The sequence below is a fragment of the Rhinolophus ferrumequinum genome, assembly GCF_004115265.2.
Source record: "Rhinolophus ferrumequinum isolate MPI-CBG mRhiFer1 chromosome 5 unlocalized genomic scaffold, mRhiFer1_v1.p scaffold_110_arrow_ctg1, whole genome shotgun sequence".
Lineage (NCBI taxonomy): Eukaryota > Metazoa > Chordata > Mammalia > Chiroptera > Rhinolophidae > Rhinolophus > Rhinolophus ferrumequinum.
The window spans coordinates 12,881,689-13,170,046 of NW_022680355.1; the positions used below are offsets into that span (position 1 = coordinate 12,881,689).

General features: G+C 41.8%; 1 protein-coding gene, 3 long non-coding RNA genes and 1 other non-coding gene across 9 annotated transcripts; 1 reads left to right on the forward strand and 4 right to left on the reverse strand.

Annotated features, from left to right (window-relative positions):
* Window positions 1–13,500: 13,500 nt before the first annotated feature.
* Window positions 13,501–211,784, reverse strand: SFMBT2 (Scm like with four mbt domains 2). Of its 4 annotated transcripts, none has more exons than XM_033100786.1 (21): window positions 211,589–211,784; window positions 186,258–186,409; window positions 180,971–181,065; window positions 178,489–178,729; window positions 118,140–118,228; window positions 116,153–116,399; window positions 110,424–110,521; window positions 89,348–89,449; window positions 84,232–84,379; window positions 73,428–73,510; window positions 67,209–67,335; window positions 54,459–54,572; window positions 52,084–52,126; window positions 50,039–50,109; window positions 47,751–47,890; window positions 33,978–34,087; window positions 25,364–25,539; window positions 24,002–24,168; window positions 23,386–23,649; window positions 22,072–22,200; window positions 13,501–15,167 (listed from the first exon to the last, which is right to left on the reverse strand). In XM_033100786.1, exons 2-21 carry the CDS (start codon window positions 186,355–186,357, stop codon window positions 15,027–15,029), a joined length of 2,685 nt encoding a protein of 894 aa, XP_032956677.1. In that variant the 5' UTR covers window positions 186,358–186,409; window positions 211,589–211,784; the 3' UTR covers window positions 13,501–15,026. The 4 variants fall into 4 exon arrangements, with proteins under 4 accessions (XP_032956677.1, XP_032956676.1, XP_032956678.1 ...); XM_033100785.1 differs by lacking the exon at window positions 211,589–211,784 and adding an exon at window positions 211,151–211,330; XM_033100787.1 differs by lacking the exon at window positions 211,589–211,784 and adding an exon at window positions 211,071–211,091.
* Window positions 96,662–101,811, forward strand: LOC117019221 (uncharacterized). The gene is made up of 3 exons (XR_004422445.1): window positions 96,662–98,144; window positions 100,248–100,486; window positions 100,834–101,811. It is a non-coding gene; the product is annotated as an uncharacterized LOC117019221 (long non-coding RNA).
* Window positions 211,785–228,399: 16,615 nt separating the features above from the next.
* Window positions 228,400–232,278, reverse strand: LOC117019245 (uncharacterized). Its single transcript, XR_004422448.1, has 4 exons — window positions 231,656–232,278; window positions 231,507–231,563; window positions 231,085–231,210; window positions 228,400–228,734 (listed from the first exon to the last, which is right to left on the reverse strand). It is a non-coding gene; the product is annotated as an uncharacterized LOC117019245 (long non-coding RNA).
* Window positions 232,279–239,752: 7,474 nt separating this feature from the next.
* LOC117019244 (uncharacterized) lies at window positions 239,753–254,211 on the reverse strand. Of its 2 annotated transcripts, none has more exons than XR_004422447.1 (6): window positions 254,055–254,211; window positions 249,131–250,789; window positions 248,425–248,431; window positions 245,433–245,586; window positions 243,696–243,831; window positions 239,753–240,781 (listed from the first exon to the last, which is right to left on the reverse strand). It is a non-coding gene; the product is annotated as an uncharacterized LOC117019244 (long non-coding RNA). The 2 variants fall into 2 exon arrangements; XR_004422446.1 differs by having other exon boundaries at window positions 245,433–245,568; window positions 248,275–248,431.
* LOC117019259 (U6 spliceosomal RNA) lies at window positions 252,390–252,493 on the reverse strand. The gene has a single exon (XR_004422458.1). It is a non-coding gene; the product is annotated as a U6 spliceosomal RNA (small nuclear RNA).
* Window positions 254,212–288,358: the final 34,147 nt, after the last annotated feature.

The following is a 288,358-nucleotide window of genomic DNA, read 5'->3' on the forward strand; positions in this document are numbered from 1 at the left end:
TTGATTTTTGCAAAGTGAAAATGACACGCTGTGTTTTTATTACATTAGACTAGAAATCAGGAGACTGCGTTCTGGCCTCAGACGATCAATTGATCGTCTGATTTTTTCCAGTAGAACCTACGTGACTTGAGGTCAGGGATTACGCCTTTTAATGTTTTAAGCCAGAGAGTTCACAATGTATTGTGAGCATTTATAATACGTTGAATAAATAAATGAGTAACGTATAAGAGGGTTTCTTTTCAATACAGTCGTCCCTTTGTATCAGTGGGTTTTACATCCGTGGATTCAACCCTCTACGGATGGAAACCAGTATTTTTGCACTGGCGACCGCAGAGTCCCACCTGCGGAAGGATGATACTGTTTTCCACCCGTAGTTGGCTGCACCCACAGATGCGAAAGGCAACTGTTGAGTCAAAAGTGACGTTTGATTTTCCACTGCAGAGGGGTTGGCAGCTCTAACCCCACGTTGTGCAAGGGTCATCTGGACTGTGGCTAAAGATAAGCCCAGGGTTCTGGGTGAACACAGAGCAAGGAAACGTCCCTCCCACTGCATGTTCTTGGCGGTCAGGACTGGATGATATGATAAACATAAAGAATCTGGCACGTGGTGCCTGAGCCATAAATGTTAGTTCAATAACCTTCACCCTCCTTTTCACCAGTCCTTGCGGCCAAGGACGCTATTGGTAGGACAGAAATTAAGCTGTTTTCTTAAGAGATGTTGTTTTTAAGAACACTGGTAAATGTGATTGTTGTGTTGTTTTTAAGCTAGAAACAGGCCGTGTTGTATTAACTTCACTTACATGCCTTCCAACACAGTTGGACCATTCTGAAAATGCAGTGAAAATACCTCTCTACAAAAGGATCTGTTTGTTAGTTCTAATGTGGGCTCTTGTTCCCCTAGTTGGCTCTTGGAGGAGTAAGAGCATTCTGGGCTTGGAGAGTCTCGAGTTCTAATCCTGACACTCTGACACTTAATCTTTCTGATGGAGGTCAAGTTCCTTTCAGAAACATCGTTTTCCACAACTGTAAATGGGGTGCAAATAGTACCCACCTCAAAGAATCGTGATGGTTCAATACGATAATTCATGCGAAGACCTCAGCTCATGTATTTATTCAACAAATACGAATTGAGTACCTACTCTGGATTCTAAAGATGTAGCAGAAGAGAGCAAGCAATAAAAATTACCTGTCCTCGTGGAGCTTACTCTAGTGGTGGAGACAGAAAATAAGGTAAATCAGCATAATTTATAGTACACTAAACAGTGATAAGAGTCAGAAAGAAAACAGAGAGCAAAGCAGGGGAGAGAAATATGAAAAGTGAGAAGGGAGTAATCAGACAAGGCAACTTATTAAAGCCTGGGTCGGGGGGAGTGCCCGGCACAGGTAAATACATGGTAAGTGTTTGGCATTTTATTAGTAGACGTTTGTTCCACTTCTCCAGAACTGGATATTATGGCCAACACATCTTGGAGAAAACTGACTTTAGATGATAACTTGAAGCAGCCACACCCTGCTCTTGTGTTTAGAGTTAATTGTCATTCACATTAATTATGGAATGTGTTACTGGCTGCTGCTATTCCCTCCCCCCCTTTTCCCTTGTGCACTTCTGATAATCACACCCGAAGGTTCTTCTCCAAAAAAAAAAAAACAAACAAACCAAAACAAAACAAAACAAAAAGAAAACCATCCATCCCCTCTGGGATGTTCAGGACCAACGAAAGCATTTGTTGTTGCATCTTTCAGAGGACCGGTCCCCATGAAAGGACTACTTTGTTTTCACAATTGTTTCTCGTCAGAGGCTAATGTTCCAAGTGAAACGTGGGAGCCCCTTGCTCCGGTGTGATTAGTGTTGCTAATGGACTGTGCATAGCTTGCTCTGAGGAGAGACATTAGCCTGTCATAGACGATGACATTCTAAGTGACAACAGATTCCAGAGAGAAATACTCAGCATCAGCATCTTTGGTTACTGAGTTAACACGACAGCACTATCTGAGGGGCTGAGGGCACAGTTGAGTCGGTTGCCCATGGTGACCAAGGAGCACAGAAACGAGCAAGGATGGATTCTCTCCCATCTCTTCCGGCCAAACAAAATCCTGGAATTCCTAAGGCAAGAAATCATTTGATCTTATCTTTCTTTTTGCATCCTGTTCTCACTTTAAAGAAAAAAAAATGTTTCCCACGCTTCTGGTCGTGTCCCTCCTAGCTTCAGTCAGTAACTGCTAAATGTCCAGTGTGGTCCCTTCCTGCCAGCTGCTGAGGGGGGTACCGAGCTGTGTGATCTTGAGCAAGTCCCTCACCTTGTTCAGGCCTCAGTTGCTTCTTCTGTGAAATGGGAATGAGGACTCTTCGCCTGATGGGTTGGGGGATTGTGTGAGTGAGGATTTTGTGAGCTGAGCAGATTCCCTGGCCCACAATATAACTTAACTTTGATTTCATTTCTTCACCTGTAAAATGGGAATTGGAAGGCTGTGATGATAGGCTCTGAGCCAAGAACTTCCATAACTTATCCTGATGTAAGCCTTACAGCTTCAGTAGAACTCAGGCTTTGTTAGAAACCATTTGATAGATGAGAAGACTAAGGCTCAAAGTAGAGAGGTCAGTTTACATGATGCAGGTCATACAAGTCTGAAGGTTAGAGCCCCTGATATCCAGTGTCTTCTCTCTCCTCGCCTGAAATGGGGTTCCAATCTGGACCTGAACCAGGGATCCCTGCCCCTGGATGTATATGGGATGCAAGCAAAAGCAGGAAAATAATACTGAGAGCACATTCATTGTGACTTTGAACAATTATGAGTAAGCCTTTGACTCAGTAAGAATTAATTCTGATGTGTTGTAACTACCATCCAAACATCAAAACTTGATGGCCTTGAAAAAAGTGATCAAAGATCTCATCTTTCAGTGTCTCACACTTGGATGGCATGGGTTCCCAGGCGGCTGTCTGCCCGTTAAGGACTCTGGAATGAATGAGACAGAGGTATTTAACTGGTGGCATGAAATCCAGCTGCACACATTTTCTGTAGCCATAATCATCTTTAAAATGTTTGAATTTCTTGCCAGCATTTAATAAATCGGAGATTTCACATCAATGTTTAAATGTCTGGTTTGCCTTGGAAAATGACAGGCTAAGGCAGCAACGATTGGTCCCAGGCGGGAGGACAAGCCCCTCCTCTGGTGGGTGTGTCCTCTCCAGGTTCCCACAGTCCCCACGAGCTCGCTGCACTCATTTACGTTCCCTGGGTGACCCTTGGAGGCATCTGAGTTTGGAATCCCACCTCAAGGCCAAGAACAAGGGCTGGGACCTTGTACAGGGATCTGAAAAGCCACCTACACAACTCTTCTCTTCTTGGTTACAGCCCGAACCCCCGTTGTACACACATCGGCTCCTGGTTTCCTTGACAGCGATTTCTGGCCCTGCTAGGTGACTTCTGCCCTTTTAAGAGCAGCTCGTGCAGTGCTGGTCTTTTTCCTAATGGACTTAGCACTGAGGATCCGCTTAGTAGGTGTGCAACATTTCTGTTAGGTGAACTAAGCTTGTCTCATAAGAAGAATTAGCTCCACCTATGCTTAAGTGGCACATAAGATGTTTCCATTTTAGTGCATTCGTATGGATTATTGGGATGGCACAGATTAGCCTCTTTACATATTAAGGATGCTTGCTTCAAGCGGGTCAGTTGGCAGGTGGCACGTAGCACAAATGTCTGTATTTTGAGTGTTAGTACTTCATCCTTCGTGCCCACAGAGGGGAGAGAATGGATCCCTCTGCTGCAATCATGGTAGGTACAAGCAGGATTCATGTGTGGCCTTGAACAAAATGGACCCATTCTCACATTTACAACCCTCCAAGTTCATGCCTCTCAGCTAGGGATTTATGACAAGAAGTCAGAGGGGATAAGATGCAAAGCAGTTTTTTCAAACCATTTGTAGACAACTGAGGTTTTTTACTAAGAGTTAAACTATGCAGAAGAGACATTTAGAAATGTCAACTAGCTCAGCATTTGGGGAATTGTAACTTAAATGAACCCCATGCCAATATGAATTTTCATATGGGCTAACAATCTAATTTCTAAATAGCCTGAATAATGCAAAAGTTAGCTTCACCTGCTACTTGGAAGAATGTTTTTAGAAGGTAATATTGGAGAGACTTTTAGTCAAGAAAGCTCTGTAAATTTAATCTTGGCCACATCTCCTCTGTTCTTAACACAGAGCAAGGATGGATAAGATAAGAAAATCAATGGCTGAACTCAAAAATAAGGTGAACATCTCCAGAGACCAGAAAAGGTCCAGAAACACAAAGCAGTCGAGTGGGCTAAGGCCACAGGCTTGCTGGGCTCTGGAGCAGGACCCAAACACTGGTCAGTGGACGCTCTGTTCTTGTGCGGTGAAGTGCTCCACAAGAGACGGGGCGGGAGCAAAGCTCAGGGCTGGAAGCCAAGGTGTAAGGAGGCCTTCTTCAAATGGAAAGCAAGGCTGACCCTACTGTGCTGGGCTTGGGAAAGCGGGAGGAGGAAGGCAGAGCTTCACCACTGGAAAGTGAAAGAAACTGACCACTGTCTCAGTGAGTGGGCAACCGACAGCCCCGGTAGCACCCTGGGCCAGGAACGCTCCCCACCCCAACAATGTAAGACCTGGTTCTGCTCAGTTGTTCTGTGGGATGGATAGGGGAACATGCAAAACCATTAATTCAAAAAGCAGGAGAGGAAAAATACATACCTACCTACATACATACATACATACTTCCCGCTTGCAATGAACTTACAAAACCAAAGTTCCCAAACCATAAAATTCATTTCATGCTAAGAAAAAAAAGGAGCAAAAAATTCAGCATGGAAATTCCTTTCAGTTGAGTTCACTGAAGATTCTGGATAGAATATTAGTCCCCAGTAATAGTGAACAAAACACAATAGAAAATAGGTAGCCAAAAAATTATAAAATACATAGGGAATATATGTAACAAAGACATGCTATGGAGAAAGACATCACAACTGTACTGAAGGATTCAAAAAAGACACGAACAAAGAAAGCATTTTCCCATCTTCTGGATAGATTTAACAGGATAAAGGAAGTGAACGCTCTCCAAATTTCCCCATAAATTTAATGCAATTCCAATCAGTATCCCAACAGAGTTTTCTATGAAATTCAACAAGTCGTGCCTACAATTCAAAATGAAAAACAAAAGGTCAAAAATAGCCAAGACAGTTTTGAATAAGAATAAGCCGGGGAGATTTCCCCTTCCATGTATCAAGGGTTATTATGAAGCCACAATACTTCGTGAGGTAATGGCATAGGGATAGACAAACAGACCAATGAAACCGAATACAGAGCCACATGTACAGGTCAACGTGAAACGTGGCACAGGTGGAATGGCAGGTCAGCAGGGCAATGATAAACCCCTGGGCACGCAGAACAGGACAATTTAATTGCCTCACTCCGTCTACTACTATACCGTCGCCATACCCATCAGACCGGCAATAATTAAAAACACTGCCAAGTACCGAGGAGGACGTGGGGCTGGGATAAGTCGCACATGGCAGGAATGTCAACAGGTATCACCATTTTGGGTAACACTGGAAACACCAACCAAAATACATACATATTCCAGAGAGACTGGAGAAAGTAAAACTTAGTAACTTTTAAAAGAAAATAAAAGAGACCACCTTACTATCTTCAGAGTAGAAAAGTTTTCTTAAACAAGAGAATCAAAGCAACAATCATAAAGAAAGAGAATGATACATTGAAGTAAGTTAAAATGAAAACCTTTCGGAATTACAAAGGACAAAATAAAGTAAAAGGACAAAAACAACGTGGAAAAACAAATTCGCAACACAAGCAATCGATATGGGGTGAATGTCAATAAGTTATCTTTTAAAAACCCTTATAAATCAGAGAGAGAAAGATGGATGGGATGGAGAGAGAATGAAGATCTGTACAGGTTATGAGCAGGCAATTCACAAAAGAGAAACCATAAGTAGTCAATAAGCTTATGAAAAGATGCTAGTGATTAGAGAAATGCAAACCCAAACTATCTTGAGTTACCATGTCCACACTCATCAGACTGACAATAATGAAAACCTCTGCCAAGTATGGGCGAGGATGTGAAGCAGGGTCACTCCCCCACGCCTGGCAGGAGTGCAGACTGGAACCCCTGCCTGGGACGCCCCGGCACATCTGGTGCCGCTGAAAAGGTGTCTCATCCACAGCCCTGCTATTCCTTTTAGAGACGTCTTTTAGAGACACTACTTCATGTGTGCGTAAGAACTGTATGAAAATCTGAGAACTTAAAAGGTCCATTGAGATGAGAATGGATAAGTACATCATGATATACTGCATGGATTTTATGCAGCAACGAAAATGAGGAGAGATACATATTTTAACATGTGAAAAACTCATAAAAATAATATTGAACAAAAAGAGCAAATTGCCGTATGATGCAAGTAGCACAGTGACACTTCAGTAAAATAGTGAAGACCCACAACACAATGGTGTATGGTATCGTGACAGCATACCTAAGAATGGAAAACACCCAAATCAGTCGTGGTTCCCCCTGGGATGTGAGGGAGAGAAATACAATCAGAGAGGAGATAAAGGGAGTTTCAACTCCATCTAGGTCTTATAAAATATATAAATCCAAAGTAAATACGGCAAAACGATAATATTTTTAGAAGCTGGGTGGGTGGATGGTACATAAAAATTTATGTTGGATTATTTTAAAATGTATTGAAACATTTAAAATAAAAATATTAGATTTATAAAAATATTAACTCCACCCCAGAGAACATGATTACAAAATAATGGTGAGTTGAAAAAGTTTAAAGGTATAAACAGCTTTCAATACTGTGTTATAAATATATATGGAAATATGGTAAAAGGGTAGTTGGACATAGTAACATGATGGGTCAATTTAATAACTGCCCTTTATTTTCCAAATTTTCTACAATGCACATGTATCACTTTAATAACCAGAAAGAACATTTTTAATTTGAACTTCCAACCCATGTCTTAAAGTAATTCAAAAAGGATTCATGTCGCGAAAAGTCCCAATTACCCAAGGCTGATAGGTTTCCCAGGCTCCAGATGGCGGCTGGACTTCGCCAGAATATTTTGTCATTATTATTTGCACATTGCATATGCAAGCATAATAATAGCTGCCTGCTGTCTCAGGCCAGTTCCCTAGAAAACAAATCCTGAAGACGAGCTTGTATGCTGATGCCTTCCTGGTGGAATCCCAGGCTGAGGGAAATTAGGCCTGGAAGGGGGCAAGCTCCACGCAGTCGTGCATTATAAGAGCTGGCCACGATTTCACAAAGAAGCACAAGGAAGTGTTCAGACCTGTGGGATGTCCGAACAGCCTGTGTGCCACACCGCCACGTGGGAGAAGGTCCAGCTGGGGGAGGGTGGCTGAGGAATTTATCTGCTGGCTACATCCTGTCTCTCTCTGATCCAAGTTTGCCCGTGGGACATGAACTTCCTGGCACTTGCAGGTTCTGTCACTTGAAGCAGCCACGTTCCACAGGCCAGTGCTTCCTCCGGGTCCAGAAATGAAGGCAGGAATTAAAGCTTTGATGAGTCCACCGCAAAGGGCTCTGAGAGCCAGCGTGCTTGTGGCTGTCTCCATGGCAGACGGGAGCGAGCCTGCCGGAGCTGGCCCTCACCCCAGGGGATGCCAGGACAGCTGGCAGTGTTGGGTGACAAGTAACAGCCACAGAGGCTGGGGCTATCCACAGGGGAACCGCGAGGCAGGAGGCAGCGGATCTGGGGACGTGCTTTCATTGACATAACACTGATATCCCTTGTGCCACTCAAACTCCGTGACATCCAACGCTCATATGCTGAGGACAGATGCCCTCAGTTTTTTCCCAAGAGGGGAAGTGCAAGTCCAATGTCCCTGCAAACTATTTTCTAGAAGAGAGCAGCCCTGATTTACATACACATCCAGCCTTCTTATTCAGTATGAGGAAAAGGACATTCTGGCCTTTCCATCTCGTTCACTGTCATCCCAGGTCATCCTTAGACTGGCCCCAAATGGTCCTTATAAAAATATTAAATCCTGTCCTAGGTAAGTGCCCCACGCCCTGAATGTCTCATATCCGCTGTTATGTTCTGTCCTGCTTGGTCTGACACCCTCAGCTTCTCCCACGTTCAGTTCCCATCGCCTGGCGGTGGGCATTGGCCACATCCTGTAATTTCTTTGGTGTGTGGACCATCCTTTCCAAGGGCGGGGCTTGTAATGCCCATTGTGTCTCATTATCATGGGAGTTATGATGGGTGGGGACACAGCTTGAGAACAATGTCATTTTGCAAAGAACCAGCAGGAGGTGACGTTCGGCAGCGTTCGGGCAAAGAGGGTGCTGGGAAAGCATTCAGTTCTCACTTTATTATGTATTCAGTCTTTACATTTCGTCATCCAAATTCATTACAAATAGAAATACAATGGTCATACTTACTCAGCCATCTAACCCTTGACCTATTTGCTTCTAGTATATTCTGAGAAAATGAACAATCTGCTTCCCACTTTTGTCTGCTTTCTCGCACTTTGTTTTTTATTATTAAAGTTTTATAAAGAGCAAAAGCTTCCACAATTATAATTTAAAATGAAACAAGAACTTTCTGCATGCCGAACTTGATTGTTAGCATGGCAAGAGGATATATTTAAAGTAAAATGCTTGAGAACACCTGCAATTGGGAGAAAGGGAAATTTCTCACAATTCAGGGTTCCTCCACCTCCTTTCCCTAAGTGCCTTCTACACCCTTTCACCTTACTTCCATCCCTAGCTAATGCCACCAGAGTCTGTGGTGGCACAGGAAAAAGGAGCAGGTTCCACCTGTGAGAGCCCCGACACGGCTGGGTGGCACAGGGACCTCTTCCTTTTCCAACAGAGATGGCTAAGACCTATTTGTGACACTTAAAGGACAAGTGCAAATATGGTTATTTACTCATCGTTCTCATAGACAATAGGTAATATTTCTAGTAATGCACCAGGTAATTATAGAACAACTAGTATCATTGAAAATGGGAAAGCTAGAGATGATCACGTGAGAATATATACAGAGGGTGCCAAAAAAATCTATACATTTTAAAAAAGGGAAAAACTATTAAAATTGTAATCCTTAATATATAACAATAACAGATGAATACAAGTCACGTTTGACTTCTGCAATGACAAGAGGTGCTCAAAGCGGTTACCATCAGCGTCCAGACACTTCTGATTATGGCGAACACTGTTCGGTAGACTTCTGTGGCGAGCATGTAAACTATTCTAACACCACAGAGAAGCAGCAGGACTTGTTGCTGTGCGAGGCCTCCCGGATCTTCCCTTGTGCACGTCACACACAGCACCACGCGTCTAAAACTTATCACGAATGTGTGCAATTGTTAGGTGTGTTGGAGGTTCTGTTGCACACTCACACCTCCAGTGCCATCGTACTTCCACAACGTTCTCGAAATTCAAATACCTCTTCAAAATGGTCTTGTGCTCCTCGAATAACAACTGTGCTTCTGTCATTTGACTGTCCTGCCTGTCGCACGGTGACACTAACATTCACTTGATTAACGCCATTTTCTGAGGGAACGTCGTACTACCCATTGCTACTGTAATTCAATTCAACTTCGAAAAGTAATACCCTGCTTCCCCGAAAATAAGACGTGGCCAGACAATCAGCTCTAATGCGTCTTTTAGAGCAAAAGTTAATATAAGACCCCCGGTATTATATTTATTACATTGTATGTTATATAAGACCCGGTCTTATATTAACTTTTGCTCCAAAAGACGCACTAGAGCTGACTGACTGGCTGGGTCTTATTTTCGGGGAAACACGGTACATAGATAACATCTCTTAAAATGTGTACACATTTTTCTGGCAACCTTGGTAGTAACGTTTTAGTAAAAAGAGTAAACACAAGTCTCCTGAGTCCAAAGCTCCAAAGCTAACAGGTGGCCCTGACAGTTAACAGCATTTTGAGAGCCATAGTTAAAACCCTGTAAACATACGTCTTAGTGCATGGCAAGAAAAAAGAAAAAACTTCTAATGCAAATTCTAAAAATAATTAATAACCTTCAATACAAAGACACAAGCACCACCATAGATTTTATTTTTACTTTATTAACAATGTGGCTTACAATTTGTTCAAGTAAAAAGGGTTTTTTCATTCAGAATAAAAATTAAAATATAACTCTGATATAGATTTTCATTTATTTACATGAAAACATATATACAGAATACAATCTTACAGCAAACTAACAACATGCCCTTCGTCCTGCAAATCTCAAAAGTAAAAACACCAATTTTTCCCTTTTATATACCAAAACATACACAAGATATGAATCAAATTTCAATACAAATTATTCAAACTGGAATACAAAACACTAAAAGGGCTTGCGACATTCACGACTGTGGATATTTTATGCTTCCAGATATCATGCTAGCTCCCATTTTGAACAACCAATGAGATGATTATTTTTTCTGTCATTTAAAAAATGTTGCCTGCAATTTCCCATCATAGGGTGATTTCTCAGCAAACATTTGTCTCAGAACTTGACTTTTTCTTCAGTGCATCTCTTTGGCCCATGTGAAGCTCCATTTTGACTAGTTATGTGACAAGACCTACAGACACTCTGGTACCAAATCCTAGCCATTTGCAACAAAACCAGGAAGATAGAAAGTCTGCAGCTCAGGACATTGCTTTAATGATTTTTTACCATCTCAACTAGAGGCGCTTTGAACCAAAACCCAAGGTAGCACCAGGTGTCAGCAATTACAGGTTTTAAGTAAATGAAGTGGGTAAGAAATAGCACAATTCAATTTTATCACATCATGTTTTGGATACTTGTAAACCAACTCTACTGATAAAAGCTACGAGAATCGATCAACTTAAAAATTCAACCAAATCAAAGGGAGTAAAGCAATTTCCAGAAAACTCCTGAACAAAAAACAACAGTGAATAAATAAGAGAATCATTAAATTGTAATCGTTGCCAATGTAGCTTTCTCTTGCTATGTAGTTATTGCACCAGAGACACGGGCAGTATGCATCTCTCTCCAACAATTTCTTCCTTACAAATGACAGCTATCTTAATTTACTATTTTTCCCTTCAAATAATTATACACTCGATCACAGCTTTCTAAAGACAGAATAGAGTACTTGGAGCCTAGATTCACCATCTTAACCAAAAGGCAAAAATGATGCTCAAACCACAACAAAGATTATAACACTACTGTTTTTATAGTTCTATATACAGAAATAAATATAAATGGGTGTTCTACAAAAGAAGTATGGAAACCCCTAGAGCTTCCCAAACAAAGGGAGAACAGCTCTTACAAAGGGGTGTTTGGTATAAGATAAAAGGGAAATCTCTGAACTTGCCTGATACAACACTCAGAATTCTATGAAACAAATTAGGAAACTGAGACCAGTCTTCAAAGGCTGATCAAAATCAACCTTCTAGAGATTTTAGTAAGGGTCAGAGGTGGCAGTGTTAAAGGTTTGAGTCACTTTATTGAGGAACAAATCAAAGCAAACACAGGAAATAATCTTTCAAATATGATCAAGTAAGGTAAAGCAACCTAATAGCTGTACAGCTCAAACACTGTGTATAAGTCAAACTTTGATCAAATGCACCTAATTTTAAAAGTAATGGATGAGTTCTCCATGCTATGCAACTCCGTGGTGAAGGAAACTGGTCTTTGCTGCTTTTTTCTTTTATAATCCCCCCCTAAAAAGCAAGAAGGTTGTTCTGCCAGTTACACCCTACTCATTTTAGGTTTCTACGATTTTATTTTTTGTGGACAGGATATTTTTTTCCAACACAGTACAAATGAAGTCAAGAAGTTAGGAGCTGAAACAAGCTCCGTTAGGTTTCGGGTGGGATCAAGTGATGGACTCTTATTAAAGATGAGGTGGCATTTCTGCTTCTCATGTTATACACACATCCAGACGGCAGTGTCTGCTAGGCCAGGAGGGAACACCCGCTTCTTGGCCAGTTCCGGGAGGTAATAAGCGGTGTGCTGTGTGCAGGATCCAAGACTTTGGTCCTAAAGTATCAATCAGAGAGGCAGAAGAGACTGTAGCATCTGGGGACAAAGAAGGGGAGGGAGGGACATTGCTTAATGGAGTGTTTCGACCAAGAAATGTTTGCTTTGGGGCTGTGATGGCACCGGGGGGTACAGGTGTAACATCAGCATTTCCTGCCGTAAGCACAGTAATAACACAGTAAAATGTTCCTTGGAAATTGGCCCTATTGGTGAAGCTGGTGAGAGGTGAATCCTACATAGAGTGAACACCATCTTGCAATTCTGTTGCTGAATTGCTACTGGTGTCATCACAGAAATCCCCAAAGAACCCAAGTTCAGGAGGAGCTGGCAACACTCAGGCAAAAGCATCTTCTTGGTCCCAAAATGTGTCTTGGTTCTCAGAAGGGCTGGGAGACGGCATGTGGATGAGCTCCGTGGTAGTCCCCCCGAGCTGGGCCTTCTCCTGCCTCTGGTGGCAGCGCCCTCTCCTCACCACACACACACACAAAGCAGAAGCAGCACAGAGAGAGACTGAGGACGACGAGGTCTCGGGCACTGGCCTGCGGGGAGCAGGAAGCTTCCCACAGCAGTGGTGGCCGGGTCTTGCCCGGGCTGCCCAGTGGCTCCTCTGGGTGGATTCCAGAGACCGCCAGAAGGTCTACTTACTCTGGTGTAGCACCTCTTCCTCCGTGCCATTCCTTGAAAGGGCACGAGGAAGGTCACATTTGTTCTGAAAGCACGATGTTCTGCTGTAGCCACCACGTTCCTTCACGCCCGTTTCAAATGCAACAGAAAGAGCTCAGCTTGCAAAGGCCACAGTGAAGGATGGTCAGTGAGTCAGCGCAGGGAGAATGTCAAGATCTTGGAATGGGTGCCCTTTCCAATTGCGTGACCAAGTTTCACTCCACGAGACTGAGCATTTAAGGCCAAAAGCATGTGGCTGAGAAGGCAGGGGTGGGAAGCCGAGAGGAGATGAGAGCCGTGGCTTAGAAGAGGGATGGGCTGACAGCTAAGCACCTGTCACCGCGGACATTTCCATCCTCCGCTGGTGCCCGCTAGCGCTTAGGACACGGGTCCTTCCTTCTATCAGCAGTCCCCAGGTAAATGTGTTTACCAGGCATTTAAAACTGGACTGTAGAAATCAACTACAGGGAGATGACAAAGTCTCCACTGCAAAATAATGTTTTCCATTTCCATCCGTAACAGTCACAGAATGTTAATAAAGGTTAGCGTTAGTAATCGAACTTTTCCAAACCTGACGATCACGCCTTCAAAATGTAGCAGGAATGTGAACAGCGAGTAAGCCCCCGACATGGTATTACTGGAATTGTTGAGACTCCAATCAAAGAAAAAAGATCAAGGTAACTGCCATGTTTCCCCAAAAATAAGACCTAGCCGGACCATCAGCTCTAATGCGTCTTTTGGAGCAAAAATTAATATAAGACCCGGTCTTATTTTATTATAAGACCGGGTCTAACATTAATTTTTGCTCCAAAAGACGCTTTAGAGCTGATTGTCCAGCGAGGTCCTATTTTCGGGAAACACGGTATAGTGAAAACAGTAACGGAAGGGTGTGTAGCCTGTGCTTTTCGTGTCCATGCATGAACAATCTGAAGGTTTGGCTTCCTTGTGTATGTTTGAAAAGGCATTTGGGTGACTGCTGTAACAATGTAACAGCCCATTTGGGTTTGAACACGTATACTGGGTCACTCGGGGACATACACACATGAAGTGCTTGGTACAAAAGACCAACGAGTGCTGAGAGCCGCAGAGCTTTCTGCAAATGACTTCACTGATTCAATGAAAATTGTCTAAGAAATGTCATAAGCAACCTGAAAGCCAGAGTGAGCCACAGGAATTACAGAGTTAAAAACTGCAGTCACACCCTTCTTGTTCATTTACTCTTCTTCTCATTTTGACCAACCTGGGCTCTTCCCTTAGCAGAAGCAGGGGACGTGTGCTTACTCCTAAGTGTTCCAACCTGTCCCTTTGCAAGAATGAGTCCAGAGTGACTCCGAAGTCACCCAAGATCAGAGTTTGTAATTTGCCACCCCAGGTAAGGACCGGGCCAACTCCAGGTCCAGTGCTCGCTCATCCTCGAGAGACCTGAACCGAACAAGAGAGATGCCCAAAGGGAATCTCTTTAGGATCCTGCCCCAGGGATCCTGCCAAGGGGCTATAGCTGGTTTATAAAAAGCTCCCCTCAACTCTCTTCTCACTCCTCTCTGAAATTAAGCTTTCCCTTCAACATACAACTCACCCTTTCCCAAGAGACTACAGGAGTCTCTCCCTGGTCTGGTCACAATTCAGTTAGAATGTTAGTGATAGTTGAGGTTCCATAAAAGAACCTGCAAAAAGAAGTCCTCTCTACAGACTTTCTAGACGTCCATCACTCAGGGAAAACTGTCTCACTGCAATGACACGCCACTTTCCTTCAGTCCCCGTGCTTCCCAAAAGGCACCTCTGACAGGCGATGCAGGTTCAGTCTATCTTTTTATAACTACATCCTGAAACATCGCCTACAGTTGTGTTTGAGAAATGAGTTGCCACCAAGATCAAACTGCGATGACAGCCACACATGTACCGATGTGAAAGAAGCATCTCGAAATGCGCCTCAGGAGTAGAACAGAAACCGCCAGCCAGGCACCCCCTCAGTCACACTCACAGAGACATCAACTGCACCTTCGTTTTCAAGGTCCTTGTTTTAGGACCTTGTTCACAGGAAGCTGCCTGCTCTGGGGCGGGAGAAAGGCGAGATGTGGATACACAAAGAAGCTCTTTCATATCCCGCAGGGTCTGACACACAACTTTAATTTACACACTCCAGAGGCCACTGCTGTGGCCCTGGGCTGTGCTTTAAAAACAAGGAACTACGAAATAGGCTGGAGGATGAAGGAGGTCTCTCGTGCTTCTTGCTTGTCGGTGACAGTGTATGAACTATCTCACGTCTCCCAGAAAAATCAGCGTTCCAGTCCTGAGAGCCTTCCCAGGACACTGCACGGCTGAGGCGCAGCGGGCAGTCAGTTGGCATACTGGGCGTAGAAAGCCACTTTGACTCTCTCGATCTGATGGCACAACTTGATGGCGGGCCCCAGCTTCAGCTCCATGCACTCCTGCACCGTCGGGAGCGTCAGCAGCAGGAGCGCCTGGCCGTCGATGTCCTGCCAGAAAACAGAGCCAGGTTAGTGCCTAGATAGGGCATCAAGGCCACACAGCCGTCACAGCAGCCTTCGTCCTTGGGGCCAAGGCGTGAGGGGCGGCTGTCACTTCCTCCGACTACAGAGCGCAGGCAGAGAGCAACTTGCTTTGACGGCTGTCTCATGTTTTGGTTAATCAATTCCCTTTGCTAAGAAAATTCTGGCCACTCTTAAATTCACATGCCTCGGCTGGTGGGGATGGACAGCTGGAAGCAGCGGGCTGCGGCAGGAATTCTCTCCCAACTTCACTGCCCCTGGCTGGGGGAGCACCCCAGATCCTCAGGCCCAGTCCTTCCCATATTCTGCTGACTTAATTGAAGCCCCCAGAAAAGCGTTCTCCACTAAAAAAAAAAGTGCTCTCTCTTCCCTGTCAAGGTCTGACATCCACCATCATCAGAACGCTGAGGAGATGCTGAAGAGATACACCAACTGCACAGCCGTTTTCCAGAGGACAACGCAGGTGTTGAGACACACGCATGCACACGCACGCCCACCGACATTCACACACCTACATCACCCAGAATGGAGTGCGACCTGTATAGGTCTATTTCCCCGTTTTATCTTGTTCAGTCCTTCTGTGTCTGTCACTGCAGTGGCCCCACAGAAAAATGACTGTTAAATTGCATGCACTGCAGGAAGGAGGGCACAAAGGCTCACCCTCAAACTTTCAGACCATCCCACTGGATAGCTTTCCCTCTTCACCGGCTTGCTTCCTGTAACAATCAGGTTTATTAACGGAGATACTGTCTAACTGGGTAACTGAGTGTAACCGCAGCCCTTCTTCCTATCTACCAGGACACGCTTCACATTCCAGGGGGAATAACTGAGGCTCCAAGAGGCTACAGGCCCAGGATAATGACAAAGATCAGTGGTGAACGAGAGCATAAAGGCACCCAGCGCACCAGAATTTCTGCCACTTGGGGCAGTAGTGCCAGAGCTGCCACAAGCCACAAAGACTTACTACTAATGCCCCACACACAAGTATGAATCTCAGACATCACACACCAGTCAAGTTTGCATTCATGCTTTATTTTCTTAAACTAATGGTTTATTTAGCTGTCTCGAAAATATCTACAGCCAAGAACCAAACTGTGTGTAAAAGTTAGCATTGGGAAGACTGATGTTGAGAGTAAGCATAATTTATCATATGATCAGTTCAAAAGCACATCTTGATGTGCTCTCAGTCCCTAATAAGGACGGCAGCAATGCAAATGAAGCATTAACTGAAAAAGTAACAATGCAAGTGCAATTTACTGTTTTGAATTACAGACGAGCACTAGCTATGATGCATGCAACTATACGCCATGTCTCAACCGAGACTCCAGTTTGACCTTCTCAAACCACAAAGTACACACATCAGTCTTGAATACATACTGAAAGTAGGAGATAAATTTATAAAACTGTCAAGGTGTTCTTGATGCTGTATTTATATCATTTTTTTCTACAGTGTGCTTCCATGTTATTTTACTTGCTTTTCAGATGCTACCTATTAGACTGGTTGTAATAAAGGGAATTGGAAGTACTGAGAAAAAGTGTTTCGTTCAAGTTCAAGCAAACAATGGGACCCCCCTGGCCTGTTGGCCGACCCCACTTTCAGGGCCAAAGCCACATATACTGCAGCAGAAGTGGACAGAAAGGCCACAGGCCCAGGAATACAAAGTCTTCTAAGCACCACAAACTTCACAGAAATACATTGTAAGTGGGAAGAGGGCTGATGTTAGTAAACTATGTGCTCAATGAAATCAACCGTACAAGACAGAATAGAACTGAAACCTAGTTTTGGAGATGGAAACTTTTTGTTAAAGATGGAAATTAATGCCAGAAAAGCTAGCTAGTTAGAGACAGAAGTGGAACTAGCATCGTGGGTTTCTGATATTAAACTTCAGGGGGAAAAATTATAGTTCAGCTTTTAATATCTACCCTTAGTCGTGATGGCCATCCTAGGACATAGCCGATTACAGCTGCGAATCAGCCCTAACATATACATATCGCCCTACAGACGGTTTCAGGGAGGGGGTGCCCTATGCATGCACCACATGCAAATGGAAGGTGTCATTTATTTACTCAACAAGTATTTACTGAGCACCTACTAAGTGCCAGGCCCTCTCAGGGTCTCTGGGAATATCATACTGAACAAAACGAAGATTCCACCCCGGGAGACTCTACAAATCTCAAGGGAGGCAGCCAAATAATCACAGTACTACGATATAGGGAGATGAACGTATGAACTAATTAAGCTACATCTCAAATAGAACGGGCTGCTGAACCAATCTCACAGGAGTCAAGGAAGGCTTCAGAGGTTAGGTGATGCCTAAAGTGAGACCTAAGGGACCAGTGGGAATTACTACTTTAATAATTCCCTCATCAGGAATCAGGGAAAAGCAAACGAGGCCTACGATACAATATAATTTTATACCCACAAAAATTAAGGTATGATAGTAATACTGAGTGTTGACACAGAAGTACACCATAAAGGGAACCCCCTACACTACCAGTGGAAAGGCACACTGAGATACTACTCTGGAAAACATTTTGGCATCATTTTGTAAAAGTATATAAGAGAAAATCTGATAAGAGCACAATAAACACAAAATCCAGAATAGTTTTATGGCTGGTGGAAAACAAGGGAGTGTGCCTAACGCTGGTAAGAGGTCTCAGTTTTGAGGCCACCGGTGCGGGGAGGGAGATAGTCCATACCCCGTGGCCTGAATTTCGAGTGTGGGAAAGCTGAAACGGATAGAGTTGAGCCCATGTCTTTGAACTTCTCTTCCTAGGAGCTGGTTTGACGTGCCTCGTGGGTCTCACGGTGCCCACACAGAAGTCCTTGCACATGTGGGATGAACAGAACTGAGAAGAAACACAAGCTGAACTGCGTGTGCCGAGAAAGTCCTGTTTGCAGGAAATGAAGATTACAGGGTGGGGTGGATTAAGGCTCAGCTATCTGATTCATCATGGAGGTCCTTCACCCCACCTTTTATCTGGGAAGGACTGACAGCAGCTGGGTCTGATATCTGAAGTGGGGTGAGTGGTCGGCATGTCGCTTGTCTGCACTCAGCCACCTCAGGGCCTCCGGGTGTCGTTCCCGGTTCTCACCTCATTTTCCACCTTCCCTGATGATGTAAGACAGAATTCCAGTGTTCTCATTTTGAGAAAAATACGCTACCAAGAATAAAATCAGGCCTCTGATTTCCAAACACCGAAGTGTCACGCTGCCTGTCGAAATGTGATAGATGTAGCAACGTGACCATCAGTTTGTCACAGGTATGCGAGAACCGTGGTGGTGGCTCTGTGACATCGAACATGGCTGACCGACAGGTCTGTCCCAACTCTCATCCATGCTGCAGACCACATGGAAGCAACATCCACTGCACAGTCCCACAATGGAGTGGGAGGGAGACAAGCGAATGGAAGCAAAATCGGGCAACACAGTAACACACGTGATACTGCAAGGAGTCCGGGATGACAGGAACTTCACCTTGCAATACCTCTCTTATGTAGCTCCTGTTCTGGCTTGAAAGAAGGCTTTTTTTGTCTTGTTTTTTTTTCCTTTCTTTGATTATGTAGTAACAGATCTCACAGTTAATTTAATTTTTGTAAACATGCTATCATATCAGAATTGCTAGCATCACTTGTTATGCTTAATACAGAATTACCATAAATGGACTAATTTTTAGGGAATGAAATACAATAAAATATACAGCATGAGAGTTATGCTTAGCACTTGGCAAAGTTGAATTGATTTTGATGTAGAGGTCAGTACAGGACCTGGCAGTTGCTTAACGGGAAGATTCAGGTCTATAGAAGTAAAAAGAGGAGGGAATAATCTAGATGTGAACTAAATCTGGAAACTATCCTGAAGTTTTCTGTTTGTTTCTTTTTAATTAAATCACTAATTTAGGTAGGTTGCTTATCATATGTCTCTGATTCATAAAGGTGAATGAATAGGCAAATTTTTACTTGAGAGTTTCGTGTTTCTGTGAAGTTTTACTGGAAAATGCCCATGTTTGCAGCATGAAATTATAGAGTACAGATTTCTTGAGCAGTTGCCATAACGTTTTAGAATTAAAAGGCAAGCGTTCCGGTAATGGGAAGCTTACGGTTTTTGTAAATGCTCCTGGTGGGTTATGAGCGTCTCTGAACTTACAACAAACATCCAGAGGCATGAACTCAGACAGCTCCTACCTTCCTGCCCTGTGGGTTCTCTCACATGCTGGTGAATAAAGACCCTGGAGTCCTTCTGGCTCATCTAAAAACTCACCCAGTACCTGCAGGGACCCACTGGAGGCCTCACCAGTCATGGCTGTGGCATTTGGGCTCAAAGATGACAGAACAAATTAGTAATTACAGGTCTGATTGAACAGGAAACAACTCGAGGGCTCACTCACTTAGATAGCATAGTGGGCATCCGCTTTTTAGTGCAACAGATGAAATGGCCAAATGTGAAATTTAAAATTAAATAGGAATAAGACTATTATCATTTAAAGTTTACCTATTTTTCTATGTGAGAAATTAATAGGTATGTAGGACTAAGCTTTTAACTGACAAGAGCAATTGAAGGGAGGGCCCTTCCCAATGCTTCCATGCCCGGACCACTTCACTTCTTAGAAGCCATCAGTTGGGAAGGCATGAAACGTTCTGAGATGGTGTTATAAGCTGGGCTAAAAAGTACAATTAAAGAAGACTTAATATAAGTAGTGTTTCAGCCTTTTCCCCAAGTCAGCTTTGTTTTCACTTTCTTATTACTAGAAACTTGTAGAAGGCACCAACACATAAGCCTGTTAGCCTTTCACAGTGCAAATGGTCATGAGCTTCCCCCAGACATCCAGGCAGGAGATACTCTGTCCTTTGTTCTGTGACAGGACCAACTGAAAAACATTTTTCTATTAAAACTGGGCATTTGAGTCTAAAATAACAAAATAAAACAGAAACAAACCTTTAGACTAACATAGGCTGCCACGTTCCACGTCTGCCTTTTGACTGTTGGGGGGCCCATAACTGATGCCGCATCAGTGTACGTTGAATGTACACGTGAATGGATACACGGTACACTGTGTCATTAGCCTGTGTCCTATATTTGAATGCAGTGTTTTTTTTTTTGGCATCGCCAACTATTAACATTAACAAACACCAGCCTGGAAATATGCTATATTAGGCAGTGTTTTAAGGAAGATTTCGAAGTTCTGCTGCATTTCTGTTCTCAAGACAGAGATACCCCAAATCATGTTAAGTCCTCACATTTCTTACAATTCTCTTTCTATTCTGTTGGTGTATTTCAGAGCAAGAGACACGCTCATTACCCAGGTTCCTTATGTCAAATGGAACAGACGTTTTCCTATGTGTTTGCTTCTCAGTGTTGCCCAGAGAGGAGGTACAGCTGGTGCCAGACAGCAAGGAGGCGGCCTTGCCCTTCTCACCACCATTCCTTCACTGGGCGTGCACTTGCTGGGTATCTACAGAAGACTGCAGTGGTCGATCGGAGGAGACCTTTGCATGTTAAGAACTACTCTCCCCTGGGAGGAGCTGGGAACCATATTGATTTGCTTTTCACAACTCATTACTGCATTATGGTGAACTAGGGAGAAAATCTGGGAAATTCACTGGGAGCATGGGAAATCAGAGGCCTTGTTTTTTTCTTCCTGATTTATTGCCTGAATTACCCTTTTTCTAGACTACTGATTGTTGTAATCTAAAAAAAGACTGGATAGACATATTTTTAATTTATACAGAAAACTTTTTTTAAAAAAAATAACAAGGTCATTGAGAGACAGAAATTTACATTATGAGACAATGCAAGAAATTTCAACAAATTAAGCAAACACAGTAGAGCACAAATCATAGGCTTAAACTTGAACTTTTTATGCAAGGCCAGTGACAAGAGTGCAAGGTGGCATGTGTTTAGAGAGTAACAATTTGTTTGCATGTTAATTTAAGGGAAAATATAAATAAAAACCCTCTTTTCTTATGGCATGTCATCGCATGTCTTGCATTTTATTTAGCTTATTATAGTCATTTCATCTGCTCGATTAGAAATTCTTTGAAGGTATAGATTGTATCAGTTGTGTTTATATTCATCATTGAGCACAACACCTAAGATACCATAGACTTTAAAATATTTTACAAAGAACAAAAGGAAAAAAGGAAGAAAACAGTGATGAAAGCACAGAGGGCTTCCTCTTCTGGGAAGATCGAATCACCGTACTTTTCCATTTCTCCCGCTAAGTGTAACTGCGAGGCCTGGACATTACACACAAAACAAACATATGAAGACTCTGCAAGATGGAAAGAAGGCAGACTGTCACCTGGGACTGTGGGACCCAGGTATGACACGGTGGTGAGTGGTCTGGGTTTTCCATTTATTTGCTTGCCTCCTATATGCAAGACTTACTGCTAAAGAAGCTGGCAAGTCGGAAATGCCAATGGGCACAATGACAAGAGGCCCAGCAGAGGTGTGAGCGCTCTAGCCAAAGGACCCAGGAAGGGGTAGCCTAGGGAGACACAACCTTTCAGACAATGACTGTTCCTCTGCAGCACAAAGCAGCCCACCCCACCCATGCCAGCAGAGGCTGAGAAAGGGGCCCGGACTGCCAGCCTGGCAGGGTGGCACCAGGCCCTCCACCCTGCAGAAGGTTATTTCTGAGAACGCCAAGTGGAGAGCCAGGATTTCCATCTCCGCTTGACAGCCACGAGCCGTCCCCAAGTAGGTATTGGTGGAGACCACATGTGGACTTTCACCCCCACCCACAGAAGTAACAAGCAATGAGAAAGTACCCTCTCCCCAGAACCACGCCACAGGAAGCCACTAACACAGAGGGTTTCAGAGCCAGAGTATCATAATAAAAACAGCAAATATGCCACAGAAACACCGTACCTGCTCCTGAAATATTTTGGCCAAAGGGGCACAGTCTGTCAGTTTAATGAACCTCACCACATCGGTCACCGTCCACTCCAGGGGGTTGCTCTCCAGAACCAGTCTCTCCCCCTCCTCCTGCTTTATTTCCTGCAGAGGGAAGAGAGCAGGAAGTCATTTTATCACCACATGGTGGGCGGGATCCTCTCTAAAACCCTGTGGGCCTGAGCCAGGCTTCGGGGACCGAGAGGGGCCTCTGCCCAGCGTGCTCTCAGGAGGCTCCTGGACAAACCACAGACTAGGATCTCTAGGGACTTTCTTTAGCAACTGGTCTGGGTTAGGACTTTGCTCCAATGACTTGTGTACCTTTAGAAGTTAAAGAAAAAGGGCACAGTGATTGCAGTTGTTGAAGTTCAAGAAATCTTGGGCCTACTTATTAATGATGTATCTCTGACTGAAGAGGAGAAATGAATGATGAGCGGCATATGCAAATGTGTGCAAGAGAGCCAGCTAGTCCCATTCATTCATTCATTCATTCATTCATTGCCTTTGTTCATTTTTTCATCATAACCTTATCTAGCACTTTTATTTTTTTAATTTTTCAATTACAGTTGACACTCAGTATTATTTTACATTAGTTTCAGGTGTACAGTGTAGTGGTCAGGCATTTATATAATTTGTGAAGTGATTTCCTAGATAAGTCTAGTACCTAACTGGAGCCATTTATTTTTGTTAACAATGGGGCCAATGACCTTTCAGCTGATCGTGTGGCACCTGTAGGTTTGGGGAAGACCTGATATGCTGACCTACTGTGTTTCCCCAAAAATAAGACCTAATTAGACCATCAGCACTAATGCGCCTTTTGGAATAAAAATTAATATAAGACCCGGTCTTATTTTATCATAATATAAGACCGGGTCTTACATTAATTTTTGCTCCAAAAGACGCATTAGAGCTGATGGTCGGCTAGGTCTTATTTTCAGGGAAGCACGGTGTTTTACAGCAGCACAGAGGGAAAGGGAAAGTCATGCATTTAGAGGGACTACAAGGACTTATCTTGTCTGTTCTGACAGGAATCTTTCGTGCTTTTAAAACCTTCCAGAAAGAGAGGTGCTGTTTACTTCTCTCAGAATTCCATTCTGATGTTCACTGACCCACTCAGTCCAGACGTGACACCACCAAGCTTTCTGCCCCGACTTAGGGACTAACTGCAGCAGCTGCTAGTATCTTTAGTGTTTTAAACAGGTGCCCCAAAATCTAGGCCGTGAATTAGAATGCATTTTCTTCTTCATCACTCCTCCCAGACAAGCCAGCTCCAGAGCCCACGAGCTTCACCTCTGCTGTGTCCTGGCCGGCTGCCAGGCCCTTGTCCCCGCCCTCAGCACACGAGCTGGCCTGCACTCTCCGGGCCCGTCTTGCCCTCTCCATGGGTGGCCGGCGCTCTGGCTCAGAGCTGTTCCGCAGGGTGACAGCTCTCCGAGGCCGGGTGGAGGGAACCTCAGCTGAAGAGGTGTCGGTCTGGTCATCCCGGAGCTCAGAGCCGGTTTCCTCGCTCCCAGTGTCATCGTCCATGGCATCTGCATCCTCCTCTTCACTTTCCTACAAAGGACGGAAATGTACTGAGTTAGGTGAAAGGGGACCTTCGTGAATGCAACCGTCTGGCTGGAATCCTGTATCTTTTCCTGCCCAGGTGGCCCTGTGCAAACCACTCGGTGAGGCCTCTGAGAATGGGTCCGCCAGTCCCAACCAGGGTCTCTCTCTCCAACCAATCGCAGCCCTGCCCCAGCTAGGGCAGCTGACAATGTGAACTCCATTTCCAACAAATGAGGAAGAAAGTTCCCGGTATGTCATGCTTGTAACCACCAAACTTTTTCTGCAGCCTTCACGATGAAGCTGGCACATGGCCCTGCGTCCCAGGGGACTGCTGGGAGGTGCTTGTGGTAGAACGTACCTCCCCCGAGCCTGCAGCAAAGTCCACAGTAGAAGACCTCCGTTTCTTCTGCACAAAAATGGATTTTCGCCGTTTCCTACGCCTGGCTGGTTTAAGGGGTCCGCTTTCAATGTTGCTTTCCCCAATAGGGGGCTTAATGATCTTCTTTCGTTTTCCGTAATAATAGGCTACAAAGAGAGAGAAAATTAAAAGCTGTTTTTAAAGGCTATACACATGTACATACGTGGACAGAAACAAGAGGAAGAGCGGTGAGATTCCTGCGATTCCTCCGTGAGTGAGTGTATGTGCAGAATGCCATGGGGAGAGGTCGCAAATATATAAAACAGAAGAAAATTCACACTCTGACTAGTGTTTCACGTATGTCCAGATTCCTGGTTCTGACACACAAGCTGACAACTCCCAACTGGTGGGGGCCCACAAAGCACTGTTCGCACTTGTGGGTCCTGGTGATACCCTAGCAGTGGCTGGCACGTGGGCTGGCAGAGCAAACTTCCAGGTCACTGTGACAGGGATGTGGCCACCCCTTGGATGAGAAATAACTGGGGGAACATATAGAAAGAACAGAAGCCTTCTTCAGAAGAAGAAGGGTCAGAGAGAGTTCTCAAAGCTCGCACTACCCATGGTGCAGGGGTCTGGGAGTGGCTGCTGCTCAGAGACGAGCCCAGAACAAAGGCAGGATAGGGCCAACAAGAGAAGGCAGAGGTCACCAACCTCTGACGGGGAGATGCAAGAGGCACATGCTAAGGGGTTTGGGGGGGGGGGGCGGGGTACATCCTGCCTGGAAGAGGTCAGAGCAAAGGTGGTGTGAGCCATGGTAGCAACTCTGAGTCCATGTCATGGGGCAGAAGCAGAGACCATCAGGAGCAAAACAAGTGGGGAAACTACTCCACTTGAGAGAGCTCCGAGGAAAGTGACACGCCAGGGAGAAGCAGATTGTGACAAGGAGGTGACCCTGTGTCAAGAAGGGCAATGAAAGACTCGTTATAATTTCTCAGTGTTAAAAACCAAGAAAGTACTTCTGGTTTCGAGCCATTATCAATGATCCGTTTTATTGTGCTCCCCTTCCAGCCATTAGTTTTCAAAACCAACCAATCTACTGACATTCGTGACAGCATCCACAGTCTCATTCCTGCTTTGCCAATACCTACCAAGGATAAGCATCCTGGTTTTAATCATCCCACTCCTTCCTTATACCAGCCCAGAAACACAGAAGTATCCCCACAACAAATTGTAACTTCCATAGCAATTCCTATGAAAAACTATTCAAAAGGTTATATTTAAAAACCAAACAAACAAAACACCAACGACATGACCCTGCAGTTAATACCCATGGGCCAATGTTCTTTCATTATTTGTACTCACTGTATTTGGTTTTGGTATGAATGGAGCAGTTTTCTGGGCAGTTTTCAGAAACCAGCACAGGACTGAACAAATTTGGACAGCATTCCAGCTTGGCACAAACCCGTCGGCAGAAATCCGCTACTTGGTCTGATGTTCGTACGATCTTGGCCACGGCCCTGTATGTTTTGCCTCTGTACCTGGAAGGAAGGAAAAGCGATGGAAAGACCTGTTTTATATCATGTATTCCAAAAATAGCCCCTTTGTTTTCTAACAATAAAGCAGGCTGTACGGGTTTTCCACGTCATTTGTTTTTACAATTGACAATTTTACAATTTCCTTATGCTCTCGGAAAAATATCCTTAAGAAATGCCCAATATCATGCACAATATACTGTGAGGGCAGTGCTAAGGCAGAATCACCACAGTAAAGATTTCCACTTAGTATATTCTCATTGTGACATATGAGAATATGTAACACCAATTCCGGATGCTTCTAGAATCTAGATATTGTTATTTGTTGCTCACCACTTTTGAGAAAAAACTTTCTCCTGCTCAAGAAAAACAACATGCAGTGAAGTCACCAACATAAAACTAGAAACCAGACCCTCTGGCAAGCAGGCTGGCTTCTTGTTTTAAACCTAAGTCCTGCAGCCTTCATTCAAATACTTAAGGCAATAATGGCGTAAATAATGCCCAGCTGAAAAGATGAGCACCTGGACACAGGTTTGAATCACCTTTCAATACATTTTTGAAAACTATCATTAATACAAAATAATTATAAACGTTCTGCTGGCAACAGGTCATAAGTCTTTCTTTTTAGTTCACATCTCACTAAACTTAGAATCCACTGAAATGAGAACACATCAAAATAGTGGGGTCTATTAAACTATGCCCTTGATGCCCAATCTTCAAGGTGAAATCCCGAACAATTTATTTTCCGTAACATAACATGTGGGGGGAGCTCTGGCAGAGCACACTTGTGTTAGATTCTGGAAAGCTAACCGAAATCCAGAGGCATCAAGCACCAAGGAAAGCCAGCTAGTTAGGTGATGACATGGCATCTTTGCCAACCTGCTCACACACCTGCTCATATATTCAGGTCCCCAACACTCCACTACAAGGCTCAATGGGGACATCAGGCAATTCGTGCAAACAGGAGTACAATGTAAGGAGGTCACCACTTTCGTAATTTGCAAATAAAACATTAAGTTCAAAACTTAAGCCTGGTTCACAAAAAGGAATGCAGTGATGGAAATAAATAGGATAATAAACTGACTGCTCCTGAGTTTATTTCAACTTTTCTTTTCTGTCTTTCTGAAGATTAATTAACTATTTTCCTCCTAAAAATCAGTTTTGAAAGTAGCAACAGCAAAAAAATTAACTTGGAAAAATCAGCCTTTATGTTCATTCTTTCACGTCCCAGTCCCTCTGTGCTCCTCGTTTTTCCACTTCTCAGAAGGGCCAGGCCTGACTCACAGCATAGTAAGAAGTAAAACGCAACTCTTTGTAGACAGGATCATGCTGTCGGTCCCGCAGCCTTGTACAGCTGCTGATTTCTCTAGAACCTCTATCAACCCTACACATAGGCGCCCCTGCCCCTGAGGAAGAGGCTGCCTGATTCACCTTTGAGTGGTGTATGTTAACTGCTTCTGTTGTGTTTCATAATAAATACAGCCCACCTCTGTGGACACGGCAGATTGCTAATGTTGGGGGAAATGTAGAATAAAAGTACAGTTTTACGGTACATTTTCCCTTGTGTTTTTTCTCTCACCACAATTTTGGTGTTCTGGGAGCTCTCTCTTCTAAAGACTTCAATATCAAGGTTCTTAAAGTTCCTTAAAAACAGTAAAATAACAGAAAGTAAAAAAGCAGGAGAAACATGAAAATCGGGTCAGAATTCAAACTGTGGAAGTAGGGCCCAAGACGCGTATTTCTGTCCCCAGACTTCCAAATTCCCAAGCAGACACTTCCAGCAACACATGCGAGGGATGTAAGGGGAAAGGGAACAAATGCCATGGGCAATGGAAAAAGGATGGTGGGTTCAGTCCCTTCTAGTACGGTATGGGATGATTCAAAGGAAGCAAGTGTTTTCAAAGGGAAACCTTTCACAATTAGGAAATGCCAATCTAAATTTATGCAAATGGAATGACAACATGGTTTAAAAGTAATGGACTCCTCTCCTCTTCCCTGGCCTACTGGAACTATTCTGTCTACAAGCCACGGTGGTGGTCCTGAGGGTGGGGTGACTGGGCAAGGAGGGTGGGATCCGCAGTGTCCTGACAGGGTGCCAGCAGGTGTCAGGGAACTTTGAGCTTGCCCCAGCTGCAAAAGCTGCCCTGCCTTCTACCTTCCGTGGGGACAGCCCCCACGTAATGGCTAAGTGCAGCGGGGACAGAAAGGCCTGGCCACCTGGGCCCAACTCGGGACAACCATGGAGGGCCGTTCTAACACCAGAGGTGCCCGGGCTCCGGCCAATCCCTCTCCGGGCCCGATCCACTGCCTTCCTTGTCTGTCCCAAGGGCCCTCGATTCCACCCCATCTGGAAGGATCTGGACCTGAAGAAGGTGAGGAGGAGCAGCATGGCGGGATCCTACGCAGGGTCAGGAGGACATCCACACGTGGGGGACAGCTGAACATGGGTGGGGAGCAAAGGCCTGGCACTGCGAGTTGGCCCCCGCGTGAGGTGAGGAGAAGGACACAGTGACAGGAGACTGGTGCCAACCCAGGGCCTGAGCAAATAAACAAACATACTAAAGACAGTGCGAGCCAGGTTTCCCATTTGAATTTGGGGAGGATGGGGCATCATGCCAACAGCTTATTCTCAAATCGATCAGGAGACAGAACAGGCCCTTTATTCTGCATTTGCAATATTTCTGTAATTTTGAGATTATTTCAAAATAGACATTTAAAAAATAATAATACAAATAAATTTTGTTATATTATGTAATGACAAACTACAGTAAGCGTAATATATATTTTTCACCAAATGCATGATTCGAGCGCTGCTGGTTTAGTACAGGCACATTTCCATTTATGAAGCACACGTGGAGAAAAGGCTGTTTGGAACATCTAATGGCAGCCTTAACTAATAATCTGCCTTGTTTTGGAGTTGGACAACAAATTGGACAATTGCTCAAATAAACCTCTTTTTTTTCTTTTTTTACAAAGATACACGAAATATAGAAATATTGGCTTACCAAGATAGACAGGCAAAAGGCAGCTCTAAGACAGTGGAAATGTTAATGGCTGTGTGCGATGTCAGAGGGGTAGTGGATGGGGGGAGGGGGGCTGTCACTGTGTGAGGGATATAAATGATAAACGTCTAACTATTACATTGTTTTGTGCACCTGAAACTAATTAAAAACCAAAAAAAAAACAGAAATACAAAAAAAAAATTAAAAATTAAAAAAACAAAAAGGCAGCTCTAAGATTTTGCCCACTGGCTGGGGCTTAATGAGATAAACTGCGTCTATGTGATACTGTCATTCCTGTTTTCTCAAGGACTCTACACCATGTGATCATTACACAGTCTTCCAAGACAGAATGGACAGACATGGAGATGTGGGAGGGCAGCTGGCACCTATAGTAACACTCAGGGCATCCAGATGACACCGTGAAGCCACAGTCCTCGTCACCTCACTTTTTATTTTACCACAAGTGAAAATGAAACTCTGTTTTGTAGCTTTCCCCACCACCAAAAGCTTAAAAACCGTATTCCAATGACATAAGGTTGTAAGGCAGGATATATGAGAACAGCTCAAAAGCATGGGACAATGTCTTTCACTTTATCCTCTCGTTGTGAACCTGGAGGGAAAAACACTCCGCCACACTATTTATTAAATGGCCCAGCAAGGCTACTAGAAACACGACGATAAGGTTTTTAGAGCAAGTATTACAAGTTTTGTGGGGAAAATATTGAAAGAGACAAACAAGGCAGTCCACAGCAGAAAACTCCCTGGCATTATAAATAATCTCGGAAGAAAGAAAAGAAGGAAGGAAAGAATGGAGGGAGGGATGGAGGGAGGAAGGAAGGAAGGAAGGAAAGAAGGAAGTGAGGAAGGGAGGAAAAAAGAAGTAGAAGGCCATTGGGCTGGAGCAGGAGGGGCTGAGATGACAGCAGTCTCAGAGGCACACCTGGAACCGTCAGGACCGCCGAGGACCCAGGAGGGATCCTCCCCCTGGCTGTTAACGTGGGGACACACTCAGAAGATTATTTTAAGATGAAGACCTTTGAGATTCAGTAGGTGCAGAAAGGAGCTTCCTCAGACCTTCCATTATCTGGCTAAAATCAGAAACTTCTGAGAATGAGGGCTGCCATAAACTCCCGCCTTGGCCTTGAGGCAGCTTCTGATCCCAAGAGAGAGACCAAGAGTAAACCTATCACAAATCCCCTCTCGGAGGAATTTCATGGCCAAGACAAGACAGAAAGAACGCTGGTACCCGCATACACTTCCTTATCTCCCATTTGCTCTCCTAGAAATCCATTTGTCTTTCCTAAAGAAACCTCTGTTCTTCCACTAGAGGCCTTTTCTCCACACTCCTTTCCCTACTAAGTTAGATATAACTTAGGTATAAGCTCCAAGCCCTAACTGCCCTCGGTGTTACCATCACGGGCCCTCCTGCGTATATATACGTGGCACCTGTAAGTAAACTGTCTTTTCTCCTGCTAATCTGTTTTCTGCTAGTTTAATTTGCAGACTCCCAAGTACTGAACATAAGAGGGCAGAGAAAAGGCTTTTTTCGTCCTTGACATCAATAAGAAGTGTGAGTGGCCTTCTAGTATCTTCTGACCTATTAAAGTAGGGACTGATTTCCATGTGGGTGCATACGACAGGGTGGAAAACACAGATGAAGATGGAGAAACAAGAGTGCTGGAAAAAACGCTCTCTTGTCTCTCAGTAGGTAAAAGTAGAGAAAAATCAAAATGGATTTTGAGTCCCAAAGAAATACAGAGTCAAAAAAACCAACACTGGCGTCAGGATCCATTCCCAGCTATCAGCATGGCCTAAGTTCTATCATTTGTCTTCAAAATGACCCACATCAGGACCTTGTCAGAGAGCCTTGGTAGGTAGTGAGAGGGGAGAGAGAATGGACAGCAAGAAGGTTCTAGACCGTTAAGCTGAATTCCCACCCTCATACATTAAAGTAAGAATTAAAAGGGAAAACAAGTGGTACTGCTGATGACTGACTACAGAAATGAGGACGCTGTGCGTGCTGTGAGAAAATCAACTCTGCTCTTTAGTGACGACAAGGTATGGATGGGCCTGACTTCAAAAACTGTACTGGTCCCATCATCACAGCTAAGGTCCATACGTTGGTTTGCTTGTTTTCAGTCCTATGATACTGAACTCCTCAGAAATTTTTCTCCTCTTTCTTGATTCCTGCATTTCAAACAACGGGAAATGTGTGCAATAGAGGGGTGTGTGTTTAGTGTAGGAAAGAACTTGTCTAATTCAGAACCTCCTGAACTGGCCTGTGTTTGAGCCAGAAACACCACACCCACAATCCACTGAGCTGAACCGCACACACAGAAACGCAGCTCTCTCTTCCTTCATAAACTGGTTTACCTACCTGCTGCTTCAGGTAATGTTTACAGAGTACATTTTCAGGAGGAAAAAAAAATCACATAAATCTGAGCAAGTTGGAAAAAAAAATCAACAAATGAACAACAAAATCTTTTTCGGTGAAAAGTCTCTCAGTTTGGGAATCCTTTGTCACATAAATCTCCTTATGGCCAAATATTACATCATACTGTTCATAAAATATGGGCAAAAACAAAAGGCCCCAAAAAGTGAATTAAATAAAAACACAATCAAAATTATTCACTGCTTATGGAGAATAAGAAACCCAAGTATCTACTCCATAGAGCTGAGCATAACTCACCTAATAGCAAAGATTTGTCTTTATTTCCTCATTCCTGCCTACCTGATAACGAAGTCTAAGTCACTCGAAATTACATCAGGATATTTCCTCTTCAAATATTCTGAATAACTGTAACAAATGACTGGGAAAATCTATTAAGCCTCCTCCTGGCTCTTCAAAAGATTATCACAAAAGCCATTCACAGAAAAGTCTTTTTATTTCCTCTCAAGAAGACTCTATAACATGTTGGAAAACATATTTAAATGTCTCTAGATGCACAGAGCTGAATTTTTTTTTTATTATCCCTAAGATATAGCCTAAATTCCTCCTCCGGAAATTCATAATAATGTAGGTCAATTTTGTGCACTTAAATTCATCAGTAAGAAAGAATTTTCTCTTCCAGAACAGCTGAAATGAACTAGATTAGAATCCATTTTTCCTTTGGCACTATAGCCGCTACAGTTTTGCCTTTCAATACATGTAAAGACTCATACATAATATGTTACCACAATGTGTTTTAGTAGAAAAGGTATGGTTGCTGGATAAATAGGAAATAAAAATCATAGAGGGACCACTGCAGGTGACAGTGTTAGTTTTTCTTCTATTTACAGGTCAAACCTTTCCAATGGCACCTCCAGCCTCTCAAGTAAATAAGTCTTTCCTCTTTAGGGGAAAGAAAAAGCATCAGAACCCCTAGATGCTCAGTGACAGTGTTCACAAAGCACCGTGGAGGAACACACACCCTTTCGTCCTGAAAACACTCTTTGGAATATTAAAATTCCGCAACCAAGACCACAACCAACACGACTGAATGCCTTCAATGCAGGTCTCTCCTCGCTAAGTTAATTTATTCATGACAGAAACCATGTCAGCCTTTCAGCCAAATGGGCAGAAGCCGGCTCTCTTCCCTCCCATTTGCACCAAAGAAATAGCAAGGTTGTCAAGATCTAAAATGTTGTCGTTTTTCATCAGAAGGAAAGAGGTGACTGAATACGCGCTATGAGGACAAGCAGGCTCCTGCTGATTGTAAATCTGTCATCGTTAGCAGCTGCCCTGAGACACCCTGTGATCCTGCACACCTGAAACCCAGTTCAGACACATATTTTCTCCTAAGCTGCTGTGTCAGATTTTGCTGAGGAACTCACTGTCATATTTGATACAGCAGGTACGACGTTGCCTTTACAATACAGCAGGGCTGGATCTCACCAAGTCTGTTCTGACTGTATCAAGCTGGATTTCACAAAGGCTCTGAACGACTTGGTAGCATGAAAATGAGTGCAAACATTGCAAAATGAATGCTCCCTGTCATTTTGGTATCTGGAGCAAGTTTCTGGCTTACTTAGGAGCAGGGGAGATTTTAGTGGAATTTCAGTTTTTTGTACTTTTACTATTTCCATGTCCATTAGGTGTATTTTGGATGTACTATTATAGAAAAATTTTTAAATGAGAATTCAGAAGCATTTCTCTGTATAAACACTTGCTCAGGCTTTCTGCCACCACGATGATATCTCCTCCTTAGGTAAAGTAGCAAAATATGGAATATTAGATTGGAAAAACAAACTTTTTAATTATTTCTGGGCTATAGGTGAAGCTCATTTAAATATTTCTTGGGGAAGAAGGACGGGATGGGATATGGTGTCACCTTTCACTGACACGCCACCACATAGATGTATTCTCCTTATTTATATGTATTCCCTTTACTTTTGAGATTTGGTAAAGTATCAATAGACCACAAATGACTTTTACTGAATCTAAAATTAGAGATGTTCAAAAAGACACTAAGACATGCTTAGTGGATAACTGACAATAAATGTCGAATAACAGTGCAATATCTCAACATCTCTACTCGGTACCAGTAAGGTAACTACAGAGTAAAATATTACCGCTCATACAAATTATTTAAAAGTCCTCCATTTTCACTATGAACAGGATGGGTACTTTGTAGGAGGCGCTTGGGTACACTCTGGCCGTTCAAAGTGGTTCACTCTTTCAAACAGCGTCATTTGCGAAACGTTAGCATCTAATGATATGTTAGGACACTTATACAAGGAGCTGACCAGCAAGATCTAGTCTCTCTGAAAAGCATAACTGGATATGAAAAACCCTCTCAAAACAATGCAAAGTTACCTTGAGAAACGGATCTTTTTCTATCTGTTTCCTACATAACCGAATTCAAGGTTAACGACCTGATTGGTGCTCTCAGTGTCAGAGTTCAAGAAACTTACAGCAACACAAAACAAGCACCTTTCCAATTAGCCTATTTCCCAATAAAAGAAGAAATGACCAACTACATGTGAACCCACAGCCCCTTCACTGAAACGAAACAGAGGTATTGGTTCTTTTTGTTTTTTAAAATTGTCAGCTCTCAGAGTAAAGAACATGTATGTCTGGCATAAACCCTCTACGGTATCAAACAGTAAGGGCTGTTAACGAATAACATGTAATAATGACAAGGGCTAGCTTCTCGTTTATAAATTTTCCCCTTTTGATCAAATCATCTATGGCCCTACAACACAGTATGATTTTATTCTGAATGTTGAACACAATAAAATATTAGTTAAGCAACTCCTCGCTTCACTTCAGGAACCCTAAGGCTTAAGGCAACTCTGCAGCAAAAATGTCAGTAACTGTACACAGTACACAGAGCCGCAGAGCGAAGGCCCTTCCTTGAGCCTCCATTTCTCTGGGCTAGGTCAAAAAGAGGAACGACAAATTTCAAAGGAACAGGCCCAGGACAACAAGAAGCCTTGTTTGCCAGAACTGAACACACTTACTTTGCCTTCAGTGTCTCCTCCTGGAAATTCCAGTGTGGGTCTTCCACGAGTTGCAATTCCCTCAATACCCTCCCAGGCTTGTAAGCTGCATTGATTATCATGCTAAGAACCTGTTGGGAAAACAGAACCACAAATGAACTTCAATTGCGCCCGTTCCTGCTGACACACGGATGCTCTGAGACCCACCCCGCTGACACGGGAAACATTTGCTGTGTGCCTCCACTAGGTGAAGGGCTGTGAAGAAGCCGGATAGAACGTTCTGCAGGCTCACCATCAACGGGACTGAAAGGGGGATGAGGTCCAATCCCTCTGCCTAGGAGAGCCTGAACTGTTGGCGATAGGGGATGGCAGACTCAACTAACATTTCTGGTTGCAGAAAAACTGAACCATTTCTTCCCAAGTGTGTGTGTTACAAGCCGCTGAGTCAGCTCCGACTCTCGGGGACCCTGTGAATGAATGACGTGCAGTGTCCTGTCCTCACAGCCCGGCTCAGCTCCTGCAGACCCTTGCCTACGGCTTCCTATGAGCCACTGGTTATTCTTCAACAGGATTTCTCTCCAGTAGGATCAACTACCGAGAATGTCATTTGATTCTCAAAAATAAATGTCAAGGGGCATCAGTAAGACGGAAACAACAAGTTCATGCCAACACTTGTGGATAGACTTCAGAAACCTGTAGGGAGGGTAACAAATTATGTGAAACTCACCTGTCTGTAGCACCTAACATCCGCTATCTTATTTCCCCAAACTGCCCCTCTCTCCCAACTCCCAAGTCCAAGAAAATAAGCATGTTGTCACTGCCTACTGCGACACTCCCAGAGGGACCAGGCACTTCCCTTCTAAAGCCTCCGCTGCATGCCCAAGCTCGGAGGGGATGACATGCCCCCCTTAACCTTGATGCACTTCTCGAATGAAAAGAACAAGAAATTTAGATCCCTAGGGGCCCTCACTTTTGCGTAAGTAAATCTTCATCAACAATGAACAATGAAAAGGTCTGGCAATGGCCATCCGCATAGAGGACTTAAGACTGTGATGATGCACCCCGAGACCTAGGGGGTTTAGTTCCGCGAAATGCCCATGTGTGGACACTCCACCATGGGCTAGACCCCAGGGGCACATGGACAGGAACAGGACACAGTGAGTGACAGTCACTCCTATGTCTCTGCCAGCCCCAAAGTGGAACAAGCCAGGCACTGAGCTCACATCGCATGTTTCAGGTCAAAACACATTGAAAGAATGATAAAAACACCCTATCGAGAGGGGACACCTGGCATCACCGCTGATGCACCCCCTAGTTTTTGGAGACCAGCACAGCATCAATGGAAAGAGAGAAGATGCAAAAATGTTGGAAGAATTTTCATGTTCCAGTCTTCATGTATCTGATGCGTTCCAGAACGTATCTGGCGTGGTTTGTATCCTGATTTAATTCTGAAAAAACAATAAAGCTTTCTCGTATTATAACTGAGGGTTTGACCTTAAGACAGTTTGTACTATGCAGTCAGCATGGCAACTGTCTTCTCTTTGCTTGAGTAGCTTTGCACTATGTTCCCAGGGCCTTGTGACTGCCCGTCAAGAGAATGTGGTTCTGCGAAGCCGCTGAAAGGCCAGAACAAGCACTTTTGGTGTGTTATGTTTTCTGTATTAGAATAATCATCTGATTTTATTGTTTATTGTCACTCCAATTTACAGAAACCGAGTTTAAAAATAAATCCAATTAAAACTGGCTAAGATAACGTGCACAGTGTTTATCAACAGGCAATAAAATTTCAACTGATTCTTTTCATTGTGTTTTTCGCTGAGAAAACCCTAGAGCAACATGTTATTTGCTGCATATCGAAATGCATTTTGTGACTGTGAAAAGAAAATTCCTTCCAGAGTTCAATTCCATCTGGGAACAAGCAATTAAATCGTAAAAAGCATCTGATATTGAATAATTTTCCCAGGCCTTTTCCCTGATGCTGCATCCCTCATCTCCAGATTCAACAAGCTCTCTATAAAAGTTTGGAATTGTGAGCTGATTTTTGTGTACATGACATCTGTGTATTATACTTAGCTCCATGACATTAGCTAAGGTGACAGCTGTTATTACTATCGGAGTTACACTGAATTACTATTCCTTGCAAAACATCATGCTCTTGATCAGAAAGGGGAGGGTGGACCCTACCCCCAGTTAACTAAGGGGATGTTAGCTCTGAACTCAATGAACACTATTCCCAAGGAAACAGTGTGTGGGTGGTTAGAGCAACTCCTGGAGGAAATTCACGCTGGACCAAAGCCTTCCTCGATTTCTTGGAGTTCATGAAATGTTCGTTGACAACATACTTCTACACAGAAGCCCCAAGTGTACTGTAGCAGAAAGGCTGCAATAACTGTTGTAGTTGGACAGAACCCCCTCCGTCCCTAAGCAGCTGAGTCCTCAGGCAAGGTGCTTGATTGAATTTCCTGTATAATTGGGACACTGCCATTTATCTGGTTCATAATGAAGGGGGGCACTGAAATGACTGCACAAACAAATCTTATTAAAAGAACCCTTATTTCCATGAATTCCCCCTGTATATTTACCTTCCTGCAAATACCATCTGGAAAAGCCCAGACCCCTTTTTCCTTTGCTTTATCACTTCTCCATAATTTATTGCCTTTTGTTAAAACGGTATGTAAAAATCTCAAGCCTAACAGCTTCTTTGGGTTTTCACTTTTTTTCTGTGAGGCCTGTGTGCATTAAAAATGAACTTTTTCTTCTATGAATGTGTTTTTTGTCAATTTAATTCGCAGGGCCCTGCCACTGAATCTAAGAGAGTAGAGGAAAAGATTTCCCTCCACTACAACAGGGATGTTATAAGAAATAAAGGAGGTAACATCTTGGTATACACAAAGTATTTAAGGGTGGCCCTCTTCTTAATATCACTGCAGTCCTCATCTACCCATAAAATAAACTCTCCTGTGCTTTCAGCTTCTCTATTCCCATTGGCCCATATTTGTTTCAGCCTTGCATCTTTGCAAAATAATTTTCCTCTGAAGCTCCTTCACATTCTTGCTACTGCTTCCTTTTCAGAACCGAACTTCTCATAAAAGTCGTCTATACTTCCAAATTCTTCATCTCCGATTCAATTCTCAATCCACCCAAATCTGGTTTCCTCTCCAACCACAACATAAAAATGCTTTGGGAAAGGCACCAATGACCTAATATCACCTCCAATGAGTAGGAGCAGCTCCCTGGACAGTGGAGGAAGCTGCCAGTCCTGCAACACCTCTTTGCTTTCATCAGGCGCAGTTTGCGCAGAAAACAATGAGTGGGTCAGGGTATTCGGAAGGGGGGCAGAACCAGAGGGAGGAAGAGACAAAAAGAAGAGAGTGCAGGTGCTGATAGCAGGGAAAGGAGCAAACACTGCAAAAGTGCTTGGTACACAGGAGCTGCTCAGTAAACGTCAGCTTCCTTCTCCTTCCCTTTCATGTACAGCAGGCAGCACTCAAAAGGTTATGTAAATCGATGGGATATTTTTTTCTGTTCACTTCATGGAATTGTTATTCCATGACTTCCTTTCATATTCACTCTCATGAAAACGTCTCCCCTAATTTCCAACCTCAACTATATCATACTCATATGATTCAAATTGTAAGTATGTTGAAAGTGGAGGGAACTACTTAATGTAGAAAAATTGTCAAAATTAGAAAATATTTAAGAATGTAAATATGGCTCCCAGTTTGGCTTTGGCGATTTCATGGGAAGAAGACACATTGCCCACTTTGAAGGTTTGTTATGTGTTGAACTCTAGTGACCGGGGGGGGGAGGTCTCTTTGGGACAGACTGTTACAGACAGACTAGCCCACAAGGGAGACAGGAAGGAGAACATTTTTTCCCTGGAGGGGTCAGAAAAGGCTGTGGATGAAAAGAAGCCCTCCCTCACATGTTCACTTTCCCAACAGACCTTCTTGCTTTGCAGTCTGTCCAAGGGCCACAGTTACAATAATTAGCTTTTTACAGAAACCAGGACCATCAAAGGTCCTCAGGAGCCTAAAAGATTTCTTCTTTTCAACTTCAGACTCAGATGTAGTGGAGCGAATTTTATGAATACCTATTTTTAAAGTAAAATGATAAAGAATTTTTCTTACTTAATCAGCACTTTCTCTATCAATAGGGTTTCGCTCATGAATGGAACCTTATGTGGAATATTGCAAGACGAATAAAATGAGAGACGATTCCGACTTCACTCCTGGCCTTGTCAATACAAAGAGAGGCCCAGTGAGTTGCAGAGCAGACAAGCAGACTTCTTAGTGCTGGAAGCTGATTTAAATGGAGACTGTTAATTAAACCTGTCTCCCTGGCTAAAGGAGTTCGGGGTTCAGAAGAACTGCAGCCACTGTGCTTCTTTTCCCAGCATTCTTCAAGCTTATGCTACATGCAGAGGTCTACACTGCACCAACCGTGAGTAAATGCCATCAAAAACTGGCAAGAGAGAAGGAAGATGTGATTGTAAGAGCGGAGAGGAACAAATCTTGCCTTCTTTTCAGCGCAAACATAACCTAACGCAGCCAGAGTAAAGCAGGAAATGAGCTTTGAAAAGAAAACAAGGCAAGTAACTTTTTCAAGTTATTTACCTCTCAAAAGTAGGTGTTTTCATGGTCTCCATTATATCTAATACACTCCCAAAATATTACCTAATGATAATCATTATATTCATCTTTCCTTTTGTTGTTACAAAAGCTTTAATAACAACAGTAATAACCGGCCTCTAACTTTATTTAAATTAACACAAGGCTGACCTCCCCTGGGCAACCCACATCCCTGGAGAGGAGGGGCACCTTCCAGTCTCGGGGAGAACGGTAGGCATCCCCGGTGCTTCCCTGGTAGGCAGGCCCCCTTCTCCCCAAAGGAGGCTATAACCTTCAAGAATTTTCCATCTCTCCCTGGAAGACTAGCAGGAGAATCCCACCATGCCCTGTATCTTCAATCACCTCAGTCATCAGAAACCCAACACTTCTAGAACATTCCTCGACCCAGAATCTGATTCCCATGTGGCTCTGTATTTTCCCCTAGACTGACCCAACCTCAAGTTCCTGTTGGCTCCCCAAACCCACGCATTGTGCCCTCTGAACTCATTAGTACACCATCAGCAAAATACCCACACACTGGACCTCTTTTTAGAATATTTTTTTTGACCTTGTAATCCTTTCGGCTACGGACTGAGTGTGTGATCACCCCATGCCCCTGTCACCCCGCCAGTTTACATGTGGAATCGCTAAGCTCCCATATGATGGAATTAGGAGGTGGGGCCGTCAGGGGATAACTGGGGTTAGGTAAGGTCCTGAGAGTAGGGCCCCCATGGTGGGATCAGTGCCCTGTGAGAAGAGACCAGACAGCTAGCTCTCCCTCTCGCTCCGCCATGTAAGGACACAGCTAGAAGGCAGTTGTCTGCAAACCAGGAAGTGGGCTTTCCCCAGAAGCCCCCAGGCTGGCACCCTTGATCTCAGACTTCCAGCCTCCAGAATTGCGAGGAATAAATACCTGCTATCGAGCCAAGCCATCTACGGTATCTTGTTATAACAGCCCCAGCTGAGGAAGAATCCTACACAACCATCCACACTCACCTCCTCCTCATTCTCTGCTTCCATCCTCTCTGGAACCCAATCCCACAGGGTTTCCATGTCCACAGCTGCCCCCAAACCGGTCTCATCAAGGTCACCTTGCCTGCATCACCTACGAACGGGCAATTCTCAGCTGTTCCTGTTCTACGTGCCATCAGTGCGTGCCACCATCCACCACTCCCTCCTCTGCAGACACCTTTTATCCTTACCACCGTGACTCCATCTCTCCTGGATGTCCTATGTCATTGCGTGCTTTACCTGGATCCTTCTGTGTCCCCTTCTCGCGCCCTCTGAACTCATTAGTACACCATCAGCAAAATACCCACACACTGGACCTCTTTTTAGAATATTTTTTTTGACCTTGTAATCCTTTCGGCTACGGACTGAGTGTGTGATCACCCCATGCCCCTGTCACCCCGCCAGTTTACATGTGGAATCGCGGAGCGAGAGGGAGAGCTAGCTGTCTGGTCTCTTCTCACAGGGCACTAATCCCACCATGGGGGCCCTACTCTCGGGACCTTACCTAACCCCAGTTATCCCCTGAAGGCCCCACCTCCTAATTCCATCATATGGGAGCTTAGCGATTCAAATGACAGCGAGCCTCGGGAATGTTCTATCTACGTTCGCTCCACAGTGCATCTGGCTATAAACACTACCCACACCCTAGCAAACAGGTACCAAACTTGTATCTTCATCCTAGACCTTCCCCCAAAACTCCACTCGTATGTCCATTTCCATTTAGAGATCTAATGGGAAACCTGAGCTGCCCAAGTCAGACCGATTTCACCAGCCCTACACGCTTCCCTTCTTGGCAGCTTCCCTCTTTTGTCGGCCGAGGCCAGCTTCCAGGCCTCTGTGATTTCTCCGTTCCTCTCTGGTCTGCATCCAGCTCACCAGGAAACACCCTGTATGCAAAACATATCTGTTTATGTGTTTTCTGTCCACTCCCACTAGAACACAAGTACCAAGAAATCAGGGACTTCATTTTATTTGCAGCTGTATTCACAATAACTAAAACTATACCTGGCAATAACAGGTGCTCAATAAATATGTATACATTTTTAGTATTTTGTTTAATGAATTTCAACAAGGGCACTGAAATTAGATAAAAATCATTTCGTACACTTAAAAATTAACGACAAATTTGCTTCATGAATTTATCTGCTGCCATACAATCTAGGTGACTGGAGGCCCAGGGATAGCATTCGCAACTGATTTCTCTGCTACAAAATCTCACCCTGTGGTATGATGAGAAAGTTCAGCAAAGCTACCTTAGGTTCCTTACAGGCAAGTGTAAAGCCTCCACAACAGGAAACGTTTGCATGTTTCCCTGCCAGCCATCCCAGCCAGTCTAGCACGAGACCGATTCCTGCATCACAGATCACGTGTGTTAGTTCACACACACCCAGGAGCCTGGTACACTGCTCTTAATGCATTTGTGTTCAGCAGAAATGTCAAACAGCAGCAACAAAAACATGACAGAGGCGTGTCCACATATGATTTTGTTGCCTGACTTAACCGGATGTCACACGATTTTTCTTCTGTCCGGTGTTACCTGAAAAACCGAAGTCCTTGGTGAGGTCATGTTTCCCGCTGCCTCAACACCACCTTCTCTCAAATTTACTGATAAACATTCAGCTACTTTGAGAAGAAAGGCTGTTCTCATTTGTGGTATGCCATCACTTCTACCAACTGTCAAGGCTGCTTCGGATCGCTTCCTTTCTGGGTTCCCACATAAAGGTCCTCTAGTTTTTCAGTAAAAGATATGACAAGTAGCCAAGAGCAAATGCTCACAGATGTATAATGAAGGAGAAATTCAAGCAAGCTATCGAGGAAATCCCCTAAGGTGGGAAATAAACACTGGAATCAAAATCAAGAGACTGGGGGAAATAGCTTGATGGGCTGACCATGTGGTGGAAATTCTAACTGCAAGCAACAACTGAAGCCAAATTCCAAACTGCGAGGTCCCACTGGAAACTTCTGAGACTGGGAAGGAGGGTCACATTCCCTCCCTGAGGTAGTGACCTCCTATCTGCACCCCTGCATCTCTGGCTCAGGACGTGGGGGGGAAGCCAGTGTGTTCCATGGTTCTCGGGCTCCGGGACAAACAGGGGTCCGGCCTTGTGGAACCACAGGCTTTCCTGGGAACCTCCTGCTCCAATCACCATTTCACACGTCGGCAGAGCAGAGGGGGGTCGGTGAGGGGCCCAGAACCCTCGGTGATGGCTTCACTGCACACTGGTTTTCTGCTGCAGACTCGATGTTCAGTATTTCAGCCCTCTGCTTTGATTCTTCGCCTGACTGGCCTCTATTCGCCATACTTCACGGAAGAATCCCAAAGTCTGAGATAATTACCAGATGCCTGCGTTAGGCAGACATCCTCCATTTCTAGTCCAAGTAGGAAAAAAGGGTTGTGACACTGGGTCCCGAGCCATATAGAGCACGCGAAGCCCAATGAAAGTGAGACTGGGAGGGAGACCAAGGGGGACATAGAGAGAAGGACTCTGTAAGTCATAGTTTTCTGCACTCTTTTTTACCATGAAAGCAACAAACAGCACTGGGTTCCAAATTTTAAAACCACCCACCTACTACTCGCACTGACCCCGGATAACACGGCCAGCGGTATTATTCTAACATGACCAGGCATAGGTTTCTGCTGGTGTCTTTGTACCCATGAGGGCCTGTTATAATGAGGTATACCTAGAGGGGACAAGACAAGACCCCCTCCTGTCAACTTACCGAGGGAGGGGCCACGTCTCTTATTCATCACGACCCCCAGCTTCTAGCACAGGACCCACCTGGCACATGGTTATGACCTACGAATGGCTCCGGACCCGAGGGAATGAGCAGATAGCTGACCTATGGTTCACTCACCGCTGCGCTCCCAGTGCTACGAGTACCAGAGGTGGCGGACACTCAGTCAGCAGCTCTGGATGTTGACTAACTGAACACCCGGGTGTCCCAAAGACCCTAGGAAGGTGGTGGATGGATGCAAACAAATACACATGGGCCCAAGTGGCCCCGTGTGGTGCCACATCACTACTTCTGCACTTTCTGAGGCCACCGAAGCTGACAGAGGGAGACAAAAATCTCATTCAATAGCGGGGAACACTCCAGTCTGCCCCATGGTTCCCACGCGCCCCGTGGCTCCCCACTTAGCTCCCCCAGACTCTGCATCATCAGACCCGAACTCATGGCTCTAATCATTTCTGGTCACTTTCTGCGAAGTTAAACTTATCGCAACCTATTATCTTAAAAACCGAGGAAGACTCAATTGGTCACGTCTAAACCTTTGCATCCCTTCACCAGGCTGCGATGAAGTGTCAGAGTGACAGTTAGATATGAGATACGGAGATACGTAGGCAGGTAGGATCGCTGAAAGGTAAACAGACGACACCTAGAGGCTGGATGGCTGGATAGGACGGCAGGTGGCGGGGGGGGGGGGGGGTGCAGGGACACGCATGTATCTGTATTTTACCCGTCAGGAACCGCATCCGTGCCCTGGTAGGGCAGAAGCTGCATCTAATCCCACCGATTTGATCTTATCAGTCTACTGCATTCTCTGCAGACTGAGCTCAATGTCAGGTTGCGCGCAGAGGTCTCAAGTCAGCGTCTCTGGCACTCTCAGCTAAGGAGGCAGAAAGTCACGCTGGAGGAAAGAATAAGCCGCAGAAGCTTATCGCTTCAGAAAGTTTCCTGAGTGTCCAGGATTCATGCTGCTTCCCGTTAAGCCTTCTTTTAAGCACCAGAAAGAAGAAAACTGGGAGTTGAACATCAGGTGCAACATTTCCACCTTTTCACAGACAGTGCACAGCTTGTCAACTTTCCTTCTGTGAATGTTCATCCTTCAGTGACCGGCACACACTACGAAAAAGCAGCAGGTAAACGCGGGTTGTTTCTGCTGCTGAGTCGGCACGTTCAGAACAACTGCCAGCCTCCCACATGGGACGGTGACGGGCAGTGTGAAAAAGGACTCCTAGAGGTTCCCGTGCCGGAAAGGACAGGTTTCTCTCTCTCTCTCTCTCTCTCTCTTTTTGTTAAAAACAGAAGTTACATACTGGTACACAACTTAAGCCAACTAACATTTAAGGAAACCCGTGGATGCTCCCCCGCCTCTGTGAGAAGCCACCTGGGACGTATCCTGACGTGCTGCCTTCACACCGCGGCCTTTGGTCTCAGTAGAATCAGAGACTGCACAGTTCTCCCAGAGCTGCTGTTTTCCCTCCTGCCGGTAGGACTTGGTCGGTCCCCTCCCATGTCATCGTGTGTCTATCGCGATGTGTCTAACACTCAGAAGCTGAGTGCTTCGCGGCAGGACACAACGACGTGAGCAAATATATTACTAGCTGTTCCACTAGCCCTTTTTCTTGTGCTCATCTAATGTCTCTTTCACATACGGACACAAGCACACACACCTGCCAATTGCACTGTGTATATAAAGCAAGCATCACAGACCTGCCGATTCATGAAACTGCCTACAAAGCATAAAGCAGAAATTTCCCGAACCCCTTTGTGACTGGCCAACAAGAATGATGCTACCAGTGTCAGAGGTGTGGGGGGCTGGTGATACCAAACCTCCTAAGTGTACTGAGGGCCCACACAGACCCACAGTCTCTCTATACATTTGGGAGGCCCAGGCATTACTGGGCAGCCTTGTGAGAGGAAGTGTGAGAGGGGACAGAAAAGGACAGTCCCGGTTGACAATGGCCGTACTGAGCATGCATGATTTACGATACACACCACCATTTCCTGTCTGTACTTACAGGTCCCACCTCCATGCGACAGCCAGGGGTCCCATGAAACGCCACAGCCCGAGGGGACGTCAACAGGCTCAACCTGCACCCCCGCTCAAGCGCTGCTGGTTCTGTTGCCTCATGTGGAATGCCTGGACTTGACCGGGCCATCCACTGGCTCTGGCTCCAGCTCCTTCAAGGTCACCTACCTCCCTCTGCGGCACCTTGCTGGGACAGAGGTCAGTCACAGCTCTCAGTCCCTCAAAACCCCATTCAAGCCTCACGCTTAGAACGCTCATTGCCCAGAAGGTGAGTAGAAACACGCATTAATCATCACTTTTGCCAGAAACTTCCCCGTCTGGGACACTGCCCTCAGAATGCAGGACCCTCTTCTCAGCCTGCACCGAGCCTCTCCGCAGGCTGGCATCTATTTCTAGCAGACCAGACAGAGGCAAAACACTATCACTTTACATTTTCCAAAGATAAAGAAACCTTTAACTGCTAACACCACCGATGGCCTGAAAAAGCAAACGCACTGTCTTTGCTCCAATTACCTCATTCTCTTGAAGCAAAATGAAATCTGAAACCACACGGAGGTCGGCTGCTGAAGGAAGAACATTAGCATAAATATTGGCTTGGCGGAACTTACATTTTTCTTGCACTCCCAGAACTGAAGTACTTGACTTTTTTTTTTTTTTTTCCCTTCCAGCCTCATGCATTTTCTGAACATCAGCAAAAAACTAGTTTTGTCATCAGAAAACTGCTCTGGCCTGGCGTTTTAAACCTGGCCGCTGGCACCTATTGGAGAATTGATCAGAGATAACTACTTCTGACTTTAAAAAACATCATGTAGTAAAGTAAAACAACCAGCCCCTAAAGAGAGGCAGGAGCTGGGGTCTTGTTTATTAACAGAGCTGGCAGGTGATGGAGGACCTCATTTTAATAACTGGGACACGCAGTGTGAAATGGTCTTGCAGGCAGCTTCTAAGAAACCTGTTTGTTCACTGTATTTTTATCAGCTTGCATGTACCATTCTGATCCCCTGCAACAAAAACGGGCACAAATATGGGCAGATAATATCATGGCAGCAAAAATGAACTCAGGCTGAAATCGCTGGTGGACTGAAGTCAATTCTCGGTCCGGGGGTCCGTGGGGGTCTTAATTATACCGCGACAGACACACTGACATGTAATCCTAGTTTGAGTTCTTCTTTCATAGAGTCTACCATCTGCAGGGCTCTCCAGTCTCTGCAATACATAGAGCTGGAGTTAACTAGTGGTCCTCCCACTTACCCGCATCGCTGCCACCTTGCAGAGGTGTCCCTCCCCCGCCATCTTTATTTAGCTACAAATTTCTCTTCCATGGAATCTACCTGCCATGCAGGCTGAGCCAGACCTGCACTTCTGGTGGTTTCAGGACAAAATGCCAAATGCATTAAGGTGAGCTACCTCCAACGAAAGCCGGTCCAAACCATAGTGACACGCCTGCCCAGGGCCCAGGAAAATGCCTACAGATGGAGCACTTGCCATGTCTGTCCGTCCTCTGTTGCCCTTATACTGAAAGTGCTGCAAGTGTTCCTTACGTTTTCCTTCCCTTCCTCCCAGGGTACCACGGAGGCTCCGGGCCTCCCATATGCTTTTCCCTCGACCTGGAGCAAGGGGCCTGCTTCACTTGGCCCACAGGCTGTGTGAGGCTTCCATGTGGTCTCACAGTACCCGAGACACCTGCAACTCTGTTCATCTTTCCAACCTGACTGGAAGCTCACTAAGGGCAGGAAACACCTTTCACACATTGTATATGTTAAATGCTCCCGAAAAAATCACAGTAGCCTGATCAGCTTCCCTCAGGTGTTCTTCTTAACTGTTACCTTGTTTTCTGTCTAAAACAGATCTTTTTCCTAGATATATAGAAGTCTTTAACTGCGAATACCGCTGATGGCCTGGAAAAGCAAACACGCTCTGGCTTGCTGCAATTATCTCACTCTCTTTCAGTGAAATGAAACTGGAAATCTTACAGAGGTCCTGTGTTGCGGAAACAGCATTAGCACAGTGTCACTTTGAGCACCCGTCAGCCAGAGCTTGGACTGTAAATCCGTCAGCATGCCAAAGGAGACCTTTCTCAAGCACGCCCCCTGCTACGCCGTCCTGCCTCACAGGGAAGCACAGGCAGGGAAAATTTCTCTCTTTTTTTCTTTTTTAGTGTAACATACCTTGGCACCTATGAATTAGCCCCAGCCTACAGACCTATCCAATCGTCCAGACATGGCCACCTCTCCTGGATACCGCCTGGAACTTCCACCTGTGCAGTCCTACCTTCCTGTGAAGGCTGTGCATTCGCGGTTCTGTTCACTTTGCCTAAGCCAGACCCAGTGTTGCTGCCATGTATTTGTCACTTCCGACCTGCGCTCCCAGAGCACTCTGCTCTTGTCCTTACTGCATATTTTCACCCTGCTGTACTTAGCTTAGCATCATATCATCTCCCTAACAGGAACATGAAACCCAACAGGCAGAGGGCAGATGGTGTTTTTGACCCAGTATTTCAAGCAGTGCCTGGCGCTTTCAAGTTGCCCAACAAACATTGATTCAGTGGAGAAGTGGATTGTCGTGCCCAAGAAATTCGAACACATTCATCATGGTACAGTAGCAACGAAGGGGATATATGTAGTGTCTCCTTTCTTAAGAGACAGCACTGATGTGGGGGAAAAGAGCAAGGAGAGTTCAAGACAGTTCAGAAACGGTCCCAACATTCCAATGTGTCATCCAACACTGTCGGGGGCTGAGCTATGAAAATGTAAGAGGGAAACCCCCATCGGTGGAGTTAGGTTTCACCTCCATCTGCAGGTCGTCTCCCAAAGGCAGGAAGAGAAATGGGAAGCAATACCATCAAAGTGATGGGTGGCCTGGGCTTCGCCTGGATGCAGCCAGGACTCAAACTTCCCGCAAGTGCTCGGAGCCCCAGGAAGCATTCATCATGTACCTCCCTACACGCAGGCGTTACTATGTACTGCAAAGGGAGGGAGACAAAGAGATGCCAAGACGTCACCCCAATCCAGCTGCGGAGTGTCCGCTCTTAATGGCCTCTAGCACCTCTGGAAGCCCTGTCTGGTATCCTTCCAGGCTTACTCACCTCCTCAGGGAAACCTCCACGCTCCATTCCTAAACCTCACTCCACACACAACCAATGCTTTCTCTCTCTTCCTGAAGCTCTTTATCCAAATCTAGTGCAATGTTTTGCCCTGTGTGTGCACCCCTCCCACTAGACTGTAGGCCTCTCATGGGCAGAAACACCATTTTCCATCTTTGTATGACCAGCTTCCAGCCCACAGGATTAATGAAAAGGAAGTGTTTGGTAAATGTAACCTGAATTGGTCCTAATTGCTATGATCTCCTTCAGAAATTGCACCCACACCTTAAGCATCCTGTGAGAATGAGCCAAACGCGACTGCGAACGCACTTTACCTCTTTGAGGACCAGCACACATTTGCCTGGTCCCACGGACTGAGGTAGCTCTGCGATTCTCCCCTTGTTTAGGTAAGGGCCTGAGAAACATCTGTGATTGATAAAAAGCTGAGGACAGCAGTATTTCCCATTGGCAGTACCTGTAAGGAAGAGTAACACAGCAGGTGCTTTAAGAACCAACAAAAAACTTGCTTAATACACTTAGTTGGCAAAACTACCCAGAGGCGTACTGTCTTAACATCAGAATGTTTTGTATCCCCAATAACATCTTAGAAATTCTGAGAACGTTTCCTACCGTATAAAAGAACTTTTCTGTCTATTATGCATGATTCAAAACACACACACAAATGCAAAAACTAAGACAATGATAACTAAGGTATCACTGTGCAGGGTAAGAATAAAAACCATCAGGTAGACAGCTAGGTGCCCCTGTGTGTCCTGCCCCAGAGACTCCTCCCTGAGGCAACCACAACCCCGCACTGCCATGGGTCATTCCCATGCAAATTGATAAACTCAACCACACACAGACATGCACATGAGTAACAAGCAATATATGTTTTTAAAGTATTCCATAAATGGTTTTCTGCAACATTTTGTTCAACATGACGTTTCTGAGATCCACCCAATTGGGAAATGATTATCCCGAACATTCATTCACTTTTCAATTCTGCGTATTACTCTACTGTGTGCATATATCACAACTGAGTTTTCCGTTCTCTTATTGATGAACATTAAGTTGTTTCCACTTTATCAATATTACCCATGGTGTCTTAATGAATACAACTACAAAAATCCACTCTGTTTATGAATAAGAGAGTCTCCCAAGTATATTTCAAGGGGTCTGCGTACCTCCCGTTTTACTAGACCTGGCCAAATTGTTCTCCCAGTGACGACCCAATTGATACTTGAATAAGCACTGTGTAGGAGATCCTAGTAGGGGTTCCTAGCGTCCACATCCAGGCCAACACTGGGCATTGGACAGCTTCTTCATTTTGCCAATCTAAAGGATGTGATATGCTCTTTACAGTGGCTTAAGTTCACATTTCCCTCATTATTCTTTCAACTTAGAAAGCGCACAGGGCAAGTTGTTGGTCTAGTCATGTCTCAAACTGTGGGGGAGGAGAAGGAGGCTAACGAAATGGTAAGATATCACTCCAAAGCTTCTTGATGCCTAAAAACATGGAATGTGGGTTCACTGTCAGCTAAGGGACTCATAGCTCTCCCACCATTGCTCTAAGCTAAGCTAAACTCACAGGGGTAGTTCTGTATAAAAACTAGTTAGTTATAATTAAGATGGGAATTTACTAGTCCAGGAAGGTTTGTTATCATAGGACTTCAATTAAGAACCACAGGTAAGGAGGAAGATATGTTATTTTTCTGGATATAAGACAAGAGGAGCAAAATAACAATCATAGACTCTGAAAGAGTAGCTGACACTCTTCTTTTAAAACCATTTTGAAGTCTGAATTCTTTACAACAGGCAAAAAAGTTAACTCCATAGCTGAAATGACATGGAAACTTTTTGGTAGGATTACTCTACCCAGGCTTTTAGAAAAAAACAATTTTAGTAAGTCCACTCATAAAACCGCTCTCTTCACGACAAAGATAACTTCAACTAATAGGATTTTTCCATGGCACATAGGTTTAATCCTGGAATTCAGAGGTTTCATTTTAGCTAGAAATTAGAATTCTTAATCAAATATATTCCTTAGTGTACAAACATGTCTGTAATCAGATTTGTGGTCGAAGGGCAATTCACATTTGTGTTTTCAAAAGTTTCTATAAGATGCAGGACTTTATACATTGCAAAAACATATATTATTCACTACCAGCTATTCAAACACAGAACATTTTAAGAAACAATTCAGAAGTCCGCAGGGACTTAAGCATTAACCATTAGTTTAAAAATGCAAGTGGAACTGGCATAAGATGTCAAAAAAGGAATGCCTAATAATGATATTTTCAATTGCTTTTTTTTCATATGATTTTCAATGATACACAGCCTCAACTGGGCTCATAATTTCCAAAGAGTACAATGGACCCCTTTTCTGCAAACCAAGAGGTTGTTTAGACCTACTGACCAAGAAACAGCAAAGAGGAGACATGGAGAATTTAGCTTAGAATTTTTTTTTTTAGAGTAGGTAGGTATCTGTTAATAAACAGCAATAGAAAAAAAAAGAATAGGCTTAAAGTTGAAATATTCTCATATTGACCTAAAAATATATGCATGTCTCCACTCATAGCAACAAACTGAAAACGGACAGAGAGCCTTAAATGGGCTCATTTACCTGTTGTGTCCAAGTGAGGGAATAAGCAAAGGTCATGAGGTATTTTGTCAGCAGGCATCGCGGATGGCAATCTGTTGATAAAGAAATAAAACTTTCATGGGTCACACACTTCAGAAGAAACCATGACATTCCAAAGTCATTTTATAACTTACAGCAGCCATTAGGGAAGTCTAAGCTAACATTCTAGTGAGATAGGATGTGTGCAACATCCTAGGCACAACATCAGTAAGAACACGTGACAAGATCATTTGGACACGTTGTTCCCAAATATTTGGAATAACCCTTAGGAATCTATGGAACAACTGACCCTCCGGCGACTGATCAATGAGGTTTCTTCTAAGTCACTCCTGGGCTGGTCTCTTGTTATAGACTTATATTTCAGACACGAAGAAACATCAACTTACACTGACTTCAATTAAAGTCAGACTTCTCTTCAATGTCTAATCAAAAACCACTTTCTGCTGACCTTTGATTTCTGGTGTCTGTGCTTGTGTGGCTCATGGTCACACTGAAAACAAGACCTTCAAAGAACACCTACGAAATGACGATTCTTAAAATGTAAAGTACACTTACTCAAGGACAGAAGTCTATGTTACATGGTTCAGTAAAAAGTTGCTGAATAAATATATGTGTGTATATATATATATAAATGTAGCCTTAGGTTAAAAAAGATGAATTGGATTTCACAGGGATACCCAGGTTGGCTAGGCAGAAATCATAGTTGAAATGCTATGCAAACTCAAACCAATACGAGACATACTAGTTGGGTTATCTAAGACATGGATTCCCAAAGTGGGGTCCCCCAAGTGGCAGATAAGTGTCATCTGGGAACTTGTTAGATATGCTCGGGCCCCACTGTGGACATCTCCAGTTAGAAGTTTTGAAGATGGGAACTGGCAATTTGTGTTTTAAAGAGCTGTCTAGGTGACTGATGCAGATGGGGTGAGACGCACAGACTGCAAATTTAGGAGTTACAAACTCAAATTTGGATTCAATGATGAGACTATTTTATGATTTACTCTCTATTTCAATGTTATCCAGATAAAATTGGAGTCAGATTATTAACCTGATACACTGTGTATAGAAACGAATGTACAAAAAATACCCACAAAATTGTTATTCACATTCCAGTAACAATGCAGGTATTATTCAATTTCATTTTATTTAAATTTAAACTTGTGTACAAGAAAAAAATGCTGTTTTCAACTCCCTTTCCATCAGCATATTAAGAAAACAGAATCACTTGCCAAGGGATGTGCATTTCAGTGTAGTTTAGGTATTTTCATATATATATGTATATATATATATACACATATATATACACATATATATACATATATATATATATATATATATATATATATATATATCTTAGCAACAGTTACAATGTTTCAAAAACATACTGCCATCATCTCCACACACTGCCCCAACACCATCCTTCCTCATAAAATTACCAATGAAATGTGGGATCATCTATATTTATTCAACAATGTAGGACCTACAAATGTTTTCATGTGGAATCTAATTTACCATTGTAAAAACCCTGAGAAACAGGAATTTTACAAATGAGGACATTGAGACACAGAGAAATAAAGCCACTTGTTCAAGCTCACCCAGCTGAGAGGTGGCAGAGCAGGGTGTCAGACTGCAGTCCCTGCCTGCCAGGCCTGGCCATGACTAGTGACAGTGAACATGCTGGGTGGGGACAGGGGCAGCTCTGTGTGGCCTCTGGAGCATTAACAACCATTGTCACAGAGAGCCATTGCTAGCAATGTGTGAGACACACACTAACAATGTGTCCTTCCGGTATGCTGAGGCAGAATCACAGTGACAAGTTACACTCTGGAGTAGAAATTCCTTCAGAAGCAGGCCCTGCATCCTGCACATAGTAAGTGTACAATAAATAACAGTAGATATATTCTACTATCATCTTCACTATTGTGCTGTGTGTTAACTAATAAAAACACCCATGCTTGCCATCTTCTATAAAGACATTCCACAGCTTACCATGTAGTTTTTTTGGGGAAAAAACAAAGACAACTTACTGTTTTTCTGGTTGCACAACTGCAATCTTTCTCTTCTTTTGTGCTTTAAAATAGACAAAGAAGAAAAAAAAGAAAATCAGCTTTGTTAGCTAGATGGCAAAAGCATTTTTAAAAAATGACTTAGTGTAAAACTGTCAGTTTTAAAGTAACAATTTAAATATTGAAAAGTTATTTCATTCATGCCACAATTTTATCTCACTTTCTTCTAGTATAAAATAGGCTTGACTTATCAGAAATGAAGTCTAAATAGAATTTAGTACATTTAATCTTATCACTACACTGTCTATTTTATTTTAAAATGTGATTTTAATAAGAAAGAAAAAGAGCACACACATTATACCTCACGTGAACACACTTGGTAAGATAAATTGTTGCAAGCACAGATGATTTTTTTCTCACAGAAAGTGTGGTAAGTCAAATAATGTTATCGTAACAGCTACTCTCAAATTAGGATTACAAGCATGCCTTTAAACTAAAACATTTTATTATTGAAAGGAGGATTGACTTCTAGCAAATATGTCTGTCAAATATTAACATAAATCAGCCAATCATAATTTTTTGGATGAGAACACTTTCAGCTTATATTTATAACTGAGTAGAATCACCTTAACAAACAAGCCAGAGCTTCTGGCATCTATTAATTTTGGCACAGATAATCCTAAATCTTCCAACATAAGCATAAATTAATCCCAACAAAACTTCTAAAGCTGTCAGAGTTTGGTGGGTTTCGACTTAGACTTTGCCTCTTCAAAGCAAAATGTATGTATAAGAAATGAAATAAAGCTAGAAAAAATTGGAGAAGTAGACACTCAGAGTTCATCCATTCTTGACTTCATTTAGTATTCAGTTCCAGTTTTCTATGAAAAAGTACAAACTTTGTGATCTCTGAGGTGAAAAATGAGTACAGAATAACTTGTCTAACTCAGGCTTTTTGCTAGTAAGGGTGGGGGTGTCTGAACTGTGTCATATTTTGGTAAGGAGCCAAACACCACGGGCCTGGACGCAAAATGCAAAAACAAAGAGGAAACATTATGTTCACATTAACCCATATGTGATTTGGCTCCAGAAACACGTGAAGGAGAAAGGAAGAGGATACAGAACAGGACGTTCTGCCAGAGGCACAACTAAAACACAAGGGACTGGGCCACAAACCCAGGAAGGACCTGACTGTTGGCCATGCAGGCAGAGTGCCAAGAATGTGCATCAATTTAAGTGAGGAGAAAAGAAGAAAAAAAAAGAATGTCTTTGAGACAGAAATAATTGTCTTAAGCTCAAAATTTTAGAAGTATAATTAAGTGAGGGCAAGATGCTACTCCCATTGGATGAGACTCACTGAGCAGTACAGTCTCTGGGAGAGAAGAACCCCTGAAAATCTACCTCCGTCTACAATCTGAGCTACCTTCTTTATTTCACAGGGTCCCACCCTACTCGTGATAAATATCCAGCAGGAAGACTTCAGGTTCCCTTCAAAATCTACTGACGTTAGGAAATAAGAGTCCAACTGTGAGACAGCAATGTTCTGAGATTCTACTAAGTGTACCATACAGGACACTTACTTAGTACACATACAGTGTACATGCTGGTGCACTGCCAGAAAGCAGTAAAGCTAGCACATAAAGTACATAAAGAAACTATGAGAAATATATCATCTCTTTTATAAAAAATTAAAGCCCCATATCTTTAAGGACTCACAATTTTCAACAATATTTTTGATACACCTTAGGGCAGAGTAATGAATGCCAAGATTTGTTAGGTCTGAAGATTTTTAAACTGTACCATTTCATGATAATGACCTACAAAAACATATGTTAAAACACACTGTTGTATATATTGAAGTGTGTGTGCTGCTGGGTTGTTTAACTACTAATCGTGTTTTACTTTGGTATTTCTGCGATCAGAAGGATGTCATGGAAAGTACAGTTGAAATCTCACTGGTTGCTTAGTGTTAAGAATAGTTAAGTGTTTATATCTAGGTCAGTAAATGACTAGGACCAATGATGACCCTTTAGGGTAAACCTGATGAGAAAAAGTAGTCCTTTCTGAGGTATAACACAAACATATAGTATTTAGCTTAAACTTTTCTATCAAAACAATGAACTGCATATAAAACTGGGAAGATTCCAGATATTGAATCTGTGCCTTCAACTGTCTCATCACTGTGACTTAATTTGTCAGCCTGTGAAATGCTTCCAAATATTCATCTCACGCAGACACTTAAAGGACAAATGAGATAAAAGTCCTGGTGCTCTACGGAAAATCTAAAGCCTCTTTTTTTGATTTTCACAACTTGTCTACACTATCTTTACAAAACAGCCTATTCATTCCCCCCAATCCCAGATGTTACCCACCCGGGCTCCGGACCGGGCGATACTCACAGACTGTTTTGTGAGGTGTGGTCAGAGGGTAAGAATTCGCTTCACACCAGCCCACTGGGAAGATGTCCATGGATTCAACATCAACAATAAACTCTGGAGCAGGAGTCTGCAGACCTGCATTGGAAAGTCAAGGCGACAGGTACAAACAGGTTTTACCCACAAAGACACTGAGGAAGGAAGGAAAATACCTGAGATTGGATGTTAAACACAAAACCAACAGTAGTCTTAACAACAGCTACAAGGGCCTGAATTATAACACAGCAAGAGCAGAAGGGGTTCAAATAAAGGGAGGGTTTGGAAAAGAGAGGTCCTTCCCACTGAAAACGGGAGGAGGAAGTTCCCTCCTGGAAGAGGGAACAAGTCTCCTCCTTTCCTAAGAGTAGCTTTGAAACAAAAGACTGTGGCAAGACTGTGGCTGGACGTGCGGTGGGGCCACAGGGCACCCGTTTCACCCAACATCGAGGAAAGGTCAACCTTGAACTGAAGAAAGTGAAATCTCACAGTTAAAAGGAACTTGTGAGACTCTAACACCGGTGATGAGCAGTGAACATACACACCACAAAGTCTCTAGCGAACACGTGCCCGGATCAGTTTGATTGGGGTTATGTATTTTGAACTCAGTTTGTGGCCGGCAGACTTTCGCCATGTGTCACAGAAAAGTCATTGATGTAATATTGTCTTTTGAATGGGGTCTGCCTACCCATCACCTCCTGTTTCATAATCATACCTGTTTCATAATCATACTAATGCCCTGCGATAAATCAGCATCATAGCTGAGACTTGAAAAAGAGAAGAGATCTGGATAAAATATTAGCTAAAGTTTCCAGGAGCTCTGGCTACTGAGAGTATAAATTTGAAACCCAGCAAACCAGTGAAAGGAAGAAAATTCTGAACTGAATTTGAAGAAAACGACTGAATCAATAATTCTAAAAAAGAAAAAAAGAAAAACCAAAAAAAACCAAACAAACACTCGGAGGAAAGAAACTTTTGAACCAAGAAGCAAAAGATTCTTGGCACTGACTCACTGGCTCTTAATCTCGCTCTGCCTCGGTTTCTTTACTGAGAACCAAGATGAAAATAACACAGAAGAAGCCCTCACACATCCGTCATCACACGACGTGATGAAGTTGGAATCCTAACTTCCTAAGACTAAATACCAGCAAACACATAGTGGTCCGACCCTTCATAACTCTGGCGTTAGCTAGTTACATTGGCTCCCAACCTCTTTTTATCATCAAGGGGATGTTGTGAAAACGGAGCACGTTATTTGATAAACGTAGGTTCCCAATTTAGTGCTAAACCAATACAAAGTGTATAAAGTGGCCTGAACACTCTTCCAGCAGATTCCTACACACACGTGTTATCATCACCGTTGGTCACCTTGAACTTTTGTTCTCAAAGAAAGCAATTACTGGTTTATCAAGCCTTCCTTTTTTGCTTAATTCTCCTATAATTCAAAAGATGTATCAGCTAAACGAATGAAAGCAACTTTACAGGGATTATTTCTCAACATACCTAAACAAATAGAAATTGTTTCTGTATCATATGACTGAAGTGTGAAAATTAATAAACGGACACCTTATCTAAAACGGAGGCTACACCAACGCTCATGCACGTGACTCAATGTGCATTACTGACCCCAACCGGAAGAGACCCCAACAGGAAGAGCCGTACCTTGCATCTCTGACAGGACGTGACATTACTTCACTACCTCAACAGGAGAAAGATTCCTCCTCGCCCAGTAACAGCTCAGCCAATGGGAGACCGTCACTCAGCCAATGAGAAGTCACTATACTTTGAACTTTCAGTGGCCTCCAATGAATTCTTTGTTTACAACAGCCCCTCCCAAGCCCGTAAAACATTCTATCTCTCCTTTGTTTTTGGACTTCCCTGGGTCACTATTAGATCGCATGTCCTAAATTGCAAATCTTTGTTGTTCTCAAATAAACCCATTGTGCTGGAGAAATAGCTGGCTGTCTAATTGTTTAAGGTCAATACACCCAATAGGTAACCTATTTGTCAAAGAAATCAAATAAATAAGACATCCAAAACAAACAAAAGGTAAAGAAACTCTCCAAGTAACCTCAAATGTGGAGGTGATTTTTCTTGTCCTGAAAGGGCCCGTGATTCTCTAGAGAGTGCAGTAAAGAGGGCCATTGGGCTGTTCCCCCTTTTCACAGGGCATGTTCTATTTTCAAACTCACAAAAATAGCCTGTGTTTCTTAGCTGCTCAACAATTTTGCTAACAGGCTGAAGTCATCCACTAGATGTATCTATGTTTCCAGATTCATGTTTGGATACAAATAAGATTTTCAAGGTCAAAGTGGTACTTCAAAAAGAAGCTATAAAAGTGACCTTTATAGCTTATTCCTTCCTGAATTACAACTTTGTCTTCCAATGTTGGGCTAGTTCAAATATCACATCATATTAATGCTTTAATATATACGCTTCTGTAACAATGTATACATTAATATATTTCTGTCTTTACAGTACTTCAAAATTCTTCGATCATGCTTTCCACTCAGTTAAACAAATATTTATGAGCTACGATATGTCAGCTACCGTATACTCAAGAAGGTTAGAGTCCTGCCTTCCTTTTGCCCCCAAATCTAGCCAATTAAAATATGTATTAAACAAGAACTAATGGAAAAGTGGGTTATTTATCATCCAGGGAAGTTTTCCTGACCCTGAAACTTTTCCAATCCTCTTCTGAATAATGGGTGCCAATTCTTTATTTCCCTTCATCAACTTTATGAATCTAAATACATCTGGCAGGACTTAGTATAGTCTTTTAAAACATAACCGCATATTTTCTGAGATTAGAGACCCAGTAGCTTACAAAATAATCCATTAAAAATCTATGCAATGTTGGTTTCTTGATTATTCTACGGTTGCCCAAACTACAAAGCTAGATATTCCACTGTGGCCACTGCAATATTATCACTTCATAGAAAAATCTCTTATGAACAATACAAGAAAATGCTCAATCTCTTGAGTTTGTCTCAGCTGCCTCAAGTCAATATGGGTTCTACTTAATTCATTCTTATCCAGAACCTTCATCTCAAAAACTATCAGGAAGCCTAAATTTCCATCTATGGGGAAGAATTTAAATTATTGCACATCCATCGGATAGAATGTTCTGCCACTGTAAAAAAAGTATGAGAAGCCTCTTTATATACTTATATGTAAAGACATATATAGATTGTTAAATAAATACACAGTATCCAGCGGGGTACAGAACAGTGTGTATATATAGGGTGCTACCAACTGTTTAAAAGTGGGGGAAATAACATATATGTGGAAGGAAATACAAAATACCAATACAGCAGGTGTCTGCTGGAAAAGGAACTAAGTGGCTGTGGGCTGGGGGGACATGAGTAGGAGAGAGAATCTGACGAAAGATACTTTTACATATTGTTGGCCCTTGCAAATGAATTATCTATTTTACAATCACAACTCACTATCACCACAATAACAACACGACACAAGTTATTCAGAGAAGAATGGGGGAGTCTCACACGTGAATACGGTATTGCCACAGAGGTCAGATTAATTAACAAGGAACAAGTTGCCTTAAAAGGAAACAAAGCTAAACTATGAATCATGTCACTGCTAAGAGGAGAAAGACTTTCCATTCTCACAAAGCAAATGCACAAGTACATAACTTTGTAAGAATCACTTTGGAACCTTAAAAGTAGTTTTGCAATTTGCTGTAGGCCTGAGACTTTGTCCCCAGACCAGCAGATACCATCCATTTCCACAAAGTTCCACCTGCCCTTCTAATCGCAGAGACAGTATCACGGCTTAATGCAGCAGATGACTGGGGCACTGCAAGAGAATCAGTGACTTGTTCTATTCAGAAAGTCAGGATAAAGGAAAAAAAGGAGATGGCTTGTGATGATGCTGAAGTATCTTCTTAGAAACACAACCCTACCAAGCTCCTAATGTGACATAATTGCTCCATTCCCAGCAAGTTAAGGAAGAGAACACGCATGAGCTAGCATGGGGGTGGGGGACGAGAGGCAAGAGGGATGTGAGGGGAGAGGTCTGTAGAAGGTAAATGATTTTCACTGACTCCAGTAACAGAATCGGAACAATCCCTGCATCTCAGTTACAAGCAGGGATGAGAAAAATGGTGAGAGGTATTTAAGGAAACAAGTTAACCTTCTTCTGTACCCTCATTAAGAGTTAAAGGTCACCCCAAATTGTGATGGGCTCAGTGTGTGGTTCAAAGGTAAAGCACTAGAAGAATGAAAAGCTAGTTGATTATCGGTGAACAACCAAGACCTGGATGCTGGAAACCCCTCGGGCCATCTGTCAGGCTTCTTCCTTTCCATCTGCAGGTGGCTGCCTAGGAATAAGATTTTAGAGTATCCCCTTGTCAACTCTGGAGCTAAATTCCGATGGAATAAAGACAGGAGCAAAACTATGGATGGCAAGATCAAGACATGACAGAAAACAGACAATCTAAAGGAAAACCACAGAAATGCCATTAAATGTGTATGTGGAGAGGTAGAGAGATACACTCACAGAACTGCAAATACTTACAGCACTTAGTATAAGTCAGACACTTTTCCAAGTGTTTAATCCTCACCACAACCCTAAGAGGTAAGGACTGTTTTCATCCCTATTTTATAGATGAGTAAACTGAGGCACAGAGAAAAGATCAAACAGCCAGCAAGTGGAAGATCCAGGATTCGAACCTAAGCAGTCTAGCTCCAGAGCCTTAGAAAGTTTTTGAAGCAGGCAGTTTTCTCTCTGTCTCATTTCTGTTTCTGGTCTGTCTAGCATCTGTCTCATTTCCCCTAGGGTCCCCTATCCCTTGTGCAGAATTCCATAAAGAGGCAGCCACTGCCTCCTACCACAGAAGGGGGAGGAGCCAGATTACCCTACCTGCAAGCAGATGTTGTCAGGCTCAGGCCTCTTGAATGAGAACGTGCTTTGCTTTGGTTCCTGCTGCAAAGCCTTCCGGAGCCTCCTGTCAGAAAGCCTCCCCCCAAATGCCCATTTTGTATAAGACAGTCAGCGCCCGCTCTGTTGCTGCCCACCAAGAAGCTGTCTGACCCCGCATGGGCTTTTGGGACAAAACATATCGGGGAGTATGAAAGACCTGTTCCACGGAGAGCTCTCACAGGGGCCCCACCTGCTCTAACTCTGCAGGAAATGCTGCTCCCATGTGATCGGTCGAAGCAGCTTCTCCAAAAATGGTCTTGTGCAGGCCATACCTCTTTTTAAAGGTTTTTAAAACCGCCCACACCGGCTTGAAATGTAATTATTTTCATGTTTGCAGTTTCCTTTGTTTCATTTTTGTAAGTGTCTGTGAAATGCTTATCCACCACCTGAGTTTTTCACAAATTCCGGGAAGGCTTAAGGGGCTGTTTTCTGCACCTGATCTGCTAAACCTAAGACACTGCTTGACACAGGTTTCTTTGAACCATGCCACACTTGGCCCATTGGATTGCCTGGAGTCCTTTAGACACCCGAGTACATGGGGAGGGTGAGTTTAAAAAAAAAGATCCCCAGGCCCCGCCCTAGGGGTGCCCTAGGTCTGTGGTAGTCCTAGGAAAATGCATCTTAGTAGGCAAGGCCTACTAAGGCCTACTAATTATGATGTGGAAGATAGTTCCCTAGAACTGAACCGAGCCTACGAGAAAACTGACCAAGGAGTTTTTTCATCGTCGCTTACAAGTATAAAATACCTCAGCGTTGCCAAATTCGGTTCGCAGAACAGCAGTTCCTAAGGGGCTGCTGTGTCCTAAATTGCTTTCTGGTTCATGAATACAGATTTTATTTCCTCCTCAAGTCTATCCAGCAAGCACTGCGTGGGCAAAGCGTACATGAGCTCGTGTACAAACACCATGCTACGTGATAGGCAAAGGCGGGAAGCACAGCCCTGTGTAATGGCCCCAGTGCCAATGTCCACATCAGGATGTGTACAGACATGCTAAGTCGGGTACGGGGACATGCAGGAAGGTTAAGTTGAAATGAAGTTTTGCTCATCACCACCTCCGCTTCCTGGGCCCCTCCTACTACTGCATGCCAAACACAACTCTGAGTCCTTTACAGACATGAATCTCCTCAGTCCATCTCCACAACCATCCTACAAGGTAGAATCCGTTATTATATAATTTTATAGAGCTGTACAAATAATACGGAATATGTCTTTACTTTGTCAGAAATGCAAGCCAGCTGTTTGAATGTGAGGAGGAAAGGAATGATGGTATTTTGCAAAGCCAATGCTTAGCGCCCCGTGGACACGGTAGAGAAGCAGTTAGGAGACTCCTGCAATCCTAAGAGTAAGGAATGAGGTCCTGGTGTGGCAGTGAGAAGAGACAGGCAGAGATGAAGAAGGGGCCCCGAGGCCCTGACCTGACTCCCTAGTCATGGGGTCAGTGGGGGAACAAACAGACAAGAATTATCCTCGAGTTCCTTTCTAACTTGGATGACTTGGCGCTTTCTAACTGAGGTAAAGTAACAGTGCCATTAGGTCAGGTGGGAAACTCGAGGAGAAGAGCAAATGCAGGGGCCACAACAGTGACGTCTGGTTGGGAAATTATGTCCACACGCAGTGCTTTGCGGGTAGATGAAAATGGGAGTTCTGAATGTGTTTCCTGTGAGTGGTGGGTATCTAGATTTGTCAACACAAAATTGGTATTTGAAGTCACAGAGAAAGATGAGATTATACGGGCCCTAGGGAAGAAAAGGACTTTGAAGAATTCTGACCTTTACATGTGAGGAAAGCAGAACAAAGATGAAGCAGAGAACACTCATCTAAGGAAAAGCCACTGGGGAAGAGAAACCTGCCCAGCCAGTATTCTGGAAAAGACAGAGGGGAGACTTTGAAGGAGGGCTCAATGTAGGTCAAATGCTGCAGAGAGGAAATGGGACGGAACCAACCCAGAGATAGAGAATTGTAAACAACTGTAGAGAAACTTACAGAAAAAGAAAACATCCTCAGTAAAAAACAAAATCCAACCAACCAAAGCAAGAGATGGAGAATGGCTATTAACCTTCTTAAGGAGAGAAAGAGAACACTGAACATGAGGGGAAAATGGAGACAGAGAAGGGAATTACTAAGTAATGGAAAGGGTATGCTACCTGTCCTATCAGGGGTATCCGTCATTACAGCATATGTGTGTGTTTACCCACTGCTGACCCCAATGTACGAGGGAGCTAACAAGGCATGTCTTATATTGTTACTTAATTTTTTAAATGATACTTATTGTTTATCAGCTCCCTTGATGAAAAGAATAAGCCTCCATCATTTCATTTGTAATCTAAGATCTTGTGTATTCTGTTTTCCACAAAGCCAATTTTTCTTTTATAATTAAGTAGAAAGGTGGAATGCTGTTTATGACTAACTGGCTCTCAGCACCCTTTCCCAGTCCTCTCCGTCTGCAGGATAGAGATCTGAAAAAATTAAACTCCCAAACTCCTTTGCACAACAGAGTACTGGGTTCAAAATAGGTTCCACTAATGGTATCTACTCTTGGGAGCTTTAAAGGATAAACTAAGGCAGAGGCGAGCTTCCTGGTGGTGTTACTGCTGGCAAACAAGGTCACGGAGACTGTTATCAGCTGGACTTGGTACGTCCATTTCTATTGATGAGCTTCAAGGGTCTCTCGAGTTCCAGTGCTTCCTCACAAGCTTTGTAGTTGTGAGAGGGGCTGGAGCCAGTGGTGGGCCAGTGATCGAAGCTTCTTGTCCATGGCAGTCAAAGTGGCCTTACAATGAGGAGGCCGGGGGTGGCCTTATGACCTCTGTCCTTTAGCCCTTCAGTGATGTCACTATAGGCACTTGTTTCCTGTTATAATCCTTTCCTGCTTGAAATACCTACCGTGCTTTCTGGACTGCTACTGGGGCAGAAATGGGTGCTACCTCTAGTTTCTAAGTTCTTTGGACCCTAAAAAACTCATCTTCAATAATAAATGCTGAAACTTATAGCCTGGCGTTGAGCTACTTATCAGAGTACATTGCATTTTGCTGCCCCCACATTCCAAGAAAATCAGAGTTCTGAGACTTGACAAGTCGAAAGTGAGGGGCTCACTTTCGACTTGATTTGAGCATCTAGAACAGTGTTGTACGAAACAAAAGGGTCGAGAGGTTCTGTGTCCAAAATAGGAATCACTAGCCTCAGGTGACAATCGAGCACTTGCCTAAAGAGAGTGCAAGTGAGGAACTGTAATTATAACTTAATTTTAATTGATTTAAAATGAAATAGCCACATATGGCTAGAAGCCACACACTGGACCGCACATGAATTCCAAAGAGGTCCATCCAAGAATTGCTTTGAAAGAGCCCGTGTATCGTCTGAAATTGCATCAAAAATTGTATACGTGTACAAATGCATTTTTCTGAGTGTCCACAGCTTTCATCAGAATCCCAAAGTGGTCTGGCCTACCACAAAAGTAAAAAATTGTTCTGTGACTGGGGACCATGCTAGCCGTGCCAGCATTTCTCAGTTCTAATAAGATCACCTGGTCCAAAGTAGATTTAATTTTCCAGGAATCTGGTACAGGAAAGAGCTAGGCCCTCTATCAAAACACTTTTGCATGCCAGCACTGGTTTTGGCCTTCATCCTTATGCCTCACATGGAATTAATTTTTGCCACCAGGGGCTCAGGCACTAAAATCCATTAACCATACTTAGTATGTTATCTCATTCATTCACTTACTCATTTATTCATTCATCAAATATTTGAGAGTCTACAAATGTACAGAAGACAAGGAAGGCAGGAAGCCAGCCAGTGCAGGCTCCTGGACCCAAGACAGAGTGGAGCGGAGGCTGAACTGAGAAAAGATTGGTTGAAAATCTAAGATGCAGTTAGATCTCTAAATCCCCTACCATTTCTGCACAGCCAGGTGACGCCTCCACCCACGCCGATGGCTGCAGGTTTACCCTCTAGAAAAGATTAATCAGAACAACTTAGAGTGGACAACACCAGGCGACATCTGAGAATAGGGAAAAGACAAAAGCACAAAACAGGATTATGTGAAAGTCCAAGCACTAGAAGTAAAAGGCACACACCCTTCCACCATCACTCCCAACCACACAGCTGTAGCTGGGTTAAGGCACTACTAGTCACAAGTAAAGAGGGCAAGAAGATGGTCCCTGTAAGCCTGGCCCAGACAGGGAAGTGTCCTGCAACGCACTGTGCTACGTTCTGAACTTAAAGGACGCCTGAAATGTAAAGCGAGTGGAGAAAAGGAAACCAGCAGAGGACCGTGTGCCAAGCCTGTCTCACTGCAGCCATGAAGCTGAGAGAAAGTCACACACTGCCACCGGACAATTCCAAAGTGTATGCATTTCTTAGGGCAAAAGAAGAGCTCATACCCTTCCTTGAATTATTACTGCAGCTTGTGTTTAAATACCTACTCTGAAATTCTACAAAAGGCACAGACATGGCTCATGATGGCTGTCACCTGTGGAAACCAGACCCTGCATGTTCTGTGCTTGTAGATATGGAATGTGAAGTTCACAGGCAAAGGATGCAATTCCCAGACTCTAAAAAGCTGCTGTCCAAAGCTATACCCAGCACAGATCCACAGACTGAAATTTACACAGTATGTTCAACAAAATGGAACTGGGTAACACCGGGTAACAAACCCTATGAGGTCGTCCTTCCCTCCCCACATTCCGAGGGCAAAAACATTCACCAAGAATACCAAAATGTCTGTTTTCATTCACAACAGCTCCCAATTTCCAAACCATGTTTTGGTCCTCACATTCTAAAGATCTCTACAAAAATTACTGCAGTGGCCACGACTAAAAGAGCTAAATCACTTAGCAGAAATGAAGCCTGCTAGACATCGTAACTTTTGTAACAGGAAAGGAATATCTGCCTCAGCTAAAAGGCTAAAAAATTTCATATTTAGGAATATGGAGCATATCCCATCTCTTCTGAATAGGCAAAATAATATTAATAAGAATGGGTATGAAAAGAAACCAAGGAACGCGATGCAAAGATGCAAATGTGCTATGAGGGTGAATGGAACATCCAGCCCCCATTTGTCCCATAAGAAAATGATCTGAAATGAGTGGGAGGTGACTAGCATTGTGAGAATGCAGACAGACGTACCAGCGTGTGTGGGTGCAAAGCTACAGGTATTAAAACTGAAGGCAATTTATATTCAATAATGGCCGTAACTGTAGATACGATTACGTAAGCAGAATATTTCCATACGAGAAAGCTTTAGTATGAGGAAGCTTTGTCCTTTCCAAAACACAAAGCCTCATCATCGCTCACTATCAGCGGCTGGTGAGAGCTTGACATTCTTTCCAAATATGCACCTAAAATACTACTACACCAAACTCATTATTTTTTCATTGCTCCCCCTTCAATACCAGCTCCTTTATGGACACTTAAAGAACTATCTGACTTCAAGAGAAGTTAGAAATATTAAATAAACACGATTATTTTAATGACCTAAAAGTGGTCGATTAGCCATGTGTTGAAAATAATTCAAAGCAATTTAGTGCACAAAAATAATTAATAAATTGTTATGAAGTACTTTATAAATTTGAAGTGTCAAATAAATGGTCTATAATCAGCATCAGCGTCATCATAAAAATGCTTTGACAGTCACAAAGTGACCATAGTGAATCTGTAACAGTTTGTCCTCAGGATGGAAGAAAGAAAATTCTATACACATAAAACTGAAATAATGAGACATAAGTGCCAGTAAGCTTGCTGTCACCTCAAAAGGTAAATGTTTAGTAAGGGCCAAAAACAAAACAAAATCCAAGCCAAGTTCAAGGAAACTGAATGGAAATTTATTTTATTTGATGAGACAAATGCAGAATTTTGAGCAATAATTCCAGGTGGATAATATTCAACAGATGGTTGAAATTTTTTTCTGTAAATACATAAGGTCTGGAAAAATGGCCAGTTTACTTTCTGATCTGCTTCCTGGTGCTAACTAATTTTCATTACTACAGGATGACGGCACTCTGGAGAATAAAAAAAAGAGCTGCAAAGAACTGACTTACATTTCTGTGCTATCGAAACCAGAAATTTATATCCAAAGAAAAACAGTAACAAGGAGAAAAGACTGTCGAAAATGTCAAATATACACTAAATATTGCTCATCATTCTTTTTAAGAATTGGGAAGCTGTGGGGTCTGCTGAATTAAGCAGCAAAGAAGACATCAAGAGCAATGAAGTTGAACCCCAGGCGTATCTTAATGACTTAGTTGGTTTCTCCATCTGTAAAACTCGGGACACCCTTCCTGCTGTCTGTGTTAGGTAATTAAGAGCTGTGAAGCACTCTGGAAGTACAAACTGCTAAATAAATTAGGACTGCCAAAGAATTTTCACCATAATGTGCTAATAAATAATCATGACGAAACGTGGGCTTTGAACTTCACCATTCTTGTTTTCAAATTAATAATGCAAACCAGACTCCGATCTCGTAGTCTGGCGTGGCATAATGTTAGGTGGCAAATCCAAGTGAGGGATCCGAAATCACAGAAGGGATCCTGTTTTTCCAAGAGCAGTTGACCCAACTTTACATGTTGTAATGCAAATAAGGTCACGTTCTTATTCCTGTAGTCCCAGAAATATCACCGTTATACCTGTGTCTTTCTGCACTTTGGTTAATTCCAACTGGAGTCCATTCTACTTGAAAATCCACTAAGCAATCAACTTTTTGAGAACTTCCTCTTATGTCAAATTGGAATTCCTAAACCATAGCAATGTTCTAACCTATTTTCTGGGAATTCACGACAGTTACAACATTTAGCTAAAGTCACTGCTCTCTCCACTTCCCACACTCTTAGACCATAACATTGATAAGATGGTAGGTCTATCGAAAAACTTTGAATGCTTTTCAGATTTACTGACTGAGAAAATAAGGATGAAGATATTAGCAGCAATTCTATGACCTTCCAAACTTCTATTCCAATAACAGTATGAGCACGTTTTAAGATTTGAAATGTGGACCCGGAAAGCTGACATTATTTTATTATTCACATCTAGGTCTTAATGTTTTCCCACATACATTTGAAAAATAACTACTGAAAAACAAACAAGCAAACAAACAAAAAAATCCAAAGAATTTTAAAACACAGAAAGATGGGAAAACTTTAGAAAATAAATTCATTTTCATTCTCTCTCACTGAAAATATAACATCTAGAAAATATAGTCTTCTATCTAAATCCACAATCTGATCAAGGTTCTGCTTACAGAGTACGTTGTTCTGTGAATTCTCTGTACAGGTATAAATAAAATATAGTTATAATGAACAGTTCAAACACCATCAAACAAACAAGCCTACATATATCCTGTTTTTATAATACATTTGGGGAGAAAGTCCTCTCCAGTTACTATTTTAAGGAAAAATTAAACATCTACAAAAGAAACCAAAGTAAAGGATATTATTCACATTAAAATGCAAATATATAATTCCATCCTCATAATAACCAAGACCTCAAACACCAGTTTTAGTGACTCATATTAATTGAATTGTGACATTAGCTTTTATAATCATTGATGTCAAAAGACCACGGTGTTCCAAACATAATTATCACACCAGCATCTCATTTCATGAAATTATTAGTTAAGAGGAGAAAGCCTCTGAAGGAATTTGTATTTGATTAGTTTCACTCATTTAAGAACACTGAATAATTTAAGATCTGTTTAAATAAAAGGGACACAAAAGGGGCACTTCTGAGAAGTGCTGGAGTCTTCTGTACCTCGCCCTTTCTGGAAGGACCCTACATTCTCCAGAATGATTACTAACTGTGCGTACCTTCCAGATGAAGCCACATCAGCCTCCCCTTCACACTGACGACAGAGGCCACGCAAAGTTCTCCTGGATTCCTGGGGTTCACGGCTTCAAGTTTCATGTTCTTTGTGAAACCCCGACTGAATGATGTCTGAAAGAGAGAACTGACACTGAGCCAGCAGGTATCACAGCAAGCCAGCATGCAGCAACAGGGCCAGTTAGCTGGCGAAGCAGAAATGAGCACACACTTTAGCACACAGGCACGCACACAGACCTTATTTAGAAGAACAGGCTTGTTCACAGGTTTGTCTTTCCCGCCACCCAAGAGGAAAACCACCATGCCTGCTTCATTTGTGTCCCAGAAATTAGAACTCTGCTTGGCACACAGCAGGTGACTAGTAATATATGTTGAGTGAGAGAATGAATACGTTCATTCTCTCTTCCTTACTCCTACAGAATCACTGAGATCATTTCTTCTACTTCCCCATTTTCCTCACTAACATCAGACCTGAGCATATTTGAGCAGTCTTCACCTGGCATCTTCCTGCAGCCTGAAGAACGTCCTTTACCATTTCTTTCAGTGCAGGTGTGCTAGTGATGAATTCCCAGAGTTTTCTTTTATCTGAGATTGTCTTTTTTTTTTTGCCTTTGTGCTTTTTGCTTCTTTATTTTTATTTATTTTCTAAATTCACCTTTTACAAATGTACATGTAGGAAAATTCACTCTTCTTAGAGCACAGTTTTATGAGGGTAGGGGACAATCGCATGGCTACAATCACAATCCAGACACAGAACAGTTCCCTCTCCTCCAAAACACCGTTGTATCGTCCATTCGGTAATCACTTTCTTCCAAAACACTGACCTATTTTCTGTTCCTCTAATGCCGCCTTTTCCATAAAGTCATATAAATGCACTCTGTAGCCTTCTGAGTCTGTCTTCTTTCACTAAGCAAATGGTTTTGAGAGTCTTCAATACTACTGCACTAATCAGTAGTTCATCTATTAACTGCTGAGTCATTTATGTAGATGTACCAGTCGATCCATCCACTTACCAGCTGACGCACATCTGAGTTGTTTCCAATTTGGGGCAATTGTGAATAAAGCCTCTATAGACTATAGACATTCAAGCACAAGTTTGTGTGTGAACATAAGTGTATGAGTCAGCTCCAGTTGCCATAACAAAATACCACAGGCCAGATGGCTTAAACAACAGAATTTCATTGTCTCAGTGTTCTGGAGGCTGGAAGTCTGAGATCAGGGTGTCAGCAGTGTCAGTCCTTCTGAGGCCACTTTCCTTGGCTTGCAGACAGCCAGATGTTCTCTTTGTGTCACCGCATGTTCGTTTCTCCATGCACGTGGTCTGTATTTTAATCTACTCTTCGTAAGAGGACACCAGTCAAATTGGATTAAGTCCCATTCATATGACCTCGTTTTACCTTAAACACCTCTTTAAAGACTCTAACTCCAAATACAGTCACATTCTGAGGTCCTGGGGGTTAGGATTTCAAATATGGATTTTGGAGAGACATGATTCTATAACATTGTTTTCATTTGTTTAGAAATAGGATTGTTGGACCATATCGTAAATGTATGTTTCTTAAAAACAAAACAATAAAAAATAAAAACCTGCCAAATTATTTTCCAATATACTGTTTTGCCTCCCCAACAGCAGTTTGTGGAGTTCCAGTTGCAAACATACTCACCCACATATGATATTCCCAATTTTTCAAATTTTAACTATTCTATCAGGTAAGTCTAATGGTATATCTCATTGCGGTTTTAACTTGCATTTTCCCTATGACTAATGATGTTGAGCATATTCTCACATGTTCCTTTGTCATTAATATATGTATCTCCTTTGGTGAAGTGCCTGTTTTTAATCTTCATTCTTGAAGTATATTTTTATTGGATATAAAATTATAATGTTCTGGTTTTTTTTTTCTTTTGGCACTCTAAAGAAGTTGGTTCAGTGTCTTTTGCCCTCCGTTCTTCCTGATGAGAAGTTTGCCATTATTCGAATTGTTGTTCCGTTATTTGGAATGCATTGTTTTTTTCTGGATGCTTTCAGGATTTTTCTCTTTATGTTTGGTTATCAACAATTTCACTATGGTGGGTTTCTTCATACGTATGCTCCTTGGGGTTCACTGAGATTCCTGAATCTGCAAATTTAGATCGTTCAGCTACTTTGGTAAATTTGGGGCCATTACTTTTTTTTCTTCCAGTCTCTGTGGCCACTTCTTCTGGGTCTTCAATTACACATGATATTGCCCCTCAGATTCCTGAAATTCTCTTCATCTTTTGCCCCAAACTCCTGCCAATCTTTTTTTCCCTCTCTGTTCTTCAGACAGGATAATTTCTAGCTTCAAGGTCATGTACTCTTTCCTCTGTCATCTCTATTCTGCCAATAAGCCTTTCCAATGAATTTTCTTATTTCAAATATTGTATATTTCAGTTTTTAGAATTTCTCTTTTTTATACTTTCTGTTTCTGTTCTGGCGCTTCCTATCTTTTCATTTATTACGAGAATACTTTCTTTTACATCAATGCTTCTCAAACTTTAGGGTATACAAAAATCACCTAGAGAGCCTTTTAAAAACACATACTGCTGGGCCTCACCTCAAAGTGTGTGATTCAGTTGATTTGAGGTGAGGCCAGAGAATATGTACTTCTGACAAGTTCCCAGGTAATGCTGAAGCTGCTGGCCTAAGGCACACACTTGGGAACCAGTGTTTTTCACCACTGAGCTTAGTTATAACAGCAGCTTTAAAATACTTGTCTGCTAATACAAACATCTGGGTCATGTTGGGTTTGGTCTCTGCTGATTATCTTTTCCACTGAAAATGAGTCCGATTTTCCTATTTCTTCATGTATTGAGCAACTCTGGATCGAAATCTGGATGTTTTAAATGTTTTGTCATAGAAACCCTGGGTTATGTTATATTTCTCCCCTGTTTTAGCAAGCAATGAAATATACTTGAACTATGCACTCTGTCTCTTGAGAAGCAGCTCAAATCTCAGTTCAGTTCTTTCATGCTTAGATGTTAGGCTGCTTGGAGTTTGCCTGGCAAACACATGGTTCAGGGATCAGCCAAAGATTCGGCAGAGTTTATACAGAATTTGTGGTTCCTCTTTCTGGCTCTCCCCCATCTGTGACTTCCCTCACTTTCCCATAGCTGTGGTTGCCCAAATTCTGTCGTCAGGTTCATCAGACCAGAATGATTATAAATTTTATATCACCGTTTTAATCATCCCCTATGTTGTCAACTGTGGCTGACCTCAGACCACAAGTCTGAAAATATTGGGATGACCATCCCAAGCTCTTCCTTTCTTCTAAACATCTGTTCCCCTCCAGAATCTACCTACTTTTGTTCATTCTGAACATCCCTCATGTAGTTGTTTTTTATTCTGCCCAGAGTTTATAGTTGCTATCTGCGGGAGGATCAATTCAGTATGAGCTTAGCCAATACTGGAAGCAAAACTCCTTTCTAAAGAAATATAAATAATATAAAATTTTCCAAAATCACCTACTACTATAAATTTTAACCAGACATTTCAATACTGTATAAATATATCTACTTTGAAATATATAAACTGAAATAAACAAGTTCCTGTAAGTAAGATTATATCTCTATGTGACTCATGGAAGGAAACCAAGGTAATTCACATTTACCTGTCTTTTTATACACATTAAGTTGAAATGAAAGTGTATCTCTATATAAACAGAATAAAATTATCCAATGTATGTTAAGTAACCAATTTGTTCCTTTCCTTTATGTTCCTTCGGAAATAGAAATCAAAGCTATTCTAGATGGGCTATTTTCCTGCAAGTCTTCCTAATTTATCCGTGCACATTATGTATTGAGCTTCTTTCTGATAATACAACTTGATAGGCTGCCTGAAAAGCCTCTAAGTAAGTTAAAATGCATTTTATCCTACTTGATAAGGGAAAGCTACAACCACATAACCTATTTTAGTTTCAACTCACTGCTTGAGGGTAATTTATAAAGGATCAATGGCAAAATGGTTACCTGTGGGTTTATTTTACTAAGCATTTGGCTGTGTCAATCCATTTCAGAACTGCCTCTAATTGTTAAACATCCGCAGGGAAATGTCTTCCATTAAATGCACTTCCACACTACCCACTCCTCTGGTACACACGAGATGTGTGATTAAAAAAATGAATTTATAATAAGCATTCCATTCAAGAGCACATGTAACAAGCTACCAAAACTCAGTGAAGTATCAGGAATGCAATGCATCCACCGACAGGCAGATAACAACCCTGTGCATTAAATAAACGGAGAGGCAAAAACAAAGAAGGGCATATTTGTAACACGTGCATTCCTAATGAGTATGCCAGAACATTTACTAACACAGATTGAATGTGGGGAGCAAAATCCGGAAAGCTCAGAGGCCATCTGGGGATGTGGCTACATGCGTCACTATTAAAATCCTTTTGAACAACAACTGGTTGAATGGGAGTAGAAGACAGATCAAAAGAAGCACTGGTAGAACTATGTTGTCACAGAAGAGACAACTCCTTAAATACAGAACTGGGAGGATTTCCTTCCCAAAGCTAAAGAATCAGGGAAGGATATCTTTTTCTCTTGTCAAGTAGAAAGCACAAAGTCAAAGGGGTTTGATGATGCGTTGAGGTGTCTTCATGATTCTAAATGAATGGCAGGAAGGCTCGTAGGTTCTGTCACAAGTGACATCAACATGGCAAAACGCCTAATAAGATTGCACTGCACTTCGTAGGTCTCAAGTGCTAACTAGCAGCTAGCCTCACGGTGGCATGGTTACACCGCTGTCCCTTCGTACCACCTAAATACTCAGCATACAGTTCTTTCAAAGCAATAGAAGAACGACCTTTGTGCAAAGGCAATGACACCCAAGTAGAACGTTCATTTAATCATTTATGGACCCCTGATTTCCAACTCTGCCAACTGATGTGTTGACCCAGTAACAAACCTACTTAATTCTCCAAAATCCGTTTCTGACTTCTATTCAGTGTTGAGCTTCTCTCTATGAGGCCAACCCTTTCTGCCTCTCAGTTCTCATATCCTGTGACCCTGTAGCACAGATGATGGGTGAATGGCAGTGAGTCAGCAGCAGTGGGAGCACATAGCTAGAAAACAAGTCTTGGATTTGGGAGTACGTTGCACCATCACACGTGCAGTCCCCAGTGGGAGAACCGCGTCTTTTTTCCTACCATAAGGAATTAACATTCAACACTAAATACTCATACATGTTCAACATATTGGGCTCTACATTTATGCCTCATTCTTTAAAAGGAGACAATAATCTATGTCCCTTTTCACCGTTTCTAGGGTTGATGAAGTTTAAGTGAATAATTCATAAACTACTTGATATAACCAACTCCTATAACTAAGCATGAGCACACCTGTATGAACACACACACACACACACACACACACACACACACACACACACACACACACACACAGAGTTTTCTGTGTCATAGAAATCCTATTACTGTGCCAGTAAGCCCAATTTGGAAAAGGTAGGGGCTTAGAGGAAGCAAAGGACAAAATTGTTGGACTAGCATCCTACTAAAATAATCCAAGGCAAAAATTTATGATCATATTTTAAGAATATTTCTCAGGAGCAGAGAACCTCTGATCAATGGCCTATCAATATTATACTCCATAGCGAGTGCACAGCTCATGGTAGCACAGGTGACTAGCTGTTCACCAAAGTTTGTCCTCCTTCTTCCATGGTATGGAATCGTGGCTGGGAACAGTAGCTCTGCCAGGGCAGATCTTAGCCTCGCTTACAGCCTGGTGCAGCCAGGTGACTGGTTCTCACAATGGAAGGTGAGTGGAATGCGTCAGTATCAGCTATAGTGCTTAGAACGAGGGTTGTCTTCTGGATCTCTTTCCTGTCTACTCACCAGATTCAGATAATGAAACCAAAACAGATGTAGCCGAAGTCTCACCACAATGAGAACCACCCACTCACAGGAACACCCTGGACCCTTGCCGAAGTGACAGATCAACTTATAACATGTCGAGCCACTATACATTCAGTCGCCAATTTATGACTACAGTCCCACATCACCCTGATATCCAGGCTGAAAGGAGGCCTTTCCAAAAACGACAAACGTTTTAGGATCCCATGGTGAACGGCAACATTCTAATCTTGCTCAATAAACAGAAAGCAATCGATAAAACTTATGGTGAGCAACATCCATGATACAAGAAGTAGCAAGAAACAAACATCTTACATTTTTGAAGCAGAAAGGAGGCGCTTCTTCTGTTCCGTGCTGCTTGTGATAATCTGCCCAGTCAAAGTCCTGGCCAGAGTAACCTGTGCATGACAAGACACGAAAAACAGCATTAATCAAGCTACATCTCAGACAAAGGAGCAGCGTCACAGGGTGGCACTAATGAAAACAGTACAAGGTGTAAAGGTAGGCCCCCAGAAGGTGAAGCCCTTTCTTAAGCCTGACAGCACATCAGAGTCTATGAGGGTCGAATGAAATATTCTGAAAATGTCAGGTACCACATACAGGTAAGGTATACACCATCGATACTATAATGTGTTGCCTGAAAGCAGGTGAAGAAGATGAAAGGTACCCACGTTGGCGCATGCTGGTGGGTAGGTCTGCTTTGGGGGAGAATAAGGGAGATATTGAGGGAGGGGTCCAGGAAACAACTATTCATATATACTAAATTTAATTAAATGCAGATCTTACCAAAATGTTCTTTTCTTTCCTTATTCTTTTTTTTTTTTTGTGCAATTAGACAATACCGTGTTTCCCCAAAAATAAGACCTATCCGGACAATCAGCTCTAATGCATCTTTTGGAGCAAAAATTAATATAAGACCCGGTTTTATTGTACTATAATATAAAACCAGGTGTAAAATATAATATAACATAACATAATATAAATACCCGGTCTTATTTTACTATAAGACCGGGCATAATATAATATGATATAATATAATATAATATTATATAATACTGGGTCTTATATTAATTTTTGCTCCAAAAGATGCATTAGGGTTGATTGCCTGGCTAGGTCTTATTTTCGGGGAAACATGGTATTTATCTATTATGACCACAATGACAAGATATAAGAGAAAGTGAGCGAAAACAGTTCTAAATCATAAAATAGGAAAGGCATTGGGTGTATGGCTTTACCTAGATAGGAAAATATCTCTTAATATGAGGGTCTGCATTTCCTGTGCACAAAGGATAGCAATGGAAATGAAAAACACAGTACCAATTAGGATTAACTGAAACTGTGCCGAATGTCACTATACTCTTCATTTAGTAGTCTCTCTTTATTGGTTTAAGTGTATGTAAAATAAATCGATAAGGGATTTAAGTATATTTTTGACACAAAAGAAATTGGGGGAATTTCTTTTCCCCCATATTGTCATAAATTTACACCTGCAAATTCATTTAACATGGGGACTTTAGTTACTAAGTCCCACGGGTACAAAGCGACTACAGAAGAAGTTCTTTATGAAAGAAAATCAAGTTATCGGTTGCCTCCTACCTTCATCGGACTGGCAAGGACAAAATAGTATTCTCTTCATCAAGTAAGCTCAACTTACGCACTTTTTCTAAAGATAGAGGGTTAACCAAGATGGCAGCTGTTCTCCGATAGCCCAGGGACTGACCCGTGACCCTCCCGTACCTTGCTGACCATCAGTGGCAGAGGTACCCACTTCCTCCGGAAACATCCCTGCCATCCCTGACAATTCCTCATTGCTTTCCAACAACGAGATAAGAAGTCTCAGAGTTCTGAGACACTGGGTACTCTTTCTAGCTAGTTCTGAAGAGTCTCTGTACATGTTCTCCCCTTCCCGCTCTCTCCAGAGTTGTTCCGCCAGCCTGACACTCTTGCATCAGAGGTTTCCGGAAGGAACCAACCCAACTTTCTTCTAAATATTCATCAGCAAAACACATGTCTTAAACAATGAAATGCAAGTTTCTGTACAATTAATACAATTCTCCACTTTAAGAGAAGTCTCTGTTGGAACTGTTTTGGATCAAATCCTTACATTACTGTGTAAGAATAGAAGAATTCACCAAAAGACACCACAAACTGGTGAGAAGATACCTAAAAGGACGAAGGGTACTACACTAGAAAAGAGCACTTGTTTTAGACCCAGCTCTACCAGGAACTGGATGAACCAAGGTAAAAGGAAAAGTAAATTCATCCTCGGGGCCTGACTTTATCTACTAATTCACAAAAGGAAGAGCACATCTTAAAGTCTCCTCTAGCTGTTGCATTCCAGGATTCAGAGCCACCATTACTAGTATTTTACTGTTGCAACTTAGGACTTTTTCCTTCCCTCTGTAGTTAATGTTCTTCTCTTCTCCTAAGGGAAAAGCATGGCGGGATTGATGAAGAGAGGCTACATAACATTCCCTAGACGAGCTGTCAACTGAACAGCTGAACACACAATGACTCCCAGAAACAGAAGGGCCTTATTTGTTTAGGGATGCAACAGTCAACAGTTAACTGCAACAGTTAAAGTCAAGATCTCCTTTGGCTGTGTATCTCTTCCCCAGACCTCTCCTACTTCCTTAGTTAATTTTGTGAGTGAGGACATCTCATCGAGATCATGGGGGGAGGGGAAAAAAAACCTATAGAAATGAATGGGAAACTATGTTCTGATATAACATGAAATTTGGGTATTCTTTATGGTCAATATCTATTCAGATAAAACTTTTCAACTTAGAAGTCGCTTCTACTCCCCCTATAGACATGTAGCTGGGTTTTCCATAATCACGTTTATAATCACCAAGCTCCAATGGGCTTCAACCCATTCCATAAAATGTCATGCTCCATGGTTTCCTGGACCAACATTCAGTCCTCTATATCCAGTCTTCGAGACTCTCTATGGGGAGCCATTTTTAATCTAATAATTTCAAGAGATAACCAAGTCTTGCTGGGTGTGTAAGCAACAATTCATTATTCTGCCCCTAGAAATCTCTCCTTTCCCTGAATATTTGAACAGCCTAGACTTCTCTTCCTCCCTTTCTTAGGGACCTTTATTCACTTCATCACTTAAAATTCTTTTCCTTCAGGCTGATAATGAGCTCTCTTTGTAAGGGAGTTCTGTGACAGCTCAGAAAATAAATGCCACATAAAAACAAATTGCTATGGCTTGTATAATAGAGACAACAGGGGTCAATTATACTCATTAATCAACAAAGACAGAACAAGAAGTACTAAGGCTTAACTGCAGCCAGGAAAACGTGCTTTAAACCTGGGAGGGAGGAAAATAGCAGAGGGGAAAAGAAAAGGAAATCAAAGCCCCTTGGGCTATTAAAATTTGCAACAAGTTGCCATTAAGACACAGTTGAACCCCCACTAGAGTTGCTTAAGCTTTTATTAGTGTTTATTCTGAATGAAGTTCCGACTGTTACAGGTCCAAAAGAGAACAGGTCCATGGCCCATTTCCATATGATACAAATTAATTGACATAAAACAGCTCCACTTGCAAACATTGCAATTGGCAGTGTAAGTAGACAATTCTTTTGAAAAACCATTTGGCAGGAAAAATGTTCATGAACTTTGAAACAATTTCATTTCTGGGAATTTATCCGGGTAAAAACCACCTTAAAAACTGAAAAAGTGTTACACATTAAGATAAAATGACAATATTATTGACAATACTGTGGTGGGGGGAGATACCTTTACATCCAAATGTAGAATATGAAATGGATATGAAACTTCTCCGGTCTATGAAAAGTCGTGCAGGCATGAAATTGCACATAGTTTGTTTAAAAAAAGAAGTCATGAAAAATGACTGTTATAGCTTTAGATGAAAAGATTTCTACAAGCATATACAAAATGATCACATTTATATTTAAAATATGCAAAGAAAAAGACCAGGGACAATGTAAGAAGAACTTAATAGTAAATATCAAAATAATGATCTGGGTGGTGCGACTCCCGGGTATTTTTTTCTTCCCTTTGCATTTTCCCAATTTTCACTAATGATCACCGATTGTTTCAACAATAAAAATTATTTGAGAGCATAGCATGCTTGCTCGATTTTAAAAGACAGTCAAGGTACCGATCAATTAATCAAGTGTTAATTCAGAACATAGAATACACCGTGACTGCCTCCCCATAGCTACCCTCCCACTTCTCATGTGCTAACAGAATCCTGATTGTATCCAGTTCCTACAGCAAGTCAGTCCTCTCCTCAGTGCCAGGAAGTGACTCATGACAACCCTGAGACCATCATGGAGGTCTCAGGCCCCTTGCCAGTGACTTGGGATGGAGGGGAGAAGAAGGGTTAAGAAAAGACTTTCTTCTCCAATAAAACAGACCACCGGAGTGAGAGCTGCTCTTCAATGATGGGTGGATATTTTTTAAAAAAAAAGTACACTCTGAATGAAAAATAAAAACAGCAAAAGAATATTATGTTCAACATCAACCTGACCTGCAACAGGAAAAACAATGCGATGAATCCACCATTATAAAGTCTGTCGGGAAACATACTTCCCTGCATTTCAGGTAGGCATATATCTTGAAAAACCATTCCAGATGCCAATTTGGCAACATGTGTCAAAATCTTTAAGAGGGTGTTTGCTCTCCAACCTAGTAGCCATTTACTCATTCATATATCCATTCATTCAGAAATATTTAGTAAGTGCATGCTATTTGCTAGGCAGGGTTCCAATACGAGGGATACAGAAGTAAACAAAATCAACCAAAATCCTTACCTTCAGAGAGCTCACATTCAGAGGAAGGAGACAGATAATACAGAAATATAAGAAGTCAGATGATCACAAGTGCTACAGAGAGAAAGTGGAGAGGAGGCACAGGGAGGGCAGAACTGAGGAAGGCATTAATGAGAAGGTGAAATGTAGAGTGTGGCTATCAGAGGGAAGGGTGTGCCAGGCAGAGGGATCAGCAACTGCAAAAGCAAAATTCTAGCAACACTGCAAGTTATAAAAAGATAATATAATACAAAGTTAATTCTTCAAAATTAACCTATAAATCCAATGCAATGCCAATTAATATCCAGTGGAGTTCGCTTTTAGAGCCGTGTAAATTGATTCTAAAACTCATGCACAAAAATAACAAGACAACTCTGGGAAGGAAAAAAAAGTAGAGGGAGTCACCCAACAGACCTCAAGACTTACTATAAAGTAAAATCAAAATTTTTTAAAGGGAGGTATTTGCTCAGGGAAAGACAAACAGACCAATGAAACAGAATAACTAAGAATAGGATATGGTTCACACCCATAAAGGGACTTGATATATGCCAGTGGTGGCATTACAAATCAGAAAGGACACAGCCGACTAGTCAATTAATGATGCTGACAATTGGTGAATTTGAAAATCCATTCAAGCAAAAAAAAAAAAAAATTAATAATAAAATTGTTTTCTTTCCTCCTGCCACCCAAAAATTAATTCTAATTAGGTTAAATAGCAACAGATGAAAAACAAAACTGCAAGACTTTTAATTAAATACAGATGAACATCGATAGGAAACATTTCAAAAGACATATAAACAAATCATAAAAGAAAAGACATTCCGACTATTGAATTATACTTGAATACTTCAATATAACATAAAAAAGCATTAAAAAGATGGGTATAAGGGTTATGGGGGCAGGACCTGAATTCATTCAACACTCATTAAGCTAGTGTAGCTACTGAGGATGTACAGAGAACGAGACAAAAATCCTGGTTTTCATGGGTCTTTCATCTTAGTGGAGACAGATTTTTTTAAAGAAGACAAAGAAGTAAAATTTTACATGTAAAATCTGACATGATAAAAAGTTCAGTGGAGAAAAGCCATGGGGGGAAGCAGATAAAATTATTGGGGGTGGTGATCTGTGATTGATGTTAAATAGGGCAGCCAAGAAAGACCACCTCAAAACTCTCCATCAAACACGGCCAAGTATTAGCATTTGTTTAATCAAGGCAGCAGGTCCATGAGTGTGTGCTCATTTTCTGTCCCCTTCAGTATGTCAGAAATACAACAGATTGCAAAATAGACTAAGTTTTCATTAGTCAGTATCTGAGGTTTTTCTATAGGAAAAGAGAACACTAATTGGGTTCACTACTTTGAGTCTTGATAATAATTAAAATACACCATTCCTTCTGAAATCATGTTCACCGTTTATGAGTGTACTCAGACGGCCAGCTCATAGAGACAGAGCACTAAAATAAGCGATTTACTTCAGCGCTCGCTCACACATTTTACAATAGAAATTTAAAGGCTAAACATTTTTTACAAAGGTCCCCTAGTGGGGTGGGGTGTTCCATCCGCTAATTCTATGACTGATCTTTGACGTTACACGCCAAGGAGGTTAATGAAATAATTTAAAAAGAGCAATCATGGGTGGTAACCTATACACATTTCTACTTAGGTGATTTATTTACTTGTTTGATCACTACTTAGAGTACCCATGATATTGAATTGTTGTTGACTGGGTTTAAACTAATGGGGCAAAATCTCCAAGGTCCTGTCCTTGGCTTACCAGGAAAACACGTGCACAGACAGAGACGGCACTGAAAAATTCCTATCCAATGACGCTTAGACTTTGTCTCCAAAGGCTGGGGACAGACTTTTCTTTAAAAATAAAAAAAAAAAAGGAATGGAGTTGAAACAATGAAAGTAAGGATCTATGTTTCTGCACATTTCCTATACCACCAGATGTTTTTTGTTTCATCAGCTGCTTCCCACTGCCTGGAGAATGAATGGGATATCTTTCTGTTATTGGTCAACACGTTGTAATCCTAAGCAATGTTTATGGTTCTAACAGAAATTTAAACAATGTAATACACTCGCGGAAAACATACACACAAGAAAACATCTAGACACTTGTCAACATGTATAATAAATCCTCCACGCTCTCTCTACAAAGCTCAGAATTTACACTCTCTCTACAAAGCTCAGAATTTACGTTAAAAACAAACTTTTAAAAAAAAACACAACAGTGTACACTTCCACGCATTCATAACGCAAAGAATGGTGTTTGAAAAAAATTCTACAGCATGACTCCCAACCCTCGTGTGACACCTGAGACATGTAACAAATTGCCTGAAAAGAAAACCATCAAATCACCATCAGGGGAGTCACCACCACCACCTCTCAATTTTAGTTCATTTTAATTACAAAAATAAACATATTCTACTCACAAAATGGTAAGGGAGCTAAAAAAATAAAGCTGACACTTTGTTATAGCCACAAACACTTGGAAAATTATACCCGAGAACTGAAATTCTCCAAATGCTTTGACATATGAACCATTTCAGTCACAGGAAAGTCACAGTCCACTGACATTAGCTAGTCCTGTGTAAGGCCACCAAAAGGCCCCCAAATTCCTGAGAAGGATGGCCTTTATGAAGATCCCAGTGAGAGAGAACAGCAGTAAAGCGTAAATTTGGTTACACACCAAAAGCCCTAGATTTGGGATCTTAAGACTGGAGATGGAAGCCAACTTCTGCCCCTGAACGTAAGAAATTATTTAACACAACTGAGCTTCAATTTCCCCACATATAAAATGACGGGAGGTGTTGAGGTAATCTTTAAGATCCTTTTCAGTTATAAAAACCCTCTACTTTTATAATTATACGTGTTTAGTTTTGAATAGAGAATACATTACTTCAGATCAAAAAGAAAAAAAAAGTATTTTACAAGTATTCTGCTAAGAGTCTCCCTCCCATCCTCACCCCATCTGCCCTGCTTGCCAACTCCATGCCCCCCAAATCTATACAGAAATCATCGTTTTCATTAGTTTCTTATATAACCTTTCAGCATTTCTTTACAGAAATATGAGCAAACACAAACATATTCTTTTTTTTCATTAGTTTCAGGTGTACAAAACAATGCAGGTTAGACATTTTACGCCTCACAAAGTGGTAACCCTCCTCCCCCAATCTATTGCCCTCTAACATCATATATATCACAATTCCATTGACTCTATTCCACATCTGGTGACTATATATATATATATATATATATATATATATATATATATATATAAAATTATAGTTGACATACAATATTATTCAGCTCCAGCTTCAGGTGTACAGTGCAGTGGTCATATATCCTTATTTAACTCTTTTCTAACAAAAAGGCATCATACTCTATGAAACCCACGGATCCCTCACTCATAGCTAATCTTGGGAAATTTCCCTTATCAGTATACAGAGATTTTCTTCCTTCTTTTTAACAGCTGCATAGTTTTCATTATATGAATATTCACAATCTATTTAACCAACCCATACAGACAGGGACTTGGATTTTTCCAGTCTTTTGCTACATTATACCTCATGTTGCAAAAAACACTTTTATGCTTATTATCTGCACAGCGTATCTTTATGAGAAATTTCCAGAAGTGGAACGGTTGAATCAATAGGGGAAATGCATTTATAATTTTAGTAAAATGTGCCAAAATTCCTTGAATACAGCTTGCATATTCTGTACTCTCACCAGCAAGTCTAGAAATCTGGTTCCTCTACTCTCTTCAAGACAGACGTTCTCTTTCCCTTTTGAATTTCTACCTCATCTGATAAATACATGCCATCTCAATATGATTTTAACTGGCATTTCTCTTATTGTGATGAGCTTGCATAAGAGTCCTTGTGTTTCTTTTACTGTGAACAAGCTATTCATATTCTGAAACTTTTTTCTGTATGTTGCTCATCTTTTTATTACTGGTTTATTTCTGGTTTATTCTTAACTCTTATTTCAAGACAACAGTCTCACAGCCAAAACACAACCCCTATAGATGATGGGTGTTGGCTAATGATGTTGATCATTTCTTGAATGCTTTAAGTGTTAAAAAAAAAAAAAAAGGTGAGATTTTCTTATTGGAAAGTGCTAATCAGTATCACCCAGTATTCTACAAATAACATGTAACAGCCATGAAGACATTTTCATACGTGTGTGTGTGCACGCGCGCGCGTGTGATTTTGCAAAAGGTAAGCTTCATTTTCAACAGAGGAAAGAATAGTTTGGAAGATTGCCTGAAGACAATTTCATTTCACCAAATATCGCAAATCCTTGAGTGGTAGAAAATAAATGATAATTGTGGCTACATATTAAATGTAAGAAAGCTTAAGATATAAAAACATTTCACTTTCTAAATATATTTGTATAGTTGTTTCATTGCACATTTAAGAGTTCAATACATTAACACAAAACAATTTTCTTAACATCATGAAATGCAACTATCCAAATAGGCACACATATCTTCCTAGCAAATGTTCAAGCTATGTCAACAATCTCTTTTCTAAAAACATACCTTTAGCAGTTACAATTCATAGGAAGTGTATTTAAAAACTCTAAAAATGCTGGCAAACGCTAAACCTCATCCATAATGAAATAATCAAGCAACAAAAATGTTTTTCCTTTTTTTCCACTATGTGAGGAAATACCCAACTGATGTTTTAAAAATTCTTAAATAGATCCTATTACTAACTAGAAATGCCCATAATCCCACCGAGCAGCATTTTAGATATCGAGAAAAAGTCTTTCTTCAAAGCTTGGAACCTGTCTGCATACGTGGTCTGATTAGAAAATTCAGGAAGAAAAAAAGATGGCTCAAGAGGCATTCAAATTCTACAGGTGACCTGTTGCTAAAATTTCACAACAGGAAAGAGCGTCTCCTCTTACCTACCACCCATAGGCTGTTTATAAAACCTGTACAGTTATTATAAGTGATTATAAAAATGCTTAGACTTCTGTCATTTCTCTGTCTGCGAAGTACCTGTGGCATACCATAGGTGTCCCGTTTGACAGTCTTGAACACTGACGCACAGCGATTTGGCCAGAGTCATTTGTGAGTACTGACGTGGGAACAAATGCCTCCACCTCCTGAACTGGTGTCCTCACCACTCTGCAACCCAGGTCAGGAGCCAGGCCTCCCGCCCTGGGACTTACTAGGTATGTGGCTTTGGGCAGATCACCTCAACTCTCTGTGACTAAGTTCCCTCACATGGCAATCCTCATTTTGAGGATTAAATGAGTTAGGCACTTAAAACAGTATAAACAGTGTTAGGTAAAAGTTCACCAAATGTTAATTAGACCACATTCCGTTACTGTAGATCGCTGATGTGAAAAAGCAACAGTGGAAATGGAAACACTCAAAAGCATCTCCTCTATGGGGATGAGCATGGAGGAAAAATGAGGATAAAAGCTTAAGATATAAAAGCACAGTTGTGTCAGCGGAGTAGTCATGTCATGGATACGCTAGGTGCAGCCCAATTAATGGTGGCGCATAGTATCTGATGGCCACCAGGAAAACTGGAACTTTACCTGCGGGGGTCGATTCTCTCTTAATATGGTTAACACTACACGTGAACCAGTCCTTGGTGAGCTGAAAAGGTTGGCACAACACCCCTGTATTATTTGTAGTTAACTGTTAAAATGCCCCATAAATTCATTTTTCTAATTTCTTCCCATTTTCTCTTCTATTATTCTCTTTATTTCCTCCCCATCTTCTCTCCTTTCATTTTGCTGCTTTCTTTCCTCCACAAGGGACAACAAATCCCAATGCTAAACTTACAGTGTTGTTGGTGGATCCCAACTGAAAATTATTTTAGTGCAACTTGGTTTCCAGTTTCCTTATTTTAATGTGCTATATAGCATCACATTGTTGAATTTCTGGGAGCCAGGGGGCTCTGGGGGAAACCTGATTTATTGGAAATAAAAATGTAAAGGAATGCTTCATTTGCGTTTTATTGCGCTCTTCAAGCCACTTCATAGACACTCTCAAGTTTTTAATCACAATCGCTTAGCAACACTGTACCTTCTGTCACTACACAACAGTGGCACAGCGCCAGTCACACAATCACTAAAGGGGAACCGCACTTCACAGAAGTAGACTGAGAGACTCAAGGTCACACGTGGCACCAAGGCAGGAAGCTGTCACAGACTCCCATGTCAAGCTAACCACAGACACACTACTTTTTCCACTACTTCTAAATTGTTTACAATGTCAACTTCTCCAGATAAACAAAGGGGATCACTCCAGTGGCAATATAACACCCTCTTGAGTCATCCAAACCCTGCAAATTTTCACAGAATACGAACCTTTGGGAGGTGTGAGACTGACTCCATTTTTAAGGCACCATTGTACTGGTAAGATGCCCAAAGAGTCCGCATGGCACAGCATTGAGATTTTACTAGGTTCTGGTCTTAGATCGTCAATAGTCACTTGAAAAAAATGATTGTTAAAAACCTGAAAGAAAAAAAAAGAAATAGAGCCAAGAGTTAATTCCTTGCGATTCCATATAACACTCATATGAAATATTGGCACTGCTTCCAGACACAATAAATATATTTCATCAAAATGGTTTGACCACAGACAGGCATTTCAATGCATATTACTAGACAGATCCAGGTGCTAAGATGTTAAGAGTTGATCACTGTGGTCCTATTGATGGTAAGTAAATGAGTAGGTAGAACACACAGGAGACAGAGAAGGAAAAGGAAACCCATAATCATAGCTGAAAGAAAAACAAACTAATGAAGACAGACAGACAAACACTAGCCCGGGGAAAAGCCAAGATGTACTCGAAAAGGTCAAACTGCTTTCTCCATGTCCACAGCAGGGACCCAATCACCACACCAGGTCTGGCTAGGAGATTTCTGCTGTCATCCTGCGTCACGTTGGCCTGAATGCCCCACCCTCCAGCCCAAGAGGAAATCATTCACACCAGGCGTGTCCCGACTCGGGGTTCTCAGCCTAACACCTCACTCTGTTGTCCGTTTGTCCAATCCGTGTATTGTTCCCAAGATACAGCCTGAAAGTCAGTGCTGCTGGGATGTTTTCCCAACCACTTGGATGAAAGAAAAGGCTCCTGCACTGTGCCCCCAAAGCGTCAGGCTGTATCTCTGCACTGAAAATGCTTCTTTTTTCCTGTGGACTGATACCACATCTTTCTCCCTGGAACAGATCTGAAGTCCCTTGAGGACAATGGCCTTTTCATTATTCCCACAATGCAGAGAAAATGCTTTGTACATAGGAACCGGATAATCATCCACTGCATATGGGTGGGGGGGGAATTCCATGAAGAAATAGGAAGAAGGCATGCTGATGGAAAAAGCAGGGTGCAAAAATCAAGAGGACCCCAAGAGGAAAAAAGCACGATGGACTTAAAGAACCAAGTATGTGAAACAGGTCAGAGAATAAAGAGCATTTCCCAACTTGATAGAACTCAGCCAGTCTTTCACAGGAAACCCTGATACTCTTCCTAAGGTAAAATTCAATGCATATTACTCCTTCATTTACAAAATGTTTTCTGGAAGCAACCTAGTTCAAAGCTAAGCAGGAGAGTAAACTCACTTCTGCCCTTCTCATGTTAATTTCAGTAAACAGTCAGAATTCTGCTGCCTGAGCTTTGACTTTGAAAATGGATTTTAAGGAGCAAAGGATCAAGCATCACCCTCCCAGGGAGGCCTTGGCCTGACAGGCCTGTTTCCCTCCTCTCTCCACGCCAACCCTCCATTAGTCCCTTTCCTGATGCATCTTTCTCCTTCTCATTTAACATGTAACATACTCTATTCATTTACGTACTACTTCCGAGAAAAGCGAAATAAGTTTCTCCAAACCCATCAGGACCTGTATTCTCAAATGGTTCAGAAACACTGGTGCATTTGGTCCACAGTACACAGGTCTCAAACTAAAGCCTAGCAGTCAACCAGCTTGCCCAAGACTGGACAAATAGAAACAGAACCCAAGACTTGAAATTCTAGGATTCTTTGCTCTAAACAATGAGATATATTTCACTGTCATCATCATCACCTGTCAATATCTCACTCTGTTTTGGAATGCCAAAAACATAATCCCACTGTACTGCTAAAGGTTGGTCATTTAATATTGGATCTGCTGGCTATACATGCTTGTCGGCTCTCTTGTCTATTTGTTTTAATGTTTATTTATTTCTTCAACAGTCATGCCATCAGGAAAAGTCCCACAGAAAATAAAAATGAAATTTTCATTATGATGAGTAATAATAGCACAGCATATTATATTCTCAAACATAATATTCTAAAGCATTTTCCAATGTTAAGAGAAACATATTTAATTATCAGTATCTCCTACGTTAAGAATATTCTGATACTTCATTACATGCGGAGAGTTTGAACCTGAAGTGTTCATCCAATTTCATGCGTTATACAAGACCTGGGTCACAAGAGGAGGAGGGCTAATAGGAAAAGAATGACTTTAAGTATTTTATCTTTGGTGCAAAGAGTAAGAAAAACAAAAATGAAAAAGTATCTTAAAAACCACCGAAAATATAATTCCCACCCCCACCTCCAATAAGATTTCTTCAGAGAGAAAAGTGTGTATGTATTATGAAAACCAAACTACGGCCACTGGATGTCTACCCAACGTGATGAAGATATTCGGGCAGAAACTAATTGCAATTAGCATATCACATTCTAATGTTATATATTACAATCATTCAAAGTCATAAAAATGTGACTAAGCCCATCTGCACTTCTGTTTAGCCTTTTAAAAACAAATTCCAGGTGAAGCTAACAGCATAGCGTCTTAGAGTAAGGATAAGGTGATAATCTATCCAGATAAATGGGCATCGCTTTATCACCGATGCTGAACAAAGGAGAATTCTGAACATAAGATATAACTCTTTAGTTTTGTACAAATGTACAACAACCAGAATACACAGTAAAGAACCCTGAAGGTCATTTCAAATAAAAAGTTTTTTAATGGATGGTGTATGAACTTGAGAGCATTCATTTCAACCCCAAGATTACCATTCAAAGTATAAGTCAATATTTTGGTCTCATATGTAGTTATTCTTGAAATAAATTATTTTAATTGTTATAAAAATAATTAATGTTCATTAAAGAAAAAATATTTCAAGAAAAAGATATTTCATTATCATAACCATTTTCCATATTCTGTAATACATTGTTGCCACTGTATTTCTCAAATTTGACCAAATCATAAATTTAAGAAAAGCACGATTCAAGTAATTTTAAAATACTTGTCACTGCATTAACAAATCCAGTCTCTTTCAGAAAAGGGAAATTAAAATGGAATTGACTTTTTTTTTTAAGTATCTTCAAATTTATAAAATTTGGAAATCAATCTGTGACATCCAAAAGGATCATATTCTAAGACCATGCATTGGGGGTCATACATTTCATATCACTGTTCTCTGATTGAAAAGTCCTGCTCCAACTCGCTTCTGGGATACCCCAGGAGGGTGACAGTAGCTATTAAGGACACATCTAGTCATACTCCAAATACAGTTGAGACATTCTGCCATGTGAAGTAATATCAAAGAAACTTCTTTGTTTTTATATCCAAGGTCAAATAGATCCTTATAATAAGGACAGAAGAATAAACAGACTCAATTGATTTCTTCATATCAATTGTGTGGCTATTTCTTTGAAAAAGCACATCATTGATCAAGTCTCTCCGAAAAAATGCACAAAGTAGTCTTTTCAGTGAACTGCCTACAATTGTGAAAGACAAAAGCCTACAGAGTTTTTCAAATATTTGAAAATCGAAATACAAATTCTTTCTCTCTTCCTCTTGGATCACAAATTTTAAGATAGACCATTTCTCCACAGAAACCAATCACAGTCTGATCAGCACAGCTGATAAATGTCTCCAAAACAGGAAAGCAAATGAAGGGTGACAATAAATGTAAAATCAGAGGTATCCCGTTGAATCATGAAAGCGTCCCTTTTAACTTCAGAATGATACCCCAAACCACTGCAGTGACCATCTGGTCTACCTTGAGATCACCCTCTTCACATAAACAGTATTTTCATTTTAAAAGTTATATGTGCACAGTGAGCCCATGGAAAACTCAGCAACCTGCGTGGCTTTCAAGGGAAAATGATGCACTTCCATTTTCTCTTCAGTGGTTGTGTTGGAAATAAAGTGTGTTGAATAATTCACTGGATTTTGATCCACTTGGAGGGCTGGCCTTTGACAAAACTGGTGAAGTGCATCTTCTGTTCACCTCCACAGCACTTTGTGAGAAACAAATTCAAAATTCAGTTCCGTTTACATTCCATCAGGTAGCAAGGGTAAGATGACTCCACATCTCCCTTCGATCCCCAAATGCCTGTGGAATTTGTTTTCTAGGAAGAAGGCAACTGTGATAATGCAGCACCCACAAATAAGATTAAAGGTCGGGGTGAAAGGAGATATTTTACTGAGCATTTACATTGTGCCAGGCACTTCATACCTGAGTCCTTAGTCACCTCAATGACATGAAGTGGACTGTGTAACACTTACTGTATCAATATACAAACTAAGGTTCTTAGAATATAAGTAGTCTATTCAGCTAGTCTTTAGCAAAGTTGGGTGGGATTTACCGGCAAAGCCAGTTCTTGAGACTAAAACATTCTGCCTCCAACGAATTAAAACATTAAACATTACTTGAGTGGTCATAAGGAGACCTGGGTTTGGATCTGCACACTTCCACTTTTGAACTTTTAATGAAGTTCTCCATAAAATGCACGAAAGGCCATTAACTAAAACGGACATTGGCTAGGAGCGCTAAGTTTATTGGTTTCCTCCATCTAAAGAAATAAACTTAAGGTAAAAACACGTACTTTAGAAGTCACCACAGGTTACTTCATTGAGATTTCTTTGATGGGGAAGGGAAATTATAATCTTAAAAGCCTAACAGATCATAACAAAAATGCCTTTACATGAAAAAGTAATTTCATTTTAAATCCGCAAATCCCAGAAGCATATTTCCTTTAGTCAATGAAAGCAGATAATGAAAAGAAGTAGAGAGCTGACACCCTGGAGATAGGACCTGGTTTTTCACCATTTCCAGGTATTTTCGAAATATAAATAGATCTAACTGCACACTAACTACGGGTGCAGAGGGAGCAAGTTCACAGCTATAAACTCAGTTATGCGTTGGCACTTTCCTCCAAGTCACTCACAGACACGAGTGTCTCACTGTAGTGTCAGAAGACAAGTGAAATTCACTCCATCCGTTATAAGAGAAGACATTTGGTTAAATGAGCTCTATGCTCCCGGTGATAAAGAGAGAGCTTACAATGGACTGGATGGGAGAGGAGGCAATCGGCCTTAGGTTTACTTGGCATTGCGCTGCAACATATCCTAGTATGCGCATATTTCAGCAGAAAGACTTATCCGATCCATGCTGGAGGCTGAAGTGAAGAACGAGGGGAGGAAACTCACCTTGGTCACTGATGCAGGACAGAGGTGAAAAGGCTCACTCATATTCACTGTTTCTAGCTTCATCCCAACTGTGAAGAAATGGCTTCGCAAATCTGCATGATCCTGCAGGAAAAAAAGGAGACAGATACTGAAGGCGCCGGTTTTGTCCATTAACTCCGTAACTGTCTGGATTCTGCTGTACCTTGAACATTTTATTGGGCAGCTGAAATCGGACTGAAATAATGAACCCTCCCCGTTTCAAATTTCTAATTATTGCAAGATACTGCAGATTTAATTATTTTCTGCGAGCTAAATTGCCTTTCCAAGAGAACGGAGGCATCCTTCGTGGCCATGCTTAAATTTACACAAAGCAGGAAATTCGCATCACACTGCTTTGATCTTCCCATTTGAAGCACAGCACAGTAATAGAGGCAACTAGTCATCTAAAACGCAGCGGGAACATCTTCAGAAAACGTGGCCTCTTGCCACTGGAGTTACTTCACAGGGCTTGAGTGAGTACCTTGTGGGGGATACAGCTTGTCCCCGCCTCCCGTGTCTAAGTGCACACAGCTTATCAGTTATCGGTGGCAAGCCGGTGATCTGGGAGATGTGTGCACACAAGGGTCTGAAACAGCCCTGCAGACGATCAGCACTCGGGTCCTGCTCCATAAAGATTAACGACGCTCCCCGCCCCACCCCCACGCCCGTTTAATAGGCGTCCGGCAGTTTTATAACCAGCTTACAGCAACCTTATGTGTGTGAGATGGAGCTTTTCTGTCTTCTCGAGAAAACAAATTTCAATATCCACTTCAGCTCTATAGCAATAGATGAAGCTGGCTGGACTCGGGATACCAGGATTTATCTTGCTGAGATGGAGGTCGCCTCATAACTCACAGTCTGTATAAATAGTACTGGATGAATAAATGTATTCGCCGCTTGCCCCTAGGACAGAAGAACTACAAACAAATCCTGCTATTTCTAACTACATCAATGGGGTAAGAAGTAGAAAAATACCTGGTGATCCATTACTTTTCTTTTATCTGTAAATCTAACGTGGATTTTTAATTAATTCCATGATGCCTTTCTGCATCCAATTCTGAGGCTCGTGCAGAGCCTTGCCGGGCTGTCCCTGCTGCCCCCCTACAAGAGCTGGGCAATGAGTCAGTGCACATACGACACAACCCCAGAGAAGAAGAATTGCTTATACAACTCTCCACCGCTCCTGCTTTACCAGAGAAGGTACAGAATCTAACTGCCTAGAGAACCACAAAAGACCCTCTCAGGTCTCACGTCGCCACAGCAGTCTGCAAAGGTCTCCATATGCACTGGATGCATGGTAAGTGTTGGGTCTGGCACAGGCAAACAGTGCCCTGTCTGAGGATGGGGACGATCAAAACGAGAAGGGATGTGGTCAGAGAGAGTGCAATGGCTCAGATGACAGAAACTCACGGAAAGAACTGGCCTGTCCTGAACCTTTATATCAATGAATTCCTTAAGAACTTACACTCAATGCTTTATAAATATTATATGCATCAGGAAAAGCACATAGGTGCCGGAGATGATTTTCATTTCTTATACTGAAAATAAAGTGTTTATTTTTCAAGGTGGCTGGGGAAGATAGGACCAGGAAAGGAATTTAAAAAAGAAACAGCATAGAGAGTTAACGCATTTTAACACACGACAACTATGTGACCAGGGCAGAAGGCCAGAAACCTCAGATGCTGAGGCAAAAACAGTAAACCAAAAATGACTGACATTGGAATTAAAGACTGAAAGTTAATGTTCCTATGAGACATCAATGCCCCCTGGTTTCTCACTATCGCTGGGAACTGAGGCACGTGAATGGATTTGGCAGATAAATATTCTTCCCTTTTAAGCACAAAACGCTTTGACGTTTTGAAAAAAAACAAAAGAGGAATTTTTCTAAAATTGTAACGTAATAAAACTTAGCCTTAATATACTCAGCAAGTTTAAGCAGTCGTTATTAGATTGTCTGACAAGACAGAAAGGTCCTCAGGTACTAATGACACATTTGTAACTCTAATAAATGGCCCAGATGAATGTAATATTTTCACAGACCTTCTCCTCTGCTATCGGTTGCCCCTCCTTGCTACCGCGTTCCCTCTCGTTCCTCACAAACTAAGCGTTCTTGAGATGTGGTTCACCCATAAAAGGAAACTTGGAATTTCTTCCCGGCTGCCTTGATCACCAGAGCTCTCCTTGTCATTTCCATCTCTCTCCTGGTCTCCTATTGGTTTCTCCTCGTGTCCCCTGTTGGGGTGTCACGACAGCGTTCTGGGCTTCTGGTCTACCTTACTCCCCTCTTGATTTCCCCTTGTGTGCCCATGCTCTGCTCCATATACTTTTGTACCTCCCTTTGCTCTCTGAGGAGAATCGGCTTCCTAAGTTGGGTTGAACCATGATCCCAAGCCCTTTCTATGTCCCAGGCTCTCAGGTTGACCTTAACCACTGACGTGAAGCCTCTAACCAAGTCTATTCTCTATCTATGCTCCAAGCCCTATGGGAAGGTCTCCCAATCACAATTCCCAATGCTATGTTGAAATCTGTGGCTCCCAGGAATCCTACACCAATAGCTTTCCTTTAACTGCTGCCTTATTTGATTCAAAGTTGTCCAGTGGGACCTGGCAATGGCTGTCTTTCCTTAGAAATAAAGCATGGAGGATTAGGAAAGCAATTGGTTCCTTACGTAACTTTCTCCTTTCAGGGCTGCGGACTCTATTATAAATGCTTATCATTAATGATTTCAGTGTATTCTGCATCAAATGATTTCTCTAAGTGAAGAGGGGATCGCTTTGTGCGGCTATCACTCGCTCGCTTCTTCCTTTCCTGGAATATCTGTGTACTTGTTTGTCAACCACTGAACATCTTTCTCTCTCTCTCGATCTCTCTGCTCATCCATAAAAAATACCATTCACATCAAAATCGTACATGCCCTTACGTAAGATGAAAATAAAATCTTAATGACATTAATATTTTTTAAATACTGAAGGTATTATCGACAATATTTTGTCCTGATGTCATTAAAATACCTTTAAACAATTTAAAAATAATGCTTAGTGAGCAAAGGCTTCAAAACAAGTTTCCTCTTTCTCAATGAATGCTCAGATTTCCTACGTCTTAAATTATTTCTACAAGGTTTCAACTGCAAGCACACAAATTTCTTACTTGTGGAAATGCATCTGTTTTAGTTCCACACTGTGTTAAAACTCTTAAACTCTCTTATTTAATATATTGGAAAAAGAAGCCAGACATTTTAAGAGGTAGCTGCATCCAAACACAGGTTTATAATATATTCTGGTCTCAAATATCCATGTCTATCTAAAATCTCCTATTAAACTTGAACTCCAAATTTCAGAAATGAACTTGGACTAAATCTGCTAGTTCAATGCTTATGTTATTCATGAACGATAATGTCAGAACATTTTTACTACAGAGACAGGGTAATATTTTCTAAAAGGGCTTGCCATTGAATCCTCTGGCCATCAGAGACCTTTAAAAAGCACAACAGGTAGCCATGTGCAATACTTTTTAGTCAAAGCCAAACTCTCTCATTTATGTTATGCAGTTCATCTAAGAGAGACCCCAATAAGTATTTATCGAATTAAGCTGACGAAACATAAAAACTGGATGATTTCTTGACATCCATTCCAATTCTGTGTTCTATCATTTATTCAAAAAGCATGCATTAGAAACCACTGAGGTACCAACCACATATTAATAGTAGGCTACCAAATGGTGCACAGAACACACACACACACGCAAATTACTACATTCATCAGATGGAAAATGAAAAGACAAACCAAGAATAGCTATGGAAGATCTAGGCTTAAAAGAAATGTCAGCATGAATATTTTTACTTACAGCATATAAAAATTATTATCATTCTGATGATGGCAGTCCAAAAATTCATAGGCATGAATCTTAATTTGAAATATGAAAAGCATGTGACTTAGTATGATAAAGAAAAAGACTCAGGGAAGGTGGCACAGTAATTTGGTTAGGGAGACTGGATCTTACGTACCGATTGAGGCATTTGAGTTTTCTCTAAAAGGCAAAAGGAGGCATTTAGACACTCTAAAAAATAAATCTTTTTTTTATAAAGAATTCAACACCAGTAAATTTCCAAATAAGCCAATACACAGACCTTCTCAGCTCGTAAGTGTGTGTATCTATGTACATCCATATTAGTATATGAGAGAAGGTACAGATTTGTTTTCTCATCAAAAACAAACATAATCACCCTGTTAATGCAGAGTATATGCATTCATTTATACCAACACCAGCTAATCATTCTCTATGTAAGAGAGAGAGAGAGCTGCTGGCCCCTGAAGGTGATTCACAAAACCAATTATCTACTGAGAGATGATGGAAAATTCACTATGGTTTGGAAGATACATTCTGGCTTTTGCAAAAGCTCTAGAGAATCACTCACACCTCACTAGATCAGGAATGATGTTATTCCTGAAATCAGGAGGGATTGCTAAGTCTTCAGTACACTTGTAAATGTGCCCGTCGCATTCAAGAAATACTGTTTATTTAAATGTCTGGAGTCCAGTGAAGTTGCACACAGAAAAACTCCATTGAAGAAATGCTGGCAACGTTGTTCCCACTGACATTCATAGCTACAAATTTTATTTTTTGCCCTGAAGTAGTTTTATATTGATTAGAAGTAAAATACCATTTATTTCATTGGAGGACTGTTTTACCAGCCTCCCCTTAAAAAAAAAAATCGCTCGTCAGGGAACCTTATTTTCAGTCGATTGACAATGTACAAGAGATTATGTGTCCATCAACTTCAGTTTTCCACTCAGGTTTCATCAGTTTTATTCACTCCAGAACCCAAGTAACTCTCACATTGTCCTAGTAAGATACAGTGACTCTGCACCGAGAATAACTTGCTTTGGTATAGAATATCAAGCAGGTAGAAACAATAAGAATTAACATACTATAAACACGTGTAAGCCCTTTCCTTGCATTATAATTTTTCCCTCACAAAAGACTGTTGGGCAGTACCCATCTCACAGTGAGGAAATTAAGACACAGAGAAGTAAAGTTACCTAAGCAAAGACACAGAGCTACCATAAGGAACCAGGATCAAATCCCAGTGGTCTGACTCTAAGTCATGAATAAATATCAAATTATAGGACACACTAGGAAGCAAAGACCAAAAAGGAGCACTTAAATTGTTTTTATTGCTAATTAGTAACCAAACAAATAAAACCCTTACGACCTACAGGCTCCCCCAATTTTTATTTCCAAGACATATTGCCAAGTTAAAAAGTGATAGTTCTTAATACTGCTCATTTTTTTACTTAAAAGCTCCCACTTTTGCTGTTAATTCATAACACTTTTCAATGGCTTATGAAAAAAGTGTATCAGAGAGAATTCCGACACTAACAACTGCCCGCAAAATGTTTTCCATAAAGTCAGTCGCCATCTTCATCAGCAATAGACGAATAGTTTTTACGAATGGATTGCGTGTGCCCATTAAGCAATGAAGACTGAAGAAAAGTGTGCAGCAAAATGCCCATGATGCTTAAGTCAACTTTCATCAATACCTGCTTTCTCATAACGTTATCAGTGTTAATCCAGGCAGGTTAATCTGAGAAACGCAGTAAATCTAGAAAATGTTCCTGGCTGCAAAGGCCACGTAAGTATCAATCTGTGGGGAGTATTGCAAATACTGTGTTAAGCATTAATGCATGTGGATGAAAAGTGGATGATGTGACACTGAGAGGCTTGAGATTGAGTTAGAAAATGACTGACGAGTGATAAATATGAAGTATAGCGCTGGCAAAGAAGTTGGGACAAACCACGACCTATTTGGTCATTTTGGCTTTACAGTCTGGCTCACATCTCACTTTGTTTCACCGATGAAACAGGTCGAGAAGATGAGACCATCTCAGAGTACACACTGGTCACCTACTGCTTTAGACATCAGCCTCTGATGAAATGTTTGCCTTTGAAGGCATTGCCATGGCTGGAAGAAGGCACCAGATGATTCTGGAAGAATCAAACATAGTTATTAAAGAAACACTACTGCACAAAGCTGCCTTAGTCATCCATGAGTAAGCACCAACCTAAACTTGAGAGTGACAAAGCTTCAGGGGAAAAACCGGAGTTCTTTATAAAAGAGACAAAGGGCTATGAGCATTCATTTATAGGAGATGAAGAGTATTACTGATTGAAAGACAAAAGAAAGATATGAAAAAAGAAAGAACATTTGGTCATTTTAGGTTCCGCTCTCTCCCACATGCCTACTTGAGCGTAACTCCCCTCTCTCCATCTACTTTAGGGGCTTGAAAGAACTGTACATTGTACTCTGATAACTTAGTATGTGACTATCACAGACTCCCAAAATGCTTCCTGTCGTCCCTGCTTCATTAGATAAATACACCTCACACGATCTCAAAATATGAAGAATGTGGCACAGGGGAGAGTGAGTTCAAACTAATTAACTCAACACAATGAAAATGCCTTTGGTGGGGATTTTAATGGAAGAAGAGCAGCAAATCATTCCCTGTGTGGAAACCAAAGTCTTCGCCTGAGTCCCACAACCCAAGGCTACAGGAATTTCCCTTCAGGGTTGGCAATCTGAGCATCACTCTTTCATTCTTTGGCTCTTTCCTTTTGCTTATGTTGTTAAGAAATAAAATGGACAACAAATAGATATGCAATGCAGCCCTCCTCCACATTTTTAAAAAAATATCAAACTCATTTACTGTATCATAGTTACACGAAGGTATGGCCAGTATAATTTTGTCAGTTCCCAACATCCAGTTTTGGGTCCACAGGGGACTCCAACGTTGAATCTTTTCAAAGGCCTCGATTAATTTGCATAATTTCTAAGAATAGGCTTCAGTGAAGTGAAAGGAAGGTTTTAATTAGTATTACATTCAAATTGATATATAATGAACTACACTTTAATTCCTTTATCTCTATCAACATAATACATCATGCTAAAAACCAGATCCAGTGCAATTCATCACAGTTTTCCTCTTTTTGTTTTATCAGTGATCTAGTGCTCATATGTTCATTAGAAAATTACTCTCATATTAGTTTCATCTAAAATTGGACATTAGGATGCCAGCATTTATTAAGGCAACATCATTAGTACATTTCAATTCCGCTGTACTGAATTAAATTTAGCCAATGAAATATTTATAACAAAAAATGCAATAAAAAGTCTGTAAGCTGAACACTCATAAGCATTTCCATTTTTTACTTATAGCCAAAAATAGCAGTTTTATCTACTAGTTGTGCATTAAATCAAGTTCAAAAATAGTACTGAGGAAATGTAGTGCCGTATACTTCACCCTGAAGCACAAGGGTTTATTACATGGCAATTATAGGAGGCCTATTTCACAGGAAGTCCCAAAACTGGTACATTAGATAGTTTAAAAGAAAACAGACGTGCTGAGAATCTCTTTCATTGATTAACATTTAGCACCATAAAAGCAGGTGTAAGTGGCAAGAAATGCCACCCTACAGTGCCACTGTGAAGAAAAAAAAAAACAAGGCTGATTTTGTGTGTTTAGGTAAACAGTGGTCACACTGTCTTTTCTCAACCTTAATTCTCTCCCAATAAGTGAGAGAACCTTCTGGTGTTTCCACAGCAACGCTCTAGACCATCTCAGTGCTGCTGGCTGAAGAAGAACTTGGGGGCCTCTCGGTGGGTCAGCTTTCCTCCCTGCCTCACACCCCACTGACAGAATGTGGTGGACAGAATCATAGCTGGCTGCCCCTTCTGCTGAGAGCCCCGAATGCAACTAAACTGTTGTCATGGAAATATGACCAACAGCCCTAAATCCACTCATTTAGATACCACCCTTCACAGAAAGAAGGAAGAGCTGGTAAAGGAAGAGCAAACCTTCCCCACAGAGCAGGATGACTGGGTTCTCACCTTCCCAGACTTGGACAGCGGCTACTGGAACACAGGAAGCTGATACCCTCCCAACCATGTTCTGTCACAGGGGGGAGGATTCCAAACTGGAAAGTGCCCACTGCCAACAAGCCTGGCACAGACCTAAGAACAGTTCAGGTCTCAAGTGCCTTCCTCAAAGCCCGCTGTCCTCGCTTCAACTGGTCCACCTGTTTCCAGGTGAGAGGATTCACCCACCTCACCAGAGTTTCTCCACCTCCGCACTGCTGGCATGTGGGGGCCAGAGAATTTGAATGCGGGACCTGTCCTGTGCATTGTAGGATGTTTAGGGCCGCATCTTTGACCTCTCCCTACTAGATGCCAGTAGCACCCCTAGCTATGACCGTCAAAGCCTCCAGACATTGCCCAACGTCCCCTGAGGCGCAAGTTCAATCCAGTTGAGAACCATATGCTCAAAACACTGGCAGAGCTTCTACCAAAAGCAAATGAGTAATGAGTCAGTCGGCATGTGCCAGTTCCTACACTTCCTTGGTGGGCAGCACTTCACACTCTCAGGATTCATTCTCTGGTTCTTTGTTACAATAATACTTGGCTCAGCCTTGAAATATCCTAGTTTACTTCCAAAAACTGTACAAAGCAATGGGGGAAAAATAACCTTGACCTTGGCATTCAGATAGACTTGCGTTTGGGTCCTGGTTCCAGCACAGGCTCTCTATGAGGTAGGAAGGACAGTAACTTCTCTGGGCCTTGGGTTCCTCGAGTGTACAGTAAGACTAGTACTGCCCACCACACCGGCTGACGGTGAGAATAACAGGGTTACGTATGCAGAGTGCCCAGTCCGTTTCATCCTGCCCGTGCTCAGGAATTAGAAGCAATCATCAGTGCTACTGGAGCAACGGTCCACAGGAGAATGAGGTGGGAGTTCGTGTGAATTACCTATGGCTTCGTTGGCATGTTCGTTTTGTTTTTGTTTTTGTTTTTACTCTGTGCCCCTGTATGCTATTCTCAAGGGTCTGGAAGGGTTACTATATATGCCAAAGATATTCCAAAGGTGTGTAACTCATGACACGAGAACAAGGACTTATGTCAGCTACGCCTAGCTAGTTATACCCTCAATGATGGACCTGCCGCCTCCAGGAATCACTGGGTGCTCAAGAAACCTTTGATGTCCAGTGATTGGATGAATTTGTGCAAAACGGCAAGTGAAGTGACTAAATTCCCCAAGCTACCTTGTAAACTAGGAGGTTTGTGTGCCATGCATGCATGTGTTTCCTTTCAGAAAAATCTAGATCTTAGGGGAAAATTTATTCTTGTCAGGGTCTAGATATGTCACCGGCAACTGCAAGAGTGCCATGATATACTAGTTATGCGAGAGTTTATCTGACTTGTTTACGCTAATCCTTCTCATTATAAATGGGGCCGGAAACAAAACTAGAAGCAGATTTTAACCTTACCCTTGACTTTCACGCCATCAAGACAAGGAAACTCGGTGTAGAATGGCTCTCCACGGACGTGAAAAGAGAAAACACAGGACTAAAGGGTTCCCATGCTTTTATTTACATCCCAACTACACACACAACCTCAGGTCCCTTTCCCGGGACAGCAGGGAGTGCATTGAAAGTCGGGGTTCAGTAACACAGAAGCACTGGTGTGCTGGAGCCTATCACACATGGTCCTCGTTTTCCATTAGCTCTTAAAGCTCTGGAGACCTAAAGGACTTAACTTCTTTTTACATCAGTTTCCCTACTTAGACTCTGTGATTTGCAAACTCCTGTCAAGGAAAGGTACCGTGGAGATTAAAGAATGAGCTAACCCCCAAACGATCTGTGTGTGTTTTTAGGGGACAAAACCCGCCTCCCACCAATTTTATTGTGGTTTACTATCACATCCTCCAATGAAGAATTATAATCAAGTTTTAATTATTTTCATTAATGGAGACTAGCATAGAAAAATCTGTAAAAACTAAAATATGATGCCACAATCACTTTGAAATGTTTCTGTTTTGTAAAGAAGAGATTCACGCCCCCCACCCCATATCCCAACACCAATTACACTAAGTTCATGCTAATATAATCTTGCCTTCCATGGCACTACAGAAACTGGTGAGCGCCAGAATAATCAATCAGCGGCTCCCAGCAGCCATTTGGGAATGAGAACTCACAGACCAGATAACCAGAAGTTGACTACATTCTTACATTCTTCACGTTTAGAATTCAAAGCGAGTTGCTGTCTAGCAGACTGCAGGCAGCAGTGTTCAGGCCCCAGAGATCAAGCCATCGTTAGAACAAACTCTTTATATGTCGGGGCTTTGCGATTTTTATAGTTACGTTTGTTGTTTGACCAAAGTCGCCCTCTGTAGTATGTCTCTTATAAGACTTTCTCCAAGGCTCATCGACACGAGATGCACCCCTTCCCCCGGTCCTCTTTCAGTTATGTAATTCATGGGCTTCAATTTCAGAGCCCAGAACACACAAAGAATAACCACAGACAAGCTCTTTCCCTCTCCCTTCTATAAGGCGCGAAGGCCAGATATTCCATAAGCTCAACTTCTCCGTGATTTCTCGTCCCAGAGAGAGACTGTTTCACAAACCTCTCCCAATCTTTAAAGACACAAGGACGGCACTGGAGTGACTGGGGCCCTACCCTTGCAGAGCTTATGCTTTGCGGGCCTAGGTGTGCGCCACGGCATAGAAAACTCAGAAGGTACGTCAGCAATGCTGACAGGGTCACAGGCTGATAAGAAAACGACCTACCATCTCAGGAGGCAGCCTTTCTTTAAAAGAACCCTTAGAGTCCAACTTGATGAGAAGGAAATATCAGTCACGTGCCACACCAACAGTGACTGATCAATGATTTGGTATCAGACACACTGCCAGGTGGAACTGCCCGGGAATGTCAGGCCAAAAAAATTAAGTTCTGTCCTTACATAGGGAGCCTAAAGCAAATCTGAGAGAATATAAGTATCCTACCTGAAGGCCAAACTTAGCTACGAATTTTTTTTATTTTTGCTGCATTTAGCTGCTGAACAAGAGAAAAAGAAACCGGTCACCATGGCAACCGCAACTTCACAATCTATCGTGAGAGAACAGCTCGCTTCCTTTCTTACCCCTTTGGCTGCACCAGATGGAATGAGAAAGAAAAGCCCTTCTCTCTTTGCCACGTGTGACATTCTCTCTCTGGCCTTTCACTGAGGTCTCAGATGCGAAAATGCAGAAGAGATTCCCTCCCAAGGCTTAAAGCTACCATCACACTGACAGGTACATAATTCCAAGCCGGGAAAACAACTAAAGAAATAACAAGACATGGAATCTTCAGTGTATAACGAGCACTGCCTGAATTGTGAGGAACAGGGAAAAAATACGTGCTCGGAATACCCATCTTTCTTTAAGTTTGTTTGCTTGTGTTAAAAGAAATAATAATGATGACACATGCAGCATCTTTATCAATTAGCCTTCTCTCAGCTGCCCCTTCCTTTTCTTTATTAAAAATTAACCTGTGAGGAAAGGGAGACGCAAGGAACAAAGTAGGACAGTCCTAGCTTGAAACCAGACCAAACTAGATTTAACTCACTGATTTGTCCTTACCAAAAGTCCTTTATTTACAGATCTCAAGGCTTCCTCTTAACTCCTACCTGGTACACATACGTAATTCTGGATCCGTTTAACAGATAACCTGTGTCAGAGACTACAGAACCTGAGCTGCAGGAGGGGCACCAAGAACTGCATATTTTGTCCCACTTCTAGACCAGCTACACTTCCAGTCCTCTGGGAGTCCTGATGAAGCAAACAACTCAGTTATCACGTCCTTGGCTCCCTTTAACCTCCACCACAGCCATCGGCTTTGACTGGGAACTGGTCGGGGAGGCGAGAATGCAACATAGCAAGCGTCCCGGGGGTCCGTCTCCCATCGAAAAGCACATCTCTCTTCAGCTCCCAATAAAACAGAAGTAACCAGGAAGCACTGGGTCGTCCCTGCCTATCAACGTCTCGTATACTCACAGTTACAGTACATACCTGTGGACTGTGGGTGTGATATTAGGAACGGCAACACAACGCAGTGTGGAGTGTGACAACAGACCGACTAGAAGGAAGCCCAGCCATTTCGTGCCAGTGCTCCCTCTTCCGTCCTCAAGCCCCATGTATCTCCACAGATCTGCTTGTCTGATGAGGAAACAATACGTAACACCACAGCAACTTAGAACCCAGTATCATAAAGACCCAGAGAGACAGTCAACGCCAGACACACGGAGAAGAAAAACAGCCCCCCCACACACAGGTGAAGCTGTATTAAGTCTTCTCTGTGACCATTTTCAGCAAGAAGCAAACATTGACACGGCAAGTTCATGAACAGTGGGATTTCACAGAACGTGGTTTTCTTTCATGCTGAGACGTTTCCTTAATTTCAGTTCATCCCTAGTATTCTTCTCAGTGCTCTCAGCTATCTCTTGTTCTCAGCCACAATCTGACCTGGGGTATTTTTGGCTGATTGTGAATGGACCGTGCTCTAACAACTGAGTCCTTTCTCTCCTTTCTAGACATAGTCACCCAACCACTCACAGATTTATTTCACTGAAGTTACACTGATGACCTCCCTTGAGCTGTTATTCTTCTACGATGATTTTTGTACTTATTTCTTCACCAATCCATTCAAGAACTTTTATTGAATGCTTACTGTGTGTGCCAGGCACTGTTCATGGCCCTGGAGGTGGATGAGACATAAAAATAAACAATCTGCTCTTAGAGAGCTTACATTCTAGCAAAGGGAAACTGATCAGATGCAAAAAATAAGACCTAGCCGGACAATCAGTTCTAATGTGTCTTTTGGAGCAAAAATTAATATAAGACCTGGTCTTATTTTACTATAAGACCCGGTATAATATAATATAATAATATAATATAATATAATATAAATATAAGACCAGGTCTTATATTAATTTTTGCTCCAAAAGACACATTAGAGCTGACTGTCCGGCTAGGTCTTATTTTCGGAGAAACATGGTATGAAGAAAAATAAAGCAGGGGATGATGACAGGGAGATGGTGGTGAAAAGTGCTATTTTTGATTTTAAGGGATGGGGCAAGCCTGAGGAAGGAGAGGGAGGAAGCCATGCAGGCATCTGGGGTGGGGTGGGGGGAAAAGAATCACTTTCCAAGCCGCCAGAGCATTACTGCCAAAGCCTGGGGTGGGGGGTGGGGGCACCTTAGTGTTGCAGGGACAGCCCGAAGCCAGGGTGGAGCAGAGCATATGAGGGCCTGGATCTGAGCAGCAAACGGGTAAAGGAACTGGCCATGCAGGACCCTGGACAGCAAACCCTGAGTGGGTGACAGGCCACCAGAGGTACAAGTGAAAGAATGACTTGGTCTGAATTTTGTTTCAAAAGAATCACTCTGGCTGCTCTCTGAGAACACACAATAGGGGAGCAATGATTATAAGCTGGAAAAAAGTTCCCAAACGAATGCAACACTCCAGGAGACAGAGATGGCAGCTTGGACAAGGGTGGTGGTGACAAACGAAGAGAAGAGTGATGAATTGGGGATATGCTTTGAAGGTAGAGCCAACAGGCTCTGTTGATGGACTAAATGGATTACCATGGCAGGCCTGAGACTCTGGTCCTTAGAAAGGGCTTGCTTGCAGGGTTAGCCCTAGCTGATATCTGGGAACAGCTGATAAACAGTACCCTACACTGATATAATTTTTTTTCCTAAATATGAGACTGGCCCACTGTGCTGAGACTGTTTGCACAAACCACATGGTTGATACGGAAACCTCTAGTTTCCTTCTGGGAGTCTGGAATTCGGGTACATGCTAGGCAGAGGGTGCCTATGTGGCCAGCCTCCAATAAAAACCCTGGGTACTGAGTCTCTAATGAGCTTCCCTGGCAGACAATGCTTAGCATGCGTTGTCACAACTCACTGCAAGAGGAATTCAGAGTCTCCCGTGGGACACACCAGGAGAGGACTCTTGTAAGCTTGTGCATAGATTTCTAGAAATCGTCCCATGTGGCTTTTCCCTGTGCTGAGGTTGCTTTATGTCCTTCTGCTATAATTAAGTGTGACTGCGAGTGTAACAACACCTGAGTCCTGAGAGCCCTGGTGAATTACCAAACCTGGGGCAGATCTGGGGACCCTGACACAGAGGTGAGCGTGAGAGAGAGCCTGCAAGGAGGGAGCCAAGGTCTCTGAGCTCAAGTCTCACCTCTTTATTCTTCCCTTCCCTCTACTGCAAACCTCTCAGTAGCTTATTTGAAACTTCCGAGACACTGAGATTGTAAACTTTGTTTTTTAATGACAAACAAAAGTTCAAACTATAGGGGGGAAATATGGATAAGGAGGTGAAGCACCGAGGAAGTTTAGGGCAGTGAAAATACTCTATATGACACTATAATGGTGGAGGTACGTCATTATACATTTATTTGTGCAAGCTGACAGGATATACGACACCAACAGGGAGCCTTAATGAAAACTATGGACTTTGGATGAAAATGAGGTGTCAGTGTCGGGTCATCGATTCTAACAAAGGTTCAGCTCTCGTGGGGGATGCTGAGAGAACAGGGAGCCTGTGTGTGTGCGGGAAATCTCTGTACCTTCCCCTTAATTTTTCTGTGAACCTAAAATTGCTCCAAAAAGTAAAATCTGTTTTTTTAAAAAATGTCAATTTCACTTCTTTACAAGATAAAAATGGTTAATGGAGTTTAGTGATATTTCAAATAATGTTCTTTCCTTGAAATTCAAGGTGTGGTCATGACTGAAGGAAACTGGAGAGCGTGTTTTCCCCAGGCTATATAGCTGTCTAAGGGAAACTTACTGTGCTTCAATTAACTGGTACACTGGGAACTGCTGTTTCATATTTGTAGATCTGATATTTGCAAACAAGTGGGGTCACAGATGTAGATTATAATTTAAAAGAACTGCAGAGAATGAAAAGCAACAGTAATTACAGAAGGCTTATGAATGTCTGCCATATGAAAAAGTACATTAATTATAGTTAGATGCTTAATTTTGAGTCTCCCTTGGCCCTATTTTTAATATTGAACAAAACTCCCCCATACCCATTCGTTGTATCTTGGTGAATATTTAAAGTGAATTAGAAACCTGAAATAGTATAGGAATCGCTGGCTAAAAAAACTGAATGAGTCCTGTAATCACTCCATTTTTTGATAATAGAAACAAACAGAGAAAGCCATCCTAGTAATTCTTTATGAAGACATAAGTAAAAAGCTTTTGCTGAAACTGGGTTATTTGACTTTGATAATGGGATGTGTCCTAAGTTAATCAAATGATGGCTTACAAAGGTTACATCATAAGTAAAAAAAAGAAAGCCAGGGAGACACCATGCAGATATGCAGTAAGGTCACCTCTGTGTACTTACTAGTTTTCAAGAGTAAATTAGTATTACTATATGAATTGTTTGGGCAGTCTCTAAATAATGAAGCTGGCTTTCAGGGGGAAAAAAATTATTTCATCATTTTTCAATAAAATGCTTTTTTTTCTTATCTCCTTCACTTTGGTACCCATTTCATTAATTACTTATCTTTCAATTGGAGGTACATTTTGAAGATTATCTGCATTTTCCAAATAAGGGAAATCAGAATTCCCAGGAAAATATGGTATCCAAAAGCCATCAGTGTTCTCTCAAATCCCAGGTAAATGAGTTTGCTTTTATACTGTTACTGTTTGGACGCATGATAGGAGGGGAATATGAACTGTACTGGGTTGCAGACATAATTTACAGACATAGCTACACAGATACCAATGTGGAAACACATTCTGCAAAGTGGCAAACACTGCAGTAGCATGAGATTCATCCCATCAAAACACCCATTTTATCTAAAGTGTAAAAATAATAAAAAGAATTGCTTTGAAATATTTCCCATCTCTGTCCATTAAATGTGCTTAGCTTTGACTTCAGTCTCGGAACAACTGAAATTTTCCATAACAACATGCATCTATGATGATTCGCAGATGAATCCAAACGTATGTACCTTTGACCAGAATGAAAGCAATCCACATAAGTTTGCCTGCTGTGATTTTCAAATAGTAGTAACAGAGGGAATTAAGTTCTATTTTTTGCACCCTGGAGAATACCGTTCGCTGATTACTTCTAAAAACTTAAGAGGGACAGAAAATTTCTCGTTTTTATGAAGTGAAGCAGAGTTCAAGAGAATTTGAACCTTCTCCCATGTGTCCCCCCTACCCCCACCCCATGTAATTTCTCTGCACTTAATTAGCTCTGTGTAAGTAGAATAACTCAGTGGAGAATACTATGACATGATATCTTCAATTACTGTACACACATGAAATGTGGTTACACTGGACTGAATAGCCCTAAAAATCCATGACCATCCAGAACCAGTGAAAGTGACCTGACTTGGGAACGGGTCTTTGCAGATGTCATCAAATTAAGCTGAGATCCTACTGCATTATCATGCATGGACCCAAATTGAATGATCGGTGTCCCTACAAGTAGAGGGACATTTGGACAGACACACAGAGAGAAAGTCATGTGAACATGAAGGCAGGGACTAGAGTTACAAGCCACCAGCCAAGAGATGCTAAGGCCAGCAAGCCACCACCAGAAGCTAGGACAGAGTCATCACAGTGTTTCTCCCTCAGCTTTCAGAGGGGGCAGGGCCTGGCTGACACCTCTATTTTAACTTCTAGCCTCCAAAACTATGGCAGAATAAACTTCTGTTGTTTTAAGCCACCCAGTTTGTGGTAATTTATTACAGCAACTTAGGAAATGAATACAGTGATTATTCTCATGATTTCAAAATTAAGTGTATAAATGTTCACTCGATACAAAGCAAGGTTAAGAAATGAAAACTGCCCATTTCTTTTCCACCAAATGAAAATAAGAGAAAACAAGTATAAAAGTACCACACAAGCTTTAAGAAAACATAATTTTCAATTCAACCAATGTTTTATACATGAAGTGCCTATTCCTTGTGGTAGGCCCTGTGAAAAACAGAAAATATCCAGTATCTACTCTTATAGCAACTATTAAGTATGAATAAAATATTGAATACGATGATAATTCTCAAGTACTCCGTCAAAATAATAGGCTAAATTAGAACAGACAGACATTTAAGTAGGGGAAGAAGGTAATTGTATTTTGTGAAAATGTAAACAAATTATTAAACCCTAGAATCAAGTCAATAGGCTTTTGCAGAGAGTAGCTATTGAATAAATATTTAAATAAATTAGTAAAATTTCAATCAAAAATATATTAGGGTTATTAATGTTTATACCTTTTGAGGCTTAATATTCACAGTTCTAAATAATAAGTCTGCATAGCCAATTAATCCATAACTATAGTAACTCGAACTTTTTTTAATTCCAGGAGTTAAATACATATGTCCATTCAAGACTCAGTTCATTTGACAAATATTTGTTGAGTACGACTACAGCCTAGAAGTTATGTTTGGTTCAATGATTCAACAATGAACCAGAAAGACCTGGTCCCTGTCCTCCTGGAGCTTCAAAGTTAGGCAAAAAGAGAAGGATGCTGCACAAAGGATGAAGTACAAGTGTGACCTTGGTGACGAGGAAGAACAGACGGCACCCAAGCAAGCCCAATCTCCTCTTGGCCAGGGACAGAGGCCAGAGGTCCAGGGAAGGGCTCTTTTAGAGGATTTCTATCTGCAGTTGAAGGATGAGTAGGAATTTAACAGTAAGAACAAAACAGGTACAAAGGGCATCTGAAAACATGGAGGAGGGCTCGGCACATCTGAACAACAGAAGACTGCGTGACCAAGTCACACTGAGCTCGGTGCATCCTGCGAGGACGTGGAGTTTTATCCTATTGTTCCAACTACAAAATTTTTAAAATTAGGAGTGCCCGATGAAATTGGCAGACTAAAAATCCACATTAATTTTACCTCTTCCTAAGCTCTATCCAGAAGTACAGTAAAGAGATTTTTTAAAAGACAAACCCACTCACCAGCAACAAAGGTATGGAAGCTAAAATGCAAAGGAACAACAAGTACTTAACTCAATATAGTCAACAGAATGAAACCCTAAACCTTCAGTGGAAAAGCTGAGAACCCAGTGAAAAATGCAGAATCATCAGAACCCAATAACATCAAGTATGTTTGAATCTAGGGGTGAATGTTAGTGGATAAAATAAGGGGGTTGGGAACTGTTTGGGAAGCAGTTAGACTCACAGACACCCTCCCTTACCCCATTCTGTAAAGCCACTGACCTCCCCCAATCTCTCTGAAAAAGATAAACAGATGGTCTCTGGTCTGTGGGAGTGGTACATATCACTCAGCCTAGGACACTGGCAGCTGGACCTTGAACCCCAGGTGGGAAGTTTGAAAACTCACCATGGGAAATCAGTTAAAGAGGGAATACCACCCTACAAAGAAGTAGCCCTCCAAGGTGACCTTCACTGACCAGCCCTGCCCACAGCTCTCTAATCCCCCATTTTACCCAAGAGCAGACAGTCAAGGATTTTCAGGTATTTGAGGAAAGCCTCTAAGAAAAACAACAGAACCCAAAAGTAATGTGGAGGAAACATCATCCAGAGACAAAAAAACTTAAATCAATTTAATTCCAAAAAGATAAATCCATGTTTCTATGCCGCAAGAACAGGAGACTATAAACGGAGCATTCAGAGAAAAAAACACCAAACAAGTGCCCGTAGAACATGCCAGCACAAATAAATCAAGGAAACCTCTGACTATAGAGCAAACAGACAAGGAAATTAAAAAAAAAAAGAAAGAAAAAAAAATGAGAAAAAGAAAAAAATGTAAAGCTAGTCAAGCAGTTACCATACCCACATGTTCACAGATCAAGAAAGTAAAAGAGAGAAGAGAGGTAGAAGACATCATTTTAAAAGAAATATCCCCAAAATTAAAGGCGTAAGTTACAGATGCCCAAAGGAACCAGCATTATGGAAGAAGAGAGATGCCCACCAAGGCATACCATTGTGAAATCTCAGAACAGTGGAGAAAAAGAGAATATAAGATTCCAGAGAAGGAAAGAAAAGAAATGGGAGCAATACCTCCAAATGCCTGAGAAAAGTGACAGCTAACCTAGAATTCTATACCCAAACAAACTGTCAATGAAGCATGAGAGTGGAACAAAGATGGCACTCGAAATGAGAAGAAATGCTGTAGGCCGCCATCACTAAGATGGCTTCTCACCTTTCATCACCTTTATCACCTGAGGACAGAATGCCAAAGCAAGTCAGACGAAGACTGTAAACAACATCTGGCTCATTTTGACGACACACTAAACAAGTTCCGGTCCCTGCTCTCGGCCCAGCTGCCTGGAGCAGAGGAGAACATTCGATTCAATGCAAGAAATGTGCCTGGGGCTGTTCCTCGAACTGGAGTAAAGCCATAAACGCTGAAAATATAAACCAACCGATTCCTGTCCATCTTTCTAAGGGATGTCCAGTACCTGTAGTTCATGCTACAACTTTGGGAGATGACCTGACTACGATCCCTATTATTCTTAAGGGTTCTCAGCTCATGACTTTACCTACCCTGTTCTCTTGCAGACTCTGAAGAAAAGTGAAGCCAGCTGTCCAAACAACGTTCAGCCATCTTCCCCTCCAAAGAGCAGGAAAATGGCCTCTCCTAAAATAATTAGGATTGTGCTTGCTTCTTATTTTGTCAAAAGCAAACAAATTTAGGAAAACATACACAGGTGGTAACACTACAAGGAGAAGCCAGGAAATGATTATCACCGAAGTTAAGGTACCGGTGATCCTGGCAGAACTAGGAGACAGGATCAGGGGACAGTAAGTGGACGGCTTCCAAGGAATGGGCAACTTCCCATGTCTAGACAGCAGGGTGGGGACTTGTCTTCTCACTGTAGTGCTCTTTAAAATCCTCATGTGTATGATATATTTCCAAACAAAAATTATTTTTCTCAAGGGTGAGGGACACGATCAGATTTGTACATTTAAAATATTGTTAAGGCCACTGTGAAGACAGTGACGGGGGTGGACAGGATGAAGAGGCAGTGTAGCCAGACAGGTTACAGAAGATTAAATGATATTTTTATTTATTATTATTGTTTTTTACAGGGGAGGATATTATGGGGAAAGGGAGGGAGGGGGAAGGAGAGAGGAGTGAGAAGAATTTGGTCAGTTAGCAAAAACAAACGAAATACCCACGATAATGTTTCTTGTGAATGATCACTTTTGCTAACAACCTATTATATTTATACTGTTCCTCAACTTAAAGGAACAGTAAGCTTAAAATACTGTATAAGCCATCATTGCATTACTCTTCAGAACGCAATTATATAACTAGCTTCAAAAGAGGTCTTTATAAGCCCAACATCACCAGCCAGGAAAGTGCTGCACAAAGGAAGGTCCAGGATTTGCCATGACGGGTTAAAATGCCAAGTGAGGAGTTCGCATAAATAAAATTCAGGACGCCAATGCCCCCCGCCCAAGCCTTAAGCTCCTACCTCACGTGGTACCGAAACACCATTTTAATTTCACCTCCCGTATAAAACCTCCACCGCGCTGCAGAAATGTGTCCTCTCAGGACTAGAAAGTTTACGTCAATCATCTACAATCACATTTAGCGCTCGAGCAAATGAACAGGGTGGTGGCGGCTTTCCCACATATTCGGGTTCCAAATAAGAACGGTTTTATGATTTCCTCTGGCCTCAATGGATCATTCCTGCCCAGAACTTAATATGCTCCTTCATGTAAGTTTTAAGCATAATTTTCTAAATGTTAAGAACCTGGAGATCCATTTCAGTGGTGATATGTTTCTTCCATATTCTATTATTAGCAGTTAAAATAAGGTCTAATAACCAATAGTTACTCAAACAAGTTTCTTGAGGCATCAAGGAAACTCAACCATCGAGAAAAGCATCATGTTCTATTATTTTTATCAAACAAATACCAAAAATAGATTTTCCATGTTTTCTTCATATTTTCTTTTGTTTCTTCCATAAGGAGTGAGAAAGAGAAAATGAGCTTTCTACAATAATGCATTAGGGAGAAAAACAGTAAACCTAAAAATTTTTCACCTGTCTCCTGTAATATGAGTCTCTGTGAAGATTACAAAACATAGCAGTACGGAACAGATAACATTTTAAACATTTAAAACGGAAACTGGTCAAGAAGGTAGCTTTTTCAGATAGTGGGAAAAGATCTGATGTAGGAAACTTTTTACACGATTTATTCTTGACAAGAGGAGACAAATTGCTGTCAATCCACATCTTACCTTAAATACTTCCATTGGAAGAGGAAACTTTGCAGCGTCAATAAGGGATTTTTCCAGAGCACATTTCCATTCAGAGGCCATCTTCAAAGGATAGATTTCTGTATCAACAGCAAACCACATAAGAGTTTAAGGACTGAAATGTTCTACTGGGTGGTTCTTTCTTGAGTTTTATCATCCCGGGACTTTATAATAAGCTGGCACGCTCAGCAACCATAAAAACGCACACCCTGCCTGCCATAAAAGACCACCTGCTAAAGGGATTTTCTGAAGTTAAATAGCAACTTGGGATTCTACTTTCAGAAATGAAGAATAAACTTAATAGGGCTCTTCTTCAGGGAACATTTGCAGGTATTCCGTTGGCATTCTGTAAGTAATTTAATGGTATAAATCACACTAGCAACATCTTCAGTCATCTGGTGCCCCAAATTCTATATACTACCTGGGAAGTAATATCCACTGATGAAGAACTTACTATCTGATAAATTGCTAAACTAGAAATGACTCTTCTCTGGCATTTTCAGTTATTACAACATTATTTTTCACTAAATCTCTAGGCTCTCATATGCTAAAAATAGTCCATGTAAATCAGAAAAGTTATTAAAAGGTAAATTAAAATTTACCAACCAAGTTTAATATTTATACTTGAAACGTTGCTAACACACCACATGCAGCCCATACTTTTCCCGCGGTGGTGGGAAGGGAGGGATTTACGAATGGAGGTGATGCTGTCCAAATGCACAATTTGAAATAAAAAAAAAAAAAATTGGTTGAGCACAGTGTGTTGTTCACCGATTGCTGACACAGCGGGGGGAATTTTATGATCTGATCTCAACAGATTTAAGACCTTATCAAAACAGGATTTGCAGAAGCACTCACTTTTAAGTAGACATGTTTATACCGTCCCTATATCAATCCCGGATCCCTCAGACAGACAGACAGGGTATGAGTATGAATCTAAGCAGTTAAAAGGCAACTTTAAACTTCTGGGGCTATATTTTTAATTTCTTGCATGTCTGCTTTTTCACATGGAGCCATATATTATGATCCTCACCGCTTCTGAACTCACCTTGAGCTTGAAGCCCCCGTGTTTTGGCAGTTTATTTAGACTTTTCAGACTACCATAATTATGGTAGCCGAAAGATGCTGCCACAACTAGCCAAGTAACCAATGCTTTGCCCTCTCCATTCACTGTCAGTTACGTGAAGACACAGGAAGGGTCATTAATGACTAAATAGGCTCCCTGTGTGTATATTGTCTAGAATCCTTTCTAGCATTTCATCTTCACTCTTCTACCTCTGGGAATGTTTTTTTCCAATTTGGCATTTCTACGTTAGACCAAGAATAGAATGTGATTCTTCTTTAGCAGTAACTACCATATTTGGGAAAACACAGTGGGGCCCCAATAAATACCCTCTACAGAGAATAAGGGAATGGTCCCTCCAACATCCCAGGTGGTGCTGAGAACAACCTAAGGGTCTGCTGAGAAGAAATCGCTCTCAAAGAAGGAAGAGGGACCAGGTCACGGAGCCCTATAAATTGTCCCATGAGGGATAGAAGGATCTGCTAGAACGTCCAGTGGTTCATCTTGGCATCGAAATATCCGAGAAGCGGGGAAGCAATTATGAGGACCCCAGAGGGCAAAGCCCAGAGGACAGCAAGTGCTGCATCTAAAAGGGGTTGGGGGTTAGGGACAAGCAAGAGCCTGGACCTCCTGAGGAGACAAGAATACATTGGTTTTTCCAGGGATCTGGAAGCCTAATACGTAGGAAGTTCCACCTTAGCATGTTAGTGAATGGAGAACGGAGTCACAGGAAAGGATGGCAATTCCCAAAAGACAAGAGCAAAGGGAGGGTCTGCAGACATACAGGGAAGAAAAGGTCCCCTGTGTGGGCGCTCTGAGGTCCTGCAGTCTGTCACTGAGGTCTCTGGGACAGGAGGAGCGACAGAGAAGAGGGTAACAGGAGAATGGTTGAAGAAAATTACGCAAAGCAGGAGCAACGAAAGCCCCAAATGGCTATGATTTGTCCCAAACTATCAGAACTGAGACAGGTGACGTGCAGACCCCAAGTCACCCCAGATAGCTGAGCCCTTGGTCACCTGGTGCCACCTGTCTCCCAACCAAACCATAGACAAATGTAACAAGAAGCCCAGTGCAAGGGACTGAATGTTTGCATCAGCCCCGAATTTCTATGTTGGAACCCTACCCCCCAGTGTCATGGTGCTTGGGGTGGGGTCTTCGGGAGGGGATTAGGCCATGAGGGTGAAACCCCCATGAATGGGATTAGTGCCCTTATAAAAAAAGGCCCCAGAGAGCTTCCTCGCCCCTCACTATGTGAGGACACAGTGAGAACACGGCCATCTAGGAATCAGGAAATGAGGCTTCACCAGACAACGAATCTGCTGGTGCCTTGACCTTGGACGTCCAGCCTCCCGAATGGGGAGACATAAATGTCTGTTGTTTATAAGCCATCTACCCTAGTCTGTGGGGTTCTTTCTGAGGATATTAAATCCTAACCTGGAATTTAACCCACGGCAAGGCACACTTCTTTTCTTAAAAGGTGAAAATCACCTGCAGTTTTGTTGGGATGCTCAACTGCCTGCAAAAGCTACACACCTCGTGGTTTGAATGAGCAGAGAACAATATTCCATGTGTGTGTTTCATTAGACGAGAGGCACTTGGTTACACTGGCAAATTTATGGACAATAAATATCACCATTAAAAGAACATAAACCATTTTCTTAAGATTGATCGTGTTGCAGGTAATTTAACAGAGTGTATGTATCACGTCAAATTCTGTGTGTGGGGAAGTAATAAGCAATTAAAATCTGTCCTGCTTCATCTTTAACTAGAAGCCTAAGTGAAAATGAGGTGACCTCTCTTTGTGCAAGTGTTTGGCTGGCTGATTCCTGGTAAGTGCTACAGGAAGGAGGAGTGTACAAAATCGTCACCTCACAGCCTCAAGAGTAAAGAAGTCGTCCGGGGTGATCCTTTTCTTTCATACACCTCCAAACCTATAGTCCTTCCTGCTCCACCTGGCTCTGACCAGTGAGGAAAGACGAATCTAAGCTTATTAACAGACACTGGAAAATGTAATGGCATCCTCTCAACCCTGATGTGTTGAAGCCCTACCCCCTAATATGATGATATCTGGAGGTGGGCCTTTGGGAGGTAATTGGGTCAGATGAGTTCACAAGTGTGGGGCCCCATGATGGGACGTGCTCTTTAACAGAAGACACCAGAGCTAGTAGGCTCCCTCTTTTGCACCCCGTCCTCATACACACACGAAGAACAGGCCATGTGAGAACTCAGAAGGCGGCAGTCTACAGGCCAGGAAGAGAGCCCTTACCAGAACCCAGCTGTGCTGCCACCCTAACCTTTGCCTTCCAGCCTCCAGAACTGAGAGACAATAATTCATGTTGTTTAAGCCACGCAGTCTACGGCATTTTGTTATGGCAGCCCAAGCTGACTAGTACCGAAAGCCAACAGCTCTGTTTGGACAAAGAAACAGTTCAGACAGGAAGCATTTAAGTTAGATGCAGAAACTTCCTGAGTCTAGGAGCTATCTAAAATAGGAAAGAAAAAGCAAAAACAAACAAACAAACAAACAAACAAACAAAGTTGACAAAGATTTAAATATATACCGGGGGTGCCAAAAAAATGTGTACAAGTGGACACTTTGGGGTGCGCAGCAGAGAGGGTACAGAAAGCACAGAGAACTCGCACGGGCTTATCTCAAAGTGTGCCTCCCCTCCCCCAAGCCCTTCCAACTGCTTCTCACCACCAGTTAATGCTCAATACTTTGTGTTTCTTTAAGGATGCTGGGGACACATTTTGAGTGTCCTGTCGCATTTTGTTTTCTTCTCCCTGAACGTAAGCTTTCTCGCTACAATTTAAATGTTTGGAAAATAACGCCTTGATAAGGAATGCCTTTCCCAAAGTCTTTAAGGGACTGCCACAAGTTCTTCAGTGAAATGGACAAGTCATGTCCAGAAAACTACTCAGTAAACACAATTTATTCTTATTATAGAAAGACATCAACTTATGTAAAAGAGAGAGAGCTCTCGTATGCAAATGTTTCCTAAGTTTCTACCTTGACACTTTCCAGTCTCACTGCTGAGTAGACTCCCGTGATTTCATAGGAAAGGAACAATTCAGAGAACCTACTTAGCCACTAGTCATCCTTTGCTTTGCTATAAATTTTTACACTGGCATATATATGTTTCTCCTGAAATTTATAAAGCAATTAGGTACTAAGCTAAGATTTATACACCCAACTTTCCACACAAAGTAAATTTCTCCTGCAGCGTTATGAATCCCAAGGCAAACGTGAGCTTAGATCTTTCCTCATGGTGCTGACAAGCCCTTTGTTTGTCATCAAAGTCCCAAATTACTCAGGGTATAAATGGATTTCTTGGCTGCTTCTCAAAACGTTGACAACAATAATACTCATAAAAACCATGTTACATGTCTATATGCCTGTCAAATTCAACACAAATGCAAACACATGAGCCCCAGAACCAGGGAGCTTTTCAATTAAAGCCTGTGAGTGACAGAAAAAGGAAATATAACTTCTCAGCTTCATTTACTCAAGACTAACAATGGCAGCTAATATGGGAGAAAAAAAATTCTGGCAATTTTAATAAAGCAAAGAGCTAAGGTCTTTGCTTCCAAAAGACCTATGAAATTGACCAGAATGAAGATCAGAAATTTCTAGAAGAAATGAGTACTTCTTCCTTGGCATCTGCAATGCTATAAGAATCCAACGTTTTTGTTCAGAGGCTACCCATCAAAAGGTTGGTATGGTTGGTAAGGCCATCAAGGGGAATGGAAGGGAACGGGTAAGGGACCTGGGATTTCATTGCAGTGCATCCCCCTCCAAGCTAGGTGACCTTGGACAAGTAGCTTAACCCCAGTCTAAATGTTCTCTGCTGTAAAGGGAATATACCAAACATGCAGCACTTTTTTTGGAATCAAATAAACAACATAGCAGACGTAAAACCACCTCGCACATAGTAAACATTCAAGAGCAGTTATTTTGTAAACACTGAGATTACGACCCAGTGAGGTATGTCAGAAAGCATAATGCACTCTTCTATCCAATTAAGTCTACGGAAGGTCACTTGACAGAGCTTTCAAAGCTCATTAAAATCTTTAATGTACCAGGGAAAACAGCATGATGATGTTTTTCTCTTTGCTTTTTTCCAGGTCAGAACAGATTATACAACGACAAGCACTTGGTTTGGATATTTGGATGGATGGATGGATGGATGGTTGGATGGATGGATGGATGGATGGACGGACGGATATGGATGGACAGATGGATATAAATGGAAGGATGGCTAGATAGATGGATGTATGCATGCACAAATGGATGGACAGATAGGAGATTTTTGGAACCTCCTTGCAAGACTATTAAAATCCCCAAAGAAAAAGGGGGAATATGACCAATTCCCAATCTATTGTCTTTCATTTTTGAACTAGTGATTCCAAAAGAACTAGGTCAACGTCACAGCCTCCAACGCAACTTTCTCCTTTTAGAGCACTATTAATTGACGTCTTGGGTTTTATTCTCCATAGACAGTATTCTTAAGTTAAAACACTTAATATTCACATACTCAGATGTACAAGATACAACAGAGTTCATATATTTTTCCAGAGACACATACAGGAAAATAGCATCACATCTTTTTCCCAAACAATCCACAACCGCGAAAGCTTCGGCCCTTACCTGAAGGTGGGTCCATTCTGTATTTATTCTCTTGACACCAACCAACTGGTCGAAGTCTGTAATCCAAGTAAAACAACCACTGGTCATAGGATTCAGTGTCCTCCAATCCCACATAGCGAAGGCGTAATCTTCCTCCAACATTTTCAATCACACTAACTATCCAGTACTGAAAAGGGTTCTGAGAATCCTGAAGTTCTATTAAGGAATCAACTGTAATGAGGTCTATAGGGCCTTTCCCTCGCAGAGGCTGTTTAAACAGAAGCAAAACTCCTTATTTTAAACTTTATTTTAAGGTTCTCATGGAAACAGATGACAGCAGAAGATAATATTTTTTCACACCATCATCCAAGCTATTGGCAAACAGTCTGGTGTTTCCCTCCACCCCCATCCTTTCCACAGCCCTCGCCCCCGCCCCCCCCCAACACGTTTCCATTTGCCCATCTCTGTATCTAACAACAAAAACCACAAGTCAATAGAAAAATAACAGTTTGTGCTAAGTTCTCACCAAACAAATCACCCTTCCCAGACAAAATTGTATTTGTTAAAAATGAGTATGCTTTTAAGAAGAGTTATACCCAAATTTGCCTCGAGCTAGAAAAGATGTGGTAGCAAAACATCTACTTTTGCAATACACAGATACATCTAATATGGGCCTACAAATTTATACGGGACTCAACAGACATGTATCTTACAATGGCCACTGATGTAATAATCAAGACCCTCTCATACTTCGATTATGTGCGTAAAACATGCATATGTGTAGATGACATATTTAATACACATTAATGATATATACTACATTACACTATTATGTAAAGTTATTTCTACATTTAACCCGATAATTGGTTTAGAGAATATATGTAATTACTGCCCCATCTAAGTGACCTTCTTAGCATATGTTCACATACGAAAAAGGCTGTTTGTTCAACCAGCCTTGTAGGCAAATATGTTTCTGGAAAAAAAAAAAAAAACCTAACAGAGCATGACAATTTGTCCTTTGGAAAGGGTGAACAACCATCATTTTGATTTGTTAACCAAACAATGAAAGTAGTAGCCATTAAAAATAAACAAATATACCAGGCAAAATCTTCACAAAACCGAACCCAATATATTTGACAGTGGTGTTCCAAAGTATCAATATCTTTTATGAGACAAAGGAAACTTATGGTTCAGGTTAAGAGAATAAGGATATTGTCAAAATCCACACTGTATTCTTTGTTATCTATTGTGTTTCCCCCTTGTTTGGGGGCATTCTTCAAACAGATTTGGTAACTCAACAATTATGACACAGTACATTTCTCTTCCTCTTCTATTACATGTAGTAAAATTAAAATGTTTTATCCTAAAATTACTTTCAAACAAACTACCAAGATTTCAGATTAAACTACTTTTTTTTCAGTACCTTAAAATTATCTTAGTCATATTTAAATATGTTCAGCCATTTTTTCTCTTGTTTTTATAAGAGAGGTTAATTCAATTGTTACTTAACACTGTCTGTTTAAATCTTGGGGTTATGCATCCAGAATGCAATAGTTACAGAACCATTTGGTTACATTATAACCATTTGGTTAGAATGGTTACAGAACCATTATATTCTGAGACTATACTAGAGCTTATATACACAGAAGAGTTGTCAACTACACAAAACAGTTATTCGACAGGATTGCATTTATATTCACTAATGTAGGATAGAGGTTTAAACATACAGAACAGTGGGAAGATATTCCAACATATTATTATGTAAAAATGTGTTCACATGGGAGCAAATTTCCCATTTATTGATTGTACCACAGAAGATCCTCCAATGCCATTAGAATCAGTAACCTAAGTAATTCAGGAAAAAACAGGACGTTAGGCTCTCTGGAACATAGATACCTGTGTGTACACAGGTACCTGCAGAAGGATATATGCAAAGGTGCCGTCAGGTTTCAGCTCATGTAACTGTGATGCTTCAGACATAGAATAGCTGTATAACAACAATACATACACCTTCCAGGAGGTTGGCAGGTGCTGTCCGGGAACCAGTCAAATCACGAATGAGAAATTCTGTCCAGTCTGTGTACTTCTCTTTGATGGCTGGTGAGACAAAGGGAAAAAACAACAACTTCAGCACAGCAGTGGAATATCAAATAAACTTAAAATCACAGACTTTTCTGTGTGTGTGTGTGTGTGTGTGTGTGTGTGTGTGTATGCTATTTCAATACTTCTCTTAATTTCAAGCACCATGCTTAAGTATATACTAAAATTGCGAGCACAAATCTGTCAGCGATGCGTGACTTCACAGCTACCAGGTGCGTAGGGGTTGTTGGCAATCAAGGAGATTAAAGAAAGGAGTTCTGAAGCCTTACAGCAATTCAGAAACTTCTGTGAACAACAAAGTTATTGTGAGGTATGTAATTCAGGAGGTTCCAAGAAAGAGATCAATGAGGACTAGAAGAATCAGAGAAATTTCCCAGGTGGGAAAATAAAACCAGACTCTGAGTTATGTAAGAGGTTTATACGGGTAGAGAAGAGGAAGAAGGGATTATCAGACTGAGAGGAACGGCATACGCTAATGAGTGATGACATAAGGCAGGAAATGCAGGCAGACAGTGCGGTCCCAGCACAGAGAACACTGGGAAATAATATTAGGTGGTAGAACAAAACTAGGGACAGCCCAGAAAATCAACTAAGACGTTTAATAAATAGGAAATTTCTGCTTAAAATGAATCTGGCAATACAAGAAAGGTTTGAATGGAAACGAGGCTAATGGCAGGAAAACCAAGGTAGACGCTACTGCAGGTAACTAAGTACAAAAGTGACAGGGCCCAAAACAGGGGTGACAGCTCTGTGAATAAGGAAGCAATATATCAGAGACATCTTTTGGGAAAAGAAACATCACACCTTGGAGACCAACATTCGACAAGTGCTCAGAACCCAAGACCTGAGGAAGATGTAACTTCTGGCCTATCTCCCAAGCTATAAATTTCCAAAGCCTTCCACAGGTTGCAACCACATCCAGGATGTCCCTGAGCCTTCCCAGGGCACCACGGGGCTCACAAACTCAGCAACAGGCGAGCAGCACACATGTCCCGGATCCCAAGCCACCCTCAGCGATGCTGACCTTCACAGCACGTGACGAGCCAGTGGGCCTGGGCGCTGCCCCGTACTCCAATACTTAGCCTTTGTGGAAGGTTCCAGGTGTGAGTGGTGTGTAGATTGTGTAGGTGTTTCAAAAGGATGATTCCTAGCTCAAACCTAAGGAATAGAGTTACAAAAGGACACCGGGCCATACTGGTGGGGTGGGAAAAGTGACATCATGGCAAGGGGTGAATCTGGGCTCTGTTATCACTGGTTATGGTACTACGAGTAATTTATTCAACTTCTCTTGTACTTTTTCCTCATCAGTATAATGGTGCTAACAACCTTTTGCTTATAGGATACTACAAGGACAAAAGACACGTATGTCCATAACATGTAACCATCTATAAACATGAGGTTAAACCAATGGGGTGAGGGGAGATGGAGCCCAGGAAGTGTTCTGACTACAGACAACCGGTTAAACTCTGTGATTTTCAGCCCCAAGAGGGCCGCCCACCCACCTGGCATTCAAAGTCCCCTGCCTGCCAGACACCCTCAGCAACAGCCCCCAGGGGTGCTCAGGGTTACAGCGGCCCCGACAATGCTTTAGGGGTCTTCAAGCCTTCCTCAGCTTTTCAGGCTGCCAGAAACGTTACAAAATGTCTTTTCTGCGCTGGTCCCTCTTCAGTTCTTTCCTTGTTGGTTTATGTACTTTTCTTTCCTTTACTATCACTTTAATGGGGTCTCTGGAGGAAGAAGACATAAGTAAGACAGCTCAATCCACTGAATCTGCTGGCTCACAAGAGAACTGGGCCTTTACATAAGACGTGAGGTAGCAGCCTCCGACTTACCAGGAAAATATCTTTTAACCCTGAGTTTGCTGAAGAAACAAAGAGGCAACAGTGGACCTTAAATTATAAACGGAAACACCTACACTTACTATGAAGAATGAAAGACTAGAGTTCTTTCCCTTGGAGACTTTTAAAGGAGAGAAATCTATATTAATTCTTCATAGAGGGCTCAAATTAAATTGTTCCTACAAACAGAAGGATAGATCATAAAAGGATTCAACAGGATTGATAAGTCCCTACTATGTGGAGTGGACCACATTACGTACTACTGGAGTTCAAGCATATAGATAAAAAGCATTCCGGTCCTTAATCATAAATATAACCCCGACAAACACAGAACTTGTGATCAATGCCATAAAAAAATGCACACAAACACACATACACATTCCTTAGCTCCTGTTATATCTAGATTAGAGGAAAGGTTTCAATTTGCCCTCTCAGGACTCTTTCAGTTGTATAAATATCCTTGTATAATTACAAAAAGCATTATCATGGGGCAGCCGGTTAGCTCAGTTGGTTAGAGTGGTGCTCTTAACAACAGGTTTGCCGGTTCGATCCCCACATGGGCTGCTGTGAGCTGCGCCCTCCACAATTGGATTGAAACAACTACTTGAGTTGGAGCTGATGGGTCCTGGAAAAACACATTTAAACAAATAAAAATAAAAGTTAAAAAAAAGGCATTATCATGATTTTGCTCTGAAGAACACAACTTAACAAAGACATTATCTAAGAACTGTTGGAAGCAAATGACAGAAACTTCTCATAGTAATAGGTTAAAAAATGGAAAATAAGTGGTATGAACCTCAGAATAGTCTATATCATTAGAACATTTAATATTTGTGCCATGATCATTAAAACCTTGGTCAGTCCGGGATCCCCGCCTACCTACCCTCAGCGATTCTGACCTTCACGGCCCGTGACGAGCCAGTGGGCCTGGGCGCTGCCTGGCACTGACCCTTGTAAAGAACGGCCTTTGCTACTTACCACTCTACATATCGCTTAGAGTTTCCTAAGTATTGGGAATGAGAACAAGAACCTTTTGTTGAAATTAGTTCATTATTGAGCCATCTGCGACTTAATGGTGACCACCGCATTGGGCGGTTGTAAGAATTAAATGAGAAAATAAATATAAACTTCCCAGCACTTATTACTCAGGTGTACAGTGTCAATCCTTGTAAAAAGTGAACTGTTCTTGCATAATGCAATTGATCATTCCTTCTTCAATGCCTTCAAATATTTATATAACATGCTACATTTTCTTTCCGAAGAACATATGTGAAATGTCTCCAACTACTGTTTTAATTATAGGCTATCAATTTTTTGCAATCCAAATTTAACTTTTAATAAACCTATACATGACATCATGGATACAAAATGATGGTCATGGGTATAAAATCACATAGTTAACATTTTATTAACTTGAAAAACTATAATTAGAATAAAAATTCCTTCCAGCGTACGATGGCACTTAGCCTTCTAATCGCTTCATTTCCCTTCCCTAAGTTGGATATTAATGCTAATTTTGCCATCCTGGTCACATCCTGAAACACTGACAAACTGGTACCCCTCCCCACCCCCCAAAAAAATATACCTTATGGAAAATAATTCCTAATGCAAATCATTATGGGAATCCAATTCATTTTTAGCTTCTATTCCTGTTTCCTCACATTTTACAAAATTGATCACACGGTTAAAATGCAATCTCTCTGGCTAAGCTTAGCAATAATATCTTAACAGCACAGGATACACTGTGCACGAAGGTCATTATTCCAGTCATTCGCTGATGTTTTTTACAAGCAGATCAATAGTGAACAGATGATGCACAATGCTTACATCAGTGTGAATGCTTACACACACAGCTACGTATGCTTATTTTTCAATTGACACTACAGAGCATACTACAGTTCCTGTCGTCCACTTTTCTTCCACATCCAAATCAAATTTCTGTTCTTGATGTTATGCACCGAAGCACACAGAAACAAGAAAAATAGCAGTTGAGATAGTAATCATAAAATCAGCATTCATTCAAACCAGATGTCTTCACACCTATATATTCTAATCTGGCTTAGCAGTTGTTTTGCAACTTTACTTTTCATCACTTAAGCTATCCCTACAATTCACGCAAGCTGCATCTTACTGAAAAAGAACTGCATTCTAATAAGCTCTTATCCTATTTCATTCTGCGTGTTTAAATAAGGCAAATGCCTCAGTACGTTTCTCTTTGCAGTAATGTGTTCTCGAGGGGATTTGGGGGCAATGGCGTAATATTTTCTGCCAGCTCCTCAGAATGGCATCCAGGGCCACCTAGGGGAGAAGCAGCAGGGAGAGCCTCCATCAGGGACACACAGGGGTCAAGCAGCGCTTACCTGAAGGTGCTACCCCCACCTCCATGACTGTTCCCCGTCCTCAAAAACCCCCACCCCCAGCTTTGTTGGCGAGGTCCAGGGCCTTTCCCATAGGCTACTAGCTCCCTCCCCCATTTCTGCCTCATTCTGCCTCCCACCTGTGCCCCACCCCCGCCCCAGGAAACTAGAGCACCTAGACTTAAAACTGCAGTGTAAAGAAAAGAACTTTGGCCCAATCATCACCTACAAGTACTTTTTTAGAAATTTCCTTTGAACACTCTTTTTGGACAAGTTAATACCCTAAGCCTTTGCTTCCTCCAAAACCAAACTTAAGCAAAGAAGTCTTATCTCCCCACCCACCATTCAACCCAATCACCTTCCTCCCTCACAACTGCCAAGCCCCTGGACCACACCTGGCTCCAAAGGCCTGCACATCCCCACGATGGGCCAGTGCCTTCTCTAAGGCCTTACCTCGCTGTCTGGCACAACTGACCCTTCTTCCCTTACCGTGTCCTCTGTGGCCTCCAGGACAGCAAACTGAGATCTTTTTCTTTCTACCCCAGCCATGCTTTCTCTGTCCTCTTGCCTTCCTCCTCTACCCCACTTGCAATGATTCAGGGTTACTTAGAGATTGGTACAGGGCTGGCTCTCCTTGCTTCCCGCTCGGCATCTTTCTATGGATCGTTTCATCCATTCACATGACTTCAGTCACATCAATACAAACAACTGCTGAGTTTCTCTCAGCAAACCGGACCTCTTTTCTGAGCCTCCGAATCACAGATTCAATGGCCTGATATCTGTGAGGTTTAGAATCATGACATTAGGACAATTTGGATTTCTTTTCTGGGAACTTAACTATTCACATCCCTTGTTCATTTTTCTATAGAAATATCTTTTTTAGGAAAAGAATTAATTTGAAGGAGCTCTTTATATATATTAGATATTAGTGCTCTGTTAGCTATAGCAAAGCTCTTAACTTCATATACGAGTATGATATTCCACGTGAGCCATTTAAAAGAAGACATGAGATCATGTCACCCACTCACTGGATCTTAGAATAAATCTCGAACTCCCCAATCTGGTGCAATGTCTTCGTGATTGGGTCTCGCTCTACTAACCATCCCTTTGCTCTCGACACTGATTTTCTCCAGATTCTCCTAACGGCCCAGTTACAGGAAGGCTTTGCACACTCTCTTCCTTCTTTCCCACAATCCCTCCCCACATCGGTCCTCATCCCTCATCTCCCCGAGCTTCCAGGATCAACGGTAGGAGGCATGACAATTACGTTCACGAACTTGTTGCAATGATGTTCCTAATCTTTTTTGATACCAGAGGGATTATTCATTAGGAATTTGTATCAACTGGACAGTTAACCAAGTTTACTATTTGGAAGTGCTGAAAAGGCGGTGTGAAAACATTAGACGACCCGAACTTTTTGCCCATAATTCATGGCTCTTGCATCACGACAATGCACCAGCTCACACGGCACTGTCTGTGAGGGAGTTTTTAGCCAGTAAACAAATAACTGTATTGAAACACCCACCCTACTCACCTGACCTGGCCCCCAGTGACTTCTTTCTTTACCTGAAGATAAAGGAAATATTGAAATTTTGATGACATTCAGGACATCCAGGGTAATATGACGACAGCTCTGGCCATTCCAGAAAAAGAGTTCCAAAATGGCTTTGAAGGGTGGACTAGGTGCTGGCATCGGTGCATAGCTTCCCAAGGGGAGTACTTCAAAGGTGACTACAGTGATATTCAGCAATGAGGTATGGAGCACGATTTCTAGGATGAGTTTGCGATCTTAACTGTCAGACTTCATATTCTCTCCTGGTGTCCCCAATTCTTTCTCTTCATAGACTTAATTACACGTTTGTATTCACTTGTCTAACGGCAGCCCTCATCTGACTGTCTACTCCATGAGGCTGGGAGCCACCCACGTCCATTGTGTGACTACTGTGTACCCAATACCTACAACAACTGTGCACAGGAGGTGTTTGAAAAATTCTTGGCACAGGAAAGGATGGGCAGAGTAGATGGTTTTATAAATTGTATCTATTTCACTAATCTTTTGTTAAAATAGAACTTGTTGAATTCAGATGAAGAACCACTGTTACCATGGATATTAATTACATAGTCCTTTCAAGAAATACAATTTAACTCAATAGCACACCACCAGCATTCACAAGTGAACTGCTATTTCTTTCATATTCTTCTTTTATGTGCCTTATTTTACTTATTTATATGATGTGAGTTATCACTTAAGATTTTAGTTTCAGCGTGCATACCTCAGAAAGCCAGAGATCCGTCTTTTTAATTGAGTCGGCATGAAATGTCCTTTGAGGTAGGACAGACACTTAATATTTCTCTGGAGTTCTCCTTACGAGTGAGTACCCAGTTTCAGCCCAGTAGGCCACACTCATAGTGCTCATGTGACAAGGGCATCACCCAGAGGTTAAAGAAATACAAGGTACTACACATCCATACCTTACCCGCAAGGGACCAGCTGCTTTCTCTAAAGTTCCCCAGAACCTCTTAGCACTGAAAACATCCAAGGCTTACACCACAAAAGCCATACAGATATCAACCACTTATGACATTCTCAACTCACAGTACTTTGCACCCTATCTTTAAGAGCCTAGAAGATAAACAGCCTGTAAAACTACCGGAAGAAATTTAAAACCTTATCATTGTTCACTGGTGAGAGAGATTTTTATCCAATAAAATACGGAATTTTTCTCATTCTTGCATATTTTCTCCAATTCTGCTTTAGCGGCTAATATTATATCTTACTTTATGGGCCATTTTTGCTATTGCTTTAAACATTTTCCCCTGCTTTTAAAGAATAACTGTCTAAAGAGTCAGCCACTTTTTATTCTCCACTAGGAAAAATTTCCTACAGGTCTTTTATTAGCTCACACTGCAGTGAAACTTTGTAGACTGAACTGACTTACCACAAGGGTCCCCGGCTCTGAGTTCAATGGAGTAAGACACTTGCTTGTTAAAGAGTTTATTCTCATAGGTCTCTCTCTCTCTGTCTCCCTCTCTCTCTCTCTCTCTCTCTCTCTCTCTCTCTCTCTCTCTCACACACACACACACACACACACACACACACACACACACTTGACTTATTTCTTCCCATAAAGTTATTTTCATTGCTGCAGCAAAATAGCTTCCATTCAAATTTTTCCCAGTGTTCCCCTTAGGTATATGTTTTAAAAAGAAAGAAACAAGTTTGCATAAAATTTACATTAACACGCCCTTCGTATATACCTAGTTACATGAATCAGTTTATTTTTCAACAGTTTTTCCATTACTGTCTGTGATGCTTTATTTTATGTGTCAACTTGGCGGGGCCATGGTGCCCGGATATTTGCTCAAACATTACCCTGGATGTTTCTGTGAGGATGTTGTTGGATGCGATTCACATTTACGTTGGTAAATGAGTAAAGCAGATATTATATTAGGGCTCCCTCATGTGGGTGGGCCTCATCCAATCAGTTGAAAGACTACATAGAACAAAAGACTGACCTTCCCCAAAGCAAGAAGGAATTACAACAAAATCAAAGAGCTAAATAAATAGAGAGACATTCCATGTCCATGGATAGAAAGACTAGATATTGTCAAGATGTCAATTCTTCTGATCTTATCTATAGATTCAGTGCAATCCCAATAAAAACCCAGCAAGTGATTTTGTGGATACTGACAAACGGATTCTAAAGTTTATATGGAGAAGCAAAAGATCCAGAATAACCTATACAATACAGAACGGGAGGGACAACGTGGAAGAACATGACCTTGAGATTTACTACAAAGCCACAGTGTGGTAGACAATTAGATCAACGGAACAGAATAGAGAGCCCATAAACACACACACACACACACACACACACACACACAGTCAACTGATCCTTGACAAGGAGGCAAAGGCAATGGAGCAAAGATAGTCTTTTCAAAAAACGGTGCTGGAAACTGGGCATCCACATGCAAAAAATGAACCTCCGCACAGACTTTACACAAAAATTACCCTTCTGAAGGAAAAAAAAAACTCAAAATGGATCACAGACCTAAATGTAAAACAAAAAACTATAAAACGCCTAGAAGATAACACAGGAGAAAAACTAGATGACCTTGGGTTTGGTGATGATGTTTTAGCTGCAATATCAAAGTCATGTTCCATGAAAGAAAGAAGGTGTAAATTGGGCTTCATTAAAATTAAAAACTTCTGCTCTATGAAAGACAACATTAAAAGAATGAGAAGACAAACCATGAGAGAAAATATTTGCAAAATACCCATCTGATTAAGGACCATTATCCAAAATATATAAAGAACTCTTAAAACTCAACAAAAACAAACCAAACAAACAACCTGATTTTTAAAAGGGCCAAACACCTTAATAGATTCCTCACCACAAAAGATATACAGATGACAAATAGCATACGACACAGTGCTCCACATCGTATGTCATCAGGGACATGCACATTACAGCAGCAATGAGGTACCACAACACACCTGTTAGAGTGGCCACATCCAGAACACCGACACCACCACATGCTGACCGAGGTGTGGAGCAACGGGAACTCCCACTCATCACTGGGGGAATGAAAACTGGTGCAGCCACTTTGGAAGACAGTTTGGTGGTTTCTTACAGAACTAAACATCTTCTTACCATGGGATCCAGCAATGACACTCCTCGGTAATTTGTTCAAAGCAATTGAAAACTTACGTCCACACAACAACGTGCACACAGATGTTTACAGCACCATTTTATTCATAATCGTCAAAACTTGGAAGCAACCAAGCTGTCCATCAGTAGGAGAATGGGTCAAGAACACTATGGTATATCCAGACAATGAAATAATATTTAGCACTAAAAATAAACTATCAGGGCACAAAAAGACACAGAAGAGCATTAAATGCATGTTACGAGTGAAAGAAGCCAATCCGAAAAGACTACCTACTGTATGATTCCAACTATGACATTTTGGAAAAGACAAAACTATGGAGACAGTAAAAAGATCAGTGATTGCCAGAAGTTAGTGGGGAAGGAGGAATGAACAGGCAGGCACAGAGGGTTTTTAGGGCACTGAAACTACTCTGTATGATAGAACAACGATAGATACATGTCATTAGACATTTGTCCAAACCACAGAATGTACACTACCCAGAGGGACCCTAATGTAAACTATGGACTCTGGGTGGTGATGACCTGTCAATAAAAGTTCATGAATTGTACCAAGTGTCCCAGTCTGGGGGGGACGTGGACAGTGGCGGGGTGGCGCAGGAGGTGTGGGAAATCTCTGTACTTTCCTCTTAATCTCGCTGTGAAACTAAAACCTAGACTGCAAATTCCTTCAAGACAACATGCTCTATCTTATCATTGTTGTTTATCCTAGTGCCTAGCACAGAGGATCCCATAAATGTTACCACACAGCTTTCAAAAGTGAAGCAATTTATCATCTGCCCCCAAACCTAACAGATAGTAGACACCATGATTCTGATTAGAAAAAAAAAAAATCTACCGAGCGTTCATGATGCACCAAGCACTGAGCCAAGCGCTTCCACACACAGTATCTCAGTTAGTGCTTCCCAAAAACCAATGAATGAGTTATTTTCATCCTCTTCCAACAAATAAGACTCAAAGCGACTCAGGCTGACCCAGAATCACAGTTGGTAACAAATACACTAAAGATTATATTTGCAAACATGTATTGTTTAATTAAGGGAATAAAACACACAAAACACAAATTATTTCAGAAATCTAGGACATAAACACAATTACTCAACAAAACCTTAGACTCTTAGTCAGATTTCTCAAATCTACTTCTTGTCTACTTTAAAGGATTTATAGCACTTGAGAAGCACATTTTGAATAAATAATTGAAAGTAAAAACTCCTATTTGGCCCAACAGCTATACTGCATTAAATGGTATGTCCCTAATAATGAAATTTGTGACCATATGTAACTGAAGATTACTCTTTTAATAGACACACATGATTAACATGCTAATTACATAATTAAAGATATCTTTAAATACACCACTTTGAAAGTGGGTTAGCACTCAATGTGAACCATACATGAGAAAAGAAATGGAATGGCTCTCTGTAAGCATCCAACTTGAGATTTGAGATATTTATGATATGCAATGAAATCCCTCTTACTAAAGTAAATTTCAAGAAAACTTGGAACATGTTCTTCAAGAGAAGAGACATGATTCATACACAGTCAGGCCCAGCTGGAAGCACCAGGTTCTTGGAGACATTCTACATTCTTACAGGTGATGGACAAACTCAGCTACCTAACGGTCATGCCTGCATGTGACACATGGCCCCAAATGTGGTTAAATTCTTTACACCTGCCATGTTTGTGAAGACTAATGGAACACCAACTCTCTTTGACCAATCAGTCCTATAAAAACACTGAGATTCTGTCTCTTAATTGCAACTTCCTGGCAAAATGGAGACCCCAGAAAATATACTCTTGACAACAGGATTTATTTCCCACTTATTGGGGATTTAAATCCTTTCCATCGCTACATTCCATTAGGACATTTTTATTGACCTGTAAATTTTTAAACATATTCATGAAAAGCTATCAGTGACTTGTAAATTAAAAAAAAAAATTAAAACACATTTTTGCATAACTCAATTATAACAGTCACTAGCAACTCAAAATGACAGGAGTGGTGGAATGATATCTAAATTACAGGTCTACACACTGGAGAATAATCCGAACCTGTAACCTCTCTCCTTCACACATCTCTTCTTTTAGGAACGTTCTGCTCTAAGAACTCTCTATGGCAAAGTTCACAGATCAATTTCTTGTCTGTCAAATCCAAGGGCAAAGGACACAACAGGTGCCCTGGTAAAACTATCTGAAAGCAGGGTGGGCAAGTACCAGGAACCAGGTGGGGCCAGACTTGCAGAGTACAAGACAGTGGGAAAGATTAAGTAGGTAGTGAGGAAAGATCACCAAGAACTTCCATATTGCCCAACCCAATGGCCAATTCCCAATCATATATTTATTTGACATAATGAATAGCATTTGATATGTCAGATTACTCTCCTTCAAACATCCTTCACTTAGCATTATGGATTAAATGTCTGTGTCTTCCCCAAATTCCCATGTTGAAACCCTCACCCCAAATGTGATGGTTTTGGAGGTGGGGCCTTTGGGAGGTGATTTGGTCATGAGGGTGAAGCTTCCAAGATGGGATTAAGCTTTCAAGATGGGACTAGTGCCCTGATAAAAGGGACCTCACTGTTTCTGCCAAGTGAGGACACAACAGGAAGTCTCCAGTGGGCTACCTGAAAGAAGGCCTTCGCCAGGACCCAATCACCCTGGCACTCTGATCTCACACTTCCAGCCTCCAGAACTGGAAGGAATAAATTTCTGGCTTTTCAGCCAGAACTGCCATTTTCCAGTGATTCACCAAAATGACCAACACACAGGGAAAGAGGAGAGGCCCCCGCTGTATGTTCTCTAGGCCTTTTAGAAAACATGGAGTTGTTCCTTTGGCTGCATACACGCATCTCTACAAGAAAGGTGATATTGTAGACATCAAGGGAATGAGCACTGTTCGAAAAGAATGCCCCACAAATGTTCCCATGGCAAAACTGGAAGGGTCTATGTTACCTAGCATGTGGCTGGCACTATTTTACACAAACAAGTTAAGGGCAAGATTCTTGCCAAGAGAATTAATGTACGTACTGAGCATATTAAGCACTTTAAGAGCCGAACCAGCTTCCTGAAACGGGTGACAGAAAATATCAGAAAAAGAAGAAAGCCAAAGACAAAGGCACCTGCCTTCAACTGAAACGCCAGCCTGCCTGGCGCAGAGAAGCCCCTTTGTGAGCACCAACAGAAAGGAGCCTGAGCTGCTGGAATCCATTCCCTATGAATTCACGGCACGATAGGTATAAAAAATAAAAGACCTGTACTGTTAAAAAAATTATTAATTATTAATAGAAATTATCAATTAATTTCTGCTGTTTATTCAACTCCCAGTCTACTGTATTCTGTTCTAGCAGCCCGAGCTGACTAAGACACTTAGCTTCTGGGCCATCAAGCTTTCTTAGCTTCTTAACCCACTGAGTGTTACTCACCTTACTGGGCATCACTTCTCAGTCTCCTTTGCTGTTCCTTCTCATCTTTTCAACCTCTAAACATTGGAGTGACCTGGGACACAGTCCTAGGACATGCTCCCTACCTACACTCATGCCCTAACTGACTCATCTAGTGTCATGGCTTCACATGCCGACTGTATGCTGACAACCCCCAATTATGTCTCTGGCCAGGATGGCTCCTCTGAACCCTAGACTCATACCTACGACTTCCACGGTGACACTTCCACCAACTTCTCTACACGTCCACACACAAAGTTATTTCCCACCCCCCACGGGCTCCTCCCACCGAATTTCCCGGCTCTGTAATAACTGTGTCTCTCCAGCTGCTCAGGCTAAAAGTTTTGGAGTCAACCCTGGCTCTGACATGTGCTCTCTCTTATTCACCCACCAACTCTAACTCTCTCTCTCTCTCTCTCTCTCTCTCTCTCTCTCTCTCTCTCTCTCTCTCTCTCTCTCTCATACTTCACATCCATATCAGCAAACTCTGTCAGTTCTACCTCCAAAATACATTCAAAATTCAATCTTTTTTTTTTTTACCAAATCCACAATTACCACCCAGATCCATGCCACCATTATTTCTTGCCTTGATTATTGCTACGATCTTCTCATGAACTTTGCCTCCCCACAGAGTAGCCTGAATGAGCAATGGAGAGCACAGGTCAGACTGAGTCCCTGCTGCTCAAAACCCTCTGATGAGGAAAAAGCCAAAGTCTTCACCATGGCCTATCTACTGGCCACAGCTCTGAGCTCCCAGCATTCACTCCTGCCCCGCTCGCTGGCCTCTGCATGGCCCCTCTACCACGTCAAGCATGCTCCTGCCTCAGGACACTTGCACACATTGCTTCCTCTGCTCAGGACACTCTTCCCTCCATTATATCCAAGGCCTGGTTCTTCCATTTATTCAGGCCTCTGTTCAGATGTCACTCAGTCAGGAGGGCCTCCTACCCCACACATGCTACATAAAATAACACTTTGTGTGCAACCAATCGCTGTCACCCCGTCCCGTTCACCTCACCTTCTTTCTCTCCAGAGCACCTATTTCCATGACCAACTATGTACTTCCATGTTTACTGTCTATTTCCCCTTCTTTCTACCAGAATGTCAGGTCCAAGAGAGCTGGGACTCTGTTTCCTCCTGCTATATCTCAAGCACCTAGCACTGCTATGAGGTATTTGTTGAACTAGGCTCCCCAAAAGTTAACTAGCATCTCAACCAGGCCTCCTTTTCCCACAAGAGTCCTCACTCTGCTTCCTTCTAAGGCTGCTGAATGAGAGTGGAGCCTAACTAAATGGCCCTACAGTAGCAAAGGCAAAAAACTTACTGGTTTAGAATTATCTTAAAAATCAGGCTAAGAATGGGGAACTTCAAGAGTCAACCTAGTATAGGTATGTGGACTGGAACCACCACTGACCACACGAAACAGGCGAGGGTGGGCGGCACACTAGAGATTTTCGTAGGCTTCAATATTGCCCCAGGGAGAGAGCTCCAAGTCGGAGAATATATGGCCTCCTCAAAAACAAACAAACACATCTGGCAAGGTAATCTCATGCTTACCTTTGTAACTTGCTTCCATTTCTCCCCTGTCAGGAAGTAACCTCTTATTTCCAACCTACATCTTCTTGACTGTACCGTCAACCCATCTCCTTCTGTCTCCTCCTTTCCCAAAGCCCTCTGTCCAGATAGTTACTTGTCCGCTAATAAGGACTCCAGACACCCTCCCTCTTCTACTCATGCAGCTGAAATATTTCAGTAATAAGCTCGGTGCTTATAGCTTGAATCCATCTTCAAAATTTTAATATGACCCCAGTCCCAGTATTTCCTTCAATAGGAAAGCTATGGGAATTAATTACTGTTCATTAGTTAACCACCAAGAAAACAAATGTTACTCCACAAACCATGGAGCTGTGTGGGAGCTCACAGTTCTGAAGTTGGCCGTGATTTTGAACCCTGACCCTTGGTATAACCCAGGTGAAGTTCCTAAACCTGACAAACAGGAGTTTCAATGACTATTCCAAACACAAAGATACCTAGACAATTAGCCGGTTTGATTTCTTTGGTTATGAAAAAGTCTAAGAAAAATGACTAATTACGTGGAACATCCCAAGGTACCAGAATCATGATTCAAAACCATAAGTCAGCTTGTTAGTAAAGGAAAACTGTTCAGAATGAACAAAATTAGGCATTTCTTTCCTTCTCCAGTGAAGGAAATGCTGAGCAGCTCAAAGCAACAGTAGCATTTGGTTTGCAGGCAACAGCAGTAATGGAAAGAGGTATACCAGGGGTGCTAAAAACAATGTATACACATTTTAAGAGATGGTCTCTAAGCTCAAGCAGTAGTTCGCCGTCATCAGAAGTGTCTGGACACTAATGGTAACCACTTTGAGCAAATCTTGTCATTGCAGAAGTCAAAGGTGACTTGTATTCATCTTTTGTTATCGGTATAATACAGTTGCTTCATTAAAATGTGTATACATTTTTTTGGCACCCTCTGTATTTTCGTGTCTATCTGACCCACCCTTAATCCCAGTCTCACTTATGATCCTCAGTAACTGAACAGGAAATTTCAAATAAGTCAAGTCCCTAAGGTTTTGTCCTCTGATTCTTAAAGCCAACCAACCGACCGAAAAATGCTATGATAGTATATCACAAAATATTTCAAGAAAAATGTTGCCCAAGGGTCAGAATATGTAAAAGGACACACTGCGCCTGTAGCGGTCAGTAATTCATTTTGAGCGCTTGCTATAAATCCTGCCTGCATTATTACATAAGCAGAAGTCATCTAGGTTATGGCATTTGGCTGTTCCTTTTCAAGCTGTAAACAGCCTGGACAAAGTTCCTGAATGTTCTTCTATCAATTACGTGCAATCAAATTATGTTTGTAAAAATGAAACATTACCTGTAACAATTATTTTTAAGCAATGAAATGTAACAGATACTAATTTACGGTTTTCTTCCTATTATCACTAAGACCCTAGTAGATGAGATTTATAGTTGTTTTAATAAAACAAAAATTATTATGTCAGCCTTGGAAGCAGCAACTCATCAACTTATGTGGAGCAAACAATTCATACCAGATAAGTGGGAAAAAATTAAGTTGCTCCTCATTTTGCAACCATTATTCCTTCCAACAGGGGAAGATAGGGTAATTTGAGATTTTAAAAGAGGGGAGTGTATAATGAAACAAGAGTTTATTTAGATATTAACTCTCACCACAACCTGGAATGGATTTGTCAAAAAAATCAAAAGCTCTTGGTGATGTTTGTCATCTCATCCAGTATTTCAATAACCCCAACACGATAAACTGCGGAGATTTAAGACCCGCTCCAAAGGGCCTTAAATTGGGAACATCTCTTTTCGTAACCATTCCAAGTTACAGTTCTTCCTTTTTTAAGAATATTTCTACATGAATAAAAAGGGAAAAGAAGCATTTTCAGTGCCATCCTCTTAGGGTGATTTTATGAGCTGTTAAATAAACATAGTCCCAGAAATAGCTGGACAGGAAACTCTCTCATCTGACCACAGTAGGAGGAATCACAAGATTACACGAGAATGGCGACACCAAAATGATTACAATGCTTCTCTCACCTCAGTCCTCTTTTCTGCTCAGTACTAAGCGTCCTGCTTGGCTTAGAAGTGCTGGGAGAGTCACAGATAGACCATGATCCGTGGTATTTTCCTTCCATAGAGTAGGGACCACAGAAATGGCTCTTTTGCTGGGGGCCCTTGAGTAGAAACAGCCCAAACACATCACTCAGTGTGAGGCTTGGTTTTCTAAGGACAGTTACAGGGAGCTTCCAACGTACAAACTGGTTTTGTTCCAAGTGCCCAGTCCTAAATCCATTGCAGAGCTCCCTAAGGCACAGTCCGAGGAACAGACTGACGACCATGAGCAATGGCTCCCAGGGCCGACCAGTGACATCCTGCAGATACAGTACATACTGACGAGTATTGGAACTGTGCCTGAATACCATGTGAGCGCCATCCATCAGTAAGAACATTTTAATTCATTTATTCATGTCAAAAATAAATTCAGGAAAGGAGAAGGTGTACAGAAGCTAAAGGGAACAATCTCTGAGGGCTGCCCGGTTATTGAAACACATGATTCTAAGTAGAATTCGAAAGACACCAGCTTTCAGCATTATACACATTTGATATATTTCATTTATTTACTAAACTGTATTGCAAATCAACTTAAAATGGATGCATTCCCCAACTGACTTAGAAAGCCTCCGTTAAGTTGATTAAAAGTAGGTATTTTCATGAAGGTCCCTGGAATTTTTATCAAAATATACCTTAATGCCATAAAGATGCAAATCATGGCCAATGGGGGTCAGCAAGAAGCCACAAACATACACAGGTCACTGATAACTTCATGGGCTAACTCCAAGATTAGACACAGGTATGGAGCATGGAGGACGAACTCAGGCTCTGGGGCCAAATCCTTCCCTCCACCCGTGTTCTCACTGCCCATAGACCACGAATGATTTTTACATGTCTAAATGGTTGCAAAAATCTGGACAAAAATGATAAGAAATTCAAATTTTAGAGTCCATCAGTAAGTTTTATTGGAACACAGCCACACTCATTCATTTAGATGTCACCTACGACCGAGTACAACAGTGACCGAAGTAGCTGCAACCAAGACCAGAAGGCCCTCCAAGTCTACACTAGTGACGGCCCGGCCTTTTACAGAAGCCGTCTGCTGATGCTGCTGACATCAGAAGAAGCACGTATTAGAGGGGTGGGAAAGGGACGGTCCAAGAAAGCTTATGATTCATCATTAAAGAATACTTGAAAGTTGGTGTTATTATTTTAACAATACTTACTATTAGTAATAATTAGTAATGACAGTATTAGTAATACTTTACTAATAATAACCCTCTACTAACACATGCCAATAACAGTGTCGAACAGAAAAAATAAATAAGAAAAGATCCAGAAAGTGAAACAAAAAGAAAAGGAAGAGAAAAAACGACAAACAGCAAAGAAGGAAAAAAAAAAAAAACCAATGTGACTGCTTCCGGCCTTTTTGTGTAATGCTCTCAACTGCTAGACTGTCATTAAGAGTGTTGTTACAGTAGCTAAAGTTAAAAATGCATATATAATTTTTATTGGGTATGGGGAGTGGGGGGGGGGGGTGATACCTAAAATTCCCAGCCCCACCTCTTCATTCTAAAGCACCTCTAATGACAATGAGTAGTGAATCTAGCACACCCTGGGGCAAAATTTCCTTGAAGTCTCACAATTTATATTAAAAATATTCATGAAAACGTCACTTTGCACTTCATTACAAATCTCTCTGAGGTTTAATGTAATATAAAAATAATGCTTTACATTACTTATTATCCTTCGAAGCTGAAGCTCCAGAAACATGTGTGATGGCTATATTATAGCCTTGAACACGACTGTCACCCAACTTTGTCCTGTCAGATAAATTCAGCAACTTAAGAAGAATTGGCTACTCCCCTTTAAAGACTGATTTACACACTCAAAAACAGTTACAAACATCTATTTACAAAGGTTTGGAAAAGATAACCTGACGGTTGTGTTGAAAACAACTAACAATGCTTTCTTTTAAAAGCATAAGTTAAATGTATTAACGAACTGGAAAAAGTAAAGAATACCTAGAACCCGAAAATTAGCTGAAAGCAAGAACCTAGGAGGAGGCCGGCCCTAGGAGGAGGGCTGAGCTTAGCACGGAGCCACCGTTTCCTCTGAGGACAGTAGCCCGGCCATGGGAACTGGGCTTTGGGGTAACAGCATCATGGCACCACGTGAAAGGAGACCGAGGTCCACATGCAGTGCGGACTCCCCAGGACACACACCTCCAAGGCTACACCCTAAGCAGAAGAGAGAACGAGAAATAACCACCTCGCCCCAGGGCCTGCAGGACAGCCATCTTTACCAGACCTGGGCTTTGACTGTGATAGTGCGTGTGATTGGGGGGGGGGGGGGGTGGGAAAACATCCCTGAGGATTCTTAGCCACAAACCAGCCCATCCGACCCAGTAGTCCAAAACCCCCTCAAGCTAAAAATTTTGGTTGAAGTGGGTTAGTTGTCCACGGGTGCCCGATAGAAGCAAATGCAACTCTTTTTGAAAGACTCCATTTTCAACCCAGCATTTAAAGAAATCTCACAGATAAAGTTCTAAAAAAGAAAGAAAAAAAGAAACTATCAATAATCACTGATCAATGCTATTATTTTTACTATTATTACAACAGGTGATACTTCCTAAGAGCTTAGTATGACCCAGTCACCATCTAAAGTGTGTGACCTGGTTCTTTGTCACAATATTACACAGAAGCATCAGTGCGTTTGTACTGACCGATCAGGAAAGAGACAAAATATATAAGAAAGACACAAGAGATACAAGGGCCATTAGCAAAACCCAGAATAAACACAAAACAATCAGACCTTAAAGATTTCAGATACTGGTGTTGTTAAATATACTTAATATGTTTAAGGAAATAGAAAAAGTAATTCAAATTGTGTAAGAAAAAACAGCAACAACAACAAAGCCGCATAAAAATGATCAGGAACAGCTGGAAAAAAACAGAAATTTTATACATTAAAAACACAATGATTTTATTTAAAAATCCAGTGCCAAGTTAGCAGCAAATTAGGGAATTTCATGAAGAGAGAGTGTGCACTAGAAGATGGACCCAAAGAAATCATACAGAATGCAACACAGACAAAAAGATGAAAATATGTAAGAAAAATTAAGAAACATAACGGCTATATGTAAGTCTGTCTGGAATGCTAAAAACAAAAGAAAGAGAGAATAGGGAAGAGGTTATCAGAGGATAGAATGACAAAATTTTCAGAACTGATAACAGACAATAATCCACAACCTGAGTAAATCCAACAACCCCAATCAGAATAAATAAAAAGAAATCTGCGTTTAGAAACATTATAGTAAAACTATGTAACACCCAAAACAAAGAGAATCTTATAAAGAACCAGAGGGAAAAAGACTGATTATCTTTCAAAAGAATGACAACTAGTCTGACCACTGATTTCTCAGCCAACAACTAAAGAAAGTGGAATTACATTGTCAACACGCTGCTACAAAATTACCTGTCCGTCCAGCATCCTACACACAGCAAAAGCACTCTTCAATAGTATGAAAGCAATGAAAACATTTTGAGACAAGGAAAAACTGAGTTTATCCACAACAGTCCCCCACTATAGGAAATTCTGAAGGGTATACTTCATACGAAAGGAAAGTTACCCCAGAAGGAAGATCTAAGAGGTAAGAATGCATTCTAAGAAAATAAAGTACAAATGGTAAGATTTCATTCTTCTTTGTAGTCAAGTAATATGTCTAACTATTACTTTGTTTTGTACACCTGAAACTAACAACAAAAAAGTGGTAAATATACGAAAAAGTAGAAATGAACATTGGTATGGCCTTATGAAGCTGGCAGAGTTTTCCCTGGGGGAAAAATATTTCACTCTTATTTAAAAAAATTAAATCTCATGACATTCTCTGTATAATTATACACAGGATGAAGATCTTCCTAGTCTATTAACCACCTGAATTACTAAAAACATAATTGCCTTCTTTGCACTTAACAAGATGACTCTTGAGCTCAACATTGCCAGTGGCCATTTCTTGGTAGTTTATCTTTCTCAGTGACATTCAGTTGGCTGCACTCCACTTTGCAAACTAACAGATTCTTCCATTGACGGCGACTCATAATTTTTCTATTTGCAAATCCACCTGCTAAGAATGTAAAGTGATTTTTAAAAGCGAATTTGGCTAATAAATCCATCACATCAGCCAAGAGTGACTAACCCACCTGGGTTTATCTTGATTGACTCTCAGTTCTACCAGCAGTCACTCAGCTTCACAGAGCAATAAACCATCTTCCCACGAGAGCTGCTGTGATTAATCACCAGCCTTCAGTCGAAGTCAATATCCCACTCACATCAGGCTGACAACAAGAAAAATTTGGTAATAAGAAATGGCTCTGCTTTATCTAGACTGAAGATATATAAATTACAATCAGATTATGGAGATAAAATACATGAGCTAAATTTGTCCACGGTAACTACACTTGTCACTGCACTTTTTAATGCGTCTAAAAAAGGATTGATGTCGACGCCGGGGTGAGCGGACAGTTGAAGAAAAGCTGTACAACAACTTCTGAAACGCTCATCTGTAACTCATTCAAATTACTTCTCTGCACTATAGAAATCATTAGCTAAAATCTCTTCATTTCTCTGGCCCGGAGTTTGTTTACTAAAACCAGTTCTAAAAGTTGGACTATGCTTAAGGCATAAAGACAAGCAAACTACACCATTTCTTTCAGGCCACTGAGGTATTAACCCCAAAAGTGGGGCTCTGGTGGTCTAACAGAGCCACGGCCACTGTCCCAAGCAGCCAACCTGCTCCTGGATAAAGGTACAAGGACTCGAGGAATCCATGAGACCATTATTACCTGTATTTTCACAAGTTCTATCTTGTGAAAATGGAGCAGCAAAGGTTACGATGAACACAACTGTTGAAGCCAGAAGTAAAACAGAGTAAAGGAAGGAAAAAGAATGAGGGAACGCAGAAATTTTGCCTTGGATCTGACATACAGGACAATGGTCAGAAATAGCCTCGTGTTTCAGAGACGCAGCTACATGCACATACATAAATACCCACTGACAACTGACAACAAGCGAATGCATAGGCTGCAACTGCTCTGACGCTCCTGTTCTCAGTGTAACGGTCTACAGAGTTTACAGCGGGTAGCTGTCTCCATAAGGGGCTGTCATGATTATCAAAATGACATTTCCGGCACCTCACAGAGAAGAAAGTTAGGCTGGGGTTATTTTTCCCCCATGATTAATTATAAGCCCTGAGATGGGGATTTTAATTACCTACCAGGTAAACGTGCTATATAACGTAACTTCAGGAGAAGGTAGACAGTATTAACCTGATAGGATGGAAAACGGCATACATAGACTGACCGAAGTTTGGAGATGTTCCCGAGTCGGGCCATGTCTCATGGCTGAAATGGCAGGATGCAGAGCTGCTCTGCCCACGTTTGGAAAACTAAATAAAACACACACACTGAAAAAAAAACAAAAAAAAACAAAAAAAACACTGAATTTTCTTCCATCTACCTGGAAGAATTATCCTTGTAACAACCACTCACACCACCTCCCATGCAGGGGGTGGAGCCGCACAGCTTAGCTACTTAAATGAGGAAACTGTGGTCTTACCATGTGACTGTTCTCATCGCAGCACCATGAATGATGGAAAAAAACAGAGCAAATATTAGATGCTGACTAAATAAAAGATGCGGCCCAACAGCAGTGGAGAGAAAGGAGTGCAATGTGATAGCCTATGAAAGTCTCAGGACAGTGTATCAGGTAAGGCCACAATTTCCTTATTTAAGTTTCTAATTTAAAATGTCTCCATGAGAATATCTTTACGAAAACAGAATAATCCTTAGAAAAATGCCTATCTTTCAGCAGCTCATTCTGAGAAGGAAGTTTGAAGCGGAAGACAAAGGCCGACTTTCACATTTTCTGTTATATACTTATCTGCTGTTTTCATTTTATTCCGTCATTTTTACAAAGTAATGTAAAATTCAATTGAACTCCACTTTAATTATTACATAGCTTCAAATGTACACGTGTCAGAATGTTTAGTAAAAGCCTAGTGTAGAATCACTGCCTGTCCATTAGCCATTATTCTTAATTCCAAACGAATAATTATAATACATTCCACAGAAAAAACAAGGACAAATCCTTAAATGAGAGGCAGATCACATAGGGCTAATCAAAATGTAACAACACTGAGCGGTTCTGGCAGTTTCACCTTGCCCGGTTGCAAAATAACTTAATCTGCTAGTCTATTTATTTATGGGGAAAGGAAAATCCATAAAACATTAATAGCAACAATGTTACACTACTGTTACTTAATGGCAAACCCATAATGCTGACATCCCAGCCTTCCTGTGACTGGAGCTCTTTGAAAAGACAAGGGCCTTGGACCTAAACAATGCATAGAGAACTGGACCCAATCTGCCAGCCCACAGAACTCAAATGTCATGATGTACTGCGATAGTTCCTTTTCTGTGCTAACTTGACTGAGACCCATGGTGCACAGACATTTGGTGAAAGGTTTTTCTGGGTGTGTCTGTGCGAGGTTCTGGGCTTCAAAGAGGAATTGTGAGGGGACACAAATCAGCTCAAAACACAGTGCATGGATCCTTTTAAGGGTAAGTACTGCTTTGTGAAATACTTGTGGTGTGTGTGTGTGTGTATCGAGTCACAGCCAAAAAAGTCATTAATCAACTAGACTGGCCATCAATTTGATGTCTACATCTGATAACGCAAGGCCCACTTCAACAATCAGAGTAAGTGGAAATTTACCCCTTTTCTTCCTCTTAACAACTCAAAACTTCTTCCTTATATGGCTCCGAAATTTGACTATCCATTGGTTCAAATTCTAGCCTTTGGGGGTCAAAGAGAACTCTATTTTTTTCCTTTGGAAAAAATGGCAGTTTTTATGCTCTCCCTAATCTTTTCTATTCTCATATTAAACATCCGTATTCTAATGATTATGACATGGTTATATGTATTTGTGTGTGTGGGGGGGGGGTGGGGGTTCTTAGTTTGTTGTTTTGGGTACATTTAAGGGACTGGCTGTTTGGAAGGGAACGAGTCTTACAGAGGATTCTAAAACTCTCCCGTCCCTTCCTTGAAAACTTCAGCTCTAGAAGCTATTGCTCCTAATGCTGAGAATATACAATTTTGAAATCTTTATCCTAAGAGATAGCCAGTTAGCAGAGTACTGCCAATTCTTACGAATACAGATGTTGCTCTCCCAAAAACAGTTAACCATTTCAGTATCAAAGATGAGAAACTGGTGCAAAGGAACAGCAGTTCTGGACACCTCTTTCCCAAAAAGCGGCCCTGCATTTGGAAAACACAGGAAGCAGCCTTCGCTCGCCAGTAATCTGGAAACACAAGAAATCCCACAGCCTGTGTGCTGCGATGGTGCTAAGCTTTGGCTGACCGGCCAGGCAGCCCCAGAGCAGGGCAGCCCGTCAGCACACTCGTGCAGAGTTTAAACCAAGAGTTTATGGGTACAGTTAACCAAGAGAACACAAAATAAAAACGTACATATTAGCAATATCTTAATTTAACGGCCAAGCCGACATTGTCAACAGAGGAGAATTGTCAAAAATCAGAGTCAGATTCTTGTGGAAACGAACCTGCTTAAGGAAAATACAAATTCTATTAAATTAACAAGAAAATGCATGAAGGGCCCTGGTGAGAATGAGGTAGGAGACCGACCCAAACTGTCTCCCTGGATGAAAAAGACACTTGATTTTGGTATAAATTCCTGAGGATCAACGCCACAATCAGTCCTAGCCTAACCCCGATTGGAAGGGAATCCAACAGATTAGCATAATATTACAAAAACATGCACCATTTCCATAAAAAGAGGTTTCCTTCTGAGACTTACAAAGATCATGGAATAGATAAGAATTATTTCAACATAAGTGTATACTGGCCATGTTACAGGAAAGTGTGACTATCGAATTCTGGCCTACGCCAGGAAGACACATCCAGGATTAGCAAATTCACGGGGACAAAGTGACATCCTGTCAGAAAGAGCTTTCCTGTTCTCACTGGTCTACTCTGCCTACTCTTTTTTTTTTTTTTTTTTCTTTTTGTTTCTCATTATCGTCCACCCAGTTAGAAATGCCTGTATCCCCAGGACGGCCAATGGCCAAATTCTTAGGTTTTAAGCAAGGCACACTGGCTCAGGCATAAATTTTATGACTTGAATGAGTTAGACAATATTTACTTTTCATTAGCAGAAGTTTACCACAAGGACTCTGTGAAACACGTCTGGAAACGTAATATGACATATCAATCCAAGAATATCTAGTCAATCATCTCTCAAAAAATACACAGCCTAGATGCTGAGGGAACTGCAATGAGCAAAACTGTGACAGATCTTGTCTTCACATGTTTATATTCTTGGCTGGGGGAGAAGAATAGTCAGTTGGCAAATACATTGTAGACAGTGATAAACACTAAAAGAAATAAATCTGCTGGGGTGGGCCAGATTATACTTGTACACTGGGAGGAAGGGCTCATTGAAAAGGTGACATTTTAGCAGAGACTTACAGGAAGTGAGAGCAAGCCATGCAATTATCTGGGGAAAGGGTATCCTAGGCAGAAGGTACAGTCCGTGCAAAGGCCCTGCGGTATAAATAATCTTGGCTTGTCTGTAGAATGGTGAAGAAGCTGAACCAACTGAAGCAGCATCAGAAAGCTGAATCGTAGCAGACAAAATCAGAGCAGGAGTGGGTGGCTGGTACCCATGGTGGACTTCTTAACCACACACACAGAAAACCATTTTTACACTATGTGTCCCATTGAATCTATAGATGGCTTTAGGTAATATGGACATTTAACAATATTAATCCTTCCAATACATTTCCACGTGTTTGTGTCTTCCTCAACTTCATTCATCAAAATGTAAAAGTTTTCAGTACACAGATCTTTCACCTTCTTGGTTAAATTTATTCCTAAGCATTTTATTGTTTTTGATGCTATTGTGAATGGGATTGTTTTCTTTATTCCTTTTCCAGAGTTTTGTTGTTGGAGTACAGAAACACAACTGATTTCTGTATCCTGACTTTGCATCTTGCAACTTTTCTGAATTTGATTAGTTCTAGCAGATTTTTGGTGGAGGCTTTATGATTTTCTTTCTATATAAGATCCCGTCATGGGTAAATAAAGACAATTTTACTTCTTCCTTTCCTACTTGAATGCCTTTTGTTTCTTTTTCTTGCCTGACTGCTCTGGCTAGGTCTTCCAGTACTAGGCTGAATAGGAACCGCAAGAGTAGGCATCTTTGTTTTGTTCCAGATCTTAGGGGAAAAGCTTTCAATCTTTCACCATTGAGTATGATGGTGGCTGTGGGTTTGTCATATGATGTTTTATGAGGTTAAGGTACATTCCTTCTGTATCCTATATGTTGAGCACTTTTATCATAAAAGGATGTTGTATTTTGTCAAATGCTTTTTCTGCATCTGTTGAGATGATCATACGATTTTTTATCTTTCATTCTATTAATGTGGCATCTCATATCTATTGTTTCTGTATATTGAACCATCCATGAAATTATGTGTCACAGAATTTTGAGGCAAAGCAATTAACATATGAATGAAAAACAAGTCTGCTTGTAAAGATCTTACTAAACCAAAATCACCAAGCTCACTCACAGTAGCCCTATGGTAAGAATGCTAAGAACTGCACAAGTCGCCTTTCTTGAAAATCTAACAGCCATTATTTCCTTTGTGTCGGCAAAAGCATTATTTTTGCTCATTCAGGTGAGATAAATGCAAAGTATAGAATTGAAGACTGTCATGCAATGTGGCCAACAAGGTCCTGGAGAGAACCCAAAACAAACAGGAGGCAGGTCTGTTTTTGTATTTGATCTTGACTTGGGAAAAACAAACATTCCCTGTGAAGGGAAGCTTGTTTCTGGATATCTTAAGAAATCCCAAGAGTCACAAGTATCTGGTTGTGGTACGCCCCTTAAGTATTGTTTTGTTTACTGTTGTTGTTATTTTATATTTGTGGAGAGAGAGAGAGAGAGAGAGAGAGAGAGAGAGAGAGAGAGAGAGAGCGCGCGCAAAGCTTGACAACTCCAAGTTGGCCAGATGAATCATTGTTCTCATTACTTTAATATGCCATCATCCATGCCAGGCAATTTAAATTCACTGAAATTTCCTTTTCCATCACAAACTAGATGCCGAAGTGTGCAGCTGCTAACTCTTAACAATTAATTAATGACTCACTTTTTTTATTTTAGTTCTTCCTCAAAGGACTTCAAATAGTTCTGTAAGTATTCTAAAATATCTTGTGGTATAAATGAAACACTGATGAGCCAGAGGGCTGCAGCCACTTGTTCCCCAATTCAGACACTACATCGAGAGACAACTAAGGCAGAAATGCTGTTCTCAATGGGGGAAGAAATGAGCTTATACTGTGAAACCTTCTTTCCCTAGATTTTCTTCCTGGAGAATCACTGGAGGTAGCATTTCTCAACAGGAAGTAACAATTCCAGTGAAAGCTAGAAGTCACACCTGCTGATAGCCAGGTTCATTACAATATATGGAATTTCGTTCATTCCCACCACCAGGCTGAGGTGTAAGTAATATGACTCCCATTTTTCAAGTGAATAAAATGGAACTTAAAGAGTCTCACGCAGGGTCCACTCAGTTTTGAGGTGCTTAAGCAGTGATTCAACGTTGGGTCTTTCTAACCCCCAATTCCACATCCTTTACTACATCATGCTAATTCCAAATGCCATTCTTCACTGAGAGATTAAAATCACTCATTCTGTCAACGTGCATGGCCCTGTTAGTAGTCAGCGGCACCCGTCCTCCAGCATCACAGACCTGCCAAGCACCCATTCCTCTACTGTTTGTAACAGTCAAGAAAACGAAATAAAGAGCCTAAAAGTCATTCTTATTCAAAATTTCACTGAAGGTTCGTCTCCATAACTGATTTCCCCCAGGACCCAGCATGTGTTCTTTTTAATTAATAATATGACGAGTTTTATTACAGATTGCTCATATATAAAACAAATTAACAATTGTTCTGGGAGGGAAGGAAAGGGAAGCTCGCTTTTTAAAGAACACACGTACCCCGCTCCTTTAAAAAGGAGGGGGTACCCCGAAGTTTCACTGAAGTATTTACAAACATCATAGCAATGAAGGGAACACAACATCAGGGATCAAATGTACAATCTTTAAGTGCACAATGGAGAGATATTTGCCAAATCTTTAAGTTACCTGACACGTAGGATACGGAGTCTTCTTCCTTTGAGTGAAGTGCTCCAGAGTAGGGCTTCATTACTTATATGGGTGCTTTGTGACTCTTGGGACTAAGTCTTTGACAACTAAATTGAAATGCTTACTGTCATGCGAGGTCTCTGGTCCCGCTCCCCACATAAGATCGCAGGATATGGTGAGGCCAAAAGGAAACAACAACGGAGCCATGGATAGGGGGTTCATACCACTATATTCTCACTGGCGGCTGGTCGAGACACAAAAGCAAACATCCGCCAGTACCCCAACAGGGGGTCTTCCTGCACCCCAGTCTTGCTGGCGGCCAGGTGAGACACAGGAAGTAGGATCCACATGATCCGCAATCCGCCATCCATGCTTGCTGACCCTACTTACTAGCTGCAATCCGCTGTCTGCTACTCTGCCAACCAACCAACACCCCCACCCGCAGCACAGCCACAGCAGATATATTAGTGGCTAATGGCTAACTGGTAACAGCTGATGGCCAGCCAGCCACAGCGGTCTGCCATCTGATTACAGCTGATGGCCATCTACTAACCGAGCCAGCACCTTTCCATGTGATGCCGAGTCTGGAAACTGCTCTCCTGACTCTGTCCCCACACTTATATTTGCAATGCATTTTTTTTTCTAATGCAACGTGAACTCAACATCCTAATGACTTCAATTCTCCACTTAATAATAAATGCTACGCCACTCCAATCAAAATTCCAGTGGGGTCGCTCAGGAAACTTGACAAATTTGACCCCTGCATTTCTGTGGACTGTCAAAGGATTATGGATAGCTAGGACTAGTACTTCCCAAACCTTTTCACATCGTCGCACACATGGAAAATAACCATGCCGTGTACTCACACTGCACTACAGAAGGAAGCTTCCGGCTGAAAGCAATCCGCCCTGAAAGCTGACTGCCCTATAGGCCCCCAGAGTGTTCTCGGAGGCTGGGTAGATCATCGGTGGCCTGGCAAGCCAGTAACCCAGTGTGATGCATCACTGACAAAAGGCTGCCCAAGACAACTGTGACGAGGAAAGACAGGAGCCTGAGATGACGGACTCTGTATGTACAGCAGCAGTACTCATGACACGGGGGCAGTGTGGGGAAAGGAAAGTAGACCACTGGAACCGAAGAGGCAGCCGACAACCACCCCCAGGCATACAGAGAAACTATTTATGACAGAGAAGACACTGCAATCATTGGTGAAAGGAAGAAACACCGTAGTTTGCCAGGTACTATGTGCACTTGTTTTGGCCCAAATTTGTGAGGGAAAAATAAGGGTGCGCATTATACATGGATAGTACCAATTCTACATCTGAATGTTTTTAATTCTTTTATTTATACTTATGAGTTAAAAGTGCAATAAATAAATAAATAAATGCTAAAATTTCTTTATAGTACAAAAAACAAGTATGTAAATAGAAACAAATAAAAATTTGAATTAAAAAATTAAAACAAAAGATTTTTTTCCTTGAAAGTTTGAGCCAAAAACAGAACTACCTCCCACCCTATGCAGGAATCAATTCCAGATGGATTAAAGACCTTTAACACTTGAGAAACTCTAGAAGAAATATACAAGAACAATTTGGAATAAAGATACCAAAAAGCATGAATAGCAAAAAAAAGAAAAAAAAGAAAAAAAATTTGTCTGACAGACTATGCTAGAATAGTGGAGAGGAGAACACTCAAAGGAAACCCTAATGGCCAGTAAATATGAAGAGACGCGAAACCATACTAGTCATCAGGGAAATACAGATAAAAACTACAAAAAGTATTGCACACCTATCTGAGAGGCAGGAAGTGTTGACAAGGAGTATGCTACTGGTTACAGTGTAACAAAGAAAACAATAATAGTCTTCCCTCACTTTACCAGGTCGTTACGTTCCTGAAAAATTCAGACTAATTTAAAACTGTACCAACTATACAAAAGCAACTTAGTGTTGGGATTAGTTCCAAGCTCCATAAATTACATACAGGTGTCTCACCTTCCTGCCTAGCAGGACATTCCAAGATCCCGGGAACAATTCTGCATTGTATGGGCCTGTCCCCTGTGCTGCGGGACATGTGGGTGGCATCTTTGCTGCTGCCCATGCAACATCTCAATTAACATTTCAAATGCCAGTAACATTTCCCCATCAGTAACTTCCACTAAGTTCCAAACACTCCCAAGCTGCCAATGGGCACCCTTTGGAATCACTCGTTCAGTTAGCTTCAGCTCTGATTTGGTATCTCCAAACAGCTCAGGCTGCTACAGAATGGAAGACCCGGGACACTTCTGACATCCCACATAAATATTATTATTTGGATGAACACCAATGATAACCGTTTGCATTGTCTTGAAATGAATCTTTCCTCAAATCACAGAGATTACTGAGTTTACCCTTTAATTTTCTAAGCAGTACATGGTAATTTAATTGTACGGCGCTAATTAGGCTCAATTTTGAATCGTGCTGTTAAGTCTCTGCCAAATACACTGAAAAATGCATTATTTCGAATCTCTGGTTCTTCATAGTCACTTGAAGTCAAGCCTCGGTTTCCTGATTCCAAAGCAATCTCTCTGTTTTCCAAATTTGCCCTCAAAACCAATTCCAATTCCCTTTCTGTGTGTATGGAGGGGGAACGAGGGGGCAGTCTAATTTCTCCATGCATTTCTTTGGGTAGTATTTTAGGAAGTCAACACTGAAAAGAAGACAGGCTTGGGGGTGCCCAGCGATGCCCAGGAAGAGAAGCATCACCTCCCTGAGACTCTTCACATCAGGGAGTGTTGCCAGCTAGTGCACTTCTTCACCCCTTCATTTGAGCCCCCAGTGGCCAGGGAGGAACCAGGTTTTACTTGCCAGGAACTGTTCTCATGCCTCATTTACATCAACAAACGAAATGATGAGGATGGTTTCTTTAATTTTCTTTTTTTTTTTCTCTCATGAAATTGACCTTTTTCGGGTACACAGTTCTATGAATTTTATTAACACATGTCCAGATTCATACTACCACCACCACCACGAGGGCACAGAACAGTTCCATCACCCCCCCCCCAAAAAAAAGGTCTTTTCTGCTGTCCCTTTATAGTCACACCTTCCCTCACCGGGAACCCCCGCGTACAGCCATGCCCTCCATCACTAGAGTTTTGCCTTATAAAGCACATCATATAAGTGCAGCCCAATGTACATAACCTTTCGAGACCAGGATTTTTAACCAAGTCAAGTGCCTCTGAGGTTCCTCCAGGTGGCCCCACGTGTCCATCAATCATCTATTCTACTGTTTCACTGAGCAATACTCCGTTACACGGATGGATGGACCGGTTTGTTTATCCATTCATGTCTTCTTGAAAGACATCTGGGTGGTTTCCAGTTCAGGGAGACCACGAACAAAACAATTTCATCTTTGATCAAGTAAATGCTGAATTCCTAATTGTCGCAGCCAGAACTCACTTCCTCAGGTGGTCTCTTCTTTTATGCTTAAACGACAAAAGCTTTCCTGCGTACAAAGACATCGGCATCTAAAGAAGTATTTTGCTGATGAGAACAAGGTGAGTAGGATGATGTCCGAGTGGCAGCCCTCAAGGTTCCTCGCCATTTCTGCTAACTGGGAGAACAAGGCTGTCTTGTCTGATGGTTGGAACCCATGCTGCACGATACCCACTGCCATGCAGGTTCATCGCGGAAGACCCAAATGGCCACGAGCCTTGGGAAACGTGACGGCTTGCCTCATCCTTCATGTCTCCCCAAACTCTGCCTTCTTCTGAATGTACATCAGGCTAGCAAGCATCTAACCTTCACCGCTATTAGATGATGATGTGGCTCTTTTTATTGGCACATTCCAGACTCTTCCTGGGCATAATGGGTTGATCAAGTCCACAAAACTACAGCGGCACCCCATAGACGAGCAAACAGCATGGCTGAGATTGCAGTGACAGTGGACAGGTATCATAAACTTTAGAAAGAGGTGCTTACATCTGAGTCAAGGTGCTCCGGACTGCAGAGGGCTTCTCATGAGCCCTTACAAGTCATCAGCAACCACCCGGGACAGGTCCACAGGCCTTCCCCACAAACACAAGAGCAGTGAGGGAGCTGGAGAATCAGGCACGGGGAAACACAGAGCACGAGCCTGAGGGATGCCCAGGGGAGAGGAGGCACTGAGTTGTTGCAGGTGGTACTGCTGCGTAACAAAGCAGCCCAGCACTCAGGGGCTTCAAATGCCAGTTGCGATTCTCATGGGTCCCTACTTCAGGAATTCCGACAGGCACAGAGGGCTGGCTCAGCTCTGCTCCACAATAACTGGGGCCCTGGCAGGGAGACTCGAAGGCTGGGGCTGGGGTCACCTGAAGGTACATTCATTCCCACTTCTGGTGTGCAGCTGGGACGAATGGAAGACCAGGAGTGCAGACCAGAGCACCTAGATGTGGCCACTCCAAGTGGCCTGCCAGCCTCACAGACTGGAAGTCACACTTGTTCTGTGATGACTGGAGAGGCAGGGGTTGGTGAGCCAGCAAATACAGGGGTAACTGCACCTTTTATCACTCCGCCTTAGAAGTCACATGTTGTCCCTTTGGTTGTATGCTGCTGGTCCCAACAGTTGCACAACTGCCCGGATTCCAGGACAGGGGACACAGACAACAATCTCAACAGGAAAAATGTCCACAAAATCTCAAGTCACGTTTTAGAAACACCATAGCTACCAACCTGCCAGGGGTCTGAGAAGCCCCGAAAAACAGGCCTCTTGGGATTTCAGGGAAGTGACGAGATTCCCCAAGGCCTTCTGTGGCTCCAGGGACAACCCTGGCATCCAGAAATCTCTTTTTCTGCCCGAAGAATGCTTTGTGAAGGCTTTGGAGCCAAGGGAGCTCTGTTATCCCTCTTACAGCCTGTTTCTCAAGATTCTGTTTCTAAACCACCTGAAAGATAAATCAATACCTTCAGCTGACTTTATAACATTTCTCATTATTTTTAAAAATAACTCGCCCAGCGACTTCCAACGCAGCTATTTTGAGACTCCCATTAAAATCGTCTGTGTAAGACCCACTCTGTCTTCAGCAGAACCCCACAATTAATTTGCATCGCATCACCTGACTTCTCACGACCAAACATTAATTAATCCCTTTTGTCCCATACGGAGGAAGCATGTAAGCTGAGCTGTCCCCAGTGGCCTTAGGGACATACATCACACATCCTTTCATCCCGTTTAGACGTGCAACCTCAGCACAGGGTCACCCCAGGAGGTACGTGACTCTGTAAATATGACCTGTTAATTGATAATTACCATAATTACCTAATCAAGACAAACTCCATCAAGCCAAGCCACCTTAGCTAAAGTGTGTCTCCCTCTCCCCACCCACCTCTTCTGTCCTCCCCTCTCTTCTTATCTCTCTCCTTTTCTCGCCTGTCTTTCTGTGTCTCCCTCTCTCTCATTGTTTCCTAGTAAGAGTACTGATTTAATTTTAGCTGCTTCCTCAAAACCAATCTCTAACCAACACACCTTTTTCTGCTGTAGGAAACAGAAGAAAAAAGACTTCTGATCCTTTTTTCCTCTGTCTGATTCATTCGGGGTAAAGCCCTCTGTTGCGGGGTGACTGCCAACAGTTTGTCATCATTCTCAGACCCAGTTACGGTCCAGCTCAGGTACAGGTGCCTAGTGGGGAGCAGGGCGGCACTCTATCCCTCACCTCGGCCCAACACAAGGGTAGGTATTTTACTTTTTTTCTTAAAAACCTTGTCAGTTAATATTCCTGTGATGTCTTTTGTACTCATATTCTGACATGAGTACACCAGGCTATCAAATCTTCATCATAAACCCTGTTGCTGTATAGAAATAAAAACTGTGTTGTGAGCTATACCTAATAAATCTCCCATCTGCTCAATTTGTCTCTCTACTTCCATCACTCTGCAGCACATGTAATTAATTCTGACACACTGTCTAACCATGCGTCCGGAAGTGGGTTGTTTTTCAAAATAGGAAAAGAATTCTCACTATCAGTCTGGACAGAAAAAACAGGTGAAAACCGTGACCAAGACAATAAACTTGGAAAACAACCTTTAAACGTTATGAATCCAACTGGGCCCCCCAACCTAATGGTCTTCCACTTAGAAATACAGAATGTCATTTCCCGCCAGGGGACAAGTGACCAAGACAAGTCCCCACATGGAGAGCTTTCTCAGAGTAGCATTTGTCTCTCACACCCACCTACTTTCACTCCGTCATTTTGGTAGGATATGAAATTCAGCGATGTCCTTTTAAAGGGTCATTCATAATTCCCAGACCCCCACCTGTGGCCAACACTGAGCACTTAATGATCTAGCCGAATGCTCCCTCCACATTCGCACAGGAACTAAGACCCAGAGAATCGTTACAACTCCTCCAGGAGCTAATGTGACCTTCAACCCATCTCATCTCTGTGGTAACAGGTACCGGGGGAGACCACCTGGATGGATTCTTGTTCCTGACGGGCCAGGAAGTTTTTGTGTACAACAACATTTCATTGCAGGTTTGAACAGCTGTGATTTTGACACGTTATTCTGTTTCTCTCAGGTTTTTCCAATGAATGGATTTTAATAAGGTAAGCAAGAGTAGCTAAGTCCACATTCCAATAAGTAAACAGGATGCTGCAAATATTTTTGCTCCGAGGACAGTAATAGTGTGATGGTTAATTTCATCTATCAACTCGACTGTGCTAAGGGACGACGGCAAAGCAAGTATTTCTGGGGGGTGTTTGTGGGGGTGTTTCTAAAAGAGATGAGAGGGTCTCCCTCATCAGTCTGGGCAGGCACCATCCAACCCACTGAGGGCCTGAATAGAACAAAAGAAGGAAAGGAAGGGTGAATTCGCTCTCTCTGTGTGAGTTGGGATGTCTGTCCTCCCGCCTTCGGACATCAACGCTCCTGGTTCGCAGGCCTTCTGACTTAGAATGAACCCGCTGTCCTGGGCTCCAGCTTCCGTACGCAGGTCACAGACAATCACAGCCTCCACACTGTATGAGCCACTTCCTGTAGAAATCTCTTCTTGTAGCTATCTATCTATCGTCTGTCTATCTATCGTCTATCTATCTATCTATCTATCTATCTATCTATCTATCTATCTATCTATCTATCTATCTATCATCTCCATCCTGTGGATTCCATTTCTCTGGAGAACCTGGACTAATACAAATTGTGTTTACCCAAAGGCATGACAAAATAAATCTGAAACACTGCTATTCACATTAATAACAATGAATTTAAAAAGTGTTACCATTCATGCTTATTCTTTTACAGTGTGCGTTAGCTAGGGAGGAAAGGAATAGAAAAAGTTTAGGGAATTGTTCAGTAAGCTCACTTTTTAAATTAAACATACATTTATGTGTTCTTGTAAAAGAACAAATGCTGGAGAAATTTTAACAACTTTCACTTCCACCCACTTATAAAAATTTTTTAATGAAACAAACCAGACCGAAAACAAGCCCACTAGAGTGGTTAGCTTTAATTCTCCTCAGAAAAAAAGAATTGTTTCATTAAAGCCTGGCTATTTCTGTGACGATCTATCACACAAATGCAAGAAACAAAATGTACAAATGGAGAACCCAGGAACTCGGTGTCAATAAATAAAAAAAACCTCAGAGTAGGCCAAAAAGAAAGCCCGCAGTGAGTCTTAGACATAACTTCCTCTGGCCATATTTTGGCTTTATGACAATGTTATCTGTGTGAGGTAGGGAAAAATGGAAGACTGGCACAAATAAAATACTGAGGCAATTCAAACATCGTCTTTCAAACCCAATAGTCTTAGAGGACTTACAATAATGCCAGGCACCTGTTAAATAACTGTTGAATAATAACTTCGAGATTTGTCTCAAGGAGGGTTTCCACTATGAGTTGTTTCAAAGTTCCCTAGGATTAAAATGTCCTTGGAGGTTTGCTGGATAACGCTCTGAATAGCTCTGCCAAGATGGGAGGCTGGCCAACCAAATGCTGTATGAGTATTACATACAGCCGCTTCTACTTCTAGAAAATTCTCCACAATAACTAATTTCCTCTTCAGTAGAAGAAAAAGATATGTCCTGTCCTCCACCTTCCTTCTTTCCTGCCTTCCTTCTTTTTTTCCTTTCTTCCTTCCTTCTTTCCCTTCTCTTTTTTCTTTCTCTTTCTCATCTTTCTTTAAGACTAATGATGTGAAACACTGGTGGAAACAACTGAAGGAGACAGATCACTTGTGGAACAAATAACTAAATATAATCTGGGAAAAGCACTGAGCTAAAGGGCTCTTTACATTTCATGGTTTATTTGGGAAAACCTTGTATTCAAAAATGGTGGTCCCGACAAAGGGGACAGTAGAAACTCCGGGTACATTACACCACCATTTTATCAGCAGATCCTCAGAGCATATGGTTTACTGCAGGCAACAATACATTTAATTGACTATGGGATCAATATAATGATGTCTAATGAGAAAAAATTGTATTTCACAGTTGGCCCTGCAGCTCACTGTCACACCCACCTGGCAGAGACCCCCAGAATCAGACACTCACTGAGAAAGCTCGGGGGCCTCACCCCTCACCCTTCACAATAACAAAACCAAACCACAGCCAGAAACGGGACCCCTAGACACACAGGAAGGCTTGCTAGGGCTGCCTGACATTTTCAAAGTAGCTGCATCTTTTTCATTAGCTCCCTCCTCACAGCTAATGAAACTTCCGTTTGTTAAAACTTCTCTATTTTTACTGTACCAGGATGGAGTCGGAGAGTAACGCAGAAGCACCACTGAAATCCCAAATCTAGGACGAGAACGGCATCTTCCTAAGGGTTCCTCATTATGGGCAGCCCATAAAATCGAGTTGCTAATGAAAAGCATGACTCACGACCGATCCTGACTTAAGTTAAAGGATAAAAGGATCCCCATGGCAGCTCATAAATACACTAACACTGATTCAACACGGCTAAAACGTACTGTCCTCTTGTCTTACCATTGTCCACCAACTGAAACGATGAGTCAAGTACTTCTGGTTGCCTTGAGGAATTCAGCTTCACTTGTTCACCCGCCTCCTGAGACCTGCACCACATCGCAGACACTCTGTGAAGTGCCAGGAATAAGAGAAGCAAAATCTAGACTCTGCCATCAAGGAGTGTATGTACCAGGGGAGAGAAACACACAGATAAAAACTTGAACTAGAATCGAAGGTTTCCTCTAACCAGACAGACCAAAGCTATAGAAAAATTCAGGAGGTGACAGAATTTACTAAGTTCTTTTACTATGATCAAAAGAAAATTAAAAAAAAAAAAAAAAGACTCTATTTGGGGGTTTAGGCAAAGTTTAGGAGAAACTGATTCTTACCCGGAGTCGTCCAACTCACAGAGACAGAAAGCAGAATGGTGGTCGTGGGGTTGGGGAGAATGGGGAGTTAGTGTTTCATGGGGACAGAATTCCAGTCCAGAAAAATGAAAAAGTTCTGGAGAGATGGGTGGTGGTTGTACAACAGTGTGATTGTTAATACACTTAAAAATAGTTACAATGGTTAAGTTTTATGTTATGTATATTTTACAAAAAAAAAATCAGAAAGCAAAACCACGACCCAAGGTCTTGCAATCCAATTATGTCTCACTGCCTTGGGAGGCATGGAACCTACACACAGCTCAGCGGGGAAATCTGCAGACCAGCTCGGCTGGTGAGTCCAACTGCCACCTGTCTGTGAAGTCGGCACACCCTCCCTGGCCGCTATGAAAAATCTACAGCCCACCACAATTAAAACTTCAAATACATATCTTGTCTTTCTCAAAACAGTAACAGCCTTAAAAGCATATTCAGGAACACACACACACATACACACACACACACAGCACAGAACATTTCTCGTTAACTTAGAAATGGAACCATCCAGCTCCGCTATGTCGGACTTTTGGTATATTCCTTCAAGTGAGCTAAAAAGTCCAATCCAAATCAGAAATGACACTTTTTGGCGTATCAGGCAAGAGACACTACATTCTTTGTACTATAAAGTGACAAAGGATCAAACCTGCAAGCAGCTGGCCAGCGAGTCTGTGCCCACACCCTCTAACCTGATTGTTTTATTAGTCACTCTCTCTGGACTCAGACCATCCTTTGGTCATAATGCCTCGTGGCATGAGGCAAAACCAAGGCTTTCCCAATAGACCCTCGGTCACTAAACAGAAAAAAAATACCTAAAGGAGGATAACACTTCTTTAACGAGTACTTCATCTGCTAGTATGAAGTATCAGGCAAACATATATACAAATTGAAGTACTTAATAATTCAACCTACCTTAACTCACTCAGTCCCAACAATTTTTTTTAAAGAAATCATAAATCATTTGTCAATGAAATATCGCCTCGAAATCATCAAACAGCGTACCATGCATTCATGGAGTCGTCAAAGCCTATTTTCCAGCACAGTAATTATGTTTTACTTTTCTCCCTGCTAATCTCTTTACACTACAATTAGCTAGAATTCTGTCTGACTACAATAGCAATTCATGGCTCCTCACAAGTTGCACAAACAGTAAAAGCCCAGAGGTGAACACAATCATGACCCACCTGCCTGGCTGGTGGTGTACGACTGCGCTGGGAAGGAACAAACGCTCACTCACGGTCACAATGGCCGGGCCACCTCCCCACACTTCAAAGCTACTTTGGGGAATGTTCTACGTGATTCTATCTTGACTTATATTAGTGAATTAAAAATGGTGGTGCCACTAGGCAAGGAAGGTGAAGGAATAGCTGGAAATCAGACGTAAAGAAATTATCAGGAGAGTAAAGATCAGGGAATTGAAACAGGGAAGTTGGGAGAACGAGAACGCAACCAAATGGCAGAGGCAGTAGATTTATAGGACGGTTCACAGAAAAAGACCACTAAATTTGGCAATAAGAGAGTTGCTGGTGGCCTGAAAGTACATCTTTGCACAGCAATGGACAGTGAGTTGAGCCCTAAGGATAAAGGGGGTGAAGGGGTATCAGACAAGAAAAATTCAAGGGACCGGGACAGACAACACAGCTCAATCCAAACTGTTTACAATATTAATTATTAGGGTACATTCGGTATCCACTTAGGTTTCACCCGATGAAAAAGATAAATCAGTCCATTTCTTTTCATTGATAACACACCCCATGACGTACCATGTACACTAACGTAATACGTGCACGGATTCAGAGAAGCAACTTCTCTATTTCTCATTAAAATTGTAATTTATAAGAAAGCTTGTAAATCTGCAAATTGACATGTTCCCCAAGTGTCCTCCCAGCTGCATGGATATCTGCTTACGACTGCTCTTACTAGGCCCAAAGATATCAAAGCAGCCCATCCCTTCCATGAGATAGGGCTTCTCTGCCAGGGCATTGCTTCATCTATTTCAAGGTCCAGCCTCCAGGGCGGTCGGACCCCCACTGCCCCTTTCAGCCCTGTGTTGGGTCCCCTGTGAGGGACACCGAGGACAAAGATGGCAGGTTTCCGCGGTCCACATCAAGGATCACATCACGCATGTTTTCAGGTCCTTTCCATTACTATCTTGCAACACTTTCTGGAATAGAAACCTTTGCCAGCCTGGACCTCCAAACAATTCTTCCTCATCTCACAGGTTTACGATCACAGCAAACTCCATCACACTCTCCACTGACTCAAGAGTTTTCCACTCAAGTTTTTAACCCTGTCATGTTTCCTTCTCCACGCTAACCTGACTCCTCCACACATACGCAGCCCCAAACCAACCCAATTGTTCCCATTGCTTCCCGTGGTCCGGCAATGACAACAGCTGATACACAATGATGGTAACAAAAATAAAACAAAATTTGAAAAACCTGGCTTATGCTGCTCAGGGTTAACTGGGGAGGAAATCTACCAAGTGGGAAAACTAATTCATCTCAAAGATAACATTTACCCCCAAGAGAATCATATTTACAATAGTTCTAAAAACAATCCAGGTGTGCATGACCTTCGTCGGAATGACTTGTTTTTAAGATCTTAGCATCTTTACCTTTCTGCTCTATTTTGATTCTCCAACTGACACATCCTCCCTATACCATCACTCTTACATACATCCTTTTCCGGTTGTTTTGTCTCTTGGTAACACAAGCAACAGGATACTGGCGTATTGCTTGATTTCTGCTGTTCAAATTTAGGGACATCTGCATAATTTTAACTTTTCTGTAAAGACTGAATTGACTTTTTGCTTCATAGGGCTGAGACACAGCACAGACCCAACCGCAGGTGGGCTGAGACACAGCACAGACCCAACAGTCACTGAATTAAAAATAATAACAATAATACTTTTAACAAATCAATTGGGACAGAACTGCAAAGATTGTGTAACAATTGTTCTAGCAGAAAAACAAAAACTCATGCAGGTAACCGGGGGTACACTACGTAACCAGAGGCCAGTTTCGAAGTCTCTATGGCAGAATAAGCTCATCTTCTGCAAAGCTAACTTCTGAACACGACATGACAGTAGTTTCATGTCTTCCAGTACTGGAAAGTTCTCTAAAGGAAAAGCAATTAAAATAGTCACCCCAATACTAACCATAATCAACTTACTCTGGGACTCAGAAGCTAAACCTAAGGTGATGAGTGAAATTTGGGGCTCACTGGTACCCTATCTTGCTCCAGCATCACAGCTAAGATGGTCCTACTGTGTGTATTAAGGATTAGTGTTAACCCAGTTGGACATTCGAAAATGCAGAGCATAGAAACTCAACTTCTATTCAGAAGCACAAAGCCACCTACTTTCACCACCATGGTTCAACTCAAACCTACTGTTTAACTCTAAATTCATTCTGGGTCCAACACGGGAGAAAAAATGCAAATTCTCGGTTCCAAAGTCATTTAAAATATAATAAAAACAGTATTCCTTTGTGTGGTTGTTTGGGAGGGGGTTGTTTGGATATTTTAGTGTTTACTCATTGAAATTCTGGGGGAGGTAGGAGAAGATATACTGTATTTCACTTCCACTAGAAGGATATGTTTTAAATTTTTGGTTCTACTTTTCAAAAACCAACCAACAAAGTCTTCCGTGTAAGTGCCACAGCTTCTCAATTATTCTGTACAAGCTTGGGCAGTATTATCCCTTAAAGACACCTCCTGAAATATTTACAGATGAACTGATGTGATGTCTAAGATTTGCTTCAAAATAATACAGGCTGGAGAAATGGGTGGGAATTTTGATTAAAAACGGTTGCCCCTGAAGTTGGGTAATGAGTATATGAAGAATCTCTACATATTCTCTCTACTTTGGGATATGATTAAATTACCCATAATGAGAGAGTTTTAAAATCCAAACGGGAGGGGCATTTTGCCATTTGTTAGAAAAAAGAAAAGCTGCAAACTACAGCAAATAATTATTAGGGCTCCAGAGTTTAGTTGAACGTGCCAACACAGATTTGAAAAGTTGAAGGGTTTGGGTATTAATTCTTGTTTTGTTCTTAAACCTACCTTCTTGAAAACAGCTCACTGCCTCATTAAAATGGGCTCACCATGGTGGAGGGGCCATTGACTCCCAAGGCAGGAATCAACAAGGACAAAGCAGTTCTGATCTAAAGGGAACTCCCATATGTATCTGTTTATGACAAGGACACTCTGTGGGCTGGTGTTTAGATCACATTTATTAGCCTACTACCAACATGTTGGGCACGTGCATGTCGGAGCAAATTTCACTTGTGTAGCAAATGGAATGGGGAAAACGGAATATCCTTCTAGAATATTCAACAGAAATGAGCGCCTACAAGGTTAAATTATATAGCAATGAGTCTTTCAATAAAAAAAAATATATATATGTTTATGTACCTAACTCCAATATTTAAAAAGTTATTAATGTCCGTATTTCCTTTGTTTTATCCAAAACTGTCAGTAACAACTGCTTAAAAGACCTAAAACATGAGTTCCTTTGACACAAATTAAGAACAAAAGCGATATTACTAACAATAAAATGTCTTCTGGAGAATTCTGTTAGCATGTTTTTTTTTGGGGGGGTGAGGGTGGGGAGAGACATGTATGTCAGAAGAACACTGTGCCAGGAACCTTTCTAGACCAGAAAACCAGTATTGATTTAGGCACAATGAGCTGATACATCTCATGAAGAAACACACCAGTGAGGCCACAGTGACTTTCAGGTGATGGGGGCAGAACACACGACGCTGTTACCACAACTCCTACAAGTTCTTGGCAGGTCTGTTGTATGATGTCTCCAGAGATGTCAATAAGGTGAAAGGAGAAAACGTGCATCCCTTATATTATTCTCACCCACTGACCTAAAGATCACCCACGAATTCAGAATTATTTATATCCTTCTGATCAGAACCACGGTATGTTTTCATTTGACTAAATTAGTCAAGGGCTCGTTCATGCCTTCTGGGTGTGTCCCCTTGTAGTATTTGTGCATGCATTGATCTGCCTGCCTCGTACAAGAGGAGGGAAAATATTTTCTTTGCTATCTTACCTCCCTAGTACTTCGGCATTTTTGTATTTCATGGGTCAGGAACACGAGTTCAACGTGTGGGTGTGCCGTCTTGAAAGAAAACAGGGAACAAAGAAAGGTTTTACTTGGCTGTTTTGCCTGTTAATTAATTATTAAATTTATGAGAGATGGTACTTGGATAAAGATGATAAAAGAAAGCTGTGAGTTCAGGCAATCATTAGAAAAAGGGGGCCCACAGAGAAAGGATCACAAGAGAGGGCTGGGCAGAGAGGGGGGGCTAGGAGACTTTGAGGGAACAGAAACGGCCAGATGGAGACCTGGAAGGCTGGGACTCCCGCCTCCCCCTGCCCTTGAAGACAAATTCAGATTCCAGAGCTTGTAGATTCAAAAGACCTTTCTAAAACTCAAGTCTCTTTAAGACAGATAACTATCTCCCACAGAAATAATAAAAGTATAACATAAACAATAATTCAAAAAATCTTTTTGGCATCCTTCATCCCGTGGCCAACCCTACACATACAAAACAGTTGGAGTGTCAGTAAGGAACCTCCTAATATGCACCAAAAACAGGAAGTCTGGGCTCCCCTCTCTCCCCTCAGATTTTACTGCCCCAATGTGGTGTTCAATCTTTTGCATAAATGGCATTCATCCTTCATCAGTGTCTCACAGGGACACACAATAACTGGAATGTAAATGTTATGGGAGTGGAGACTTCATCTACTTCTAGTGCCAAGAAATGGCCCTGACACTATTAAATACTGAACGAATCTCCAGACCTGATTCCTACCATGTTTAAGGCAAAAAAAAAAGGCGTTGAACACACGGATTCTGCTGTCTTCACATCCCCAAACTCCCTCATTCTGACCAACTTCAAGACTAAAGTCCAAAATGGCAGGTGCAGCTGGCCTAAGCTTGTGCCTGACATGTGACTACACACATCACAGAACACACATCCTGCAACACTCGCTGTTATCCCTTTGTGCAAAGTAACTGAATCAAAATATTTTCATCAACAGCCTTGTATGTAATGTGTTTGTTTTTTTCCTTTCTACACACTTGTAGGATCTTTCTGTCCCCAATTATCTAAAACCGTACGATGTTGTGTCTTTCTGAGGGGTTATTTTAATCCCCTATGCTCATCTTAAACAGTTAAAAACACTAACTTTGAGAAAGACGGTATTTTGCAAAATGTGAGCAAAACACTGCTAATATACTTAAACAAGCCTTTTAGAACTGTCTCTTGAAAAGATTCTGCATATATTAACGTATAAAGTCATGTTTTTAAAAAAATAAATATAAAAATAAAAATATTAATCTAGGCTTAAAATGATATGCTTACGCACAGAGAAATCCAGAAGCAGTAAATGACTTTATACACTGTTCCAGATACACTGCAGCTTAAAAGCACAGTGAAAAGTGTGGCGGGTGAATACCACTATGAGAAAGGCAATCAGAATGGGGGCCACTGATGCCTTTAAAAGTTAATACAGGGAAAGTATATCCCTTATTAAACCAACAGCAAATACTGCAAGCTAGAAATCTAAAGTACTCTGAAGACTATAGAAAATGCATTTTTGACTCCCAAGCAAAGAAAAAAAGTCATTTGTTTGATTTTATATTTCAAGCATTTTTCCATTTTCCTTGGTATTTTTCCCAAAATGAAATCGTTATCCTAAAAAACTTTTTCTCAGCTAAATGCGTTGTGGTAGACATTGCTAAGTGTCCCCGAGAAGCGTTTCTCCCCTTCTTTAAGTACAAGAAGCCTCCGCACCCTGGGAGTTGGGGCTAAGAAGGTGGAGCTGTAGCTACGGAGTACATTTCCCATCATCCCTTGCAGCAAGGTACGGCCAGGGGCTACACTCTGGCCGAGGGAAGGTGAGCAGCTGGCCCTGGACTCTTTCTCTCTGTCCCTCTTTCTTTCTGGGAATGTGAGGGATGATCATGCTTCCACTGTGCAGATGTGAAAACACCCAATGGTACAGAACAAAACGGAGAGGACCCAGTGCCTAAAGGACCAACAGAACGGAGGTACCACAGCCCTGAACAGTTCACCTCCAACCTGTTGTAGGAAAGAGCAATACACTTCTAAGTGAACGCGAGCCACAGTCTCTTAGGGTCTTTTTGTAGCATCATCTTATGTTGGATCCTAATACATAAACCACACAATCAAGGTTCTCAAGTGAGCTGTAAGTTACAAACCCTTGAGAAAGAGAAGTTTTGAAAAAGAAAAGCAGAAAGAGGGTCCAGGAAGAAAGAAGAAAGGGTACCATGAAATTTAGAAGAAAACTCAAAAATGACCCAATCTCTGTTTCTAAAAATGACTTAAAAATCTTTATAGTACTTTAACACAATATGCCTAGGTATGCAGAGTACACTTATACTCCTCCAAATGTAAGACAGGTTTCTTTTGATAGGAGAAAGATGAGTTTGGAAAACTAAGCAGGCAAGCGTTTCAAAAAAATTTTAATTTAATCTAAATATACTGTACTTAAATATTTGTTAAAGGACTGCTGCCAGCTATGTTAATAGAATTTGTAATTGACGTTTATTTGCTGGTTTGTTTATTTATGTGAACATTGTCCCTGCATAAATGCTTCACAGAAATCCAGCCTTGAAGGGCGGATACATAAATACATACATTTAGCTGAAAGAACCATTAACCAGACTTATAAATCTACAGTCCCATGTACATTAGGGATCTAAAATTAATTTTGATGGCTGACAAATTACGCATTCAATGTACAGATGAAGAATGTAAAAAGTGTTGTCTTCTTCATTTCACAAAACAAGTCTATGATTAAATATCATTCCAAATAACACTAAACGAGGCATACAAGTCACCTCTTGTTTGCTAAAGGACAATAAAACATTTAATCCAGAAAGTGAGTCTTAAATATATTTTATTTTCTTTGGAGATTGTGAAAGTCTGTTTTGCTTATGTTTGAATGTAAGGGGGGAGACTGGTGGGGCCGGGGAATGGTTTTTGCTTTCTGACGGTCTCAAAAGATATCCATCAGATAATTTTCTAAGAAATAAGCTGAACAGATGCTAATGAGTTGACATAACTGTCTAGTGTGAAAAAAATAATTACAGATTATTTTAATGGCTATAAATTGTTTCTATAATCCACGATGGGCTTTTTGGGAGCTATTAGTCATCATTGTATAAATATGTCATTATGGGTTTTTTTTAAATTTTGCATTGTTTAATCAACTATACTTAACAGCCCCATAGATCTTAAGAAATAATCAGAAAATTGGGAAAACCCTTAAAATCATATTTCTCTTCAATTCTGTAGTGCTTCCCTCTGATTAAATCTCTTTAGAAATATAAAATTTCTAGTAGTTGACTACTGTAAATTCTTACCGCATACCCTAAGAACATTAAAAAAAAAAAAAGAAGTTGGGCCTCATTTTGTATACCCATTCAATTCTCAAAGCTACTGTAACTCAATTTGTGCTAATCTTGGAAAGCAGGCAATTTTTTTTTTAAATGCTTGACATAACTTCTTTTGGAAGGAAAGGCAACTCGTACGATCCACAGGACGTTTTGGCGCATTCTGAATGTGAGCGCCTTGGTACATTCAAGTCACGCACAGCGGTACAGTGGACCTGGTTATTTCTATGGCATCTGGACCTCGGGGTCTTGAACTGTGTGAAGTGATAATCACCACGATAAAGATGAGACACCCACGAAGACAACACTGAAGTGAAGCGGAGTGGAGTGAAGTGAACTGAAGTGAAAAAAAGCACTGCACAGCCATGAAAAGACACTGAGGAAACTTAAGTGCATATGACTACAAGCGAAAGAAGCCCGTCTGAAAAGGCGGCATACTGTCTGATTCCAACTCTATGATATTCTGGAAAAGGCACAACTAGGGCGACCATAAAGAACAGTGGTTGCCAGAAGTTGGGGGCGGAGGGAGGGATGGATAGATGGAGCACAGAGGATATTTAGGGCAGTAAAACTACTCTGTGAGATACTATAATGATGGACACGTCATTACACATTTGTCCAAACCCACAGAATATAAAGCACAAAGAGTGAGCCCTAACGTAAAGGGTAGACTTTGGGTGATGATGACTTGTCAGTCTATCAACTGTAACAACTATACCATCTGGTGGGGAGGCTGACAATGGAGGAGGTCGTGCGTGAGGTAGGGGGGTGCAGGGGCATATGGGAAATCTCTGTGCATTCCCCTCCATTTTGCTGTGAACCTAAAATTGCTCTAAAAAATAAAGTCTTTAAAATAATAAACAAAATTAAAAAGTGAATTAAAAAGCCATCCTTAGCCAGAAGGATGAAAGAGGAAAAACTAGCATTTCCGCCTACATTGTAAGCATTGCTCTGGGTTTATACAAATCCCATTTAGGATCCAGGTTGCATGGGAAAACTAAAGGTCACAAAATTTGGAAATAAGGTATCTAGTCCAAGTTCATACATTTAATTAAGTGGTATTAGGATCCAAAATAGGTATTTCTGATTACACATGTTCATAAAGTCTTACTTTTATAATCAAATGGGTGTGATTATGTATCCATAAACAAGTAAAACACTAGGCAAAACTAACTGAAAAAAAGTATGACCGACTTCTCTGACACCACAGTGGGGGAAGGAGTAATCGTCAGTGTCCTGGGCACGGAATACAGTTGGGTGAGGGACTTCCGGCTAAGTGGCCTCCTCTGTACCTTTGGAGCTACATTTCTAGGCCCTCCATCCTAGATGCAGGCACTTCCTCATTCATACCTCCCGTGGCCTCCCCTATGGAGGAAGAACCAGTAGGGCCTCTTACAGTTTAAAAAAGGAAGAAAGAAAAAAAAAAGAAGGAAAAACGTGATGCCAAGGGTCCTTCCCACCTCACAGCGCTCTGCAGGTTACAAAGAGCTTTCCCATCTGCCATCAAAGTTGGTGCCGACAATACCACCTACAGAGAGCAAGGTTAGGTATTAATTAGCCATTTTAAAGATGCGGAGAGTGTGAAACGCAAACAGGTAAAGTGACTTTTTTTCCAAGGTTCCAGTTAGCCAAGCCGCCTGACTCGGGTCAATGCCCTCCACTCCTCCATTTGGGCCTCAAGAGCACTCCTACTGCACAGGAGTCAGCTCCAGACACACCGATTTATCTTATTCAAATACCAGCAAAATATAGACCAGAGCCACCAGCGGATCCATTGAGCCACCAGCCTCCATTGAGCCACCAGCGGATCCCCACAGAAGTTAGGGGCCAGACTTCCATTACCAATCAGGTCAGCCTCCAGCTCTTGTAAATTTCTACTACAGGCTAACCACCTTTGAAAAATGCTTAGCATAAAAAAGATAAAAATTAAAAACGCAAAGGAAGTGCTGTCTCTGAGAAGTTCCCACCTGGACAAAAAGAGAGATATCACCCAAGTTTCCCGAGATTAGAATTTCACATCACCTTCCGATACCTCTTAGCAAAACGAGAGTGAGATCTTCGAGAGTAAACGGCCAAAGCAGAAATGACCAACAAATAAATAAGTACACTGGTAGCTGTGTACTTATTTAAAACACCCATTTCCAAAAATAAGGTTTTCATCTGAGTGCATGCCAGCAGCCAAAAGCTGACTGCATTACAAATGTGCTTCGTATAAATGTTTAGCAATAGAGCCATATTGTATAATCCCACCCCAAAACATCGGGCACACAGTAGAACCTCAATAAATAATCCTTCACAGATGGACATGAAAATTTTCCCATCTCTGTGGCAATAGTAATATCGTTTCAGGACCAGACCAGCTGCTGGTAGCCATGAGGGTTATTCCCCATCAACCCAAGATCTGTCTACCTTCTGCTGGCTCTCGTTTTCCTGTCAGGAAAGAACCTCCCTGGAGGCAGACTTGCACATACTTGTCTATTACCAAAGGAATCCAATACTTAAATATAAACTCTGTCAAAGCCTAGTTATGATAAATCCTTTCAAAGCCCTGAGAACTTCTAAACACCTAAACTATAAAAAAATGTGTCTTAACGAATGAACAAGAAGGGCTGTAGGAAAACACCATCTTTAAAAATCCATAGTCAGGGACCAGACATGAGTTTAGGGCAGGTCACACGTCATCCTATTTGTCTCAAGGATGGGCATATGTGAAATATTTAAAGACCTGCCAAACTCAGGCAACAATTCAGGACGAATGTATACCTTCTTACAGATTATAAAAGGCAAATATTTGCCCTGGAAAAAAGGAGGGATTCATCAGCTTTTGATAACAACACCATTCTTCAAACTTTCTTGTTTCCTTACCCCCTTCAAATAATTATGAAAAACTAATGCTCCCCACTCACGTATTTTCAATTCAGTATTCAAGAAGTTTTCATTTGTGTAAGTAGTTGCAAAGGATGTCACTGCCTATGTACCGTACATATGACATTTTAAATAACACTGCTATATCACTCCCATAAATATATTCAATAGAATGATCTGATCCCTTCCATTACGTATTTTAAAACAGACATGGATAACCATTACTTTAATAGTCAGTTTGCATAGTGTTCCTTTTTCTCCTTGAAATCATAGATCCCTTCCACATCCCTCAGACTCTTACCCTAATGCAATATCTTTTTATTCCCAACAGTCTTTTATCACTCATCCCATCCTACTTCTCTGTAACAACAAAGTTTGCATGGTGAGAGATGACTACCAGATGTAGTGTGGTGATTGCATCGTAAAGTATATAAATGTCAGATCACTGAACTGTACATCTAAAACTAATAATGCTTTATGCCAACTGCACGTAAATAAAAAAAATGTAATATACAATGAAACTTTTTTAAATGTCTCTGACTATAAACTAACAATGTTCTTTTGGCTTAATTATTAAAATCATTTTCAGTCTTGATCAAAACAACATAAATAACACTGCAAAGTTTGATGATTAAACATAAAAAGTGCAGTAGCCCCCCTTATCTGAGGGGAATGCCTGCCAAGACCCCCAGTGGATGCCTGAAACCACAGATAGAACTGAACACTATATATACTATGTTTTTTCCTCTACATGCATACCTATGATAAAGTTTAATTTATAAGTTAGGCACATAAGAGATTAACAATATACTGTAATAGAAGTTATGTGAATGTGGTGTGTGTGTCTCTCATAATCAATCTGATCCCCAACAGGGCTACTGAGTGAGGAACATGGAGGGAACGTGGATAGCATGTAGACTCTGGACAAAGGGTTGATAATAGCAGGGCAGCAGGAGATTTCATCTCACTACTCAGAACAGTGCATAATTTAAAACTTACAAATTATTTATTTCTGAAATTTTTCATTTAATATTTTCGGACCAAGGTTGACCGCAGATAGCTGAAACCATGGAAGTGAAACTGTGGATAAAGAGGGTCTACTGTCAATTATTGTTCCTTATTGTTAAAGTGGGAAGGTTGGTATGAGCAGGGAAGGGTTCATTCACACCACTGATGTTTGTGTTCAGTGTCACAAAGGCAGTGCACCATGGTGACATTCTTCTCTCAAGTGGGAGAAGGAAGACTGGGATGGGTGAGGCAGGAAAGGACACCAACGGTCCATTTCAAGGAACAGAATTTGAGGATCTGGAAACTGACTCGCTAAATTGAACCAGACCAAGGAAGCCTTGGAAAGACGTCCGGATCTCCATATAATTTGTATTCTACAGAGGACATGAGAAATCCAGCATGAGAACCTTGAACAGGCCCACCCATAACATACACACGGCCAGGCAAGAGTATAAATGGAAATATTTTAAAGCTATTAAGCAAGCAAACAGGCTGTGGAGTAAAGTATGTCTTATGCTTTTATGCTGACAAATATATCTTCATAACGATAGAATCAAAAAGTATGCAAAAAGCAACGGTTTACATATAACTGCAAGTTGACAAAATGCCAAAGATGACTAAATTTAATTATGATGACAGGCGTCTGGGTGTTCTGTTGATGGCTTAGCAATGTTTGGATGAGTAATAAAATAAAGACTTACATAATTCATAAATTATTATATATTATTCCATAAAATTTATTTTTCTTGCTTTCATTTCAGCAAAATCATTACCTATCCAGTTTTAAAAATCTCCAGATCTCCATATAATTTGTATTCTATCACAGAAATTGCCTAAGAGATTAAAACAAAATATAATTATATGTAGCCTATATAATTTTAATATTTTTAATCAAAAAATGTAAATTAAAGTGCAAAAATCAAAATTTTAAATTATTTTATTTGTTCAGAGAAGCTACATTCCCTCTAAAAATCCTAGGTTATCTGCTGAAATTAATAGGAAAAATACAAACTATAACTAGTGCATATCAAAATTTTTATCTAACATAATAAAATCAAATACTTTATGTATTTTGAGATTTTAATCTTATTAAATGTATTTATAACAATAAAATTATCCACAATTTTAGTATTAAATATCCATTGAGTTGTCAGTGTGAAAAACCAATGTCACTCTTCATTTGTGTCATGTCTAGAGCCATATATTAAGTGTGTGAAAGTATTAATTTATGTTGTAAAATATTTTAACTTTGTAAAACAAAAAATATAATTTTTTTAATATTGTAAAATATTCGTTGGCCAACCTACACAACTGTCGAAAATTCTGCATGGAACAGAAGCATGGTTCTAGAAGGTCAACATAGCTTTAGAAAAAAGGCGTGGCCCTGGATAGGCAGCATGGCCTTGGAAAGGAGGCGTGGCCCTGGAATGCGGACATGGCCCTAAAATGGGGGCATGGAGCTGAATGGGGCATGGCACTGAATGGGGGCGTGGCACTGAATGGGGGCGTGGCACTGAATTGGGGTGTGGAGCTGAATGGAGGCATGGCACCGAGTGGGGGCGTGGCACCGAGTGGGGGCGTGGCACTGAATGGAGACTTGGCATTGAATGGAGGCGTGGCCCTGAATGGAAGTGTGGCACTGAATGGGGGCATGGCACTGAATGGGGGCGTGGCTCTGAATGGGGGCATGGAGCTGAATGGAGGCGTGTCCCTGAATGGGGGCATGGAGCTGAATGGAGGCGTGGCCCTGAATGGAGGCGACGCCCTGCATGGAGGTGTGGCACTGAATGGGGGCGTGGCTCTGAATGGGGTGTGGAGCTGAATGGGGGCATAGCACTGAATGGGGGCGTGGCACTGAATGGAGACTTGGCACTGAATGGAGGAATGGCACTGAATGGAGGCGTGGCCCTGCATGGAGGTGTGGCACGAATGGGGGCATGGCACTGAATGGGGGTGTGGCACTGAATGGAGATTTGGCACTGGAGACTTGGCCCTGAATGGGGGCATGGCACTGAATGGAGGCGTGGCCCTGAATGGGGGCGTGACCCTGAGTGGGGGCGTGGCACTGAATGGAGGCATGGCCCTGAATGGGGGCGTGGTACTGAATGGGGGCGTGGCACTGAATGGAGGCATGACCCTGAATGGGGGCGTGGCCCTGAATGGGGGTGTGGCCCTGAATGGGGGCATAGCCCTAGAACCTCAAGCCACGATAGGAGATGTAGTAAGAAGCAGTAGGAAGTCAGAAGTTTGCTGAAGAGCTCAGAGCAAGAAGAGAAGTGGGAGAAGCTCCCAGTCCAACAGGCTAAAGGGCAGTCAGAGGCATGATGGACTCTGGACTGACAGCACCAAGGGCGAGTGGCTTAGAACAGGAAAACAAGGAGACTTCTCTCGCTGGCTCTACATTAGTCATTCATTCAGGGTATTAAAGAGTCCACTAGAGCAGGCACTGGGGCTGGATGGGAGCTGAGCCTGCTGTGTCCATGGGGAGCAAACCAGGCTAGGATCCCTAGATGGGGTCCTGGGGGGCAAAGGGAGGAGAACGGACATGAGACGGAGCTGTGTCAGTTAAGGAGATAAAGGCATAACAACGAGAAAAAGAGACAGGAGGCCAAGAACCCACAGAAGTAACTCACCCTCACATTCCACCCAGAATTAAACACACACTTGATTTAGAGTACACATGCTGCTGGATTAAGAATCAGGAGAAAATAAATTCATTTATGACTAACACCAAAAAGGAAAATTTCATAGTGCCGCTTTGTGCTTACAGTTTTCATGCAGTGCAGAAAAACCCAAATAGCATCTGATACAATTTACATAACTTTACATAATCTCGTGATTACCATTCGTCAGGGAAGATGCAGACCAAATCTCTTCCATTTATTTGCCTCCAAAACTGACAAAATGGAAAACATTCTGGACAAGTAGCTTTCCACCCTCTTAAAAATCCCAAGGAACCGATTCTACAACTTTTCTTATAATATTTTTCCCATATTTCAAGTCTGAACATTCTAAAGTCTTACTTACACAGGAAATCAATAAACAAATATTTACTAACCCCTGCTATTTTCAAAGCATTGATTTCAGAACTGGGCGGGGGCGGGGGGGAATTCCACCCTTAGCTTAAAATCTATTTCAAGCTGTCTGACCTGGAGACAAGTTATATACCCTTCCTAAGCCACATTTTTTTCAAATGTAAAACAAGAATAATACCAGCCAGTTTACAAGGTTGTTATAAGGATAGGGTTAAATTTAGTTACTTGGCACATAGTAGGTACACAATAAAAACATTTGGTGGGTGAGAGGGACTGGTTTTAATTGGATAGCCATGAAACAAACATGCTAATATTCATGATTAATATAGTCACTGGGCAAGAAAATGATAAAGGGCTATGTGGTATATAGTGCGATTAAAAAGACAAATACAAACATCAATCAGGGATTTACAGGAGGAAAGACTATAATTTTTTACTGATAAACAATTATTCACCACCACCTGTACAAAGGTTTTTGATTTCTATGAGGACCATTTAGTCTGCTTTGTTTTTTTCCTTCCAGAGACTAAAAACAAACAAAAACAGTTTTTTAGGCTTCTGTTCATAAAGTGTATTTACTTCAGAGTCCTTCCATAAATCTCATTCATTGCCCTTTGAATTCTTACATTCAGAGCAATTTTGAGCTGAAGGAAACCTTAATGATCATGTGGCCCAGCTTCGTGTTGTAAGATGGAGCCTAGGAACCTTGAGGTCACAGTGGCTGCACAAGGACATGTGTGGGTGTCCTGTTCCATACCCGACACATGAGTATAAACCCAGATGCTCACACGCCCTGAGCAGATGAGAGCAACGAAGCAGGGAACAGAAGGTCTGGAGAGTAAACAAATGGCTGCCTGAAGAGGCAGGTGCTTCGGTAAGGGCTGCCATGTAGAATGCAGGTCCAACGCGCCGGCATACTGTTTTCAAGAGGTGCTGACAATCAAAACTTTTAAACAAAATGATTTGTAAATGGTAAATACCAAACTTATTTCAAAATACTGTTTAGAAACAAAGGAACAAGACAAATAAAGAAACAAAAACTCACAGACATAGACAATAGTCTAGTGGTTACCAGAGGGTAAGGGGGGAGGGGGTGGTAGATGAGGGTAAAAGGGATCCAATATATGGTGATGGAAGGAGAACTGACTGGGTGGTGAACATACAATGGGATTTATAGATGATGTGATACAGAATTGTATACTTGAAACCTATGTAACTTCACTAACCATTGTCACCCCAATAAACTTTAATTAAAAAAAACCTGTTTAAACCAAAACATTCACACACACTCTCATGCACGAGCATACACACACTCTCATCCCCATATACAAAAGCACACACATGCTCATACATGCATATAAATACGTTCATGCATGCTCACGCACACATATGCTCATCCACATACGAATACACATCCACTTGCTCACACACATACACACACACTCACCCACACATACACATACACACCGTCACCCACACATACAAACACACACACACACACACACACACATGCTGACCCACACATACAAACACGCACACACACTCACCCACACATTTGCAAGCCAGCCAAGTCCACTCTGGTCTACACCATGGTGAATCTCTACACAGGCTCTCCACCTGACCAAATAGGACTCGAAAGCAGGTATATTATTTTTAAAGGGCCATAAATGCCTGGAGAGAGGAGTACTCTCTTTCCTACCTGAATATTCCTTCTTTCAAATACCATAATCAAAAATGGCTTTTCAAACAAGGATACTAACTTCTTTTTTAAAAATATATATCCATGACTTTTAGTTTATTCACTAAATATTAAATGCATCCTACCCTTTCTTATAACAATGTGTTTTTTCTCTTTACATTAAAAGACCTAATAATTAGTGAGTCTATCCCTGTGCTTCTCTCAACCCCACTTAGGATCAATTTCGCTCTTTGAGTTTTTGGCATATATACCATGTTTTCCCAAAAATAAGACCTCGCCAGACAATCAGCTCTAATGCATCTTTTGGAGCAAAAATTAATATAAGACCTGTTCTTGTTTTACTATAATATAAGACCGGGTCTAATATAATATAATATAACATAATACAATACCAGGTCTGATATGAATTTTTGCTCCAAAAGATGCCATTAGAGCTGATTGTCCAGCTAGGTCTTAGTTTTGGGGAAACATGGTACTTAATTTTCTTGTTAATACACAAATGGAATTCCGGTTACAATTTAAGATTGCCGATGAAGACAATGGAATTGTTTAGGTTTTTCTCGTACTACTAAAATATTTAAATAATAAAATGCGAATTGTAAACATTAATAGTATCACATAACACAATCAAATTCTACTTCTCAGAGTCTGCCGTTAAGCCTGTCATCAGGTCACTTTATAGTCCTGTGCACCACCTGCCAGCATCTCTTACTTTCCAATCAACTACAGCAAAAAAAAAAAAAAACCAGTTCCTCAAAACAGTCCTAGGACCAGGCTTCAGAACCTGGCAGGATCTACCCCCGTAACATAAGGCCATACTCACACTTTCTCCTAACACTTCATGAATAAACATCCCTTTATTCAAATAAGTTATATAATAACTAACTCTGGTATTTTTGATTCAACTTGGAATGATAAATAGAGTCATTCTGGCAAGACGGCGGTTTGCAATTCAAATTACAGAAATTTTCATAATGGGAAAAATAAAAATTAGTAGCATGATTCCTAAGGCACCTAATCCCAATATTTTTACTGCAACAGTAGAAACGCAGAGAACTACTTCTCGGTGTGTAAGCTGAGGGGTTTCAGGTGGACAGGTATCATCACACATCTTTACCTGCAATCTTACAGCCTTCCTTTCTGGGGACTGGCGGGCACCTGCTAGAACACCCCCAACCCCACATGTGAAGAGGCGCTGCTGCTACTTGTCAATAAATAACACTGCAACAGTCACTGGATTAAATGACTTCCTTACATTATCACCATAAACAATAATTATTTGTCAGCTGCCCTTTGTGAGCTTTGCGTGTGCTTATGAATAAATCAAGCCCTACTGATTTACTAAGCCAAAACGTTTACATTTTGCTCCTGTAAAAAGAGCTATAATCCTCCACTGCACTTAGTGACGCTGCTATGGAGCATGTTTTTTAATACTTTTAATAGGAAAGATTAGTACCGATTAGCTCATGAGCAGGAATACTGCTTTCTGAACGGCCAGTTGGCCACTAAACCCAGGTCTCTCTAAACGTGTCCTTATTAATGGCGCTCTCTGTCCGCTGATGGGAATTACATCTTAATGAAACACAGTGGCGCTGCTGTCATGCTATTTCCTTCCTTGTGACATGTAACATAATAATGACGGCCTGTATTGATTCGAAGATTAAATTCATGTAAAAGAGCAAGGCAGGAAAATACAGGATTGTAAACAATGCTACGTGCTTGGTAAAACTATCATCAAAAATCATAAAATGAGTCTTTCAGTGCAGTGATATTAGAAGATGTAGGACGACATTGGACAACCCAAAATGTCCTAAAACGTCTGGGGCACCACAATCTTCATCTGACCACGAGAGGCAATCCTCTCCCTTCTCTCATTAATGGGCAAAGTCTCCCCCAGACTCCCAGAAGCCTGCTTAATTAGTCCATATTTTGATGCCATCGTCCTGAATGATTTAACTCCACTTCCATGGATCCTTCTCACACAGGGACGACGATTGCCCGTTCTCTGGGTTCCATAGGGAAACCGGAGTCTACAATTCCTCACTGAACAAAATACTGCCCATTGCAGGAGACTACGGACCCTGGCGCTCACAATAATTTCCCAGTCCAGTTTCTAGTCCCTCAATCCACTGAAACTTCATCATCCCCAACAGTAACCTGGAAACTTGACTTCTGTTCTTTTGCTGATTCCTGGGCTAGATTTCCATAGACCGTCCTCATTCCAAAACAAACTCCATTCCTCTTACATACATGGGAAAACTAGCACTTTCTCCCTCCTTCTTTCCTGTACAAGGATCACAAACCAAAGCATGTTAGGCTGGAAAACTCTTTAGAAATTACATACTATAACCTCCTCATTTCAAAGATTTGAAAATTGAGAAGGGGCACTCACCCATGTAGGTAAAACAATGCCAAAGCAGGATAAGAGCCCCACCTCCTGGCTCCAAGGACCATGCTCCTCCCTTAGCCATGCCCCGCTATTCTCCACCTCCAATTCCTGGGATCAGTAACAAATCCCTCTATCACCAAGGAGCATCCCAAACAAAAACATCACAGATTGCTTGAAATCGTGTTAATATTCTCAGGGCCTTTGCCTTTCAAAGTGAATCGCCACAAAGACTGACCAGGTACAGCTGGAATTTACAACGATATTAGCTCTCTAAGACAGAGAAACACATGAACAAGAATCCTCATTCAAAAATAGATTCAACGATCCCCAGTGGGACAAAGCAATAATTATCCTACACTACACCGATCAATAAAACCTTTTGCCCCATGAACGTGCTGTTTTCTGACTTTGTTCTCTGCACCAAAGATTTGCAAGTCTCATTGATTACCTACCAAATTTTTTTCAAGTTCTTTAAAACGAGCAATAAAGAAATTCTCAAAATTAGCATAAGTTGTTACTGTTTGTATAGGGCCTTCCAATCTTTTAGTCACATCAATGGTTTCCCTCTTTACACGGTTTCTCCATTTTTCATTGTGAATTTGTCATTTTAAGTGTGTCTGTGTTGCCTAATAGCACAAAGGCAGTCGGAAACAAATCTGACGGTGCTTCGGAAACTGTCACTGCGGCCACATTTTTCATCCAAGTGAGAAAGAAGAATTGATGAATAAACTATGCCCTCTTCCTCAAGCAACAGCATGGATTTTTACCAAATGATCACATTAGCTCTTAAGAGTGTTAAAATTCAGTACACTGCAAGTTCTCCCTAAACCTTTTCACTAAAGACTCTTTAAATGAAACCATCTTGCATCCTTTCCAAGGGCATTTAGCTACTAAAGTGTCAAACTTTAAGAGTGAGTCATGAATAAGCGAGGACAGTGAAAGGGAAGGCTGCAGCCAGGGGTCAGGACCTGCATCTCGGTCCCCTTCTGTGTCCCTCTCTGGCAGTGCCCCCAAGTGTGTTTCTGCTCCCATGGATCAATGCATGTCTGCCTGTACCCTCCTGAGTGTATGTGGCCTTTGTGTGCAGAGCTGGGCAAATGGGAAGGTCTATAATTCTCTAACTAGAACTGCTATTTTCCCAATATTCCATCACTACAATTCATCCATCAATAATGGCTGATTTTGTGGAAGATCAGAAATCAAAGTGAAATTAATAACTTATTTTGCCGTGCGTAATGTGCTCCCATGTATAATGCGCACCCACATTTTTGGCCCAAAGTTTCAGGGAAAAACATCTTTTGTTTTAAGTTTTCAACTCAAATTTGTATTTGTTTACATTTGGGTACTTGTTTTTTTTATTGTAAAGGAATTTTAACGTTTATTTTTTAACATATTATGGTACAAGAAATTTTATATAACAAATAATTACAAAACACAAGAACAAATACAAGGTACAAGAAATTTTATGTACCGGTAACAAATTTACGATATTTACGCATCACAGAAGGCCAAGAACTCTTCGTCGTTGCAAGTTCATCATGAATTCAACAAAACCGATTATCGTATTCCGGGGAATTATTTTGCATATGGATATCATTATTTATTTCTAGAGTTACACTTTTAACTCATAAGCATAAATAAAAGAATTAAAAACATTTACACAGACACGGAATTAGTACTACCCATGTACAAGGCGCATCCTTATTTTTCCCTCACAAATTTGGCCAAAAAAGTTGCATTATACGCGGCAAAATATGGTATATAATATGTTCTCGCCTCAGTGGCTGTTTTAATTCAAAGCCAGATGAAACAGTAGTCAGCCTTTAAGAAGAAGGAAATCCTGTCACATGCTACCACAAAAGGACAAATGTTGCAGCATTCCCCTTATCTGACGCATGTAAAACCATCAAACACAAAGAAGCAGAAAGTAGAACAGCGGATGCCAGGTCCAGAGTAGGGGGATGGACAGTTACTGTTCAGTGGGTATGAAGTTTCAGTTATGCAGGATGAAAATGCTCCAGAGATCTGCTCTACCCCATCACGCTTACAGTTAGCAATAGTGTACCATACATTTAAAATTTTGTGGAAAAGGTAAAAATAAACAAATTAAAATGTCACTTCCGGCACAATTTAAGCTGGGCCTGGGACTCAGACAAGATTACCAAACGCATTACGGTATAGTGTTTACCCTATTCCTTGCTTATGCAGAACTAGAATGGGAGCTAGGAATAAAACCTGACCCATTAACGACCATTCTCCAGGGCTCACCTGAAAAGCGCTCCTCAACAGGGGTCAGAAATAAAGGCTCACACTTCTATGTATAAAGACCCAACCAAAACTGGAGGTGGGGGGAGGTGATCAAAGTCCTCTACTCAAAGAACCACACAATTCAAAGTACAGTTGCACCCAGATGTCCAACAATTGACAAATGGATAAAGAGAATGTGGTCCCTCCATACGATGGAATATGATTCCGCCATAAAAAGGAATGAAGTCCTGACCCATGCTACAATATGGATCAGCTTTGAATACAATATGCTGAGTACAAGAAGCAAGACACAAAAGGCCACAAATTATAGGATTCCATGGATGCAACAAGTCCAGGAAAACCAAGTCTATACAAACTGAAAGCAGATTCGTCACTGCCAGGGCCTGGGGGAAGGGATAATACAGAGTGACTGTTAACTGGGTACAGGGTTTAGTTATGGGGTGATGGAAATGCTCTGGAATTAGACAGTGATAACAGCTGCACAACCTTGTGACTATACTAAAAATCACCTAACTGCACACTTTCAAGGGATGAAGTTTATACTGTGTGAATTATATCTCATTGAAAACAATCAAAAAGAAAAATGAAAACAATCAATGTGGGGCACAGTTGCAAACATGATGCGCATTATGGGCACATGACGCCTTATGAGCAAAGCCAGGATGCGACCTCAGGTACCTAAGGAAGCATTAGATGACCTGCTATCTAAGGAGGAAGAGGAGAGGAAGAGGTTCTAGGCATAGGACAGAACAGGTGCAAAGAACCAAAGGAGAAGAGAACAAAGACCTTTGCTCCCTTGCTTCTGAGACAATAAAGGGTCGAGGTATTAGCGGAGGCCAAGGCAACAGATTTAATCCTTACACATCACATAAATGCAACTCAAACTTACGCATTTATTAAGACCCTCTCTTTAGCAGGAACTAAACATAACAAAGGGAAGTGAAAAACAAACAAACAAACAAAAAACCATAGCCCATTCCAACCTATCAAAATAACAAAACATCAAAACTTAAAAAGGAAGGTAAAATTCAAGTGCTCCGAAAGATGAAAACAATTGCGAATACGGTAGACAAATAAACCTTGGACTTCAGCTCTAAAACTCTGCAGATCACTTCACTGTAAAAATCTCCATTCAAAACGAAAAGTGGCAAGCTAAGAAGACACCCCACGTGCCTGAGAATTAGCACCAAAAGTCTCCAAGCATAACCGCTGCCATGAAATAGAATGAAACACAGAGGGGAGGGTGTTGAGATTCAAACATTCACCAACTTGGTTTTTTTCACTTTCTCCATCAGACGAGTTCCTGTGATGCATTTGTCACAAGCTGCCCCTTCTTTGACAGCAGGGTTTTTGAACTACTACTGGCCGTGTGAGCCCAACAATTCTTTGCTGGGTGGCTGTGCTCCCCACTGTAGGAAGTGTAGCAGCACTGGCCTCCGCCCACCAGATGCCAGAAGCTCCGCCCTCCTCTCCCTCTCACAGCCACACCTGCTTCCAGACATTGTCACATGTCCCCTGGAGGGTGAAACTGCCCCAGTAGAGAGCCACTATTTTTCTAGCAACTAAATGGATCTAATCTATACAAGCTTTGACAATTCCCTGGAGAGCAAAGTCATGTCTCCTCATGTGTTTGGTTTCCCACCCTGAAAGCCTCCCCACAAGAAGGCAGATTAAAACTTAGACCTGTTTCAGATGCTTTATAGCACTGTTCATAATGTCAAGTGCTAAAGCCAAAAAAAAGCAACATGAGCCATCACCCACGGGCAATGAGACTTCAGCCCTCAGCTTCCCTTCGTCCTCCTTTCCTACCTCTAACCGCCCACGTGAGGATAAAGCTCCAGGACCTTGTCTCATCACAGCCCGTGCTTGGCTCAGCTGTCACGATCAGCTCTGACATCTGAAAACGCACCCAGCTCCCCCTCACTCCGGCACCCTCAAGCTAATGAAACCCAGGAAGCAACCTATAAAGCGCTAGACCGTCCTTCTAAGTCAGTGATGGCACGGTGACGGGGCTTTCCCTACAAGCATCGTGAAGGAGGACGGCCGTAGGCCAGCCTGTCGCCCGGGCGCACGGGGCTCACCATCCGGGGGCATCAGGGCCTTGTTGTTCTGCGTGCACCAGCCCACGGGGTGCAGGTCCGCTATCACCACGTCACACCAGAAGTCGGCACGGCGGTCCTCCCCGTAACCACAGTAGCGCAGAAGCAGCAGCTGCCCGCAGGTGGTGATGACAGTGGCCACCCAGTATGTGTCCGGGTTGTTCTTATTGGCCACTTCCAATTTCATCCCTGGCTGGAAGTTGCTCTGAATGCTGATTTCAACCTGAAGGAACCAGAAACACAGCAAAACCATTATTATACCAGACGCATACATCGGAAGAGGTACCAGACCTGTTCAAAACGCAGCACCTGCAAACAGTATTTCTGCTGCCCTACGACAGCACTAAGGGAAATGTAATGCGAGCCACCAGCGTGGCGCTAAATTTCCTAGTAGCCACATTTAAAAAGAAAAAACAGATGGAATTTTAATAAGGTGTTTTATTTAACCCAACGTCACCACTGCAAGATGTAATCAATATAAAATATATTATTGAGATTGCCAACGAAGCCTCTGAAATCCGGTATGTGTTCTACACTTATGGCACATCCCAATTTGAACAACACACGTTCCATGTGCTCAATAGCTCCAGGTGTAAGCAGTACAGCCTTAGAAAATGGGTTTTCTTTTTTATTAATGAATGAAGGATTATAGTCTATTAGTATTTCCCAGCCCTGCCCCCCAAAGAAAGCTGTCCAGTCTGGTTAAAAAAAAAAAAAAAAAAAACACCACTAAGGCATCTGATCTCCATGAGTAGCAGCTGCTTAAGAGGTGACGGGATTACAAATGGCTCGTTCAAGGAGCCAATGACACTTTTCCTTTACACATGGCACACAGGTCTGAGGACACTGTGCTTCCTAAAAGGCACTCTACAGTGATTGAAAGGGAGGTGGGAGACCTGGTTGGATTAAAGCGAACAGGAGAGACTCCATATGGAAAGATATTGATCACTCATGGAAAGATATTGATCACTTATTGGTAAAGAAGGAAAGGAAAACGGTGTCGATAAACATCTCTTTCCAAACTGCCTCAAGGAATTTAACCAAGTCATCCCAGAAACGCTTTTACCTCTTGGTTTCATTAAATGCCACAACCACACTCAGAATAAACTAAGAATAAAAACATTATGAGTGTCAGTATAAAAAAGAGACTTGGGAATGTAATCTATTTTTATAAGGCCATGCAAATTTAATAAAGTCTTAAATTCCTTTTCAAAAGAACACCTCCAAAAAGAATAAAATGTTTCATTAAAATAAAAAACCCAAGTTCTGCTTTCTTAATTCGGCAAGAGAGCCAAAAGCAAGAACAGATTGAAAAAAATGCCCCAATTTGCTTACGACACTCAGGCTAAATCTTTGCCCTGGGTAGCCCAGTGGAACAAAATATTTCTCAGAATTAAATTTTCATTTCCAGTAGAGCAATACTAATGATGAAAAACTTAGGTCCTAGAAATTTAGTCTTTTCCTTGCTAATGATATATTGCCAAAATCTTATATAGAAGCAAAAATCTGACAAAAACTCAATCTTTAATTTCCTGGGACTTGCCCTCTGCTAGGCATGCGATTTGCATTGTTCAAAGAAATCATTATAAAAATGATTCTTTGGCTTGATCCAAATGTTTTCTGCATATTTATGGTATTTCCTCTAATTTGACTCATCTGCCCACAAAAGGCTATAAAACTTTTATGCATCCTTTCACAATAAATACATACACCCATTACACCTCCGAAGAAGACATTTCACTTATTTGCCTAGTTTGCTGGCTTTTATTTATTCTAATCAACCATACCATGTCAGGCTGTGTGTGTGTCTTTCCGTAGCAACGGCTGTCTGTCAAATTTGGCTTTTTGAAGTACAGAACGAGGCAAAACACCCACTGAGCACCTACCCTGGGCCCAGCCCTGTGTTACCCTGTTCCCCCGAAAATAAGACCTAGCCGGACAATCAGCTCTCATGCATCTTTTGGAGCAAAAATTAATATGAGACCTTATATTATATTATATTTTATTTTATTATATTATATTATATTATATTATATTATATTATATTATATTATATTATATTATATTATATTATATTATATTATATTATATTATATTATATTATATTATATTATATTATATTATATTATATTATATTATATTATATTATACCGGTCTTATAGTAAAATAAGACCGGGTCTTATATTAATTTTTGCTCCAAAAGATGCATTAGAGCTAATTGTCCGGCTAGATCTTATTTTCAGGGAAACGCGGTAGATGAGATAAGCTATAAGAACCAGGCCCATCTTACCTGTAGTTATCTGTGGAAAGCAAACGAATTTCCCCATCTCTTTATTTTTAGGAAATCTTGGCTGAATTTCCCTTTTCTTCTCATTCCCTTTCTCCCAACTAGGTTTGGCATCTTCCTGCAGACTCTCCTCCCTCCCTCCAAATGCAGAGCAGAGAGAGAAGGGGTGCTACGTACGTGTTTGAACGATGTGTGAGGGGCCGCACTGGCACCCATTTCTTCCAAGTACTCGCCCCAGTTAAAGCCGATTTCCTCCAAGCTTGAACCTTCTTCTGTAGAAAGATCAAAAACAAAAACCAATGAGAAGACACAGGGCTGGAGGCTCCAGCCACCTTCGGAGAGCAGAACAGGTCCCCTGGGACCTGCTTGTAAAGGAGGAGAGAACCAGCGTGAAGACGTGGGCATAAAATTCAGTTCTGGGTCCACCACAGCGGGAGATCCTAGGGGAACTCCTGGGTGAACATTTTCTGACAATTAACAGCTCCTGAAAAATGAAACAGGCTTTCCTAGTGAGTGATCAGTTCCTGCCCATCAGAAACATTCGAGACTGAGCCGTTAGGAGCCGCCTGCTACAGGGGGTGCCCGGATTAGAAGGCCTTGATGAACCTCATCACCAGGACCAGAAACAACCCAATGAGTCTCTCTTCTAAGCCGTGGTGAGTAAGGCCACAGTCTCCCTTTCTCCACTTCAACTGTGAGATCATTCCTTATGGCTCTTTATTCTTCATAAAAGTCTAATCTAGGCTATCAGCATCTTACCAAAAATTTTGTTTCCACCAACTCTGAATTCATTACAAGCCACGTTTCCAGTCTCTTCTCCCAATACCGTAAGCAGTAGAGACTTTCGCACTCACTCCGGTATTCATGTATTCGGGTTAACCAAGAGAGGAAAAGGTACCACTGTGGCTCCCATTGTGTGTGTCAGTAAGAAGAGTGCTGAAAAGAGCTGTTAGCCTTTGCTGTCTAAAAAAAAAAATCCTAAGCGCCCAAAAGCTCAGACCTAGAATGGGATTCAGAATATTACAAAACCTTTATGACCAGCACTGGTAACTTGAAGTGTACCGTTTTAACAATGAAATCCCAAACAAAAATGCCGCGTTCCTCACCATCCAGCCTTTTCGAATCTGTAATTTATTAGCACTTCCTCCACTGCATGTGCCCTGAGCAGCTGATTCTCTAAAGACATCTCAATGAGCAATAGATAAACACACACAATGTTTACCAGCGGAGGGCTCATAAACCCAGAGCAAATATTTACCGATGATTCATAAACCTCCTAAACCCATAAACATTTTATCAAGGAAACGCGGACAACCTCTCGCCTCTGCAAATGAACCAATCGTAGGCATTACCCCATGATGTAATGAAAATAGGCTATGAAAAGCGACTAAGAAAATGTCACAATTTAAAAGAAAACAGGCTCGTTCAGTAGTGACAATCCAGTTTGGGAAAACAGAAAGCTGTTTATGTGGCCAGAATGTTTCATAACAAATAGAAAAAGAATACCTTAATAAAAGTTGCAGTACAAGCTACTTTACAGTGAAAACCGGAACAAACAAACACCTTTTTTTACGTCATCAAATCTTGGGTTGTACAAGTTTACAATCTGAAATGAGGCTAACTTTGCAAGGCTGAATAGTAAAAGCCCATAACCGCTACCCGATTTTTTTAAAATGGAGAGAATTGGCAGATTCAGCATAAGCAAAATCTTACAGAGCACCTCTTTCTGTGCTAGGTATTTTACTTCAATGTGGAAAGAGAAAGGAAGACATTAAATCTTTGTTATTTTAATTGCTGGTAATCTGCTCATACTATCAGAAGGATTAGAAAATAGTTCCATTGTGGGTATAAAACAGACACCGCGTTCCAATGCAAGTTGGACAGGAATGGGCGACGCCAACCCTAGTTCTGAGTGCGCAGCTGCAGGACTACACGAGGGAGGAGGGGGCCGTCACCTGAATGGAGGTCCTCATGGCTGTCTCAGCTACCCAGGCAGCCAGAGAGATGGTCCAGGAAAAAAAAACAAACAACAAAACATAAAAATGACCCAATCTCCCAGCGAAGGGAGGCAACAACTATTGGAAAGAGAGTTTAAAATAAAAGGGGAGGGGGACATTATGCAGTCACACAGAACTAGTTCTCAGCATGAAGAATAAGAGATCCAAATTTCTCTAATAAGAATATTGACTCCTGGGGTGGCCAGTTGGCTCACTTGGTTGGAACGCAGTGCTCATGGCACCGAGGTCACCTGTTCGATTCCTACATGGGCCTGTGAGCTGCGCCCTCCACAACTAGATTGAAAACGACTTGACTTGGAGCTGATGGGTCCTGGAAAAACACAGTTTCCCAATATTCCACAATTAAAAAAAAAAAAAAGAACATCGACTCCTTTTCTTCCAGAATAGAAGAGCCTGTGGGACTCTTATTCATATATTCTAATACCAGGGGAAAAAAAGAAAACTCAAGCCCACGTTTCCAGAATAATTTTTTTTTTACTTAGGCTTGCCCAATCTAAATGTGCAATACTATTTTATCTATAGACTTCATCAGGAAATTACATTTAGCTGGCCTGGAAAAATAATGTCAAAGATTCCATTTATCAGTATGTCAACATAGTCTTTTGCTTGCTTTTATCAAGGCAATTGGGGAAGCCTAGAGCCCAGAAATCCAATTTTGTTCCATGTCCTTCTCGGTGTTTCTGTCCTTTCTGACCACTGGGAAGGCCTTCGGTTGGTCTGCCCTTGCTTATCCCAGTGGTGTCCTCACGGCTCCCAAAGGAGAAGTCGTTTTTCCACTGTGCCCATTTCATTCACGGGACTCTGGTGTCAGCTATCAACCCCAACTCCTTAGGAAAAGAGGCAAAACTGAAAACGAGAAAACTGTTAATGACATTCTGAGTCCTTGTTTTAAGCTGCAGTTTTCAGAGGGACGGATCATGAGTGCAAGGACCGCGGCAGCTGGCCATGGGGACCAAGGAACCCGAAACACAAAACACCAGAAGCAGCCAGGTCAGACTTCCATCTTTGGGCCCCATGATTCAGTTCGAGAAGAGATGGAGGCACTTATGTGTAGTCACCTGTCAGGGAGACGCAGTCATGTGTCGCATAACACATGAGGAGAGGGGACGGGAGACGAGTGGAGGAAGAGAGCAAGAAAGAATGTGAGTGTGTATCCAGGGTGACTTCTCCCTGCACCAAGGGCAGGCATGGCCCAGTGTTTCAGAGTTCAAGGCTGCAAGCCTCAGGATGACAGAGAGGAGATCCCAGCTCCAATGTGAGAGCCAAGGGACTGAACTTTGTCAACCAGCTGCCTCATCTGCTATTTCACTGGGTTGTGAAAGGATGAAATGATTCAACACATGTAAAGTGTTCTTTGCAGAGAGTGACTCCCATGAAGACAGGGTCAGGTACCTATTGTCCCTCATTTGAGAGTCAATGTACAACCAGCTGAAGAATGCTGAAGTTGCCTTCTGCTCCAATCCGAGATGGAAATCTCATCTGAAATGCTTCCCGGGGCAAGACCCTTAGCACCAAGACACCACCAGGCCCTAAGCATGTCACACTTGGTCCCAGAACCAAATATCCGCACAACGAATGCCAGATAGAAGATACCGTGTTTCCCCAAAAATAAAACCTAGCCAAACAATCAGCTCTAATGCGTCTTTTGGAGCAAAAATTAATATAAGACCCGGTATTTTATCATATCATATCATATCATATCATATCATATCATATCATACCCAATCTTATATTATAGTAACATAAGATTGGGTCTTATATTAATTTTTGCTCCAAAAGACACATTAGAGCTGATTGTCCACATGGAGAAGAAGAAAAAAAAGGTCACAGCCACTATCTAAAAAACTGTTAAGATTAGAGCTATTTAGAACTACTAGTTCCATTAAAGATATGAATACCTTGGCTGATTCGGACTTCCCAGCACATAGGAGCAAGGACCTGGCACACACGATGGGCGTTCTGTGTGGCATAGCCCAGCCAGGGGCATAGGATTCTGGCACTCACACTTCCCCCTCCATAAGATCACCCACAAAAAAATTCAGTACAAATCATTTTCCTGACACTGTATTATTGTTAATGAGTTTCAGAGTGTCCTTAAGCTAGAGAGATATACTGCAGCTGCCTGAAAAACGTACACACAGTTGGCTTTTGAACAGTTCTGAAAACATACTACTGAAAATGATGCTGTTACAGACATCAGAGGTGTGCACAACAAAAATATGGTAAAAGTTCCAGGACTCCGAAAGGGAAAAAATAACCTCACTCAGCAAACGTAAGAAGGACTTTTTGAAAAGGCATATCTGTGCTTAAATAAAAGTAGAATTAGTAGGATGAACCTTCAGCCTATGGGACTATGCCTTCTCAGAAAAAGGGCTTCCATATTTCCACTAGGAGACGAAAATTAAGCCCTGCTTTTAGAAGTTTTCTCACTCCTACTTTATATATAGAAAAGTTGAAAGGGGAAGAATGAGCTGATTTTGAAGCAGATACTAACATCTTTCAGGCAATTACTTCAGGGGTTTCCAGATTTTTTCCAGATAAAGATATAATCAGAGAAATGTAATCTAATAATTTCAATGACATCAAGCAACCTGTAATTGCCATTGACAGGTCTCAGCAAAATGTGAAAACAAATAATTCCGTGTCTTCTTTGGACTATGGTCAAATTTCCCACTGAATTAACAACTGACACTTTTGTACCTGAGTTCACCTACAGCTAATGTTTATGATTCTGAGAGCTAAGTTGTCCTTATTTAATTTGTTGTTATGGAATAGTGCAATCCTTTAAAAAAAATATTTTAAAATTAAACTATTGTGTAAGTATTTAGAAAAAGATGCATTTATAGATTCATTGGTTAAATATCAAAATTCAATCAAAGTGGTTTGGTTTGTTTTGTTTTAGATTTCCAAAAAGGAGAAATACTTGACCACAAATTCAGAGGATGCAAATTTCTTTCCCACAATGCACTTTTCTGAAAGCTATTTAAGGGAAGTGGCACCTATATCTGGGCACATCTGCTGTCCCCTCTTTCATTTGAAACCCTGCAGCTTTGATTCCCCTGTAACGACGAAGCCGGAGGCAGCGTGCCGAGATGGTGGCACTGTAGGTGGTGTCAGACAACTCAGGGGAACACAGCACCCACTGACTGAACTCACATAGTGTGAATGATTTATAAACACTTATGTGTAAGCCATTGAGATTTTGGAGTGATTTGTCATCTCATTATAACCTAGCCCGCTCTGCCTAGTATGCAGGTAATACTAATTTGAACCAAACTTTGCATAACTTTCAAGCTGCTATATGCTTATAAATAGGATAGCAAATCCTAGGATACAGGCAGTATGCAAGCTCTAGAAGCGATGCCCTACTGTTTCCTGAACATCTTCAGGAAGATATAGGTCAGTATTATCACAAGGCCAAATGGGTCTGAAAAACAAAATGGTACCTGAATCAAGCTCTCCAGTGCCATTAGCTGAGCTCTGATGTGTCTCCAAGGGAGAAGACGAAGGGTCTTGCATATTGGAAACTGACAAACTGCTCTCCATTCCTAAGGTATAAGGATCTTCTTCTCTTAATTCATCCTGCAGGAAGAATTACCTAAGGGCAACCAACAAAGAAAAAAATTCAGTGCACTTTAATTATATTCACTTGTTTTTAAACTCTCCAAAAATAACAGCATCCTATCAGGGTTCCTACCACTTCATTATAATGTGCAGGGCGCAATGTAATGATAACAGAAAACATCAAAAATCAAGACTGAAGAGTACAAGTCTACTGAAGGTCAACAACAAAGGTCACAGCTGAGCAAAACCATCAGTTTTCTGCAGGTCACTATCACCACTGAGATGGACACATTTTTCATCGACAAATAGAATCTATGTTTCAATCCCCAATCTGTCCTGGTAACGTTGGCAAAACGTTCCACCACTCATCTGTTTCCGCCTCTCTCACTCGATGCTATGAAGCAGCTAGCACACCTGAGCTTCAGCATCCCCACACACAGGTAAGGAAGATGTCTAGTGTGTCCCAAGCAATCGGTACCAAAAACAGTTGAAATATCGATGTTTGCAAAGAATGTGCTTTCTGACCATTTCGACTTTTCATGTAACAGCCTGGCTATTCCACCTTTGCATTCTGAAATGACTCGTTAACAGGTTAAAAATTATGGTCAGTTCTCACAGAATCTTACAATCTAGTTCATTTATGTCCTAGCCCATGAAATACCCAGGCGCAGTCATTACTAAGTGTCAGCCACTCATATCTCTGGTGGTTAAGACACAGCCGTATGTGGGATTTTTCAATCTTTAATTCACTCAGTGTTTGCTTTTATTTCACATGTAGATAAAAGTTTAAATCAGCAAAAGGACAAAGACAGATGAAGAAAAAGAACAGCACATCGATAGCTATATAGATAGCATATTTTGTCACATACTGGTAAAGTATCTTTTAAAAATATTATGCCCTTCTTCACACACACACACACACACACACACACACATATGTACATTTTGGTGCTCTTCCATTTATTTTCCTGAAATATATTTTGAAGTTTTGTCGAAATTAAAGGACTACTTAGGCCTAAATACAAACTGGAGGCTTGGGGGGTTTTTTTTAGTAACTCAAAAAAAAGTGAAGTTCTATCACTAGTGAATCATTTGATGAGTTTAGTTTCTGAAAGTTTCACTGGAAACCCCACCAAGTAAAGGAACCCATTTAATGGACAAATGGGTTCCAAAACTATTTAAAATGGAGGACACTGGCAAACCACCATTATAAAATTGAGGCTGGCTAATTTTACCACCTGGACTTCAGGTTGCCAGAACAGCCCACATGATAATGGGCAGAACTGCGCTCTCCTGAAATCACTCCTTCCCCATTCCTAGTAGGACACGACACATGAATTTGTGAACAGCCATGTTTCTAGAGATTTCCTTCCCGTGGGGCTGTACACAGCAGAGGGAGGGGCTGTCAGGGCGACTGCAAGCTCTTGCCCCCTGCATTTCACAGTGGGCAGTAGCAGCACGCACCAGTATATCTCTACCGCCACTGGTAGGTAGTTAAGGAGCCATCGCTGATGCAATCTGAAGAGAAAGTACTTGTTGGGGAGTAAGTGTGGCCATCGAAACAAATACCCAACAATCCACAAGCATCCACTGAGAGAATGCTCGGATGAAGCACTGGAATGTCACAAAGGGTACACCCACACCCTGCCCACAATGGCAGGAAGTGTGATTGTGACTTTACACTTCACTCCATCACTGAGACAGGGGTACAACGCCACTGTCTCCAGGGGCTACAAGACAGCCTGCGCAAAGAAAGAGGAAGAGGGCAGCATGTTCTGTGCCTTCCCCACGGCTCTCCACTGAGTAATCCAAGAACTGCCAAGTACTTGAAGGAAAGAAGGACATGCGACTAAAGAAAAAAAGACAGGAGGTGGAATACTCGAAGCAAAGAAAACACCACAGACTGCCCTAATAGAGATTACATCCTAATCGGGAAACACGTCAATAAATCCAAAGATTAGTAAATCATGTGGTAGGTGAGAAGGTGATATGTGCTGTCAGAGAAACTATAATAAAGATGGAGAGAATACAGGTGAGCGAGGAGGAGGGGAACGACCACCTAGATGACGGCCGGGGAAGACCTGAAAAAGTGGTATTTGAACAAAGACTTGAGGGTGCAAGTAGGGAGACAGGCTGAACCCCGATGAGAAGAGAATGAATGGTTTGCCCAAACAAGGTCCTGACCTGTGTTTCCCTCTGCAGGCAGGAGCAGACACCACAGGATTTCATTCCAGGAAGTGAAATGATCAGCTTTGTTCTAGAAAAATGACTCTGCCAGACAGATGGGCAGACAGGGGCAAGACCGAATGGAACCAGAGGCTAAAAACAACATGCAGATGAAGGTCTGAATTAAGACAGTAGAGGAGAAAAGAAGGAAACAAGGCCGTTCCGTATTTGAAAGGTACACTCCACAGAACATGGTACAAACAACCCAAGAATCTCCCAATATTAACAAAATGCAATCTTTTCACAGCATGTACTCAGGTTCCTAGAATAAATTACTTCACTTGCCACAGCAAGCTCTCAGCCACTAATGGAAACTAAGTAGAACCTATGCAGAAAATAAGTAATTCTAGGGGGGAGTATATTAAATAAGAGAATGACGAACGATTTCATAGAAATTTACTTTCGATGGAATTCGGTGGTAGGCAAAATTGTCGTTGACCAGCAACAACTGGTCCACAACTTTGCAAAATAAAAACAGGATTTTAAAAGGCAAATCCTTTTCCTAACTACAACACCCTAATCACGACCACCCCTGAAAACCGGTTATTTTTAAAAGGAAACGTATTTCCTCTGATTCTTAAAATATATGTAACTTCAAGACTGAAGGTAAAAGTGTCTATTCATGAAAGCAGCATTTTTTTCCAAAGACATGAAAACAAGGCTCGGAAGACTGGGTTTTTAAAGGGTCACTTCCTGTTTTGTACAATACCCTTTGTGATCTTATACTAAGTTAATTGTACTATAATTGGTTCCTCTTGTCTCTAAAGTTGTTGAACAACAGAATTATAGTACTGGAACTTCTCAAAGTGGTCTTGGCCCAGTGACAAGAACCATGAACTTGGAGAGGAAGGAATAACAAGGCCACTAGCTGTGTGACCTATGCAAATTATTTAATATCTCGATTCCTCAAACTTCTCATCAGGTAAATAAGAAGGCTTGATTAGATGCAATCAATGGCCCTTTTCAAATCTACAATTCTATGACTCTCCCAGGGTTTTTTAGTATGAATTGCGTATTTTCTGCATTCAGATTATGTTGATCTGAACCAAATACAATAAGCACCCACCTCTTATCATTTGCGGGTTATTCAAAGAAGATACCCATTTTAGCACAGGCTAGACAAAAATTTGTTAGGAAGGAAATGGGTAAGGAAGAACACTCATTAGATATTCTAAAACTAATCAGAAATTACTAGAAGCGTATTACCTACTTTGAATTACCTCTAGACCAGCAAGGTCCAATAGAACTTTCTAGACCTACACGGTCCAATTTGGTAACCACCAGCCACAGCCACAGCCACACATGGCTACTGAGTACTTGGAATGTAGCTAGTGTGAATGAGGATCTCAATTTTAATTTTAATTAATTTTCATGCCAACGCCATACGTGGCTCATGGCTGCCATATTAGACAGCACAGCTACTAGACCACTGTGTAGATAAGCCAGAGTATATGATATTTGGACCACATCCTAAATAACCATCAATTCTTGGCTCTCTTAAAAGTTTTAATTTAATAATAGCAAGCGAGGTAAAAAGAACATAGAAAATTTTAAACCTCAGAAACTTCAAAAAGAGCCTTCAGTTTCCCCATCAAATTCCATAAATCTTTCACAGCAAACTTCCTCATGTAGTAGGTTTTTACTGAATGCGCTGCCTTTTTGTATGACTACAATTTCAAAGAAGAAGCAAGCTTAGAAGATAAATTATGTCCGTCATATTAAGATTATTTCCTTTTTTCATTCATCTATAAATTCAAGAAAATCATTCCACCTCAAAAAATGTAAGCAGGCAAAATATTTTTCTGTTAAAGGAAAAAAAAACAAAACTCCATGAATGTTATTCCTGTGAAGTATCAATGGCTTATCTGACAATACTAAAGAGTAAAAAAATTTGCCAAAATTTTTATGACTCCTCAGTGATTCAATTTTCCCCATGTGCCTCTAGCCAGACACTATAAAAAGGTAACCGGGGGACTGTAAAATAAGACATTGATTTAAATGCACCAAATCAATCATTTTAAGTAGAACTCAAGGGTAACAATTCAAATACCAAAAAGAAAGCCACCCGAATGAGTGGCACAGTTAAACCTCACGTAATTCTGTGTCAGGACAAGTGACAAGACATTGTCCCATTGACTGCAAAATTTATTTTGGCAAATCACGCATCACACTATCCCTTTTTCAATAATGTTTACTTTTTTCCAGAAAAAGGTATACACACACTCTGTAGAACACTTAACGAATAACCTTATAGAGGAACAAATTTAAACCACTAGTATTTCTAACACTCAGGGAAAATCACTTTTATGTTTATATTATCTCCTCCTGATAGTAAATCCTCCTTCTGTGGATTTTTTTTGTTTTGTTTTGAGTTCCTATAGAATTTAGAATTTTCATTCATTTTTCACTTAACATGACAGAGAAAGCATTTCCCCAAGTCATTCAAATTCTTTGAAAACGTGACTGGAAATGGTTGCGGGCCCATCTGTAGGACTAAGGGTCCGGATGAGAGACTCTGGCATCCTGCCTGTTGCTGCCATTCTTTCTCTCCTCTGCTCTTCTGTATTGTTTTTTTTCTGTTTTCCCTGGGAATGCTCAGGGTAACTGGACTGTCTGTACTTATACGTGATGGTACCAAGGGACTCAACCTCTTCAGCATGTACAGGGGTGTGAGTTGTTCCCTAGTGACCTTGCAAAGAGCCCCACCCCCACTAACTTGTTCAGTTGGCATGTGGAGTTTCCTTTTCTTTTCACACCAACCTGTCCCCCTTTTCCTACCCCACAGCTCTATTCTCCCTAAGTTGCCAACAGTTTCACTGAGTAGTGGGGTGTGTGATGGTTTTGGCGTGGCGTCTTCAGTATGAAAGGGGACACTCTTTATTCACTCTGCAGGGATGATGTCTATAGCCACTGGAAGTAAAAATAGTGGTGTGATTACTGAACCAAAGGAATTTATGGTGTGCAACGTGGGTATTTTATTTTGCATTTCGTTAAAGGATTAAATGCTTTCTTCCTGTTGAAAAAAATAAGATGGCATAATTTTAGTTATAATTCAAATAAGGTAATTTATTTACCATTCCCTTACGGCTGACCATTTAGTTGCTTTTTATTTTTCACCATCATAAACGGTGCCGTGATGATCAGCCATAAATCCTGTTATATGTCAGAGGTTTCCTTCGTGTAGAATAATGGAGTTAAAGAGTATGGGACTGAATGCAGGACTTTGTATAAGCCTCACGACACATACCTCTAAAACGCTATCCGGCCTGCTGTTCTCCTTTACACTGTGACCGGCAGTGGGTGACAGAATCTGTCCAACCCCAACAAATAATGTTTCCTTTCACCTTTTTCAACTTGGTATTCAAAAAGTAGTGTCCCACCATGGCAATCCACAATCCTCACGTGACACCTCTGTTCACATCCTTCCCACCTTTTACTTCTGTGTGCATTTTGTACAATTTTTAAGAGCTCTGCATATTTTATCTCACAAAATTACTGCAAACATTTTCCCCAATTTGCCCTTTAGTGGTTCCTTTTGATACATGAAATGTCAGTTGTTTTATTTTTTTAACTTGGCCAAATCTATCGATTCACTTTATTTCTTCTAAAAATTGTCTTCCTAAAATGTCCTCCCCTGCCCTAAGACACCAGAAGTCTAACTTCTCTGGGGTTTCACGTTTTACATTTAACACATGAGCAACTGGTGCTCGAATATCACGCAAGGTGCAGCTCTGAGCCGATCTCCCGTCCCGTAGTTAATGATCCAGTCCTGCACTGGGTTTAGCGTATATTAAAGTCCTACCTATACAAGGCTACGTTTCAGGGCACCAACTTTAATTATAAGAAAAGTCCGTGGAAGTTGAACTCTGAGTACTGTTCACACATCCCTCTGAGCTCAGCACTCATGAAACTTGGGGTCATGATTAAGGTAGGCTGATGAAGGGATGACAATACTTTGCGTGGCTTGGGAACCCAGTCCCTTATGACGTGATCATCACCAGGCATTCTACAGTGGACAAAACATGTCTGAAAGTACACAGACGTAGAAGTTACTGTGCATCAGGGACTGCTAAATGTCCTTCTTCCACCCCCGATATCCCATTTCTCTTTGGCTACATCGAGGAGTAAACGGCTAACCAAAATAAACACTGCTCGGCTGTCCTTGTAGTTGGATGTGGTTGCACAACTATGATCTGGCCGGGGTAGGCTTGCGGAACGAATATGCACAACTACAAGGTCACACTCTTTAGTGGAAGGGGCATGCCTTTGCATTCACCCCCAGAGCCCCCTGGGATCAGACAGAGGACCCCACGAATACTGAAATAAAAGAGAAGAGAGCTGGTTCTACGGTCAGCTACAGACTACTACCTCAGAGAGAAATTAGCTTCTATCTTGTTACGAGGTATGACAATTAAGTTTGCGAACTCATCCTAGAAAAAGTGCTACATACTCATTGCTGAATATCACTACAGTCACCTTTGAAATACTCCCCTTGGGAAGCTAGGCACCGATGCCTGTTCCTAGTCCACCCTTCACAGCAATTTTGGAACTCTTTTTCTGGAATGGCCATCAGAGCTGTCGTCGTATTACCCTTGATGTCCTGAATGTCATCAAAATGTCTTCCTTTCAATATTTCCCTTATCCTCGAGTAAAGAAAGAAGTCATTGGGGTCAGATCAGGTGAGTATGGAGGATGTTCCAAAACAGTTATATGTTTACTGGCTGAAAACTCCCTCACAGACAGTGCCATGTGAGCTGGTGCACTGTCGTGACGCAAGAGCCATGAATTGATGGCGAAAAGTTCAGGTCATCTAACTTTTTCATGCAGCCTTTTCAGCACTTCCAAATAGTAAACTTTTATCCACTTGGTACAAATTCATAATGAATAATCCCTCTGATATCAGAAAAGGTTAGCAACATCATTGCAACAAGTTCGCGAACTTAATTATTAGACCTCATATACCATCTAACTTGGGGTCCCTGATACACAGCCAATCCCAAATCCCACAAATACACCCTAGAAGGGCTGTCTGTGCTCCTTTTTAATAAGCTTGTAATTTCTATGTTTAGATTGATATTATTGAACTCAATTTTTATCCAAAAGACTACCTTTTGCTCTACGTTTTTATCCGAAGACTGTATCAGTAATGTCAAACACTGTCTTTGGTATCTTTAAAAAAAAAAAAAAAAAAAATCACAGTTCACAACCAACGCTCACCAAGATACTTAAACCTGGAGGATGACGCCTGTAGGGAAAGGAAAGAGGTCCCTTTCGCTGTGGAGAGTCCAGGCTGAGCCTAACCTCTAAAGAAGTGAGGGGGTCACCATTTCCTATAACATCATCAACTCTTTCAGTGGTTCTCAAGCTTTAAGGTACAGCAGAATCATCTGGAGGACTTGTCAACACTCAGCCTGCTGGGCCTCACCCCCAGAATCTCCAATTCAGTAGGTCTGAGGTGATGCCTAATTATTCTAACAAGTTCCCAGGTGGTGCTTGAAGCTGCTCCAGCGACTACACTCTGAGAACTACTGCTTTGTGAAAAAGAGATTTTGGTCTGGGTTACTTAGAAAGATAAAAGTCGTTCTTTATTTAAAGGTACCTATCATAGGTATACTAGAAAACACAGTATTTCTGCAAAATCATTTAAATGTGGAGAGAGGAGGTTGATTTCTCTCTCTCTCTCTCTCTCTCTCTCTCTCTCTCTCTCTCTCTCTCTCTCTCTCTCTCTCTTCCTTCACACACACACACCCTTATCCTCCTAATAGATATGACTGCAGGGTCGGGGCTCTAGACATCACAGTGGAACCATGAATCATTCTATGATTACTTTTCCCTTTTCCTATACAATTTCTGGAGTTACTGATGGTCTCGTTTTTTCCACATCCTTAGTCTTCTACATACTTAGTAGCACCCATTCAAATCCAACTTTCCCATCAAAATCTGTCTAAATCTCCTCTAGATAAACTGAGATACGTAGGTATTTTATTAGTGTCATCTTGAAGCAGTTTCTACCTGGGATTTCTCCTCTGCTCTAATCTAGACTAACTACATTCTGTGCCTGGTACACAGATGCTATCCTGAGATCTCGCTTCACCTTTCTTTGCAAGATGTCCCCTTTTCTGTGTCCCATGCTTTCCTAGATCTCAGCTTTCTCCCTCCTTTTTGATGGAGCACATTCTCCAATAGGTTCTTAAGAGAGGTTTTAGGTACAAAACGTGTGAGGCCTTGTATGGTTGAAAATGTCTTTAAGCTACTCACACATTTTAACCAATAGTTTCGGTAAGTAAAAAAAAAATTCTAAGTTGGACAAACAACCTCTCTCAGAATTTTGAGGGTTTCCCTCCAGTGTCTTCTGGCTTCCAGTGTTGAGAAGTCTGATACCATCCTCATTACTGGATCTTTTGATATTCTGTGATATTCTGAGATGTCACAATGATGTGTCAAGTAGCGATCTGCCTGTGGCTTGGGGACCCTAGTGACTTCTTTCAAGACTGAAATTCTCCCAATATTGAAAACTGTTCTTCAGTTCTACGATTTTTTTCTCGAATTATTGCTAATCTCCTCATCTCTGTTTTCCCTGTCTCATTCTAATATTTATTCAGATGCTGGGCCTCCATAATCTCCTTCATTTTCTCTTTTACTTTCTACCTTTTTTTTTTTAATCTCCATCTAGGCTAGTTTTTCAACTGCCTCTTCTAACTCTTTTATGAACTTTCATAATTTAATTTCAAAAAGCTCTTTCTAGGGACTTCTGGTCAATATGGCAGAGCAGGTAAACGCTGTGCTTGCTTCCTCCCATGACCACATCAAAATTACAAGTAAATTATAGAACCACCACCCTTGAAAACCACCAGAAGACTAGCTGAACAGAACTCCTATAACTAAGGAGATAAAGAAGAAGCCACGTCAAGACTGCTAGGAGGGGCAGAGATGTGGAACAGGCTGGTCCCACACCCACATGTGGTGGTTAAGAATCAGGAGCTACATCTTGGCTGCAAAGGCCCCCCTGAGAATTGAAGGGTCCCAGCCCCACATCAAGACCAAGGCACCAGTGCCAGGAAGAGGAGTCCTTACAACAGCTGGCTGTGAAAATCGGCAGGCACTTAGTCCTGGTGAAATAGGGCTGCTGGAATCCCAGGCGTCCTCTTAAAGGGCCCAAGCACACACTCACTCGCTCACAAACACTTGCCCTAAGCTCCAGAGAAGCACTTCAAAAAAGCACCAGAGACATACAGGGAGGAACTGAACTCTCTGACTTCAGGGCAAGGGCTGAAGGGGCAGCTCTCTCCTAGACAGAAGTGCTGCCAAGTGCCACTGTTCCTTTGTTGAGCTCTCTCCCACCCCGAGTCGAGTCTCCATCAACATGGCTAACACTACTTTCCCACCCTGGTGATTCCCTGAGACACTGCCCCACCCAACACACCACCAGCCCGATCCTCTTTCAGCAGCTGTTCCACACAAGTGACCAACCTCGCTTACACTGTGGACTTTTCTAAAATCTCTCAAAGGTTCACAAGCTCCAAACAAGCAGCAGCTGGCCTCAGCGTGCCCTGTACCTCTTTCTAAATTGCCCAGAACCCAGCACGAGTGCCAGCTGGCCTCAGTTTGCAGCATAATGTCTCCCAGGTGCCTCTAAACCCAGCACAGGCAGCTGCCAACCACAGATCACTTTGTAGCTCCTACCTGGTGACCCCGGGCCAGGCAAAGGCAGCGTCTGACCTGGGTCTGCATCAGAGCCTCTTCCAAGAGGCTCCAGAAGCAACATACCTGGTGGCCAGCTTCAGGCCACACCAGAGCACCAACCAATTAACTCCACAGACAACACACCCAAAGGACAGACTCAGCAGGCACCAGAGCCCTGCTGAAACAAATGTAGTTCGTTGTGGTCAGTTCCTGCATCACAGCTCCTCCACTGTAGTCATGGCCAGGCCTCACAGCCAATCAGCCAGAGGGTCAACCCACCGACAGCAATCAAGGCTTAACGACAGGAGGCCACATACAACTCACACAAAGGACACCCCTGGAGCACCTGTCTCAGGTGACCAGAGACTGCACCCCTGGGCCCCACAAGAAACCAACCATATAAGGCCACCCTACCAAGATCTACCTAATACACAGATAGAAACAAACACAGGGAGGCAGCCAAAATGAAGAGACAAAGAAACATGTCCCAAATGAAAGACTAGGACAAAATTCCAGAAAAAGAACTGAATGAAACAGAGACAAGCAATCCACCATATACAAAGTTCAAAACACTGGTTATAAGGATGCTCAATGAACTTAGGGGAAGAATAGATGAACTCAGCGAGAACTTACACAAAGAGAGAGAGCCAGTCAGAAAATAAGTACACAATAACTGAAATGAAGAATACATTTAATGGAATCAATAGCAGATTAAATGAAGCAGAGGACTGAATCAATGATCTGCAAGATAAGGTAGCAGAAAACACCAATCATAACAGCAAAAAGAAAAACAGAATCCAAAAAAAAAAAAAAATGAGCATAGTTTAAGGGACTCCTGGGACAACACTAAAGGTACCAATATTCGCATCATAGGAGTACTGGAAGGAGAAGAGAGAGAGCAAGGGATTGAGAACCTGTTTGAAGAAATAATGACTGAAAACTTCCCTATCCTGGCAAAGGAAATGGACATTCGAATCCAGAAAGCAGAGAAAGTCCCAAACAAGATGAATCCAGAGGCCCACACCGAGACACATCATAATTAAAATACCCAAGGTTATAGACAAAGAGAAAATCTTAAAAGCAGCAAGAGAAAAGCACTTAGTTACCTGCTCCCAAGGGAACTCCCATAAGACTGTCAGCTGATTTCTCAACAGAAAGTTTGCAGGCAAGAAGAGACAGGCAGGAAATATTCAAAGTGATGAAAAACAAGGACCTACAATCAAGATTACTCTACCCAGCAATATTATCATTTAGAATTAAAGGAGAAATAAAGAGCTTCCCAGACAAGAAACAGCTAAAGGAGTTCATCACCACCAAACCAGTATTACAAGAAATGTTAAAGGGACTTCTTTAAGAAGAAAAAAAAAAGATCAAAAATATGACTAATAAAATGACAATAACTACATACCTATTAACAATTACTGTAAATGTAAATGGATTAAGTGCTCCAATCAAAAAACACAGGATGGCTGAATGGACAAGAAAACAAGACCTATACATATGCTTTCAGTTCCAAAGACACACACAGACTGAAAGTAAAGGGATGGGAAAAAATATTTCATACAAGTGGAAACAAACAAACAAAAAGCTGGCGTAGCAATACTTATATCAGACAGAAAGACTAAAACAAATGCTCTAGCTATGGACAAAGAAGGACATTTTACAATGATAAAGGGATCAATCCAACAACAGAATATAATCCTTGTAAACATTTATGCACCCAACATAGGAGCACCTAAATATATAAAGCAAATATTGACACCATTATTTACAATAGCCAACGTACAGAAGAAACTTAAGTGTGCATCGTTAGATGATTGCATAAAGATGTGGTACACTGATACAATGGAATATTACTCCACCTTAAGAAAAAGAATGAAATCTTACCACTTGCAAGAATATGGATGGACCTAGAAGGTATTATGCTAAGTGAAGTAAGTCAGACAGAAAAAAACAAATACCATATGATGTCACTTACATGTGGGATCTAAAAACAAAATAAATGAACAAACAATACAGAAACAAACTCATAGATACAGAGAACTGATGGTTGCCAGATGGGAAGGGGCTTCGAAGGCTGGGTGAAAAAGGTGAAGGGATTAAGAATTATAAATTGGCAGTTACAAAACAGTCACAGGGATGTAAAGTACAGCATAGAGAATATAGTCAATAATATTTTAATAATTATATATAGTGCCAGGTGGGTACAAGACTTATTGGAGGATCACTTCATACGTTATGTCTAACTACGAGGCTATAAATCTGAAATTAATGTCAACTGTAATTGAATGTTAACTGTAATTGAAAAAAAAAATTTAATTAAAAAAAAAATCTCTCACTAATTCTCATAATATTCCCTTTTCCATCCTATCCTATTCTTGTTACATGGATGCACAATCTTCTATTATGCCCTGCCGACTATTGTTTTTTGTTTGTTTGTTTTGTTTTTTAGATTTTTCTCATCTCCCTCGTAAGAAAATTTTTCTCTAAATATAGTTTTGGTCTCTACTTTTTGTATTAGCTGCCTTCCTCAGAAGTCGGGTAATACTTTGGGGTTTCTCACATTTAAGAGTGGGGAATTAGAAGGCTGACTGGCATCTCTGAGCGCAGGGGTGTAGGCTATGGGAGATCACTGTATAGAGAGACCTGCTGGGTCAACCCAAGAGGAAACCCCAATGTGCATGTCTTTACATCTTTGCTCTAGGGTTGGTCATGTTACACAGAAAAGGATTCTCCCACATTCTGACATATAAGGGCCGGGGGTATCTGCCTACCATCACTGGTTCAGAACTGAGAATCCTAAATAGACACAGTCACTTTCTTCCCTGAGATTTACCAAATGTAGACGCTAAGAGAGAAGATCTCCCTCTTAAATCCAAAGCAATAATGATGTGTCCAGCTCCAGCTTCAGATTTCTACTTATGAGTCCATAAATTCTCTTCCCTCCTGAAGCCAGTGCTAATACCTTTTCACCTTGATTTTGTTTTATTAGACACGGTACATGTTAAACTCTCATTGTGCAACCAGAGTTTGAAATCATCCAAACTCAGACAAAAAGTAAAACTGTATATAACAAAGCTACCTTAGCATTAGAAGTCATTCCTGTCTCCGTCTACGACTGAAAGGCAAGCTCCCAAATTCTTACTATTCAGAAGGGTTCACAATCTTGTAAGCTGTGTTGTTTTAATAGTGATAAAGGAAATGTTGCATCTATTTTTCAAGTTTCCCAATTATCCAGATCTTTCAAACTGATCTGCCTCAAAGGAGTTCAACAAACTCGCAGTTTTGCTACTCTGAAATGGGAAAAGGCTGGCAGTTGTTTGGGTTTTTTAATTAGGATTTCTTATTTACATGATTCAGACAACGGGGTATTCCCCAATGGCAGATGAAATGTGTAGGGGTATACTAGCAGCTTATGGAATTCCACACGTGCTCTCGCTGCCCCTGGAATGCCAGCCTGTCTAAATCACAGTGGAAACTGCCTCATTTCACAGCCCAGGAATTTCAAAACGAGCACAGAACACCTAAGCTAAGCCCTTTCACAATATTTCAATCAAAACGGAAAATCTCAGAGGATTCTGAAGGATGCACAACCAAATTTCTTACCAAAACCTGATCTCTCGAAAATGACTGCTTCCATCTTCGTAAGAAGCAACATGCAAATAACAGCCTGGGATCACAAGAGTATCTGCAAGAACCATATTTGTAAATGACTTTGAAGATGAAAAGCAGTGTTAAGTGCCAAGTGCTATTATCCAGGAGAGCTTCCTTCTATTTCTATTCACCCTGTCAGCCAGACCACTCTGCTAATAAAGCCTGACTAAGCCCATCTCCTCCCCACTCTTACCAACCAACTCCCAGCCTGTCTAAGAGACAGGCCCTGCCTGATTCTAGGAACTGATTCTTTCGGGCAGAGGCTCATGGAATGTTGCCATCCCCCATATACTCACAGCTTGATTTACCCTGATTAGGACAGCAATTTACGGGCCATTTTTCAACTGGGCTTCCTTGGTTTTCACTCTAAATAGATTGAAATCTGACACAAAATGCTGCCCCAGAGTAAAAAATGCTAATTTTTTACAATCAGGTTCATACCTCAATACTGAGAAATAAGATACGTTGGGGATAATAGGTAGTCAAGGAGTAAATACCAGGGCTGGCGGCAGCCTACTGTTCCCACAATAACCTACTGTGTCTTCTAATTCACCGTTTTAACTGTCACCTCTTAACCTCCCAATCAAACGGCATGTATTACTTGAGAGGAGAAGGTGAGCTAAATCAGTCATTCAAAATGGCCATGAGAAAAATAAGAGCTTTCCATGTGACGTGCTCGAGAGAAGAGAGGATGCAATCCAAGTGTAGACTAGCAGTCACCATCCTGGAAGTTCATTTGTATATTTACTATTTACCTACAAATCAGTTATGTATCATTAACCACTGATTTACTGTAGAGGAGGATGAAGCCTTGAATTACCCAACTAAATTTACTGGCTTTCTTGTACCACAAATTTACTCCCAAGCAACAAAGGCAAACACCACCCTTAGGTTAGCAGACGACTGATAGGAAATCCTTGACACAGAAGAACTTGGTCACGGAGCCTTATAAAGAAGCTTTATAGCTTTCAGAATTAGCACAGACATCGCCCCATTTGGTCCTGATATCTTGGACAAACCCCAAACTTGACTGATTCCCGGTCACCTAGCGATATCATGAGGAACGAATTAGGGCATCAATCTGAGTTTATAACAAAGCTAAGTAATCGCCTACCCAACAGGAGAATTGTGTCTCACATTATACACTTGCGCAAGTAAAGTCATCTTAGGTAAACTAGCCTGTGTCCTATATATAGTCATGAGAATTCATAAAGAAACTTGACAAAGGATCATTCTGTGAACTAGACATGCATAGGTAATGCCTAGTAATCATGCCACATTTTCTTAATGGATACGAATGTATTCCAAGCCAAACACACTATTTGGCTTAGATTATTTCAAGCCAAACAGACACACAACAGTGATGCTTGAGAGATGCCACACAGTGCAAAAGCATCTCCTCATGCCATCAACCAAAGTATCTATGATGAAAATTGCCAATTCCGTGAGCCCATCGCTAAAGGAACAACCAAAGAGTAACTCCAGCCTACTGGGCTTTGCAGTCTGGTTGGGGTTTCATAAAACAACTAAAGATCCTTTCAGGTGTTTGCTTTAAGCAATAATACATCCGCAAAATTGAGCATAAACAAATTTGATAAATTATATCATTTAATTGCATGAAGGAAGTTTACTCTAGTGCTAATCATTATGCAAAGTCAGTAAGAACACTCTAATTTACTCTGGTTAGTACCGAACATGGGACATGTAACCAACCCGGGGCCGGGGAGATGCAGGAGGCCTGTCTTCACACTCTAATTATCACCTACAAAATGTGCTCTTGGCCTTTCATCCACCACAAGCATCTACCTGTCCTCAGCTGCAAACCACAGGAACTGTTCTGGAAGCCCCTTGAAGCCACACCTCCCACTCAAACATTGCTGGGAATCTCAGTTTTCGCTGACCTTCCTTGTTAAAACTAAGTGTGGATGTAGGAGAGGATAACCCAGCATCTACTCGAATGGAAGAGACACTCGAAAAAGAAATGTTCACCATGGCCTGAGCTGGATCCCAAAAGCTTTCAGGAAAGAGGTGAGTTAGGGCCCAAGTGCCTGGCTGCCATTCAAAGACTTCATCTGATAAAGGGCGGGAGTCAGTGGAATTCACAGCAGCCAGCTGAGGAGAAGAGGGTGTCCTGCACTTTCCAGGAAAAAAGCAGGTTTAAGTTAGTTGTAAAGACGATGAATGACGAGGGCCAAAACTCCCGGGTCTCAAATACTCTGTTACTCCCCCAGAGCGTTCTCTTGCCTTCAAACAGAGCATCACCATGGCCAACCACGTCTGCATGTTTGATTCCAGAAGTGGCTGTCTTTCAGGAACAGTGCTAGAGTGCACGGACCAGGGGACAGGCGAGCCAAGAAACACAGACATTGCTCCACAACCATCGGCTTTTATTAAAATGATGCCATCCACCTGTTGCTATCTCCTTCCCTAAAATCAGGGAAGCACACTTGGCAGAAACTGGCTACACCAGGGCGTAAGGCATCATGGACACTGTCGCTGAGGCTAGGAGGCTTCACCCGCTCCTTTCTGGCAAAGCTTCCTCTTCTGTTTAATTAGCACACGGACGTAAATGCTTCCCAGAACACTCTGGGCCTGACTTATGGCCACCTCCTTGTCCCCAACTCAGCTGGGAAAGCTCTCTCCTTGGAAACGGCTGAATAAAGCACCAATTCTTGCAGAATCTCACCTGTCACCGCCTAAATATCTGAAACATTACACACACACACACAATCCAAATACCTGGGCGCCAAGTCTCTCAAGCACACATATCTTTTTGCACACTCAGGTCTTTAAAAGCCCCTTAATTGGGCCAACTGTTAAACAAAGGCTGAGCATTGCAAAGATGAACGAAGACAACGCGTGCAGCATGAGGACCGCACACTAAAATCTAGTTTCTTCCCGGCAGAAGTGAGTGCAAACACCTGGGCCATCTAACCTAAATCTTGGCAGTATGCTTTTCCCTCCGTTTCACTTGCCATCTTCTGTCCCCATCTCCACTCATTCTATGGAAAAAGCTCCCTGCAATGTCTGAGAAGCAATGGGTCTCTTTCAGACAGAGCACCAATTGGAAGGCTGTTGAGGATAGTCTCTGATGACCCTTTTTTAATTGAGGAAATCTAACCTATGCCATGCACCAAGTGGCATCATTTCTACAAAATGACAGATCCCCTTTTCTGTCGCATGCCCGGGGAGTATTTTTGTTTAGTACACAGACCAGATGACTCCTATTGCATATGCAACATTTTTTTAAAACCCACCTAAACATCCTTTCCAACACGGAGGTGGGAAAAAGGAAACAGGCCTACAGGCACAAATGCTTCCTTTGCAACTGGTCAGCATGTACCTCGTAAAAGTCGGAGATCTTCCTTCTCTAATAGTGTTATTTGTCACAACACTGTAAAAGTAAACATGTCTTTTCCCTTTTAAAGCAGGTTTGTAAGAGACATTTGTATCCAGCAAGAATTCTATCCTGCCATTCGTCACAGGAAAAACCGAAACTGGAAGGTTGAAGAGGAAAGGCAAGTGACTTTGTCCAGGTCACACAGAAAGCTCTGAGCCACTGGTTCACTCTAGCCATCAGACTACAGGTCACCTACCCCATATTTACCGAACCCTCTAAAACAATGCCAAAGCCAGTTTCTATAAAAATTCAGATTTTTATACTTCGAGTAGGCAAAACCTGACTTTTTTTCTTGTGCTTTAAAGGAAGTAAAATTAATTTCTGCTCATATGAAGAAGATCGGACTTGCCAGCTGCAAGCCTCACAAGGGGAAGAGTCTACCACCAGCTGATGAGCCCAAGACAGACAGTGCTTAGCTACGCCTCCCATAAAGGGTGACTCTGGGAGGTCAATCTTCCGTTTTCTACAAGAGAAGGAAACAATCTTTTTTTTTTAATTAAAGTTTTTAGGGTGACAATTGTTACATAGGTTTCAAGTGTACAATTCTGTAATACAACATCTATATATCATGTTATGTGTTCACCACCCATCTAATAGTTCTCCTTCCATCTAATAGAAGACCAAAATCTTAGGGTGAGTCCAAAAAACTATGCTCATCAGTGGTCAACACTATTTAGAAAGGAACATTCTAGCTCTCCTCCATGGCTTTCCATAGTGTCTTTTTGGGTTCCACTCTTCACTTCTTCATAACTTGACAATTTTTAAAACTTACTCGCACCTACATTCGTGTGGTAGCATCTTGCAGAAGAGGGGAGAAAAGGAAACTAATTTCTATGAAAATCAATTACTTTTTAATCAAGATGAAATTTCAGAAATTCAACACTTTCCAAATCTTCAATGGTCAATTCGCATGACAGTGAACAACTTTCTATCCCAACCCAGGAGCACCGAGTATTTTCACTTCCATACTTAAAAACAGCGATTTAAATAAGAGTCATTTAAACTTTCCCATCACCACCTGAACTAAATGCAAAAAGACAACGCTCTAGTTTTACTTCCCTGAAAGTCAAATACAAAGAAAACTCCTATTTGTATGATCCTGTATAACCTCTCCAAAGACTCAATCTCCTTATCAATAAAAATCAGAGCACTCACCTATAAAAACAAGGGATGCACTTAAAAATCAGGCAGTGTCTCACACATTGTGAATAACCACTTGTTGGTAGTCACTTTCAAGACCATATAACACTAGGATGTAATCAGGCTCTCTAACGCCTCATTCTCCTCATCTGTAAAATAGGGTTGGTGATAGCACTCTTATCGAGTAGATGAAATTCAACGCAGTAAGAGTGGCTGGCCAACAGTAGATGTTTAAATAGTAATTATTTTTATTTCTCACATTACGTGTAGTAAACACGTAATTCCAAATCTGAGTAATTCCTCAATCCTTTCTTCGTTAACCCGATATCTACAGACCCAGAGGTCCAGTTTTTAAATGAACACCTACGTAAGTTACAATGAGACTTTGTAGGAACTTGCACTTAAAATTTCAGACTCTTGTATTATACTTTAAAGTGAATGCCATTCACACTTCAGTTTTGACTGAAATGGAAAACAACAGCAATTTGCAAAATTTAGGAGAAAGTAGAGAAGGTACACTTCAATAACTTTTTATAAGATACCTTTTCTTAGCCAATAAAACTTCAAGAGGAAAAAAAAAGCACAGGATAAAAATCTGTTCCATCTTTCCGTGTCCCACCAGCTGCAAACCCCTCTCTGTACTCACAACTGCTGACATCATTTATTCTACTTTGCAGAGTTCACCAAATGCTTTCACAAGCACTGTATCTACCCAAACGTGTCTGTTGTTTGTTTGTTTTTAAGAAAATCAAAAAAGAATGAAACTAAAAAGCACAATGGATTCTTTCTTTAATGTGTGAAAGACATCTACACCTTATCACAAGGATGGAAACCTAAGTGACAAGAAAGTAAAACTTTTTGAATAGTGAATGTCATCTTATCAACAACACAAAGGACCCTAACTCTCAATGTATGGTGAAATGTTTTAAAATTCACTACAGGCTAACCAGCTGGGGAGTATGATGATGACATCTTCTAATCAGAACACTGCTAAAGTGATCAAGCAAAAACCAATCCTTCAGAACTTTATTTGGTAACTTTACATGAATCATGTAACATTCTTTGTTGTACTGCAAGCTCTAGATTGAGTATCTTCTCTTATTTTCAACACACAGTCCTGTCCATAAATATCTTCTTTACACTGACTTCAACACAGCCAACACTTGTTTTAGCCAACAAGATCATTTTTCTTATGAAGTATCCCAGGACGCTTTTCGTCTTACTGAGAGGAAATACTGCCAAGTAGCCCAACTGTGAATAAAGAGCGGGAATAGAAGGTCTGATCTGATTCTCTCACTCACTGGGTTACCAGGAGGCTGCAGTATTTGTACCTAGTATAAATACTAGGGAATGAGGTCCCCTCACTCACCCTGTCTGGGATGCGGGGGTCCAGAGAGCTATTTGCCATGGTCCTTTCTAGTCCTAGGAATTATTAGAGCAAACTCAATCAGGAATTCTTTATGGCTTGTATTCAAAGACACGCACGCTGCTCTAACCCAGTCCAGGCCACTATGGGGGTTATCTGTGATATCCCTATCAGGACTCTTCCTTACAAAACAGTTGTTAGATCCTGGATGCACACTGAATGCACAGATTGACTTTTCTGGTTTGTTGTGACAAGTATAATTTCCCTGTTTGTTTTTCTTATAGGTAGAGGAGGAAACTAAGTTGCTACCAGGGCAATACAGATGTAAGAACTGTTAGAAGAAGAAAAAAGTGTGGCTTGAGTTCAGATCTTAATTTCATTTTGCTACAAGAACTTCTTACAAGCTCTTATGACCGTAACTCTGTTATAAAAACTCCAAAAGTTCCCAACAGTGAAATACTAAGAGAGAAACATTGTCCAAACCTAGAATAATAGAACAGGAGGTACTTCAAATCACACAAGACTATTTTGTGTTCAAACAACTTTTAAAAGAACTTTGATACCCTGACAAAAACTTTTAGTCTTACGTATATAGGCCCTGCAGAGTCTGCATTTTCATTGCCCTGGCTTCTGAAATCCCAAAAGCACTGTATCAATTAAGTGGAGCTTTCATTCACTTACTGTTCTGAGCAATGTTCCCATCACCCAGCATTTCCTCTCAGATTGGGCAAGTCCTGTGGGGGCACTGGCATGAAGAGAACAGTGAAAAATGCCACCTCTGCTAGAGTGGGCAGAAAAGGGATTTGGCCAACATTCAATACTACCAGGGCAGCAAAGGAAGGTCTCATGATATAAGAGAACAGAGAAGAGAATCACTAAAGGTTTCCACTTTCTTCAGGAACTTATGCTGGCTTTTTTTTTTAAGTCAAGAATCAAAAAGCTGGTTGTTTATACCTAACAAGGTTTGTTTTTAAAAAATATATTAATCCATAATTTCTTCAAGGAAACATGAAGAGGAAAAGCTCTCTTACAAATGACTCCCATAATTATTGAAATTCGTATATGAATCCCAGTGGGATGGCCTGTTTTGAGGATCAACATGCTGGCATCCTAGTGAGAAATGGGTATAGTTCTCACCGGAGCAGGTTTCAGCTGGCACTTCTAAAATACACTTAAGAGTAGGGTGGCAGATGGCACTGTTCTCTAGGGGAAGGGCTGCTGAATCGCCCCGCCACTGGGCAGTAGTTTACACTGGCCCAGGAAGGGGTTCTGTGCACAGTATAAACTTTGGTAGGAGGCTGGGAGATTTCTGGTGTGCGTGGGTGTGTCGTCCCCTCCCCCGCCGTCCCCACCCCCGCTTCAGGCAGGCAGCTTGGTCCTAGCAGTAAGCTAAGATAAAAACCTGAGACAGTATTTATTTGTGGAAGGGAGGAAGCAGAGTGTGTACAAATTTAATGCTTAGCAGGGAGAAAGCAGCAGATCTCCTAATCTCAAAGGAGAGCCTCACCAACAATGCCTTCTGACAACCAAGAACTCTGCCCTCTGCCTCTTAACTCGCTCTCAAGCTCCGCCCCCTCACCCACAACTGCCTCCCTAAGAAATGGGGCAGAATTTAAGCCTGTTTTCACGTTTTCTCCGACCTGGTGAAACCTGGATCCATTTGCTTGGTGTAGACACGCCAATCGGTTTCCTAGGTCCCTTGGCTATTGTGCAAGGGTGGAGAGGTGCAAGAAAGTGGAGGGCAGCGGCGATGGATCCGGATTCAGGCTCGGTCTCCCCTTTTCGAAAGCTGTTTCCCACCAGTGGGCTCGGATCCGCCGCGGCTGCGCCGCTGGAGCCGAAAACACAGTGCAGGAACCGCAGTCTCTGCAGCTGGGGGGGTGGGGGGTGCGCGAGGCGGGGAGACCCAGACCCTCAAACGCGTCCGCGGGGTCCAGGGGGGGGCAAAGCAGGGGACGCCCGGGTGGGTGAGAAGTCTAATTACTGCACCCAAAGGGGAACGAGCATCCGCAAGGCCAGCCCCTGGCGCCCTGACCTTCCCGGAATCCCACCCAACTCTAGAAACCCAAAGATCCCGAAATTCTGAAAGCGAAACTGCAAGCAGGTCTCCAGAAGTTTGGGAACAGTCTCCCAGGCTTCCCGGCGTCGTCTCCGCACTACCGCGGCCACCCCCACCTCACCCCACCAGACACACACACACACACACACACACACACACACACACACACACAAATGCCATCAAGGGCAGGCGCCCCTGGCAGTGGCGATCGCACCGCACCGCCACCCTCCACGTCCCCAGGGCACCTCCCTCGGTTTTTTACGCGTAAAGGTCCCCGGCCCCCCGGCCGCTGGAGCGCCCCGAGTCCTCTTCCCCGCCCCCGGTTCCAGGGCGGAGGCCGGTCGAATTCTTCCCGCTTCTCCCCACAAGAAAGGGAAACTTGGGCCCTACGAGAATGCCGTGGAATGTTCTTTGTAATCGGTTGTACATTCACTTCCACCGCACAGCTCGGTGCAAAATCGCGGGTTTCGAGGCGTTGGAGGGAATTGTGCACTTGTCAGCGGCGACGTCAGGAGAAGGAGGGGAGGGTTCCCGGCTGAAACTGCAGTTTACAAGCACAGAGCCATTTTAGGCAGGTTTCCACTTAAGCGAAGCCCACGGGAGAGCTGTCCCCTAGAGGACGCACAGGCAACGCAGGCTGGAAGCGCCGGGGACGTGCCGCGCGCCCAGCCCCAGGGGGCGGAAGGTGTCTTGGCCAGTGTGTCGCCAATCGCTCATCCTCGCCGTCCAGGTGGGAGGGAAAATCTGCCGCGGGGTCTCCAATCCTAGTGACACTCCCCCCCCTCCACCCACGGGACACCGCGAGGGACAGTCCTCTCCGACAGCGCCACTCTTAAGTGATTAGAACGAGGTTACCCTATCGATTTCCCCTTTAAGGCCCCTGCAAATGCCCAGAGACCACGTTACTGGGTTAACTACAATCCTGGACAACACTGTAATTTAAAAACTATCACTTAAAAACGACTCAATGCACTTCGCAGATGTGCCATCAGGGCCACCGGCCCACAGGAGGTCCCCTGGACCTGCTCTCGCCGGGCCCCAAAAACCATGCGCGGCGCCGCAAGTCCGCCGTCCCCCGGATTCCTCTCGCTGGCACCGCCGCGCTACCTCCGCTTGGCGGCTGCGTCCTGGCCACTGGCGACCCCTGTTGGGGACCCCTGTTCCTAGCTAAGCGAGCTCAGGTTTGCTTGCTTTCCCAGGGGCTCCCCTTATAGGCTCTGGGTTTGCCCCGAAACTGCATTCCCAGGCCCTCCGCGGCCCCGGATGCCGGCCCTTCCCCCGCAGTCGACGCCCACTAAAACCCCCCAAAAGACAGCCCCGCCCGCCTGCTGGGAGGATGCCCCTATTGGACTGAGCCTTCTAGGAGCACCACAGGGGCCAAAGGACACTTTCTTCCGAGAACGCTGTCCCCATCCCCCACCTTCCCTAGAGCGCAACTCCAAAAGCAACTGCTCACCTGGACCCTACTAGCTTTTTGGCGGAGGTTCGCGCGCCCCCGCCTTTCTTCCCCTCCACTTTCACTCTCGCGACGCCGGGGCCCCGCACCTCCCACTCCACAGCGATGCGAAGGATAGCAGGAGTCACCGCTAAGTGAAGAGCGCCCTATGCTTGCACGCGCAAAACCCCACAGGCGTCTGCAGCCCGATTTCACCCAATATCCTGGACAATTAAGCCTTTTAATAAGCACCTTTTCGTTCCACCTACTCCGGGCTTTACCGCACAGGATCCGAGAGAGAGCGAGAGACACTCATAAAAAGCCGAAATAAATCATTCCCTCTGCCCTCATGTATTTTGTACCACGTGTCAGCAGTTTGTCACGTCAAATTAAGGCAGGGTCTGGTTCCAAGACGCACACACACATTCGGGGCGGATCTCTCTGGCACCCCCACCCAACTGCACACACACAGGTATGCACACTGATCCAAAGACACACACAGCAGTTGTGCTTGGATGCCCTAGTCCGGGCCAGCCCTCTTTCCCCTCTAGCATTGTACTGGAGAAGCAGACCCTAACTACGGAAAAAACTAGGACACCTCATTTCTTCTCCCCTTTCCCACTTAATTCGCTAAAGAAGCTGCTGGAGTAGCCAAAGAAAGTCGAAACTAAGGGATGGCAACTCCATTTGGATTTTTTCCCACTTCAAAACCTTTATTTTCAGTTTTTAAAAGCCACCTTAGCCCGCCATATTGAAACTGGCACGGTTTCCAAATACTCCTTCCCCGCAGTTGTAGCGCTTCCAAAAAACCACAAGTACGGATCCGGCTCTGGTCGTACGTCCGGCCACCGAGAATCAACCACTTCCCACCCCCAAGAATCCCCCTCCCTCGGTTTAATCCCCTCCCGCCGCCCTAGGTCAAAATCAATAAATATATCTAGCAGTTCCTACAGTTGTTTTTTTGGCGGATTTTACCATCACGCACACACAGACACACACACACTAAAAAATAACTCCAAAGCCAGATCACTTTAGTAATTTTGAAAGGAGGTCATAAAAGAGTAGACAACAGGAATGCCCCAAGTAATAGGGTATTACTTTAAAGCAAAAAAAAAAAAAGAAAGAAAGAAAGAACAAAAAGACCATCCAAGCCGGAGCACGCTCCGAAACTACGACTGACAATTTCATTTCGGCTGCACCGGGAAATGTTTCGCCGGGGGGGAGGGGGGAAGGGTTCGGAATACGATTTTTCACCCCCTTGATGGTTGGTCTCCATTCCTCACCCCACCATCTTACCCACCCCTCCGCCCCAGTACACACACACACACACACACACACACACACACACACAAAATAGAAGAAAGACCCCAGCGAGGAGACAGGGGAGCGCGGAGTAGCAAGGGCGGCTGCGTCGCTAAAAGGAGCGCAAATGACGAAGGTGGGCAGCGGGAGCAAACAGCTTGCACCCGGCGAGGAGGGCACTTTGCAACTACGGACGGACTCCCGGAAGGCCGGGCTTTTCAAAGGCGAGGGACGAGGGGGAAAGGCACAGGGGAAGCAAAAATGACAACCCGGAGCGCAGAGCGGAGTTTGGGGCTCTGCTCAAGTGCTGTCGCCTTCTCCTCCTGCCTTTCTCTTTCGCTCCTCTCCCTCAGCACTTCCTCCTCAAGCCCCCCAACCCGGGCTTGCTCGAGCTTCCCTTTTTTTTCTAAGCTGGAAAAAAGAAACTGACCGGCGCACTCAACCTGCGGGCCGGAGGTCCGCTGGCGGAGAGGGCTGGGCGCGGGAACAGCGGCCGGAGCGGCGTCCTACCTGGTGAAGTTCGTCCTCCCCTCGGCGTGGACCAAGGCCCCGGGCGCCTCCGGCGGGGACGCCGGCCTCGCTCGGAGGTTCTGCGGGGCTCCCGCCCGCTCTGCCTCGCTCACTCCGCGCCCGCCGCCTCCCTCGCGCGCCCGCTCCGGTCCTCCGACTCCCACTACAGCCTCATTCCAATATGGCATCCTCTCTGTGCGCATGCCCGGCACTCTTTTTTAAGATATTATTTTGTGTGTGTGCAGCGAACTCCTTCAACGACCTTTCCCAGCACTTGCAGAATGTCTTAAACCAATTAGCCTGGGGGACGATCTCGAAGCCTTCCTCGGCCCCCGCGCCTGGACACACCACCCACACACACACTGGCACATTTCACGCTCACACGGCCCCCCTCCCCGGCCCGCTCCCCTTCCTCCTTCCCTTGAGCTCCCTCCATACACAATCTGCAGAAAGTTCACATCACAGGCGTTTCCGCAAACCCATCCGCAGGGAAATCTGGGCAAACTCCGCATCCCACTGGACACTTTCTGTTTTCGTGGTTTGCAATCCCTCCGTGGACCGAAGACACAAACTTGCGCTTTATCCGCCGATGGTTCGTTTGGAGCAGAAAGAGAAATTCAATGCTCCTAGCCACCTTTGCCCCGCCCACTGCGCCCCACCCTGCGCTTAAATTGAGCCTTTTCTGTGGAGATTCAAATGTTTCTTGGCCCCTTAGGGATGGCTGGAGGGGGACTGCGGAGAGGTTTTTCCAAGGAAACGTGCCCCAAGGGGGAGGAAATTCAGTTGGGACTGCTCTGGAGAGATTGCTGCTACGGTCTGCCAGGGCCCGGCGGGATGCTGGTAACAAGGGTCGCCACGACGCCTTCTGGGGCAATGACCCTGCCTGGGCACCTATCCTGGGCCGGCTCTTGTCGGGCGGGAAAAGAATCCTGCCCGAGAAAAGCGTGGCCCTCGGCGACCGCTGGAGTGAATTGGAGGCAGTGCTTCCCGGTGCAAGGCAGGGTGTCCAGCCGGCGCGTGCTGGTCCGCCGGCACTTTGCCTGGGGCGTGGGGGGAGAACCAAGAGGAGCTCTCCGGGCCTAAGGCGCAACGGATGGCCAGAAACTGAACGAAATGTCCCCAATGCAGAAAAGGTGGCGATGTCCGAGTGGGTAAGACCGAGAACTTCTGCAAGTGGGCTTCGCGGTACTTAGGAGCGAAATGCTAGTTGGAGGCTGGAATTTACTTCCCAGGGAAATCGAGAACCGACACGTTTCCACAGGGTTTTTGCTCTATTGCCACAGGGGGTAAAATTCCCCCAGAGTGTCCCAATTCTGCGTCCTCCTCTTTCCTAGGAACCCCTCTCACCGGAACCCTCCCCAGGTCCAGGGGGTCAGGAGGACCGCGCTGTCCAACCAAGCTCCACCCCCTCTCCCGCACACGGCCACCCCAGCGCATCCTCCAGGACCGAGGAGCTCCCTGCAAGTGACGTCCCCAGAGGAGAGGAGAACGTTCCTAGGGCGGGGACAGCACGGGGACCCGGACACGGAGTTAGCCGAGCAGAGTCTGACCGCGGGCAGGACAGGCAGGAGTCCTGCCATGTGTGTCCTTTCCCCGACGGCAGGGCCCCACCGGATCAAGAAGAGCCACGGTAGGTACGTGCCCGAAAGCGACCCTCGCCAAGCCACCACGTCTGGGGGTCCCCCGCACAGACAAGGTCAGCCGAGCTCCGAGATCCTACGTGGGAGCCGGCAGCACTGAGACCCCGCGCACGTCCGGTCTGGGGAAATACTACTTCCTTACGTCTTGGAGAGCGCTTTGCGACTGTACACGTCCTCCGTCCTGTCACATCGCCGTCTGAGGTGCCACCTTGAGACCCACAGCAGTCAAGCGATTCACACAGTTCAAACTCCAGTCCGAGACTGCATCCCCGAAAGCTTCCCAGTCTCTTCCTCTTGGGGACACCAAGCTGGTGCCCCGAGTTCTTTCACCCGAAGGTCACTGAAGGCAGACTCTTCAAACCATGTGACCCTCTCACCCTCACGCTCGAACCTCCTAACTCTGTGCCCGGAGATCGCTCCAAATTGAATTCGCTGGACGCACTGCGGCTCGGAGGAATCCAAAACGTGGCTCCAGCCTCTCCTTGATTCTACCCCTGGGTCTCACATGTCCAAGTCACCTCTTCTCGCTCCTTCAGCACAATCTGGACGGGAGGGAGGGAGGGGGCGGGGAACGGTCCCATCCCAAGCGGACTTACAGAGCTGGAGACCCAACTCACGCGTCCTTCCTTCCCCTCGACAGACTCACTAGCTGGTGCACCGCGGAAGCGCTGAGCGCGCCGCAGCGGGCGCGCCCTGAGTGCGAATCCCTCTTCCAGCCAGCAAGCCTCCAGGCCAGCTGCGGGGCGGTGACTTGCAGGGGGCCGCCGTCTGCGCCTCTGCCCTGTGCGGTCCAGACCTGGCGGCCTCGCTGAGTCCCGCGGAGGGGGCAAATGATCGCTGCTCTAACCTCCCCCCCACCCCCCGCCGCTCCGGATGGACTTATAGGCGGCTCCTATTCAGAGAGAGAACGCTGATTCCCTCTCCCCGAGCAGTGAGACGTGAGCCATTGCGCTGTCTCCAGGCTTGTTTACCAGCTTTAAGTCATTATTATGCACAGAATGTTATTTCATCAAAATAAAAAAAATGCAAAAGAATACCTAATCCCTAACACGGTGTATACACTATGTTGCAATTCCTCCAAAGTAATTGAGTTTCTATTATGTTTATGGTACTCAGACCCCTGCATAACTTTGTCCACGTATGCAGAAAACAGTGTGGAGGAGTTGAATTTTTTTTGTACCTATTGCGATGCAGAAATAAAATCAAGAAGCCAAAGTACACGATGGTTGCATTGTTATCACAAAGAATCTCAAAGTGGTCTATGGTGAAACTTCTCCATGCTTGGGAGCCTTCTACTTTTGTATTACTTTTTCCATATGACTTCTTAAAAGTTCCTTAGCTTTTTTTTTTTGCATTCTCCCTCCATCCTCCTTTATCCAAGGACACTGATGAGGCAAATGAAAATTGGTTAGAAGACTCCCTGAAGCAATTAGAGCGGCCCCTTCATCCCACTCCAATACCTTCCAACTTGCACTTTTATTTCAGAACCAGACACTTTAGGGATATGGGTATCCAGATGTAGAAACCACCCTAAATCAATTAAAGATGAAGGGGGAAAAAAGATTCAACATTGTTAGCCAAGAAAAAAGCCCTGGTAAAAATTGTGAACGTTTTCAAAGTAAAGAAGACATAATGTATTCCAACTCAGAGAAATTTAACCATGAAATCTCATGTTGACACAGGATTTCTCTATATATTGTAAACATGTACTAAAAATCTTGGCAAAAATAAGCCTTTGCTCACACCAATTGACTGTAACTGTTATGTCATACCCAAACTATGGTTTAACCATGAATTACATCACTTATAAAACACACCTACATATCTCAGCTCTGCCTTCAAAGGGACTTTGGAATTCTTGCATATGAATGAGGCTAAATTATATAAAATATTAAAATTACATTTGTTAATTGGAAAACATTTAGATGCTATTTTTATTTGCTTGATGAAACAGCACAAATTAGGAGTAAAAAAGTAACTGTTGAAAAGTTTCTCTCATATTCTGTGTGTTCCTAAGTATTACTTCACAAAAATTAATGCAGAAGAGTCAAAACTTATGTGTATATTATTCATTTTATTTATGCTAAAAACATATGACTACTTAAGTCTTGGTGCAATAATCTTTACATCAAGAAAAATATTGATCAATTTGCTCATACTTATTACATGTTTAAGTTATTTTTTCCCACTGAGAAAAGGAAATGCCCTAAAGATGATTGAACCATTATGCTTTTTTCATATAGGAAGTCTCTATTGAGATATTAGACATAACTTGCTTATCACAAAAGCAGAAAGGGGGGAAGCCCCCAAAAATGACCAAATATTTGAAGAATGTGTGCAGTCTTCTTTTTACTAGAGGCTTAACATCTAAAGGTGTTGTCTCTTAGGCCATGTAAGACAGTGTTTTCTATCACCTTTGTAAAGTCACTAAGAGCAAAGTTTAAAGATTCTACCTTATATTTGCACTCTTTCCCCTAACCCCAGCACTTGGCTCATGTATTGGGAGTCAAATGACCTCATCATGGTTTCATCATTCATTTCCCGTGTGACCTGTGTAAGTCAAGTGACCTCTCTGAGCCATTCTTTTCTCCTGGGTAAAATGAGGGTATTGGACTAGATTTTCTGTAAGATCCTTCCAAACGCTACACGGTGCTTATCAATCTACCTCACCCCAAAGCCACAGACTGCTTTCTGTAATATTCTAACGCATCTCCACCAATTTGAAACAGCAAGAGTGTAAAATCGAGGGTGACGAATAGGAAAAAAATTGCAGTAAACAGGTCTGTAAGGGAAGGGCGTAGGACCTTACCGCCCTACTGTCTTACCGCCCTAGAGTGAAGGTTTTGTTCAAGTCATGTTTCTGCTTCCATGACTCTTGTGTTTTTGTATTTACTGTATGGGTTTTGTTTGCCCATAAAAGTGTCAGGGCTCATGAGGTGAGACTATCTATGAGAGTCATTCTGAGAAAAGCATGAGAAACCATCTGGGGTAATCCAGGTCACTGTTTCAACAGCGAAAGGTACAAAATGAGTAATGCTGAGTAGTGGTCCACAAAGATACCACCTGTCAGAGTACTTCCTCATATGTTTCTAGAAATTTCAGAAACTCACTACTGCTTGTTTTATAATTTGAAGGCGTTGCAGGCATCCTTGACAATAGGAGAATAAAACAACAGTGCTCAGAGCCTATAAAAAATACATGATGTCTGGACTCTACGAATTTTCTTTAAAGAGCGAAGATGGGTTTTGTGAAAGTGCACATTTGGGCTGATGGCTTCTTTCTCCACACAGGAAGAAGGACACCTGGACCAGTCAAACCAGCTTCTGAGGCTACTTGTAGAGTCGGTGCCTAATATCTCTTATGTCACTTATGAGTCATATTTTATATGAAGCAGAATATTTCAGATCTTGCAGCCTCACTTCCAGCTCTTTTGAGAGGCAAGCAAGCTGAAGTCCAGGAGGTGAAGTGACAGAGGTCTCAAGGATTGGCCTTTTATTCCTCCACTCTATAGACAGGAAAAAGGGGAGGGAGGTTTTATTTAGTACTTATTTTGTGCCAGACACTCTTTTAGGTGTTTTTACAAAATAGCCTTTAATATGTTCTAGTCTCTAGTATGCGTAATTTCTCTTTTCAATGGTTTTAAAATGTTTTAAACGTATGTCCCTTTCCATACAAAGCTGGATCCAGATCCACTGTCACTGGAACATATACAAATGTCTCATTTTTTGTCATGGAGTTGGAGTTGTCTGGAATCATTTACATTCTCTACGACCAAGGGTACTTACTGACCCACACCCCCTTCCCACAAAAACAGCACAGGTCAGGGATGTGGTTTATGGCCCTGGAACAGTTTTCCCTCTGTACGTTAACTGGCCTGAATGAGATTGAATTTGGCACTTTGCGAAAGTGTAAAGAGTCCCTTTGGACTTATAATATAAAATAGACTAAACAAATAAAAACAGGCAGCCCAAATCCCACATCAAAAAGTGGGGTTCGTGTATAAGCAAGTGGACAATTTTGCTGCACACCCACTACCTTCATAAATACGCAACTATGATATATAGGAAAGAAATGTCGGTGCCTGGATGCTATACAATCAAGCTTTATTGTACCTTCAAAATCCCCAACCCTTTTGTTTTCACTGTATAAGTCGCTTTAGATGATCTTACCACAGAATAAATTATTATCAAGATAATAGTTAATAGACCTAGAAAGACTTGATTTGCAGTGCCATCTACTGGAAACCAATGTTGACGTGCTTTCAGATTTTGTACATAGTTTTTTGTTTGCTTCTAACACAGAGAATGTTGGGAATACAGATACCAGAGTTAAGGAAATAATTAGGTCCTTATTTTATTTGATTACAGATAATTATTTAGAAGCTCTGGTTTTAAATCAACTGAAATATATTCATATCAAATCATTCATCCTTTGAATAACAGAGTACTTACATGTTTCTTTGAAAAATTAAATCTCTTCCATTTCTTAAAACAGGTCATTACAACTAGATTGTTAATCGAGCACTATGATTTTTTTCTTCTTCCTTTAAAGATTGATTTTTATACTCATAAATGCTTCTGAAATAGATAGTTGATGAATTCTTGGAGGTTTTCATTTTAATTTTATACCCTGTGGGGAAGGGACTCAAGAATTTTTCAAGGTTTCCCAAACCAATTTGTTGACAAGGCAAATGCTTTAAAAATTAGCTATATTAGGTTGGTGCAAAAGTACTTGCGGTTTTTGCAACTATTTTTCACCTTTTAAACAGCAATTACTTTCGCACCAACCTAATAGATGAAAATTAACTAAGGATAAATAAAAACAAAACTCTGCTTACATTTATTCATTCAACAAATGTTTATTGAGGATTTCCTATGTGCCAGGCATTGTTCAAGGATCTGAAATACAGAGAACCAAACAGATAAACCTTTTATACTCCATGGCACATATTTTCATCAAGGACAGCTCAACAATAAACACATGAAAATATAACCTCATGGGGGAGGTTGGTACAATGGAAAAAAGCAGCAGAGGAAGGTACAGAAAGTGACAATAAGAAGGTCAAGGGGGAATGATATTTTATGTGGGAGGCTCAGGGAAGCCCTCTCCTGTAAGGTGACATTTGAGTAGTCTAGAATGAAAGGAGCAGAGTACCCCAAACAGAGAACAGTAAGTGCAAAGGCCCTGAGGTGGCCTGGGCTCCATTTCAAAGGAAAAATAAATTATGTAAAAGTTCAATGATATTTAACAGCTTAAGTATAAGCTATGAACTTTGTAACATCTGAATTAAGCAAGGAGAACCATTGCTCCCGGATGAGAAACCAACCCCCTCACTCACCATTTTCTCCTATTATCTTTATCCTTGCTCCATGACTCAACAGTTTCATCTTCCTGAAAATATGAATAAAACATTCCAAAACAAGAATGTGGCTAGTAACTGATTCGTGTGGTATTAAAAGGCTGGAAGTATATTCTCCTCATGGGAAACAAAGCCCTCACATATACCAATGCTATATTACCTTTGTGAAATTCTGTCAATCTCTAAAAGTCTAACACATTTTAATGCCCAATTGGAAAATCAGACCGTGGCAACAACAACCTGTTCCTGGACAAAGTGTTTTAAATTTGCATGAGATGGGTAGTCATCAAATAGTACTGCAGCCTCAAGTAATGGGAAAAGATACTTTATGGAATGAAGAGACTTGGATTGAAATCCCAATGGTCTCCCTTAATGGATTCTTTCTAAGTCAGGGAATTTCTGAGTCTCAGATTTACCAGCTGTAAAATGGGCATAATAATTTCTGATCTCATAGGACTGAGAGGAGTTAGGGAGCTACAATGTACCCAGGGACTGGTGCAGAGCTTTGACGACTCAGGTGCTAAAAAACAAAAAAAGTTTTCTTTGATTCTCATTTTTTGCTTAATAATAAAGTTTTCTAGCCCAAACCATGAGTCAAAGGAAATCATAGAAACAGACGTGTTGTGAGGTGATGCTATAACCCAAGTCATTGTGGAGTTATTGCCTGTTTGATTCCAGAAATTGTGGTGAGCACTATTTGTTTTCATATTTGCACTCTTGTTTCAAACTGCTTTGAGCTCTTAGAAAGAACAGAGGTACAAAGATTTAATGGATGGTTATATTTCTTGGGAATCTTTTGTTGGTGTGCCTTTAGCTACTAAAAAGAAAAAGAAAAGAAAAGAAAGGAAATCTGTAAAACCAGAAGAGTCTTCAAAACAGAATGTCTCCATCTTTTTTCTCGACTGTGGCATAAATCACAGTGTAAGAGCCAATATTTTTTGGTTTAAAAAAATACCAGGTTTTTTTGTCTCCATTCCGCTTGTCAACTAAAAGAAAGCTTTTGACACATTTTTAGTCGTGAAAAAATACACATCTAAAGAGCAGAACCTGATTCTGACACTTACCATGGTAATTTGTACACAGAATGAGCTCAGTGAAAGTTTTGGGAACTTGTGTGGGATTTGTCATTAACCTGAACATAAACTATGGAGAGATGGGTCTCCATTTCCCCTTCTGTAACGTATTATGCATACGTTTTGGGAAAGATGGAGAGTCATTACATCTTTGTCACTATTTTAGCTTCTTAGAAGAAAAGGGACAATAAGAACTTTGGGTTTTGGAAAGCAAAGGTTGTTTACATCACATATGAGTGACTGACGTGCTCCACAAACCCACTCATTTGCACTTCTGGCGTTTATTTATTTTGTGTTTTGTCTTTCTGGAACAGGAGACATTCTGCTGAGTAGAAGCCCCGGCAACAAGATGCTGATACTTTCATAATTCGAAAGCTATTTTTCTAAACTGAATGTTAGTGACAGAACAATGTGGGGATGCAGGGGACCTGCAGTGTGGACTGTACTTTTAAAAAACTATCGATAACATGACTCTCAAACTAGAGAACCCTAGAAGTGGGAGTAAAGACTCCAACATCTTTCTCATAGCCAACTCTGCCCAATCACTTGCCAGCTTCCAAGAATGTTGCAGATTTGCACCATTCATATCGTTGGTGTTTGTCTTGAACCTCAGTCCTGGGCTCCTGAGAGAGACTTGGAGCTGCACTGGCCACTTCATCTCAATGCAACCCTGACCGTGTTGCTTTGAAAAGCACCGTGTCCACCTTGACTGGTGCTCTTAACAAGAGCACATAGTTCAGAGGCGTGGGCCTTCCTCCGCCCCAAAAATACCAAATGGATTTCTGTGTTTGCCCTAGAGGAGGCGATGAGAAGTAAACTTTCACAGCCGTGTTCGTGTCTTTGGTGGTGGCATTCTTTAGCTTTCACCTGCCATTCTATGTAACGGTCCTAGGCCAGGAAGTATAATGGTAAAAAGGTCATGTGCAGTGCTGATGGAAACAAGGAGGAGAGGTGAACTTGACAGTTTCTCATGGGAGTAGACACACTCATTTATTCACTGAGAAGGAAGGTATATCAGACTACCAGTTTGGGGGTACAACCATGGGACATAGAAATGGCTCCAGCATTATTATGTGTATGCCCCTCAACTTTGTTCCATCTGTTGCAAAAGTGTGAGTGTCTGGAGGTTAGGGATGGATGGAGGCTGTAATGGTTACTTTTATTATGTGTCAACTTGACTGGGCCATGGTGCCCAGGCATTTTGTTAAACGTTACTCTGAGTGTTTCTGTGAATGTGTGTTTTGGATGAGCTTGCTTGACATTTAAATCGGTGGATTCTGAGTAAAGCAGATTATCCTCCAAAATGTGAATGGGCCCTTTCTAATCAGTTGATGGCCTTAGCAGAACAAAAGACTGACCTCTCCCATGTAAGGGGAAATTCTGCAATGGACAGCCTTTAGACTTGAACCTGTGTCCTGGGTCTCCATTTTGCCTGCCCGCTCTGTAAGTCCTGGACTTACCAAACCTCTTTCTCTCCCGTAAGACCGTACATTTTTTGAGGGCAGAATTGGTGTCGTGCAATTTTTGTGTTCTTCACAGTGCTTACATATAATCAAATTAATTAATTAAAATATTTTAATTATAATATTTATAATTCACCAAGATTTTACAAGTTATAAAGTTTTATTAATACTAAGGATTATCATGACTGCTAAACAACAGTTGGTATACAGCAAGCAGGAAATGTGTATTTGGTTAAGAGAGAAATAAATGCATATGGTCTGAAATAAGATTTAACAGTTTAATCTTGATCAACAGTCTTGGCAAATACTTACATTGTTCTTACTATGTGCCAAGTATACTTCTAAATACTTGACAGGCATTAAGTCACTTAATCTTCTTAACAGTCCTATGAAAAATGTCCTCTATTTCACAGCTAAAGGAAACAAGGCACAGAAAGAATAAGTAACTCGCCCAAGATTGTCACATGGGCTCCAGGGGTGTCACTTATGTTAGTAAGCCAGTACTTTTCAACTAAGCCTCTTAAAGTATTTTATAGTAGATAAATAGAAATAAACCCAATGCTTTAATAAGGTACTTAAACAGTGTTGTTTGCTGTTATGCCTAAGGTAAATATCTGTTTCACCGATGGAGCTGAGAACTCTGAATCTCACAGCCTGTTGCTCTCACGTGGAGACCACACTCCCTCACCTGAAAAGTGTCTAAGAATTGCCTCATTTGCAGGTGAAGGTGACAGTCCAAGAAACTGAAAGGAAACATAGGGAATATTTGTCATTTAATGGGGTGTTAATTGAGTATTCAAAGAACATTATAAGGTATCGAAGGGTAAGTAGCTGGACAGTGAGGTCATTGGGTCTTAAACGTAGGGGAGTTGAATTTAGTCTTTTCCCAGCCTGTGGTTTTCATTAAAACTTGACTACATGCAGTATCGGAGAGAGACTCCAAAGAGAAACTATAAACAATTAAAAGTAAAACCTATCTTGGACCTTTTTCAGGGTGCTTAAAAGAAGGCAAGACACTAAGTGTCATAAATGTAACAGTCAATTCAAGCAACATGACAAAGAAATGTTTTACAGAGATGGAAGGAAGCATGTGAATTATCATCACTACCCAACACATGGTCCTTGCGTCAGCATCATTGGCATCGCTTTGGAGCTGGGACGTAGCCACTCGGGCCCCACCCCAGAAATCTCCTGAACTCAAATCCAAATTTTAACAAGACCTTCAGATGGTTCAAATGCACATTCAAGTTTAAGAAACACGGATCTAGTTTAATCCCATTGTTTTACAGATGTAAAATCTGAGTGCTACAAAGCAGCCAGTCATATGATTAAAGCTTGATATATGTATTCCAGATTAAAATCCAAATAGGAAAACAGAAAGGGACTACCACAAAATTGTTTTACACATTGAGTTGTAAACTGACCGCTATGCTTATTACAATTTTTAAGGTCGTAATTGGGAGTTACAGGTGATGCTGAAATAACTTCAGTGTTTTGTAACCGGTTGAACTGCATAAGCATTATACTTAAGGAAATACAAATTCTTACCATTTTTTTGGCAAAATGTATTTCCTCAGTGAGGGTGATTTTCCTAACATCAGTTTTTTTCCTCCCGAGTCCTTAGGTGCAACTGCAAAAATTTTTTTTTTAGAACGTCTTCTCTATGGTATAATTACTGCTATATTTAAAATGTAATCCTCTTCTAAAAATATAAATGTTAAATGCAACGTCTTAGCTGTACACTGTGATTACCCATCATTTGAATTTCTCAGTTGATTTTCAAACAGTATCAAAAATCAGCTAGGTATTTATTGGAATATTTTTCTCTTTTCCTTTTGGAGGAAAGAACCATTTATATTTTCATCCATGGGAGAGACAAAGCAATTATAGATTACTTAAACATGGTCTCGATTCTACCTTCTTGGGAGGAGTTAATGATTAGTTAGTATTTAGAAGCAGATTGAAAAATTGAAATAGCTTCCCTGATGCTTAGAGATAGTTACAGGGCACATTAGTTGGTCTGAAAAAAATGGTGGACATCTGTCTTAGTTCGGGGGCTATGACAAAAATGCCACAGACTGTGTGGCTTTAACATTTATTTCTCACAGTTTTGGGAGCTGGAAGTGTAAGATCAGGGTGCCAGCCGATCCCGTGTTTGATGAGGGCCCCCTCTGGGGTTTGTAGAAAGTCCTCTTTCCCTTGCTCCCTCACGTGATCCAGAGAGAGGAGAAAGAATGATAGCAAGCTAATCCCATCCATGGAGCTTCCTGCCTCGCTACCTACTCACCTCCCAAAGACCCCACTTCCTAATACCATCACTTTGGGGGGTAGGGTTTCAACATGTGAATTTTGGGGGATCACAAACATTCAATATATAACAACATCTAACTCTTTGTAAAAGAGAATCTTGTTGGATTTGTTCACGTCACATAATAGCATGTATCCATCTTTTCGCAACACGTTTCCTGCTGTGCAAAAGATTCAGCTGGGATGTTTGAACTCTTACTATGTACCCAGCACTGTAGTGGGGGCTCCCACTCACTTTATCATGCTGGCTCTTCCGTCTGAGCTTACCTCTTAAATTGGCTATGAGTTTTTCACGTTTCTAACATTGATGATCCTCATCTGGGAATTATTACAAAGAAACTTTTTTTTGCCTCACTCAAGTGACTTATGGTTTGAGAATTCCAGGTGTTCTGTGGCTGAAAACTGCCCAGCACTACTGGCAAACAATGCAAGACCTGAGGCACTTCTAGGACCACCTGGTCCCATGAGACCACAGTCTTCCCAGTAGCTCACTCGGCAGGTGTCTGAGGTGGGCACCGGGGTGGAAATTACCACCAGGGCTGGAATCATCATCCAGGGGCTAAACCCTCAAGGTCCTCTTCAGAAAGAACCCTTTGGCTTCAGTTACTTGCACCTTGACAAAATGAAACATGTTATTTCCCAATACTGTGCGAGAGTTTGATGCTTCCTGCACCCAATGGAATGGGTACTGATAAAAAATGCTGAGCCTTTTTGCCAGTGAGAATTCACAAGCACAAACTGAAGTGAAGGGACAGAAATTCCATTTAAACGGAAGTTAAGGAGACAGCAATATGCAGAATGTTCCTCTTACGGCCCTTTACCCTTCTCCTCCCAAACTAAAGGCAGGGAGGCAAGAAGGAAAAGAGTGATGGAGAGAAGAATGCAACCTGGATTCCTCAACTACCTGGCTCTTCAGGTCTATAGGGAAGGATGGAAAGGGTTATCTCAATTATGACTCAATTATGGAGCATCAATTATGGTGTATACAAGAGGCATCAGAAGCTGAAGTAAACAGGAGTCGTGAAAAGGTTTGGGGGGATTACCAGAAGCCTTACCTTTAGTAGGGATTGAACTGATTTCATTTTATTCACTCTTCTGGATCATATTTGATTTATAGTTTTACAACACGAGTCTCAGTAGTCTTGCTGATGACAGGGCTCCTAATTCCTCAAAGGCTTCATCAAACTCCTTTTTGAATATATCTTTCATCGCTGTTATTATCATACGTCTGGTGATATATGTCTTTCTGAAGATAATTATAATCCCTCTGGTAATTTTTTTTTATTCTTCAATAACTCGCACAGTGTTTGAAATCTACAGTCTTTGCTCTTTTATCTCATAAGGCATAAGATTTTCCTTCATGAGGAGTTCTTTCATAAAGAGATCTTAAAGTTCTTTACAGACGTTAATTAATTCTCTACCATGACATTATTCTCCTTGTTTTGCATCCTTGGGAAACTGAGGCAGAAAGGGAAGTGATGTACTGAAGTCATGTAAAAACTTGACACTAGAGCTTGAATTATTACCCTGCAGATAAAGTCTCGGTGTTCTCTCCAGAAGGAAATTGTGTTTTGAACTTAAGATAAATAACAATGATCAAAAAAAGCAAATCATGCAGTAGAAGAGACCTGCATCATTTCATCTCACTGACATAGAAACCTGAAAACTTATTCTTAATGAAGATTTAGCCGCTAAGACTTAGCGTGAAACTCATATTACAAGATTTTATTACCATACACATATATACACACAGCAGGACTTTTAGTACCCTACTACGAAGTGTTATTTGAAATCATTAAAACTAAACTGCACCTGTCAAAATAAATCAACCAATACATTTAATGATTCTGAATCCATGACCCTCTATCTTTTCTAGACTCTCATTAATTCCTAATATTCTTTCCCATCATTAGTGTTCAATTTCCAAGTACTCCTGTCCTATAAATATAGTGTATTAAAATGCAATTGGGTTTTTAATGCACGATTCTGTCTGTGGATTCATCTGGGTTGAGCTTTGTCACACAGTATGCGCTTACAGTGCAGCTATGTGGTTTTTCCTCCTATAAAATGTTTTTACAGCTTTACGCTTAAAAGCCAATCCAGCTGACAAATCTTGGCTGTTGCCTTTCCGTACGTCTGTTTGATTTAACGTGTTTCTGCTTAACAATGGAGCTTCCTGATGCTGTCAAAATAAGTGAGGTACAAATGCCTGGCTAGAAATGACTGTTTTTAAAAAGGGAGATTAAGTAAACAAGCCATTCCTGCTGGTAAAATAATTGATTATGTTGCTGACTATGTAATATTATGTTTAGCCAGAACTCCCAAGGGACATTTTATGACATTAGCATAAACAAAGAGTGAACCGAAGAACTGGAGGCGGCAGGACTCCGAGAAGGCAGCAGAGCAAGAGGCTGCAGAGGTTTGTTTCTGAAGAGAACAAATGCTTTCGTTGTTGAGGTAACCAACAGATTGCATGAAAACACACACAGGCTTGAGTGTTCCAAGCTTCCCCATGCCACATTAAAAAAGGGACCTAAGTGTTTTATAAATAACTCGACCAGTTCTCTAATGAAGAATGCAATTAAGAAAATGATTTGGTTAATACAGTTGAAAATCCTGAATTTAGGAATTTGGCTGCTTTTAGTCTTTACTTTGCTTCAGAACAGACCAGGTTTATTTCCACATTCTGGTTACACGCAGGAAAAATCTATTAACCTATTTTCCATGGCCTCCTTCAGCAGGAGTGTCAGAAAGAGAAATTGACCCATTCTCCAAGGCTCCCTTGCTGAGTTAGGCATAAAATACCCCGAGCTCGCCACTACATGGTATTACACTTATACCTGCGTGATCTGAGATGATTCTGTAATTTTCTGAGCACGGGTTTTCGTTCAGGCATTAGGACACACTTATTTCTCCCGCTATGTTGGATTTGGAAAGAAGGAAAGGAGGAAGCAAACACGTGTTAAAAATCTATGTCTTCCTTTGCTATTTGTGAAAGCTAGAAGTTTCCACAAGCTTTCTTTTCTTGAATTTTCCCACTTACCATGTGATGTAGTTATTATCTGCATTCGTACGTGGAAGAAACCAGGACTGAGTGAGGTCTCGTAATTCACTCAAGGCCACACAGTTAGTAAAAGGCATTGCCAGGTGAACTTGAGCTTCCTTGATGGCAAAGCCCTGGGTCATTTCTGAGCTTCTGTGCCCACACACTTCTTTCCTCAGCACCTGTGTGGGAAGGAGGTGGGAGAGCAGGCTGAATAATGGCGTGCCCAACAACGGCCAGAGCCAGCCTGCTCTGAGCCAGCGGTCCTCTGCCCCCGTCATACTGTTCCCTCCACATTCTGTTCAGATTGTTATCTGATATGTATTGGCAGCACTACATCCAGCCCAATTCCTCCCATTTTCAGGGGGAAGAGCTGCCTGCATAAAAGTATCAAGAGACTTGTCTCTATTGAAGGGCCTAGGTTGATTAACTTGAAAATAGAAATGCGGGTTTAAGGGTTGGGATGATGATAATAGTGGATGAAGATATTGATTCTAATTGTTTTGTTTTTCAGATAACCAACTTTTAGCTTTTTAATGCAAGGATAAATGAAAGGTAAACATTTTTTCCCTAGTCTTTATTGCTAGTATATTTGGATCCATTATATATTTGCCAATAGAAGCATTTTCTCCTTTAAACTATAACTTATCATAACTACCTCCATGAGTGGGATCATATCCATATAAGCTACTTTCTCCACACCCATCGTGGTCTCAAGCATATACGAAGAGTTGATGAGGTAGAAACCCCGGGCCAGAATTATCATAGAGGATTCAACCAGTATATCTTGTTTCCTGTATTCTGTAGGGTAGAGTTATAACAGCATGAATTTTGGAATCAGAGAGACTTCTATTTATATGTCAATTAAGTAATTAGTCAAATACATGAATTCAAAATTCAAATTCTGGCTCCAAAATTAGCTATGCTGCCTTGAGCTTCATTTAAAAAAAAAAAAAAAAAAAAAAAAACCTCCTCTGTACTTCTGTTCCTCATCTATAAAACAGGGAGAGTATTTCCCACCTTATCGAGTCGTGAAGGTGTCATCCAGGTCATGATTTCAAGGCTGAGAAAGAACACGCACAGTGGGATCTGCAGGACAGTTCCTCGCTAGGAGAGGTAGATTGGGCTGGAGTGTGGGAGATGAGAAGGGAGGCAGGTAAATTCAGGAGCAGATTTTGGATGAGGGAAGGGTGGGGTGGACAATCTGAGAAGAGCCAAATGTGTAGCTGGGAAAACAACAATGTGTATCACATGGGCTACACATGCTTCAGTAGATGAGCGTAACTAGAGAAACAAGGAAAAAATGGGGTACAGTATTGCTGGGACCGGTGCAATGTTTCTAAAGGGATGTCAGCAGACTCTAGGTGGTTGGGAGAATTAAATGAGATAATGTGAAGGAACCTGACCTGCGGCTTTATAGTAGATTTCCAATTCTTCCTTCAATTTTTTTCTTCCTTTCACGTAACCATGAAATAGAATCAACTGCCCCTAAGGCTGCTAAAAGTCCATCTGACCCAACCGCTGCGTTGTCAAACGATGAGTCATTAAGTCAGCGATATTTCTAAAGGGGGATACTCTAAATCCAAACATCCACCAGATGTCCCTTCTATTCCAAACGAGTTGATGTTCATTTGTGCACATTTTGAATTTTTTAAGCGATCTCATCCATAATGATTTATTCAAGGAGAAAAATCAAAGTTCAGTTAACTTTTTTGACTCAAGATGCCTACCATTTAAGAAAATAGATGTGTAAATGATTTTAAATCCCAACCACATTTTCTGAAGCTCAACTTACATCACAAACAAACAGAATTAAGTTGTACGATTGAAGTTGACACAAACAGTATTTTTTGCCCTATTTTTAACTTAATGCAATCATTCATATCAATGTCATATGAGGTTGGACAATTAAGTTCACGAATTCATCCTAGAAAAAGTGCTACATACCTCATTGCTGAATATTACTATGGTCACCTTCGAAGTACTCCCCTTGGGAAGCTATGCACTGATGCCAGCGCCTAGTCCACTCTTCAAAGCAATTTTGGAACTCTTTCTGGAATGGCCATCAGAGCTGTCGTCGTATTACCCTTGATGTCCTGAATGTCATCAAAATGTCTTCCTTTCAATATTTCCTTTATCTTCAGTTAAAGGAAGAAGTCATTGGCGGCCAGATCAGATGAGTAGGGAGGGTGTTCCAATACAGTTATTTGTTTACTGGCTAAAATCTCCCTCACAGACAGTGCCATGTGAGCTGGTGCATTGTCGTGATGCAAGAGCCATGAATTATTGGTGAAAACTTCAGGTCATACGACTTTTTCACGCAGCCCTTTCAGCATTTCCAAATAGTAAACTTAGTTAACTGTCCAGTTGGTACAAATGCATAATGAATAATCCCTCTGATATCAAAAAAGGTAAGTGACATCATTGCAACAAGTTCGCCAACTTAATTGTTAGACCTCATACGATAGGCCTTCTGCCATTGATTGATCCCTGTCTTCCTCTAGTATTATAAACTACTCAAGACCACAGAGTTTTCCTCTTAGAAGGTAGCATCATGTTTCCTTTATTTAATCACCAATAAATGGTTCTCATGTAGATGAATCTCTTCTGTTGCTCGAGGCAAAGGGCAACCTGTGGGGCAGCTCTACTGTGTCACTGCAGAGGGTTCCAGAACGCCTGTAGGTGGCCCCAAGAGAAGCCTGAGACAGGAAAGGTGGGAAATGACCAGATATTCATGGAATGAACTCCATTCTTTCCAAACCCAACACACACATCTGAGGCATTAGAGATGGACAACCCTGGGTCCCAAGGCCATTCTGAAACATACCAGCAACTTACTTCACTTAGCTAGTTTTCTCGTTTGTGACGGAGAGATAATAATGATAATTGTATAAAATTTTGTAAGGATTAATTAAGATAGCACATAAAAGTGTCCGTCACATAATAGTCACCTTATAACTAGTGAGTGCAGACATAACAGCTAATATTTATGAAGCATTTAATATACTCCAGGCACAGCAATAAGTACTTTACGGGTATTATCCTTTCTGTTCCTCTTAACAATCCTAAGAACTAGGTATTATTGTACTCATTTTATTGATGAGGAGACGGAAGTGTAGAGCTTACATGACTTATTCCGGGTCCCACAGATGGTAAGTGGTAAACGGAGGATGCAAATTCCAGTTTGTATAAGTCCACTCCATTTTAGTGAACTATATCAGAAGTAAACCCATGGGAAACATGAGACTTGTAAATGGTTTGGAGCTTCACAGAGAAAGCTGCCATAAGATTATTATTAATAAAGCAGTAAATATTTTTATAGATGAGCAAAGTGTCATTAACGTGAATTATGAAAGCCATTGGGGTTTATCAGAATCTATTTTTCTGGAACCTATTAATTCCAATTTTAGTAAGCTCTAAGTATTAAAATAAGGTCATGTGGGTACAGTGGACTCGATCCAGAAAGGCAGAGGTGGCTTAGAGAGCAGGTAATAAACCTGGGGCAAATGCCAGGACATAGTTGGGGCTGTAATCTCTATTTGGATTTATTAACCATTGGATTATTTGGATTATTAGCCCATTGACTATCATCCAAACCATGTAATACTTGCACACAGCACGAGAATTCAATCTCCGACTAGCTTTTGAGTTGTTATTGTCAAGTTGTTTCTAGAGAAATTACACTTAATTATAAGAGTAATGTGGTGGGTGTTTTTTGGTGTATTTTTCAAAGGAAAAATCATCCAAGCTAACTGAATGTGGCCTGTTACTATTGCAAAGCAAGAGGGAGACATCATAGCAAACAGACGAGGGAAAACTTTCTATGAAAAATGTGACGTTTAATGAGATGAAAGTGGAATGAATGTGATGAAAAGCAGCCCGAGCTAAGGGACTGGGAAAGAGAGTGTTTCCTTTTTCTGGGTGTTTGAAGGCGTTAAGTAGTGTGATCATTAATTGTGTTCCTGTAATGTACTGGCTACTGGGGCCTGGTGTCCACTCTACGCAGCATCTCGCTCCAGAGCAATTGAAAGATAATAAGAGGAAAATGAGTAATGAATCCTTTTTATTGTGCACCGTAAATGGCCTCCATTGAGACAGTCTGTGTTTAGACTGGTAATAAAAATGAGTGATGAACGCAGGCGTTTAACATGGGAATTGGTTCAAGCAAGGAACATATTTTCTATTTAAAAAGAAAAAAAAAGAAACTCACAAATAATTTAGGTTATGGAGAAATTCCTTGCTTGGAAACTTTCTGCAACTACCGTTGAGTTTTTATAAGCCTTGGCAAGGTGTGTGTGTGTGTGTGTGTGTGTGTGTGTGTGTGTGTGTGTTTTACTTTTTGTGGCTTGAAACATTGGCAAGCGCTATACGAGTAGCTGGGGAATACAGGACTTTGCTAACATGTCAGTATGTAGAGCTTTGCCTCTCCATTGGGTAAACACAGGAGCTTTCGGAAGAATGACATTCATAAAACATGTGGCACTTTTTAGGTATCAAGGACACTGCTAATGTGGGTATCTGTTATTCAGATATTCACACTGTAGCCTTATGCGGACCCTGAAATCATGAATCCAAAAATTTGTCAGCTCTTCCTTCTTGTTTGCACTCCCCCAAAAGAAAATAAGTCTGATCCACTATGCTCTTACCTCATGGTGTATGTAAGTACTGGTATCTAAACATTGGGATATCTCATTTTTGGAGAACTTATGTGTTTGGCACCTGGAACACAATCCTTACAGTCGCCCAGCAAGGTGGGGATGTCTATGCTCATTTGGGGGATCAGAAAATTAAAGCTCAGTGAAGTACAATGACTTGCCTACTGACAGGTGACAGAGCCTGGACTTTCAAGCCCAGCTGGATGGACCCAGCGGCCCGTGTTCTTCCCACGGGGCTGCACTGCCTGTCAGAGCGGTGTGCTGCCCGAGCTAGGATAGCACGTGGCAGTAGCCTAAGTCAAAACAGCCACAGGAACAGTCAAGAATCGCCCCTAGACACACGAGCTGTGTCGCTATCTAAGCAACAGCTGGAAGTGGAGGTGACTATACTTACATGGACACACAATGCTTGGTCTTCTTTACCTTTTGAGGTACACAGACCTTCGCTCTCTCCTCAAAATCAAGGTCCTGGGCTTTTGCAGGGGAAAAGCACCCCCAGCAATTATAGAGGAAACTGTGACTAGAAAGACAAGGGAGAATTAGTGAATGAGATTAGGACGGAGACTGGGAACAGGCAACCGTAGGGTCCCTTCGTCCAGGCCCTCTGCTGTGAAGCTGTCCTTCAGGGTTCCCAGTGTAACTTACAAAGCTTTCAGGCCATCGAGGCAAGCTGCACTTCTCCCATTGGTCTCTATCACAGAAAAACTGGGGTGACGGCATGGAAGAAAACTGGCTCTCCTGCCATTCCCATGCTGCTCCCACCTTCAGACCATGTACGCCACCCCCCCAGACCACTCGTGCTTCTGGGATACTTACAAACACAAAGAGACAGACAGGATTGCTGTAGGATGGTCCATTCAAGGTTGGCATTATCTGGGGGCCAGAAGGAGTAGCTTGTTACACTTAGTACTAAAAAAAAACTTTAAAGCAACAATGGAAACAAAACAAACAAAAAAAACCCTCACTGTTTCACGCATCTGAGCACTTCAGTGTGGTAGAACCCATAGGCTCCTCAAGTCAGGCAAACATCTCCTATGAACCAAGTATGGCTCCCTTGTACTCTGAAAATGCCTCTCTCTCCAGGAATCCCTGTAACGTGTAAATTATTACTATGCCATAAACTAGAAATGAAATATAACCACATCTGGGGATAATCAAAATGTCCACCACACGCAAGCAGTAGGCCTGCAAGGAGATTGATCGAGAAGCATTACAGTGGGACTTTAAGAAGCGCAGCGTGACACACAAACACTTGACCTGGTCCCAGCGGGCTAACTAACAGTCAAAAGGAGAGCCCGGGGACACCGCTTTCCAACATCATCGGTACTAAGTGTAGTTGGTGCCACATATGTGGGACCGCCCCACATTGGAGCTGGTTGAACCCGTGCCTGGCTTCAAGTGAGTTTTGTATTACCATCCAGTTTTGCTCACCAGTCTCCATGCCCAGGTACTGAGAGGAGCTCCATTTACTCAGATCTCTCAAAGAAACATGTACGAAGTTCGGACCATTAAGTTCGTGAACTCATCCTAGAAAAAGTGCTACATACCTCATTGCTGAATATCACTACGGTCAGCTTCCCCCTTGGGAAGCTATGCACTGACGCCAGCACCTAGTCCACTCTTCAAAGCAATTTTGGAACTCTTTTTCTGGAATGGCCATCAGAGCTGTTGCCGTATTACCTTTGATATCCTGAATGTCATCAATATTTCCTTCATCTTCAGGTAAAGAAAGAAGTCATTTGGGGACAGATCAGGTGAGTAGGGAGGATGTTCCAATGCAGTTGTTTACTGGCTAAAAACTCCCTCACAGACAGTGCTGTGTAAGCTGGTGCATTGTCGTGATGCAAGAGCCATGAATTGTTGGTGAAAAGTTCAGGTCGTCTAACTTTTTTATGCAGCCTTTTCAGCACTTACAAATAGCAAACTTTTGCCCAGTTGGTACAAATTCATAATGAATAATCCCTCTGATATCAAAAAAAATGTTAGCAACATCATTGCAACAAGTTCATGGACTGAATTGTCGGACCTGATATTTGGTTTTGCACACACGTGTTTTGCTTCCCTCTGGGGTGTTCTTCCCAGTGAAGCTTTACAGTTTGCAGCCCTGGGGGCCGCACCTGGACTTAGGAGGTGAGGAAGGAGAGGTTGTGGGGAGCGGGAAGGTGACAGCTGAGGGTAGCCAGTGATGGGGAGCCCAGCCTGAGAGTCAAAACTTGTCCTGGGAAATTCAACAAGTCAAAACAGTGTGGATCAGACTGGGCAGGATTCAGTGCCTCGGCGCACCACAGAGGAAATATTTGGGGCCGAACTGTGTGCTCTCACAGTAAAGCGTAAATCACGCCGTGTAGACAGACAGTGGCTCTGCTGTGTGGCCATCCACACGCTGTGCACGTTCCACGGCTTCACCGTCCATCATTTATTTTCCCTACGTAGCCTGAGGGAGAATTCAGTATTAAAATAGCCTGTTCAAAAAACAAGTCAAATGACTTCTAAGTAAGATGAATGAAATTATTTGCAACTATACCAGCAACTGAAAAATATAACTTGGGCAGAATCCCCCAACTATTTGCAAATTCAACAATCCATAGACTCAGTCCAGCTTGCAACCCTTCAGCTGGTCCTCCCCCATGGTGGTAAAAAGAAGAGGAAGGAAACTGGAGTCCACAATTTGAGGACCTCTCTGTCCCAGAAAAAGGATCATTTAAAATATATATATTTTATAAGTGATTACACAGCTCTGTAACCCAGAATGTAAAATTGTTTCATTCCTATCCTTACTCTTTAAATGTTATACTCATAACTTGCACTGGAGCTCTCTTTTTATGCCTCTTGAACTCTTATTTTTATTGTGTCTCCTTGTTCTGTTTCTCAATAAAACATTTCATAATATTGGAGTGGGTTATGGAGGAACTCACGTTATAACAAGAGCCAGCGTTACCTTGCAATTCCATGTCCCTTTTTAAGTAGGCAGGAGCAAGTGGCAGAAGCCATGATTTAGACTCTGGATTGTAAAGCAGTGGTCTCCAAAATTTCTTATTGCATCATACTTCTACTTGTAAAAAAGTAAGTAAAAAATAATTGAACCTAAACTCCTTATTAAAATGCAAAACTATAAATTTATAGAATATGACCATGCACTAATATATTACTACTAGTAATATATTACTACTAATAATTATTAGTAATAATAATAGGTTAGTATTTACTAATGTAGTAGATACAGTAAAAAAGGGAGAGAAGAATTTCAAGAGCGAAAGAAAAATAAACTTAATTAGAAGTTCTCAGTTTTCTTTCCACACACCATGAGATTATCTCCAACACCCCATTTTTGGAAACCATTGACCTAGTAAAGAGGAAAGAAGACTTAATAAAAACACTTGTCGTGAAAGGAGCGGCTTTTTTCGACTGTATTCATTGCAAATAAATAAAGAATTCAAGGAAACAGAACCGCTCCCTAAGAAGCCAGCTGCAGCATTACTGCTGTAAATACATTTAACCCTGCATGTTATTACAAGTGCATTCTGTCTGGTGGAGAAAATGCCTTGGTTTACACAGGTTTTGTCCTCAGTGGCTTCTCCCTAGGATGGGCATGGGGGCGCAGGCTCAGCCCTGCACCAGTCACGGTCGCTTTGCATCAGCCGTTTCTAAGGAGATTCTGCCTGTGCTTAAATGCAGAATGTCATTCCTCCCTTTCCCCGATTTGTCTCTGCCTAATTGAACTCCCCTTGGCTCTGTTCCAGCACAGTCCTGGTTCACCTACTGATAAATAGTCTTTCATTTTCTCGTCTTAGAGCTAAACGAATCCCTGGAACGAACCACTGTTCATCTTAACAGTGTCCCCAGCGCAGAGACCAGTGCATCAGGCAATCGATGTGGTTTTGCAGCAAATTGGCAGTTATTTGCTGGAACATCAGAAACCCAGATACGGAATGGCTCTTCCCCAGAGTCACTGAAGAACCTTGCTTGAAGGTTTAAGGAAAGGAACGTGGGCTTTACCCTATCCTCTCGCTATAGTTCAGGTTCTAAATCATGGCCTGCGTGAACTCATTCGGTAAATATTCCTTTACCTAGATGAACGAGATAAAATATAGCCCAAAATAAGTATATACGTCTATCTATCCATAGATAACACAGGAATCCAGAAACATGTGTTTAATACATGTCTTTGAGCCTATATATCCCAGGAATCAAAGTAACTAAAGTTTAGAGAGCCAAGATTTCCACGGACAATCAAAATCCAGCCTCAGATTTGTAGGAGCAAAATCTACAAACCAGGTTGGGCCTCCCTCTCTGGGGAAGTGAATTAGCGTGAGGCTTGTTACACAAAAAGAGAAATTTTAGGAAGCATAAAAGTGGAATGTGCAGCTTACAGTTTTTGTTTTGGGTTGTCTGTTTTATTTTTAATTGTATAATTTTAGAGGGATAAGCAAGCTTAGCCATCAGCCAACATTCCACAAAGGAAGCCCAGATAGGAAAAGAACTCACAAAAGGTTAAAGGCTAGTTTGTAGCAAAGCAAAGACCACACAACCCAGACTCTGAGTCCCAGATCAGTGTTCCTTGCTCCCCAAAATGCTGTTACGGTTCATACAAGACACGAGATCCTTTTTCCTTATGGAATCACAGCTCAGCCTCTCCCAAAAGCAAAAAGGTCATTATGTTTTTTTCCAAGGCCTTTATGACTAATAGCTCTCACTTTAGATCAGCAAAGTAAGTGAATACCTGGACAACTGAAGAAGGAGGTTTGCTAAATGCATCAGCATTTTGAGGTTTTCAGTGGGTTCTGCACACTTGCCTATCTCACACATACTGCCCATAAATTCAGTTTCATTTACTTGTTCATTCACATGTTGCCTCTCCTATACTAAAAACTCTGTAAGGGGCTCTGAGTATTCAAAAGAGAACATGGTATGGTCTTTGACAGACCACCAACATAAGTCCATTAGTAATAAACTAAATGGATTGCTAAATGCTCTATTTCACAGCATAGTAATAACTAACTTCCGTTATTTTCTAAAAACAACATGGCTCTTGATTTATAAAATGTCACATAATAATACGGCTTAAAACGAAAACCAAACCCCCTTCCATCCCAGACTCCTAGCTCCACTCCCTTGTATACCTCTGGACATTGTCCTGTAGACACACATCCATAGAGCTCTATTTTTTATACAAACGAGGACATTGAAATCAGATTATTCTCTATCCTGGTTTTTATGCTTGGCAATGTACCTTGGCAATCTCCTATATCAGCATACACAGCTCTATTACTTTCCTTCAAACGTGGCGTATCCCATTGAGATGACATACTATAAATTTCTAACCAGTCCCCTATTATGGATATTAAAGCTATTTTCAGTTTTTTGTTTGTTTGTTTTTTTGTATTTTATTTTATTATTATTTTTTAATTTATTGGGGTGACAATTATTAGTAAAATTACATAGATTTCAGGTGTACAATTCTGTATCACATCACCTATAAATCCCATTGTGTGTTCACCACCCAGAGTCAGTTCTCCTTCCATCACCATATATTTGATCCCCCTTACCCTCATCTCCCACCCCCCACCCCCCTTACCCTCTGGTAACCACTAAATATTTTCAGTTTTTACTCTTACAAATAATGAAGCAATGGTAACACTCTGCATACATCCTTGCATGCATTTTCCGCATGTTTGTAGAATAAATTCCTAGAATTGAACTTGCTGGGTCAAAGGGTATATTAATTTTCTAATTTTGTTAGATATCACCAAATAACACTCTACGATAACACGAGACAAACACATGTAAGGATGCTGTGTTGGTTTACACCCCATCCACAGTGTGTATGAGGGCGGGTTTCCCAGACCCTCGCTAGTACCTAGCTTTGTCAAGGTCATAGGCAAAGAGCGTGTCAGTCCAATTTGTAGTTCTTAGTTCTAAGTGATGTTTACATGTTCTAACTGATGTTCTAAGTGAGTGTGAGCATCTGCTCATGTTGATCCTCTATTTATGATTTTTATGTTAACTACCTGCCTTTTCCATTTTTATTTTTTAGTATTTATTTATTAAAAATCTCGTAATAATCTTTGTTTTAATGTGTTGCAAACATTTCTCAGTTTGTCATCTCTCCTTAGTATATTTTACTATAATAGAGTCAAAGAGGTATATAGATCTATATATCTCTATTCATGTATATATAGCTTATATATATGAGAGAGAGAGAGAGTGAGAGCGAGAAAGAGATTAAATCATTTTCCTTATGACTTCTGGGATTCTGAGGTTTGGGTCTTGCTGTGAAAGGACTTTCTCCCATTCAAATCATAAAATAAATTATCCCACGTTTTCTTCTGATGATTTTAAGGTTTTATTTTTTAAAATTCAAATGTTTGATTCAGATTCCACTTTAGGTTATAACGTAGAAGGACACAGAAGAACTTGTTCACATGGTAACATCAAGAAAAACCCAGACATACAAAAAATCACACTTTCCCAAGGGACTAGCAATGGTAGGGACAAAGGAGGGATTAATGAACTGAATTTCAGAGAAACGAGCCCTTCACTGACCAAGGGAGAATCAGGACAGCCTCTACTCCCGGGAAGAGCTTCTGGCCTAGGTATGGCTGGGCTATCCTAGAGAGACTACAGGGAGGAGAAGAAACACGCTGAGCTTCAGGTGGCAGTGGAGGCTAGAGAGGTGAACAGGCACATGGAAGTATCCGCACTGCAAAAATAAATTAGCCCAACAATTCACATTCCCATCTGTCGTGCAGGGTGTCAGGCGGGGCCTGGGGGTCTCTGGTCCCACTCCCCACACAAGAATGCAGGATATGGCTAGGCCAAAAAGGAACACCCACGGAGCCATAGGTAGGGGAGTCACACCACTATACTGTCACTGGCGGCTGGGTTGGAGAAACAGGAAACAGGAGCCACACAATTCTCAACCCTCACTGTGCCGCTTGCAGCCTCAGCCACCATCTTCTTGCTAGCCCCCTTTTTTTGCTAGCCTAGCCACGGCAGTTATATTAGGGCCCAATGGCTCACTGGTTACAGCTGACGGCCAACTAGCCACAGCTGATGGCCATTTGATCACAGTCGATGGCCATTTACTACCTGAGCCAGCACCTTTCTATGTGAGGCCGAGAGCCTGGAAACTGCTTTTTGGGGCTCTGTCCCCACACCATCCCTACCCTCAAACTTTGACAAAAAATAATTAGTAGAGAAAAGGCTAAAATGCAGAGCAAAATCCCGAAGACCCCTGCATTCCCACAGGGCTTGAATTGGGCTCTGCTGTGTTAAGTCCTAAGTAAATGAAACATATTTAAAATGAAAGCCCATCAGTTTAAATATTGATCATTTCAAAAGGACGGCATTAGTGGGGGAGTTCGAGGGTAAGCACACGTCATCTCAATCTAATTAAATCTTCAGCCCAGACCTATGTCAATTTGATTTGGAAGGAATCTGAATAATCAGCCCTTCACCCTGTCAGACAGAAGGAAAGAGCCTGCATTCTCTGAGAAACAAAATCAAAACCTTATTAAACTTCAGTCGTCACTGTCTTTGTATACACATACCTTAGGTACAATAAAAAATTATGAGTCATGCAAACATGCAAGAGTCACTGACCAATAATCAAGGGAAAACATAGTCAATAGATGCAGACCTGCAGCTAACCCCACTTATTGGAACTGGCACCAAGAATTTAAAAACAATTATTAGAAATATTTTTAAGAATTTACAAAAGGTGAATGTAATGGGTAAGAGATGTGGTATTTCAGGAGAGAAAAGAGAACTCTAAAAAAGGACAAAATGGAAATTCTAGGACTATAAAATGCAATGCCTGAAATTAAAAAAAAAATTATCTAGATGACATTAACAGCAGTTTGAATCTTCAAAAGAAAACATTAGTGAACTTGAACACAGGTTGATAGAAATTATGAAGCTGAGTCTGAGAATGAAAAAAGATTTTTGGAAAATGAAGTGTCAGCAGTAAGAATGACTGACTTCTCATCAGAAACAATGCAAGCCAGAGGATAATGAAATGGTAACAACGTGCTGCAAAAAAAATGCACTGTCAATCTAGAATTCTGTATGTATTTGGGAAGCTATCTTTCAGAGGCAGCAGATGGACAAACCAGATTTAAAAGAAACAAAGTCACAAGTGTGGCAATCATGAGGCGGGAGTGACAGATGTCCAATTCTGAGGGCACAAAAAGATGTCTGGTCCCCAGCGTTCTTATCGTTGCTAATGATGGTGCTGTGTCCTAACTGATAAGAAACTATTGTTCTTTTTTCTCTTGAGTAGTGTCTGTAAAGTCACTGATGCGTTTTCCTGATTCTTATGGGGTTTTTTCTTTCTTTTTAAATGACAAGTCATCATCTGAAGTAAGAGAAAGTCTCTTCCTTGCAACCTGAAAGAGGCAAATTAATATAGTAATCCCTCAAGATGAGATGGCTTGTCATCTAAGTTTTTGGTACATTTCACAAACATTGTATATTAAAGCACAGAGGAGAAGCCAGCATGTCAGAGAAAAAGAGCACAGGACTGCTTTCCAGGGCACCAGACTCCCTTTAGGTAACCGCTACCTTATTATTATACACATGAGGACTAAATAGCTTTCAATTAAAATTATGTAAATTTTCACAAACTCTTTTCAGAGAGAATGCAAAGAGAGAATAAAAACTACCCATTGATTTACAAAAAAATCAAAGAGAACAGATTGTTGGCTTTGATGAGACAGTCCAAATTTTTAATGAAGAATGCAGACAAGTGTCTGGGGGAAAGTCTACAGATAGCTCTCAGGAGAGCCAGTAAAGAACTTTTCACTGGTTTTTGTGAAGTCCAAGCCAAAATGAGTTTATGAGCGCCTTTTCTAAATTACCATAATTATAATAAACTGTCCCCTGGCAGTGTCATTTAGCAGCGTGTTTTATGTACAGCTTATATTCAACAAATAGGAGTTTAGCTATTACTGGGAGTACACGTATTGCAGGAAACATTACCCACCATCCTTATACAGTAGTGGGACGTTACCAGCTATTTGAAGGGCAGTGCTTTTTGTTTTTTGGGTTTTTTATTTGTTTTTTTTGTTTTGTAATGTTGTTTGGACTCCACCCTCTGCTAAGAGGTGATCCAAATTGGGCACCCTTCTGATGGTTCTCAAACCTTCATCTTACATACACTTGAAAGGGTTCCTTGGTAGTAACTTAACAAAGGAGTTAGCAGAATTAATAAAACTTGGTATTCACCAACTACCCTCAGCAGTTTCTAGAGTTTATCAAAGACTCTTGTTCAGAATTCCTCTAAAAAGCTTGACCTCTCTTTTAATGCTTGTAATGTTGCAAAGCCTCCCTAAGGGGATTTTGTTGTGAGTGCATTATCACTCTAGATGTGTCATTGTATCAGGAAAGTTTTGGCAACAAATCACAGAAACCTGACTCAAATGGCTTAAACAGTAAGGATGGTTATTATTAGCTCCTCCCCTTTCTGCATAAGTTTTGTCCCCAGGCTAGCATCTCTCAGGGTTCCAATTCCAGGCACTGCATTCTGACACAGCCGTGTTCAGAAGAGCTTTTGTCACTGGCTAGTGCCTAATCCAACCACCAGCAAGGAAAGTTGAACTGAATGTAGACAAACCAGAATCTACCTTTATAAAAAGCTGAAGCTAAGAATGGGCCAGCCTCTCCTAACACACTTGGCTACGTAGAGGAGAATATATTCCTTAACAAATCCTAGGCTCTGTTAGGAAGGAGGAAGCATGAATGGCTGTTAGGTGACTGAGGGGACTCTGCCCAAGTTATATTTTTCAGTTGCTGGTGGTGTTGCTTTTAACCACAAATTACAGTTTCTTTAGTTTCATTATTATTCATTTCATTTGTGGTGGATTGTTTTGCTAAGCTGACAATGTGTAGCGATGCATATCTTCTCTTCATCAACAATGTTTTAGACTGCCATTTTCCCCACAACTAAATTTAAAGACATATGAACATTGGGAACCGTGAATATAAATGGTTCACATCTCATTGCCAGAGCAGATAACTCCACAATCCTTACCACCATCACCAATAGCCCCAACCTGCTTCTCCAGTGACCATTGTGTTGCCAGAATTTTTTCCTATAAAAAGAGGAAAAAGGAAAAGTGAATTATGTGGGCTCAGCGTGTATGTTATTTTGCATAAGTGGGCTCTGCTGAGAAAGACCTGAGACTGTGCGTTGGATAGGAATTCTCTGTTAGCTTTTCTCCATTCCACTTTGCCACGATGCAGAAAGGAGTTAGAGCCTGTTTCTTAGTATCATGTGTGCTTACCTGCATTTTAGGGCGTGGAGACACAGCTTCTCATTAGGCTCTTCTATCCGAAATTGGCAGACACAGATCACTTTATTTGGTTGACCATCTCTACTTCTTTTATAAAGTAAAAAAAAAATCAAGTCTCAGGAACTAAAACTACAACTACTCTGGCTGGAGTAATTCCAAGTTAATTACTACTGTCATTAGGCATTACATTAAAATATTGGCACTTAAACTGTACATGCTACAAAGTTCAGGCCCTCATCACATCTTGCTTGGATTATTCCAATTGCTTCCTAGTCGAGCTCTGTGACTCCACCAATCCATCATGCACGCTATTCCAGAGGGATCTTTCAAACATACAAACCATGTCATGTCATTTTTCTGCCTAAAATCCTTAAAATGATTTTCACAGGTGTCTTAGTCCATTTGGGTTGCCATAACAGAAAACCCTAGGCTGGGTGGCTTATAACAACAGACGCTGATTTCTCACAGTTCTGGAAGCTGATATCTATGATCAAGGCACCAGCAGATTGGGTGTCTGGTGAGAGCCCTGCTTCCTGGTTCATAAGTGGCTGTTTTCTTGCTGTGTCCTCAGTGGAGGAACGGGTGAGGAGCTCTCGGGGTCTCTTTTATCAGGGCACGAATCCTATTCATGAGGGCTCCACCCTCATGCCCCAATCACCTCCCAAAGGCCTCACCTCCTAACACCACCAAATTGGGGGTTAGGGTTTCAACATAGGAATTTGAGGGGGGTGGATGGGGGAGAAACACAAACATTCAGTCCATAAGAAAAAATAAATGGCGCACACGTGACCATTCATGTAGTGGCCTCTGCTTATCTTTCCAACCTCATCTCTTGCCCCATTCCCTAGCAAAATTCCACGGGGCACTGCAGTCTGACAGCACCATTCTTGCAGTGTCGGAAACATACCATGTGCGTCCAGCCTTTATACATGCTGCCCCCTCTGCCTGGAATGCTCTTTTTACCTTATCTTCTGTTACATTCCCATTTATCCTTCAAAATTCAATCCAAACATCATATCCTCTGCCTTGACTAGGAAAAGTAGGTTGCCTATCTTCGATGCAGTAGTAGTAGTGTTTAAGACTGTGGACTTCAAGCCAAACTATCCAGATTCAAAGTCACGTTTCACCACTTACTGGCTGTGTGGCCTTGTCGTGAACTTTGTGGGATTTGAGATTTTATCCCACTCACAGGCTGTTAGGCTCTCCCATTAGAGCTTCATACAGGCTGGTAGAAGACATGAGCCTCCTGGCCAGACACAAGGGACTTTGTTATGACAAAAGCAGTAGATTGAGCTTCCCGTTAGTTTGGGTTGGTTCCCTATGTCCCCAAGTCCCCTGAGGTAACGCAAAGGGCCCGTTACGGGTGCCTGCACATGCAATGGGTTGCATTACAGGAGAGGAACACTGAGCTTGGGGGAAATCACCACGTTTATAATAAGTAGAATAAAAAGGCTTCTCTTTGATCAGGGGTAGATGTGACCTCATCCGTCAAAGCTACTCACTGCAAACATTGCCCTGGGAAACAGCCTAGGTAAAGAGCAGTCGAGGCTTTGAGTTCTTGGCACACCAGCAAGCTCATCCAGGAATGCTCAGGATCCATGGTGGATGAGCTCTCCCAAAAGTCTTGGACACGTTATTTAACCTCTTTAGTGCCTTACTTTCCTTATCTCTTAACATGGGAAAATAATAGTATCTGCAGCATAGAGACATTGTAAGGGTTAAAAGAATTACTACATGTTCAGCTCTTAGACCAGCTCCTCGGCCAGAATAAGTGATCAGTAAGCGCTAGTTGTTATTATTAATAACCTTCCAATCTGCCCCCTTTCTCCGATCCACATATTTTATTTGCAGCTTTTATCACATCTCATAGTAAGTATTTATTGACACATTTTTCTTCTCTACTGGCTTAAGTGCTCCTTGGGGCACATCCATCTTTGGATCTCAGATGCCAGTCGAGGGCAGGCAATTATTGTAGTTGTTGAATGGAGGAATAAATGAAGTAATTCTGTATATCGAACAGTGTGATCTCTGTAGAGTCCTCTCTCTGTTGAATACTCCAAACTCTTCCATCCTTTAGGGTGGAAAGGTCGTTCTTTTTTATGTAGTGCTGTTTCTAACAGAATGACATGGAATGGCCAGGGTGCCACCCCGACAAGAAGATTCAGGGGTTCTTCCAATAGATGGAAACCCATCTATTCTTACCAGCTTCCTTTTCCGTGAAATGGGAATGACAATAGCGTCTACCTCATAGTGTTGTTGGGGGCATTAAATGGGTCAGTTGTATGTAAAATGCTTAGGACGTCACTTAGCACATACTAAATATATGTTAGCTATTTATTCCTCCTTAGATCCCGTACCCTTTGAGTTATAGGAAATCATGGCTAAAGGCATTTCAGTCACTTGTGAAGAGACAAATTTAGTTTCCATTGTTATCGTTTCAATTCAGAACACAGTATATCTGGGGACAGGAGTCACATGGCTCCATCAACTGCTGCTCAGGAAATACTCCAACGCGTGGAAGCTGTTCTTACGGCACGAGGCCCAGTGGACTTCCTCCGACCAGACAGAAGCAGCCAAAAGCGGTGACCTGGCACCTATCACAGACTGTGGTCTATGACTGCCACCCCATAAATCTCTGAAGAATGAATAAAGAAAGGAATAAAGAGTGAAAAAATTTATTGAAACTGTTGGATATGGTCATTGTTTCACATACTTGATATGATAGGAAAGTCACCATCCAGTATTTTTCTGTGAAATCAGCTAGACTCTAGATGTGATGTCAAATCCTTTTAGCCAACTTTCCTGAAGTTATGGTCCTTCGCCTGGCTCCTTGGACTGTGCAAACCTTGCTGGAAAAAAACGATTTCCCTGCCATTTGGCACCATGCACTGTTTTGTTAGCTAGAAAATGTAGCCTTTTAATCGGTGTGTGGATTACTAGTCTCTGGTGTATAATAAATAGCCAAAGCCTCTCTCACCCTCAAAACATTAGAACTGTGAAATGTGTATGGCCCTGTGGGTGAGACCAAATTGACTCCACGTCTGTGCTTTCCTCAGTGTCACAAGAGGACCTGTGTTTCTTCTCCCACAGTCCACCTAGAGTGGGGTTTAACCCACGGCTGCTACCACCACCTACCATTCGCTCACCTCTGACAACACAACTGCCTGGCTGGCCAGTGAGCCACAGAATGAACACACTTCTTGTCTGAGGGGAGAGCAAGATGATAAAAAGATGTGATGGACAGAAAGGGGAGTTGAACAAGTATAGAACATTCAAGAATGGACATTCTCGTCCCAGTTCTGATGACACTTGACGTTGACCTTGTTATGCCGTTTCCCCGAAAATAAGACCCAGATGGACAATCAGCTCTAATGCGTCTTTTGGAGCAAAAATTAATATAAGATCCGGTATTATATTATATTATATTATATTATATTATATTATATTATATTATATTATATTATATTATATTATATTATAAAGACTGGGTCTTATAGTAAAATAAGACTGGGCCTTAAATTAATTTTTGCTCCAAAAGACGCATTAGAGCTGATTGCCCGGCCAGCTCTTATTTTCGGGAAACACGGTATGTTGTAGTGGTCGGGGCTCTCCAGAAACACAGAACCAATAGGAGATAGACAGATAAATCTACATATGTATGAAGAGATCGACTATGAGGAATTGGCTTGTGTGGTTATGGGCCCGGGGAAGTCAGTGATGGAGTTCCCATCTGGGGCCAAAGGCTTGAGAACCAGTAAGTATCTACTGAAGCGCTGAGGGTGCAGGACCAGCCCAAGGGCCCAAGGGCCGGAGCCCACGTCCCAGCTCAGCAGGTAGGCAGGAAGCACAGGGGGCAAATTGCCTTCTGCCACCTTTTTGGTTGGATCATGCATTGGATGAGAACTACCCACATTGGGGAGGGCAATCTTCTTTACTGAGTCCACCAGTTCAAACGTTAATCTCATCCAGAAACACCCTCACAGAGTCACCCAGAAACCATGTGAATCTGGGCACCTCATGGCCCAGTCAAGTTAACACGTAAAATTAACCATCATAGACATGTATAGTCTTTTATGTATATATTCCATATACACGTGTATATATAGTGTGTATGTGTGTGTGTGTGTGTATATATATATATATATATATATATATATATATATATATATATATATACAGGGGTGCCAAAAAATGAATATACATGATTTATATTCATCTTTTGTTAGTGGTATATATTATTACAATTTTAATACAGTTTTGTTCCTTTCTTAAAATATGTACACATTTTTTGGCACCCTCTGTATTTAGATACAAATATAATACATATATGTTAAAAATCTTTTAAAAATAAATAACCAGCTACTTAACTTAAGCAATCATACATTGTTGTAAGTATAAGAGACTCTATTATTTTTCAGGTCAGGAGTCTAATGTGTCCAAAATCACATACCTCGTCAAGAGCAAGTCCAGATTAGCTCTTAAATGTTCTGACGGCATTCGAAAGCGCTTGCCACACTGGGGCATGGTTTCTCCTCTGTGGTCCTCAGGCTTAGCTAGTCCATGAAATCATTTGCATCTCAAACATCCTGTGCAAATAACTCAAGCTCATTTAAAAAAAAAAAAAAAAAGTAGGGCATCCAATAAGTAACAGATATGTAGAGAAGTCTCACACATTCAGAAAAGATGAGAAAATGCTCACTGATTCCCTTAGACTTCCCTCTCTTGGGCACATAGGAAGTTGATATTTCCAAACTTCCTGTGCATGCAGTTAGGTGTGGACCACATGACTAAATTTTGGGCGATAGAACATGTGCGGATCTGACATCCTCCACCACCAACCTGGGCCAACCAACCTCCAGTGCCATGGTCCACAGCCTCTCTCTTCCCCGTGTGCATGGCTCGAAGCAGAGGCTTGGAGCGCAATGGATGGAGATAGGACTTGAGGAAAAGGTGCTGCCCTGCAAAGTCATGTACATGAGCAAAAAGAAAAACTATATTGTGAGAAGTCACTGTGATTTTAGAGCTGTTTGTCACAGAAGTTTGTCAGACCATCAGTTCCCCACCCACGTCCCCAAGTCACCCAGAGTCCCCGGCCGCTTCAGTCTGGGAGGTCCTCATGCAGGGACCGGGGTCTCTATTTTAGGGTTTCTTCAGCCATAGGAGATTGCTTGTCCTGTATATGGGCTAGGGGGGTAATATCTTCAGGAGGAACCCTCAACCGATAAGGGGTGGAAGTTGGTGGAGAGATAGCTCAGCTTTTTGCCTCTGGGGGAGACAATTGTAGGCTATGCTCTACATGCTCTCTCAGAGGTCTCACGCAGGACTGAGCCCCAGGTGTCCACAGTGACAACTTTCTCACTCTTGCAGACTTGATTGGCTACCCTTCCTTTCCATCCTACATCCCGACTCTCTCCGTGCTTCTGCAATTGCTTCCCAAATAAATTACTTACACCCCAATCCTTGCCTTAGATCCCTACTTCAGGTGAGGCCAACCTGATACATGGCAACTAACATTGATTTCTTCCCTCATAAGAATATAGTTGAATGCATAACATGTTGCGTCTAATATTTTTAGGATTGTAAGTTCTAATTCTGTCTATGGTTCTAGTGCCTGAACCAGAAAATTAGGATAGTCTTACTTACCTAATACGTAAGGGAAATGACAAGGAATAATGAACAATCCTGAAGTTATTTGCAAATGTTAATTGGTATGTTTTTAAGTAATTAGCAAATACACATAGTGTGTAAAGAGTGTTTTCTGGTTACAAAAGCAAAACACACTTAGTACATAAAATTTGGAAAACATAGAAAAGCTTAAAGATGAAAATAAAATGCCCCAATTATCCCTTGTCGCTTTTAAAATTTGGGTGTGAGTTTTTCGGTACTTTTTTCTTTACATGTATACATGTATTTTAACAAAATGGGATCACATTGCATAAATAGTTTTTTAATTTGCTTCTCTCATGTACTGAAAGCCAGATGTGTAGGCTCCCAGGGCAGCCCAGGTATATTTTAGGAAGGGAATGAACTCCATCAGTCCGTGGATACAAACGGATACACTTTGCCAGGGTGGTATTTGATTAGGCCATCCCAGGCCCATTTGACATACTAAAATAAAAATATTCAAAGATCAGGAAGAATTCAAATGTACTTCGCAGTCTCCAGGAGATTGGTGATTTTCTTTTTTCCATTTTTTGTTATCTCTGAAGTCTCAAATAATGCTTGGCACAAGAAGCTTTCAATAAATATCTATTAAATAAAGAAATGAATAAACAAAGCATCTGACACCACCTTCCTGACTGGATCAGACCCACTGTGTAGCCGGTATGAGGCAACATTCAGTGTGGAATAATAAGGGCTTTACGAAGGCTTCCAATGACTGCGTATTGCATTTTATCTCTTCATTCTCTTATTCATATGTCAGTCTTTGCTTGTATCAACACCCTGCTTTTCCGTAACCACCTAACACCACTGAGCAGGAGTGAGGCTTCCCACGGGCGGGACACAACTCGTCCTGTTGAGCGAATGTTCTCTTTTCTACAATATCACATCCTGGTAAATCATTCATCCAACATGACGTTTGTCAAGAAAAAGACTGAGAACGTTTTATACGCTGTAACCTGGAGTGTATCTCTGTTGCCAGTTTGCAATCTTCAATAACGTGGGCGCCTGTCTGCAGTTCAACAGGAGCCAGGGACCCTTTGTCAAAGAGCTTATGGCCCAAAGTGTCACTGACATTTAATATCCTGAGATTATCAGAGGCACTGAAGACAGAGCCTCGGGCAGGCTCTGAGTTCCCACCCTCCTGTCCAGACAAGATCTTCATGGCTTATACTAACGTGCCTGCCTCTCGAGGGCTTTTAGAGCTTGAAGAGGTGTTGAGGTAGCCTTAGAGACTTAGTTCCATGAGCAGTTAAGTGGCATTATCACTGTTCCGGTTATTGGTGATTTCAGATGTCACCTGGTGAAGTAACTTTGAAAACGTTGCTCTGAATGTTACTTTACTTGTATTTGAACTTGAAGCACAGATGGGTAAAGATCTCTGGGAAACGAGCTCCTGGGTACAGTATGCCACAGCAGTGGTGCGGGTCAAACCCTTACCTCCCTTCTGGGCTGAGGGAGATACAGACCCAGAGGCTGGCTCAGCCCCTATTCCAGCCTTCCTGTGCTACATACAATGGGCCGTCCCCATTTCCTTCTCGGGGGTAAGCCACAAGGAATGGCAGAGGGGCACCATTAAGAAGCAAAATACATCAGTGCCTCGTCAACAATATCATCCCCCTTACACCCACCTTCGTATTTCCAAGTAGGCATCACAGAGCCTCGTATGTAATGGACAGTCATTCAAAGTGAATTAAATTGAACCAAAGAGAATAAGCCATCGACTGATGGATCTTTGTGGTTGGCTTTTGACTGTTTTGGAATAAAGGCAGCTCACTTACCACAAGTCTGAAGAAAGAAAAGGAAATAGTAATTACTCTTCTAGCTAGCCTGGTCAGAAAATGAGATATGCGTAGTAATTAAACTCATGGAGCTAATCAGTATAGTCAGGTAGAATGTTCTATGCAGAGGACTCATTGGCAATAATTAGAATGCAAATGATTTGAGTGAACACAAGCCGACACCATAGGTGCAGGAGAAGTTCGCTGAGACACTTCCTGTGCTCACTGAGCAATGATTTCCCTCATTCATAAAGTAACATTTGAAGATTAGAAACGATCGGGGAAAAGTTGATATTTTAATACTGTATTTCATCAAAAATATTTTTACATTTACATCACAATTTGGGGGTAAATGGCTGACACAGGTGAAATACCAGAAGATTACAAGTGATCTCCAGCATAATAAAAAATGGAATAACATTTTTAAATTGTTCCTGGTCTCCTCCTCTACAAAGAGTAATGGAGAAAAGTTCCCCTGAATATCTCATGAGAGAGTTTTAGGTGACAGTGACTGTCGGTGGTGGCAGGTTCATGTGGTACATGAACACAGAGAACCCAGAACTGCCTCTGAATTCTGCGTGATGTCCCGAGATCCGGGCTGGCTCGCTCAGCTACGCATCACTAAGATCCCCGTGGAGTTTTTATCTTCACAAAGGCAAGGCTAGCACTTCAAAATGAATAATGAACCTCTTTGCGGAAAACTTACCTGGGAGAAAGAAAGCTCTGTTTCCAAGCGCCCTCTACGTTTTGCATATCCTGGTATAAAGGTAAGCGAGGTGGTCTGAGAGAGTAAGAGACCTGGGTGGATCCCTCGACAAATGCTTATTCAGCATCTATTAAGCTCCAGGCACTCCGGAAGCTCTGAGTCACAGAAGTAAGGAAAGGGTTTATGGTTCAGAGAGAGACAAACGAGTAAATAACCCCAAAGCACCACTTGGTGGTAAGTCACAGAGAGAGGTAAGTGTAGGGTGTTCTTCAAGCTTATGTGTTTGGGGCTTTTCACAGAAATTATTCCAAGAGAAGTGAGCACCACACTAGGAAGGACAAAGAGAGTGTGGGGGTGAGTGTTGGCCATTTCGAATAGTCTCCAGGCAGAAAGTGCTATATACACAGAAGCCCAGAGGGGAGACTGGACATCCCCCCAACTCATGTGCAACTTTGGGTGCATTTTACCACACCCCTGGGCCTCAATTTTCTCATCTGTAAAATGAGTTAGATGGATAAGATGATCACTTGTAGATAGGAATTGACGAGAAATTCTAACACATATTCCTCATGCTCCTCCTTCTAATAACTAATTCGTTAGACTGGTCCTGCTCTCTTATATCCAATATATGACCGTTTGCAGTGTTTAATTTAAAATTAAAATTAGGATTGACACAAGGGGTGTGGCTTAGTGGGAGGCATCGGGAATTAAGTACCTGTGTAAAACAATAAATCATTCTGGGGTTATTTATCAGAGTATAGAATATGTTGTTTATACAAGGAAATTACATCCCACAAACCTCGTTTGACTTTATATGACCAGGGCATCTTGCCAGATAATCAGCCAAAATGTTGGTCAAGTGACTCTGGGAACAATGAATTCATTATACAGATTCCAGGGACATTCTGATACAAATTAGAAAATTTTATACAGTGGATTATCTGTTGGAGTGGATTGCTTTATGCTTCAACACTTTGGAAGATACAGCCTTGATTTGGGGGAGATTGGGAATCTCCTTGAAAATGTATCAAAGAGGCAGCAAAAAGAGGTGAAAATTGCTGAAGTTAAGACCGTTTTGTGGGACTCCAGGTTGGGGAGAGTGGGGTACCTTTGTCCCATTTCTTTCCATTATGCCTCTGTGTCTCATTCTCACTTCTCTATCACCTCTTTCCATCCTTCATCACAAGCTTTTTCAGAGGTAGAGGCAACCAAAAAAGTGGAAAATGTGAAAAAAGAGAATAGAGAGGGTGGATGACCAAATGGAAGTGTGTGGAGGAGAAATGAGTGAAAAGGACAATTTAGAAAAGGCAGGAGGGAATCAGGACTTCCACTGAAATAGCAAAACGCTGAAAACGAGACTACCAATAATTTGGGGTTTGTGTTTTTTAAAGAGGTGTTTTTGCTTAAAAATAAAGCCAAATTGTGAATGCGAGTGCCAGGGATAAAGTCAATATGTTTCCAGAGGTGAGTTGTCCCAGGTGGCATCTGTATTCTTGGGCATCAAGGTACCTTCACAGGAAGAGTACAGGCTGATCTCCTGGATACAACCACAACTGAAAATCTTCAGGCTTTGCTCGGGCAGCGGCGTCCCTTGGGAAGTACACAGCTCTTCATTCTTTCCCATGTATGAGAAATACATTTCTCTTTCGCCTGAGCTCTCTGGAGGAGAGAGGTGGAGGGGATTTGCTGAGCCTAGACCATCCATCCAGAGTACAAACTTCACATTCCTGCCTCCTCAAACAACATTCTGAAGTCTTTATCAGAACCTTCCTCCATTTTAATGGGAGTTAAACATTATTTCTTTTCCTCACTTAACCTTGACCTGCTGCAAACTTGTTCAGTAAAAGTGTCAAGTTTCAGTAAGTGAATGAAAAACACTTGAACCTCCTCAATGTACACTCAAGTGCTCTGTATGGCTTCCTGATCTTTATTTTGAAGGAGTTTCCTTGCCTGAAGCGCTTTATTGAGTACTCATGAAAGAGATAGAAGATACTATAAATTTAGAGCACATTATTCCCTGAGGATCAAATTCTTACCCTTGATCCCCTGCAAAGAAATTTCATAGATATGAATCATTCTCATTGTTATTCTATATGGCAAAAAGTATTCCAGAACAAGCTTATGCAATTGAATACCCTTTCATCTATGATTATTTATCGCATGAATATATTTGGGTTTACACTTTTTTCACCCAAGTCATTTTTACCATTTATCCCATGTATGACTCCTATTTTCTCATCCAATATCAATATAGATTATAACAAAATAATTCAGACATTCAAAAAATAGAGAGAGAGGAACATAATAAGCACCTGTTAACTCACCACTATATTTAAACATGGAAACATTTTACAAATACAGCTGAAGCTTCCTGCATTCCCCTTATAGATCCAACTTCACCCAAATACCACTCTCCTCGGTTTGGTGTTTATCATTCCCTTCACATTTTTGTATTTTTGTATACGGATACTTGTCAAATAAAATTGAAACTGCTGTAGTAACAAAACTTCAGCTTAAATATAGCAGCTTAAATAAAATAGAAATGTATTTCCACTGCAAAAGGCCTTTAGATGCCCTCCATTTCATTTCTCGGTATCCACTATTGCATTATTCTTGTCTGCATGGTGAAAGATGAACAGATTTCCTTCCCTATTTCCAAAGGACGCAGTAGTTTAGCTGGTTTCCTGTCCCCGTCCAGAATATCCACTGCTATTGGAGTTATTTTCTCCCCAGTTCAACCCCTTTGTACTTTGTTCTTTCTAGACAGCAACGCTGAGCCCCACCCCTTATTATTTTAAGCCTCTTCTGTTCATCTCTGTAGAGAAAGAGAAGTGAACAGCTGAAATAACAAATGTGGAAGAGCTACAAAAGCTCCAAGGCTTCACAAAATTATTTAGGTTAATATTCATGGTTTTAGGAAACAAGAACGACTCTTTCCTTTCCCAAGGACCTTGTTCTATTTGTTATTTCACTTTTTAAAAAATCTTTTTTTTTAATTAGTTTCAGGTGTACAAAACAACATAATGATTGGACATTTACATACCTCACAAAGTGGTGACCCCAACAAGTCTACTACCCATCTGACATCATACATAGCTATTACAATACCATTGACTGTATTCTCTATGCTGTATTTTACATCCTGTGACTATATAAGTATATATTTAATTATAGTTGACATTCAATATTATTTTATATTAGTTTCAGGTGTACAGCACAGTAGTTAGGCATTTGTATAATCTATGAAGTGATTCCCTCCAGATAAATCCAATACCCGAATTTGCGTGTCATCCTTGCGCAGGGGCCACGTTAATCTTTTCTGTATCGTTCCAATTTTAGTATACGTGCTGCCGAAGCGAGCACCACTTTCTAAAAGTTCTAGTTGTGAGCTGTTACACTGATTTCATAGCTCTACTATCGTCCAAATCCCTCAGCTTGGAATTGCTGGTCCACCAGCTTCCGACTCTCTTAAATAACACCTGAAACTGTCATGTCCCCCTAATTCCTTAATGCTCAAGGATTGATGTTGTTACTGAAACTCCCTCCACTGGTCCTTTCCTCCAAGAACACACCCCTCCAGCTCTAGACTTGAAGTAACCCTTTGGCAGATAAGTAGGTGGGATGCAGAAGGCCTTCGGAGCATTCCTTCGGCTCCCGTGGAGTAATTTACATCTCAAAAACACAGCAGACCACTTAATTCTCATGTGGGGGGCCCATTACCCCAAAGATGAAAAGCAATCCTACTGCAGCTCGGTCATACCAACATTGGGAATCTGAATGATATCTGACTGATGGTGAGGAGAAAGTCTATGATCGTGGAACTACATCTTATCCTAGCCTTTGGGTGCCATGCTCCATCCGAAAGAATGAAGCAGCCCAGAAAAATGCATATTGGGGGCATATGCGAATGCCCCCAAAACCAACCCATTCATTGCTCAGGACTCTGAACAGACATGTCAGTCACTTGCCTGACCCTTGCTAAGCAGGTACGTACATCCTAGAAACATGACTTCAGAACTTAAGGTTGTCGAAGGCACCAGGGGTGTGGCCATGAACTGGAAGACTCGTAAGATGGCAGCATCCCCAAATCGATCTTCAGATGAAACACTACCCCTGTCATATTCCACGCCACCCTCACATTACAGAAAGTGACAAGCTGACCTGAAAATTCACATAGAAATACAAGGGGCCCAAAATAAGCAAGACAATCTTGAAAAAAGCACAAAGTGGAAGGACTCACACTTCACAATTTCAGAACTTGCTACATGGCTACAGTCATCAAGGAGGTGGGATATTGCCGTAAGGACACACATATAGGTTAGTGAAAGAGAATTGAGAGTCCAAAACTAAGCCCTTGCATTAACGATCAACTGGTTTTCAATAAATGTGCCAAGATAATTCAATGGGGAAAGAACAGTCTTTTCAACAAGTGGTGCTGGGACAATTGGATGTCCACGTGCAGAAGAATGAATTTGAGTCTCTACCTCCCACCATACATGCAAATTAATTCAAAGGCATCAGAGACCTAAGTGTAAGGGCTGAAACTATAAAACTGAGAGGGAAACATAGGAATACATCTTCATGACCTAGGATTAGGCAATGTTTTTTTGCCCCCAGAAAAAGCATGGTTGACCTTTAAAAAACCTGCCTCATACATCTCTAGAGACTGGTTCCACCGTCCACTCATTACTCACTCTTGTTTTAGGTAGAGCTTCAGGTACCATCTTTGAAATGCAGCCAGTGGGGTAGTGGAATGTGTGTCTGCTTAGATGGCACACAAACACAAACACACACAAACACACACACACACACACACACACACACACACACACACACACACACAGAGAAAAATTGTTGATTGCCACTCACAAAGCCTGGATCAGTCTCTTCGAAGTTTGGGCTCCTAGAAAAAAGTCCTACCTACCCATGCTTCAGTTTAGGCAGAAGATGCTGGTAGTCATTGGGAAAGCCAATTTCCCTGGGGAAGCCAGGAGAGGTAGGTAAACCAGGAGAGGTAGGTAGTCAGGAGAGGTAGGTAGTCAACGCTGGTCTTGAAACCATTTTAAATATAGTCTGGAGTATTTTATCTCTCTATAAAGAGAAATGAAACTGGGTTTGAAGAACTACAAATGGCACAAATGTTCTGATCATCTCTTCAGAGACTCTGAAAGAGGAACAAGAGAGACACCCCCTCCCAGGGGAGGGTGTGCAGCTGTGGGGGGAGGGCGGGGAAGAGCGCTGCAAACACGTCACATCCAGGCAGCCTCTGCTGGGCTGTGAGTGCTGAAAAAGCCGGCTCTCTGGGTTTTTAAGCAGTTAACATGTTGTGGCAGCATTAGAACCTAGCGATCTCAACACATTCCTAGCTCTAGCATTTGCAGAAACAGGCAACAATGTATTTTGTGGAAACAGGCAACAACGTATTCTATTAAGAAGCTAACATGTTCTGAGTGTTTACTATGGACCAGACAACTGTTCCAGGAATGTTACCCTTGTTAACTCATTTCATCCTTAAATGCACTGATTCATTCAATCCTTTCAAATGGATCCTTATGAGGATGGATCCTTATGAGATGAATCCATTTTGCCAAAAAAAAAAAAAAGTAAATTGAGACACCCCCCCTCAAAACTAAGTCACGTACTCAATTCATAGAGCATTCCCCTAGGGTTTGGAGTCAGGCCATCTGATTCCAGAGCCTGGGTATTTCACCATCATTCTATTTTGCCAAATGGTCCAAATAAAACAAACTGCCAAATGAAATTGTCCATTCCTGGCTGTATTAGTTTCCTGCTGCTGCTGTAACAAATTACCACAAATTTAGTGACTTAAAACAACACAGATTTAGTCTTATATTTTTGGAGGCCAGATGTCAGAAATGGGTCTTATGGACTAAAATGTAAGTGTGGGCAGAGCTGCTTTCCTTCTGGAGGCTCTGGGGGAGAGTCCTTCTTTTCCAGATTCTAGAAGCTGCCTGTGTTCCTTGGCTTCTGTCCTTTCTCCGTCTTCAAAATACATCACTCCCTCCAACCTCTGCTTTTATTGTCACATCTCCTCTCTCACCCTGAGCCTCCTGCCTTCCTTTTATAAAGAATCTTGTGATTAAATGGGACCTACTGAATAATCCAAGATAATTTTCTTATCTCAAGATCCTTAACTCAATCAATCTGGAAAAAGTCCCTTTGCCAAGTCAGGTAACATTCCCAGCTTCCAGAGATTAGGATGTGATATCTCCAGAGTGCCATTATTCTATCGAACACAAATGGGAACTAATAAGCTCACAAATTTATCTGCATCCCATGGTTCTTCAAAAAGAGAAAAGGAACAATCGTAGGCCAACAACTTTTAAAAAATTTTTAATGTTATTTGTAATTGTGGTGAAATACACATAACATAATCATCCTAACCATTTTTAAGTATATAGTTCAGTGGCATTAAGTATATTCACATTGTTGCGAATAATCCAATTTTTAAAATGGGCAAGGAAATTGAATAAACATTTCTCAAAAAATGATTTACAAATGCCCAAAAAGCAGATGACAAGATGTTCCACGCTAGTAGACATTCGTGAAATGCAAATCAAACCCACCACGAGGTATCACTGCACATCCACAAGATTACAACCAAAGAAACAGAAAATAAGTGTTGGTGAAGCTATGGAGAAATTGGAACCCTCAGACATCGCTGGTGGGAATCTAAAATGATACAGCCACTGTGTGACACGGTTGGGCAGTTCCTCAAAGACTTAAACCTAGAGTTGCCACATGACCTGCTCATTCCACCTCTAAGTACATACTCAAGAGAACTGAAAACATATGTTCATCCAAAAAGTGGTCCATGAATGTTCCTAGCAGCACTATTCATAACAGGCAAAAAGTGGAGAGAACCCAAAGGCCATCGACAGATGAATGGATAAACAAATGTGGTCTATTCATACAACAGAATGTTATTCACCCATAAAAAGGAACGAAGTACTAATACACGCTACAACATGGATGAACTTTGCACACATCATGCTAAGTGAAAGAAGTCAGGCCCCAAAGGCCACGTATTGTATCCTACTTGTAAGCCATGTCCGGAAGAGGCAAATCCACAGAAACAGAATGATTAGTGGTGGCCAGGGGCTGGCGGAAGGTGGCAAATGGACAGGGGCTGCTGAATACTACAGAATTTCTTTTGGAGGTTGATGGAAATGTTCTGGAATTAGATAGTGGTGATGGTTACACAACTTCGTGAACATACTAAACCCCACTACACAGTATGTTCTAAAATGGTTAAAACATGAAGTCTCTGTGAATTTTATTTCAATAAAATAAATGAAAGAAAATAAATAAAAGAAACCTTGTGAAATATGTGGTTCTGGTCTGGTGGCAATCCTTGTCCCTTTTTTATTTGCCTTTTGGGGACAGCTCTTCTCAGTCTGCAAGAAAGGACTGCCCCTTTCCTGGAGCCTGGTAGAGGATGCATTATCCAACAAATTTTTGCAGTTTTCCTTCTAGCATGTGGTAGAATAAACAGTCTCACCCGCTTTGACTTGCTTTAGCCAGTGAAATGTGAGTGGAAGTGGCACAAAGTTCCAGCCATGGAGCTTTAAGAGGTAATATGGGAAATCATATGCTTCTCAACTTTTTCTGTCTGACTTATTTCACTTAGCATCATAATCTCAAGATCCACCCATGTGCAAATAGTGCAAATGGCACTATTTCATCTTTTCTTATGGCAGAATAGTATTCCATTGTGTATATAGACCACATCTTCTTTATCCAATCATTTATCAAAGGACACTTTGGTTGTTTTCATGTCTTGGCCATTGTCAATAAAGCTGCAATAACATCGCAGCACATACTGTGTTTCCCTGAAAATAAGACCTAGCTGGACCATCAGCTCTAATGCGCCTTTTGGAGCAAAAATTAATACGTATAAGACGCGGTATTATATTATATTATGTTATGTTATATTATATTATATGATATTATATTATACCCGGTCTTATATTATATTAAAATAAGACCGGGTCTTATATTAATTTTTGCTCCAAAAGATGCATTAGAGCTGATGGTCCAGCTAGGTCCTATTCTTGGGGAAACACAGTATATATTAATGGATAAATATTTTCAGATTTTTGGGGGGTATATACCCAGAAGAGGGATTGCTGGGTCATGTGGTATGTGGTGTCGTGCAGGGGACCCTGATCGCTGTGCCAGTTGTCACGCGGGGCGGCCTGCGGGGTCTCTGGTCCCACGCCCCACACAAGAACGCAAGATGTGGCGAGGCCAAAAAGGAACACCCACGGAGCCATAGGTAGGGAAGTCATACCACTATGGTCTCACTGGAGGCTGGGTTTACACGACGTGCGACCTGCTGTCCGCTTTGCTGCCAACTGACCGACTCTCCTCCTCTCTCCTCCTCTCTCCTCTTCTCTCCTCCTCTCTCCTCCTCTCTCCTCCTCTCTCCTCTCTCCTCCTCTCTCCTCCGTAGCCGCGGCAGTTATATTAGTGGCCAATGGCTCAATGGTTACAGCTGATGGCCAACTAGCCACAGCTGATGGCCATCTACTACCTGAGCCAGCACCTTTCCACATGAGGCCAAGAGCCTGGAAACTGCTTTCTGGGGCTCTGTCCCCACAGTGGGATATAAAACTAAAAGCAACAAAGGAACAAGACAAACAAACAAAGAAACAAAAACTCATAGACACAGACAATAGTTTAGTGGTTACCAGAGGATAAGAGGGGAAGAGTCAATGAGGGTAAACGGGGTCAAATATGGTGATGAAAGGGAACTGACTCTCGGTGATGAACACACAATGTGATATGTAGATGATGTATTACAGAATTGTACACTTGAAACCTATGTACCTTTACTAACTATTGTCACCCCAATAAACTTTAATTCTTAAATTAAAGTTTAAGAATTTTTAAGCCCCCCTCCGGCTTAGTGGGGGCCTGGATTCCTCAGCAGAGCACACTTAGCTAAACTGCGTTGGCCACGTGATCCTGAGTGAGAAAGAAACCTGCTGTTTATCATCTGGTCTGTGCTACCTAAGGAGGGCAGAGGGCCCAGATAACCCCAGGGCATTCTCCTGTATCCCAAAGGGGTTCATAATTAATTATAGCTGCCCATTCTTCTTGTGTTTAGGAAATTTTGCCCCAAATCCTTTTAAATAGTCTTAGGGTGATAGCTGGCTGGACCTGATAAGCCCAGGGCATCTCTGATTTGAATGGCTTCTCCTCCCCCTCTCCCTGCAGAAGCTGAAAGATGAATGGGGTTTGAGATTGCCAGCGGTACACAGAGCCCCATTCCTGCTGTCTCCTATCAGCCTGCAGCCTTCATGGCACTGTGTCTCCCTCCTACATTTCCCCAGGCCCCCTCGGAGGAACCCTCTAAATTCTCTGGCTTCAAAGTTGGCCTTTCTTCTGAATTTTCTCTGTTCCCCTCATCTCTGCTATGGACCCCTCTATTCCACTCTTGCTTCCCTACTCTATGCTCCCTTTCTTGGGTTGGCCAGAAGCCCCTGGCTCTGGATTGACCAGGTAATGTCTCTTACGGGACTTGGTTGTAGAAATATCGAAGTGTTACCTTCCCACAGCTTGCCTGATTTCCCAAAACTTCTGTAGGAAATTTTGTTAAATTGGGAAATAGACTGACACTGTTAAGTTGTTAACTAGAACATCATCCAAAAGCCTTCTCCAATGGCCCCCTTCCCTGCTGCTTCCTGCCATAGAGACTGGAAAGGTCTACCCTCGAGGTCTCACTCCTCTGCTGACGGGGACACTCGAGAGCCCAGTTCTGATCAATAAGATCCGTATGGAAGTTATTGCAGAAGATCTATAAAGATCTTCTCCCTTTATAGACAGAGAGAGACATGACCTGTTGGGCTCTCTCCCCTTCCTCAGTCCCACTGCTTTAAAGGCAGTCGTGAGAGCAGGAGGGAAAGTCCTAGAGAAATGCAGAGACCCCAGTCCTAACCAAAGCCTGTGACTGCCTACCACTGGGCTGATTTTTCATGGGAGAAAAATAAATCCCTTTTTAATAGTCTGCTGTTATTTAGGATGTCTGGTACCTGCAGCCAAAATTATCCCAAATGAACAAAAGCCCCAGTAACTCCCCTTTCCTTAGGCTTAGATCGCGTTTAACTTGGCCAACTAATACTGTGAGATGAACTGAAATTCCCTCTCCTAATCCTCTCATGTTGAGTATATACTTCCACTATAGCTCAAGAGGTAGCATCTAATGTTATCTATATTCCAAATGTTAATGCAAAAAATGTCTATTTAGTTTTTATAATTCTGTCCCTAAACCGTTGGATACTTTTAAAAAAAAAATTTTATTAAATCTATTGGGGTGACATTGGTTAGTAAAATTATATAGGTTTCAAGGGTACATTTCTATAATACATCATCTGCACATTACATTGTGTATTCACCATCCAGAGTCAGTTCTCCCTCCATCACCATATACTGGGGGTGCCACAAAAACGTATACAAGTGAACACTTTGGTCAACGTTGCTCAAGCAGTAGTTTGCCGTAATCAGAAGTATCTTGATGCTGATGGTAACCACTTTGAGCACCTCTTGACATTGCAGAAGTCAAATGTGACTTGTATTCATCTTTTGCTATCGGTATATATTGAGTATTACAATTTTAATACAGTTTTCCTTACTTAAAATGTGTATACATTTTTCTGGCACCCTCTGTATTTGACCCCCTTTTCCCTCTTTTACTTCCTTCTCCCCCCTTACCCTCTGGTAACTACTAAACTGTTGTCTGTGTCTATGAATTTTTGTTTGTCTTGTTCATTTGTTGCTTTCAGTTTTATATGCTACATATGAGTAAAGTCATATTGGTTCTTTTTCTGTCTGATTTATTTCACTTAGTGTGATCATCACTAGATCCATCCATTTTGTCACAAATGGCAGTATTTCAATCTTTTCTTACGGCTGAGAATATTCCATTGTATATATGTACCATATCTTCTTTATCCAATCATCCATCGAAGGACACTTTGATTGTTTCCATGTCTTAGCCACCACAAATAATGCTGCAATGAACATAGAGGTACATACGAGTATATCTTTATGGATAAATGTTTTCAGATTTTGGGAGGTGGGCAGATCCCCAGAAGAGGGATTGCTGGGTCGTATAGTAATTCTCTTCTTAGTTTTTTTGAGGACCCACCATGCTGCTTTCCAAAGCGGCTGTACTGGTTAGCAATCCTTCACCTCTGACTAACTCCCTACATCATTTCCTGCAGTGACCATTCTAATGTTTTCTAATATTTCATGCCTCTAATCACAGCCTCGTTCTTTAAAAACCAACACTGAGATTTCTCAAATTACTTCCCAATTATTTCAGGATGGCTCTCAGTTTTTCCTCCCCCATCTTCATGAAACAAACTCAAGGTTTGGAGGGGAGAAAAAGGAATCCTTCTTCTTAAGACTAACCCTACGTTACACGTGTGCTTAAGAAGTTTCTTAATCTAATGTATCATATGTATGGTGGAGAGTATAGAAACATATACAGACAGTTAAAAATAATAAATGCCTATATATCCATACTCAGATTAGGATGATTTTTTGTTGTTATAAGAATCCCTATGATACCCCCAAAAGCGAAGGCCCCTCTCTTCCCCCAACCTAGACAAAACCACTATCCTGACTTTGTATTAGTTATTCTCTTGCTTTCCTTTATATTTTACTAAGCATGTATTCCTAAGCAACATGCTCTTTAGTTTTTAACAGTTGAATAGTAAGCATAAACTGAGCTTTGTAAGAAAATGACTTTCCAGGAGAAGATAAAGTGGCCAGCCTCTGAAGCCTCTCAAGTTCTCTGGGGACTTACAAGAGTTCCTTTGGGGAAATCCATGGGCAATTTCATGAGTAAATCCTTGGAAACAAAGATCTCCACAGATTTGTATCATTGAACTGAGTTGAAATGTGAACTGGGTTCAGCATACAGCAGAAGCATGGCGTGGCTTTTCATTTTCGGCTTCTCCTGGCCTGCTGAATCAATTCCAAGCTCCTCAGCCTTTTGTTAACTGTGCTTTACAGTCCCTACCGCCTACTTATCAGACGGGACATCCTGCCGCCCCCTACATTTAGGACCCAGCAGACTGAGCGGGGACGCTACCAGAATACACGTTATACTTTTCTTCTCATTGCCTGTGCCTCTACCATTCTGTCCTCCAGGCATGCTTCGTTTCCTCTATGACTCCAAAAATTCTCACTATTCTGCAAGCTCCCACTAAAATGATATCTCCGAGAAACCTCCGGGGACCTCCCTGCCCTCCTACATCTCCCTATACTTCCTACACTTTCGCTCCCACTTTCATCCCTCCCTCTGTGGACATCTGCATCCCTTTTACTGACTATTTATTATAAACTGTTTCACGCTAATGAATTAATTCTACATCTGTTGAATCATTTCTACTGGATAGGAAGCTGCTTGGAGGTGGATATCTTGGTGGGCCCATTACGCCTAATATGCTTTTGCAGAGCACACACTGCAAACACAGGTTAAGTGTGCAAGGATCCATTTTAAATACTGTACGTGTAAACTAGGCAGCAAAACAGTAAAACACACAGTCTCTTTTGCAGCCACATCAGAGCAGTGTGTTCTAGCGATGCATTTCAGCGAACACTGTCATGAATTGCCCTTCCCCAGCTCCTCTGAGTCTCATTAGCCAAGAGCCCAGCTGGGTGCTGAGGGCACAACGTACGGGTAAAATAACTATGGACTGTCCCTTCACAGCAACAGGTCAACACGGCTGATTTATGGCTCTTGGCAAAAACAACTGGTCCTGTGCCAGGGACAGGGAGGAGCCCCTCGTTGAGCCCTCCCCACGCTCCCCACTGTGAGGACAGTACCCCAGGTTCTCCCCTGATCTGGATTTGCATCAAGTGAGCCGCTGAGACACTGCAGAGCGGAACCGTGAAGACAAGGGCACCTTTGGGAACAGCCAGGGCCAGGCCTGAGTTAAGATAGCTCTGCTGTTTTGCCTCTGAACCTTTACTCCCCAGCCTCTTGCCCAGGGTAGTTTCCTGCCAAGTGTCTAGTGCCTTCCTGCTGATCCCAGCTGTTTCTTCCTGGAGGCGGCCTGGCATCCATTCAAATCTCTGATTCTTTTCTTTCAAAGGCCCACCCCTCTCTCTCCTTCCCTTGGCCCTGGAAGGGGACTGGATGGAATATCAGAAATCTTAAAAAAGAAAATAAAAGCATTCACACTAAAGTGTTTATGGTTAAACGTATTCCCCTCCCAGGGATGTTTGCATTTTAAATGCTGGCTCCTGGACCTGGCCTTAACCCAAAGAAGTGAATCTTTAATGGTTATTTATTTTCCAGGGAGAATGGGGTGGAAGTGGGAGCTTTTGGCATCTCTTAAAAATTCATTTTGAGGTAAACCGTTCTTATAAAGTAAGGCCATTCTTGCTGGCAAACCGTGAAATGTGTAGTTGGAACTCTATGGGCAATTGCAGGCTTGAGAGCTAAGGGGACAAGTGTGGGAGTTGCAGAGAAAGTGTATTTTTAAACAATAATATAATTAGTTCCTAAGAGAAAAGGTCTTGTCCCAACTACTAGAACATTTTAAAATTCTCCTTCTCTTTCAAAATTGCACATTTTCTCAGTGTTTTGTTTTTGTTTTTTTTAATTTTGTTTTGTCTTGGTTTGGTTTAGTAACTTTAATAGGTATATGAAAGTTTTTTAAAAAATGTACCAGAATGGAAATGCAAAATGGCACAGCCACTTTGGAAGACAGTTTGACAGCTTTCTATAAAATGAACATGCTCTTATCATTCAATCCAGCACTCATTCTCCTTACTGTTTACCCAAATGACTTGAAAACTATGTCCACACAACACCTACACACAGATGTTTACAGCAGCTGTATTCCTAATTGCTAACATGTGGAAGCACCAAGATGGCCTTCAGTGGGTGAGTAAATAAAATGTGCTCCATCCAGACAATGGACTATTATTCAGCACTAAAAAGAAATGAGCTGTCAAGCCATGAAAAGACCTGGAGGAACCTTAAATGCACATGACTAATTGAAAGAAGCCAATCTGAAAAGGCTTCATACTGTATGATTTCAACTATATGATATTCTGGAAAGGGCAAAACTGGAGATAGTAAGATCAGTGGTGCCCGGGGGTTGGGGTGGGGCCTGAGGGAAGGAAGGATGAAGAAGTGGAACACAGAGAATTTTTAGAGCAGTAAAACTACATTATACAGTTGTCCAAGCCTATAGAAAGTACACCACCACGTGTGAACCCTCCTGTAAACTGTGGACTCTGGGTGATGAGGCCATGTAAATGTGTACCTTCTGGTGGGGACGTTGATAACGGGGGAGGCTGTGGGTGGGTGTGGAGGGGGGCGGGGGCCATATAGGAACTCTGCACATTCTACTTAATTTTGCTGTGAACCTAAAACTGTACTAAAACAGAGTCTAAAAAAAAAATTACCGGCATTGATAATTTTCCTATAGATTATATGTATTCGTAAATGTTCACTGGCCACATACACCGAGTAGAAACATAATGAATTTTAGGGCACAAGGACTTTTGCTTGAGATACTCAGAGGATTACCCACCATTGTTGTCTTCCCGGTTTTAAGTAGTGTCCCATTCATATGGATAATTATCTTTCCCTAAGGGTTAATTTAGGACCCTAAGCTATTTTTTTCATTTAAAATTTGTAATGTCCTTCCTATATTTATTTTTGTTAATTAAAATATATATTTTTCCTTATTACTTATATTATACTAGTTTAGTACATAAAATTTAGAAAACAGAAATCTTAAAAAAGAAAATAAAAATATTCCATCATCCACCCCCCAGAAAGAATTCTCCCAGTAATTTTTTCTATGCGTGTTTATTTTTCAAAATAAACCATAGTATATTTTGGGCCATCTTTTATTAACATTCCGTAGAGCATGAATGTCTTTTTATGTCATTAACTATTCTCTTACATAATAGACATGCCAAGTGTGGCCTCTTCCCCCGAGGTAGGATTGGAAGGGGTCCTAGTTTAGGCAACACGTGATCACACTTCATAGTACCTCTTCGCTCACTCCACTGACAGTGTCCACCCACTCTCTCTCTCACACACACACAAACACACACACACACACACACACACACACTCACACTCCCCTGATTGGGTCATTCAGATTTTCTCTCCCAGTAATCTGGAATTGGACAAAGACTGCGTCAATTAAACCACGATGGAGGTCTTCGTACTGTAGAGTCGGCTGGGACGATGACATCAAAAGAATATGCGGCCTGCAAAGGGAAGCCATGAGGGAGCAGAACATTTATGAGAAGACCAAGTGCGCTGATCTGCAAATAGAAGCAGGACAACAGAATAGCCCTGCAGAGACACAGGGACGAGAAACCACTGGTGTCGATGGGTGAAAAACCTGATTTCCACTTATAGCTCCCGTGTGACTTGGCTGGTACATTTCCTTAGGTGGTCATGAGTTTATTTGTGTTGACCTCTCAGTATTTTACCGCTTTTACTTTACTTATTTAGGTGGATTTCAGGTGATGAGCATTGACTAAGATAATCTATACTGTCATTTTTACTAGCTGCATAGTTTTCTGTTGTATAAATACATAATTCAACCAGTTAATTCCTAGTTGGTTATATATTGTTTATATTTCTCAGCTATTCTAAAGAACACTATAATAAGTAGCACTGCCGCTAAATCTTTTCAAATATTTCTTTGGGATAAATTATTACATGAGGAATTACGGGTTAGAGGAAATTAATATAATTCCCAGTAGTCGAATGTATGAAAATTCCTGTTTTGTACATGTTTACCAGCATTAAGTTGACAACTGAAGAAAGAAACCATTCTGCCAATTAAAATAGCTGAAAATGCTGTCTTACAGTTTTAATTTGCTTTTTTGTGGTTACTGGAATTGCACATACTTCCATATATTTATTGCTCAGTCATTTTCTTTTATTATGAAATGTTCATTCACGTCTTTTACTCATTTCTTCTATTTATTTGTTCATTTATGTCTCCTTGATTTGTGAGCATTCTTTTTAAAATTAAGGCTATTAAACTTCTGATTCTTACATATTTTGAAGTTACTTTCTCTTCATCAGCTATTTGCTTCCTAATTTGATACATCAGACATATTGTTATACATTAAAAATACCACGGGTGCCAAAAAAATGTGTACAAGGGGACACTTTGGTTAATGTTGCTCAAGCAGTAGTTCTCCGTAACCAGAAGTGTCTGGACGCTGACGGTAGCCACTTTGAGCACCTCTTGTCATTGCAGAAGTCAAACATGACATTCCTCTCTCATCTTTGGTATCGGTATATATTGCGTATTACAATTTTAATACAGTTTTCCTTTCTTAAAACGTGTACACATTTTTTTGGCACCCTCTGTATATTTGTATAGTCATGTGTAGTAATATTTTCTCTGCTGGTTTATTCCTTCAATGTCATAACTAGAAAATGGTTTACCTACTTAGTATCATATAATGATATACTTTCATTTTTTAGTGGGCATATGGAAAAAAACATAATGAAATACCATAGCACTTAGATATGAAATATTTAAATGACATAAAATGGAGACACAAAGTGGCATATACTAAAAGACAAAATTCATCACTGAACCATTTTTTAAATTTTAGGCATACTGAAAAGTTACCAATTCTGAAACCTTTCTCTCTATAGGAAAGTAAAGCAGGAGTTTTATCTCAGATTAAATTTATTTTAAAAATATTTTCATCCTGCCTTAGCTCTGCCTGTATTATTTAAGCTTCTAAAATTACCAGGGGGGAAAATAAGATAAGAAACATTAAGTAATTAAGGTGACAAAGACTTTTATCTATTTCTCTCTTTCCTGAAATTACACAGAGGAAACTATGAGAGAAAATTCACTCTGGACTTCCAAATTCATATGGCCGCATCCATTCCTTTGTGTGGTGACATAGGAATAGCTATCATTTGAATGTGAAATGCTGTCATCTAGTGGATTATAGAATTCACCATTGATATTGTTCCCATTCAGAAATGTGCCTGAAGAGTCTTGAGTTGTCGGCCTCAGGTCTGCAGCCCATAATTCACATGATTCTTCTTTTTTTTTTTTTTTTTGTCTCGTGGCTAGGGACAGAAGTAAAATGATGTATTGGAAGTTACAGGAGTCGTTCAGTAATGAGATACAGCACAGAGGAAAGGGGGAGATTAAGCCCACGTTATCAAGGGTATATTGCAAAGTAGCTGTTGTGCAGTGTACTGCATCTGAAGTAGTATCTCATTGTACAGATGAGGAAACAGAAGCTCAGAGAGGTCTAGCAACTTCCCGTGGTCACAAAGCCAATGAGTGAAGGAGCTGGGATTTGACAAACAGGATGTTGGAAATAGCAGATGTAAGTGAAGAGACCAAGAAGGGACAAAAATCTAACATGAGCTAGGTGGTGGGGAAACAGCTTTTAAATGGGCAGAGGTTTGTTAGTCTCACAGCAGTCCTGATGAGGAGTGTGCAGACCGTCCAACTTCAGACCTGAGCGCTGAATTCTTTCTATTCAAGCATAAAAATGGGCGTCTTAATAAGTGTGCCTTGGGTTGGTATATTGATATTCCCTTTTCAAGGTGCTTTGTTTTAGGACCTATACTAATCCTTTGCTTCAGAGTCCGAAGTGCTTGCTAATTGATTTTGTGTAAGAATTTCTATAAATATGTTGTAATTCTATGCCCTCCTTATCCGATAGGACCCAAGCCTAGTGAGGATATTCCCCTCCTGAAAATTAAGAGATGTGCCTTCTCAATAATACCCACAGTTCGGCAAGGCTGTGCCTTCCTCTCTCCTTCACAGTGCTGTGTGCACATGCTCTCTGTGCACATGCTGCTCTATTTCTAGTCAGTGTATGCTCTGCTCCCCTCACATCACCCCCACACCCAAATAAAAGCATTTCCAGGAACCCCAAGCGGATAGCTTTGTTTGTAGACTTCCTCTTCGCAGGATCAGTATGGGCTGATTTATAAATTACAGGTAGGTGTGCAAAACAGATCAAGGTTCACCGGCTATGAGCCCACTCAGTGCACCTCCCGGACAATCACAAGTGGCTCTAGGTTCTCAGCTAATGGCTTCTGCAAACACTGTCAGTTCCAGCCACTCAGGCTGCGTTGGGCTCAAAGCAGCATGAGTTGTCCTCCTCTAAGTAACCGGGGAATAAATAAGGTCATTTGTTTTGTAAATCACCATACTCAAAGCATGACTTCCCTGGATTAATTTTTACTAATTCATATTTGAAATAGGTCCCTATGCCTCCTTGATAGGCCATTTTCATGGGGGAAGTAATTTGCCTCTGTCTTTTTTTTTTTTTTTTTACTATCAGATGCAGATCTCTTGCTATTTGAATGAAATCTTTACAGGAAAGAGGCAATGCCTGCAATGACATTCCTCTCTCATAATCTGAGGCTGGAATGCAGCTGAGTGAAATGACTGTCGTCCCCTAACAACTACTGAAAAGACAATATTCTTTAGCATTGTGGACCAATTACTTCATGTGTGTTAATTACTTTGTGTGTGTGTGTGTGTGCGCGCGCGTCCCAATACGTTGGGTAAAAATTTTGGACCTCTGACTCATACTGACGATACAAAATATAAAAAGCGCACACGCACTCTATGAATGAAATGTCATATTCCCTCTTCTCCTCCACTCTCCTGGCCAGCTGCCTCAGTGCTTCATGAATGAAATAAATGGGAAAGAGAAGGAATGGAGATGAAGAAGGGGGACAAAGGAGAAAGGGCAGGAAGCCCCACCATACAGAGGGCCTCGCCCTGGCTCCTGATTGCATCTGCTTTTCTTCTTCCCTTCAGCTCCAGCCCACACTCTGGAATCTGAATGAAAATGCCAGGGATTTGACTGCCTTTCCTCTGCCTGACACCTGGAGGCAGAAAGCTACAGCCCAAGGCCATTTTAACTTAATAAGATGTTGTGATGGTTGACTTTCTGTGTCAACCTGACTGGGCTCAGGGATGCCCAGAGAGCTGGCAGAACATTATTTCTGGCTGAGTCTGGGAGGGTGTCTCCAGAAGAGAATAGCATCTGAGTCTGCATCTGAGTAAAGAAGATGGTCCTCACCAATGCCGGTGGGCATATCTCATCATCTGAGGAACTGAATAAAATACAAGATGGAGGCAGGGCAGGTTTGTCCTCTTGCTTGAACTGTGACACCCATCTTCTCCTGCCCTGGGACAGTGACACTCCTGGTTCTCAGGCCTTTGGACTCAGACTGAGTCACACCACCAGCTTTCCAGGATATCCTGCTGCAGATGGCAGATGTGGGACTTCTCAGCCTCCATAAATATGTGAGCCAATGCCACAAATAATGTCCTCTTCTCTATGTCTATCTATCTATCTATCATCTATTTATCTATCAAATATATAGCTATAGATATAAAATATATATAAATAATAAAATAGATAGAGATATCCTTTTGGGTCTGTTTCCCTGAAGAACCCTGAATAATACACATGAAAGTTAGAAGTTGACTTCAATTCATTAGACACAAGGAGTGCAATGGTAAGACACATAAAGTGATTTCTCCATGGCTACCCACAGCTAGCAAGTTTCAGACCCAGGGCTAGACTAGTCTTCAGACTCCCCCTGTCCAATGTTCTCCATCCAAAAACTCCCTGCTGCCCTCAATTATGCTCAGCTTCTCAAGTCCAGGGTCAAGACACCAGACTCAGACCTTCTTCTTGCACACAGCTCCTTAGCTCAGCCTTACCTTGACCCGGGTTTAACCTTGGCATTAACCTGGCTTTGGTGACACCTGTCACACAAAGGGCGGAGCCCTGCCACCATATTTATAGATGCACCATGGCAGTGATTTTTCAACCAGGCGTGATTTGGTCTCATCAGGGGATTTTGGGGGGCAATGTCTGGAGATATTTTTTGCTGTCACAACTTCAGGAGCGCTGCTGGCATCTAGTGGGTGGAGGTGCCGCTGGACATCCTACAGTGTGCAGGACAGCACCCGACAACAAAGACTTATCCTGCCCCATGTGCCAATAATGCCAAGGTGGAGAAACCTGCACTTGATCCTGCCAAGGCTGGTCTGACAACTCCAGAGGCAAATCTGTGCCTGGAATCTGGTTTTGGCATGAGCCTTTGCAGATCTGCAGACAGGAGACCAGCAGACTGCACGGTAGGGTACTAGGAGAGTTAAGATGTCTGGGTTGCAGGCCAGGCTCTGCTCCAAACCAGTCCTGGCACGAAAAGAAGCCACTTTCTGTCTCAGGCCTCAGACGTCGCGGGAAGAGTCCTAGGACTCAGAGTGGTCATGGTTGCAGAGATTGGATATCATTCAGCCCACAGAAAATGCCTGGGAACACTAAACGTGCTTAGCCAGGCATGCCTAAGGGCAAAGTGCCATGCATGTCAGGTTGTGTCTGCAGCCTTCTGGCTTTCACACCAGCCATGAAAAGTTGGGCCAGAGCACAGCCCCTGTGGGCCAGGAAAACCTTGACCTGAACTTCCTCACCCCTCCCTCCTCAGCCCCACCCTGACAGACCGATTGGAACCCCAACACCCTAGACATTCACTCTCATGTCCTACCTCCCACAGTGTCCCAGTGTCATTGCTTATTTTCGACCATTTGCTTTGCCCCCAAGCTCTTTTCCCAACCCCCTGATGCCTCTGTTTAAATCATCAGTAACAATCTCTAAAGTTCATTCCAAACCAGACATTAGATGAGAGTAGGTCCACGGGTCCATCTATTCTCTTATTAGCTTTGCACTAAATCCTTGAAACCATTATGAAAATCTTCCTAGCTACTCTGCTGCTAAAAAAGACGGCTTTCTTGCCCCATCCTGTCTACCAGCTTTGGTCACGTCACTCCCAACATCCGAGCCACTCTGCATGTACCTTATGCCTGTATTTCCCCAGACATCCATCAACTAAAAAACTCTTCTGAGAGGACCATCGATGTCCTTTGAGAATTCCTGTTCAAAAGAAATTTTCTCTACTAGAAATTTCTTGAGGCCCATGAATGGGTGTGTCTGGTGCCTCACACTTAGGAGATGCTCAATAAATATTTGCTAACTCGATTTGATAATGAGCAGTCCCAACAAATATAACGGCATCATGTTGCTCTGTGTGATAATTGGCTTATATCTCAGGAAAGTTAACCCAGCGTCCTTTTTTTTTTTTTTTTTTTTTTGGTTTCGATTTCGTTAGTACCACACAGAGAGCATGTGTTGTTCTTATCACTGTTAGTTTCTTACCTTCTCCCCCAGAAACCCACAGCAGAGAAGAAAAAAAAAACCCAGAAAGATACAGAAGGGATGAGATGGAACCCAATGGAAAACCTAGTGCCTCTGCTGTCCTCAGTTCTGAAACTTAGAGAACACTGCTCTGATTCAAAGCCTTTGCTTATTTTTATTTCACCATCATTTATCTATCCCTCAAGATCACTAAGTTAAAAATTAACCAACCTGAAATCTGGCTTTTGTTATGTGAATTTTAAAATGTAGAGACATGGACTCATCCTTTGGGCATCTTAGCCTTTTAATCCAAAGGAGAATCAATTTGAGTAAATGGCTGTAAATGTGGCGGTTGTGAACCAGATTCTGCTCATGTGCAAAGCTGTACTTTTCCATCAAGTCTATTCTTTTAACTGCTACATCTCCCCCAAGCAGAAACCACAGCCACAAAATGTCACAACAGGGAGTAAAACACGGAAAACACGTGGGCACTTAGTAACTCAGAACTTATTACACCTCGGTACTACGGGGCAGCCAGCTTGCTGGAGCAGAGGGAGCAGGGAAATTTTCATTAACAGTGTGGGGCCCCAGGATGTGTTTTGGTTTTGCAAGCTGCTTGGCAGGGCCTGCCTTCCTGTTTATCCGCCTCATGTGCCCTCCCAGCACACACAATTCAGAGCACAGGTGGAGGTCTTTTACATTCAAAAGACCAGAACATTTGTCATTAGACTGAAAAATAAAAAGATAGCAGCTCTGGAAGATGCGTGCCCCTCTTTGCTTTCCTTTGAAGGCTGCAATTAAACACCTCACAGAGAACTTATCTGTGCCATCCCAAGAAAAGGGGGTATCTGAACCCAATTATTTGGTAGTCAACTTTGCCCCTAAAATAAATGAAACTGCAAAGCTGTCTTTTACCCGATGCCCAGGCACTGACAGAAAGCTGCGTGACCAGAATTTCATATCCATTCCCTTGGGGCATGATTTAAAGCAAGAAACCTGTCTTCGGGAGGAAAGTGGGGAACAGCTCTAGGGACAGCTGAAAAATGATGGTGAAGGGTTTTTGTCTCCCTCTCAACCCTGTAAAACTAAGTGAAACCGATCTCTGATTGATTATTAAACACTTTGCATTAAATGGCTAGGGGATATTCAGCTCATTAAATCCATGATTCTTAGAAAAGCTATTTCTGCTGGATTATATAGTGGGGGTGGGGTAGGGACACAGATAATGAGAAGGAAGTCATGGTATCGAGTTGGCAAAACTCATGAGAAAGTTAAAAAAAACTTCTGCTAGCAACACCGCCTGCCTAACGAATACTATTCTTTTTGAGATGAAAGAATCAGGTGAACAAATATAAGTCATCACCTTTACTATGGAAAGCAGGTATTCACCATGGGGAGTGGAAGAATAGTGTCTAATGGAATTCTTCTATTTAGAAGGACAAAATTGTCCTGCATATAGGACCAAATTTCTCCCTTCATCTCAAATTGCTTCTTTAAAGTAGTAATACTAATAAAGGTTAATGTGTTTCTCTTTATTTTGGTCATAAATTAGAATTATTTCTGGCATCACTTATTTGTGCCTTTTAAAAGACTGCACACTCGTGCCTTACACCATGGTATTTAATGCAAATGAGGATTCCTTGGTCTTAAACAGAACACTTGATGGGATTCAAAGGTTCCCATTTAGTAGAGGAGGCATCATTATGCTTTTATTTACTAGATGTGTTTTCTTTCCATTCTCATGGTTTTTATATTTTCCTCCACTTTACTTGGAATAACATCATCTCCTATCTATCTGGGGATAAAAGATGATTACCTTTTTGTTCAGAATCCACTAAACGAATACCGTTATTCTGTTTGTTGCTAAGCAACCAAGCTGGGTTATCCAGAAGAATCTCACTCCACTGTCAGATCCTTGTTCCCTTTTTGATAATTGACCATGGAGAGAGTTTGCTGATGATGAGGAAGAGCTTGCAATCAAGAGACTTGAGGAATTAAAATAATAATAATAATAATAATAATAATAATAACTCCCCCAATTTTGTCAAAACTTTTACATAAACAAATATCACTGAATACCATTCAACATGGATGAAACTTAAATGTATTAAGACGAAGCCAGACACAAAAGAGTACATGTTACATGTATTTCATTTCATTTAGATGAAACTCAAGAAAAGACAAATCAGGTAGGGATTGTCTGGGATGGGGTCACAGGGAGTTTTTAGGGATGAGATGGAAACATCCCAGTATCTGTATATTGATTGTGTTAGAAGTTGCACAGGATGCAAATTGAAATGAAATGTAAATGGATGTATTTTATTGTATATAAATTATACCTCAATAAAGAAACCAAGGGTATTAGTGCTCATTGTATGTAGTTTCTTAAATTTGTATTTAGTTGTGTTATTTTTAGGACTAAGACTATCTCCTCCTATTGGGAGTAATTCTTTTTTATAGGGTAAGGAGATTCGTGTCACATTAATAAAATGCAACTTAATTTTTAAAGAAAGAGTTTTTATTATTTTTTTAAAGAATACTTGAGAAGTATTGTAATTCATATATCTCCCTTGGCTGCTTTTTTTTCCCTTTCCTTTTTTATTTTTGTTTTTACATACGAATAATTTAAAGAATCTCCTATCCCACAAAAACAACGACTTTCAACTCTTTTAAGCTGTTTCTCTTTGGAATTAATTTTGCATTTCTAGTAAAATGTTTATATTGCTGCTTCTTGATTTTTTTCAGATTATGCTTAATTGGTTTCTCACTCTGGAAATTTAGGATTCTCTCTCTCTCTCATGCACGTGCACTTCCACTTCCTCGTCTTCCCACTGTGGTTATAGCATAATTTTGTTTAATTTTGGTGTTTACCTTATTAGACTATGTAAATGCCATCCACTGAGAGACAAGTAGTAAGCTATGATCACTTTTCTTTTCCTGCATAGTTTTTGTTTTCCTGGAGTTAGTAAGTGCTGCAGCTTTGTTCGCTGTTTGTTTGTTTAATTTGCTCCAGTGAGGGCCCACGCTCGCCACGCCCACGGCACCGCTGTTACCTTGATCCTCCTTCCTGATCGCCTTGTGCACTCCCTCCACCTCTCCTTGGATTGTCCCCACGTCCTGTGAAACTCCGTTACAAAGAATGAGTGGCAGGTCTGCTTAACTAGAAACTTTTTTTTAATCTACCCTCATATGTAAATGATTGCTTATCTGGATATAGATATCTAGATTGAAATTTGAAGCTGTTTCTCCACTTTAATCTTTTAAAAGTTTCTAGTGTTAATTTGAGAAGTCTCTGCCATTCTGACACATGTTGCTTTCTTTGAAAGATCCTCGCAGAATCTTCTAGTGGCCCAGTGTTCCGAAACATCACAGTGACCTTCCAGGGCCTGGGTCCATTTTCACCTCCTGTGCTAAGGACTCAGCGGTCCCTGTCAATCTGGCAACTTATTTTCATCTGTTCTGGAAAACTCTGAGTTGTTTCTCTGGTGATTTCTTTCCTTCCTATTATTTATATGTTTGGATATCATGGACTCATCTTCCAATTATCTCATCTTTTCGTTCTTATTTCTATTGCTTTGTGTGCTTTCTCAATTTTATCTTCCAGCAATTCTATTGCATTTGTTGCTGTCCTATTGTGATTTCCAAGGGTTGCTTTTTCATAGGGTGTGGTATAGGCCTTTATTTTTCTGTATGTATTAATGTTGTTTCTGATAGTTTTTTTCTTTCTATGTTGTCTCCTCCGAGTTTGTGTTTTCTGTATGTTTTGGTCTCCGTCTTAGTCTGTTTGGGCTGCTGTAGCAAAAATACCACTGATTGGGGGCTTATAAACAACAGACATTTATTTCTCACAGTTCTGGAGGCTGGACAGCCAAGATCAAGATGTCAGCAGATTTGCAGGTTCATAGATGGCTGTCTTCTCACTGTGCCCTCACATGGTGTTAAGGGACACGGGAGCTCTCTGGGGTCTCTTCTATCAGGGCACTAACCCCATCATGGGGGCTCCACCCTCATGACCTCATCACCACCCCAAAAGCCCCACCTCCTAACACCATCACCTTGGGGGTTAGAATTCAACATATGGATTTGGGAAGAGACAATGAACATTCAATTCATTGCAGTCTCTCTGTTTTATGATGAAGGCTTTACACAGAGGGTTAGTGAACCTCTGCTATCTGCCCAAATGTCAGGCTGGAGCATGAAGGGCACATGGGGAGCTCTGTGGGGAGATGGGCTCGTTGAATGTGGGCCTCACTTTCCGTCGGGTGGGGAAGCAGCGGAGATCTGGGACCCAACTGCTTCTTACCCGACTTTCATCTAATCCTCTTGTTTCCAGCACCACTTTCAATATTGTTCTAAGGGCATCATGCAGCTGATTCCTGAAACTTCCAGGGTTCTGCCTCGTGGCTTTCCTAATTGCAGGCTTAGAATTCATCTTCCTTGGATTTGTAGCTCTACCTGATGAAGAGATACTTTCTGTATTCCAGCTCGCAAATTTTCCCCCATCATTTTCTCTCCTGTTCTCTTTATCTATATAGATTTACATTTGATGATAACTGTTTGTTATTTGCTAACCCCTTTGGGTTGCTTTATGGGGCTTTAGGAGAGAATGGAAATAAATACTTGAGACCCATCTGCCATCTTTAATGAGGAAAAAGAAAGTTTTTTAAGGGTTTGAATTCTATATTTCAGATCAGTAGTAGAAGAAAAGATGGAGTTAGAAAAAATATACACATATAGACAAAGTAGATATGGGAAAAGACACACAGAAAAAGAGAAAAGGTTGACAAAGCAAGGCATACACAGAGAGGGTACACTAAGACCAATTAAAAAACACAGACGCTTACAAAACAACAAGTTTGTGGGATGTACTGCTGTCAACGTCCTCATTCTCTCAGGGACAACAGCAAGAGCAAAAGTCTTCTTTATGAAATTGATCCACACCACTAAACAGAAGCCATGGCAGGACAGTTCCTTGTGACATAAAAAGAGGCTGGACTTAAGCCTTTAATGCAACTGGATTTGTCCCTTAATTTGACACCTGTCCCTTCTCCCACATCCCTGCACTCCCTGACCAAAGAAAGACACTCTGCTGGTTACTGGAGAAGGTGAAATTCTAAGGGGTTCAGGGCAGACGGAACCTACGGTGAGCCAGGACCTTTGGATTAAAGAATCTCTGTGCCCAAGACACTTTATTGTAATGTTCTTTATAAAAACAAATCACCAAAAACAAAGTATCGAACAATGGAGGGATGATTTTTTTTAAATGTTATATTTTTGTACTTCCGACATATATTATCTCTAAACTTCACAACACACCTGCCAGGCAGATATTTGCATCGCCACTTCACAAATGACGAAACTGAGGCTCAAAGAGGTGATGTGATTGGCCCAAAGCCACCTTGCAAGTAAAAGATTTAAATTAAATTCCAGAGCCCGTGTTTATTTCCCATATCGTGCTGCAAGAAACCCAACACATCCGTTTCAGACATCCTATTCTAGGATTATGTGTTTTTGTTTCCTGTGTTGACTTCAACTCAACAGATATGTCTTAATTGTTCTAACCAGGGAAGCAAGATATTTCAAGTTCCTAAAGCCTCACGAGTCAGCAAGAAATACCTCAAAGAGGCAGAGGGGTGGATACTCAGTAAACCAATGAGGTACCGACACCGTCAGAATTTCCAAGGCTGTGAGTTGAAAAGGCAAACAACACAAAGCCACTGGCAGACTGCCAATGATTTTGTCTGCCCTCACGGCACATGATTTTCACAACTGCGTGCCCTTGACTGATAGAAACGCTGCAAAATACCTTCTGAGTATCATTATTTTGAAACTCGAGAGGACCACAGAAGAATTCAGATAGCTCATTCCCAAGCAAAGTTTCGAGATGCCACAGAACCCATGACAAGCTCTCACATGTGGGGATTTTCCATTTAAAAAGTACAGTATGTAGCAGCTTGTGACACTTTTTTTAAAAAAAAAAAACAGCTGTTCCTTTGCCTGTCAGGGCCATAATCTTGTTTCCTAACTGCAGCTCAGTGGAAGAGATTCATCTTCACAGGCTCACTATGAAATCAATCTGCACAAATCAGAGAACACATGAAAGAGCAGGTTATACTTCACCGTTCCTGCAGCAATTTAAGCTCCAGAGTGTTCTGCAGACGACCCAAGCCACAGTTTGAAGGAGAACCCACGCTTGGCAAAAGATGAAAATATCAGCTGTCCTTCGGAAAATAATCTACATGATCGGTGATAAACCGGAAATTAAGGTTTTTACAGCTTTACTTTAATCACAATTCTAAGAAGAATTCACACTGAAACGTAAACTACTAGAAACGTGTGAAGATGTCAGCCTTCTCGTGGGCATTTAATTTTAAACTAAAGACAGCCCATCATTGCCTGTATTTTTCCATTGTTTGGTTCTTTCTTTTTCTTTTTATATTCTTTTTCTTTACTTAGGTATGTTCTATTGCTTAGAATAACAAGGACCGCCAAAGAATTATTACCAATTATTCTTGTGGAGTGTTCAAAATTTTGAAAAGGCAGCCCAAATAGTTTATTTGTTTGCGTTTGCTAAAGGATGAAATTCTCGGGAAGCTGGGGAAAGGTGTCAGCGACCATATTTTGCCTGAAGCTTGAATACTTTAAAGTAGGGAAATGTCATCATAATAGTAATCCGAGTAGAATTAGACTTCTGCTTCTAACAACCGGAGTGGATCCCAGAGAAAGGAAAAGGCCTTAGTTCATAAGCCAACTGAACTCTCCAGATGAAATACCTCTGTGCACACCTCTCTTCCTGTGATGTTGGCATCCCCAGTCGGTTCCGCTCTCTTCTGCTTCTGAGGAAGAGAAAGGATGAGGCAAGAGGACGAGAACACGGAGAAGGAGGATATGTGCTCATATTCCTGGCGTCCCTCCCCCTTGACTGGTCCCTATGTGCCAAGGAAACAAGAGGAAGACAGCACCTTTCCAGAGTAATGTAAGCGTTCACAAGTTGTGTTGTGTCCCAGATTGTAAGCCATAGCCCCGAGCACAGAGGATGCGCAGGAACTTGGCATCGTACTTGGCACATGGTACATGTTCTAGAAGTTTTTGTTAAATCTCAATCCCATCTGAGTGGTGAGGGCCTGTTGTGCTTTATTGTGGGAACGTGATGTTCATGGTGCACAACTTCCAGGGGTAGTTAGGGCGCGGGGGCATTGTGGATGGGGGAGGTGAGTGAGGGGGACAGAGAAGAGAAGTGGGGGGCAGCACAGCGCTGAAGATCGAAGGACAAAGGAGAAGAGACTGCCAGGTACTACCCATAAAAAAATATAGTCAATAATACAGTAATAACTATGTATAATGCCAGGTGGGTACTAGACTAGTCAGGGAGATCACTTCTTAAATTACACAAATGTCCCTTTCAGGAAGATGACACCGAAGGCGAAGAAGGAAGCCTCTGCCCCGCCCTCTCCACCCCCCCTCCCGAAAGCGAAAGCCAAAGCAAAGGCTTTGAAGGCAAAGAAAGCAGTCCTGAAAGGCGTCCACACCCACCATTCCCCCTTCTTAAAAACCAGACCTCTAGTTTCAGCTGGGCCCTCAACATCACATTTCCTGGGCTCCCTTGCAGTGTGAAGTGGCCACATGGCCCAGTGGTGGTCAATAAGATGGAAGTGAAATGCTGAGTGGGACTTGCAGGAGGTTTTCTCGAAGGGCATGGACTACTGGGAACAGAGTCCTTGTTGCATTTCTGCTACTTCTTTCCCCTTCCTTCCTTGAAGAGGTGATAGCTGGATCTCCAGCAGCTGTTTTGGACCATGAGGTGGCCTTAGAAATGAACGCCATGCATGCCCTGAAAATGCAGAATGGAAAGATGAGAGCATGGGGCCCTCAAGACCACTTTAAGAGCCCGGTGCTGTTCTTCTGCAGTTATGTGACAGAAGCCAGCTTCTGCCTTACTGAAATAACTGCTATTTTGTGGTTTTTCTGTTATGTGTGACCAAACTTCATTTCAACTAACCAAGAAATCTCCTCTCCTTTGCCCTCCAAGGGACCGCAAGTGAATGTGAGTGGCTTCCCACTTACAGTTACTTACAGCAAGTTGGCTGACCGTTTTTCTATCATTAAATGATTAAGGATAACTTTGTTTGAGGGTGACTTGTTTGACTAAAGACCTCCTTTCTTTTTATGCATGCTTTTTCTGGTTTGCTATCAGATTTCCAAGATATAGCAAGAAATCAACCTGATTTTGATGCATCAGTGGTTTCCTCAAACCCCCACCGGCCAAGAGTGATGCAGGATCACAAACACAGTGCAGTCTGCCTCTATGAGACTCCCCCGCTAGCTCTAGAAGTTCTGAGAGGAAGGTCTCATGCTCGCTCGTGACACTGTTCGGTCCCTTCCTGTTGTCCTGCTGCCTGAGCTGCCTAGAAGGAGCGACATTTGTTCCTGACAAACATTCCTCCTGCTTGCCCTGCTTCTCCACGTTGCAGATAAACCCAAATGTCTCATTTCCGTCTTCCTACATACCTTGTCACACTTTTGCTCCAATAAGGACATCTTGTGAAGTCCCTTTATAGCACTTTTAGTGAAAAACTCTCAAAGTGTACTTTTTATTTTTTTCAATCACAGAACCCTTTCTCTAGAGCCCAAGCTGGGTGGCAAGGCCCTGAGGGGAGGTTTATATCTTATTATTCTTTGCATTCCTCGCGCCTACCTTGTGTCTTAGACCATTTGGGCTTTCATAACAAAACTACCATGAACTAGGGGCCTTATAAACAACAGACATTTCTTCCTCACAGTCTAGAGGCTGGAAGTCTGAGATCGAGATCCCGGCAGATTCAATGTCTGATGAGGGCCTGCTTCCTGTTTCAGAGATGGCATAGTCTCTCTGTGACCTCACATCGTGAGGAGGCTCGCTGGGGTTTCTTTTATAAGAATGCTAATCCTGTTCGTGAGAGCTCCACTCTCATGACCTTGCAGAGGCCCCACCTTATAATACCACCACCTTGGGGGTTAGGGTCTCAACAGAGTCATTTGGGGGGAGCAGCACAAACTGTCAGTCTATAGCACATAGTGCTTGAGATCTGAGAGGTGTTTATTCAAGTTTTTGAATGAATGAGGGCTCTATAGTGGCCAATAAAAGAAGTCCATTTATTCTCTCCTCTAGCCCTGAATAATCACCCTAGAAGTAAACCCAGCTTTCAAATGTCCCAGTGCTGTCCGTAAAGATAAGTCCTTTCCCAGAGACTCGAATGCTAAAAAGATTTCTCTTTGGTTCTTGGTGGTGACTCTGCCACACACAGTCCTGGAGGGACCAGGGGAGAGGATACTGCCCATTGACCGGGTGACCCTGGTACGCTTGAATGTAAGGGTCAGCATTTAGCTGTGGATGTCCACGCCTAAGGCATCCCCAACCCGCAACTCCCTACTTTTCTGTACCCCCATACTTCCACCATGCCACTACCTACAGAGGAAAAGGAAGAGGTACAGTAAAAGAGTAGGCTCATGATACCCGTCTGGGGCCAGACAAATATTGGATGAAAAGACACCTTTTAGGTGTTTGGGCTAGACTCCCTCATGGAACAACTTTAGGTATTGGTGTGGGTACTTCGTCCCTAGGATCACAGAGCAGGAGAGGGCTTGATACACGCACAATTCAGCTCCCACATCTGAATGCGGGAATGAGAAGGGCGGCCTTGCTAACTGTTCGCCTCCTGTGGCGAAGACCCACTGCGCTGTCCAAACACGCACTTGTTGGCCAATCAGTGAATGCATACACAGTGAAATCGCTGTGAGGAATTGTTTTTTGTATTTCTGTTTCCGAGATTTCATTGTTAGTATATAGGAATGCAATAGACTTTTGTACGTTGATTTTGTAGCCAGCAACTTTACTATATTCGTTGATTGTTTCTAATAGCTTTTTGGTGGAGTCTTTAGGGTTTTCTATATAAAGCATCATATCATCTGCAAAGAGTGACAATTTAACTTCTTCATTCCCAATTTGGATGCCTTTTATTTCTTTCTCTTGCCTGATTGCTCTGGCGAGGACGTCCAACACTATGTTGAAAAGCAGAGGTGATAGGGGACAGCCCTGTCGTGTTCCTGAACGTAGAGCAAAGGGCTTCAGTTTTTCACCATTAATTATGAGATTAGCTGAGGCCTTGTCATATATGGCCTTTATTATGTTAAGGTATTTTCCTTCTATACCAATTTTATTAAGTGTTTTAATCATAAATGGATGTTGTATCTTGTCAAATGCTTTTTCTGCATCAATTGATATAATCATATGATTTTTGTCCTTTATTTTGTTTATGTGATGTATCACATTGATGGATTTGCGGATGTTGAGCCATCCTTGTGCCCCAGGGATGAACCCCACTTGGTCGTGATGAATAATCTTTTTAATGCATTGTTGTATTCAATTTGCTAGAATTTTGTTTAGGATTTTTGCATCTGTATTCATCAGAGATATTGGTCTGTAGTTTTCTTTTTTTGTGTTGTCCTTACCAGGTTTTGGTAGCAGGGTAATGTCGGCCTCATAAAATGAGTTAAGGAGTATTGTCTCTGCTTCAATTTTTTGGAAGAGTTTGAGCAGGATTGGTATTAGATCCTCTTTGAAGGTTTGGTAGAATTCACTAGTGAAGCCATCTGGTCCAGGACTTTTGCTTTTGGGAAGGTTTTAGATGACTGATTCAATTTCATTACTGGTGATCAGTCTGTTTAGATTTTCCAGTTCTTCATGGTTCAGGCTTGGAAGGCTATATGTTTCTAAGAACTTGTCCATTTCTTCTAGGTTATTGAATTTGGTGGCATATAGTCCTTCATAGTATTTTTGGATGATCCTTTGTATTTCTGTGGTGTCCGTGATAACTTCCCCTTTTTCATTTCTGATTTTGTTAATCAGTGTCTTCTCTCTTTTTATCTTAGTGAGTCTAGCCAAGGGTTTGTCAATTTTGTTAATCTTTTCAAAGAACCAGCTCTTTGTCACATTAATTTTTTCTATTGTCTTTTTGTTCTCTATTTCATTTAGTTCTGCTCTGATTTTTGTTATTTCCTTTCTTCTGCTGATCTTGGGTTTCACTTGTTCTTCTTTTTCTATTTCTTTAAGGTGTAACATGAGGTTATTTATTTGGGATTTTTCTTGTTTCTTGAGATAGGCCTGTGATGATATAAATTTTCCTCTTAAAACTGCTTTCGCTGCATCCCAAAAATTTTGGTAGGATGTATTTTCATTGTCATTTGTTTCTATGTATCCTTTGATCTCTCCTCGAATTTCTTCTTTGACCCGGTCATTCTTTAAAAGTATGTTGTTTAATCTCCATGTATTTGTGTTTTTTCCTGCTTTCTTTTTGCAGTTGATATCCAATTTCAAAGCCTTGTGATCAGAGAACATGCTTGGTATGATTTCAATCTTCTTAAATTTGCTGAGGCTGATTTTATGTCCCAATGTATGGTCTATCCTTGAGAATGTTCCATGTACACTAGAAAAGGATGTATAGTCTGATGTTTTATGATGAAGTGCTCTATATATGTCAATTATGTCCATTTCATCTAATGTGTCATTTAGGGCTGCTATTTCCTTATTTATTTTCTGTTTGGATGATCTATCCATAGCTCTCAATGATGTATTTAAGTCCCCTAGTATAATTGTGTTTTGGTCAATTTCTCCCTTTAGTTCTGTTAGTAGTTGCTTGGTATATTTCGGTGCTCCCTGATTGGGGGCATAAATATTGATGACTGTTATGTCTTCTTGTTGTATAGTCCCCTTTACCATTATGAAAGGTCCATCTTTGTCTCTTGTTATCTTTTTCACCCTGAAGTCTGTTTCGTCTGATATCATTATGGCTACACCTGATTTTCTCCGGGTACCATTTGCTTGAAAGGGTGGAGTGTCAATTTCCACCCTTTCACTTTGAGTCTATGCTTGTCCTTGTAGCTGACATGTGTCTCTTGGAGACAGCATATGGTTGGGTTTAGTTTTTTGATCCAATCTGCTACTCTGGGGCTTTTTATGGGTGAGTTCAGTCCATTTACATTTAGGGTAATTATTGATATATGAGGGTTTCCTGTCATTCTATCTTTAGTTTTCTGGTAAGGCTGTGTCTCCATTGTTTCTTTGCCTTATTGTTGTTGTCTATTATTTCTGTGTGGTGGTATTCGATGATGTTTCCCTCTGTTTCTTCTTTTATTACAGTATATATTTCAGTTCTGGATTTTTTTTTTGAGTGGTTACCCTTAAGTTTATGTAAAAGAAAGTTTGATATTTTGAGTACTCCATTTTCTTCAGCATGCTTTCTTTCTCCATTCCCATATTCCAGTTCAGGCCTTTACTCTCCCCCTTTTTATGTTTTGGTTGCCACAAATTGTCCCTGTTGATGGTGGTCGAATAGCCTCCGTTAGTATTTCTTGTAGTGCAGGTCGTGTATTAGAAAATTTCCTCAGCTTCTGTATGTCTGGAAAGGTCTTTATTCCTCCTTCATATCTAAAGGATATCTTTGTTGGATATGTTATTCTTGGCTCATAATTTCTCTCTTTCAATAGTTTGAATATTTGGTTCCATTCCCTCCTGGCTTGTAGAGTTTCTGCTAAAAAAATCTGATGATAATCTAATGGGCTTTCCTTTGTAGGTTACCGTCTTCTTTTCCCTGACTGCCTTGAGGATTCTTTCTTTGTCATTGATTTTAGACAGCTTCAATACAATGTGCCTTGGAGAAGGCCTGTTGGGATTGAGGTAATTAGGTGTTCCATTTGCTTCTTGGATTCGAGGATCCAGTTCTGTCCACAAGTTTGGGAAGTTCTCATCAACAATTTGTTTGAATATATTCTCTGTTCCCTTCTCTCTTTCTTCTCCTTCTGGTATGCCCATTATTCTTATATTGCTCTTTCTGATGGAGTCAGAAAGTTCTTGTAGAGTTCTTTCATTTCTTTTAAGTCTCAAGTCTCTTTCTTCTTCCATCTGTGTAATTTCCAGGTTTCTATCTTCAATGTCACTGATTCTTTCCTCCATCTGGTCAACTCTACTACCTAAGCTGGTTATTTCATTCTTAATTTCTTCTATTGAGTTCTTAATCTCCAGAAATTCTATTTGGTTCTTTTTTAAAATTTCAATCTCTTTCATAAAATGCTCATGTTGTTCTTTGATTGTGTTTCTGAGTTCATTAAACTGCCTTTCTGTGTTTTCTTGCATCTCGTTGAGTTTTTTCAGAAATGCAATCTTGAATTCTCTGTCATTTAAATCACATACTTCCCTATCTTTAAGTTCCTTTTCTGGAGACTCTTCACTTTCTTTCTGAGCTGTCTTGTTGCCTTGGTTATTCATGGCAATTACTGATTTATTATTTCTCTTCCCAGACATCTACAGGAGTGGCTTCTGCAACAGGTTGATAGGAAGAGGTCTTTCTTTTCTTTTCCAGTACTTGTTGGTAGAATGTTTTATTTTTTGTCCAACTGCAGCCTTTTTTTTCTCTCTCACACATGGTAGTGCTAAGTTTTCTCTGCACTATTCCACCTTCTCACACAATGGGGGGATTCCGTGGGAGATGGGCTTCTCCTCTGTTAATAGTTCGCCTGGGTCACAGGGCACAGTGTCCTTGTGAGTATGCGGAGAGCTTTTGAAGTTCCAAAGCTCTTCTTGCACCAGATTCAGAGCCCGTATGTTTCAGCAGTTCTGTTTATTCCTGCAGGGATCTGCCCAGATAGGTGGGGCCAGGGGCAGGGTGAATTGTGAGAGGTGGCCCAGAGCAACGGCAGCACCCACCACTGCAGCCGGTCCTGCTTCCACAGCTCCTTCCCCTTTGCCGGAACTAGTTGGGTTGTGAATCTGTGTCTGCAGTCCACAGTTCTCAGAACAGAAAATATTCTGTTCTTTTGATCTGCCACTGCTACTGTTCTCCTTCTAGCACCAGGCAGGTGGGGGCGGGGCAAGCTCTGGGAGGGTTGGGAGGGGGCAGTTAGTCTCAATGCCTAAGGCTTCCATTCTCTGCTCAGCAGTGAGGGCTTAAACCACCGTTTTCAGCCTTCTTCCCTCAGTCTTTTCTCCGAGGTCTCTGCCATGAGCGTTGGGTTCAGCCGTGTTATATGCTGCCCCCTCAGCCCTGTGGGCCATAAACGGAGCCCTAGCAGTCCGAGTTCTTCCGTCTCCCACAGTTGCGGTAGTTCCAGGATGCAGCGAGCTCGGAGCACTGAGGTAGGTCCATGTCCTGCGCCTGCGCGGCTCTGTCTCCGCACTTCTCCCTTCCCTCCTCCCCGCTCGCGCGATTCGCCCACCTTTAGGTGAATTCAGTAGTGGGCCTCTTCGTCTTGCCTGTCTGCTATGCAGGGAGTCCTTTGTGGAGTTATTGTTGTTTGATTAGTTGTAAATTCCAGGGGAGCTTTACAGAGGCTCACATCATGCCGCCATTTTGATGATGTCCTGGCCTGTGGCTTTAAAGCAAATCCTTGGGAACATTGCAAGTCGTTAATACAGAGCGATGCAGCACAAGCAGCTTTGGTACATAAATAAGCACACATTTCCTTTTGGCCTGAGGACTTCGCTAAGCCGACTACAATTTCTGTCATACAGCACTAACCTGTAGAAAGCACAGATTATAGATCCTGTATAGGCTATGGACAGCCCCAAAGATGTTCAGAACCTCTTTCCTTTCTTTCCTCCTGAGTCAGCATCTAGCCCAAGTAGAACGGGTGAGAAGTTGAGATGCCTGGGTTTGAGTTGAAATGCTGACAGCATGTTGTGTGCCTGTGAGCAAGTGTGCATGGTTAACTCGGTCAAATGATTCATCCTCTTTACACCTCAGCGATGGTGATGATGGTAGAAGTCCTGCTTGGCTTAACTCACAAGTTTGTATAGATACCAAATGGAGAAAGTATTAATAGTAGGAAAAACTAAAAACCCCAGAGTCTAAAATGCAATGCGTTGTTTTCATTTTCCAGCTTTTCTGTTTTTTCCTTTCTTACGTCCTTAACTCATGTCTTTTCTTCTCCTTCTGCAATGGTTTTCTTTTCTTTCTGTGTTGTGTTTATATGGGTTCCTATGCTTTCAAAAGTGCCGGAAGAACCCTCTAACCTTCAACTACATTTGGCTTCATTGTCCATAAAGCTGGGCAAAGGACTTCATATAAAACATATGCTCAATATAGTAGTGTTCCTGGGCAGGACTCTAATGACCTCGGCTGGAGGCATGTGCTTGGGGCACAAAGGTCAAAATGGCCGTTTGTCTGAACTCAGGGGCCTCTGTGGCAGGCAGAAGACTGCAGAGTTCACAGGGGTTTTTGTTTGATAGATTGATTAATTGATTGATTGATTATTAGCTCCTGGCTATTATTTTACCTCTTTGGCTATCTCCTGTTTAAAGTTACCTTTTTTTTTAAATTAAAGTTTTTTTGGGTGACAATAGTTAGTAAAGTTACATAGATTTCAAGTGTACAATTCTGTAATACATCATCTATATATCACATTGTGTGCTCATCACCCAGAGTCTGTTCTTTCACCACCATATATTTGATCCCCTTTACCCTCAACTATCACCTTCCTCCCCCCTTACCCTCTGGTAATCACTAAACTATTGTCTGTGTCTATGAGTTTTTGCTTCTTTATTTATTTGTCTTGTTCCTTTGTTGCTTTCAGTTTTATATCCCACATGTCAGTGAAATCATATGGTTCTTGACTTTTTCTGTCTGACTTATTTCGCTTAGCGTTATAATCTCAAGATCATAATTCTATTCTTAGCTCCATTAGGAAGCTCCCAATACCTTTTGATCATTCTCTTTATGTCCCCATTCCTCCAATTTTCTTTTCAAACATTCTTTGAATATCGATAATATACAGTCTCTATGGGACTTCTGTACAAAAGAAAAGAAGCTAAAACAAGACTTCCAAACTGTGCCAAAATAGGACATATAAGCATTGGGTCAAAGGAGAAGATGGCTTGAGATTTATCTTCTCAGGACACAGAATTACATTTTGGTTAAAAATAGAACAATAGTTTGAGTGATGACAGGGCTTTATCCAGCCAAGCATCTCAGTGCCACAGCTGAGAGTCATAGACCAGAGGGAAGAGGCCAATCTGAGAAAGCCTTTCTCGCCCAGTTTTCCCGGGTTTGATAGTCCCCCAAATGACAAGGAACAATTACTACACCCAACATTTAGCATGTCTACATTCAATGCCCACACCAGAAAAACCCCACTCATCAGTACTAATATTATTAATATCATTTGACCAAGGAAGAAACTGAAGCCAAAAGAGGATTAATAACATTCAGGTCACCAGCTAGAAGTGGCAGAGCTGGAATTTTAACTAGGTTTTTCCAGTTTTCTTTGTAGTTAATTTATAAACTGACTTTGGTTTTAAGTACCACAGGAGTAAGAAGTTTATGGTGTCCACACTTCAGTAATATTATATTTTAAATGATGTAAATGACTAACAGTCTTCGTAAGCATTTTTCCTCTGGAGTTTGCATGAAACTACCTTGGTGGTCATAGCAATGGTTCAAGTCCTATGTCATGAGATGGGATGATCTGATTTGCTCCAGATCACTGAGTTAAGCAAGGGGACGGCCTTTTTTCCCCAATTCTTGTCTACACCGCAGCCCTTGTGTGCTAATTTGATAACGAATGTTCCGTAGTAATGGAAATGCATTTGTATAAACTATAAGTTTTGATGAAGTTGATAGTGATGATATAATCAGAGCAGGGTTAAACACCCTATTTTTGAATTATAATGTGATTTATAGACATTGTAGCAATTTCTATAAAAATTGTAGGAAATTCAAAATACGGAAAAAAAATCCCTGATAACTGCTACACAGCCTTCTAGTGGTGAAACACTAGAAGATTTGTGCATTTCCTGCCATCTTTCCTTTCTAAGTCCATAGTTGGCTGTATGCTTTGTATGCCAGAAGAGAGCTACATTTTTCACTAATACCATATTGGGTATTTTCCCCAAGTCACTAAGAATTATGTGAAAACATTTTTATACACTTCAATATGGCATGACTTGCCATGATTTAATGAACTGTCCTCCCTGTAGTTGGACATTTCGATTGTGTGGGGTTTTTTTAAGTCATAAATAACCATGTCTATTTTTGCTTAGTACACATTCCCAGAGTAGGATGACTGGGTTAGAGGGAAGGAACGTTTTGAAACATTCGCAGTGCAATATATTGCCAGCAAATCGCATTACAGAAAGGCTGGATCTGTTTGCATTCGGTGAGGTGGACACTCTCATTGTGGGGGTCCCAGGTCTCCTCAACAGTGGAATTCACCCCTGCAGCCCTCTGTGTTCCCATGATTTCTTCCATGCTCATCTGGCCCCGTCACCTCAGAGAACCTGTTTCCTGTCTGAATGGGTGACAGAGCTGGAGAGGGATGCTCCAAATTCCTTTCAGAAATGTGAGGGTACCCAATGGACAGAGGATCTGAATAGGCATTTCTCTAAAGAGGACATGCAGATGGCCAATAGACATAGGAAAAGATGCTCAATATCACTGATCATCAGAGAAATGCAATTAAAAGCCACAATGAGATGCCACCTCATTCTTGTCAGAATGGCTGTCATCAATAAATCAAACAACACACGTTGGCGGGGATGTGGAGAAAAGAGAACCCTCGTGCACTGTGGGTGAGATTGCAATTGGTGCAGCCACTATGGAAAACAGTATGGAGGGTCCTCAAAAATTTTAAAATAGAACTACCTTATGACCCAGCAATTCCACTCCTGGGTATTTATCCAAAGAAAACCAAAACACTAATTCAAAAAAGTAGACGCACCCCCTATGTTTACTGCAGCCCTATTCACAATAGCTAAGATAAGGAAACAACTGAAATGTCCATCAATAGATGACTGGATAAAGAAACTGTCACACATTTATACAATGGAGTCTTACTCTGCTATAAAAAAGAATGAAATCTTACCATTTACATCCATGGATGGACCTAGAGGATATTATGCTAAGTGAAGTAAGTCAGACTGAGAAAGGCAAATACCGTATGATCTCACTTATATGTGGAATCAGAAGAATA

Excerpts from the sequence above, each read along its gene's own strand:
- SFMBT2 (XM_033100786.1), bottom strand. The coding sequence starts at position 186,357 with ATGGAGAGCAGTTTGTCAGTTTCCAATATGCAAGACCCTTCGTCTTCT. Across the intron at positions 110,522-116,152 it reads CAGAATGGACCCACCTTCAG|AAATCTATCCTTTGAAGATG; the intron begins GTAAGGGCCGAA and ends CTGTTGATACAG. Across the intron at positions 67,336-73,427 it reads CTCCTTTCTGCTTCAAAAAT|ACATCATTCAGTCGGGGTTT; the intron begins GTAAGATGTTTG and ends TCTCTCTTTCAG.